The following is a 257,664-nucleotide window of genomic DNA, read 5'->3' as shown; positions in this document are numbered from 1 at the left end:
AAACCCAGAATTGTTGAGGTTTTGTTTTGCATGCTATTTCCCCGACTTTGCAACTGCACTTCAGATATTCAACTATGGAGGAGGGGTAGAGGGAGGGGTGGGTGAAGAGGGGGAGGGATGGGGAGAGCAGGGAGGGGTGGGGAGAGGGAGCATGCAAAATGCAGGGACCAGACAGTTGCAATGCCTGAAGTACTGTGGAGAAGGGGAGAAAGCAACTGGATTGGGCATCCGCAGCTGGAGGGAACGGCTGAATGGAGGGGGGCCGGAAGCGAGAGGCCGTAGAGAGCCGCGGGGAGCGAGTGTGTGAAGACCTTGGTGTCACCGGGTCCAGGGACTGGCCAGTAAGTCTTTTGCTGTTGTGTTTATGGCGCATGCACAGAAAAAGGCACTCCTCTTCCGTTCCGCTGCTCACCCCCCCCCCCACTCTCTCCCCTTCCTCCCTCTCCCTCCCCTCCTCCCCCTCCCCCTCCCCCCCCACTTCCCCCAGATCTCCCCCTCCCCCCTTCTTTACCCCTTCCTCCTTCCCCCTCCCTCTCCCTCTTTCTCCCCCCTCCCCCTCCCTCTTTCTCCCCCCCTCCCTCTCCCTCTTTCTCCCCCCCTCCCTCTTTCTCCCCCCCCTCCCTCTCCCTCTTTCTCCCCCCTCCCTCTTTCTCCCCCCTCCCTCTCCCTCTTTCTCCCCCCCTCCCTCTCCCTCTTTCTCCCCCCCTTTCTCCCCCCCCTCCCTCTCCCTCTTTCTCCCCCCCTCCCTCTCCCTCTTTCTCCCCCCCTCTCCCTCTTTCTCCCCCCTCCCTCTCCCTCTTTCTCCCCCCCTCCCTCTTTCTCCCCCCTCCCTCTCCCTCTTTCTCCCCCTCCCTCCCTCTTCCTCCCCCCCTCTTTCTCCCCCTCCCTCTTTCTCCCCCCCTCCCTCTCCCTCTTTCTCCCCCTCCCTCTCCCTCTTTCTCCCATCCCCTCCTCCCTCTTTCTCCCCCCCTCTCTCCCTCTTTCTCCCCCCCTCCCTCTCCCTCTTTCTCTCCCCCCCTCCCTCTTTCTCCCCCCCTCTTTCTCCCCCCTCCCTCTCCCTCTTTCTCCCCCCCTCTTTCTCTCCCCCCACCCCCCGGCACCGCTACTGCTAGTCTCCCCGTGCTGCTCTCCCCGCGCTGCTCTCCCCGGCCCCCGCGCTGCTCTCCCCGGCCCGCTCCACACTCTCACTCCGGCCATTGTATTCTGCCACGTGTTTGTTAGGTTTCATCTCTGTGATTCTTTGAGCAGCGCCATCTTTAGTCCTGGCAGCTGCTGCAGTCGCAAAGCTGTGACGTTTTCGTGGCACATGCTGTATTTGCGCATGTGCCAAAACAGCGCCACCTACCGATTGCGTTGTCAACAATTGCGGTCGCTGTAAAATCCTCCATCCACATTAGACAGCAGTGAAACCAGAAGCATCCCACCGTCTTCAACTGAACTTTCAATCATGAGAGAAATCTACAATCATCTCAGGCCTGCACGCATCGAGAACTTTGATTTCCAAGAGAATTCAACAGGTTCATTGTGACCTCCCCCCACCACTGTGCTAAGTTCAGTAACTACAACCTTACAACCTCTTCAAAAAAGAAAATCATGCCAAATGATGGCTTGGGGTTACAAGACCTAAACCACCCTTCTCCTATGCATGATGACCCTGCTAAGAGTAGTCACCTTCCTTTTTACCCTTTCTATCTGTCTCATCTTGTGTGTGTGTGTGTGTGTGAGTGAATGCGGTGTGACAATTTTGGGATAAGGCATATTGATCAACAAACAATTGATGTTCTGTTTTTTAAAACCTACAAGAAAAGCTGTTGTTGTCTGTTTATTTGAAAAATAAAACACCAAAGTGGTTAAACCCTAATATAACAAAAACACTGTGGTCAGGTGGGAAGTTGAACATTGGGAACCACCCACATTGCACCGTAGCCGTTAAACTACTCTTAGCAGGGTCATTATGCATAGGAAAAGGGTAGCTTAGGTCTTGTAGCCCCAAGCCATCTTTTGGCATGATTTTCTTTTTTGAAGAGGTCAAGTAAGGTTGTAGTTACTGAATTTAGCACAGTAAAATGTAACGTGTTAAACATAGAAAAGACGATAGATGATATGTGACTTCATGAATGGGGTTGAAATAGCTATGGTCGAAACTGGAAAAAGCCCTAGGAGGCATGGTAGATTCAACATTAAACATGTCCAACCAATGCAAAGTAACAATTAACATAGCCAACGCAGTAGAACATAAGTCAGAGGAAGTGCTGTACAATGGTCTGGTCAGAATGCTCCAATACTGCATCCAGTCTGGTCACCAAGAAATAAGAAAAATGTGCACGCTGGAGGCAGTGCAGAGAAGAGCTCCTAAACGGAACCTCTTTTTCAGGGGTCCAGGTTATGAGGCAACTTTGCAGAAACAAAGGCTTTTCAAACTAGAAAGAAGTCAACTGAGGTATATCAGATTGTTAAGAGTATAGTAAAATACAGTACAGTTACAGGCAATATCATTTGTGACTTTGGTTGGGGTCATTTCCTTGGTCTGGTAAAAGCAGAAACCTCATTGGAGAGATTTAAACAGGGATTTGCCTGAAAGATGGGACAGGATTTGAGAGGCAATAACCCTTTAAAGCATGTTGGAGAGGAAAGAAAGAGTGGAGATGGGGTAGTGGGGCAATGGAGAGCTTTCGGAAGGTTTGGGTCAGTGGGCAAGAAGGGAAACAGCAGAGGCAGCTGACTGGATGATCTTAATTTTATTGACAAACAAGTCCTTTTACTTGTTAGAGGTGAGGGTGGAGGGAGTAGGGGAGAGAAGTTTAAAGAAGATGTGCTGTTATTTTTCTTCTCCAGTATGGTCCCATTTTTGATTTTGGGAGAGGGGAGAAAAACCCGATAATGCTTGAGGTCTTCTAGCCAGGTCAGATGATGAATGGCTAAACCAGCTGTTCACCAGATACGATCATGTCGGCAGCCTGTCAACTTAAAAGAATAAAGATGGGGCCATACTAGGGGGATCAATAGGGAGAAGAGATAGTAAAAGCTTTAATGAGACAAGGCAACAAAGGTGGCGATGAGGGGATGATTGAGCAGTTTAACAGCTGCAGAAATGAAGAGCCAAATGGAAGGCCAAAGTTGGGAGATTGAAAGTGAAGTTTTAGGTCACTTGGAAGAGAGTTTTTTCCAGGGATGTGTGCAGAAGGAAGTGGGGTTGTAAGGGGGTAGAGGGATGTGGGTTGTGAAGGATACAATGAAATGGTGAGAGATGCCTTATCAGCGATTAGAACTGGGAAACAGTGGGGCCACATGAGATTGCAAAGTTGAGCGGTTGCCCATGAATATTGGTGAGTGAGTTTATTTGGAAGGTAAGGTTAATGGAGGACGAGGGCAATTACATTAGCAGAAAAAGGCCAAGATCATAAAATAGCAGGGCAGGATTTTGCCTCTGGGGTCGGGAATCTGACGCCGGAACCATTTCCAGGTCCTGAGCCCAAGGTGGGGGAGGTGGGCGGGGTTGGGGTGGGGGAATGGAGTCACAGCCTGTGATTTTCCCTGATACCAGCTGCTAATTGGCTGGAGGTCAGGTTTGACAGCCAATTAGCGATGGTGGGTGTGGGATGGAGCCCGGACTTGTAAAGTGTGGGCCCAAATTAGAGGCATGACGGCAACCATTACTGTGGCAGACATTGTGATCGACCATGGAAGCCCGAGCTCAGCGAGAGGAGAGGCAGAAACCTGACAACCCTTGAAGTGCTGTTGGAGAAAGTGAGAGAGAGGTAGGAGGTCTTGTTTCTGGAGGGTGGCAAGAGAATGCCACCCAGCCAAACAAAGCAGGCTCGACTGGAGATGGCAGAAATTGTCAGCAGCCAAAAAGTCATCTGGAGGAACCGGATACAGTGCCGCAAGAGGTTTAATGACCTTTCTTGCTCTGGCAAGGTGAGTGCAATGCTGGACCCCGATGACAGGCCTCCAGGTCTCAGCTACCAGCAAACACACCAGCTGAGCCACCTGAGGGTTCATGGTGCTCCTGAACATGGAAAGGTTGTGTACCCAGGGTAATAACTGACCCATTTGCAAGGCTCAGAGCCCTAGCGCTGTTGAGGACCTGGCAGAATTGGTACATGCAGCGTCTTATTTAAATGAGCCTCTGGCATTGGAAAGAGAGACCCGCATTGCCTTATCTCTCTCTCTTTTCTCCTTGCAGGAAAAAGGGGCACAGAATTCACAGGAGAGGGCATGCACAGGAGGAGTGCCCTGGTTCTCCATCCTCACAGCCATGGAGGAGGCTGCAATGGAAATCATGAGGGTGGCCTTGCACGACCAAGTGAGCAATGGAGAGATCGGAATACCTAGAGGAGAGGGTGAAAAGATAGTGAATTCTGTAGATGAAGGAGATGGAGTACACTCCTCCCTGTCCGAAACATGCCAAAGCCTCATATTGCATTGGGAAGCCTCAGCTCTGCAGAGGCTTCTGCTGTCATAGGTGAGTTCTGATAATCTCCTTCTTGTGGCTCCCACAGGGTTAGTTGTGGAGGGCGAGGATGCCAGTGTAGCAGCATCACTAAGGGCCTCTCAAGAATCTGAACCACCAAAGGCAACACTGTCATATCATTCACACACACCATCCACCATTGCAGATACACTCACAGTGGTGGGTACTCGAGCATGGTTAGAAAGGGTGAAACTTGGGTGAAGAGCATGTCACAAGTGAGCAGGAGGAAGCGAGAGAGGCAGAGGCAGCTGTGGGCAGTCCCTCTCGGAGGATGGAGGACAGACACAGCCATGCTCAGCTGGGCACAGATGCAGGGCCTCGGGAGTCACAAGAAAGGAGGCTCTACTTTGACCAGCAGCCAGAGATGTGTACCCACATTCAGCATTTTCTAAGGCAATGCGGGGTCATGGCTCAGATTGGAGCAGTCAGTTCAGCTCACGTGCACCACGATGGCTCAGAGCTTTGAGTGTATGAGCTCCTCCATTGAAAGAGTGACCGACCTCATGGTGATCCATATGCGGCATCACTCAGAGTAGATGCAGGAACAGTGCGCTTACATGCACAGAATGCATGCAACACTCTGTAGCATGATGGCGCAAAGATGCATGGAGTGGATGCCAGTGGTGCCCCAGTTGGTCCACTCTAACAATCCAGAACGCCATCAAGGGATGAGACAGTCACCAAAGAGGATGAGGATGCCACCTCTCACATGACACCTCACAATTCATCTCCTTGGAACCTCTGTCTGACGGACCATCTATGCAGCAGACCCCCGTGCAATGCAGCTGTTTGAAATTGTACGTACTGCCCAGCTCTTGCAAAAAATGCATCAGTGGCCAGCGGGATGCAATGGTATGCTGCTGCTTGCAAGATGTCACCAAGGTCCGCTGCTGATCCTTGGAAGGAGGCAGAGGTGAAGAAGTTCAAGGTCATAGTGACTTTCACAACTGCTGGCAGGGCATGGCGAGCAGTGCTGCAATGTCTGAGGTCCTTCTCAATGAGGGGGCAAATCTCTGTCACCATCTGCCTAGATAGGTGCAGTCTCTTGTGACACTGATTCTCTGACCTTTTTTTATTCGTTCATGAGATGTGGGTGTCGCTGGCTATGCCAGCATTTATTGCCCATCCCTAATGGTCCTTGAGAAGGTGGTGGTGAGCTGCCTTCTTGAACCACTGCAGTCCTTGGGGTGTAGGTACACCCATAGTGCTGTTAGGAAGGGATTTCCAGGATTTTGACCCAACGACAGTGAAGGAACAGCGATATGTTTCCAAGTCAGGATGGTGTGCGGCTTGGAGGGAAACTTGCAGGTGGTGGTGTTCCCATGCATCTGCTGCCCTTGTCCTTCTAGTTGGGAGAGGTCGCGGGTTTGGAAGGTGCTGTCTAAGGAGCCTTGGTGCATTGCTGCAGTGCATCTTGTAGATGGTACACACTGCTGCCACTGTGCATCGGTGGTGGAGGGAGTGAATGTTTGTAGATGGGGTGCCAATTAAGCGGGCTGCTTTGCTCTGGATGGTGTTGAGCTTCTTTAGTGTTGTTGGAGCTGCACCCATACAGGAAAGTGGAGAGTATTCCATCACACCCCTGATTTGTGCCTTGTGGATAATGGACAGTCATTGGGGAGTCAGGAGGTGAGTTACTCACTGTAGAATTCCCAGCCTGTGACCTGCTCTTGTAGGCACAGTATTTATGTTGCTGATCCAGTTCAGTTTCTGGTCAATGGTAACCCCCAGGAGGTTGATAATGGGGGATTCAGCGATCATAATGCCATTGAACATCAAGGGGAGCTGGTTAGATTCTCTCTCATTTGGGATGGTCATTGCCTGGCACTTGTGTGGCGCGAATGTTACTTGTCACTTATCAGCCCAAGCCTGGATGTTGTCCAGTACTTGCAGCATCTGGACACGGGGTGCTTCAGTATCTGAGGAGTCGCGAATGGTACTGAACATTGTGTAATTATCAGTGAAGATCCCCACTTCTGACCTTATGATGAAGGGAAGGACATTGATGAAGCAGCTGAAGATGGTTGGGCCTAGGACACTACCCTGAGGAACTCCTGCAGTGATGTCCTGGGATTGAGATGATTGACCGCCAACAACCACAACCATCTTCCTTTGTGCTAGGTATGACTTCAACCAGCGGAGAGTTTTCCTTCTGATTCCCATTGACTCCAGTTTTGCTAAGGCTCCTTGATGCCATACTCGGTCAAAAGCTGCCTTGATGTCGAGGGCAGTCACTCTCACCTCAGCTCTGGAGTTCAGCTCTTTTGTTCATGTTTGGACAAAGGCTATAATGAGGTCAGGAGCTGAGTAGGCTTGGCGGAACCCAAACTGAGCGACAGTGCACAGGTTATTGCTGAGCAAGTGCTGCTTGATAGCACTGTCAACAACTCCTTCCATCACTTTGCTGGTGATCGAGAGTAGACTGATGGGGCAGTAATTGTCCAGGTAGCTTCTTCTTTGGCCTTACACTCAATGCTGAGGTTATGGCCCCCATTGCCTTCTTGTCCCTCGTTCCTCCCCACTGCCCTCCTCATGCCCGAGACCCTTCAACTGCTCCTGAGGATGTTGATCCTCATCGTTACTCATCCCTATCTCTGAGTACCTTAATCCTATGCCCAGCTGTCGCCTTGCATGCAGTCAGCTCCTCTAACAAAGCTTAAAGTACCCCACTGCATATGGCCCCATGATTCCTGGAGGGTCAGGACCCCCTGCACTGTCCGAGCTCTCTCACACACTTGTTCTGCTAACTCTGCTCACTTGATGGCACCTGTGTACCAATGGCTGAATGCCCCTCTCAACCAAGCACCCTTATATAAGCCTACATAATTGCATGGCATGGCCATGACTGGCTCCTCGTTGTGTTGCTGCCTCCTTCCACTTGGACTGGTCCTGATTCATTGTTTAGCCCATGTGCCCCAACAAAAATTCCAAATTGGCCCTTGACAAGCTGACAACAAGCTCGTTAACAAGATCAATTGGCCAATTATGTGAATTAGGCGAGTTGCTGGGTCCCGCCTGCTGCCTTCCTGAGCAAAATTGCTGACAGTCAGAGAGGCGACGGCAACCCGGCATGACATCCAGCGGCGGCAATTTTCATGCCTGCCCATCTCTGTACTTGGCCCTATATGGGGCTGAAAATCGTAGAAATCATAGAAAATGTACGGCACAGAAAGAGGCCATTCGGCTCATCGTGTCTGTGCTGGCTATCTGCGAGATCAACTCAGCTTGTTGCACTCGCCCCCCCCTCCCCCCCCTTTTCCCTGTAGGCCTGCAAATCTTTTCTCTACAGATAATTATCCAATTCTCTTTTGAAAGACACGATTGAATCTGCCTCCACCACCCTTCTAGGCAGTGTATTTGCTGCATAAATTGCTTTCCTCATGCCGCCTCTGATTCTTTGCCAATCACTATAAATTGGCGTCCTCTGGTTCCCGACCTTTCCGTCAATGGGAACAGTTTCTCCCTATCTACTCTGTCCTGACCACTCATAGTTTTGAACATCTCTATCAAATCTCCTTTCAACTTCTCTTAACTAAGGAGAACAGTCCCAACTTCTCCAATCTATCCACGTAACCAAAGTCCCTCATCCCTTCCTCTTAAATCTTTTCTGCAATGTCTCAATGCCTTCACATCCTTCCTAAGGTGCAGTGGCCCAGAATTGGACCCAATACTCCATTTGAGACTGAATCAGTATTTTATGAAGATTCACCATAACTTCCTTGCTTTTGTACTCTATGCCTCTATTTATAAAGCCCAGGATCCTGTATGCCTTATTAACTGCTTTCTGAATCTGCTCTGACACCTTCAATGATTTGTGCACATATACCCCAGGACCCTCTGCTCCTGCATTCATTTTACAATTGTATCCTTTATTTTATATTGCCATTCCTCGTTCCTCCTACCAAATGTATCACTTCACATTTCTCTGCATTAAATTTCAACTGCCACGTGTCCGCCCATTCCACCAGCCTGTCTATGCCCGCTTGAAGTCTATAACAAACCGCCTCACAGTTCACAATACTACCAAGTTTTCTGTCATGTGCAGATTTTGAAAATGTGCCCTGCACATTCAATTCTAGTTCATTAATATACATCAAGAAAAGCAGTGGTCCTAATACCGACCCTTGGGAACCCCATTATATATGGTCCTCCAGTCCAAGAAACAACCTTGCACAACTACTGTCTGTTTGCTGTCACTCAGACAAGTTCATATCCATGCTGTCACTGTCCCCTTTATTCCATGGGCTTTAACTACGCTGACAAGCCTGTTATATGGCACTTCAATCCAATGCCTTTCAGAAGTCCATGTACACCACATCAACCGCGTTACCCTCATAAACCTTCTCTGCTACTTCATCAAAAAACTCAAGGAAGTTGGTTAAATGCGATTTGCCCTTAACAAATCCATGCTGACTTTCATTAATCAATCCACATTTAACTGTTAATTTTGTCCCAGATTATCAATTCTAAAAGCTTTCCCACCATGGAGGTTAAATTGACTGGTCTGTAGTCGCTAGGCTTATCCTTTCACCCTTTTTTGAACAAGGGTGTAACATTTGCAATTCTCCAGTCATCTGGCACCACCCCTGTATCTAAGGAGGATTGGAAGATTATTGCCAGTGCCTCTGCGCCCTTTGGTATCCTTGGATGCAGCTGATCCAGTCCTGTTGACTTATCAAACTTAAGTACAGCCAGCCTTTCTAATACCTCATCTTTATCAATTTTAGCCCATCCACTGTCTTAACTACACCCTCTTTCAGTATGACTTTGGCAGTATCTTCTTCCTTGTTAAGATAGTATTCATTTAGTACCTCAGCTACACCATCTGCCTCTAGGCGTAAATCCCATTTTTGTTTTTTTTGACTGAGACAGAGATTGCAATCAGCCAAGGATGAGGAGTTATTCAGTGGAGGGAAGGAGGGAGGATACCCTAATGAGAAACATGGGTTGGAATGTGGCAGTGTGATGGAGAATAAGGATTTTAAGGGACATGAGTGGATGCAACAAGTTGAAGTGCTTGAAGGAAGAGGTTCTAGGAGGGCAGAGGAAGAGACCAAGTTGTGATTTGGCGATAAGGGCCACACTGGCACCGCAGCAATAAAGACAAGAGTAGACAGTGAAAAGGATACCAGGCTTCAGTAAGGGGGAAGGTGTGGCCACTGGTGAGCCTATTTTCCACAGAGTAGATAGGGAAAAACTGTTCCCATTAGTGGAGGGATCGAGATAAAGAGGGCACAGATTTAAGGTAATTGGCGAAAGAAGCAACAGCGACATGAGGAAAAACTTATTCACAGACCGAATGGTTAGGATCTGGAATGCACTGCCTGAAAGTGTGGTGGAGGCAGGTTCAATTGAGGCATTCAGGAATGAATTGGATTGTTACCTGAAAAGGAAGAATGTGCAGGGCGCCGGGAGAAGGCCGGGGAGTGGCACTAGGTATAGTGCTCTTTTGGAGAACTGGTACTGGCATGACGGGCTGAATGGCCTCCTTTTGGCTGTAACAATTCTGTGATTCTTTGTCAGAACAATTGTCCACAATAAGGGCCTGGATGGTAAGGATCTGGTTCATGATTCTGGAGACAAATGCAGAGGGGCAGTGATTGTTGATCCACTGGCAAAACCTCTATCCCAGCAACACCCAGGAAATGTTAGGCGTGAAATTTATCCTTACAGAATGAAACAGACAGGAGCGGAATTGTGGAAGTGCCTATGGGATCTGTGCCCAGGGGCCTTCCACTAGGGGCAGTTTCATTTAGGTGCAGGTTATTGTGATATGATTGGCTTTATTATTAATGCAGTGCGCAATCTATGGCCTGTTTATTAGAGTCTTTTTTTATTCATAGAGTCATAATGACACAGATGGAGGCCATTTGGTCCATCGAGTCCATGCCAGCTCTCGGTAGACCAATCCACTCTGTCCCATTCCCCCACTCTATCCCCATAGCCCTATAAGTTTATTTCCTTTTGAAATCATTGATCGTCTCTGCTTCCACCACCCTCGTTAGCAGCGAGTTCCTGGTCATTACCACTCACTGTGTAAAAAAGTTCTTCCTCACATTCCCCCTACATCTCTCGCCTAAAACTTTAAATCTGTGCCCCCTAGTCCTTATACCATCAGCTAATGGGAATAGCTTTTCCTTGTCTACCCTATCTAAACCTGTTATAATCTTGTACAGCTCTGCCAAATCTCCCCTCAATCTCCTTTGCTCCAAAAAGAACAACACCAGCTACTCCAACCTAACCTCAGAGATAAAATCCCTCATCCCTGGAACCATTCTAATAAATCTCCTCTGCAACCACTCAAGGAGCCGCACATCCTTCCTAAAAAGTGGTGATCAGAACTGGACTCAATACTCAAGTTGTGGTCTAACCAAACTTTATAAATCTTCAGCATAGCTTCCCTGCTTTTGCACTCAATACCTCTATTAATGAAGCTCAAGATCCCATATGCTTTGCTAACTACTCTTTCAATATTTCCTGCCACCTTCAAAGATCTGTACACATGAACCCCCAGGTCCCTCTGTCCCTGCACACTCTTTAAAACTGTGCCATTAAGTCTATATTGCCTCTTTCCTTTCCTTTTGCAAAATGCATCACCTCACACTTCTCTGTCTTAAATTCCATCTGCCACTTCTTTGCCCATTCTTATAGCCTATCTGTGTCCTTTTGCAGTTGATTGGTATCCTCCTGACTGTCTGCCACATGTCCAAGTTTGGAATCATTGGAAAATTTTGAAATGTTACTTTGTATTCCAATATCCAAGTCATTTATATATATCAAAAAAGCAGCGGTCCCAGCACTGACCCTTGGGGAACATCACTGTCTACCATCCTTGAGTCTGAAAAACAACCATTTACCAGGACTCGATGTTTTCTGTCCTTAACCAAGCTGGCACTGACCCTTCTATTCCAATGAGCCTCAATTTTGTTAAACTGTTTTTTATGTGGTATTTAGTCAAAGGCTTTCTTAAGATCCATATAGACAACATCCATTGCTATTCCTTCATCAACCTTCTCTGTTACTTCATCAAAAAAAATAAATTAGTCAAGCAGGAGCTGCCTTTTACAAATCAGTGCTGGCTCTCCCTAATTAACTCAAACCTCTTTAAGTGCCTGTTGATTTTTTTCCCCTGATTATTATTTCTAAAACCTTACCAACAGATGTTAAACTGACTGAACTGTAGTTATGAGGAATGTCCTTACATCCATTCTTGAATAAGCATGTCACATTTGCCACTCTCCAACCCTCTGGCACCTCTCCCACACCTAAGGTAGGTTGTAAGATTATGGCAAGCCCTTCTGCTATCTCCACTCCCACTTCCTTTAGCAATCCAAAATGCAAGCCAGCCGGACCAGGTGACTTATCCACTCTAAGCATAGTGTTACGACCAGGTGAGAAATGTGTCTCGAGGTCTTTTGCTGTCTTTACCTGGTCTTATTGTAACAGGGTTTAATTTTTAAACACATTGTGTTTTGAGCTCCCCCTTTGCTCATGAGAAATATCAGGAGCACCCTCTAACACCCTGGGAGTTTGCGGTTGACATGTCACTAGCAGAGGGAGCAAGAGGCTGCATGATGCATCAGGAGCACCCTGAGAGGAACTCCCATGTGCTATTGGCTGCCGCCCCTGTGCCCTCCTGAGGCTTGACTGGTCCCCAAATCTGATCTCAGAGGGATGAGCAGCCTTGACCTGCCACATGCGCATCTGAGTTTGCGTTCTGATGGCCTGGTCCAGGGAGGCTACACTTCCCCTGAGATCATGGATGGCTTCCGATACTGGCGCCTCCACTGCAGCCGTCAGTCTGTCAACGGAGGATGCCAGATGGACAAGTGGCTGAGAGTTTGCAGCTGACATGCCCTGGATGGACGTTTCCAGAGTATGTGCTATGACTCGCAGCGTCTCTGGCAACTGCTCCAGATGTCCATGCACTGCATGTTGAACCTGTAACATCTCCGGCCGACTGGATGTTCTCAGAGGCGCATCATCAGCTTGCGGCTCTGCACTGGCCTGGCCTCCCACACTCCTCAGAGTGTATGAAGCATTGGCCGGTTCTGCCTCTGGTGGCTGGTCTGGCGACTGTGCTGTGCTAACACCCATAAGTGGCATTGTTTCCATGCAGACAGTAATCCAATCATGGAGGAAGTCTCTGCGCTGGCGCTTGGTGAGGTGCGATGATGTGACGGTGCACCCTCTGAGGCAATCTCCTCATCCTCAGAGGTGGACTGTTGAGCCCCCAGGATCCCGCCTGGCCGCTGATGTGTTTCACCTGCAGGGAAAATCAGATTGATCAGTTTGATCAGCACCACAGATTTAGGCACATGTCCCTTACTGCATTTTGGTCGCATTTGTGTGAATCAACTTTCATTAGCATGAGACCATCACCACTTCAACTGCTCCCCCAACCGTCACCCCCCACTTCCTCTAACAGGATTACTTCTCTGAGAGTCTCATAGCTGAGCTGTATTTTTAAAGCCCTCAGTTATGGTCAAAAGCCAGCTATTTGCTTCTTTCAAACTCCAGATAAGTTTGATTGGCTTGCTTTTTGAGGGTTCTAAACTTTTGGTGACAGGCTTTGGGTACTAATTCATACGCCCCTGAGGAAAGCATTTTTGCTCAGTTCATACTGTGATGAACTCTCATCTGGCAACAAGGAATAAACCTCATGGACTTTTCCAGTTAGTTTGCTTTGCATTAAAGAGACCAGGTCTCAGCTGGCCATTTTAGCTGCATTGCCAGTTTCTCAAAAGACATGAAAAATGCTTCCACATCTTCCTCATTGAATTTTGGAATTAATTGAGTGAGTTTTAGCAATCTTGTACCCAGCCCTGAACCCTGCTCCTCCATATTGGCCATGCTTTCACTAAGGTTACTCTGTCACCCCCTGGTTAATCCAAGCCACTTCAACTCTCTTTCTTCACATTCTTTCCAGAATATTCGTTCTCTCTCTTTCTCTCCTCTCTCCCATTCCTTCTCCTGTCTTTCTTTCTCTCTGACCTCTCTCTCTCTCGTTTCTTGTCCTGTCTTTCTCTCTCTCCTGCCTTTCATTTCCTTCACGTTCCTTTTGGAAGACTCTCTCTTTCTCCCTCTCCTGCCTCTCTCTCTTTCCTTGTCTTCTAATTCAAGTTTCCTTTGTTCCAATTGTATCTTTGCTAGCAGTAACCTCTCTGGGTCTGCTTCTAATACTGCCTCTGCTTCTTCAGATTCAAGGGAAAATTGGTTGGCCACTAGCTTTAGGAGTTCAGACTTCCTAGCCTTGCCACATACAGTAATTCCACACTGCTCAGCCATTTTTCTCAGCTCCTCCATGGACAGTGCTTTTAACTTATCCCAAGCCACTTCACCCTGGCTTGGAGAGCTACTCACTTCAGTTGCAGACATGTTAGTTTTCAATCACACATAACCACAAGAAAACCTGTATTAAAACCTTGCTCTTTTTGATTGGGAACAATTTGGGTTCCCACTTACAATTTCACTCATTTGTCTGTGGGTAAAATTCCCGACGCTAGCACCCAAATTTCTGTTACGACCAGGTGAAAAATGTGTCTAGGGGCCTTTTGCTGTCTTTACCTGGTATATTGTATCAGGGTTTAACTTTTAAACACACTGTGTTTTGAGCTCCCTCTTTGTGAATCCTTGTTCACATCTTTCCAATAATAAGGCAAAGAAATGAGCACAGACAGGCTTCCTTAGGTTTAAAGTGAAATTTATTAAACCTTAGACTTAAACTCGAATATGGTTGACGCCTACAGATATACGATGCGCCCACGCTAGCATGCACACGCGATATGCACATGCAGATAGGGACAGAAAAGAGAAAAGATAAAGTGGAACAGTTTGAGGCAATATCTTGTTACTGTGCTTCGAACTCACAGTATAGTCCTTTTGTAGGTAATTCTTGCGTTTCATTGGGGCCAGTATTCTGCTTTAACCTTGTTCACATAGGAGACTTTTCTCTTTCTGAAGTTCACATGTTTTCACAAGATTCAGTTCTGTGGGACGGAGATGGAAGCAGGCAGACAGGAGAGGTTCTGCTTCAGTTCCAGGAGCACATGGCTTTCTGAGTTCAAATCCTCTGTTGAAAGTTCAAATTCAAAAACTCCAACAGTCAGGCATATGACCAAAACAGGTCTGATCACTTCTTTTGTGTATTGGGGAAGCAACGACTGGGTTCCCATTGGTCCAACACTGTCTATTACTATTCAAATGTCTTTCTAGTCAGGGGCTGGCAATTTTAAGTTTTATGTTCATGTGGCGAAATAATGTGTGCTTCACTTTTGGCAGTTCGGGGTTTTGCCTGACAATAGCCAGCCTATCTAGCCTATCAATTTTCACCTCATCCATTACCTCCACCATCTCCACTTCTACCAATAGTTTGTCAACATCCTCTTCCTTAGTAAACACCAATGAAAAGTACTCATTAAGTATTCTAGCCTTGCCCTTCTCCTCTAAACATATATCACCTTATTTGTCCCTAATAGGCCCCGCTCCACTTCTTACTACCCACATGTCAGTAGAAGATTTTTGGGTTCCCTTTTATGTTAACTGCCATTCTATTCTCATATTATCTCTTTGTCGGAAGAATTCACCTGACATGCATCATACACCCTATTTTTTGTTTCATCGTATCCCCTGTCTCTCTCATTATCCAAGGAGCCCTGGCTTTGTTCTTTTACCTTTCGCTCTTGTTGGAATGTTCCTAGCCTGCACCTTCTTCAAGATCATCCATTATTCTGTTACAGATTTTCCTGTTAATCATTGGTTCCACTTTATCCTGGCTAGATCTCCTTTTACTGCATTAGTGTCAGTTGTGGCTTAGTTGGTAGTGCTCTTACTTCTGTATTATAAGGTTCTGAGTTCAAGTCTTATTCCAGGGCTTAAGCAACAAAAAAATTAAAGCTGCTACTGAGGGAGCACTACACTCCTGGAGGTGTTGTCTTCTGAATGAGATATGAAACTGAGGGCCCCAACTGCCTCCTCGGCTGGATGTAAAAGATCCGATAGCACTATTTCAAAGATGAGCAGGGGAGTTATCCCTGGTGTCTGGCCAATATTTATCCCTCAATCAACATCACAAGAAAGCAGATTATTTGGCCATTACCTCATTGCTGTTTGTGGGAGTTTGCTGTGTGCATACTGCCTGTTGTGTTTCCTACATTACTATAATGACTACACTTCAAAAGTACTTAATTGGCTGCAAAAGCACTTTGAGATGTCCAGTGGTCGTGAAAGATGCTATATAAATACAAGCCTTTCTCTCTTTATTGGAGTTAGCCCTCTTCCAATTTAGAAGTTCTACTTTAGATTGTTCCTTGCTCTTCTCCATTACTAATCTAAACCTTATGATACAACGATCGTTCTTACCCAAGTGTTCCCCCACAGACACTTGGTTCACTTCATGCATTCTACTGCGCGTTTGTGTTTTAATGGATAGGGTCACTTGTATGCAGGGGACGTAGGGGGCACTGGATGTCCTCGGGGCCCTGGGGGGGCAGATGAAAGGTCACAGACCTGAAGCGTTAACTTTGCTTCTCTCTCCACAGATGCTGCCAGACCTGCTGAGTATTGCCAGCACTTTTTGTTTTTATTGCAGTGCTATGTTTATTTGTTTAGAGTGAAATATATTGAACTAAATAATATTTTGTAAACAAATTGAGTAATGATTGAGATATGGCAGCCCTATAAAATGATACATTTTGTACAAATTGTACGCTGCATGCTAACAAAACACAAAGTGCAAAGATGTTACTGAAGCCGGAAGCAATGTGCAGCACCAAGCACTTTCAGCCACCCTTTCCCATCGCTCGCTCGCACACAAAAACTGGAACGTAATCCGCAGCGGTTGCCCCGGAAACGGCGCTGCGGTTACCAGGGAGAGGGTTTGTGTGGCTTCTGAGGGGCGGCTGGGCCGGAGCAGCAGCAGAAGCAGAGCCGGGCGGCACGGATTGAAGCCAGGCCCCACTGAAATGGTTTCCTGAGAAGTGAAGGTCGCCTGCGGTCTCTATTAACACCGCCGCTTCGTTCCTGCACGGCCCCGTTCCGCTTTTCTCCCGCACGGTTTCAGCCACAGCGAAGGACATGAGCAGGTGAGTATTGGTTTGATAAGCCGTGGCGTTGCTGTTCATCACCGATATCTTGGGTCTGACCTGTTGACTTATTCTTTCAGGTCATGGGACACGTCGGAGAGGTCTCCTTTGCCCAGGGTGAGTGATCATTTTCTGTAATCGGTTGGAGTGCGACCTCACCAGCCCCGGGGAGTAGGCTTCCCCTTCACAGCAACACTTCAGTTTTAGTGTTAACAACCGAAGGCTGGGTCCGCCTGAGTCCGGGTACAAGCGATGTGAGGCAGACTCATACCATGCTCTCCTTGCAGTACATCAACATCTCACCTGGCTCAATCAGACCTCCAACATCAACCTCTGATATTCTGAGAGCTGTGCCAGCTTTTCCAATACCGGTGGGCCCTGTAAGCAATGTATGGAGGGGCAGGGTGACAGGAACTCACAGATTCTACCATCCAAGGAGTGATGAGGTTGTACAACAAGCAAGGTTATTGGAATCAACAGTGTAAACAGGTTCACAAGACCTCAAGTGGATGAGGCCCAGGGGTTGGTTGGTTCCCAGGAAAGGGCACTAGTTTCTTTAGGGTTCTCATGGAAAGAGGGCGCTCCAAAAATACTGAGTTACGGAACTTTTCATGGGGGACTCAGGACCCATATGGTCAGTTAAGAAATGCTGAGCTTCGGGCAAGAAGTACAAAGATAAAAATTGGAAGTAATAGTGAATCTAGATTAAAACTTTGCCCACATTTGGAATATGGTGAGCAGTTTAGGGCCATGGAGTACAGCAGCTGTTGAGGCAAAGGGAGGATGGAGCACAGATTCACTTCGAAGCTGTCTGATATATATAGAGAGAAATAAAAACAGAAAGTGCTGGAAACACTCAGTAGGCCTGGCAGCATCTGTGGAGAGAGAAACAGAGTTAACAAACAAACATTAACTCTGTTCTCTGTCCATATATGCTGCCAGACCTCCTGAGTATTTCCAACACTTTCTGTTTTTATTTCAGATTTCCAGCATCTGCAGTATTTTGCTTTTATATTAATACAAAGACAGACTTGGACTTGTTTTCAATAGAACAGAGAATATTCCAAGGTTAGCGCTGTTTAAAATGCAGGGATGAGATAGGGTAGATGGAGACAGACTATTTAGTGCAGGGGAGTGTCAAACTAATGTAATATGGTGGGCCTGACCTGAGATTCTGGCACTTGATGTGATCCACATTCAGGAAAAATTATTTGGAGATGCAGGGGTATAAATTGGTGTTTGTTTCACTTGTTCTTTGCATGTAAAATGGACAAAATGTACACCAATTTCATGGCACAAGGTCTTGTGCTTAGCTGCCACCACTGTTTTTAGGTGTCTGCCAGTGCTGGATTATTTTAAATATGCAATGAGGGGGTCCTGTGCCTGTTTCAGGACCCTTCTTTAAAAAAAAGCATGAAAATCTATGTGGAGCATGTGCGGTGCAAGTTCAGTAGTTTTTCCAGTTCTACAGCCGCCTAACTAGTAGTCCTTATCGGCATGGCTGCAGGGTGCTAAAGAAATAGTTGAGAAATTTTTTTTTACTACCCCTTCTGTGGAGCAGGAGGGTTCCTCCTAGCTCCACAGCATTACTGCGGGCTGCTGCTGGCTGCAGTTGGTCCTCCTGCACCCTACTCAGGAATTACTGGCAATGCAGCAGGCCCAAATTTGATTCCTGAAATTAGCGAGCTGCCACTGAAGGTGCGAGTTAGCTTGCCACAATTATTAAAAACAGACCTGCGGCCTAATTTCAGATGAGCATTGGACTTTGGCTTCTGGTCCACTTTTTCTGCAGGTTTTAGAATGCGGTTCTACAAAATTTATCCCTCAAAAAATGGTGTAGGTGACAATTATTTCAGGGTCAATCATAATGCCTCTTATATGGCAAGCATTAGGAAACATTCATTGCTGCTTTTTAAATGGTCATGCATAACTTTTCGGTGTACTTACATTTTTCTCACCGTGCTGTGCTTTACAATATCTTGGAATGTGGCATTCTTCACCACAGCTACCTGATGGTGTGGGCTTTCCATTCATGTCTAAGAAAAATATGAAATTAATTTCATAATTCAAGCGAATGTTCTGATAATTTACCTAATTGGCACTGAAACTGTTATGGGTTACAAACTGCACACTTCAAGACAGAGGTATAAAAGTTACAGCACAGACTATTACCAGAGCTTAAAAAGCAATTATATTTGTTTTTGAGGAAAGGTAGATTATCTTTTGTAAAAAGGGTACTGAAGCTGGTAGTAATTGTTCTTCTCAAGTGAATTGGCAATATGGATTTGACTGAGTCAAAATAACTTTTAAAATTAAATCATTGAATTGTTAGATTGATCACCACTATTAGTGAAGTGAAAACATGAGTGAATTTGGACATGGACACATCTGCTTCTCCAAGATTTATGGATTTGTATTATTAAAGTCCATTCCACCAGGACATTCTCCCCCTCCAATCTCAACTTTCAGCAGTTCCCTTGTTAAACTCTACACTGCAGTCATAAAATTATAATAGTTGTGTAATAAAAATAGAAAATTCTAGAAAACACTCAACAGGTTGGGCAACATCTGTGGAGGGCAAAACAGAGTTGTTGGGCTGAATTTTCTGAGTGAGTGAGAGGCACGTCAGGAGGCAGGACCTGGTAAAATAATGATGGAAGGCGTCGGACTGGAAGTCCGATGTCTTAACGCCAGTTCCAGATTTTCCGAAAGGTGGCCAGGAAGGTGGCAGGAACAAACGCTTTGATGCGGCAGCAAGGTAATTAAGCTGGTTAATCAGGCAATTGACTAAAAGTTTAGGGGACAAATGGAATTTTATAAGGAGCGCACGGGGATCAAGGGTCTTTGGAGCCTTGCCAGTTATATGGAGATAGTGAGGGGGTGGGAGATCAAGGCTGGCTTCAGATGCCAGCCATCGATAGTGAGAGCTTTGTACCAAGGGAAGGGTGGGACAGCATGGACACTGCCATTAACACCCGGGAGCAGATCAGAAATAAGTTTGGGCATCAAGGGTTGGCTGGCAAAGTGCCAACCTTTAAGTGGCACACCAGTGACTGTGGGGACTTGGGGAGTCGTGGAGGATATTGGGGAAGGAGGCTTTGGAACCTCTGTGCAGAGACCCGCTATGGGCTTCATCCAGTCAGCCTTCGGGACCTCCGATGACGAGGAGCATCAGAGTGGGAGGCAGCAGCAGCCACAGAGAGTGAGGCAGCAGCAACCTGTGGGCCAACAAGAGTCTCACCCTCGGGAGGGGGCGCAGGAGGCGGGCATAGGGGGGACGACACCAGTCTCTTGTCCACAGAAGGGCCTACCCACCAGAGAGGGCCTACCGCACCAGGCTCAATTACCTGAAGAGGTCGGAGAAGCAGTGTCTCCGAAGACTCCACTTCTCCAGGGAGACAGTCAGAGCTGTGTGCCATGATGGAGGACCAGCTCAGGCCCATGGGAAGCAGTGAGCACCCTATGCCAGTGGCGTGAAGATCACCGTGGCATTGAATTTTTATGCCTCAGGATCATTCCAGGGATCCTCCGGAGATATGTGTGGGGTCTCCCAGTGCCAATGCTTCAAGATGGTCACCAGTGTCATGTTGAGGAAGGCCAGCCATTTTGTCTTCTTCGACACTGATCCCACAGTCAAACAGAGAGCTGTAGGATTCGTGGGCATTGCTGAATTCCCCCAGTGTAAGGTGCCATCGACTGTACATTTGAGGCCTTCAAGGCACCCACAGTGCAGCCAGCAGCCTTTATGAACAGGAAGGGCTTCCATTCCATCCATGTCCAACTGGTCTGTGACCACTGCAGAAGGATCCTTCAATAGTGCCCTGGGTTCCCCAGCAGCAGCCATGACGCTTTCATTCTTCGCCAGTCCCAGGTGTCGGACCTCTTCAAACCTCCCACAACTGTTTAAGGATGGCTACTAGGTGACGAGGGCTACCCACTGAAGAAGTGGCTAATGACGCCTATGAGGAGGCCAAGCACTGAAGTGGAGAAGTGCAATGCATGCCATGGATCAACTAGGGTGACCATCAAGCAGGTTTTGCAAAGATGCGGTTCAGGTGTCTGGATAGATCTGGTAGAGCCCTTCAGTACACCCTTGACAGGATCTCCTGTATTGTTGTGGTGTGCTGTGCTGTACACAACCAGGCACTTCATGAAGTGGATTATAATCCTAGTCCCTTTTTGGGACCATCCCGCATCAGGCTTACTCCCCAGATGATCACTGTCACTTAAGGTTGAGGAAGAGAGATCTCACAGATGCCTGAATGAATCTGAAGAACTAATCTAATTCTCCCCAAAGGAAAGGAATCAGCAGAGGATATTACTATCTTCCAGATAGTCTTTTTAACAAGTTTTAGCCAGACTATAACAACCCTGATATTATAAGGGTCTGAGAATTTCTCCTCAATAATGTACCTACCCATTAAAGAAGGTACAGCGATGGGTTCTCGAGTTGAGATACAGAAGATTGTATGAGCAATATATTTTCTAAATTATATAAAAGTTTATTAAGGAACCGAACATACAATTCACATTTTGGGTAAAACAATCGCAATGTTAATAGTTCTAGGAAAAAAAAGAAATTTTATTGCTCGTACAGAATCCAACTTTTAAGTCTAAATAATGTTACAGTAAAATATTTTAAGATCTCCATCAAAATTTAAAGCAGCATTTACCTTAAATCCCCGAGTAGAAAGCTACAGAGTTTAGCGAGACACCTCTATCTCAATTAAGGGGAGAACAATAGTCACCACACCAGGTAGCTCGTACCTTTACCATGGCTGGAATGAATCCAATGATTCTAAAGATCCACTATGTGGTTCCAATATTTATACTGTTTCAACACAGCATAACTAGTTTTTTTTACGTATGGAGGTATTGCCTCTCTTGCAAGTTGATTAGTCGCCTTCTATGTCCCAAATGAGGCTGTATAACTGTCAATTTCAAGTTGAAATTCACATTATTTAATTTTTAAGGAAAGGCTGAGTTAGCAGGAAGCTGTGAGCACAGATGTTGGTCAATACCTCTAAAGCTAGCAGGACAGTGAAGGTTGCACTTAATGGTGCACTTCCTAACTACACAAAAGTGTTTTAAGACTATAGCCAGGATTTAACCATAGGTGGACAGGAGCCGGCCACTGACTGAAAAGTTGGTGGCGAACCTGCTTCCGCCTCGCCTGGGGATCCGACCCGTATTTTGGGGGTCCCCAGGCTTTGACTGTTCTGAGGCGGGTCTTCCACCTGCTTGAGGTAGGAAGTCCCACCTAATAGAGCTGCTGGCCAATCAGCGGGCCGGCATCTCCTCGACCCAGCAGTGCCACTGGGAGCGGTGGCTACTGCTGGAACTACAGCCCAGCTAGAAGTAAAGATGCCGGGGAGCCTGGAAGGCAGGTGAGTTTTGGTTGCCTCGCCGGATCCAACCAATTACCCCCGGTGTGGTCGGTTGGGGGGACGGGGGGGCATGTTGGGGGTGGTTAGGTTAGTTGCGGGCGGCCCTCCATCGGGCAAAGGGTGCCCGATCATGAGGGCCCCCCGAAACGTTCGAGAGCCGCCTGCTTTTGTTAGGCGGCTTCTCTCGGGTCTAGGACACTTGCTTGCCACAAGTAAAATCCGCATAGAGGCGGGCGAAGGCCCTTAAGTGGCCGTTAAATGGCCACTTAAGGGCCTTGATTGGCCTGGGGCGGGCGGGCTGTTTTTCGCCACCCTGCGTAAAGTAGCAGCGGAGGCGGGAGCAGGTCAGGAAGGGCCCCTGGAGAATCACAGAATAATACAGTGCAGAAGAGGCCCTTCAGCCCATTGAGTCTGCACCGATGCATTAAAGACACCTGACCTGTCTACCTTATCCCATTTGCCAGCACTTGGCCCACAGCCTTGAATGTTATGACGTGCCAAGTGCTCATCCAGGTACTTTTTAAAGGATGTGAGGCAACCCGCCTCTACCACCCTCCCAGGCAGGGCTTTCCAGACCGTCACCACCCTCTGGGTAAAAAAGTTCTTCCTCAAATCCCTCTTAAACCTCCCACCCCTCACCTTAAACTTGTGACACCTCATAACTGACCCTTCAACTAAGGGGAACAGCTGCTCCCTATCCACCCTGTCCATGCCCCTCATAATCTTGTACACCTCGATCAGGTCACCCCTCAGTCTTCTCTGCTCCAGCGAAAACAACCCAAGCCTACCCAACCTCTCTTCATAGTTAACATGCAAGTTAACATGCAGGTGCAGCAGGCTATTAGGAAGGCAAATGGCATGTTGGCCTTTATTGCAAGGGGATTGGAGTACAGGAAGAAAGCAGTTTTACTAAAATTGCACAGGGCTTTGGTGAGACTGCACCTGGAATACTGTGTGCAGTTTTGTTCTCCACATTTAAGAATGGATATACTTGCACTGGAGGCGGTGCAGTGAAGGTTTACTAAATTGGTCCCTGGGATGAGGGGGTTGGCCTGTGATGAGAGGCTGAGTAAATTGGGCTGATACTCTCTGGAGTTTAGAAGAATGAGGGGTGATCTGATTGAGACATACAAGATTCTGAAAGGGCTTGACAGGGTAGAAGCTGAGCTATTGTTCCCACTGATCAGGGAATCTACAACACGGGGGCACAGTCTCAGGATAAGGGGTCAATCATTCAGGACTGAGATGAGGAGAAACTACTGCATGCAAAGGGTTGTGAATCTTTGGAATTCTCTACCCCAGTGGGTTGTAGATGCTCTGTAGTTGAATACATTTAAGGCTGGGATAGATAGATTTTTGGTCTCGCAGGGAATCAAGGGGTATGGGGAGTGGGCAGAAAGTGGAATTGAAACCCAAGATCAACCATGATTGTATTGAATGGCGGAGCAGGCTCACTGGGACATATGGTCTACTTCTCCTATTTCTTGTGAGATGTGTAGGGGCAGAAGATGTTGATATGGTTCTTAATGAATACCTTGCATCTGACTTCACAAAAGAGGCGGACAATGTAGATATTGTAGTTAAGGAGGAAGAGTGTGAAGTATTGGATGTGATAAACATAGGGAGAGAGGAAGTATTAATGGGATTAGTATCCTTGAAAGTTGATAAATCACCAGGGCTAGATGAAATGTATCCTAGGCTGTTAAAAAGAAGCAAGAGAGAAAATAGCAGAGAGTCTGACCATCATTTTCCAGTCTTCACTGGATACAGGTGTTGTGCTGGAGGATTGGAGAATTGTACCTCTGTTTAAAAAGGGAGCAAAGGATAGACTGAATAATTACAAGCCAGTCAGTCTAACCTCAGAAGTGGGCAAATTATTGGAATCTATTCTGAGAGACAGGATAAACTATCACTTAGAAAGGCACAGGTTAATCAAGGATAGTCAGCATGGATTTGTTAAGGGAAGATCTTGTTTGACCAATTTGATCGAACTTTTTGAAGTAACAAGGAAGATAGATGAAGGTAGTGCAGTTGATGTGGTCTACACGGATTTTAGCAAGGCTTTTGACAAGGTCCCACATGGCAGACTGGTTAAAAAAATAAAATCCCATGGGATCCAGGGAAATGCAGAAAGGTGGATACAAAATTGGTTCAGTGGCAGGAAACAAAGGGTAATTGTTGACGTGTGTTTTAACGACTGGAGAGCTGTTTCCAGTGGCATTCCGCAGGGCTCAGTACTGGGTCCCCTGTTTTTTGTGGTATGTATTAACGATTTGGACATAGAGGTAGGGGGCATGATCAAGAAGTTTGCAGACGACACAAAGATTGACCATGTGGTAGATAGCGAAGAGGATAGCTGTAGGCTGCAAGAAGATATTTATGGTCTGATCAGATGGGCAGACAAGTGGCAAATGGAATTCAATCTGGAGAAGTGTGAGATGATGCATTTGGGGAAGTCAAACAAGGCAAAGGAATGCACGATTAATGGGAAAATACTGAGAAGTGTAGAGTAAGTGAGGGACTTTGGAGTGAATGTCCATAGATCCCTGAAGGTAGCAGGACAGGTTGATAAGGTGGTGAAGAAGGCATATGGAATCCTTTCCTTTATTAGCCAAGGTATAGAATATAAGAGCAGGGAGGTTATGCTGGAACTGTATAAATCATTAGTTAGGCCACAACCTGAGTACTGTGTGCAGTTCTGGTCACCTCATTACAGCAAGGATGTAATTGTACTAGAGAGGGTACAGAGGAGATTTACAAGGATGTTGCCAGGACTGGAAAAATGCAGTTATGAGGAAAGATTGGGTAGGCTGGGGTTGTTCTCCTTGGAACAGAGAAGGCTGAGGGGAGATCTGATTGAAATGTACAAAATTTTGAGGGGCCTGGATAGAGTGGAGATGAAGGGTCTATTCACCATAGCAGAGAGGTCAGTGATGAGGGGGGATAGATTTAAAGTGATTGGTAGAAAAATTAGAGGGGAGATGAGGAAAACCTTTTTCACCCAGAGGGTGGTGGGGTCTGGAACTCACTGCTTGAAAGGCTAGTTGAGGCAGAGACCGTTAACTTATTCAAAAGGAGTCTGGATATGCACCTCGAGTGCCGTAATCTTCAGGGCTACAGATCAAATGTTGGAAGGTGGGATTAGAATAGGTGGATCATTTTTCGGCCGGCACAGACACGATGGGCCAAGTGGCCTCTTTCTGTGCCTTAAACCTTCTATGATTCTATAGCGATGGCATGCCGATCCAAGCGGGTCTTCTGCATCCACTGAGTGACCTGCTGAATTTGACTGTCCCTCAGAGCCGCCAAGCTCTGAAGCTCCACTCATGGCCTGAATGGACTCCTTCACTGTCCATGCCAGGGTGTGTATAGACTCTGGCAGCTCCGCCAAATGTTCCCTGACCTCACACTGCAGATCCAGTAGCTGGCGCCTTGCAGATGACTCCAGAGGCATGTCATCAATCTGCGGCTCAGCATCGCCCCAGCTTTCTGCAGTCCTTGGGGAGGTGTTGGTGTAGTGGTAATGTCACAATACTAGTAATCCAGAGCCCAGGCTAATGCTCTGGGGACATGGGTTCGAATCCCACCATGGCAAATGGTGATATTTGAATTCAATTAATAAATCTGGAAGTAAAAGCTAGCCGGATGGTAACCATGAAACCATTGGTGAATGTTGTAAAATCCCATCTGGTTCACTAATGTCCTTTAAGGAACGAAATTTACCAAAGGAGTGAAATATGCCATCCTTACCTGATCTGGCCTACATATGACTCCAGCAAGGTGGTTGACTCTTAAAATGCCCTCTGAGATGGCCTAGCAACCCACTCAGTTCAAGGGCAATTAGGGATGGGTAATAAATGCTGGCCTAGCCAGCGACGCTCACATCCCACAAATGAATAATAAAAAGTCTTCTGTGTGTCGGTGTCCTGGGCTGTCACAGCTGCTGTCAGCTTCTCTGGCACATCGCCATCCATCGGCATCAGGATCTGCAGAAAGGGGACGCTTCCATCCGTCTTTGCCCTTTCTCGGGAGTTATGCGTGGTTTTCTCCTGCAAGCACAGAGAAAGAGCATAGATGCCTGGCGTAGACATGCATAACGCCTGAGCAGGTGGCAGCATACCTAGACACGATGGTGGCACTGGCATGTTTCCTGCATGCTGCCACTCAGCAGCCTCAGCACAGTTGTCAGCTGTGTTCGACTGGAGTCCTTCACAGCAAGATTGCTATGCCTCTGACAGCCAATGCTGCTGCCTGGTCATTGACAGTGGGCAAATCTTTGTTGGCAATCTCACTTGAACCCCTTAACGCTTGTAAGCCTGAAGGTTTCGCGCTATGTTCTGAACTCGCCTTAGCAGAGTGCAAGAGGTCATTCACCCTGTTCCAGCATTGGAGATAGGTGCAGGGGGATGACCTCATGGCTATTGACATCCTCTGCAATCTCCAGCCAGGCTTGCTTGGTTTGGGAGGACAATCTCCTCCTCCCATCCTGAGGGAAGAGGACCTCCCCCTGTGCCCACATAGCCTGGTGGACAGCCAGCAGGGAGGCATCACCAAACATTAGGGCCACCCTTGGACACTGCTCAGCCATCCTTAGTGCTTCTGCTGTGGCTGGAACCTCTTGCCTCTCCAGTTGCCGCTGAGGATGCTGGCTGTCACACCTGCCTGCAGTTAATTGGCTGATACCGATGTAGTTTGATTCACCCGGCCGTCCCCCACCTGCGCGCAATGGCCTCTGCTTCTGGGCCCAACGACAGGACCCAGGGCGGGTGGGAAAAATTCAGCCCAAAGTTTCAGGTTGATAACCTATCATCAGAACAATTTGTAATAATTGTGTAGTTGTAACAAAATCAGATAAATCAATATTTCTCTTTCAAACTATAGAATGCAATTCCAGCATTTAGTATATTAATTATTTGTTGCGGTTTCTGCCTCCATTTCTCCCACTTTCTGGATTCTGTTTCAAAGAGTCTGTTTATTGGACTACTAAACCCAAGTTACTTTAGCTCAGTTTGTTGTGGATGGTCTTATTTTGTAAACTCACCTTTATGTTATACTCCTCCAAATCAAACAGAAAAGGGAAGTACCTAGGAGCATAGTGTATCGCTACTCTGATGTACTGTACTGTGGGATCCTGATTTTTATGAACATAGGAATTAGGAGCTGGACATCTCGCTGCTGCTCTCACATGCGTTCAAGTCTTCAGAAGAAGGAATTCTGCTCCACACAAGATCAGATGGCAGCTTGTTCAACCTTGCCCGTCTTAGAGCGAAGACCAAAGTATGGGAAGCCCTCAACAGGGAACTCCTGTTTGTTGACGATGCTGCATTAACATCCCACACGGAAGAGTGTCTGCAGAGACTCATCGACAGGATTGCGGCTGCCTGCAACGAACTTGGCCTAACCATCAGCCTCAAGAAAACAAACATCATGGGACAGGATGTCAGAAATGCTCCATTCATCAATATCGGCGACCATGCTCTGGAAGTGGTTCAAGAGTTCACCTACATAGGCTCAACTATCACCAGTAACTTGTCTCTCGATGCAGAAATCAACAAGCGCATGGGAAAGGCGTCCGCTGCTGTGTCCAGACTAGCCAAGAGGGTGTGTGGGAAAATGGCGCACTGACACGGAACACAAAAGTCTGAGTGTTTCAAGCCTGTGTCCTCAGTACATTGCTCTATGGCAGCGAGGCCTGGACAACGTATGTCAGCCAACTCATTCCATCTTCGCTGCCGCCGGAGAATCCTTGGCATCAGGTGGCAGGACCGTATCTCCAATGCAGATGTCCTTGAGGCGGCCAACATCCCCAGCATATACACCCGACTGAGCCAGTGGTGCTTGAGATGGCTTGGCCATGTGAGCCACGTGGAAGAGGGCAGGATCCCCAAAGACACATTGTACAGCGAGCTCGTCACTGTTATCAGTGACCCTTCTTCGGATGGTTAACTCTGCTTCTCTTTCCACAGATGCTGCCAGACCTGCTGAGTGGTTCCAGCATTTCTTGTTTTTATTTTATCTGCAGTGCCTGTTGAAGAGTCTGTCACTCTAGACTTGGCCTTTATAGCCACTCCAGGTGCTGCTCCACAAACCACTGACCACCTCTAGGCGCTTACCCATTGTCGCTCAAGACAAGGAGGCCAAAGAAGAAGAAGAAGACCATTCGGCCTCTCAAGTCTGCTGCGCCATTTGATAAAGTCATGACTGATCTGATTGTGGCCTCATCTCTACTTTCCTGTCTACCCCCTATACCCTTGACTTCCTTGTCAATCAAGAATCTAAATAACTCAACCTTAAAAATATTCAATGACCCTGCCTCCACTGCTCTCTGGGGAAGGGAATTCCACAGCTTAACGACCCTCTGAGAGAAAAAATTTCTCCTCATCTCCATCTTAAATGGAAGACCACTTATTTTTAAATTCTGTCCCTTTGTCTCTGTCATAAGGGGAAACAGCCTCTCAGCATTCACCCTGTCAAGTCCCCTCAAGATCTTATATGTTTCAATAAGATCACCTCTCATTCTTCTAAACTCTATTGGATAAAGGCCCAACCTGTCCAACCTTTCCTCATAAGATAACACCTTCATCCCAGGAATCAGTTGAGTGAACCTTCTCCGAACTGTTTCTAATGCAATTATATCCTTATTTAAGTAAGGAGACCAAAACTGTACACAGTACCCCAGATGTGGTCTCACCAACGCCCTATAAACTGTAGCAAAACTTCTGTTATGACTGGGTGAGAAAGGGGTCTCGGGGTTCCCTCTCAGCTTTTTCCTGGTTTGGCTATAACAGGGTTTAATTTTTAAAACACTGTTTAGCTTCCCCTCAGTGAATCCTTGTTCACCGCTCTCCAATTGTAATGGTAAAGAAATCAACCAGACAGGTTTTCTTAGATTTAAATAAGAAAGGTATAAGTTTTTCACATTAAAGCTGTAATTCAGTTAAAACTACTAAAAATATGCGAAGCGACCACACTAGCATGCATACGCGTGAAACACACGCAGATAGAGACAGAAAAGGAGAAAGAATCAACGGGAAAGGTTTGAAGCAATAGCTGGAGTTCATTTACTGTCTTTTGAGTTTGATGTAAAATCTTTGATTGCAGTTATATCTTGCCGTCTTGTTGGGGCCCAGTGCACTCTTTCAAACTTGTGTCGATGGTTTTCTGCCTTGGCTTCATTTCTTCCATGGGTCCCTTTCTTTGCGTGAGGGGGAGAGAGAGCGAGACAGGGAGATGCTGTCTTCCTTCAAGTTCAGTTGCAGTCTGACTCAAACTGTTCTGTGAGCACAATTCAAAACTCCAAGTTGGCCAGCAGGTTAGTCATGTGACTAATCCCTTATTTGGGACAACTGTTCCTGCGGTTTGTGGATTGTTCATCTGAGCAGACACCCGTGGTGGGGGGAATAGAATACACATTCAATGTCTGGTGATCAAAATCCATTTGGGTTAATTGAATCAGGGAACAGTTCCATTGTCTTCTCCGGGCAACTATCTCTTAGAATACAAATGTTTCCAGCCACTGACCTTTTAAAATGCAGGTACAGCCTTTTTTCAGTCCGGTAAGAGTTTAAAAATTAGCATTCATATGACTAAATTAATATGCCCCATTCTTGGCAGTTGGGGTTTCATCACACTTCCTTATTTTTATATTCCATTTCCCTTGCAACAAACGACAACATTCCATTTGCCCTTCACTTGCTGTACCTGCATACTAACTTTGTGATTTTAAGATCTACTCTAAAAATAACTTTACACATAAACCTAACAAGGTAACAACTCAGAACCAAGACTTATTTGACTTACTAAGCAAACTAAGTAGGATTAACGTACACAAGCGATTACAAAGTAAATCTATTAACCGTATATTTTTGGAAAAGTTATTCAATTCATTTAATAAAATAAAAGAATATATGGAGGGGTGAGATGCTCTTCAAAAATGATTGCAAATGTTTTACTCAAAAATAATTTGGAAAAATAATCTTTGCCAGTTTCCCCCTCAAACACCCTCTTTCAGCTTTTTAAAAATTAGTTTGGGGGATGTGGGCATCGCTGGCTCAGCCAGCATTTATTGCCCGTCCCTAATTGTCCTTGAGAAGGTGGCGGTGAGCTGCCTTCTTGAACCGCTGCAGTCCTTGGGGTGTAGGTCCATCCACAGTGCTGTTAAGAAGGGAGTTCCAGGATTTTGACCCAGCAAGAGTGAAGGAACGGTGATATAGTTCCAAGTCAGGATGGTGCGTGGCTTGGAGGAGAACTTGCAGGTGGTGGTGTTCCCGTGCATCTGCTGCCCTTGTCCTTCTAGGTGGTAGTGGTCGTGGATTTGGAACGTGCTGTCTGAGGAGCCTTGGTGTGTTGCTTCAGTGCAGCTTGTGTTGCCGTTACTGCTGATTGAAGCTTATGCTCGGGCTCTGGCTATGGATGCTGCGAGGTCCCAAGCAAGGAGCCGACAGTTGAGACAGAGACATCAGGTGCGGGGTGTCTGTTCCCTGTGAGTGGAGCTTGAGAATGGGACTGTGGCTGTGGTATGGCTGCTCACTTGCTCTCCCATCGTGGTGTGAGCTACAGCAGTTGGAGCTTCCAATGTAAGATCAGGCTGTGAGTGGGAGACCATCCACGAGTAGGTGAAGAAGGGAAAAACTATGCATTGGGACAGTGGAACCGAAGATGGAGGAGAGAGTCGTGGAGGGAAACCAGAGGTGGAAGGAACTTTGATTCTACCAGTAACTAATAGTAATTCACTGAAATTGTACCAATGGTTAATAATAATACTGGTAACAGTCAGATTCTCCTCCTAAGTAACAGTCATACATTAACTCATCTATAGTCTATATGAAACTGATGATAGGTGTGATGCTCTTATATCCTTTCTTTAACTAATAGTAATCCTATAATCTGCTGATGTTCACCCTGTAACTACAGCCAAAATCTCCCTGCATTGCAATTAGGCTCCCTGGTTGATGTTATTAACAGGCTCCATCTCTCCCTATCTGCTCTGACTCTGGTGTGGACTCAGGTTCTGTGTGAAAGTGCCAACTCTGAACTAAGTCTGTCCCTCACTAGCTACTTGTGATAAAGCATCCAATGATCTAATTACTCTCAGTGCAGAAACCTTCCTTCTCCCTGTCCCACTCAGTTCTTGCAGTGAGAATCCTTGGTCTCCATAACCTTGCTCCCTCTCACCCAGCAGTGGAAACAATCATTCACTGTTTGCCCACAGTAAAGCCTCCAGATTTCAATCATCATGTTACGGGCTGCTCCCCTCTTCGTGTCACTCCCACTCACCACTTGACTGCTGCTGCTCTTGTCTCTGCAAAAGATGCTGGACTTCTAAAAAGGGACAGAACATAGCTAGAAGGTGGTGGTAAACAAATACATACATGTTTCTTTTCTTGTGCAATAACCTGTAAAGTGCTTGAACAGATTACAGAAGTTGGTTAAATGGCAGACACTAGCTTGAGACAATAATGAGGGAAATTAAAGATGTTTATAAGGCACTGAACATGTGAATAAATGAGATAGTGAAGGGTAAAGTGGGTAGAAATGGAAGCACAAAAAACTGACAAAGCAGACTAAATTCCAGATCAAAGCGGATCATGTTAAAGGAGCAGACACGAACCAACCACTCAACACTACCTTCCTGGAAATTCTGGCAACACCCATGCCATGTTGCCAGTACTTTCTGCTGAAGAGAAAATGGGAGCTATAATTAAGATCTGAAGTTACAACAACTATTAATGTTATAGTGATCTGCCTAAGGGCAGGTCCTCTGCTCATTTCTCCACGCCTCACAATCTTGGGCGTTCCTCTTCAGTTGCTCGTGGGAGCCTCCCATTTTCAATTTCAAGTTGTCTAACATCATCATTCTCTTTCTCCCTCTTGATCTACATCCATCTAATCTTCCTTCAAACACCTCCTCCAGCAAGTTCACATGCCTTATAAGATGGCCAATCCAACCTAGTTGCCTTTTCTTGATGATATTCACTAATGATCTATCCTCCTTCACCATCCTGAGATCTTCATTGCTGTTGTGTTCTCTCCAAGTGACCCACTCCACCCTTCTCCAGAATCACATTTCACAACTCTAGTCTTTGGATGTCCACTTTTCTCAAGGTCCACGTTTCAGCCCCGTACAATGAGACACTCCAAATCACACTCTTGATAAATCTTAAGATCCCTACTCATTCCTATATTGAGCAATTTGTTATGTTTAGAGAATGCATTCTTTGTCTTTGCTATTCTAGTTCTGATTTCTTTATAGCAGTAACCATCTTCTAACAAGATCCTCACCAGGTACTTACCTATTCCAGCTGTTGATCATTTATCTTGACCTCTATTTTCCCACCAAGCTTTTCCCTGGTGGGAAACTATTAATAACACTTTTCATTTTAAAATCCAGAGCAACTATAACTTCAAGCCTTAATGGGGCACACATCTCGTTGTGTTTTACATGGTATAACATTCCTGTACTTATAAATCGATGTATCCTGTAATTCACTATGAGCAACACCCCAGGAGATTTACTGATAGAGAACAAAATATTTAATTATCATGATTACTATTCTGTACCTGTGTACACAATTTATTGTAAGTATTGCTCATTATCATTTTCTGAATTTAAATATATCAATACATTATGATCCAAAAATTCAACTACTCACTTGTAAAATGGTGTAAATAAAATGAACACTTCAATACTAATATATTAATTTGTGTGGCTCAGGTTCTCTTATGCATTTGACGTTGGAAATGGCTAGAAGTTCTAGTATTTAAGTGTCTTAGGATTTTAATTTTGCTTATTTGTGAGAATACAGTATAGAAAAAGTTGAGTCTCATACCAGATTTGCGCTGTGTTACTAATTATATGACAAGCCTTTCCTAGAGAAGGATCCTCCCCAGTTGGCTAGAGATTAGGTTTGCCACTTTACAAGTTGTGTTTCAGCTTCCTTCCATTCCCCCTTTTTTAAAGCATTCTGTAGGCCATTTTCAAAACTAAAATGTGAGGTGAGATGTTTTTGCCATTTCCTAAAGTTCCTTCATTGCTTACTAACTCAATCTTAATTTGAAGCTAAAAAGGGAAAAAAAGTTATTTCTATTGACATAGCGCTTCACAGCCAAAGAGGTACTTTTAAAGTGTGGTCACTGTTGGTAATGTATAGAAAAATAGAAGCTACAGCAAGGTCCCATAAATATCAATGACTCCCCTGCTCTTCAAATAGTGGCATAAGATATTTTGCTTCCATCTGAAAGAGCTGATGGGGCCTTGTTTCAACGTCCCATCCAAGAGATGGCTGAAGTGTCAACCTGGATTATTGCTTAAGTCACAGGAGTTTGGCTTGAACACACATTTCTGATTTAGCAGCAAAAGTGCTGTCACTGAGCCAAATCTAAGAACTAAGGCTGAGGCTTGTAGCAGTAATTGGTGATTGGAGGTAGTCACATGGTTTGGTTGTTGAAATGATGGTCTTAGAGTCTGGAAGCACTAGCAAGGGGTGATGGGATATTGAAAGAATGGAGCAGTGTTGGAATCTGTGTGCATTGGGAGCTGTTGGAGTGGATTCTGTGGTTGCGGAGGGAGGGTGTTTGCATGTTATGGAAGAATGGTAGGGTGTCACTGGATTTTGGGAGTAGTGGGAGTGTTGTGTTGCAATTTGAAAGCAGCAATGTTGGGATCTAAAATTACTAGTGAATGATCCTAGAATGAGTTGGAAGCAGTGTACACTGGGGGAATCCTATGACGTTGGAGAACTGGGAGGGAAATTGCAGGATCTGGGAGCACTGAGAAGAAGATTCATGTTGGTGTGTGTGAGTAGTGGGAGAAGATTTCAGTATGTAGGAGCTTTGGCATGTGAAAGAACATGGAGAAGGTGGCTAAGGTATGGGAATATTGGAATGGGCATCCCGTGATCTGGGAGTATTGATGGGGTGTTGTGTTTGCGAGCTTTGGGAAGAAGGATCTCTATGTCTGGGAGAACTGCAGAGGGGCCATGTGGGATGTGGAAGTCGTGGTGGTTCAGGGATGTGTGAACCATAGAACAGGGGTCCTGAGGACTTTGATCAGTGGCACAGTTATCAAGATCTGGAAATTTTTATGGCTGGTATTTGGGTCCAGATGTATTGGTAGGGCATTCTGGGATTCAGGAGTTAGAAGTGGGCTGTGGTATTTGGGAGCATTTGGAGGGAGGATCTGAGATCTGGTTGCAATGAAGGAGGCCCAGGATCTGTTGGCACCAGGAGGTAAAATCTGCCAGTTATAATGAGGGGGCCAAGGATAATGTGGTCTGACCATTCACTGCCCTCTGTGGGCTTGTCAGATGACACCGCACCCCCCCCCCCCCCCCCCACCCCTTCCATGTTCTTCTTCCACAGTAATCTGGCTGTAAACTTGTGGCGTCTGACTGGTTTTGGCCCCTTTTGGCCCATCAGGACTTTTAAAGTGCAGTTGCTGGCTGTCAGATGGATTTATGTGATTTTAAAGCACTATTACAGTATTTTCTAATACAGTTTGTACTTTAAAGTCACTAAAACAGGTGAACTGGCAGACAGCTGGCAGTGGTATATTTGGGACCAAGCTATAGTGGGGGTGCTGATTCGGTGACAGGCAAAAGAGACTTTATTTGGGGACTACGAGAGACAGTATTTTGGGTAGACAGCAGTTGGAATGTTTAGGTTAGAGGAGAGGCTAATGTTGGTAAATACTGTAATGGCACATCTTGTGCTTTAGAATCACAAATACAAGCTATCAAGGCCATATTGGAAATCTGAATGGGCCGAAAGGGGCTGTGAGTAGTTGAGATTGAGGAGTTGTGGTTGGGGTTGGTTAACTCTCATATGGTTCTGGTAGAAGTAGTAAAGATGGCAGTTGAACCTGGGAACAGGGAGTAGTTGTAAAACATCTTTTTAAAAGTTTTAATTTACTTTGCTTTGCAGGCCGGCTGGGTTAAGGATGCAGGGAGACAGCAACTGTAGAACAGAGTGGGGAACAGGTTTCAGTGGACCACACAGTGAGTCACATGGTACAAATCAGGCACAAAGGCAAGTATGAGAAATAGGGTTAAAATTAGCAAGTTTTAAGTGTAGCAGAAAAGAATTACAGAAAAAGTGTGACTGGTAAGATTTAAAGGAGGTAAGTGTTACACTTTTAACAAGTGCACCTTATACTCAAAACTTTTCCCTTCCATGGCATTGTTTACAAGTCAGTGGAAATACTGTCTTTCCCTTTCTTGTGACCACATACTCAACTCCCTCCCCCCCTCCCTCCCCCCATGGTAGACTTGGTTGAGCCAACTAAATTGATATGAAATATTTATTTACAGAACTAAAAGTTTGTTTCAGAGCACTGAGCTGAGAAAGAGGCTTTTAGTTTGTGAAGATACTTAAGGCTCGATTTTTATTCTGCCCCCTTATCAGGAATGGGACAGGTGGATGGTAAAAATGGTGGTTGAGTGCTTTTTGCTTCTTGCTGCATTTGCAACATGTTCATGCCCACTGCCATTTTAACTTCCGGATATTCAACAGCATTGGGACCACCCACCGCAGGCAAATGGGCACCTCATTAATAGTTGAATATTGGGGGCTGATGACATTGTTCAGACACTGATGCAATTTTAACTACCGATCGCGGCAGTGATGCCTAATGCTGGAGTTGCCAGAAAAAGTTGGTGGCAAGCAGGATTGTGACCAGCGGAGGCCCATTTAAGCCCAGTTAAGTTGATGTTTCCTTCTGGGCTAGGGGGAACAGGAGTGCTCCTATGGCTCCCAGAAGGAAAGCCCTGCCCCAGACTTCCGTTCCCTTCCCCTCCCACGACTGCAGTTGCCCCCCCCACCCATCACTGACCTTCGTGCTGGGTCCCGGTGGCTCAAAATTTTGTTACTGCTAGCCAGCCTTCATGTTATTCCCTTCAAGTTTGGGCAGGAGTTAGTTTTGGATTGTTTACATGAGGAGTTAGCGGAATGGCTTGATTTGTCGCCCTTTTCGGACAACACAGGACGTAGCTATGCCCAGAGTTAAAATCAGCCTTTAGATAGAACACTCGGCATTTGTATAGTATAATTTTAAGAATATGGTTCCTCCAAGGGAGATTTTGTTGCATCAAAGGTGCAAAATAAAAGCCTATTTCAAAGCACTGAGGTGAGAAAGACGCTTTCAGTTTATTAAGGCAGCCAAAAATTCAATACTGTATATTTGATTGTAATAATCACTTTAAACATTTGCATAGCTCGCTGCTGATAATCCTGGATGAAAAGAGGACACATCAGGTAAAAGATTTCATGAGTAAGGAGAGGTGGAGATAAGTGGTAAAGGGCCAGGGGAGTTGCAAGGTTAGGGGAGGGTTGAGGCCTGAGGTTGTTTGGATAAATACCCTTGGCTCGCTGTACACATGCTTGACGTCATGATATGTAAATAAAGGCTTTTGGCAGTAGCCATTTTATGCACCGCATGGAACATGGTGTCAGAAGTGAGTAGCTAGGATATGAGAGGATTTTGATAGCTGTAAGACAGCTGGCCGATGTGCAAAACATCAGAGAATATTGTGCAGTTCCAGTAGGAAAAGTTTTAATTTCAAAAAATCTTCTGTCTGTAACTTTGCACAGGACATTGACAGCTGGGTAAGTCATTTTGGTTTGGAATTTTCCAGTGCCTGCTCCTATGGACTTGAAGGGAGATTTGAGAGGGAATTGGCAATTCTTTTAATCTCAATGGCAGAATTATGAAGTTGCCACAGAGTTGGACAAGAAACCCGAATGGATATCATTGATGGGGAAGGAATGTTACAAGCGGTATTGCACCCTAGATCTCATTGAGGAGAGGAAAAGCAAGACTTGATAGATTTTGGAGGCCTTGAAATCCCACTTTGAACCCTCCACTAATGTCATTTATGAACGCTATGTGTTTAACACTAGAGCTCAGGAAGAGAGGGAAAATATTGATCAGTATGTGACTGTACTGAGATGTCTAGCTGAATCTTGTGAGTTTGAGCAACTGAAAGATGATCTCATCAGAGATAGGATTGTCTTAAGAATGAGAGATCCCGCTGTGAGAGCACATCTGCTGCGAGAAGAGAAGCTTACTCTCAAGAAAGCTATTCACATGTGCAGAAGCTCTGAAGTGGCTAATCAACAGCTGAAGAGTATTGATGGAAGAATCAACAAGGCTGTGCACTATGCTGAGAGGCAGTAAAGTCTTCCAAGGGCCCGCAGAAAGATTAAGGCCAGAGTACTGGATATAAATTCTGTGGGACACCACAAGAAGGAAAAGGAAACATGTCCAGCATGGGGACAGCAGTGCTTTAACTGCAAGAAGCTGAATCACTTTGCACACAACTGTTTTGCTAGAAAGAAGAAAAGCAAGCCTGTAAAGATGGTTGATGGAGAGATATCAGAAGATGATTCTGACGAATCATTCTACAACCTAGAACATGTTGACACTGTCAAGTCTCGAGGTAGAAAGTGGTTTGTGACTGTTGGAATGACGACTGCAGAAGTAGAGTATTAAGCTCTTTCTCTTCTCTTTCCACAGATGCTGCCAGACCTGCTGAGTGAATCCAGCATTTCTTGTTTTTGTTTCAGATTTCTAGCATCCGCAGTATTTTGCTTTTATATTAGAGTATTAAGCTGATGTGAGATGTCAGATAGACACTCGTTCTACATGCAACATCATGAACTTTGCAGACTTGTGTGAAATTGCACAAGATGGTGACCCAAATATGAAGCAATTGACGGTAATGTTGAGGCTCTAAGATGGAACGATGCTGACCCCAAGAGAACAAACCAAGCTGAGAGTTCAATGCAACAGGAAGAAAGAAGAACTTCAGTTCAAGATAGTGGACATTAAGCAAACACCCCTCATCTCAGCTGAAACAAATCAAAAGCTTGGACTGGTAACCTTCCATGTACCAGAAGAGATTTGCAGTGTTTCGCATGACACTAAGCCATTCACTGCTGAACAGATCCTGACCGATTACAAAGATGTTTTCGCTGGTCCTGGATGCCTTCCTGGAGAATGTCATCTCAAAGTAAATGAGAGTGTGAGGCCAACTCAACATCTTCCGAGCAGAGTTCCAGCTGTCCTGAAGTCTAGTCTGAAAGACAAGATAGAGGAGCTTGAAAAGATGGGAGTAATGAAGAAAGTGACGACTCCTACAGACTGGATTAGCAGCATGGTAGCAGTGAAAAAACCTGGAAACTTGAGGGTGTGTTTAGATCCAAAGGACCTTAATAAAGCTTTGAAGATATATCACTACCCTATACCAACCATTGAAGAGATTCTACCTCAACTTGTCAAGGCATAGGTCTTTACTACCCTAGACACTAAGGATAGATACTGGCAAGTGAAGTTGGATGAAAGCAGCATCTTTCTGACTACTTTCTGGATGCCATTTGGGAGGTACAGATGGTTGCGCAAGCTGTTTGGCATTTCTACTGCTTCAGAAGAGTACCAATGCAGACAGCACGAGATAGTCGATGGTTTACCGGGAGTAGAAGCAGCAACGGATGATCTTTTAGTCTATGGAAGACGCCATTGCAGACCAAGTAAGATTGCTGGAGAGGGAGAGTCAGATGAACCTGAAGCTGAACAAGAAAATGTTGCAGCTGAAGATGACTGAATTCAAGTACATAGGACATGTACTGACAGCTAAAGGACTTCGCGCTGATGCTGATAATTTGAGCAGAGATGTAGCAACCGACAGATGTGAAGGCAGTTCAACGATTTGTTGGATTTGCGAACTACCTAGCCAAGTTCTTGCCCAATCTATTGTCAGAGTGTGAACCTCTACGCAAGCTCACTGTAAAGGATGTTCAATAGTACTGGGGCACAGAACAAGAAGCAGCTTTCACTCGCATCAAACAACGAGTGATGACAATGCCAGTGCTGAGTTACTATGTTGTCTACGAATAAGTCACCGTGCAGTGTGATGCCAGTGTAACAGGACTTGGAGCAACCCTCATGCAGCAAGGACAACCAGTTGTGTTTGCATCCAGAGTTTTAATGTAAACTGAACGATGCTATGCACAGATCAAGAAAGGGTGCCTGGCTGTTGCCTTTACTTGTGAGCATTTCAGCTAGTACTTGTTTGGGAGAGAGAAAGTGATGGTAGAGTCTGACCACTAGTCACTTTAAAGCAGCTTTCTCAAACCGCTTCTATCTGCTCCAAAGTATTGCAAAGGATCTTACTTTGTTTGCAGAGATATCACTTGGAAGTGAAGTACAATTAAGGGAAACAGATGTACATTGTTGACATCATGTGGAGAGTTGCGCTCCCTTTGAAGGAAGTTGATGATGCTAGTACAGAGTGTGAAATCTTCCAGATTCAACAAGAAGCAGCAGCATAACATGTTCTGGAAGCCATTAACCCAGCAGAGACATTGAATCTGACAGACAAGTGTCTTGCTTAGATCAAGCAAACTACACAATGAGATGGAACTCTTCACGTGGTACAGGAAGCTGTGATGAAAGGATGGCCTGAAACCATCAAGGATATACCTGTTGTTCTAAGAGAGTATTGGGCATACAGAGATGAAGTGACTGCCCAAGATGGCATTTTGTACGAAGGGACTAGGGTCATTATCCCTAATGAGATGCTGAAGCACGTTCACGCAAGCTATCAAGGAATCGAGTCGAGTCTGAAGAAGGCAAGCTAAGTGCTCAACTGGCCAAACATGAATACGGAGATTAAGGACCACATCAGCCAGTGCAGTGCTTGTAATGAACATTAAGCTGAGCAAGCTAAAGAGCCCTTCATGACCAGATAGACCATGGATGAAGCTTAGAGTAGACCTCTTCACTCTCACTGGAACTGAATATCTCATCACAGTCAGCTACTATTTTGATTGCTGGGAGTTAGACCACCTGACATCAATTACTACCAGTAACATCGTAGAATGCCTGAAAGCACACTTCAGTCATCATGGCATGCCCAACATTGTGATGAGCGATAATAAAAGCAGAATACTGTAGATGCTAGAAATCTGAAATAAAACAAAAGTGCTGGAAATACTCAGCAGGTCAGGCAGCATCTCTGAAGAGCGAAGCAGAGTTAATGTTTTAGGTCTGTGACCTTTCTTTTGGCAGTAGCCATTTCATGCACCATATGGAACAGAGATGGTAGGCTTGAGGCCCGACCACAACTACTGAGGATAGGAAACTTGGTAGCTGGGAAGTGAGTTCGCCTGGCTTGAGGCCTGAAATTGGAATTTGTGCCTAAAGGTAGGAATGGGATTTAGCTACCCCAAAAATTGAATGGAGGACAATGGGTAAACCCAAAATTTGGACTGAGGGGAGTGGATAAATCTGAAAATTGGTTAAGGGAGACATGTCAAAAGAACAAATTTATAGGTTGACCTGGGAAATCTGACTGTGGGGAGGTCACAGCAGCGTCACCCAGTGCTAAAAGGCCTACGAGGTTCTAGGAAGACAGGAACGGACATAGGCGATTCAGCCCCCTTGAGCCTGTTCCAATATTCAATCAGATCAAAACTAATCTTATTCTATATTCCTTGACACTCTCACCTAACAAAAATCTATTGATTTCAGTCTTGAAAATTTCAATTGACTTAGAATCTACATGCTTTTGGGGAAGAGAGTTCCAGATTTGCACCACCCTTTGTGTGAAAAAGTGCTTTCTGATTTCACTCCTGATTAACAGCTCTAATTTTAGTTATGCACCTTCTGGATTCTCTCACCAGTGGAAGTACCAACCCTATCAAATCCCTTTATCATTTTAAACACCTCAATTAGATTATCCCCCAACCTTCTAGACTAGAGGGAATAGAAGCCACTATTTTGCAGCTTGTCCTCATAATTTAACCCTTTAAGCTCTGATATAATTCTGGTGAATCTGTGCTGTACTCTTGCCAACATATCCTTCCTGAGAAGCAGTGCCCAAAACTATATATTAGAAAAGACAGAAAATGTGACAACCAAGTAGATAAACATAGGTTTTAAACCTTGTGAACGTAAACATAGAGACTGAAAAATGTGGCATACAAAGTAAGGTGCTCAGGAATGCATTTTATATGCAAAATTATCTGGGGCACTAATCAATTAGCATTGTGGGGAAGGGACTGCCTTGAGATCTAGGAGCAGTAGGAAGGGGACTGTTGTTGGGAAGAACTGGGATGGGGTTAGACTCTTGAAAATATTTAAGGAGAATTCTAGGATTTGGAAGTGATTTGGAGGTTCTGGGAACACTGAAGGGTAAGATTCTGAGAGCACTGGGACACAGTCTGGGATATTGGGACAAGGGTCCTGGGATCTGAAGACATTGAAGAAGGTGGTCTCATAGTCTGTGAACATTAGCTATGGTTCTGGGATGGGTGAACACTGAAAATGCATTCTTGGTGTGTGAAATGGTTCCCAAGGATTTAGGCAATGGGGAGAAAATCTGTAAAGGGTCCACCACCAATGCACAGTGACAGCAGTGTGTACCATACACAAGATGCACTGCAGCAACTCGCCAAGCCTCCTTCGACAGCACCTTCCAAGTCCACAACCTCTACCACCAAGAAAGACAAAGGCAGCATGGAAACATCACATTGAGGATACTCTCCATTGTGTTGTGTGGCACTACGACCATACTAAATGGGATAGATTTCAAACAGATCTAGCAACGCAAAACTGGGCTTCCATGAGGCGCTGTGGGCCATCAACAACGGCAGAATTGTACTCAACCACAATCTGCAATCACATGGCCCGGCATATACCGCACTCTGCCATTACCTTCAAGCCAGGAGATCAACCCTGGTTCAATAAAGAGTGCAGGAGGGCATGCCAGGAACAGCACCAGGCATACCTCAAAAGAAGGCTAGTGAAGCGACAACCCAGGACTACTTGCGTTCCAAACAGCATAAGCAGCATGCAATAGACAGAGCTAAGCGATCCCACAACCAACGGATCAGGTCTAAGCTCTGCAGTCCTGCCACATCCAGTCATGAATCGTGGTGGACAATTAAACATCTAACTGGAGGAGGTGGCTCCACAAATGACCCTTCCTCAATGATGGGGGAGCCCAGCACATCAGTGCAAAAGACCAGGCTGAAGCATTTGCAGTCATCTTCAGCCAGCAGTGCTGAGTAGATGATCCATCTTGGCCTCCTCCTGAAGTCAACAGCATCACAAATGCCAGTCTTCAGCAATTCGATTCATTCTGCGTGATATCAAGAAATGACTGAAGGCACTAAATACTGCAAAGGCTATGGGCCCTGACAGAATTCCGGCAATAGTACTGAAGACCTGTGTTCCAGAACTAGCCGTGCCCCTAGCCAAGCTGTTCCGGTACAGCTCCAACACTGGCATCTACCAGACAATGTGGAAAATTCCCCAGGTATGTCCTGTACACAAAAAGCAGGACAAATCCAACCCGGCCAATTACCACCCCATCAGTCTACACTCGATCAACAGTAAAGTGATGGAAGGTGTCGTTGACAGTGCTAGCAAGCGCCACTAGCTTAGCAATAACTTGCTCACTGACGCTCAGTTTGAGTTCCACCAGGACCACTCGGCTCCTGACCTCATTACAGCCTTGGTTCAAACATGGACAAAAGAGCTGAACTCAAGAGGTGAGATGAGGTGAGAGTGACTGCCCTTGACATCAGGGCAGCATTTGATCGAGTATGGCATCAGGGAGCCCAAGCAAAACTGGAGTCAATGGGAATCAGGGGGAAAACTCCCCACTGGTTGGAGTCTTACCTAGCGCAAAGGAAGATGGTTGTGGTTGCTGGAGGTCAATCATCGCAGCTCCAGGACATCACTGCAGGAGTTCCTCAGGGTAGCGTCCTAGACTGCTTCATCAATGATCTTCCCTCCATCATAAGGTCAGAAGTGGGGATGTTCGCTGGTGATTGCACAATGTTCAGCACCATTCGTGACTCCTCAGATACTGAGGCAGTCCGTGTAGAAATGCAGCAAGACCTGAACAATATCCAGGCTTGGCCTGATAAGTGGCAAGTAACATTCGCGCCACATAAGTGCCAGGAAATGACCATCTCCAACAAGGGAGAAGCTAACCATCTCCCCTTGACATTCAATGGCATTATGATTGCTTAATCCCCCACTATCAACATCCTAGGGGTTACCATTGACCAGAAACTGAACTGGAGTAGCAAGGTGATTGGTTGGTGAGTCACTGCTGTTAGGGAATAGCTCTAAATAGCTAGGTAAATATCTCAGATAAGAAAAAAAAAGGGGGAAAGTTTTTTTTTAAAAAAAAAACCTCTGGTGATAAGGTGAGTACCACTAAAGTGTTTTTTTTAAATTCAGTGTAGCTTATTAAGGACTTTAGATTGTAGTGGGTAGAACAAGGCCCCTAATGTAATTAGTATTTTTTAAAGGGAGTAACTAAATTAATTTAAAGGTGAGTCATGGCAGGAGAGCTCAGCCCCGTGATATGCTGCTCCTGCGCTATGTGGGAAATCAGGGACGCTTCCAGTGTCTCAGATGACCATGTGTGCAGGAAGTGTATCCATCTGCAGCTACTGGCCACCCGCATTACGGAGCTGGAGCTGCGGGTGGATTCACTGTGGAGCATCCGCGATGCTGAGGACGTCGTGGATAGCACATTTAGTGAGGTGGTCACACCGTAGATAATGGCTGTACAGGCAGAAAAGGGATGGATGACCACCAGACGGAGTAGTAGGCGCAGGCAGGTAGTGCAGGAGTCTCCTGTGGCCATCCCCCTCTCAAACAGATATACCGCTTTGGATACTGTTGGGGGAATGACCTCCCAGGGGAAAGCAGCAACAGCCAGGTCCGTGGCACCACGGAGGGCTCTTTCGCACAGCAGGGGAGGAAAAGGGGTGGAAGAGCAAGAGTGATAGGGGATTCTATCGTAAGGAGTGCAGATAGGTATTTCTGTGGCCGCAAACGAGGCTCCAGGATGGTATGTTGCCTCCCTGGTGCTAGTGTCAAGGATGTCTCGGAGTGGCTGGAGGACATCCTGAAAGGGGAGGGTGAGCAGCCAGAGGTCATGGTCCATATGGTACTAACAACATAGGCAGGAAGAGAGATGAGGTCCTGCAAAGTGAATATAGGGAGTTAGGCAGAAGGTTAAAAAGCAGGACCTCTAGGGTTGTAATTTCAGGATTACTCCATGTGCCACGCGCTAGTGAGGGGAGGAATAGGAGGATAAGGCAAATGAATGCATGGCTGAAGAGCTGGTGTAGGCAGGAGGGCTTCAGCTACTTGGATCATTGGGATCTCGTCTGGTGCAGAGGTGACCTGTACAAGAGGGACGGGTTGCATCTGAACTGGAAGGGGACCAACATCCTTGCAGGGAAGTTTGCTAGTACTACTCGGGAGGGTTTAAACTCGGCAGGGGGGTGGGACCCAAAGTAGTAGTCTCTCCAATGAGATAGTTGAGACAAACGTAGAGGTTAAAGCAAGCAAGTCCATTAGGCAGGCCAGGCAGGGGCAGGACAGGGAGTGTGGAAGGACTGGTAGGCTAAACTGCATTTACTTTAATGCAAGAAGCCTTACAGGTAAGGCAGATGAACTCAGAGCATTGATCGGTACATGGGATTGTGATATTATAGCTATTACGGAAACGTGGTTGAGGGATGGGCAGGACTGGCAGCTCGATGTTCCGGGTACCGATGCTTCAGGTGTGACAGAGGTGGAGGTAAGAGAGGAGGGGGAGTTGCACTATTGATTAGGGAGGACATCACGACAGTACTTGGAGAGGATATCCCGGGGGGAACGTCCAGCGAGGCCATATGGGTAGAACTTAGAAATAAGAAAGGGGTGATCACTTTGATGGGATTATACTATAGCCCCACAATAGTCAGAGGGAATTGCAGGAGGATATATGTAAGGAAATCACAGATAGGTGTAGGAATTATAGGGTTGGAATAGTAGGTGATTTTAACATCCCTAATATTGACTGGGACTGCCTTGGTGCTAAGGGATCAGATGGGGAAGAATTTGTTAAGTGTGTCCAGGATGGTTTTCTGAAGCAGTATGTGGATGGCCGTACTGGAGAAGGGGCTACACTCGACCTCCTCTTAGGAAATGAGGCTGGGCAGGTGGTTGATGTGTCAGTGGGGGAGCACTTTGGGACCAGTGACCATAACTCTTTTAGCTTCAAGATAGTTATGGAAAAGGATAGGACTGGTCCTCAGGTTGAAGTCCTAAATTGGGGGAAGGCTAATTTCGATGGCATCAGACAGGAGCTCTCAAAAGTTGAATGGGAGAGACTGTTTACAGGTAAAGGGACGTCTGGCAAGTGGGAGGCTTTTAAAAGTGAGATAGGATGAGTTCAGGGCCGGCATGCTCCTGTTAGATGGAAGGGCAAGGCTGGCAAGTTTAGGGAATCTTGGTTGACAAGGGATATTGAGGGTCTGGTCAGGACAAAGAAGGAGGCATATGTCAGGTATAGGCAGCTGGGATCAAGCGAGTCCCTCGAGGAGTATAGGGGATGTAGGAGTACACTTAAGAAGGAAATTATGAGGGCGAAAAGGGGCCATGAGATTTTCCTGGCAGATAAGATAAAGGAGAATCCTAAAAGATTCTATAAGTAGATTAAGAGTAGCTAGGGAGAGAGTGGGTCCCCTTAAGGATCAGTGTGGTAACCTATGTGTGGAGCCATGGGAAATGGGCGAGGTCTTAAATGAATACTTCTCGTCTGTATTTACCGTGGAGAAGGTCATGGAAGCTAGTGAGTTCAAGGGAGGAAACAGTGATATCCTGGAGCATTGCAAAGGAGGAGCTGTTGGAGGTTTTGAAGCGCGTTAAGGTGGATAAATCCCCAGCGCCTGACCAGTTGTATCCTAGGATGCTATGGGAAGCAAGGGAGGAGATTGCTGGGGCCCTGGCAGAGATTTTTGTATCATCGTTAGCCACAGGTGAGGTACAGGAAGACTGGAGGATAGCTAATGTTGTGCCTTTATTTAAGAAGGGCAGCAGGGATAAGCCAGGGAACTACAGCCTTACATCAGTGGTGGGAAAGTTATTGGAAGGGATTCTGAGAGACAGGATTTATATGCATTTGGAAAGGCAAGGTCTGATTAGGGATAGTCAGCATGGCTTTGTGCATGGAAAATCATGTCTCACGAATTTGATTGAGTTTTTTGACCAAGAGGGTTGACGAGGGCAGGGCGATGGACATTGTCTACATGGACTTTAGCAAGGCCTTTGACAAGGTATGGCATGGTAGGCTGGTCCGGAAGGTTCGAACACATGGGATCCAGGGTGAGCTAGCCAATTGGATACAAAATTGGCTTGGTGATAGGAGGCAGAGGGTGGTCGTGGAGGGTTGTTTTTCAGATTGGAGGCTGGTGACCAGTGGTGTGCCGCAGGGATCAGTGCTGGGCCCTCTGTTATTTGTCATATATATTAATGGCTTGGATGTGAATGTAAGGGGCATGATTAGTAAGTTTGCAGATGACACCAAAATTGGTGGTATAGTGGACAGTGAAGAAGGTTGTCTAAGGTTACAACAGGATATAGATCAACTGGGAAAGTGGGCAAGGGATTGGCAAATGGAATTTAATGCAGACAAGTGCGAAGTGATGCATTTTGGGAAGTTAAACCAGGGCAGGACCTATACAGTGAAAGTCAGGACCCTGGGGAGTGTTGTTGAGCAGAGAGACCTTGGGGTGCAAGTACATAGTTCCCTGAAAGTGGCAACACAGGTAGACAGGGTGGTGAAGAAGGTGTATGGCATGCTTGCCTTCATCGGCCGAGGCATTGAGTACAAGAGTTGGGACGTCATGTAACAGCTGTACATGACGTTGGTTAGGCCGCATTTGGAGTTCTGTGTGCAGTTCTGGTCGCCGCACTACAGGAAAGATGTGATTAAGCTAGAGAGGGTGCAGAAAACATTCACCAGGATGTTGCCTGGTTTGGAGGGCGTGAGTATAAAGAGAGATTGGATAGGTTGTGTCTGTTTTCCCTGGAGTGAAGGAGACTGAGGGGGGACATGATAGAGGTATATAAAATTATGAGAGGCATAGATAGGGTAGATAGCCAGAGACTGTTTCCCATAGTAGAGGTGACTAAAACTTGAGGGCATAGATTTAAGGTGAGAGGGAGGAGGTTTAAAGGGGATCAAAGGGGTACATTTTTCACAAAATAAAATTGTGGGTATCTGGAATGAGCTGTCAGAGGAGATGGTGGAGGCAGGAACCGTAGCAACATTTAAGAGGCATCTGGACAGGTACTTGAATGAGAAAGGCATAGAGGGATATGGAAGTAATGCAGGCAGGTGGGGTTATGAAAGACAGGCATTTTGGTCGGCATGGACGCAGTGGGCCGAAGAGCCTGTTTCTATGCTGTACGACTCTATGACTCTATATAAATACTGTGGCTACAAGAGCAGGTCAGAGGCTAGGAATCCTGCGGCGAGTAACAACCTCCTGACTCCCCAAAGCCTGTTCACCATCTACAAGGCACAAGTCAGGAATGTGTTGGAATACTCTCCACTTGCCTGGATGTGTGAAGCTCCAACAACCCCCAAGAAGCTCAACACCATCCAGGACAAAGCAACCCGCTTGATTGGGACCCCATGCACAAACATTCACTCCCTCCAGCACCGACACACAGTGGCAGCAGTGTGAACCATCTATAAGACGCACTGCAGCAACGCACCAAGGCTCCTGAGACAGCATCTTCCAAACCCGCGACCTCCAACACCAAGAAGGACAAGGGCAGCAGATGCATGGGAACATCACCATCTGCAAATTCCCCTCCAAACCATACACCATCCTGACTTGGAACTTTATCAACGTTCCTTCACTGTTTCTGGGTGAAAATCCTGGAACTCCCTTCCTAACAGCACTGTGGGTGTCCCTACCCAACATGGACTGCAGAGGTTCAAGAAGGCAGCTCACCACCACATTCTCAAAGGCAATTATGGATGGGCAACAAATGCTGGTCTTGCTACTGACGCTCACAACCCATGAAAGAATTTTTTTAAAAGTTGGTCTGATTGGATTTGTCCTGCTTTTTGTGGGCAAAACATACCTGGGCAGTTTTCCACATGATTGGCTAGATGCCACTGTTGTAGCTGTACTGGAGCGGCTTGGTTATGTGACACGGCTGGTTCTGGAGCACAGGTCTTCAGTACTACAGCTGGGTTGTTATCAGGGCTGTATCCTGTGCCTTCAGCCATTTCTTGATATCATGTGGAATGAATTGAATGTGCTCAAGACTGGCATCTATGATGGTGGGGACTTCAGGAGGAGGCTGAGATGGATCATCCACATTTTAGAGGGCAGTTAAGAGTCAACCACATTGCTGTGGGTCTGGAGTCACATGTAGGCCAGACGGGGCAAGGACAGCAGATTTCCTTCCCTGAAGGACATTATTGATCCAGTAGCTTCATGGTTACCATTACTGAGACTACCTTTTTTATTCCAGATTTATTAACTCATTGAATTTAAATTCCACCAGTTACCAGGGCAGGATTTGAAATCATGTCTCCAGAGCATTCCACAGGGCCTCTGGTTTACTTGCCCAATAATATTACTAGTACGCTACCGCAATAGAGGAGATGTTGAAAGGAGCAGTGGTGAGATGCAGCTGGGTGTCGTCAGCGTCCATATGAAAACTAATGCCGTGTTTTCGGATGATGTTGCTCTGGACCAACATGTAGATGATAAATAGGAGGGGACCAAGGGCAGGGATAGGCACCAATTGTTTCACCATCGATTTTTGACAAAATTATTGACTCCGCCACAGACATGGGGGCAATTCATGTGTATATACAATGTATAGCCAACCTAATGCCATCAAAATACAGTCTGATTTAAAGCAAATTTCTCCCCATTGAGTGAGATAATTGGCATTGTTTTTGCTTGCACAAGTTGTCAAAGTCTTCAAAGTTTTCAACCACAGACATTGTGTGTATGGGCACGTTTCCAACCCCTGGCCAAGGATCCTTGGGGGACACCATAGGTAATAGTGTGGGAGTGGGAAGAGAAGTTATTGCATGTGATTGTCAGGCTACAATTAGATAAGAATAGAATCAGGCAAGTGCAGTCCTACCCAGCTGACGGTGAAGAGGTGTTGGAGGAGAATAGATTTTTTTAGATTTAGATTTAGAGATACAGCACTGAAACAGGCCCTTCGGCCCACCGAGTCTGTGCCGACCATTAACCACCCATTTATACTAATCCTACACTAATCCCATATTCCTACCACATCATCACCTGTCCCTATATTCCCCTACCACCTACCTATACTAGGAGCAATTTATAATGGCCAATTTACCTATCAACCTGCAAGTCTTTTGGCTGTGGGAGGAAACCAGAGCACCCGGAGGAAACCCACGCAGACACAGGGACAACTTGCAAACTCCACACAGGCAGTACCCAGAATTGAACCCGGGTTGCTGGAGCTGTGAGGCTGCGGTGCTAACCAGTGTGCCGCCCATAATAGTGTAGTGAACCGTGTCAAAGGCTGCAGACAGGTCGAGGAGGGAGACTTTACTTTTTGTCACTGTGGCAGAGTTGGAATCCTGATGGGAAGGATTCAAGTATGGAATTCTGGGAAAAATGGCCATGAATTTAGGAGCAATGTTTCCTCTCAAGTTGCGCGGCATAAACTACTGCACAGGGAACAGTCGGGCTATGCACATCCGGTGTTCCCTTGTGCACATGCAGCCCCTGTAGCAATCTTAAAGGGATTGAACAGTGCACAGCAAAGAGAAATTCAAGGGAGCCTTATTTGGGAGGCAGCAACACATTGAAGGACTTTGGAGAGGAAAGGGAGGTTAGAGATGGGGTGGTAGTTTGCAAGGACACTGGAGTCAAGGCTTGCTTTTTTGAGACGGGTGATGATAGCAGTTTTGAAGGAGAGAGGGTCAGAACCTGAAGAGAGAACCATTAACAATATCAGCTAAGCTGGGGACCAGGAAGGGAAGTTAGGTGGTTAGCAGTTTAGTGGGACTCGGGTCATGGGAGCAGGAGGTGGGTCCTATAGATAAGATTAGCTTGGAGAGGGCATGAGAGGAGGTAGGAGAGAAACTTGAGAAAGATGTGAGTGTATGGCTAGGGCAGAGGGGCACTTTAAAGGAAATTAAAGGGTGGGCTAGGGGAGGAGAGGGAGGCGGTAGAGGCAGCTTTTCAGATGGTTGCAATCTTAGTGACAAAGAAATCCATATGCTCTTCACACTTATTGTTCACTCCTGGATTATATAATCGGATTTTGGGCTGGACAAGTGAATTGCTGAATGTATGACATACAGTGGTCTGCTTATAGGAGTGCCTCAGAATATATCTAAGGCAGAAAGTTGTAACAAGAAGCTTTTGTTTATTTTCAAATTCCAATAAACCCACCCTGAGGAAAAAGGCATAAGAACATAAGAAACAGGAACAGGAGTAGCCCATTCGGCCCCATGAGCCTGCGTCGCTGTTCAATAAGAGCATGGCTGATCTTATTAGGGCATCAATTCCACTTTCCTGCTTGCTCCCCCCAACCCTCGACTCCTTTACAGGTCTAACTGTCTAACTCAGCCTTGAATAAATTCAATCACACAGCTTCCACTGCCCTCTGGGGTAGAGAATTCCAAAGATTAACAATCCTGTGAAGAAATTCCTCCTCATCTCTGTCTCAAATGAGAGACCCCTTATTCTGAAACTGTGCCCTCAGTTCTAGATTCCCCCATTCAGGGAAACATCGTGTCAGCATCTACCCGGTCAAGGCTCCTTAAAATCTTATATGTTTCAATACGCCCACCTCTCATGTTGGCCCAACCTGCTCAACCTTTCCTCATCAGTGTTGGATCCCATTAGTTACACAAAGAGAGATGAAGTCCGACTGTAGCTTTAAGAAACTTTATTGCAGTGCTTCTTGGTTACATCATCAGCAAAGCAAACAACGACACCTGGGCTCTCCCTTGTTTCCTCCTGAGCAGGGAAAACAAGCCTTTCCTTATAGTTCTTCATACACATCAGTGACACCCCCTTTATGTTCCCAATTGGTTTACAGACTTTGCAGTTTCTTGGTGTCAGGGCCTGATTGGGGTACTACCTTGTCACCCTCTCTTCAAGCAGTTTCTTATTCCCCTATCTCCTTGGAACGTTGGGCTGATTGTTATACAATAGGCTACTATGAAGCGGCTTACAACTGTCCTGTTAGTTTTCTCTTGTTAGTCTACTCCTACTGATAAGCTGTCTGTGCAGCCCTGAAGCTATGAAGTCATTTCTGATAAGCTGTCCCTCCCTGCAGCTCCGAAGTTAGTTTGTTAGTAGTACATGATTGATTAATTATTTCACCTTAAATGTCCCCATATTATTCTGTCCCCACATAAGACAACCCCTTCATCCCAGGAATCAACCTAGTGAACTTCTCTAAACTTTTTTTTAATTTCCAAAATATACTTTATTCATAAAAATCTGTAAAAAATACATTGCCAAACAGTTTCAAACAGCACCAAAAAATACAAACATTGCAAGATCAGTTCCCTTCAATACAATCATGAGTTGCTTCACAACCCTTCCGTTTCACATTTGTCATGCCAATTACATTTTTACATTTACAGCAAATGAAAATTTTCCCGATACAGTTCGAGGGGTTTCCCATGGATCCAGCCCCTCAGTTCAGCTTGGTGGAGGGACCTTAAACTGCCTCCAATGCAAGTATATCCCTCCTTAACTAAGGAGACTAAAACTGTATGCAGTACTCTAGGTGTGGTCTCACCAATACCCTGTACAGTTGTTGCAAGACTTCCCAACTTGTATACTCCATCCCCCTTGCAATAAAGGCCAACATTCAATTGGTCTTCCAAATTACTTGCTGTATCTGCATGCTAACTTTTTGTCATGCATGAGATCCTTCTGTCCCACAGCATTCTGTAGTCTCTCTTCATTTAAATAATATTCTGCTTTTCTATTCTTCCACCAAAGTGCATAACCTCACATTTTCACACATTATTCTTCATCTGTCAGATTTTTGCCCACTCACTTAACCTATCAATATCCCTTTGCAGACTATTTGTGTCCTCCTCACAATTTGCTTTCCTATCTATCTTTGTATCATCAGCAAATTTGGCTACAATACACTTTGTCCCTTTATCCAAGTCATTAAGATAGATTGTAATAGTTGAGGCCCAGGACTGATCCCTGTGACACCCCAACTAGTTACAGTTTGCCAACCTGAAAATGCCCCATTTATCCTGTTAGTTAGTCAATTCTCTATTCAGGCTAATATATTAGCCCAAACACCATCAGCTCTTATAGAGTCGTAGAGTAATACAGCACAGAAACAGGCCCTTCGGCCCATCATGTCTGTGCTAGCCATCAAGCACCTAACTATTCTAATCCCATTTTCCAGCACGTGGCCTGTAGCCTTGTATGTTTCAAGTGCTCATCTAAATACTTCTTAAATGTTGTGAGGGTTCCTGCCTCTACCACCTCTTCAGGCAGTGCATCCAGATTCCAACCATCCTCTCAACCTCCTGTCCCTTATCTTAAATCTATGCCCTCTAGTTATTGACCCCTCCGCTAAAGGAAAAAGTTTCTTGCTATCTAACCTATCAATGCCCCTCATAATTTTGCGTACCTCAATTATGTACCCCCTCAGCCTTCTCTGCTCTAAAGGAAAACAACCCTAGCCTTTTCAGTAATATAATAAAATCAAAATACAGCGGATGCTGGAAATCTGAAATAAAAATAAGAAATGCTGGAAATACTCAGCAGGTCTGGCAGCATCTGTGGAGAGAGAAGCAGAGTTAACGTTTCAGGTCAGTGACCCTTCTTCAGAACTGGCAGATATAAGAAATGTAAAAGATTTTAAGCAAGTAAAGCAGGGGTGGGGCAAGAGATAACAAAATAGGACAAGGTCACAGAATAGCTGACCAGAAGGTCATGGAGCAAAGGCAAACAATATGTTAATGGTGTGCTGAAAGACAAAGCATTTGTACAGACAGGGTGTTGATGGACTGAAAACTGAACAGCCACAAGCACAAACATGAAAAAAAACACACTGGATAGGCACAGTAGAAACAAACTGAACAAACTAACCTATTTGTCCCAGTCTTTTCAGTCTCTTCATGGCACCTTATCAAATGCCTTTCGCAAATCTAAATACACTACAGCTACTGGTTCCCCTTTATCCACCCTGCTTGTTACATCCTCAAAGTTCTCTAATAAATTTGGCAAACACAATTTCCCTTTCACAATACTATGTTGAGTCTTCTTGATTGTATTATGATCTTCTAAATACCTTGCTACTACTACTTTAATAATGGATTCCACCATTTCCCAATGACAGATGTTAGGCTAACTGGCCTATAGTTCCTGCTTTCTGTCCCCCTCCATTATTGAATAGAGGCATTATATTTGCAGTTTTCCAATCTGCTGTGGCCTTTACAGAATCTAGGAAATTTTGGAAGATTACAACCAATGTGTCGCTCTTTCTGCAGCCTCTTCTTTTCAGAATTCTAGAATGCTGGCCATCAGGTTCAGCGGACCTGTCAGCCCTTAGTCCCACTAAATCCCACTCCCTCCTCCCTGCCATTCCTCCACCTTCTCAGTTTGGCTAAATACCAGGATTGATGAAATTCATAAATTTACTTGGTAGTGTTTTTTCTTTAAAATTAGGAGTCAGATAATGAAATTAAATTGCTTGACATTTGGGACTGTCAGCTTGTAATTGTGCTGTTTATTTTTTATCATATTTGAAATATTTATGTAAGCAGTGAATATTGTTAACCTATTTAACAGAGTTCATCTCTTGGACATGCAGGAAGATTGGAAGAATTTGTTCCAGAGGGTATGTAGTATTTTCATTACATCTATTTTTTTTACCAAATTATTACTTGTGTATGAAATGTTTTCTGGTAGGTAGTAACAAGGGAATGAGCTTTGCAGATACTAAGACATCAGTGAGTGAATGTATGTCATTTTAAAAAAATGTCCAACATATTGAAATGGTGAGAACATCGTCAGGAGCTTTTTACAAACTGCTCAATTGTGAGAAAGTTTACCTCGGTAACAGTGCTGGTTTTACAATTAGCAACATATAAATTGCTAGAGGAAAAAGAACCATCTACTTCGCCTTCTGCAATCCTGGTAGAAGTATAATACAATGATATAAAACAGAAAATGCTGTGAATACTCAGCATGTCCTGCAGTAACTGTTCAGAGGGGAACAGAGTTAATGTTTCAAGTCGATGACCTGATGAAAGGTTCTGACGAATGGTCACTAACTTGAAACATTGAGCAGGATTTTCCTTCCAGGGTGGGAAATGAAAGTCGGAACCTCACTGGCCACGACTTTGAAGAGGGCGACTACTTATTTGTCCTGGAGATGGGTTTGGCGGCCAATTAAGGGCTGTGGGGGCGGGAACAGAGGTGGGTCACTTCAAATTCGGGCCTGATTTCAACAGACATGGCTGTAATTACTGTGGCTGCCATTTCACTGCTTTACCTTCAGTTTGGAAGATGTCTTAGGAGAGGCAGAAGCCTGGAACTCGTGACAGGGCAACCTCTCAAATTGAGGATGCGGACCTAGAGGTCCTCTTTGAGGTCATAAAGAAGAGGAGAGCGGTCCTCTTCCAGGAGGGTGGCAGCAGGAGGCCAACCACTCATGTCAGATGGAGATAGATGACACAGTAAGTAGAAGGAGTGTGTGCGCAGAAACTGGATCCACTGTAGGAGGAAATTTAATGACCTGGTAAGCACTGGCAAGGTGAGTGCAACACCCATCCTTCAGGACAGGCCTCTGGATATTCACCCTCCAGTAGACACACCAACTGAGGAGCTTGATGGTGCATGCTGTTCCTGAACATGGGAGGTATGTGTACCCAGGGCACTTCATGACCCCTCAGAATGGGTCTGCATCATAGTGCTGCTGAGGATCTGCCAGCACTGAAACATGCAGCTTCTAATGAATAGGAGCAACTGGCATTGGCCATGGAGACCAGCTGTATCTTATCACACTCTCTTTTATCTTTGCAGCAGAAATGGGCTCATAATGCCCGGGAGAGGGCCCAGATGGGAAGCGGGGCTCCCTATGCGGATCGAGCGGGGAGTGGGACTGACTGAATAGCTCTGTGGAGAGTCGGCATGGACTCAATGGGCCGAATGGCCTCCTTCAGTGCCATAAATGGCTCTATCACTCTATGACATTATCACCGCTATGGAGGAGGGACTCATGGATATCGCCAGGGTCACGGACCACGAGGAAGTCAAGCATGGTGAAATGGGCATCTGTGGGTGGAGATGATGATTAGAGAGTGAAATGCCTTCATTAACAGGGTGCACTGCACTCCACCCCATCCGACATCAGTCTAAAGACTGAGTTGCATTGGGAACCCTCAGCACTGCAGAGATTTCTGCTCTCCAAGGCTTCTCCTCATGATCTCTTGTGTCTCCCACAGGTGCAGATGTCGAGGCATTGACACCTACTCCCTCACCATCACTGGGCCAAGCACAGCAACAACAGTGTTCAGAAGAGGCACCATCAGACTTTACAAGCGCATCCTCCACCACTGCAGATACAGCCACCTCTGTGGTTCCTCGCATGCACCTGTTTCAGTGCTGTATCTCTCAATGACTCTATGAGTTAGATAGGGTAGCACTGGGTGATGAGCATGGCACTAATGTGCAGGAGGAGGTGCCAGAGGCAGAGGCTCGGAGACTGGAGGACAGGCGCAGCCCCGCTCAGCTGTTTACAGATCCAGGGCCTAAGGAGACTCTTCCTAAATCAGCAGCAACAGATGTGCTGCCACATACCAGAGTTCCCTGAGGCAGTGCGGGGTCATGTACTGAGAATGGAGGAGTCCATCCAGCTCATGTCGTCACAATTGATCAGGGCTTTGAGCGCATGAGCTCCTCCATTAAGAGAGTGGCAAACTTCAATGAGAGCTATATGCGGGAGCACTTGGATTGCATGCAAGAACATTGCAGTGATGTTCACAGGATGCATTCCACACTATGTAGTCTTGACTAGTCAGTGGTGCTGAGGGCACAGGGATGTCTGGAGGGGATGCCAGTTGTGCACCAGCCGGTGTTCCCCTCCAGCTATTCAGAAGGCCAGTCAAGGGCTAAGGCAGTCACTGAGGAGGATGAGGGCGCCACCCCTTGCGGGGCACTATCATCATCATCGGCCCCCTTGGCCCCTCTGACAGAGGGAGCAACAGGGACTATTGACAGAGGCTGCCTCCACTATGATGCTGCACGGGCACTTCCACAATGAGGACAACTGCCATGTACATCTCAGCCACAGGCAGAGACAAGTGAGCAGGCTGCCTCCAACTGCTCCAAGGCCAAAAGGGGAGCACTGTATAGAAGTGACCGAGAACGGAGACCACTGCATCAGGCAGAGCACTGAGTGGTTCACTGGGGTGTCATCTACCTGTAACTGTGCACGGTTTTCCTTTATGAGCACAGTGTAAATACTGACACATGAAGCCAGAAGTGTGAGCCTCCTCTTATTAATGGTGGGACAAGAAAAGAGATATGAAGTGGTGAAGGTAAGCAAGGTGGTGAAACCTCTGGGCAGATGTGCCTCCTTCAGTGGTGGTAAGAGTTTACATGTTCCAGGCATGTCTTCAATAGACGTGTTAGCACAGGCAGCTCTGAGTGAGTTCCTGACTGCCATTGCTCCTTGGTCAGAGGGACTCAGTTGAAACAAGCCTGAATCTGCTAATCCCTGACATTAATGGTATCCTGACGAATTCCTCGAGCCCCACGCCGGGCCCGGCCACCTCACTGTGCAGCTGGGGTACCTCTCTGTTCTGCATTTCCCCCTCCACCACCTCTTCCTCCTCCTCTTCCAGGTTTTGCTCCTCCTCTTCCTCTGATGAGCTGTGTTCTTCCAGGGCCTCACCTTCTTCAAGATCCATACATCTCTGGAGGGCCATGTTATGGAGAGTGCAACAGACCACCATAATAAACAGGACCCTTGCAAGAGTACAGTGCAGGGTGCTGCCCGACTGGTCCAGGCACTAGAACTGCATCTTCAGAAGCCCAATGGCCTGCTTAATGGTTGTCCTGGTGAGCAGTTGGATTTGGTTGTATCTTCTCTGTGCCTCTGTCTCAGGCTCTCATAAAGGGGTGAGTAGCCATCTCTTGCCCCCTAGAATTCACCCACGGAGCTTAGGGGGTGGAGTAAAGAGCTGCAGCAGCCTGGACTGGTGGAGAATGAAGGAGTTATGGCGGCTGCCGGAAAGCGAGTGCACACATGGAGGAAGCCCTCGCAGACCAGCTGAGTGTTGAGGGAATGGAAGCCCTTCCTGTTGATGAATCTGACTGGCCACTCGCTGAGTGCCATGATGGACACCTGGCTGCAATCGATGATATCCTGCAACTAAGGGAATCCAGCGATGGAGGTGAAACCCACTGCCCTCTGTCCCTGCAGGGCCACATCTGTCTGGAATTAAATGTATTGTCCAGCTCTTGCAAATAGGGCACCAGTGTCCTGCGCGATGCAGTGGAGTGCAGCCGTTTGCGTGATGCCACCAAGGTTTGCAGCTGATTCTTGGAAGAAGCCAGAATCGAAGTTGTTCAAGGCCACAGCAACTTTGACGGCTACTAGTAGGGTATGGCAAGCAGTGCTGCGAGGTGTGAGGTCCTCGGCGACAAGGGCACAGACGTCTCCTGCACCACTGTTTCGCAGTCATCTCAAGGTAGCGCTGTCTTGGGTGGTATGCTGAGGGTATGGCCTGCGTGTCCTTCCTGCCTCTCTTCCTTCTCCTCTGCCCTCTTGATGTTCAGGGCTCTGCCCTTCCTGGGAGGATGTTGTTCCTCATTGTCACTGAACCCAAAATCGGAGAGTTGTGCCCCCATTGCCAGCTGCTGCTATCCTTGTATTCATATAGTCCCCAAAATGTGTTTAGCAACCTTGCCCCCTCTGCTTATGGCTCTGTGATTTCAGCAGGGTGGCGACCCCCTGCACTGCCTGAATGCTTACTGCCCACTCTCACCGCAAACTGCGCTGATTGATGGCACCTGTGTGCCAATGGCCGAGTCCCCTCTGTGTCATTTATTCTTTCATGAGGCCATCCAATTCCCTGGGATGGCCATGACTCTCTGCCTCCATTCATCTGGTCTGTCCAGACAGTGCATGCAGCCCAGGTACTCCCATCAAAATCAGAACATGCCTCTTAACGAGCTCTCAATGAGCTCTTTAACAATGTTAATGGTTAGGCAGGATCTCAGGGCCACCCTCCCCCTGCTCTGGTGAAATTTGTCAGTGCTGGGAACGGTGTTGGGAAACTGGCATGTTGGCCCTAGCACCAGTATTTTCGCCCATCCGTTGCACTCCCAGCAGGATCTGAAAATTCAGCCCATTAACTCTTTCTCTCCACAGATTCTGCTGGACCCAATGAGTATTTCCAGCATTTTCTGTTTTATTTCAGATTTTCATGACCCATGGTATTTTGATTTTGTATGGTACAATGATAATGACTAATCATAGCAATCAGTCTTCAACAATAATGGGTTCAAGTTCCAATGCAGTGTGACACTTAAATCCTCCTTCCTCAGGATGAGTTTGTCCTCAGTCAAGTTGCTACCTGTAATGAATGCCTTGTGATCTCAGAACTATCCATCTTGGGGTATCCTATTTATCTCACCTGTTTCCATCCTTCCCAGTCCTCATTTTCCCTGAAGTATAACCAACCCTATCTTTTTATCTGAAGCATCTTCTATGTACATGAGAAAATTAAGCAAATTGTGTATTGCTTTCAAAAGTTATAAGTAAACATATTGAGCAGACAGAAATATGGGAAGCAAGCTTGACAAAGTATTTGTTATTATACAAATTGGGCTCATCCCCCTGCTGTCCCAGATCTTTATTCCACTCCTTGTTCTTCTTTGGTTTCCCAGCTGTAAGCAATTTAGACAATGGCACTATAAGCACTTGAAAAATATGTTGAAAAAATTAAAGTTTGGTGCTGGGAATCCACTTAAAGCTTAGTGCAAATGGTGAGTGAGAAGAATAGATCTGAGAGATTTAGGAACATAAAAACATAGGAGCAGGAGTAGGCCATGCAGCACATAGAACCTGCTCTGCATTCAGTATGATCATGGCTGTCCACTTCAATGCCTTTTCCCACACTATCCCCAAATCTCTTTGTTATTGTTATTCAGAAATCTGTCAATCTCTGCTTTAAATATATTCAATGATTGAGCTTCCACAGCCCTCAGGGATAGAGAATTCCAAAGATTCACAACCCTCTGAGTAAAGAAATTTCTCCTCACCTCAGTCCTAAGTGGACTTATTTTGAAATTGTGTACCCTGGTTCTAGACTCCTCAACCAGGGGAAACATCTTACCTGCAACTACCCTGTCTATCCCTTTAAGTATTTTGTAGGTTTCAATGAGATCACCTCTCATTCTTTGAAACTCTAGAGAATACAGGCACAGTTTCCCCAATCTCTCTTCATAGGACAGCCCTGCCATTCCAGGAACAAGTCTGGTGAACCTTCATTGCACTCCCTCTGTAGCAATAATATCCTTCCTAAGGTAAAGGGACCAAAACTGCACACAGTACTCCAGCTGCAGTCTAACAAAGGTTCTGTACAATTAAAGCAAGACTTTGCTACTCCTGTACTCAAAACCTCTTGCGATAAAGGCTAACATACCATTAGCCTTCCTAATTGCTTGCTGCACCTGCATGTTAGCTCTCAGTGACTTATTGACGAGGACACCAAGGTTCCTTTGTACATCTATACCTTCTAATCGCTTACCATTTAAGAAATACTCTGCACATCTGTTCCTCCTACCAAAGTGCCAACCTCAGATTTTTCCACATTATATTCCATCTGCCACATTCTTTCCCACTCACTAAGTCTGTTCAGATCCCCTTGAAGCTGCTTTGCATCTTCCTCAACACACATTCCCACCTAGTTTTGTGTCATCCGCAAACCTGGAAATATTATATTTGGTCCAAATCATTGATATATATTGTGAACATCTGGGGCCCAAGTATTGATCCTTGCAGTGCCCCACTAGTCACAGCCTGCCAACGCGAGAATGACCCATTTATTCCTACTCTCTGTTTTCTGCCTGTTAACCGATCCTTAATCCATGCCTGTATATTACCTCCTATCCCATGTGCTTTAATTTTGCTAACCAACCTCCTGTGGGGGACTTGATCAAAAGCCTTCTGAAAATCCGAGTGTACTTCGCCAACCAACTCCCCTTTATCAATTCTGTTCATAACATCCTCAAAAAATTCCAACCGTTCATCAAACATGATTTTTCATTCTTAAATCCATGTTGACTATGCCCAGATTATTATTATCCAAGTGTCCATTTATCACATCCTTTAGAATAGATTCTAGCAATTTCCCTTCTTCTTCTTCTTTGGCCTCCTTGTCTCGAGAGACAATGGGTAAGCGCCTGGAGGTGGTCAGTGGTTTGTGCAGCAGCGCCTGGAGTGGCTATAAAGGCCAATTCTAGAGTGGCAGACTCTTCCACAGGTGCTGCAGATAAAAATTGGTTGTTGGGGCAGTTACACAGTTGGCTCTCTCCTTGCGCTTCTGTCTTTTTTCCTGCCAACTGCTAAGTCTCTTTGAATCGCCACACTTTAGCCCCGCCTTTATGGTTGCCAGCCAGCTCTGGCGATCGCTGGCAACTGACTCCCACGACTTGTGATCAATGTCACAGGACTTCATGTCGCGTTTGCAGACGTCTTTAAAGCGGAGCCATGGACGGCCGGTGGGTCTGGTACCAGTGACGAGCTCGCAGTACAATGAGTCCTTGGGGATCCCGCCATCTTCCATGCGGCTCACATGGCCAAGCCATCTCAGGCGCCGCTGGCTTAGTAGAGTGTATATGCTGGGGATGTTGGCCACCTCGAGGACTTCTGTGTTGGTAGTACGGTCCTGCCACCTGATGCCAAGGATTCTCCGGAGGCAGCGAAAATGGAATGAATTGAGACGTCGCTCTTGGCTGACGTACGTTGTCCAGGCCTCGCTGCCGTAGAGCAAGGTACTGAGGACACAGGCTTGATACACTCGGACTTTTGCATTCCGTGTCAGTGTGCCATTTTCCCACACTCTCTTGGCCAGTCTGGACATAGCAGAGGAAGCCTTTCCCATGTGCTTGTTTAATTCTGTATCGAGAGACAGGTTACTGGTGATAGTTGAGCCTAGGTAGGTGAACTCTTGAACCACTTCCAGAGCGTGGTCGCCGATATTGATAGATGGGGCATTTCTGACGTCCTGTCCCATGATGTTCATTTTCTTGAGGCTGATGGTTAGGCCAAATTCATTGCAGGCATCCGCAAACCTGTCAATGAGTCTCTGCAGACACTCTTCAGTGTGAGATGTTAATGCAGCATCGTCAGCAAAGAGGAGTTCCCTGATGAGGACTTTCCGTACTTTGGTCTTCGCTTTTAGACGGGCAAGGTTGAACAACTTGCCACCTGATCTTGTGTGGAGGAAATTTCCTTCTTCTGAGGACTTAAATGCATGCATGAGGGCGGCGCAGTGGTTAGCACTGCAGCCTCACAGCTCCAGGGACCCGGGTTCGATTCCGGGTACTGCCTGTGTGGAGTTTGCAAGTTCTCCCTGTGTCTGCGTGGGTTTTCTCCGGGTGCTCCGGTTTCCTCCCACAAGCCAAAAGACTTGCAGGTTGATAGGTAAATTGGCCATTATAAATTGTCACTAGTATAGGTAGGTGGTAGGGGAATAGAGGGACAGGTGGGGATGTTTGGTAGGAATATGGGATTAGTGTAGGATTAGTATAAATGGGTGGTTGATGGTCGGCACAGACTCGGTAGGCCGAAGGGCCTGTTTCAGTGCTGTATCTCTAATCTAATCATGTGAGAGCAGCAAGGAGAAGAGTGTAGGTGCAAGAACACAGCCCTGTTTCACACCGCTCAGGATTGGAAAGGGGTCTGATGAGGCACCGCTATGCTGAATTGTGCCTTTCATATTGTCATGGAATGAGGTGATGATACTTAGTAGCTTTGGTGGGCATCTAATCTTTTCTAGTAGTCTGAAGAGACCATTTCTGCTGACGAGGCTTTGATGAGATCAATGAAAGCAATGTAGAGGGGCATCTGTTGTTCACGGCATTTCTCCTGTAGCTGGCGCAGGGAGAACAGCATGTCAATGGTGGATCTCTCTGCTCGAAAGCCACACTGTGCCTCAGGATAGACGTGCTCAGCCAGCTTCTGGAGCCTGTTTACAGCGACACGAGCGAAGACTTTCCCCCTTATGCTGAGCAGGGAGATTCCACGGTAGTTGTTGCAGTCACCGCGGTCATCCTTGTTCTTAGAGGGTGATGATATTGGCATCGCGCATGTTCTGTGGTACTGCTCCCTCATCCCTGCACAGGCAAAGCAGTTCGTGCAGAGCTAAAGTATAGCAGACTTGGCACTCTTGATGATTTCAGGGGTAATGCTGTCCTTCCCAGGGGCTTTTCCGCTGGCTAGAGAATCAATGGCATCACTGAGTTCGGATTTTGTTGGCTGTACGTCCAGCTCATCCATGACTGGCAGAGACAAGGTTGCATTGAGGGCGGTCTCAGTGACAACATTTTCCCTGGAGTACAGTTCTAGGTAGTGCTCCACCCAGCGGTCCATTTGCTTGCGTTGGTCAGTGATTGTGTCCCCGGATTTAGATTTGAGGGGGGCGATCTTCTTGACGGTTGGCCCAAAAGCTCTCTTAATGCCATCATACATCCCTCTGATATTTCCTGTGTCAGAGGCCAGCTGAATATGACTGCATAGGTGTTGCCAGTAGTCATTTGTGCAGCGACTGGCTGTTCTTTGTGCAGCGCTTCTTGCTGCTTTAAGTGCTACGGATGTTAAATCGCTGGGATCTTTCTTGCAGTTCAGCAGTGCAATGTGCTTACCGGCTATGACAGGTTCCAGCTCTTCAATGTGAGATTGAAACCAGTCTGCATTCCTCTTCACACAATTTCCATAGGTGGTCATTGCTGAGTCATTGATGGCGTCTCTAATGTGGGCCCACTTGGTCTCTGCATCTCCTGTGGGAGTGTTTTGGAGGGCTTTTTCAAGTGAATTTAGAAACTTGCGTGACAGCTGTGGATGAGAACTTCTGCTAGTGTTGATGCGCGGGCGGCCCTTCTGCTTGGAGTGATGCAGCTTCTTTGGTTTGAGGCTAACCTTGCTGCACACCAGGGAGTAGTCGGTGTCGCAGTCCGCACTGTGAAAGCTGCGTGTGAATAGATTCTAGCAATTTCCCTACACTGATGTAAGGCCAACAGGTGGGTTTCCTCCGGGTGCTCCGGTTTCCTCCCACATGCCAAAGACTTGCAGGTTGATAGGTAAATTGGCCATTAGCAATTTCCCCTAGTGTAGGTAGGTGGTAGGGAAATATAGGGACAGGTGGGGATGTGGTAGGAATATGGGATTAGTGTAGCATTAGTATAAATGGGTGGTTGATGGTCGGCACAGACTCGGTGGGCCGAAGGGCCTGTTTCAGTGCTGTCTCTCTAAACTAAACTAAGGTCTGTAGTTCCCTGTTTTCTCTCTCCCTTCCTTCTTAAAGAGTGGGGTGACATTTGCTACCTTCCAATCTGCAGGAACCATTCCAGAATCTGTAGAATTTTGGAAGATGATCACCAATGCATCCACTATCTCTATAGCTACCTCTTTCAACACTCTGGGATGTAGAATATCAGGTCCCAGGTACTTATCAACCTTCAGACCCATTAATATAGGAATATAGGAACATAGGAGCAAGAGTAGGCTATTCAGCCCATTTGGAAGCTGAGAGAACAGCAATGGAATTGGGGTCAGGGGAGGGGTTGGATGTAAGTGTTGATACAATGGGGTTGCAGTGGAAGGGATGAAGGGATGAGTGATGGGGGTACAACAGGGCAGCAAGGATTTGGGGAAGATACAAGGCATGGAGAGGTAATGCATAGGGGAAGTCAACAGAATGAGACAGAAGTGAGGGCATGGCGGAAAGGGTTATGGGAGGTGGTGGAAGTGACTGTGGCAACAGGAATGACCAGTAAGCCAGAATTTCCCTGCATTCATCATTGGAAAAAGTGCCTTGCATCCCTTGGTAGCTCCTACCCAAAAAAAGGAAACAGAGAGGGACAAACAAAACAGAAGAGAAATGCAGAGGTGATATTAAGAGAAGAGGAAATGAGGTCAAGAAATAGAGGAGGACAGTGACTGAAGTAGCACTAGGAACATAACAGAGATATTGGTGTTGTTTTTTGTGTTGAGTACACATCAGGCAGGCAATGGGCAATGTGACTGCTCTGCCATTGGTAGCAGGCCCGATCAATTTTCTTTGTTGAGCCTCATTAACATTGAATAAGTGAGCTTGCCAGCACTGATAGTGCTGATCATAGGTAGCTTGCTGTTCAGGAGCATTGGAAATCCAGCAGGGCAGACACTGATCATAGGCCTGCAGTAGCATCTTAAAGAAAAGGGCTACAAGAATCAGGGGTCAATGGAGCAGTTTATTTCAGCATTGGAGAAAGTTAAAGAGCATATTCAGCAGCAAAGAGTTGAAGGTAAGGAAGTTTTAAGGTTCAAAATTCCAAAATAATTAAAGGAGTGCCAGACTTGCTCTTAGCTTTCTTTTATTGAAGCTAATAATAGTGCTGGCATGGCCACCTCCTGACCAGTATTTGTGGACAGGTTCTGGAAGTAATGGCAGTAGTGTTGATAGATATGACAATTGTGTTGTGGTCTTAACTGTGGTTTTTGACCACTGTTTCAATATTTTAATTATCCACTACCAGTTTCGGGTGGGAGTACTGGCTTCTTAAACCTGATAATTGGAGTAGGAGGTCTGTTCAAAAAATGGATTGGGCAGACTTCCAGCAATAAATCAGTATTTTATCCTTGCAATTTTCATCCCAGTACTGCTCCATTTACAGGCACAAATGGAATGGTAATTGGCTGAAAATCAGCCCCATTCTATCCTCCAACTCATTAAGCAACACCATGGGTGACACACGAGTATTAAAAGAAATGCAGATAAGGCAATAATTTGTAATGCACAAACTAGCCACTCTTTACATTTATACTCATTTTCTCTGGAATGTTCTTTTAAAACATCAAACTATAATTCTATATGTGCCATATTAACTCTGCTTGACGTTTGGATGTTAAAATCCCCTAGTAAGTTCTACTGCTGATCAAAGTGTGACAATGCTTTGTAACAATTGAAAACAAATGACTTTTTTTGTTGTTGTATTGACTTGGATTTTGTGGTCAGTGGTGAAGGGACAATGCTTGGCACTGACCTTGACGAAAGCTTCCCACAAAGATCTGGCGAGTTCTGTGTTGTCGATGTTCCCCTGAGTGGCGCAGTGGTTAGCACCGCAGCCTCACAGCTCCAGCGACCCGGGTTCAATTCTGGGTACTGCCTGTGTGGAGTTTGCAAGTTCTCCCTGTGTCTGCGTGGGTTTTCGCCAGGTACTCCGGTTTCCTCCCACCACCAAAAGACTTGCAGGTTGATGGGTAAATTGGCCATTATAAATTGCCCCTAGTATAGGTAGGTGGTGGGGGAATATAGGGACAGGTGGGGATGTGGTAGGAATTTGGGATTAGAGTAGGATTAGTATAAATGGGTGTTTGATGGTCAGCACAGACTCGGTGGGCCGAAGGGCCTGTTTCAGTGCTGTATCTCTAAATAAAATAAAATAAAAAATAAAAAAATCTACCACACTGGGCCTCTTTTATAGCGGGCGGCACAGTGGCGCAGTGGTTAGTACCGCAGCCTCACAGCTCCAGCGACCCGAGTTCAGTTCTGGGTACTGCCTGTGTGGAGTTTGCAAGTTCTCCCTGTGTCTGCGTGGGTTTTCGCCGGGTACTCCGGTTTCCTCCCACCACCAAAAGACTTGCAGGTTGATGGGTAAATTGGCCATTATAAATTGCCCCTAGTATAGGTAGGTGGTGGGGGAATATAGGGACAGGTGGGGATGTGGTAGGAATTTGGGATTAGAGTAGGATTAGTATAAATGGGTGGTTGATGGTCAGCACAGACTCGGTGGGCCGAAGGGCCTGTTTCAGTGCTGTATCTCTAAATAAAATAAAATAAAAAATAAAAAAATCTACCACACTGGGCCTCTTTTATAGCGGGCGGCACAGTGGCGCAGTGGTTAGTACCGCAGCCTCACAGCTCCAGCGACCCGAGTTCAGTTCTGGGTACTGCCTGTGTGGAGTTTGCAAGTTCTCCCTGTGTCTGCGTGGGTTTTCGCCGGGTACTCCGGTTTCCTCCCACCACCAAAAGACTTGCAGGTTGATAGGTAAATTGGCCATTATAAATTGCCCCTAGTATAGGTAGGTGGTAGGAGAATATAGGGACAGGTGGGGATGTGGTAGGAATATGGGATTAGTGTAGGATTAGTATAAATGGGTGGTTGATGGTCGGCACAGACTCGGTGGGCCGAAGGGCCTGTTTCAGTGCTGTATCTCTAGATAAATAAAAAATAAATAAATAAATAAAAAATAAACAACAACAATTTCATTCTGGCACCAGCTATAGGGATCTCTGATGTCCAGGAACAGTTAGGCAGGCTGAGCAACCAATCAGATTGAAGAGTTCCCAGACAGCAAACCAGGAAGTAAAAAAACACTAAAATTATTAAAACGATGATAATCAGAGAGAAATAAAGATTGGGATTATACATGTGGGATTAAGATAGAAACTGAAATATCAAACTTTAAAAAACTGAAATATTTTAAACAATTAAAATAATTTTGTTTAGAAACTATTGAATTTTTAGCATGGAATGGAGGGAATGGCACTCCAGACTTTTAAAATTTGTTTTCAGGACCTGGGAGGTTGTTCAACTGATTATGACTTAGTACTAGAAATTCAGTTATTCCTCATTCAACAAGGCGTAACATTTTCAGTGTTTTTTACAGAGAGAATACTGTGTAAAAAGTTGAAGTTCACGTTAGATCATTGATTCTGTGTGATTGCATCTTTGAAGACTGTAACAGTGCACTCTGTGCAAAAGCAGGGTATCCCTGACAGCAATTTCCAGATTTCCACATTTAACTACATATGTGCACTTGCCAGAAATTTCTGACAATTTTACTGTCATTACGACCTCAAAATCTAGGCCAATGTTTCTGTGAGGAATGGGTAGATCTCTGTCCTGTAAAAACTATGGCTTCAAGATAATAGTGAAAACTTTTTCAAATAAATAGTCAGCCTAACAGTATATTTTGCAAGTATTTGTTCTCAAATATCTATGCTATAATTAATTTTGAAAAAAATAAACTGAATTTTAAGAAAACATTTAAATACAATGTAGTGTGTTAATTGTTTCTATTTGTATGCAGGTGGTGGGCTGAAACTGGACATTCACTTTAGCCCATATAAATAGGCACAAACTAAAACTGTGGTGGTTAGGTTAGGAGATGCTTGCTCTTAATCTGTAACTGTGTATATAAATGCTTATAATAAAAGTGTGTAAAGATTGGCTACAGTTATATCCTTCATCAGCTGGCTTTCTGTAATATAACAATGGCTGTTTTCAATTGCTATCTTGGCACTGGTTTTGAAGCAGAGGCAACAGCAAACCCTACTGCTTCCTTGAAAGCAAGAGGGATTTTTTAAAAACTGAAAGTAAATAAATTATCAATGAATGCTTTAGTGTTCTTTTTAGCAAAAAGTAAACTGACATCTTAATTAGCAAATTGTCACATTTCTGGCTCTTGTTTGGACTTGCCAATATTGCAAGTACTGTTGTTTAATGAAATATGCAAAATTAGCTTCCTTCAGATTTTTCATTTGTGATGAAGTGTCAAGGGTACAATGCCGCTATTTAGGGAAACTTTGAAAGCTGTGCCCTTCAAGTAATCAAAGCACCCACCAAGGCTTTTAGCCTGCCTTGATCTGTATTACCTACATCTGTGTATTTTAAATACCTGGATCCTGATCCTTTCGAGCGTCTTTTTTTTCTCCCCAATGAAAGCTGTCTTCCCTCCCGGCTTGTCTCCTCCCCTCCTAATGGCGCTGACTGATGCTGGTATACAATTCAGTGAGCACAGTCAACCCACCAGTAAATTGATCACATGCTAAATTTTGTACTCCAGAAGCCAGTTGGTGAAGGGTAGAACTGGAGCCAATCTTTACATACTTTTATATTTATTTAGAGTTGCACATTACAAGCATATACCTCCTAACCCAACCACCAGAGTTTCACTCTGTCTATTTATAGGAATTCAAATGAATCACCAGTTAATGCCCATCACCTGCATACAATTAATATACAATTAACAAATTCCCTTCTCTTTAAATAAAAATTTGAGTTAATATGCATAACCACAATTCCAACAGAAATTATATCAAAAAGCTCCATATTTTGTCCAAAGCATTACATTGTGAGATGCCCCTCCTCTAGGACCTCTAACAATTTCTGCATAAATGCATTTCTTTTTGTAAAACAATCAATCAGACAGTTGATGACGTTTATCTACCCATTTAATTTGAGAGATTTCCTTTCTGTCCAGTATTTGTTCCAAGCCAGCAAGGTGAATCTGTAATCTTTTCTCACTCACACTTAAGAATGTATATTATTCCACAAGGAACAATTATCTACATAACATTCAATGGTTATACTATCTTCAGTGTTCCCATTGTATAGAATCCCTCATGAAATTTTTGGCAAGTAGCATCTCATATCCACTGCCGCCAGAAGAGCCAGTGTTTCAGCAACCAGCGCACTTTTAACAACCCTTTTTATTTTTTTAACTTCCCAAGTTAATTGACAATATTTACCAATTTCACCCATATCAGAAATATTATGAAGCCACCTGCACTGGAATATGCATCAGGAAGATCAGGTGAAGCATCACTAAAAATGACTAGCTTCAGGTACTTTGGTTCACTTACGGATGGGAACTTAAGTACACATTATCCAAATTTAATTGTCTTAATGTTTTATTTGCCCTTAAAACATTTTCTACTTTAGGATGTTTCATTGTAGTACTTAACCCCAACACATCAAAACTAGCATCTGGAGTAATCTTGAGTGCAAAACCAGTTCAACTGACCAATCAAGCTTTACAATTGCTCTGTCTCTTCTTTAGATATAACACCATCTTTCTATGATGACCTAGTATGAACGAACGGGACGGATGCGCTCTGCGGCAGCACGCTTTGAAGTCGGCGACCTTCAGACGCGGAAGCACCGCTGCAGAGCCCTCGATATTATGCATGGGGGTTCATTTAAATGGAGGGAGTGGAGCAGCCTCCCCCAATGACGTAGACATTGGGGCAGCTGCCGCATCCCTGGCAACGGCGGCGGCACCACCGCGCGGGTGCCGGCGCCATTTTTAAAGGGCTTCAAGCCCGTCAGTGACATTTAAATTTTTAAAAGTATTGCAACAACACATGTCATTAAAATAAAACTTTAAAAGATGTGGGCCCTTTCCCAACCCCCATAATGGTGTTTTTATTGTTCGATCTGATGAAAATGTATTTTAGTCCCAACACGAACTTTATCCCACAACCTCACCACATTTGCCCTTCAACCCCTTCCCACCATCTCCACAGCCAATAAAAAGTGTTTGTCCTGCTCCCCCCACTCCTGACCTGAAAATTAAACACCTCCCCCCACCCCACCAGTGTCTTGCCTCGGAACTCCATACGAGTTGTAGCCGGCGGCCATAAAATCGGTATGAGCTGGGAGCAGGTAAGGAGATTTGCATTAATTTTACTTAATTTAAATATTTAAATGAAGGCCCCGCCACTTGGCGATGTGGAGGCCGCCCTGAGGGCTCACCGCCACCGGTAATATGTGGCGGGGCCTTCTCGGCGTCGTGGTGGGCCACTCCTGCAAGCATTTTATGGGCCTCCCTGCCATGATCCACGACCTCGAGGGGCTGGTAAAATCCAGCTGCATATAATTAAAAGTCCAAGCTTAACTCCCAATTTTAGATTCTACTTTAATCTTATTAATAACATTTCTCAAACTCCGTAGTACCACCCATAAGAAATCATCAACATGCATCATGAAGATGCCTGAAGTTTTCCCTTATAATATCAATAAAGCCTTGCGAGATCTGCTTTTAGTTGAACACATCCGATTTTCAGGAAAACAGATCTCACTGAAAAATACCACACCCTGGCAGCATCATTTAGGCCATAGATGCATTTGATTAGTTTCCTTCTGCATCTGCTGCGTCTTTTGGCGTTTTCAGAAACATCTCTGTGAAAACTATTCGATTGATCTATACTCCCATGAACATATGACCAAAAGAGTTAAAAGATTTTCAAAATCTCTGAGAAGCAGAAAAACAATAGGGCAGTAATAGTAGGGGATTTTAGCTACCCCAATATTAACTGCGATAGTTTTAGTGTGAAAGGATTAGAGGGAACAGAATTCTTAAGGTGCATTCAAGAGAACTTTTTTGGCCAGTATGTAGCAAGTCCAACAAAAGAGGGCACGGTTCTGTACTTGGTTTTAGGTAATGAAGCTGGGCAGGTGGAAGGAGTTGCAGTGGGAATTTTGGTGGTAGTGATTATAATTCAGTTAGTTTTAACATAATTATGGAAAAGGACAGAGATACAACAGGAGTTAAAGTTCTAAATTGGGGTAAGGCCAATTTTACTAAACTGAGAAGTGATTTAGCAAAAGTGGACTGGAAACAGCTACTTGAAGGTAAATCAGTGGAAGGCATTCAAAGGGGAGATTCAGGGGGTTCAGAGTAAACATGTTCTCACAAAAAGAAAGGGTGGGACGGCCAAATCTAAAGCCCCCTGGATGTCAAGGAGCTTACAGGGTATGATAAGGCAGAAAAGGAAAGCTCACGTCAGACACCAAGAACTCAATACTACAGAAAACCGAGAGGAGTATAGAAAGTGGAGGGGTGAAATCAAAAAGGAAATTAGGAAAGCACAGTGAGGGCATGAAAGAATATGGGCAAGCAAAATCAAGGAGATCCCAAAGATGTTTTATCAATACATTAAGAGTAAGGATAACTAAGGAAAGAGTGGGGCCCATGAAAAAGGTAACTTATGTGCAGCGGCAGAAGATGTGGTGTGGTTCTTAATGAACAGTTTGCATATGTCTTCACAAAAGAGGGGGACGATGCAGACGTCGTAGTTAAGGAGGTGTTAAGTATTAGATGTGATAACCATAGGGAGAGAGGAAGTATTAATGGGATTAGCATTCTTGAAAGTGGATAAATCACCAGGGCTGGATGAAATGTACCCCAGGTTGTTAAAAGAAGCTAGGGAGGAAATAGCGGAAGATCTGACCATCATTTTCCAAACCTCACTGGATACAGGCGTGGTGCCGGAGGATTGGAGGTCTGCTAACATTGGACCTTTGTTTAAAAAGGGAGCGAGGGATAGACTGAATAATTACAGGCTAGTCAGTCCAACCTCAGTAAATTATTGGAATCAATTCTGAGAGACAGGATAACCTGTCACTTAGAAAGGCATGGATTAATCAAGGATAGTCAGCATGGAAATGATGCTACCTTCCATGACAGCGCTTCTGATATGTCTTCTTTTTTCCTCAACCGAGGATTCCCCCCCACTGTGGTTGACAGGGCCTTCAACCGTGTCCAGCCCATTTCTCGCACCTCTACCCTCACCCCTTCCCCTGCCTCCCAGAACCAGAACCTCACTTTCCACCCCATCAGCCTCCATATCCAAAGGATCATCCTCTGCCATTTCCGCCACCTCCAGCGTGATGCCACTACCGAAGGCATCTTCCCCTCCCTTCTCCTGTCAGCATTCTGAAGAGAATGTTACCTCCGCGACATCCTGGTCCACTCCTTCAATACCCCCACCACCTCGCCCCTTCCCACAGCACCTTCCCCTGCAATCGCAGGAGGTGTAATACCTGCCCATTTACCTCCTCTCGCCTCACTATCCAAGGCCCTAAACACTCCTTTCAGGTGAAGCAGCGATTTACTTGTACATCTTTCAATGTAGTATACTGTATTCGCTGCTCAAAATGTGGTCACCTCTACATTGGGGACCAAACGCAGACTGGGTGACCGCTTTGCGGAACACCTCTGCTCAGTCCGAAAGCATAACCCCGAGCTTCCGGTTGTTGGCCATTTCAACACACCCCACTGCTCTCATGCTCACATCTCTGTCCTGGGATTACTGCAGTGTTCCAGTGAACATCGACACAAGCTCGAGGAACAGCATCTCATTTACCGATTAGGAACGCTGCAGTCTGCCAGACTGAACATTGAGTTCAATAATTTCAGAGCATGACGGCCCCCCATTTTACTTTTATTTTTAGTTATTTTTTTATTTTTTTATTTTTGTGTTTGTTTTATTTTAGTTTGTTCATTTTGTTTCTACTGTGCCTACCCAGTGTGTTTTTTTACATGTTTGTGCTTGTGGCTGTTCAGTTTTCAGTCGATTAACACCCTGTCTGTACTAATGCTTTGTCTTTCAGCACACCATTAACATATTGTTTGCCTTTGCTCCATGACCTTCTGGTCAGCTATTCTGTGACCTTGTCCTATCAACACCTCTTTTGTTATCTCTTGCCCCACTCCCGCTTTACTTGCTTAAAATCTTTTACATTTCTTACATCAGCCAGTTCCGAAGAAGGGTCACTGACCTGAAAATTTAACTGTGCTTTTCTCTCCACAGATGCTGCCAGACCTGCTATTTCCAGCGTTTCTGATTTTTATTTCAGATTTCCAGCATCTGCAGTATTTTGCTTTTATTTATGGATTTGCTAAGGGATGGTCATGTCTGATTAGAATCACAGAATTGTTCCAGTGCAGAAGGAGGCCATTCAGCCCATCGTGTATGCACAAACTCTCCTAAAGAACATTTTATCTAGAGAAGTCCCCTGACTTCTCCATAACCCTGCACATTCTTCTTTTTCATATAACTGTCCAATTCCCTTTTGAATGCCTCGATTGAATCTGCCTCCACCACACTCTCAGGCAGTTGTTACGAGTGAGGCGGGAGGAGTGCACTGTTTATTCTAGTTCCACTTCTCCACAGGTCACAACATATATTTAAAATTTTTCCCACTTACTGATACAATCATAGACTTTTTTTTATCCCAGAATAAAACGCACCAACCAGCTTTCTTTAATAAACAACAAAATTATCAGATTATAAAACAAGTCTTAACCAGTAATGAAGCAAAGCATAAACACACAGATCAAAATATAAAAGTTTCCTTTTTATCTTAGCCTCTCATACACAAACACACACACACATACAACAGTTAACTGAAAAAATAGAGATTTACTTTTTAAAGCTGTAGTACAAAAAAAGAATATGTTGGCCAAAATACTTGCTAATTCTTGAAGAAAGAGAAGATATGAAACGATGACAGAAGTTCCTTTTGGTTTGGTGTCCTAAATACGTATTGATGGCTGTCACTAGGATCTTCCTAGAACAGTTCCTGTCAGGCAACGTTGAAGATCAGTTTGGGCAGGCTTTCCAGGGGAAATGCAGTAACAGGGGTTTCAGGCAGTTTCTTAGATTGCTTCTGAAGAGATGGAAGACTGGCAGGCTTTTTCAAAGTACTGGAACAGACTGAGGTGGGTTGCTCCCTTGGCAAGTTTTCTGCAACTGTGTTTTCAAACCATTGTCCATATCCCAACTCTGTCACAAGGTTCAAGCCTCCTGACCCCTATAAATCTTGTCCTGTCACTTCTTCATAAACATCTTTCCCCAAGTCAAAAACAACCCTTGCTGGGTAATTATTTGAAAACAGGTGCCTTCCAGTTACAATCCAGACCTCAGTGACCCTTGTAAAAAAAAAAAAATAAATCCTTGGACTCCTTTTCAGTTTTAAAACAAAAATCTTAAAATTTTAACATAAAAATGGAAGTACTTGTAACACAGTGCAGTCCAGACTTTAACCACATGCTGCATGAAAAGTTTTTCCTCATGTCATTTTGCTTCTTTTACCAGTTACTTTAAATCTGTGCCCTCTTGTTCTCGATCATTTCATGAGCTGGAACAGTTTCTCCCTATCAACTATGTCTGGACCCCTCATGATTTTGAATACCTCTATCAAATCTCCTCTCAGCCTTCTCTTCTCCAAGGAAAACAGTCCCAACTTCTCCAATCTATCTTCATAACTGAAGTTCCTCACCCCTGAAATCATTCTCATGAATCTTTTCTGCACCCTCTCAAATGCCTTCACTTCCTTGCTAAAGCGTGGCAGCCAGAACTGGACACAATACTCCAGCTGAACCAAACTAGTGTCTGATACAAGTCTTATACTAGATTGATTTTTTTTTTGAGGAAGTAACAAGGAGGATTGATAAGGATAGTGCAATTGATGTGGTCTATACAGATTTTAGCAAGGCTTTTGACAAGCTCCCAAATGTCAGACTGGTATAAAACAAAGCCCGTGGGATCCAGGGCAATGTAGCAAGCTGGATACAAAATTGGCTCAGTGGCAGGAAACAAAGGGTAATTTTTGGTAAGTGTTTTTGCAACTGGAAGGCTGTTTACAGTGGGGTTCCGCAGGGCTCAGTACTTGTCCCCTGCTTTCAGTGCCAAACAGTGGAGGCAGCATGCAATAGACAGGGCCAAGTGATCCCACATCCAACGGATCTGCAGTCCAGCCACATCTAGTCGTGAATGGTGGTGCACAATTAAACAACTGACAGGAAGAGGAGGCTCCACAGATAGTCCATCTTCAATGATGGGGGAGCCCAGCACATCAGTGCAAAAGACAAGGCTGAAGCATTTGCATCCATCTTCAGCCAGAAGGGCCGAGTTGATGATCCATCTCGGCCTCCTCCTGAAGTCCCCAGCATCACAGATGCCAGTCTTCAGTCAATTCAATTCACTTCACGTGATATCAAGAAATGATTGAAGGCACTGGATACTGCAAGGGCTATGGGCCCTGACAATATTCTGGCAATTGTACTGAAGACCTGTGCTCCAGAACTAGCTGTGCCCCAAGCCCAGCTGTTCCAGTACAGCTACAACACTGGCATCTACCCGGCTATGTGGGAAATTGCCCAGCTATGTCCTGCGCACAAAAAGTAGGACAAATCCAACCTGCCCAACTACCGCCCTATCAGTCTACTCCTCATCATCATGATCATCAGCAAAGTGATGGAAAGGGTCGTTTACAGTGCTATCAAGCACCACTTGCTCAGCAATAACCTGCTCACCGACGCTCAGTTTGGGTTCCACCAGGGCCATTCCACTTCTGACCTTACAGCCTTGGTCCAAGCATGGACAACAGAGCTGAACTCAAAAGGTGAGGTGAGAGTGACTGTTCTTGACATCAAGGCAGCATTTGACCGAGTATGGCATCAAGGAGCCCTAGCAAAACTGGAGTCAATGGTAATCGGGGGAAAACTCTGTTGGTTGGACTCATACCTAGTGCAAAGGAAGATGGTTGTGATTGTTGGAGGTCAATTACCTCATTCCCAGGATATCACTGCAGGAGTTCCTCAGGGCAATGTCCTTGGCCCAACCATCTTCAGCTGCTTCATCAATAACCTTCCCTCCATCATAAGGTCACAAGTGGGGATGTTTGCTGACGATTGCACAATGTTCAGCACCATTCGCGACGACTCAGATGCTGAAGCAGCCCATGTCTATATGCAGCAAGACCTGGACAGTATCCAGGCTTGAGCTGATAAATGGCAAGTAACATTCATGCCACAAGTGCCAGACAATGACCATGCCCCCTTGATATTCAGTGGCATAATCATTGCTGAATTCCTCACTATCAGCCTCCTGGGGGTTACCATTGACCAGAAACTGAACTGGACCAGCCACATAAATACTGTGGCCACAAGAGCAGGTTAGAGGCTGGGAATTCTGCGGTGAGTAACTCACCTCCTGTCTCTTCAATGCCTGTCCACCATCTACAAGGCACAAGTCAGGAGTGTGATGGAATACTCTCCACTTGCCTGGATGGGTGCAGCTCCAATAACACTCAAGAAGCTCGACACCATCCAGGACAAAGCAGCCGCTTGATTGGCACCCCATCCATCACCTTCAACATTCACTCCCTCCACCATCGATGCACAGTAGCAGCAGTGTGTACCATCTACAAGATGCACAGCAACAACTCACCAAGACTCTTTTGACAGCACCTTCCAAACCTGTGACCTCTACCACCTAGAAGGACAAGAGCAGCAGATGCACGGGAAGACCACCACCTGCAAGTTCCCCTCCAAGCCACACACCATCCTGACTTGGAACTATATCGCCCGTTCCTTCACTCCCTTCCTAACGGCACTGTGGGTGTACCTCCACCCCGAGGACTGCAGCAGTTCAAGAAGGCAATTCACCATCATCTGCTCAAGGGCAATTAGGGATGGGCAATAAACACTGGCCTAGCCAGCGATGCCCACATCCCCCGAATGAATTAAAAAAAAATGATTTGGACATATATGTCAGGGGAATGATCAAGAAGTTTGCAGACGGCACAAAAATTGGCCGAGGAGCATAGCTGTAGACTGCAGGAAGATATCAATGGACTGGTCAGGTGGGCAGAAAAGTGGCAAATGGAATTTAGCCCAGAGAGGTGGGATATGATGCATTTGGGGAGGTCAAATTAGGCAAAAGAATACACAATAAATGGGAGGATACTGAGAGGTGTAGAGGAAATGAGGGACCTTGGAGTGAATGTCCACAGATCCCTGAAGGTAGCAGGGCAGGTCGATATGGTGGGTGAGAAGGCATATGAAATCCTTTCTTTTATTAGCCGAGGTATAGAATATAAGAGTAGGGAGGTTATGCTGGAACTATATAAAACATTAGTTAGGCCACAACTTGAGTACTGTGTGCAGTTCTGGTCACCTCATTATAGAAAGGATGTAATTGTACTAGAGAGGTTACAGAGGAGATTTATGAGGATGTTACCAGGACTGGAAAATTGAAACAATGAGGAAAGATTGTATAGGCTGGGGTTGTTCTCCTTGGAACAGAATCAGCAGAGGGGAGATTTGATTGAAATGTACAAAATTGTGAAGGGCTAGGATAGAGTGGATGGGAAGGGCCTATTTACCTTAGCAGAGAGGTTAGTGACTAGAGGGCATAGTTTTAAAGTGATTGGTAGAAGGATTAGACGGGAGTTTTTTCACCCAGAAGGTGATGGGGGTCTGGAACCCACTGCCTGAAAGGGTGGTACAGGCAGAAAACCTCATCTAATTTAAAAGATGCCTGAATGTGCACCTGAAGTGCCCGTAACCTGCAGGGCTACGGACCAAATGCTGGAAGGTGGGCTGGATGGCTTTTTCTGGCTGGTGGGCCAAGTGGCCTTTTTCTGTACCATAAACATTCTATGATGACACTTTTCCAGCTGTGCTAGAGTGCACTCGAACATCTGTATCACCCAGTTGCTCTTCAAAATCACTAACAACGAGCCTCTTTTTAGCCTTAAAGTCCCATCTGCAAGCAATTTTTCAGTACAAATCCACCTATGTGATCTAGCTGTTTCCCCTGATACGGTACTTAAGAATAAACTCCAAACTCTCAAATTTCCTTTGTTTTGTCTCAGTAGTTTATCCTCAAGTTTATTGGCAGCCACCAAAACCGCACAATCATGAGGACTTCTGCTTCTCGTTCTGTTCCAAGACTGTTCTGTGGCCTTTATCTCATTGTGTAATCTATTCAAGCTATAGTCTGTACTTAGACGTTTCTGTCTGTCAAGACTACTTCTGTGAGATCTCCCTCTTGCACTTTTGGAGGGTCTTTCTCCAATACATGATCTTTCTCGGACACAAGAGTCACTGCCAGATCCGCTATCAGTACTTGCACTGCACTGCACTGCACTGCACTGCACTTTCTTAGTCTCCACTCTTTCACCCCATTCTGCCAGTCCATGGACCTCACTTCTTGGCCATCATCCTGTACATTCAACAAATATTTAAATTTACCAGTATCTTTTCCTACACATCCCACAATTGTCCATTCCTCCATTCACTAGATCCCTTTGGAATATGTCAGTTGAGTACCCACACTGGACAAAAGGCCTATGAACGTGATAGCTGCCACGATCACTCACATTACCACGATTGTAGAACTTTTTAGTCTGCTTATTCTGGTTCAGATATGAGAATCACAGGAATTATGGAATACACTCAAACTTCTGGATTAATTATCCAACTTTATTATGTTCACTCAAAATATATCAAACATGCAATATGAACCTATACTCTACCATGGATAACTATTTGGCACGAACAATAAATTGTTCGAAATACAAAGTAAGCTAACTATCTACAAACTCCTTCGAGCAGTGAACTTCATTTGATTGTAGTTCTATAGTGACTGACCAAGTCATTCCTTCCCTATGGTTGCAAAACTGAAGTTTTTTTTTAACAGTTTCTTTTATACTCTAATTCTAGGAAGATACAAGATAGTGTACTGACAGTGGCTTATAGTCAAATTGGTATTTGTTTTAGGCCAAAATACCCTGTCACATGCTGAGCCCTTTGTTTGAAAAAGCCTACTTTGGCAGTGTCAATCTTCTTTAAACTTACTTCATTCAGTTTCCATCAGTCGGGCAGTGGTTCCTTACCCTTTGATGTTCGGCTCTGGTGGCATTCTATCAAATGATTTTGTGTCTTTAGCCCACAAGCCATTGTTGGTTGTTAATGTCTTATCTGAAGTGCTCAAAACTCCTTAATTCTCAAGATCTGAACACTGAAGAACAAGAAATAGGAGCAGGAGTAGACTATATGATCCGTCGAGCCTGCTCCGCCATTCAATACGATCATGGCTGATACTCGGCCTCAACTCCGCTTTCCTGCCCGCTCCCCATATTCCTCGATTCCCTGGGAGACCAGAAAAATCGATCTCAACCTTAAATATATTTAATGTTGGAGCATCCACACCCTCGGGTAGAGAATTTCAAAGATTCAGAACACTTTGAGTGAAGAAATTTCTCCTCAGCTCAGTCCTAAATGATTGACGCCTTATCCTGAGACTGTGCCTCTGTGTTTTAGATTCCCCAGACAGGGGAAACAACCTTTCAGTGTCAGCTCTGTCAAACCTCTTCAGCTAGCTGTCCACTAGTATTTATTTATAACCCCACCAACTCCCACGCCTACCTTGACTACACCTCTTTACACCCTGTCTCCTGTAAGGATTCCATTCCATTCTCCCAGTTTCTCTGTCTCCGGCGCATCTGTTCTGATGATGCTACCTTCCACAACTGCGACTCTGATATATCTTCCTTTTTCCTCAACTGAGGATCCCCCCACACTGTGGTTGACAGGGCCCTCGACGGTGTCCGACCCATTTCCCGCACTTCTGCTCTCAACCCTTCACCTCCCTCCCAGAATTGCGACAGGGTTCGCCTTGTCCTCAATTTCCACCTCACCAGCCTCCACATCCAAAGGATCATCCTCTGCCATTTCCAGCATGATGCCACTGCCAAACACATCTTCCCCTCCCCTCCTCTGTCAGCATTCCGAAAGGACCGTTCCCTCCGAACACCCTGGTCCACTCCTCCATCACCCCCGACACCTCGTCCCCTTTTCCAAGGAACCTTCCCAGGCAATCGCAGGAGGTGTAGCAATACCTGCCCCTTTACCTCCTCTCTCCTCACCATCCAAGGTCCCAAACACTCCTTTCAGGTGCAGCAGCGATTTACTTGTACTTCTTTCAATTTACTAAACTGTATTCGCTGCTCACAATGCGGTCTCCTGTACATTGGGGAGACCAAACACAGATTGGGTGACTGCTTTGCAGAACACCTCTGCTTGGTCTGCAAACATAGGAACATAGGAGCAGGAGTAGGCCATTCAGAAAATCGAGCCTGCTCCACCATTCAGTATGATCATGGTTGATCATCCACTTCAATGCCTTTTCCCCACACTATCCCCTTATCCCTTTATGTCACTTTTAATTTAGAAATCTGTCAATCTCTGCTTTAAACATACTCAATGACTGAGCTTCCACAGCACTCTAGGATAGAGAATTCCAAAGATTCACAACCCTCTGAGTAAAGAAATTTCTCCTCATTTTGGTCCCAAGTGGCTTCCCCCTTATTTTGAAATTGTGCCCCTTTCGCTCTAGACTCCCCAACCAGGGGAAACATCTTACTGCATCGACCCTGTCTATCCCTTTCAGTATTTTGTAGGTTTCAATGAGATCACCTCTCACTCTTCAAAACTCTAGAGAATACAGGCGCAGTTTCCCCAATCTCTCTTCAAAGGACAGTCCTGCCATCCTGGGAACAAGTCTGGTGAACCTTCGTTGCACTCCCACTATGGCAATAATATCCTTCCTAAGGTAAGTGGATCAAAACTGCACACAGTACTCCAGGTGCGGTCTAACTAAGGTTCTATACAATTGAAGCAAGACTTCACTACTCCTGTACTCAAATTCTCTGGCGATAAAGGCTAACATACCATTAGCCTTCCTAATTGGTTGCTGCACCTGCATGTTAGCTTTCAGTGACTTATTTATGAGGACACCCAGGTCCCTTTGTATATCTACACTTTCTAATCTCTTACCATTTAAATAATACTCTGCACATCTGTTCCTCCTACCAAAATGGATAACCCCACATTTTTTCACATTATATTCCATCTGCCACGTTCTTGCTCACTCATTAAGTCTTTACAAATCCCCTTGAAGCCACTTTGCATCTTCCTCACAACACACATTCCCACCTAGTTTTGTGTCATCTGCGAGCTTGGAAATATTACATTTGGTCCCCACATCCAAATCATTGATATATATTGTGAACAGCTGGGGCCCAAGCACTGATCCTTGCGGTACCCCATGAGACACAGCCTGCCAATACGAGAATGACCCCCTTTATTCCTACTCTCTGTTTTCTGCCTGTTAACCAATCCTTAATCCATGCCAGTATATTACCTCCTATCTCATGTGCTTTAATTTTGCTAACCAACCTCCTGTGGGGGACTTATCAAAAGCCTTCTGAAGATCCAAGTATACCAAGTCCACTGACTCCCCTTTATCAATTCTGTTCGTAACATCCTCAAAAAAACCTCCAACAGGTTTGTCAAACATGATTTCCCACTCTTAAATCCATGTTGACTATGCCTAATCAGATCATTATTATCCAAATGTCCATTTATCACATCCTTTAGAATAGATTCTAGCATTTTCCCTACTAATAATGTAAGGCTAACAGATCTGTAGCCCCCCGTTTTCTCTCTCCCTCTCTTCTTAACGAGTAGGGTGACATTTTCTACCTTCCAATCTGCAAGAACTGTTTCAGAATCTATAGAATTTTGGAAGATGATCACCAATGCATCCACTATCTCTATAGCTACCTCTTTCAACACTTTGGGATGTAGAATATCAGGTCATTGGGACTTATCAACATTCAGCCCCATTAATTTCTCCAATACAACCTTCTTACTAATACTAAGTTCCTTCAATTCCTCATTCTCCCTTGTCCCTTGTATCTGTAATTCTGGGAGATTTCTTATATCTTCCTCAATAAGGACAGATACAAAGTAATTATTTAGCTTCTCTGCCATTTCTCTATTCCCCATTATAAATTCTCCTGACTCTACCATGATCCCGAGCTTCTGGTTGCATGCCATTTTAATTCATCACCTTGTTCTCGTGCCCACATTTCTGCCCTCAGCCTGCTGCATTGTTCTAGTGAACATCAACGCAAGCTCGAGGAACATCATCTCATCTTCCAATTAGGCACTGTACAGCCTTTTGGACTCAATATTGAGTTCAATAATTTCAGGCCATGAGCCCCATTATTTTTTGTTAATTTATTATTTTTATTTTATTTATATTATATATATTTTTAAATTTATTTTTAACCATGTGCTTGTCTTAAACTTATTTTTCATGTTTTTGCTTTCGCACATTATTCAGCCATTAGCACTCTGTCTGGACTTATGCTTTGTCTTTCACTACAACTATTTAGCACTCCATTTGCATTCTGTTCCATGACATCCCTGTCATTTAATCTCAACCCTCTCTGTCCTATCACAGTCCTTCCTTCTTGTTCTTCTTCCCTCCCCCCACATTTGCTCAATGGCTGTTACATTTCTAACTTTTGTCAGTTCTGATGAAGGGTCACAGACCTGAAACGTTAACTCTGTATCTCTTTACACAGATGCTGCCAGACCTGCTGAGTATTTCTGGCACTTTGTTCTAATTTTTCAGAATATTATATGTTTCAACGAGATCACCTCATTATTCTAAACTGCAGAGAGTATTGACCCAATTTACTCAGCATCTCGTCATTGGACAACCCTTTTCATCCCAGGGACTAATTTAGTGACCCTTTGCTGTATCGCCTCCAATACAAGTATATCCTTCCTTAAATATGGAAACCAAAACTGCGCACAGTACTCCAGGTGTGATCTCACCAAAGCCCTGTACAATTGTAGTAAGACTTTCTTATTCTTGTACTCCAATCCCCTTGCAATAAAGGCCAACATGCCAATTGCCTTCCTAATTGCTTGCTGTACCTACATGCTAACTTTGTGTTCCTTGTACGAGTACACTCAAGCCCCTCCGAATATCAACATTTACAAGTTTCACACCTTTTAAAAATATTCTACTTTTCTCTTACCAAAGTGAATAACCTCACACTTTCCCACATTGTACTCCATCTGCTACCTTGTTGCTCATTCACTTAGCCTGTCTATATCTCTTTGCAGCCTCTTTGTGCCTCCTCACAGCTTACATTCCCACCTAGCTTTGTATTGTCTGCAAACTTATATTACTCTCAATTTCTTCATTCTAAATCATTAATATAGATTGTAAATAGCTGCGGCCATAGCACTGATCCTTGCAGCACTCCACACCCTGCCAACTTTACAATGCCCTGTTTATCCCTATGCTGGTTCCTGTCTAACGAATCCTCTATCCATTCTAAATCATTAATATAGATTGTAAATAGCTGCGGCCATAGCACTGATCCTTGCAGCACTCCACACCCTGCCAACTTTACAATGCCCTGTTTATCCCTATGCTGGTTCCTGTCTAACGAATCCTCTATCCATGCTAATATATACCCCAAATCCATGAGCCCTTATCTTGTGTGTTAACCTTCTGTGTGGCAAATTATCAAATCCAAGTACACTACATATCCTGGTTCCCCTTTATCTTCCTAGTTGGATCCTCAAAAACTCTAATAAATTTGTCAAACCCGATTTCCCTTTGGTAAAACGATGTTAACTTTGTCTGATTTTCTAAGTGCATTATTAAGACTTCCTTAATAGATTCCAGCATTTTCCCGAAAACTGATGTCAGGCTAACTGATCAGTAGTTCCCAGTTTTCTCTCTCCTTTTTTGAATAGTGAGTTACATTTGCTATGTTCCAGTCAGCTAGAGCTGTTCTAGAATCTAGGGAATTTTGGAAAATCATAATCAGCGCATCCATTGTCTCTGCAGTTACCTCTTTTAGAATTTGAGTATGTAAGCCATCAGATCCTGGGGATTTGTTGGACTTTAGTCTCTTCAGCTTCTCTAATACTTTTTCTCTGCTGATATTAATTACCTTAAGTTCCTCACTCTTATTAGCCTCTATTTCTGGTATGTAATCTTCTCCTGTGAGGACAGACGAAATATTTGTTCAATGTCTGTGCCATTTCCTCATTCCCCATGATAATTTCTCCTTTCTCTGCTTCAAAGGGACCAACGTTTACTTTAGCTACTCTCCTTTTTATACACTTGTAAAAGCGCTTACACTTGATTTTTATATTTCTGGCTAGTTTACTATCATTCTATTTTTCCCGTTTTCTTAACCTTTTGGTGACCCTTTATTGGTTTCTAAAACACTCCCAATCCTCAGTCTTACTACTATTGTTTGCCACATTATAAGCCTCTTCTTTTAATCTAATATGATCCTTAACTTCTTAGTAAGCCAGAGATGGATCTTTCTTGCTGAGTTTTTGTTTTTTTAAAGGGAATATATTTTGTTGAACATTTTGAATTGTTCCTTTAAATGTTTCCCACTGAATATTTACCTTTTAGTCTATTACTCAATCAATCTTAGCAAGCTCTCCCTTTGTACCTGTGTAATTGGCTTTGTTTAAGTTTAAGATTCTTGTTTGGGACTGGAGTATGTCACTTTCAAACTTAATATGGAATTCAATTATATTGTGTTCACTTTTTCCCAGTGGGTCTTTTACTATGAGATTACTAATTAATCCTGCCTGTTGTACAGTACTAGGATCTAAAATAGCTTTACCCCTAGTTGGTTCAACAACAAATTGTTCCAGGAAACTGTCATGAAAGCATTCTACAAACTCATCTTCTAGACCACCTTTATCAATTTGATTGGTCCAGTCTCTGTGACGATTAAAGTCCCCTGCAGTTATTACATTACAAGCTGCAATTATTTCTTGCTTCATGCTCTGTCCAAAAGTATCGCTACTGTTAGGGGGCCTATAAACTACTTCCACCAGCATTTTATGACCCTTGATTATTCCTAATCTCCACCCACACTGATTCTATTTCCTGTCTTCTGAGCCAAGATCTTTTCTCACTACTGACTTTATGTCATTCTTTACTATCAGGGCTACTTCTTCTCCTATCTTTCATTTGGTCTGTCTTTTCGAAATGTTGTGTACCCTGGAATATTTATTTCCCAATCTTGGTCACATTATAAACATGTCACTTAATGGTGATTAGATCTAAACCATTTATCTCTATTTGTGCCACTAGTTCATCTTTCTTATTGCCAAAGCTTCATGAATTCACATGAAGAGCCTTTAATTTTTTTTTGTTGCTATTATTTGCTTGGACCTTATTCGCTGATGTACTATTATCGTTAAACTCTCTGTCCCTTCCTGTCCCACTCTGCTCGTTCTTACCTAAATCAGTACACTCTTCTATTGTCTCAATTTTTCTCTAGGTTTCTACATTTCCCTTCACTTGAACCCTCCCCCCATCTTTTAGTTTAAAGCCTATCCACAGCCCGAGTTATACAATTCGCCTGGACACTGATTCCAACCCAGTTAAAGTGGAACCCATCCCAATGGAACGGCTCCCTCTTTTCTGAGTATTGGTGCCAGTGCCCCCATGAATCAAAACCCCTTCTTCCCACACCATTGTTTGAGCCACACGCTTGATTCTCTAATCTGTTTGACCCTATGTCAATTGGTGCATGGCTCAGGTAACAATTCGGAGATTACCTTTGAGGTTTTGCATTTTAATTTGGACCCTAGCTCCTCAAATTCTCTCAAAACATCATTCCTAGTTCTACCTATGTTGTTGGTTCCTACATGGACCACGACAACTGGATCCTTCCTCTCTCAATCCAAGTTCATCTACAGCCATGAGGAGATGTCCTTAACCCTGGCATCTGGCAAGCAACACAATCTTTGGGACTTCTGGTCACAGCTGCAGAGATCAGTGTCTATCCCTTGGACTAGACGGTTCTTTATCACTACCATATTCCTTTTCACTCCTGCCACTTGAATGCCTTCCTGCACCATGGTGCCATGGTCAGTATGCTCATCCACCCTGCAGTTCTTGTTCTCATCCATACAGGCAGCAAGTACCTTGTACCTGTTGGTCAAACTAAGAGGCTGAGGCTCCTCCATATCCTGGATTTTCATACCTGTGACTCGCAGTCACACCTCCTGTCCCTGACCATTGAACAACTCTAAAGTTCTACTTAACCTAAGGGGTATGACTCCTCCTCTAACAAAGTGTCCAGGTAACTCTCCTCCTCCCTGATGTCCCACAATGTCTGTAGCTTGGACTCCAGCTCAAACATTCTGAGCTGAGGTTGCTCACGCTGCAGACACTCCGGATCAGAGACCAAGAATCCATCGTCAACCAGCAGTCCCAGGATCTGCTTACAAACCCCCTTCTTCTTTCCAGCGAGTGGAAGAGGGAGCCATGGTCCAAGAACATTTCTCTCAGTTGATCCTGGCGGAGGCTGCTGTGGAGTAGACCTGGTGACACTTGCGCATCCTCTGCAGGGCAATGGGATCCATGACCATGAGGAGCACATAATTGGCATAAGTCGAGATGATGACCTCCATGCATGGCCCATGCAGAACAAGTCCCGTCAACCTCCTCCGCAAGAGGCGCAGGAAAAGGCTCCATGCAGATGGCCTATAACTGGCTGGACATGGGACATCCCTGACACACTCCTCTCCCAAAGCAAAGGGGTACTGTCAAAGACCCAGTAACCTACATCAGACTCTCTGTAGTGACGTACAGAAGTTGGATCCGGCTGGCAAAATGCATCCTGAACCCAAATGCCACACAGAGTCCCGGATAAATATTTGTGATCCACCCTGTCGAACACCTTCTGATCAAGGAAAAGGAAGACGACCGACAGACCAGCTCTCTGGAAATGGTGGACCAGGTCCTAGACCAGGTGGATATTGTCATAGCTGGTCTGGCCTGGGACTGTGTAGGATTGGGCGGAGCGGATCATTGTGGGCCAGTAATGTGCCAAGGTGAGTAGACATGGCCCTGGCAAAGATGTAGTCCATCCTGAACAGCGAGACCTGGTGGCAGTTCTTAAGCAGGCGGAGATCACCCCTTTTTGGCAGCAGAACAATGATGGCCCTGTGCCAGGAGAGGGGCATCTGCCCAGTTGCCAGGCATTCCCCCAGGATCCGTACGTAGTCGTTTCCCCCCCCCCCCACCCCCAGGATGTCGCAGAACACTCTATGGAACTCCATGGCCAGTCCGTCCAGCCCTGTGGATGCCCCGCGAGAGCCAGTCGAGGGCACTGGTCAGCTCTGCCAGGCTGAGCGGAGCATCAAGCTGCTCGATGCCCTCTGAACCGACCTTTGGCAGGTCCTTGTACAAAACTCTGCGAGCATTCACACTGGACGAGTCCAGAGAGAGCAGAGCCCTGTAATAGACGCGGGTCTGGACACTGATGCCCTCCAGATCAGAGACCAGGGATCCATCGTCAGCCGGCAGCCTGAGGATCTGCTTACAAATCCCTTTGTCTTCTTTCCAGAAAGTGGAAAGGGGAGCCATTGTTCAGACCCTAGAGGAACCGGATTCGTGACCTCACATACGTGCCTTGGGACCCGACAAGCTGCAGGTCCTTCAGTGTGCTCTTCATACACCTTCTGCAGGCCGGGTCTTCAATGTGTGACCGAGTTGGGACTCCAGGTCGAGCACCTCCTGCTCCAACTGCACAACCCTGGCCCAACTCTGGTCAACTCCCTTGCGTACTCCTGAAAGAAGACCTGGATGTGAGCCTTGCCCCCGTCCCATCATAACCTCAAGGAGAGGTGACCCACTCCTTCCTTCTTCAGTCAGCCCAGAGTCAACGGATCCATTCCCAGAACCGCTCATCCCCCAGCAGCAGGTTGTTAAAATGCCAGTATGCACACGAAGCAGAACCAGCTCTGCCCACACAAGGCGGTGGGCTGAGCGTGACACCAGCTGCAAGGAGGTAGTCATAGCGCAGGAGATATATGCCCCAGAAATGTAGAGGCAGTCGGTTCTGGACCCTTCTCCTCCAAACGTCATGAAAGTGGAAGCGCTGAGGTCAGGGTAGAGATCATGCCAGGCAGCTACCAAGTTAACGGATCCAATCGGGTCCCTCAACTTCTCCTTCGCCGCTTGGCCGTCTGAGATAGCAGAGTGGTCCCTCACCTTAAGGGTGCAGTTGAAATCCCACCCTTCACACCCGCCGCCAGATGATGCACTTGCCGATGTCAATGGAGCCGAGATGAGCAGACAATTCTTCAAAGAAGTGCACTTGTTGCACGCCGGCCTGAAGAGCAGACACATTCACTAGGTGAAGCGGCATGTCCCTCAGGTGGAAGGCGAGATGGATCAAGCAGCCTGGCACAGGCTCCTTGACCCCCAAGATCTCCGGCTGAAAATGCGGGGCCAGCAAGATAGCCACACCTCCAGTATTGGAGGTGAGGTGGCTCATGTAAACCCCTCCTTGCCAATCCAGGTGCCAGGTACCCTTGTCTCCTGGAATGGTGTGGATTTCCTGCAGAAAGCATACTGCATACTTCCCTTCCTTAAGGAGAGAGAAGTTGAGAAATCTGCAGTGTGCATCTCTGCTGCCTTTGATGTTAAATTTGTCTATGGTTGTCTTCATGGCAAGAGTATAGTGCAACCACCACCTACATACAACACTCATTCAACAGCTCGGTAAGGAATGTCGAGCCAGCCGAGCTTCAGTTCCCTCACGTCCTTGCTCATGCTTATGGTCTTTACAGTATGGACCTGATGAGCAGTGCCAGCCCCGACCATCGGTTGAGAGCCAGCTGGACCTTATCATGGCGACCCAGGCAACTAGCCAGGAATTTCCAGGGCTCTGCAAAGGTGTTGAGGGGAGACTTGGTAGGGAGCACCAAGACATCCACTGGTGAGGGACTCCAAATCGTCCCCGGTGCCCTCCACTGAGTCACTGTCCTCCTCCGGGTTGTTGCTGCTGTGACCCATCCACAGCACCAGCCAGCCCTGACTCTGTCACCGTCCTACCCCCAGGATTGAAAGCAGAAGGGTCCTCCCTGGGCTGCTCCAGGGGTCTGGACCAGATAATGGCAATGGTTCAGAGCCGCACTCCGTCTTAGGCACTGGCCTTAAAGGAATACTGGGAAAAACTCCATCTGCAGAACCAGTTCCCTGACAAGGTTGGAGATGGAGAAAGGGGGCATTTCCCTCCCCTGCCACCGCCCAAAGACCCAGTGTGTGGTGTGATTTAATTTGATCCTCCAGCAGGTCGAGCAGGTCCCGGGGGATGTCAGCACTTGGCTGGATTTGCTCAGCCTCACCCGCCTCATCCTCTAGGATACCCGACCTGGTGACGTGTGACTGCATCTTAGCGGATGGATCCATGCCACCACCTCACGCAGGGCACCCCTCCCATCCCCAGGAGATACAGACCAGACAGAGGGATCTACCCCACCCTCCCGAGCGGTAGACGACCCCCGCTAACAGCGTGTGGTGGTGGGGGGCAGCAGGATCCGCGAGGGGCATCAGCCCTCCTTCCACGGAGGATGGTATTTCTCTGGGCTCTCCCCACTTCTGAGGAGCGGCACCTCCTTCTCCTGTTGTGGGAGGGATGTGAAGGCAGGGAGACCTACATGTCTGCTGAGGCCTCCAGCTCCACGCTTTCCTTCTGAGTTTTGCTCACACACCTGAGCTCAGCCATGGGATGTGAATGTTGTGCCAAAGTGAGCATGGTCTTGGGCTCAGGAACACTTGGGGACATGCGCATGCGAGCTAACCTGCATGTGATATCTGGGGCTGGACTTGAGGTGCTTGGTTTTGAGCTACATCTTTCTTCTGTGCTCCACCACACCCTCACCCCCCCCACCCAGCTGTCAGCCGCAGTAATGTTGGCTGCCGAAGGCACGCCCAAGGGTTTGCATGCAGGAATGGAGCAGGTGGAGGGTGTTGCCGCCAGCCTCAGCTGCTTCATTTGTTTTGGCAACCCAGCAGGTGAGGCAGTTTTCTTGTATGTGCCTCACCTCCTTTCGGGCGTGGCCCTGCATGTGCAACTCTGTAAATAAATATACAAGTGTGTAAACCCTCTGATGTGCAGAAGACATGGTATGCAATCCCCTGGTGCTGGATGAACAACACACCCTCCTGGTCCTCTCCTCCTCATACCATCTGCACAAAGGATTGATGCTGGAAGGAGAAGACATACAGAGGCTGGTCTCTCTGGAGCCAAGTGGGATTGCTACTATATTTGACCTCACCTCTCTCAGTTGGCATAGGTGGGGGTGGAGGAGCTCAGCCAGGATAAAGGGCGGGACATCTTCATATGACCAATTGGTGCATGGTGGCCTTAAGAGGGTCCATTGGCAGGAAGATCCTGCCCACCATGAGCCCCCATCAAGAGCCAGGTGTACTGCCTGCTCGGTCTTCAGAAAGAACACAGCCTTCACCTACATTTGAGGCAGCTATGATGGTTGAAGCAAGGCTTTTACGCACGCCTCGATTGTCATGTTTGGGTGGGTGTAGCTTTGCACCTCATGCTTTCTGGTGATTAGAGTGAAAAGTGACAGGGCTGCTGGAGCAGTGGGAGCAGCAGAGGCAGCCTGTTGGTCCTCACAGACCCCACCACCAGCAAAGGTGCAGTTGCCATTGCGAACTACACACTCGCCAAGTCTCATGCCCGATGTTGCTGATGAAGGCTGTCATCTGCACAGCAGGGACACTGAAAAGGAAAAAAAAAAACCCTCTTTTAGATTGGGGCGAGAGAGCGACTTCCTCCCTTCTGTTCCGTTCTAAAATACAACAATAATAATAATGAGGAAACTAAAGGTCATGTCGGTTGCATCTTAGATAGATAGAGAAAAAGGAAAATTACAGGGGCAGGGTCACCTCAAAGTCAGGCTTGGTCAATGGGTGGCTGTTGCAGGGGTGTACTTTTTAGACATTATTAAAACCGCTGGTAGAGATCTTCCTGGTAGTGGGGAGGCAATATTTTCACCAGGGACAGCCAGAAACGCCCAGGCACAGTCCTCCACCAGGTCATATTGATGAGGTAAAGAAGATTTCATCCAGGCAGTTCCAGCTATCCCAGGCGAGGGGGGGGTGGTTGATTAGTGTGCGTAGCCTAGACAATGTTCAGGAGTACACACACAATCTTCTGACCTCTGTCTTCTTTCCTTCTCCCCCAGCTACAAATAACAGTCTTTATTGAAAAGTATACCAAGCACCCAGCTCTTGCTGTAAAAGTTGGTCTCTCTCTCTCCCTCTCCTTCCAAGCAGAGGTTACTAATTCTTGTTGCCATAGTTGTCTCTTTCTTTCTCTTCCAGAAAACCAGTTGGTGAAGGACAGAACTGAAGCCAATCTTTACACACTTACATATTTATGAATAGAGTTACACATTACAAACATACACCTCCAAACCACAGTTTCAGTCTATTTATAGGGATTCAAGTGAATTACCAGTTAATGCCCACCACCTGCATATAATTAAACACAGTTAATATACAATTAACACTTAATGTGTGAGTTTAGACAGTAAGGGTAAATTATCAGGAACAGATGCGGACAAGGCCCGAAAATACTGCCCCGGCTGGCTTGCCAGTTTCCCAACACCGTTCCCAGTGCCAGCTGTGTTCACCAGGGCAGTGGGAGGGTGGGATCCGATCCCGCTAGATCCCTGATTAAGGCCAATTAAGGTAGTAGCTGGGGGTGGGAACAGAGGCATACGGGACCCGAAAATATCAGCGCTGGCCGGCATGCCAGTTTCATAGCTCCTCTCCTGGTACCGGCCGTGTTTACCAGGGCGGGGGGGAGCTGTCCGATCCCTGATTAAGGCCAATTAAGTTGGTTGACAAGCTCATTATGAGCTCTTTAATGGGTGTTGAAATTTTCACTGGGGTACAAGGGCTGCACGCATTGTCTGGGGCAGACCAGGTGAAGGGAGTCAGGTACAGTGGGGAGCCAATCATGGCCACCCTCGAGAATTACCTTAGACCCATAAAAGGGTGAATGGTGCAGAGGGGGACACGCCCATTGAGAAACAGTGCCCCTGGCGCAACACAGGTGGCAGGGAGAGTGGGCAGTATATGCATGGGCCATGCAGGGGTTCGTCAATCTCCTGCATCGCAGGGGCACAAGAGCAGTGGGGCAAGGTTGCCAAGGACAATTGGGCAGCCTAGCTGACCACAAGGAAGGCTGTGGTTGGTAATGGGGGCATTACTATCAGATTTTGAGCCCAGTGACAATGAGGAGTAACACCCTTCACAGGAAGGGCAGAACCCGGGCATTGGGAGGGCAGGGGAGAGGAACGAGGGGCATGAAGGACACGGAGACCATATCCTCAGCATAAGATCTACCGACAAAGAGGGAGCTACCTTGACATGATCAAGAGCCAGTGCTGCAGGAGATTGCAACTCTCCAGGCAGGCAGTCACCATCATCTGAGCCCATATTGCTGAAGACCTCGCACCTCGCAGCACATCATGCCCTGTCAGTAACTGTCAGAGTCACTGTGGCCTTGAACCTCTTCGCTTCTGGCTCCTTCCAAGGATCAGCTGTGGACCTTGGTGGAATCTCACAACCAGCTGCACACCACTATCTCACAGGCCAGTGATGCCCTATTCACCAATGCTGGACATTACAAATAGTTCATGACTGATGAGGCACCACAGGCACAGAGAGCATTGGGTTTCGCCACCATCACTGGATTCCTTTAGGTGCAGGGCATCATCAATTGCACCCATGTGGCCATCAAGACACCAGCTGACCACCCAGTGAGATTCATCGACAGGAAGGGCTTCCACTCCCTTAACTTTCAACTGGTCTGTGATCACAAGAGCTTCCTCCATGCGGCACGCTATCCTGGCATCTGTCGTGACTCTTTCATCCTCCGCCAGTGCAGGCTGCTGCTGCAGCTCTTTACTCCAGCTCCCAAAGTCCGTGGATGGATCCTCAGGGACAAGGGATATCCCATGAAGAGTTGGCACTCACCCCTCTACAAGATCCCCAGACAGAGGCACAGAGATGATACAACCAATGCCACCAGTTCACCAGGACAACTATTGAGCAGGCCATCAGGCTTCTGAAGATGCTTTTCTGGTGACTGGACCGGTTGGGTGGTGCCCTGCAATACGCTGCTGCAAGGCTCTCTGTTGTTGTGATGGTCTGTTGCGCTCTTCCTAACATGGCCCTCTAGAGAGGTGTGGACCTTGGGGACGGTGAGGCCCTGGAAGGAGACAGCACATTGGAGGAAGAGGAGGGGCAGGAGGTGGGAGAGGAGGATGAGGAGGCAGTGGGAGAGGATGCGAACACAGAAGTGCAGTGGCTGCACATGGAGGTAGTTGGGCCCTGCATGGTTTGCGACGGTCTCATCAGGATGCATTGAATGTCAGGGATCATTTGATTCAGGAATGTTACAACTGAGCCTTTCTAACCCAGGATGAAGGGCATGGTTTGCAAGTAACTCTGAAGTACTTGTGCTCACACATCCATTGAAAACACAGCCTGGAACATGTAAACTCCTACCGCCAATGATGGAGGCACATCTGCCCAGCAGCTTTCCCATCACCACTGAGATATCCTTGATCGTCTTAAGCACGTCGTACCTCTTTTCTTGTCCCACCATCAATAAAAGTAGTCTCAGATGTGTGCCTTAAGGTGTCATTATCAACATAGTGCTTAGAAAGGGAAACAGTGCACAGATATAACAAGAAGGCACCCCAGTGATCCACTCAGTGCTCCACACAATGCGGAGGCCTCCACGCTTGGGCATTTTTATTCGGTGCTTCCCCTGTGGCCTTAGAGGAAGTGGAGGCAGCCTGCTGAGATGCACTTGGCAGTTGTCCTTGTCGTTGAGGTGTCCGAGGCTGCTGCACCTGCATCATTGCTGGGGCAAGCTCCATAACTTGGCCCTGCTGCACAGAGGCTCCCACTGTCAGAGGAACCAAGGAGGCCGAGGATGATGAAGGTGTCCTGTGAGGGGTGACACCCTCATCCTCTTTGGTGACATCCTTAGCCCATGGCAGGCGCTCCAGATGGCTGGAGGGGAGCACCAGCTGGGGCACAACTGGCATCCCCTCCAGATATCTCTGTGCCACTGATTGTTCCAGACTAGATGGTTTGGCATGCATCTTGTGGACGTCAGTATGCGGTTTCTGCATTCACTGCAAGTGCTGCCGCATATGGCTCTTCATGAGGTTGGCTACTCTCTCCTTGGAACAGCTGTGCGCTCGGGGCCCTGAGCCATTGTGATGCATGTGAGCTGAATGGATTCCTCCATTCTCTGCCCATGACCCCGTACTGCCTCAAGGAACTCCAGTATGTGGGAGCACATCTCCTGCTGCTGGTCTAGATAGAGCCTTTTTGCCAGTGATTCCTAAGGCACTGCATCTGTGCCCAGATAAGCAGGGCTGCGTCTGTACTCCCTTCTCCGAGGAGAACTACCCACAGCTGCCTCTGGCACCTCCTGCCATTCTCCTCACCCAATGCCACTGTCTGAATGCGCTTGAGAACCCACTGAGATGAGTGTATCTGCACTGGTGGATACAGCTCTTGTAGGGCTAGATTTAGTCACGCCGGGGGGGTGGGGGAGCTCCTGGCGCCGGGCTGAAAAGGGGTGGGGATTCCCGTTTCTGCTTTTCTGAGCCCCTCCGGCGCACTTCATTGGTGTTCAGGGACTTTAGTGATCAGCACTGGGATCCCTATCCCTTAAAAGCTAAGGATCCGGCCTCCAAGAGCTGCCAGCCAATCAGAGGGCTGTCAGCTCAGTGGTATTGGCAGCACCACTGGGAGCAGTGGCCACTGCTGGTACTACAGGCGGCCTGGGACCAGGCCCAGTGCTGGACACTAGGACCAAAGGTAAGTGAGGTGGGGTCACCAGACCAGTCTGGCAGGCCCTGGCAATGGGGTAGAAGGAGGGTGGGCAATGAATGCAGAGGTGGGCTGTTAAGGCAGGTGGGCAGTTTGCTAGCAGGGACCCTCTGTGGGCCACAGATCGCCCATGGAGGATTGATTGGCCAATTAAGGGCCTGAATTAGCCTCTGGGCGGGAAGGCTGTCTTTGGCCTTTCCCGCCCCCGACTTAATCATGGAGCAACAGGAAGGCAATGGGCCCTTGACCCCCAGTAACCACCCCCAATCACAATTCTGTGAGCTCCGCCCCCCCCCCCCCGCCTTGTTGCCCATCTCCAGGGGGCCATTAAGGCCAGCTCATAAGGTTTGATGGTGCATCTTTGATTCCTTAGTGGTCATCTTGGGCCACTGATGGAGAGAGAGAAGGTCTCATGGGATGGACGGCAGCACCCATCGGAGACAGAAGAAGAGATCATGAGAGCTAGCCTTGGCGAGCTAAAGCCTCTGCTGAGGTTTCCCAGTGCAACTCGGTGTTCGGCACACTGTCGGATGGGCTGGAGTGCAATGCACCCCCTTAATGAACGTTTTGTCCTCTCTAATCACCATCTCCAGCATATGCCCAGTTCACCAGGTCTGATTTCCTCCTGGTCCACAATCCTGGCTATCTCCATTGCTCAATCCTCCATTGCCATTATGATGTGAAATTATGTACCCCTCTGCCTGTTTGTGCCCTTCCACAGGCATTATGTGCCCATTTCTCCTGCAAGGACAAGAGAGAGCGTGTTCAGGCACTGCTGTCCTCTGTGGCCAATGGCATCTGCCACTATTCATTTGAAGCTGCATGTTTCAGTGCTGGCAGGTCCTCAGCAGCACTATTGCCCTGAGTCATTCTGAGGTATCAGTAAGTGCCCTGTGCACATAATCCTCCCATGTCCAAGAGCAGCATGCAAACTGAATCCAGGTTCGTCTTACAACGTTTCTGCTGCGGACAGTGGCTGCAATTTCGACTTAGGACTATTTGGTTTGAATGGATCGCTTCCTCCTACCACCGTCCAGGAAGAGGACCTCCCTCCTCTGCCTCAAAGCCCCCAGCATAACCTCCAGGTAGCTGTCCGATAAATGAGAGGCTGCTCTGCCCCGGGTTCCAGGCCTCCGGCTCTCCTGAGACATGATGGAAAACAGCAATCCAGCCCAAAGCTCAGTGCGCATCTTCTCTGTCCACTTTCAGTAGTGGAATCGCAGCCATGGTAATAGTTGGCATGGGGAATTTAAATTGGGCTCACACTTCAGTTGTGGCTAGTTCTGAAGAAGGGTCACTGACCTGAAATGTTAACTCTGCTTCTCTCTCCACAGATGCTACCAGACCTGCTGAGTATTTCCAGCATTTCTTGTTTTTATCTCATTTTTGATCTTGCCTAGGAACGTGCTGTCCTTTTAGAAGTGCCTGTCTGTCATGCTTATATTTAAATCTGCATTCAGTCCGGAATCAACTTTTAAGTTCTACAGATAGTTACTGTATATTCATGGTTTGTAAAAGCATAGTAAATGCTTTATAGAAATTAAAGCTAGATCAAGGTTGAGTACCCTAATATAATGCTGAAACAAGGCAGGAGTTGGATTCCCGAAAGGGCTTTTCTTTTTTTTTTTATTTCCAAAATATACTTTATTCATAAACATCTGTAAAATTTACATTGCCAGACAGTTTCCAAACAGCACCAAAAAATACAAACATTGCAAGGGAGATCAGTTTCCTTCAATACTGTCATGAGTTTCTTCCCAACCCTTCCGTTTCACAATTGTCATGTCAATTACAGTTTTACATTTACAGCAATTGAGAATATTAACGATACAGTTCGAGGGGTTTCCCATGGATCCAGCCCCTCAGTCCAGCTTGGTGGGGGAACCTTACACTGTGGTCTTTCCCCATTGAGCCTTTGCTGCGGCTGCCCCAAGCTTTAGTGCGTCCCTCAGCACGTAGTCCTGGACCTTGGAATGTGCCAGTCTGCAACATTCGGTGGTGGACAACTCTTTGCGCTGGAAGACCAGCAAGTTTTGGGCAGACCAAAGGGTGTCTTTCACCGAATTGATAGTCCTCCAGCAGCAGTTGATGTTTGTCTCGGTGTGCGTCCCTGGGAACAGCCCGTAGAGCACAGACTCCTGTGTTACAGAGCTGCTTGGGATGAACCTTGACAAAAACCACTGCATCTCTTTCCACACCTGCTTTGCAAAGGCACATTCCAGGAGGAGGTGGGCGACCGTCTCTTCCCCACCACAGCCAACGCGGGGGCACTGTGCGGAGGGGGCGAGACTTCGGGTGTGCATGAAGGATCTGACGGGGAGGGCCCTTCTCACCACCAGCCAAGCTACGTCTTGGTGCTTGTTTGAAAGTTCTGGTGATGAGGCATTCCGCCAAATGACTTTGACGGTCTGCTCGGGGAACCATCCGACAGGATCCACCGTTTCCTTTTCCCGTAGGGCCTTGAGGACATTCCGTGCAGACCACTGCCTGATGGACCGGTGGTCAAAGGTGTTTTTCCGCAGAAACTGCTCCACGAAGGATAGGTGGTACGGCGCCGCCCAACTGCATGGTGCGTTCCGCGGCAATGTGACCAGGCCCATCCTTCGCAACACCGGGGACAGATAGAACCTCAGCACGTAGTGACACTTGGAGTTTGCGTACTGGGGATCTACACATAGCTTGATGCAGCCGCACACGAAGGTGGTCATCAGGATGAGGGCCACGTTGGGTACATTTTTCCCGCCCATGTCCAGAGATTTGAACATCGTGTCCCTCCGGACCCGGTCCATTTTAGATCCCCAGACGAAGCGGAAAATGGCTCAGGTGACTGCCACGGCGCAGGAGTGGGGTATGGGCCAGACCTGCGCCACGTAGAGCAACAACGTGAGCGCCTCGCACCTGATGACCAGGTTCCTACCCACAATGGAGAGAGATCGCTGCCCCCACATGCCCAACTTTTGTCGTACCTTGGCTACTCGCTCCTCCCATGTTTTGGTGCACGCCCCGGCCCTTCCGAACCATATCCCCAGCACCTTCAGGTAATCTGACCTGACGGTGAAGGGGACAAAGGATCGGTCAGCCCAGTTCCCAAAGAACATGGCCTCGCTCTTGCCGTGGTTAACTTTGGTTCCCGAGGCCAGTTCGAACTGGTCGCAGATGCTCATCAGTCTGCGCACGGACAGCGGATCCGAGCAGAAGACGGCGACGTCATCCATGTACAGGGAGGTTTTGACCTGAGTGCCTCCGCTGCCTGGGATTGTCACCCCTCTTATGCTTGCATCCTTCCTAATAGACTCAGCAAAGGATTCAATACAGCAAACAAACAAGACCGGGGACAGAGGACAGCCCTGTCTGACTCCAGATTTGATCGGGAAACTTTCAGATTCCCACCCGTTGATTGACACTGCGCTACTGATGTTTGTGTAGAGCAGTTGGATCCAATTGCAGATTCCCTCCCCAAACCCCATTTTGGAAAGCACGTCCATCATGTAGGTGTGCGATATCCTGTCAAAAGCCTTCTCCTGGTCCAGGCTGATGAGGCAGGTGTCCACCCTCCTGTCCCATACGTAGGCGATCGTATCCCTGAGTAGCGCGAGACTATCAGAGATCTTCCTGCCGGGTACAGTCCAGGTCTGATCGGGGTGAATCACCAACTCCAGAGCAGACTTGACTTGACTGGCTATGACTTTGGACAGAATCTTGTAATCAACATTAAGCAGTGAGATGGGCCGCCAATTTCTGATTTCTGCCCTCTCCCCCTTCTGCTTGTAAATGAGGGTGATGATGCCTTTTCTCATGGTCTCTGACATGCTGCCGGCCAGGAGCATACTCTCGTATACTTCCAGCAGGTCTGGGCCGACCCAGTCCCACAGGGCCGAGTACAACTCGACCGGTAAGCCGTCGCTCCCGGGAGTTTTACTCGTCTCGAAAGACTCGACGGCCTTTGTCAGCTCGTCCAGAGTTAGCGGCTTGTCCAGTCCCTCCCTCCTGCTGTCATCTAAGACCTCTGTGATAGATGACAGGAAGGACTGGGAGGCTCTGCTGTCTGTGGGCTTCGCGTCATACAGCCCAGCATAAAAGGATTTGCTGATCCTGAGTATGTCGGGCTGCGAAGACGTTACCGAGCCATCTTCTTCCTTCAGGCTGCTGATAACAGAGCTCTCTCTGTGTTCCTTTTGGAAGAAGTAACGCGAGCACGTCTCATCCTGCTCGATGGAGCGGACTCTGGACCGGAAGATGATCTTGGAGGCCTCCTTGGCAAAGAGCGAGGCCTGCTGGCTCTTCACCTCTTGGAGGTCCTCCTTGACCTCGACCCCCATTGACTGCAACCGGAGTAGATTTTGCATAATTTTCTGGAGTCGGGACAGTTCCCTCTGTCTCTCTCTCGCCTTCTGAACACCTTTGTGGATGAAGAACCTCTTGATGTTCTCCTTAATCGCTTCCCACCAGTGAACTGGAGACTCAAAGAGGGGTTTCACGGTCCTCCAACCATTGTAATCCCTTTTGAGTTCCTCAACGTTCTCTGGGGTCAGCAGTGTCGCATTGAGCTTCCACGTCCCTCTGCCAACCCGCTGGTTGTCCTGTAAGTGACAGTCGGCCAGTAAGAGGCAGTGGTCGGAGAAGAACACCGGCTTGACGTCGGTGGATCCGACCATGACAGCACGGGACACAAACAGGAAGTCAATCCTGGAACGGGCAGACCCGTCCGATCTTGACCATGTGTATCTGCGCTGCGCTCCGTCTGCAGGTTTGCTGAAGACGTCGTGCAGTTTGGCATCCTTAACTGTTTCTATTAGGAATGTGGACGTAGCGTCCAGTTTGCTGTCGTCACTGCCGGATCGTCCAGCCGCATCGATGATGCAGTTGAAGTCACCGCCTAGGGTGACCGGCCTGGACGTCGCCAGCAGCAGTGGGAGCTGCTGGAAGACGGTCAGCCGCTCGCTGCGTTGTACCGGGGCGTACACGTTGATCAACCGGAGCGGAGCGTTGTTGTACATCACGTCTGCTACGAGGAGGCGGCCGCCCACCACCTCCTTAACTTCGGAGATGGTGAAGTTACCTCCCCGCAGCAGAATACCCAGGCCGGAGGAACGGCAGTCATTACCCCCCGACCAGATCGATGGCCCGTGGGACCACCATCGCGACCACTGCCTGTGGGTGCTGAGGTGTGGTATTCCACACTCCTGCAGAAACAGTAGGTCAGCTTTGACCTTGGCAAGGTAATCCAAGGTAAGGGCTTTTCCAGCACTAGCTGTGTAGCCTTTTTTTGTTATTTAAAGTAGACAGTACACTTATGCTGAGCAGTCAATTTTCACATAGCTCCACTAAGTGAAGCCTTCCTGGTATTGGGTGTGATTTGAAAATGTGGGCCCATACTCATTTGCCAGATTTGCAGCACACCAATTTTGTGAGGCAAGATTTGTGGGGAAGGTAAGGAATGAAAGGAGATAATGCTGGAGGCAAGCCAAACTCATATTTATATATGTAAATTAGGTTCCACACTGAATTACACTACTTTGGGCAAGGCTCTGCTCAGCATCCACCTTGCACACAGAAAGTATGCACAGGATAGATCAACAGGCTTGTTCTGCTTTGGATGAATTCTGAAATCAAAATTGTCATTGTTTCAATTAGTGTTTGTTTTGCCAGTTAACATTTAATTAGTTCTTCATCAATTGTTCTTGCATTTGTTTCTTTGTGCATTTATGCTTTTTACTAAAGTCTATATTTTGATGTCCTTGTCCTTGTCGTTGCAATCCCCCATGATATTACATCATCCTACCTCTAACATCTTTCAGACTTGCATCCTTTACTGTGTCCCTACTATTCCAATTGGTCCACTGTGCATTCCCCTTCCTTTACCCCACTGTTGGTGGCAGAACCACTAATTGCCTTGGCTTCATTCTCTGGAACTACCTCCGTAAACTCCTCTGCCCCTTCATTTTTCGATCCGTCCTTAATAACCTCCTTGAAATCCATCTTTATGTCTAAACATTTGACCATCTCGCTTAACTCTTCTATTTAATATCTCTGATTCCTTTTATTTATATTTTTTCTCCCCTCTGTTACATGGCTTGGACTTTTTTCTATGTTAAAGGGTCTGTATAAGTGCACCCATCTTTTAATACCCTGAATTGAGTGCGCTGTGCTCGGTTATATATACGTTGAGGTCCCCATGAACTATTCCCTGCTTATTTCTCCTAGCCAGTTTCACTTGCATTAAAATCATTCAGTTTAGTCTCTGCTTTTATATATATATATATATATATATATACACCTTTTCTTGCACACAGATGTATGTTGCTTACATCTCACCAATGTACAGCTAATTAAAATTCCTTAGTGATTTGTGAAACGTTTAAATCAACTATTCAATTTTGTTTCAATTAATTGGAGGAAGAAATATTTCACTTTTGATCCCTTACAATGTCTCTTCATGTTCTTTTGTAGATACGTTTATTGTGGAGCCTTTGCAAGTAATGGCACGGTAAGTAAAGTAGTATATTTTCCCCATGTGTGCTTAAACTTGTGGAAGACCAGTCACCATTACTTATATCGATGCAATAAATATAGTTGATCTAAGTATGACTTTTCTTCTCTGAAACATTAGGGTAAATTACAGATTCCGGCATAGAACTTCATTCCATGACAGTGCAGACTGGCGAATCAGGCTCACAGTTCAATGTATCCAAATCACAGCAGGTGAAATTTTATGCTCTCCCCTGCGGCAGGTTTGGAGGTGGGGAGAGCATAAAATTGGGTGGGATGGGGGTTGGGGGGGGGGGGGGGCGGGGCGGGGAGTACCCTGCCATCATCCCTCCTCCACTGTAATTTAGTCTTGGGGGGACGGCCCTTAACTGATAATTAATCCCGAATTAAGGTCCTCTTCCCGCCCCAGCCACAATTACCTGTGCCTAAACAAGGGACCCGGCATCAGGAAGGGCGGGGCGGACCGGGGGGTGTCTGGTGAGGGCCACACCCTGCCTTGCTGCCGACCACCCTCCCCCCCAGTCCCCACCAATGACCCCCACCCTGCGTTACCCCTCCCGTCCTGACCTACCTTAAGCCTGGTTCCAGCGCTGCTCCAGAGTGTCTGGTCGCTACAGCAGCAGCCGCTGCCTCTGCGGTGGCGCTGCAGCTGCCGACCTCTGATTGGCCAGGGGTTGTGCAAGGCCGGGACTTCCGGCAACGGGGTCCTAAATCCTATGGAAAGCCTCCTGCTGTCAAGTTAACTGCCTGATTGGCACTGAATTCAGCAGGCCTTCTGTACAAGAGACGACGTGGGGATCTTGGCTTCTGTTTCCCCCAACATCGAGACCCCCACCGCCAGCATAAAATTCCACCCAATGTTTCCTATTTTACAGCAAAATCAGGCACACTGAATTCATGGCCTGATGTTTGATTTGTGCTTCCTGTCAAGTGAAGTTCTATGTTGGGAACATAGAAATTTAAAATGCCAACAAATGCTGCATGAAAGAATTGTGGAATATGTAACTTCCTTTTATATTGTTTAAAGCTTTTTATTTTTACATTAGAAATTTCAGTTATTGAGGAAAAAATGGTGGATTAAAGCTTTTTCTCAAAAAATACTTTGATTCGAGAAAAAATAATTCAGGACCAAATAATAGTCACATGGACAAATGCGGGTTAATTAAGGAAAGCCAGCACGGATTCGTTCAGGGAAAATCGTGTTTAACTTGCTGGAATTTTTTGAAGAGGTAGCAGAGAGATTTGATGAGGGCAATGCTGTTGATGTGGTGTTTTATTTATTTAGAGATACAGCACTGAAACAGGCACTTTGGCCCACCGAGTCTGTGCCGACCAACAACCACCCATTTATACTAACCCTACAGTAATCCCATATTCCCTACCTACACGAGGGGCAATTTACAATGACCAATTTACCTATCACCTGCAAGTCTTTGGCTGTGGGAGGAAACCGGAGCACCCGGTGAAAACCCACGCGGTCACAGGGAGAACTTGCAAACTCCGCACAGGTAGTACCCAGAATCGAACCTGGGTCCCTGGAGCTGTGAGGCTGCAGTGCTAACCACTGCACCACTGTGTTCATGGACTTCTAAAAGGCATTTGATACAGTGCTGTACAACAGACTTACGAACATATGAATTAGGAGCAGGAGTAGGCCACTTGGCCCCTCGTGCCTGCTCCACCATTCAACAAGATCATGGCTGATCCACATTGCTGCCTACCCTGATAACCTTTCACCCCCTTGCTTATCAAGAATATATCTACCTCTGCCTTAAAAATATTCAAAGACTCTGCTTTCACCGCCTTTTGAGGAAGAGAGTTCCAAAGACTCATGACCCTCTGAGAGAAGAAATTCTTCTCAACTCTGTTTTAAATGGGCAACCCCTTATTTTTAAACCGTGACCCCTAGTTCTAGATTCTCCCTCAAGAGGAAACATCCTTTCCACATCCACCCTGTCAAGACCCCTCAGGATCTTACATGTTTCAATCAAGTCACCTCTTGCACTTCTAAACTCGAACAGATACAAGCTTAGCCAGTCCAATCTTTCCTCATTAGACAACCTGCCCGTTCCAGGTATTAGTCTAGTAAACTTCTGAACTGCTTCCAACGCATTTTACATCCTTCCTTAACTAAGGAGACCAATACTGTACACAGTACTGCAGATGTGGTCGCACCAGTGCCTTATATAACTGAAGCATAACCTCCCTACTTTTGTATTGAATTCCCGTCGCAACAAATGATAACATTCTATGAGCTTTCCTAATTACTTGCTGAACCCGCATACCAACCTTTTGCGATTCATGCACAAGGACTCCCAGATCCCTCTGCATCTGAACTTTGCAATCTCTCACCATTTAGATAATATGCTTTTTTATTCTTCCTACCAAAATGGACAATTTCACAATTTCCCACAAAATACTCCATTTGCCAGATCTTTTCCCACTCACTTAACCTATCTATATCCCTTTGTCCTTTTCACAACTTACTTTCCTATCTATCTTTGTGTCATCAGAAAATTTATCAGCCGTACTTTCGGTCCCTTCATCCAAGTCATTTATGCAAATTGTAAAAAGTTGAGGCCCCAGCACTGATCCCTTTGGCACACAACTCGTATGCAGAAATTTCTCTCCCGAAGATAAATTGGTGGAAAAGGTAGACTTTACATGGTTTGTGAGAAGATTGGGCTTGACGGGCTAAATAGTTTTTTCTCATTCTATACTTTTATTTTGAACTGGTATGTACCTGAGATGTCAAAATATTTTCAACGTGGAAGGAAATTTCTTGCCACTGTCATTGGACTTACCCTGAGCACAGTAATATGGGACTGAACCTTCCAAATATAAATCATATCAAATTGGTTATTGACATTTTTTCAAATTGATAAGAAAGATATAGGCTGAGTGGATTCTGTATTGTAGTTAGCATCTTTATCCTTCATCTTAGAGTTCCATTACGTATAAACCCCATTATGGGTAATTTTCCATCCCAGTAATAAAGTCGCAGAACTGGAGCATGCTGTTTGTCAAACAGTATCTTCAAGGATATCCTGTATTTAGCCAATTTAATATATTCAGGTTTATAGAGGTGAGAACTCCTGATCTAAATTCGCTCCACACGAAGATTTGGATTGCTGCTGATATTGTATTGTGGTATAGTTCAAAGTGTTGCAGCAACCTGAACTATCCCAACTTAGTAGTGGCAATTAGAAAGCTCGATGAAAGCTTTCTAGTAACCATCCAGAATATAAACACGGAAACCAGCGAGTTCCATTGCATGAATACAATGAGCAGAATATAGGATAAATGAACTGGATACTTGGATTTGGGAGAATGAGGCAGAGAGAATAACATTGCAAACTTGAGAAAATTAGTGACAGAAAGTGAATTATAATTCTGTGCTCATGTACCACATACCAAGTTTCCACTGATTTAAGTCTACTGTGCCCGGAGAGCCGTCAGGGATGCGCCCTGACCCTGATCCTATTTTCCCTTACCCTTTCAGAAAGAGAGAGGGAAACCAGTTAGGCTAATATCTGTCATCAGTAATTTGTTAGAGTCCATAATTAAGGACAGGGAGATTGAACATCTTGAAAATTTTTCGCTGATCAGAGAGAACCAGCGTAGATTTGTAAAGAGTAGGTCATGCCTGACAAATCCTGTTGAATTTTTTTGAAAAGATGACTGAAGTAATGCACAGGGGGATGTCTATGGATGTTATTAAAATGGACTTCCAGAAGGCATTTGATAAATGTCCCTCATAAGAAAGTGTTAGCTCAAACCAAAACTCATTATACTGAAGGCAAATTATTGACCTAGTTAGGAACTTGGCTGAGCAGAAGGGCACAGAGAGCTGGATCTTATGCAGTTGGCGGGGGTCCTGACAGCGATATCGGAAAGCTAGGGAAACCCCATCTCAGCCATTTGTAGGACTCCGGCTGCATTTCGTGGTGCATGGGCGATTAACTGCCCAGCGCCAGGGTCTCCGCCCCTCTAAGGATGGGGATCCCGCCTCCAAAAGCTGACGGCTAATCAGAGGGCCAGGAGTTCAGCAGTCCCAACAGCACCACCAGGAGCCTCTGCTGGAACAGCAGCAGTCACCTACCAGGGGCAGCCTTGGAACCTTCGACTGCAGGTAACAGGACAGGCTGACCGGGGCCAGTCAGACAGACCCGGCTAGGAGTGGGGGGGTGGGTGAGTTGAGGGCATGGTGGGGTAGGGAGTGGCAAAGTGGCAGCCTTTACCACCAGGGGCCTTCCGTGGGCCAGATTGCCCCACACCATCCCCACACCAGCCCACATAGAAGCCACCTGGTTTTACTGGGTGGCTGCCTGACGTGGTGGAGACACCCGCCCCCCAGCTGTTACTAAAATGCCAGCGACAGCAGCCAGAAGTCATCAAGTGTCCATTAATCAGCCACTTAGCTACCTCAATTGGCCTCTGGGTAGTAAGGTGGTCTTCGACCTACCCTGCCCAAGACTAAAATTCCATGGTATTAAAACAAGAATTGCTGGAAATACTCAGCAGGTCTGGCAGCATCTGTGAAGAGAGAAGCAGAGTTAACGTTTCAGGTCAGTGACCTTTCATCAGATTCCATGGTGTTGGAAAGGCAACGGGCACTCCACCCCTCCCTTTCCTCACAATTTTATGGCCACCCACCCCCACCTTGCTCATATCTAGAGGGCTCATAAAATTCAGCCCAGCAGGATGTGATGAGAGGTGTCCCTCAAGGATCTGTCATGGGGCCTCAACTATTCTCTGTATTCATTAACGACTTAGATGATGGGATAGAAAGCCACATATCCAAATTTGCTGATGACATACAGATAGGTGGCATTGTAATCAGTGTAGATGGAAGTGTAAAATTACAAAGGGATTATGCAAATGGATTGCTTGATGTCACACTCGGTCACACATGATTCAAATTGGTTGAAGACTGGGTTCTGTAATGCTGGGACTCTCAGGAGGAGGCCTAGATGAATTATCCATTCGGCACTTCTGTTTGAAGATGGTTGCAAACGCTTCAACCTTGTCTTTTGCGCTCATGTACTAAACTCCGCCGTCACTGAGAATGGGGATGTCCTGGAGCCCCCTCCTGCTGTCAGTTGTTCAATTGTCTACCATTCACATCTGGATGTGGCAAGATTGCAGCGCTTTGAATGGTTGGTTGTGGGATCTATAGCATGTTGTGTCTGGTGTTTAGCATGCATGTGGTCTTGTAGCTTCACCAGGCTGGTATCTAATTTTTAGGTACCTCTAGTGCTGTTTTTGGCACGCTCTTCCGCATTCCTTCTTGAACCAAGTTTGTTTCATGTTTTGGTGGTAATGGTAGAGTGACGGACATAGTGGGCCATGAGGTTACAGATTATGGTGGAATACAATTCTGCTGCTGCTAATGACCACAGCACTTCATAGTTTTGAGCTGCTAGATCTGTTCTGAACCTATCCCATTCAACATGGTGGTCATCCCACACAGCACAATGGAGGGTGTCCTCATTGTGAAGACAGGACTTTGCCTCCAAAAGGGCTATGCGATGGTTACTCCTAGCAATACTGTCATGGATAGCTGCATCTGTGACAGGTAGATTGGTGAGGAGAAAGTGTTTTTTCCCTCTTGTTGGTTCTCTCACCACCTGATGCAGGCCCAGTCAGGCAGCTTTGTCCTTCAGGACTCGGCCAGCACGGTCAGTAGCGGCGCTACTGAGCCTCTCATGCTGATGAGCATTGAAGTCCTCCAGCTAGAGTACATTTTGTGCATGTTTGCTGCGTTCATCAAGGCCATGACAGAATATACCATTGGCAAGTTGAAATAAAGATTCAGGTACGTGGATAGATCAGTCAATGTTTTGCAGTATAACCCTGTTAATGTCTCACAGGTCCAAGAAGTATTTTGCATACTGCACAAATTTGCTGTATAGGGAAGTATTAGTATGGGGCAAGTGGATGAGGGGGTGCAGCCACAACGTATCCAATGCACAGATTGTCCTGCCCACCTGTGCAAAGTACAGTGCTAATACACAATTTGCACTGCTATTCCCTGCCTAATCTTAACTGCCTTAAATAGCAATCTGTTAATCTGCTGCTTTCTCATTTGACCACTTTAACTGCAAATGGTTTGGACCATGCTAAAGTAAATAGCAACTGTTTGTTTCCTTAGAAGCGATTATATATATATATATGAGATTAATATTTTTTATCTCACTGCTTCCCCTTTGCGGCAGTATTGGCTGTGTATTTTCCGGAACATAATCTCTTTGTACTTCTAAGTGCTCCGACGTGTGAGGATTAAATATGGTGGCTAATAGCTGGGCATCAGTGCTTGCCTTTTGAGGTTGAGGGGTCCCTGTACCTTTTTATACTGAGCTATGAGATGGCCATGCAAATACCGGCATCATTTCTGACACTGCAGTGACCCTGTAGCTTTTTGGCACATGTCGTACCATTTGAGTTGGTGTAACCTGGAGAGAATCAGTTCATTTGAGCCAGCTTTTGCTGTGCCCTGTTACTGGGTACACCCTCAGCATGTCCAAAGATCCACGTGTGAGCAAATTGCTGCAGAGCAGTGAGGTATCTGAAGTTTTGCCTCAAGATTATATTCATCAGATTATCCAGCATGTGGAATCGAGACGAGACACTCCTGCACATTGGATCTCAAGGTCTTTACAGCCTTGGTCAGAACATTCAAGAGAAAAACTGTGACTGTGATTATGTTTCTCTTTCACTGGTGGGAGGGGGGTTTCTTTGTAGATAACCCTAGAATGCCATGTGTTCCATAGTGGACTGAAGTTCTGCTAAGTGGTTATACAGCACTGCGTGCTATAAAGTTGCTGGATGGTAAATTCATAAGGTATGTAAGGCATTTACAAATAAATTCATCATTTCCGAATATCTACACTTCAGAGAGTTGAGTTGGAATTTACAGCACATGTCCAGGTTTTATAAGATGCCAAACTTAGCATACCTTTCAATCATTTTATATAATCCAGTTCAAATTATATTAACAGTCCACAAGCCTGTGAGTCAGAAGGTTGCATGTTCAAGTTCCATTCCAGGACTGCAGGGAAATCACAGAGATGTGCACGAACTATAGATTAGTGATAATGGGGTCTTTCTCCACATATCGATTGGGATAATGTTAGACTAAAGGAAAAGGAGGAGGACAAATTTCTGAAATGTGTTCAGGAGAACCTCCTTGACCAGTATGTTCAGGGTCGAACTAGGAAGGAGGCATTGCTGGATCTGATGCTGGGAAATGAGGTGGGCCGAGTGGACCAAGTGTCTCTGGGGGAGCACTTGGGTAAGAGTGATCATCATATCATGAGGTTTAGATTAGTAATGGAGAAAGGTAAGGAACAATCTAAAGTAGAACTTCTAAATTGGAAGAGGGCTAACTTCAATGGGATAAGAGGGGATCTAACCAGGGTAAAATGGAACCAAAGACTGACAGAAAAAACTGTAACAGAACAATGGGTGATCTTTAAGGAGGAGATGTTTCAGCTACTGGCTAGGTATATTCCAACAAGGGCAAAAGGTAGGGGAACCAAAGCCAGGCTCCTTGGATGACAAGGGAGATAGAGAATATGATGAAACAAAAAAAGTGTATGATGCATATCAGGTGAATTCTTCAAGCAAGAACCAGGCCAAATACAGTAAGTTGAGAGGGGAAGTGAAGAGGAAAATATGACATGCAAAGAGAGAATATAAGAATAGAATGGCAGTTAATGTAAAAGGGAACCCAAAAATTTTCCACCAGCACATAAATAGTAAGTGATTGTAAGAGCCAGGGTGGGTCCTAGGTTCAGAGCAAAGATAGAATATTTAATGAGTACTTTGTATCAATGTTTACTAAGGAAAAGGATGCTGACATAATGTCAGTAGATGTGGAGATGTTAGAAATAATGGATGGGGTGAAAATTGATAGAATATATTAGAAAGGCTAGCTATGCTTAGAGTGGATAAGCCACCTGGTCTGGATGGCTTGCATCCCAGGTTGCTAAAGGAAGTGAGGGTGGAGTTAATGGAAGGTCTTGCCATAATCTTCCAATCTTCCCTAGATACGGGAAAGGTGCCAGAGGATTGGAGAGTGGCAAATGTGACACCCTTATTCAAGAAAGGGTGTAAGAACATGTCCTGGTAACTACAGGCTTTAACATTAGTGGTGGATAAAATTTTAGAAACAATAATCAGGGAAAAATCTACTTACACTTTCAGAAGTTTGAGTTAATTAAGGAGAGCCAGCATGGATTTGTAAAAGGCAGATCGTGCTTGACTCATCCAATTGAATTTTTTGATGAAGTAACAGAGGAGGTTGATGAAGGGAAAGCAATGGGGGTTGGTTATATGGATATTAAGAAAGCATTTGACAAAGTACCACATAAAAGCTGGTTAATAAAATTGAGGCTTATGGAATAGGAGGGTCAGTGTCAGCTTGGATAAAAAATTGGCTTAAGGACAAAAAACAGTGAGTAGTGATAAATGGTTGTTTTTCAGACTGGAGGGTGGCAGACAGTGGTGATCCTCAGGGATCAGTCTTGGGACCACTACTTTTTTGCTATATATAAATGATTTGGATATTGGAATACAGAGTAGAATTTCAAAATTTGCTGGTGATACCAAACTTGGTGGTGTGGCAAACAGTGAGGATGATACCAAGCAATTGGCACCAGGACATAGATAGGTTAGCAGAATTGGCAGACAAGTGGCAGACGGAATTTAATATCAAGTGTGAGATGATGCATTTTGGTAGAAGGGATAGTGAAAGGCAATATAGACTTAATGGCACAGTTCTAAAGCGTGTGCAGGGACAGAGGGACTGGGAATTCATGTGCATAGATCTTTGAAGACAGCAGGGCATATTGAGAGAGTAATTAGCAAAACATGTGGGATCTTGGGATTCATAAATAGAGGTATTGAGTACAAAAGCAGGGAAGTTATGCTGAACTTTTATAAAGCTGTGGTTAGACCACAACTAGAGTATTGCATCCAGTTCTGGTCACCATACTTCAGGAGGGATGTGAGGATCCTTGAGAAGGTGCAGAGGAGATTTACCAGAATGGTTCCAGGGATGAGGGATTTTCGCTACGAGGTTAGGTTGGAGAATCTGGGGTTGTTCTTGGAGGAAAGGAGATTGAGGGGGATTTGATAGATGTATATAAGATTATGATAGATTTAGTTAAGTGTCCTGCTAAGCCCCCACCTGCCAAGAATGAGGCACATCAATTTTGTCATGAACATTGATTTTTAATGGTTGTTGGAGTGAGGAAATGACTTGTTAAACAGATCAGCCGTGGCTGGAAAAAACTATTTACATACTAACAGACATTGAAGGTGAGGAAGTGCATTCCAGGGCCTGCTAAGGAGGATACAATCCACAAGGGCCAGGAATGGTTAGACCAGCTGGTCACATGACTACCTGGCTGTTCCAGGGTTTTTGAACTAGCCACAGAGAGTTTGAAGGCAGAGTGTCTGTTTGCTCCTGGACTGAGACGATCTCTTCTGTCTGCTCCCATCTCTTTCTCACAAGCCTCTGAATCCACTGAAGACACATGAAACCCAAGAGAGAAAAGTCTCCTACAGCGAACAAGGTTTAAGAAGAATACTGAGCCCCAATGAAAAGCAAGATCTACCAACAATCAAGGACTCTACAGTGAGCTCAAAAACCCGTAACAAGAACTCTTCAGATATTGCCTCAAACTTTTCCACTTTATTTCTTCTGCTATTTTCTATCTCTATTTGCATGTGTGTATCACGTATGCATGCAAGCGTGGGCACGTCATGTATCCATAGGCGGCAACCGAATTAGAGTTTAATAAATTTTCACCTTTCTTCTTAAAACTTAAGAAAGCCTCTTTGTGCTGGTTTCTTTGCCTTAGAATTGGAAAGCGGTGAACAAGGATTCACCAAGGAGCTAAAAACACAGTGGGCTGAATTTTACTGTCCCCTCGACGCTGTGGGTCGCGGCGCAGGGGCTGGTACAATGCTGTGGGGAGAGGCCCGCCTCAACCCGCGACGTCGAGGAGGGCGCGCCGCATATTACCGGTGGCAGGGAGACCTTGGTGCGCCCGCCGCTCCCCATCGCCGCTCTGCATCTAAATATTCAAATCAACTAAATTACATGCTAATAAACTTACCTGCAGGCAGTGGACGACCCACGCTGATTTTACTGACTCTGCACACAGCTCACGTGCCTTCGGAACTCCGGACGGAGTTTGGGGCGAGAACCTAGTGGGGAAGGGGGAGGAATAAAATTTTCAGGGCATTTCAGGGGTGGAAGAGTGAGGAAATCAGTTATTATTGTGTGAATGGTGGGAAGGGGTTGAAGGGCAAATAATTGAAGGTTGGGGGGGGCAAGTTCGGGTAGGGAAAAAAGTGTTTTTTGTCAATGAGGGCCAATTAAAAGACCATTGTTGGGGTTGGGGAAGGACCTCCATATCTTTATCGTGCTCATAGAAAATTCCTTAATACTGTACCTTTAAAATGTAAAATGACTTCTAAGGACTTAAAACCCTTTAAAAATGGCACCAGCGCCTGCACGGTGGCACCGGACACCATTACCGGTGACGTGGTGCAGCCCCCTTATGTCATCAGGAGCAGCTGCTCCGCCCCCTCTATTTAATAGAGCCCCCGCGTGAAATATTGTGGGGGCTCCTCGTCGGCTGCTGAATGCGGGCACCGCAGAGCACAGCGCCTGAGTAAAATTTAGCACAGTGTGTTTAAAAATAAAACCCTGTTACGGTAAGACCAGGTGAAGGCTGAAAAGGAACCCTAGACTTCTTTCTCACCTGCTCGTAACATAAGATACACAAAGAAAAGCTGCTTGTACCCTTTATGTGATGGTACAAGGACTAGGGGTTACATATTTAAGGCTTTGGGCAAGAGATGCAGGGGGGAACATAAGCACGCGGCAAGTGGTAATGACTTGGTACTCGGATGGTGGAATCGGAGATGATCAATGATTTTGAAAGGAAATTGGATGGGCACTTGAGGGAAATAAATTTGCAGGGCTGTGGGGATAGAGCAGGGGAATGGGGCTGACTAGATTGTTCTACAGAGAGCCTGCGTGGACTCAATGGGCCGAATGGTCTCCTTATGTTCCTTTATGACCCCATATATAGTATACACGTATGGAATAGAGTCGTTAAAATATTTTTTTTTCTGGATTTGATGTTGGTGTTAATATTTGTAGTCAAGTGAGGGCAAGACCCATAAGGCAGGACTGAAGGAAGGTAATCAGATAGTAATAGTAAGGACAGTGATAATAAGGATTACTGGACTATTGCTGTGTTGGCGATAGGAGGGATGGTTCAGTTGAAGTACTCATAAGAGAGTTGCTTTATGAAAGTTCTGGCAGCTATGGACACTGGTGTTCGATGTTGCTCTTATTGTACCTCCTCTTCAAGCTGTTCTTCCTCCTACTTCTCCACTCCTTGCTGCCCAGATGATGGTAAGAGATAGGCCCTCAGTATAACAAAGTTATGCAGCGTGCAGTTCACGATCACAATGCTGGAAATTGTACTGCAGAGCTCATCCCGAAAATTCCAGGCAACAGAAGCAATGGTTGAGCATGCTGATGGTCTGCTCAATGATATTTCTCGTCGTGACATGGCTGTCATTCTAAGCTAACTGAGTCTGTGCCTGGGTTCCTGACAGGAGTCATGAACCATGTCTTGGATGGGATACCCATAGTTACTCACTATCCAGCATGTGACCTGAAGGCCTGGTTGGATACTGGATGGATCAAGAACTGACACAGGATGAGTAATTATCTTTTGTTCTTTGAATGAATCATGACTGCTGCCAGGAAACAGTGCATGATGCACTGCTTGAGGTCACAAACAAGCTGCACATTCAGGGAGTGGTATCGCTTTGTATTGAGAAAGATGACAGGCTATTGATAGGAAGCATCAACAGCAATGTGGGACACTTGGACCCTGGAGAAACCTTCAATGTGGGCAAAACCTAGCCTTCTGTCCAGCTTTTCTCTGTCCATTGGGAATGTAAAGTATGTGTTTTTCGTGGCATAGAGATTACAGACTGATTGAGAGTTGTAGTTTGGCATTAAAAGCTGCTCCTTCTGAATTTTGCTGAGTTCTCAATTAACCAGCTAATCAAACAAAACTTGGAGGGAACTTCAGAAACAAAAATGTTGCTGCAGTTTTCTTGTTAAATTGTATTGAAGGTAACATAGCTAAAATGTCTATTTTGTGCAAGTTGAACAGATTAAAAGTAGAATTTCTTAATTTGCTCGCTGATTGATAAATTGTTTAGTCGAGGCTGGTGTTGCTCAAACTGATGTAAAGACTCAGTGTTGATAATTTTTTAGCACAAAAGTTTAAATGTGAATAATATTAACTTTGATTATAAGACGAATTAGTTTTAACTTAATAAAACTGAAGAAATACTTCATATTAAAAGTGGAACAGCATTAAAGATATAGAACAGATTTTCACGGAAGGTTTGTGAGGGTTACTGGGGCAGCCCAAAGATTAGAAGGTAGGTGCTAATTTTTGTTTTCTTGCTGTCACCTTGCAGGATTTTTTCAGGCCAGTTGGGCCTTTCTGTCGACTGATCTCCATCAGCAGCCAGACAGCTCACGGAGGCTCTACACACAGCTGCTGGTCTGCAACTTAAATTTCCTGCCTCTTCTGCTCTTGCTGTGCCCGACTGGGGGACAGGTCTGTGCCTTGGGAGCTCCTGGGCCATGTTAACATTCAACTACAGGGAATAAACTTTAGATGAGCTGCACCTGTTCAGTGCTGGGGCCCAGGGAACCTAGGAAAATCTAACCCTTATAACATGACAATTTAACAAAGCACAACAAATATATTAAAATTGTGCAGTATTTAGTCCAGTGATCTAGTATTAAATCACTTTAATAAATAATGTACAGACAATTTCTTTAACTTATCACAGATTATTTTCTGATGAGTCTGGAGTAATGATGCCAGCAAATAAAATATGATAATGTCCATTTGTGAGGCATGTTTGTCTCATTATCATTTGAAACTGACAAGACCTCTAAGTCAGTAAAATTCTGATTGAACTGAAATATTGTCTGATATTTTAACCCAGTACAGAATATTAGACTTGGCTGATTTATATACCTATTCATTACACACTACATCAGGGTCAATTTTTCTCGATTTAGAGGAGGTGAGTTTTGTCATCATAGCTATGATGCACAAGTGTGTTTTACAATAATGTTGGTACAAATTGCAAGTATAAAAGTTGCATATCAATCACGGTGTAGTTACTCAAGAAGCTTCTTGGGTATCTTTCATCAAGCATATGTGTTTCTCATGCTAGAAGTAAAAGAGTTAATGCATTATTTAATCTAGTATGCAGTATGGAACATCAACTATGGAATTGTTTTTATTTTAAGCATTTTAGTGGCTGCAATCACAATATTGATTTCTGATTTGTGTGAAATTACCAATGCAGGACAACTTTAAACCTTTTCTTTGACTTATGTCCTGTACAGCGATGATGACAGGATAAGCATCACAACATGAATTCGAATTCTGAGGTTTTTTCTGGATCTCTCTTTCAAAGATTTCCAGTTAGAAGTCTGTTTCCCAGATTAGTAGTAGCAGGCTGAAAATGCTGCACCATAACAAGGAAGTGTAGGACTTTTTCAGCACTGCGTAGATCAGTGCCTGAACTTTTAGAAAATACTGAGGTGGTGGCGATGGCAGCAACAATATTGCATTTAGTAAAATGTCCCAGGCAAATTATAGAGCTGTGGGGGAAAATTCAAAGGAGGGGTAACCAAAAGCTTAGCTGAGGAAGATGAATTTTTAAGGAGGATTTTTAACAAGGAAATGGGGGTGAAAAAATTGTGATTTAAGGAGGGAACTCCAGAAAGTTAGGGCCTCGGTGGCTGAAGGCATGGCCGCGAGTGGCAGGGTGAATGAGAGGGGTGCACAAGAAACCTGAGTCGGAGGAACAGAGAGATAAGAGATGGTTGTAGGGCTGGAGGAAGTCACAGAGATAGGTAGGGGAGATGCTTAGGCGGGTTTTAAATACTAGAATGAGAGTTTTAAATTTAAGATTTTGGTGAACCTGGAACCAATGTAAGTCAATGAGGTGGGCTGAATTTAATGATCCTGCCGCCAGTCCTGGTGGCGGGTGCGCAAAATGGCGGCAGTCCCGCATGTCATGTGAGCAGCTGCACTGCCCTGATTACGCAACAGGCGGCCATTTAACATAATGGAGGCGGCCGTTACCCCCAATCACATGGTGAAGGTGGCAGGTAAGGTGCCGATCATGACGTCAGCCGTTCTCAGAGAAGGTGCTGGCGCCATCTTTAAAAGCCTGCCTGCCCTTTATTCACTCTTTCCTTGCATTCTACAACAGCTCATTCATCAGGAGCTTCTCCATATTAACATCAATTGTAACCTGAACAAACAGCCCTCCGGGAAGACTGTAGAGAGCGACAGAGATCAGAGCAAGCATGGCTCCACGCTTCAGTGATGCCTCCCTGCTGGTTCTCCTCCAGGCTGCAAAGGAAAGGCAGGAAGTCCTCTTCCCCAGCGATTGGAAGAAGAAGTCCCCCCCGCCCGACCAAGCAAGCATGGATGGAGATTGCAGAGGAGATCAGCATCTATGGGGTTGCCCGTTCAGCCAAGTTAAGTGCAATGTTCCAAAATTGCTTTGTGTGATTTGGGTGTCACTACACATTGTGCCACATGGCGAGGGTGCCACTGCCATTCCAAAGACAGGGAGGTAATAACAGAATCGTGACAGATGCATGGCTACATCTGTGAAACAAGTCTCCCTTGCTTATACCTCAGCCCAAGTAAATCCCAAGACAGGGTGAGTCAGTATGAGATACATTACATCGTCCAGTTGTTGACACCATGTTAACAGAACAGTCATGGTGATACATATAGCAATTTATAATTGTTACATTCTTGCTCTTGTAGGAGAAGAGAGCCCATAACAGGAGGGAGGCGGCCAGGACCAGTGGCAGAGTGCCAGACATGTGTTCTCTCAGCTAAGCTGAAGAACAGGCCCTAGAACTAGCGGGATGCCAAGGTGGACACAATATTTCGGATGGGGAGATGGGGTCCCTGCACAAGAGAGTGATTATTTTTTATTCATTCATGGGATGTGGGCATCACTGGATGGTCCAGCATTTATTGCCCATCCCTAATTGCCCTTGAGGAGGTGGTGGTAAGCCGCCTTCTTAAACCGCTGAAGTCCATGTGGGGTAGGTACACCCACAGTGCTGTTAGGAAGGGAGTTCCAGGATTTTGACCCAGTGACGGTGAAGGAACGGCGATATAGTTCCAAGTCAGGATGGTGTGTGACTTGGAGGGGAACTTGCAGGGGTGGTGTTCCCATGCATCTGCTGCCCTTGTCCTTCTAGGTGGCAGAGGTCGCGGGCTTGGAAGGTGCTGTCTGAGGAGCCTTGGTGCGTTGCTGCAGTGCATCTTGTAGATGGTACACACTGCTGCCACTGTGTGTCAGTGGTGGAGGGAGTGAATGTTTGTGGATGAGGTTCCATTCAAGCAGGCTGCTTTGTCCTGGATGGTGTTGAGCTTCATGAGTGTTGTTGGAGCTGCTCCCATCCAGGCAAGTGGAGAGTATTCCATCACACTCCTGACTTGTGCCTTGCAGATGGTGGAGAGGCTTTGGGGAGTCAGGAGGTTAGTTATTCGCCGCAGGATTCCTAGCTTCTCACTTCATCTGTAGCCATGGTATTTGTATGGCTACTCCAGTTCCGTTTCCAATCATTGGTAACCCCCAGGATGTTTATAGTGGGGGATTCAGCGATTGTAATGCCATTGAATGTCGTCTCTCTTGTTTGAGATAGTCATTGTCTGGCACTTGTGTGGCGCAAATGTTACTTGCCACTTATCAGCCCAAGCCTGGATATTGTCCAGGTCTTGCTGCATTTCTACACGGACTGTTGCAGTATCTGAGGAGTTGCGAATGGTGCTGAACATTGTGCAATCATCAGCAAACATCTGCACTTCTGACCTTATGATTGAAGGAAGGTCATTGATGAAGCAGCTGAAGATAGTTGGGCCTAGGACACTACTCTGAGGAACTCCGGCAGTGATGTCCTGGAGCTCAGATGATTGACCTCCAACAACCACAACCATCTTCCTTTGCTCTAGGTATGACTCCAACCAGTGGAGAGTTTTCCCCCTGTTTCCCATTGACCAGTTTTGCTCAGGCTCCTTGATGCCATACTCGGTCAAATGCTGCCCTGATATCAAGGGCAGTCACTCTCACTTCACCTCTTGAGTTTAGCTCTTTTGTCCATGTTTGAACCAAGGCTGTAATGAGGTCAGGAGCTGAGTGGCCCTGGTGGAACCCAAACTGAGCATTACTGAGCAGGTTATTGCTAAGCAAGTGCTGCTTGGTAGTTTTGTCGACGACACCTTCCATCACTTTACAGATGATTGAGAGTAGACTAACGGGGCGGTAATTGGCCGGGTTGGACGTCCTGCTTTTTGTGTACAGACATTACCTGGGCAATTTTCCACATTGCCGGGTAGATGTCAGTGTTGTCGCTGTACTGGGACAGCTTGGCTAGGGGCACGGCTAGTTCTGGAGCACAGGTCTTCAGTACAATTGCCAGAATTTATCAGGGCCCATAGCCTTTGCAGTATCTAGTGCCTTCAGTCATTTCTTGATATCACGTGGAGTGAATTGAATTGGCTGAATACTGGCATCTGTGATGCTGGGGACTTCAGGAGGAGGCCAAGATGGATCATCAACTCGGCCCTTCTGGCTGAAGATGGATGCAAATGCTTCAGCCTTGTCTTTTGCACTGATGTGCTGGGCTCCCCCATCATTGAAGATGGACTATCTGTGGAGCCTCCTCTTCCTGTCAGTTGTTTAATTGTGCACCACCATTCACGACTCGATGTGGCATCACTGCAGAGCTTAGATCTGATCCGTTGGTTGTAGGATGGCTTGGCTCTGTCTATCGCATGCTGTTTACGCTGTTTGGCACGCAAGTAATCCTGGTCCTCATCTTGAGGTATGCCTGGTGCTGCTCCTGGCATGCCCTCTTGCACTCTTCATTGAACCAGGGTTGATTCCCCGGCTTGATGGTAATGGTAGAGTGGGGGATATGCCACGCCATTAGGTTACAGACTGCGGTTAAATACAATTCTGCTGCTGCTGATGGCCCACAGCGTCTCATGGATGCCCAGTTTTACATTTCTAGATCTGTTTGAAATCTATCCCATTTAGCACGTTGGCAGTGCACACAACACGCTGGAGGGTATCCTCAATTTGAAGATGGGACTTTGTTTCCACAAGGACTGTGCAGTGGTCGCTCCTACCAATATTGTCATGGACAGATGCATCTGCAACAAGCAGATTGGTGAGGACGAGGTCAAGTATGTTTTTCCGTCTTGTTGGTTCCCTTGCCACGTGCTGAAAGCCCAGTCCAGCACTATGTCCTGTCGAAATCAGCCAACTCGATCAGTAATGGTGCTACCAAGCCACTCTTGGTTTTCCAGCTCCTGTTCCCTGCTGAGTAGGGAAGTTCAAGCGAGCCTTGAGAGAGAGGAGAGGCTGTGCTGCACATATGGGGGCTCCCCTCAGGCCATTTCGAGTGCTCCAGTCACTCTGATGCCTAAGGAGAGTCTTTTTTTTTAGAGATACAGCACTGAAACAGGCCCTTCGGCCCACCGAGTCTATGCCGAGCATCTACCACCCATTTATACTAATCCTACACTAATCCCATATTCCTATCACATCCCCACCTATCCCTATATTCTCCTACCATCTACCTATACTAGGGGCAATTTATAATGGCCAATTTACCTATCAACCAGCAAGTCTTTTGGTGGTGGGAGGAAACCGGAGTACCCGGCGAAAACCCACGCAGACACAGGGAGAACTTGCAAACTCCACACAGGCAGTACCCAGAATTGAACCCGGGTCGCTGGAGCTGTGAGGCTGCGGTGCTAACCACTGCACCACTGTGCCGCCCGTAGCAACATAGGGGAAGTGGGGGGGGTTGCTGTGGTCATTGCCACAATGCTGAGTCTCCAAGGGGGTTCTGTGTACCGGGGGAGCTCTGCAAGGGGATTTGTTTACCGGTGCCGCCCGTACAGCACCAGTACAGAAGACCCTCAGGCAGCTGGAGTCTTCCAGGCCTTAGGAACCCAGAGGGCGCCCACCGAAGTCATCTCAGGCCAAGGGGCGTCCAGATTAGCAGCCTGCCTCTGGCGCAGCTGCTAGCGCAGGTGTCACACCACTTAGGAACACCCACAAGCATTAGGAACACCCACAAGCGTAAGAAAAAAAGCATCTAGCCACACATGGGTATTCAGGGGTGAGGCAACTGTTTAGTTTAGTTTAGAGATACAGCACTGAAACAGGCCCTTTGGCCCACCGAGTCTGTGCCGACCATCAACCACCCATTTACACTAATCCTACAATAATTCCATACTCCTACCACATCCCCACCTGTCCCTATATTTCCCTGCCACCTACCTATACTAGGGGCAATTGCTAATGGCCAATTTACCTATCAACCTGCAAGTCTTTGGCATGTGGGAGGAAACCGGAGCACCTGGAGGAAACCCACGCAGACACAGGGAGAACTTGCAAACTCCACACAGGCAGTACCCAGAATTGAACCCGGGTCGCTGGAGCTGTGAGGCTGCGGTGCTAACCACTGCGCCGCCCAACTGTGTTATGTACAATTTAATTAAATGCTTTTTTGTGCCAACGGCTTTGGGGGGTGGGGGCGGGTGGTGTTCCCACCGGCAAAACCTCCATGGACCCACCTCCCCACTACGCTTGCAGGGCATCCCCTATACACACATCTCACTTGCAGAGCACTGCCTGTAAACAATCCCCTTGCCGAGCTCCCCCGGTACACATAACCCCCTTGGAGACTCAGCATTGTGGCAATGACCACAGCAACCCCCCCACTTCCCCTATGTTGCTACGGTCAGGTTAGCTTCCTTTTCGTGGCACTGAAGCCTCTTGCCTCTGTACCGCCAGCTCTTCAGGGTCGCTAATCTGAAGGCACATGATTGTCCCAAATCACCCACAAAATTTTGTCGAATTAGAAATAATTACATTCAGATTAATGCTAAATATCATTTCAGCAATTTAATTTACGTTGCTGTTGCTTTGGGGTATCAATACCACCATGGTACTCGCCCGCCTCTGACATCATTGGGACAATGCGTCTTGGCGCCAGGTTTCGGGGCAGATGACTCCATGGCAATTCTCCATCTCCTCACACCAACGAACCCGCCTTAGACAGGAACACAAAATTCAGAGTATGATAAGCACAACTTAGAGCAGAAATGCAGCCAGATAACAAAGTTTTATATAAGTTAAAGTTTATGGAGGGTGGTGTATGGGAGGCTGACCAGGAGAACATTGGAGTAATTAGGCCCGATTTTAACTCTGTGCAAATGGATGGGTTTTGAATAAGTTAAAATCTTGTCCATTGACTATGGAGATGGCAAAGTCAGGAATCAGGTTTTCAGTGTCAGGTGGACTGGGTACAGACAGAAGCAAACCATCATCTCGAGTGGAAATAGGTGGACTTTGTGATGGAGAAGATCGATCTGAGGTTTAGCTCAGGGTTGAGGTTGTGAACAGAATAGCTCTATTTGAGACAGTGGTCAGGGAGGAGAGTGGAGTCAGTGGCTAGGGTGTAGAATTTGTGTCGGTCACCAAGGATGATAGCTTTGATGTTTCCAGTGTTTAATTGGAGGATGTTGAGGCTTATCCAAAACTGGATGCCAAGCAAGCAGTCTGAAAGCACAAAAGCAGTGGAGGGGTCAAAAGGGGTCGTGGAAGTGACATCAGGGGCCTGATTTTCCTTCTAAGGTCTGGAAATCGACATCGGGACCATTTCTGGGTCCTTACCCCACATGGGGTGGGGACGTGGATGAAGTCACATTTCCCGATTTTCACGGAGACGGGTTGGATAGTCAGTTAGTAGCTATGGCTGCCGTTTGACTGAAGGAATGGCTGCACCAGTAATCGCAGAAGAAAGTCAGAGGGTTGGCACCTGGGGCAGGGCTGCCCCTTGCTTCTCCAATGCCGACATGAAGGTCCTTCTTGAGGCAGTGAGGAAGAGAAAGGAGGTCCTCTTTTGGGAAGGTGGGAGGAGAAGGCTGGCATGGATTGAGGTTGCTGAGATCATCAGCAGCCGAATTGGGGTCAGGAGTAACTGGGTCCAGTGCCAGAAACGTTGCAATGGCCTTATTCGCTCTGGCTGGTGCAATGCCCAACCCTGTGACAGACCTCTGGATATTTCACCACCAGCTGAGGAGCCTGAGGACACATGCTACTCCTGTATGTGCAAGGCTCAGAGCCCTAGAGCTGTTGAGGACTTGCCAGCACTGATGCATGCAGCTTTCTATGTCAGTGAGCCGCTGGCATAGGCCATAGAGGCCAGCAGTGCCTTAGCTCTCTCTTCTGTCCTTCTGGGAGAAAAGGGCTCATAATGCCCAAGAAAAGGTGCTGACAGGAGGAGGAGTGCCCATCTCCACATTGTGACTGCCATGGAGGAGGGAGCCATGGAGATTGCTAAGGTGGCCCTGCAGGAAAAAGTAGGGGAAGGCTAGATGGGCATTCCTGGTGGAGAAGATGAAAATATATTGCAATTTGTAGATGAAGTGGTGGATTGCACGCCTTCTTGTCCGACAGCGTTCCAAAGACTCAGCTGCAGTGGGAATCCTCAGTACTGCAGAGGCACCTGCTCTCCAAGGCTAGTTCTCATTATCTCTTCTTGTGTCTCCTGCAAGTGGGATGACAGAGTCCTGTGACTGGCGCAAGCACTAGAAACAGAGACATCAGGGCAAGCACCATTACATCTTAAAAGTGCACTCTCCACCAGCACGGATACACTCACATTGTTGGATCCTCCCGCGCAATTAAATAGGGTGGCACTGGGTGACGGGCAGATCACAGGTGAGCAGGACGAGATGAGAGAAAGACAGAGGCAGCTGTGGGCAGTCCCCCTTGGAGGATGGAGGACAGATACAGACATGCTCATGCTGGGCCCAGATGTAAGGCCCCAGGAGTTACAAGAAGGCTCTAATTAGACCAGCAGCAACAGATGTGTACCCACGTCAAAGTTCCCCTAGGCAGTGTGGGGTCATGGGCTGAAAATGGAAGAGTCCATTCAACTCATTTGCTCCACCATAGCTCAGGGCTTTGAGCACATGAACTCCTCTATTGAGAGAGTGGCCAGCCTCATGGAGAATCATATGCGGCATCACTTGGAGTGGATGCAGGAGCAGCGCACTGGCATGCAGAGGATGCATGCCACACTCTGTAACATTGACCGGTCAGTGGCACTGGTGGCACAGAGATATCTGGAATGGATGCCAGTTGCGCCCCAGCTGCTGCTCCCCTCCAACCATCCAGAAAACCATCCAGGGGCTGAGGCTGTCACTGAGGATGGGGCACCATCATCATCATCGGCCTCATTGGCCTCTCTACCTGAGGGACCATCTATGCAGCAGGGCTCAGTGACAGAGGCTGCCCCTGCATTGACGCCACTGGCAGCTCCATGATGAATTCAACTGGCACAAGCATCTCAGCTGTAAGCAGAGACATGTGAGCAGGCTGCCTCCACCTCCTCTGAGACCGCAATGGGAGCATTGTGTAGAAGTGACTGAGACCAGAGACCAACCATGTTGGGCAGAGTACTGTGTGGTGCACTGGGGATTGCCTCACCTGTAAAATGTGCACTTTTTACTATTAATCAACAGAATGTAAATAATGACACATGACACCAGACGTGTGAACTTCCATTCTTTAATGGCGACGCTGAGAAAGAAGGAAGAGGTGGTGAAGGGAAACAAGGATCCTTGAAGAAGGACAATGAAATCTCCGGACAGATGTGCATCATTCATTAGCAGTAAATGTGGATCTAATCAGGGCTGTGTCTTCAATGGATGTGCTCTCTGAGGCAGCTCAAAATGACTTCCAGACTCTCCCCTTGGGTTAGAAGAGCTCTGCTAAAACTTGCCTAGATCAGATAATCCTGATGAGAACCTAGAGTCCTGTAGCGGATCCGGCCGCCTTCCTGTGCAGCCGGGCAGCTCTCTGTTCTGCATCTTCCTCCTCCTCCTTTTCCTCCTCCTCTTTCATGTCCTGTGCCTTTTCTTCCTCTAATGAGCTGTGTTGTTCCAGGGCCTCACCCTCTTCAAGGTCCACATGTCTCCGGAGGGCCATGTTATGGGGAGCGCAGCACACCACCACAATCTGCAAGACTCTTCCAGGAGGGTACTGCTGGGCGCCACCTAACCAGTCCAGGCACTGGAAATGTCCCGAGGACCTGCTCAAGGGTGGTCCTTGTGAGCAGATGGCTTTGGTTGCAGCACCTCTGTGACTCTGTCTCAGGGTCTAAAAAGGTGAGAATCCATCTTTTCAAGGGATAATCCTTGTCCCTAGACTCCATCCATGGAGTTTGGTGGGCTTGGAACGATGAGCTGCGGCACCCTGGACTGCTGGTGGATGAAGGAGTCACCACTGGACCCAAAATCTTGAGAGTCGTGCTCCCATTGGCAGCTATTGCCTTCTTAGTGCTCAGCTGGACTCTGTATAATGCCTGGAAGTCTTAACCCCTTCACTTATGCTGTTGCAATGCCAGGAGGGTGACGAGCCCCTGCACTGCCATGCGTGTTGTCATGCAGGCCCCCACCTTCCAAGAATGAGGTATATTAATTTCTCCACATGGACATTAAATTTCAAATTGTTGCTGGGAAGAAGAGAACGCTGATTGCAAGGGCTGCCAGACTGGCTGGAAAGGCATTTTTGCATATTGACAGACGGTACTTGAAAGGACAAAGGGGCTATTCCCTGCTCCAATTTAGCCCACAATGGACCTTTGATCACCAGGTATTGTGTGTGGAGGAGACATTCCAAGGTCTGCTAGGACAAGACAATTCACAAGGGCCAGGACTGATTAGGCCAGCTGGTCACGTGACTTGCAGGTTTTTTTTGTACTCACCACAGAGAATTTGAACTTAGAAAGCTGTTTTCTCCTGGACTGAAAAGACCTCTCTTCTGTCTGCTCCCATCTCTTTCTCCCGGAACTCCAAGACCCCTGAAGACACGTGAACCCCAAGAGAGAAAAGTCTCCTACAGTGAACAAAGTTTAAGAAAAATACTGGGCGTCAACGAGAAGCAAGATCCACCGACAAACAAGGATTCTACAATGAGCTCGAAGACCCATAACAAAAAAACTCTTCAGATATTGCCTCAAACCTTTCCACTTTATTTTTCTTCTGCTCTTTTCTGTCTCTATTTGTATGTGCGTATCACGTATGCATGCGAGTTTGGGGTGTGGTGTGTATCTGTAGGCATTAACTGAATTAGAGTTTTAGTTTAAGTTTTAATAAATTTCACTTTTCTTCTTTAAACCTAAGAAAGCCTGTTTGTGCTCATTTCTTTGCCTTATAATTGGAAAGCGGTGAAGAAGGATTCACCAAGGGGGAGCTCAAAGCACGGTGTGTTTAAAATTAAACCCTTACATTAAGACCAGGTGAAGGCTGAGAAGGACCCCTAGACACCTTTCTCACCTGGTCGTAACAGAACACTCTCCCCACAACCTGTGCATACCCGATGTCACCTGTGTGCCAATGGCTGAGTGCCCCTTTCAGCTGTGCTTCCTTTTATGGGCCCACTTAAGTTGATGGTGCGGCCATGACTGGCTCCTCGTTCTGTTGCCGCCTCCATGCACCTGGTCTGCCCCTGACCTAACGTGCAACCCGAGCACCCCCACCAAAACCCCAAACTAACCCTCAACAAGTTTTCAATAAGCTCATTAGCTGCTTTAATTGACCTTTTCCTGAATCGGGCAGGTTTCCACGGCCCACCTTCCTTGTCCTGTTCAAACTTGCCGGTGGCAGGAGGCAGCGACAGGAAATCAGCATGTCAGCTGACGCTGCTATTTTTAGCACCCACCCGTCTCCGTTCCAACTCGTGGCAGGACCTAAAAATCCTGCCCAGATGATGTTACCAGGATGTAGTTAATAAGAGAAGCAAAAGTTTATCCTTGGAGTACAAAATAAACTGCAGAGATGATGATACAAACTGCAATGAGCATCACCTGCTCTCTATTAGCACTGAAATAAGTCCTGGTTAATTAAAGGGACCAGAATTTTCAATATAGTCATCTTTGTTACCTCTAGATTTTAATATTCCAATGCTCTCCTGGCTGGTCTCCCATCTTCCATCCTCCACCCTCCATGCACTTGAACTCAGCCAAAACTTTTCAGCTAATATCCCCAATTGCACCAAGTTCTGTTTGCCCATCACCCCAGTGCTTGCTGACCTACATTGACTTCCAGTACGGCAAGTTGTCAATTTTAAAATTAAAATTCTCTTCATTTCCCCTCTTTTTCTTTTGCCAATCATTTTAAATGTATGATGTCTGGTTTCTGACCGTCTTGCGAGAGGACACAGTTTCTTCCAACTTGCTCTATTGAGAACCCTCATATTTTTGAATACCTCTATCAGATCTCCCCTTAACCTTCTCTGTTTTAGGAGAACAGTCCCAGCTTCTCCAATCTCTCTGCGTAACTGAACTTCCTCACCCTGGTGTCATTCTGGTAAATCTCCTGCATATCCTTGCCAGGGCTTTGATAGCCGTTCTAAAGTTTGGTGTCCAGAATTGTACACAGTGCTCCAGCTGAGGCCTCTAAGCAATGATTTGTAAAGGTTTCGCATGACTTCCTTGTTTTTTCAGTGTCCCTATTTACAAAACCAAGTATCCCATACACTTTCTTAACTGCCTGCTCAGCTTGCCCTGCCACCTTCAAGTCCCTCTGCGCTTGCTTAACCCTCAAAATAATACCACTTAGATTATACTGCCTCTCCATATTGCTTCTCCAAAAATGCATCACTTCGCACTTAACTGCATTTAATTGCATCTGCCATGTTTGTGCCCAGTTCAGCAGTTAAAGCCAGAATCCTTTGGTTAAAACAGAACTTAATTGCCTATTAGGATATTTTAAATGCCTTACCCGACCGCTCCAAGGGGGTTCCCGCTCACTTTCAAACCTGTCCGTGTGATGTCGGGATCCGATCTGATGTCACTTTTAGGGGATTTAATGCCCCGTACCCAACCTGCTTTCCCTTTCCATAAAAATGTTGTTCCTTAAATCTGTGCCCTCTGGTTATTGTTCCTTCAGCTATTGGAAACAGTTTCTCTTTCTTTACTCCTTCTAACCCTTCATGATTTTAAACGCCTCTATCAAATTTCCTCAGCCATTTCTACTCTAAGGAGAACAACCCAAGCTTTTCCAGTCCATCAATGTATCTGTAATCCATCATCCCTGGAACCATTATAGTAAATCTCTTCAGTACCCTCTCCAAAGCCTTCATGTCTTTTCTAAATTGTGGTGCCCAGAATTGGACACAATGTTCCAGCTGAGGCTGAACTAATGTTTCATATAAGTTTAGCACAATTTCCAAGCTTTTGTATTCTGTGCTTCTGTTTATAAAGTCCAGGATCCCATATGCTATATTAACTGCTTTTTTAAGTTGTTCTGCCACCTTCAAAGATGTATGTACAAACATCGTCAGGTCTTTCTGTTCTTGCATCCCCTTTAAAATTGTACCATTTAGTTTGTATTGTCTCTGCTCAGTCTTTCTGCCAAAATGTATCACTTCACACTTTTCTGCATTGAACGTCGTCTATCATGTGTCCTCCCATGCCACCAGCCTTTCTATGTCCTCTTTAAGTCTTTTACTAACTTCCTCACTGTTTACTACACTTCCAAGTTTCATATCATCTGTAAATTTTGAAATTGTGCCTCTATCCCCAAGTCAAAAACAGCAGTGGTCCTAGTACTGAACCTTGAAGAAATCCATTGTATACCTTCTTCCAGGCTGAAAAACAGCCATTCACCAAAACTCTCCATTTTCCAGTCCTTAGCCAATTTTGTATCCATGCTGCTGCTGCCCCTTTTACCCGATGGACTTCAATTTTGCTAACAAGCCCAATATCTTTATCAAATGTCTTTTGAAAGTCCACATACACATCGACTGAACTGCCCTCATCCACCCACTCGCTTGCATCATTAAAAAAACTCAAATCAAGTTAGTCAAATATGGTGTGCCTTTAAAAAACCCGTGCTGCCTCCCCTTTATTAGTCCGCACTTGTTTAGCATTTCACAGACATTTTCTCCTCACACAAGTTCGAATACAATTTTTATTTGTCTTTAGTCAGAATCAGATTAAAGTTGTAAGCTTTTGTGGTGCTTGTTACACTCAAGTTCTGTTAAGCTTTACTGATCAACATTATACTGGTCAGTTAGCTTCCTTGACAGTTGATTAATCCCAGTAGTCCAAGTTTCAATTCTCTTTAACTCCTTACAATTGTCATTTTTATGTAGAATTTTAACTTCTAACAATGAATAAGAAAGTCTCAATAGATATGTTATTCGTCTATTTACTAATTATGTCTTGCCTTTTGCTAGAAGAGCTTGTAAGTTCCATAATACTTTCTTTCAACCCAGCCTACATTCTTCCACAGTTCAAATCTAACCAGTAAAGAATTTGAGGGCCTAACCCTCATTTTAATGATAAACACACTTTTTCTGTAATTTAGTTGTATTAAATGTCTTCATAAAGGCTTTTGTGAGTCACACATAAATATATTCACACTATGTTTACTGTATCCTTCCTGCCTTTACAAAAGCATTTTATCAAACAATATTGCAATAACATTGCCTATTATGTTGGTTTGCATGATCAGTTCACTTTTTGAGAAAAGATGTGTCAATTCTTAGGAGGACTGCCCTATATATATAGGTGTAGTCTATTGGTTGAAAAGTTCCAAAAGTACAGAGTAGAAACTGTTAAAAGTAACACTATTAAAAAGAAATCTAAATTGTTCTGCATAGAATTGCTGACTGTGTTAGTCTTAAGAGTTATTTATTGCTATTGTTGCTGACCCTGTGATATTTATCACAGCAAATCAATTTATGTATAAAAACAAAAAATCTAAACAATAATGCATAAAGCTTATTATAACCGATTTTATAAATCTAAAAATATTTCTTTGAGTAACAGCATGTTAGTTTATTTCTGTTACAGGCTATTATTAAAGTTGAATTGTGGACAGATCTGTTTCCAGTTAACAGAATTTGCATAAAAATATTAAATGTCACAAGATAGTTCATTTTAACCTTCCAGAATACCAAACCTACTATTTTCACATTACAGTATTTAGTGTTTATAAATAAATCCAGCATGCTAGCCTCAACCTCCATTCCTAGCACCCTTTTCCAGCTGTTGATCGCCCTCTAATGACATGCTTCCTGGCATCTGTCCTAAATGTGTGCTTCATAATCTAGAACCTGTGTTCTCTTGTTCCACAGTGCTGCATATCTGAAAATATTGTATGGGATTATTTTCTGTATCCCATTAATTATCTTAAGGTGCTTTTACATTATTTCTGCATGCTATAGTCAGTTGACAATATTGATATCAGGATAAGAGAGATGCAGGATGAATGTCCATGTACATTCTCCCACTCGTCTGCCATAGCTTTGGTGGAAAAGCCTTGGAAACAGCGGTTGTGTCATTTTTCTGGGGCTTCCACAGTGCTTCTGCCGCAGTTACAGTGAACGGGCAGGAGAACCCCTGTGGAAACTTTGTTTTGTCAATGGTAGCATGGATAGTCAGTACGCAACCTGCAATCTGAATTAAATGAGTTCATTGCAGAAACACCTTTATATACCTCTATAATATCTCCTGTGAAAAGTCTCTTCCCAGTTTATGTATATGTTCCTCATACTTAATTCCTTTAACACCGAGAATCAATCATGTAGCTCTACCTCCAAATGCCCAGTGACCAGAACTAATTTAAATAATGCCCCAAACTTTGCTGTGAGGGGTGAAGGAACGGCTTTCATTGTTTACCTCACCTATAGTTGCCCACACACTTTTAGCGACCTTGTCAGTGGAAATTTCCGGTTAACCAGCGTCTATTTGAATTTGGCACCCTCTACTGGGGATCTGTGCCATCTGTGAACAAGACAAGTAGAAGGAAGGCTTTTCAACCAATCATTTTTATTTTTAAATGTTGTACAGGAAACAAAATAAAATTGGGACATGCACATGGGATTAAGGGAAAGACATAAAAAACAAAAACAGAAAAATGATTACATTATTTTTATTTTATTTTTTAAAATCTGCAACATTAATTTTCGTCTGTGGAAATGAGACTCCACAGTGGCAAAACTTTTCAGGGCCTGAGAGGTTGTTCATCTGTAATTATCACTTACTGCACCAATAAAATTGTACTAAGTCTAATATTTTCATCTGTTTGTAGAGTGAGAATAATGGGTAATCAGCCTAAGTTAACACCTTCACAGTGTTCTCTGTGCAGATTCCATCAGTGAAGACTGTAACAATGCACCCTGTGGAGGAGCAGGGCATCACTGATAGCAACTTTCGGATTTCCGCATTTAACTGCGAAAGTGCTGGCATTTATATCCAATAACGATGGAGAGTCAACAGCCTTGCTGTTATTCATACAGAAAAATAAGGACAATTAAATCATTTAAGCAATGTTTATGTTGTGAGTTGCTGAAACTATGTTGCATGAATTTTGAACAAGTTGGAACTATTTTTAGCCATGAAATAGTAATCTCAGCAATCACAGTGTATGCAGAAAGTGAATAATTGATTTCTTCCTCGTTTTTTTGTTCTTCCAGTGCTTCTTTAAACATTAGGTTTCCTATGAACTTATTGGGATTGGAAGGAAATTGGTGACCTGGTTCCTTCTTCAAAAATGTACATTTGCTATCACTGTATTTGATACTGTGAAATCCACTTTGTATTAGGAATGGAATGTTTATGGAGAATCGATCAACATTCACAATGAGGACAAGCCATTCCAAAGCTCATATTTCAGGCACCTATACAAAACAGTCCTACTATATGCAGGAAAGCACAGGTAGTAGTTTTTTAAAATATGAATATGAACACCTTTTGGTTGTTATGAAAAATACATGACAATGCATTTTATATATGCTTTATGAACTTAAAAAAAGCTATTAAATAGAATAAGTTCTATTTTCTTTAGTTTTTGAAATGTTATTTACTTTAGCTTCCCACACCCACTGTTGGGCTTGCTGAAGGGTAAGGAGAGACAGGAAGCAATCTGTCTGCAGTTGTCTCATAAAGATAGTCAAAAGATATGGTATTTTAAAACATTCTCATATGGTAGGTTAATGCATATGTGTTATTTCTTTCTGTTCTTTCCCCTTTTCCCCCCATAATATGAATGCCACCTTGGGCTACTCTCCAGCTTCACCATTAACGTTCGATTTTTCCATTCGTATAGTCTGCTTGAAAATACATACATTGGTTTGTGTTTGTTTTGGACTGAATCTTTTACATGCATCATGGGTTACTCCTCTCTTAAATTCTGTTATTCCTGATTAAAGGAACTTTCTGATGATCCATGATTTGTATCCTTGCTTCTCACAAAATAGACATAACTTATGAGGACTGTAAAGGTGATCACCTTTTCATAATGTGTATGGCTTGTTTGCAGTCAATGCTACAGGTCATGGGAAATTGACTTGTAAAGGTTTTAATCAGACTTCCAAAGATGGATTAAGAGAAGGAAATTCTGGCTGAAGATGACTAAGCACCAAAGGTATCTGGGTCAGCAGCATTCAAACTATTTCCTCCAGCATTGGGTACAGTTTCTACCTAAGATCAGTAATTACTTGGATGAGTCTAGAATGAAGGCCTTTGACTAAAGACACTGAAGTGAGTTTACCACACCATGGACCAGCTTTGTTCAAATCAGTTGCTTCTGCATTGCTCATCACAATTTTTTAAAAATGTATTCACAGAATGGCTGAATTTATTGCCCATCTCTATATGTCCCAATATATTTCCCATTCCTAGTTTTCCCTAAAGGTTTGTGATATGCCTTTTCCTTGAAATGCTGCAGTCCTTCTGGTGATGGTGTTCCTATGATGTAGTTAAATTCCACCATATTGGCCTAATGGTGAAGAACAGGGTATATTTCCAAGTTAGAATGATAATTGATCCTGATCGACAATCGTGTTAATCATTAGTCCACATTCAGTTGAACACCCTGCATCAATCGGCCTTCTGCATTTGCAGGAGCATTTTGCCCCAGAGTATCCATCCAGTAGCAAACTCCTGAAGGAATTGTAAAATAAAAGCAAAACACTGCAGATGCTGGAAATCTGAAATAAAAACAAGAAATGCTGGAAATACTCAGCAGGTCAGGCAGCATCTGTGGAGAGAGAAGCAGAGTTAACGTTTCAGGTCAGTGACCCTTCATCAGAACTGATGGATTCATTGTCTGATGAAGTTCTGATCTGAAACATTAACTCTGCTTCTCTTTCCACAGATGCTGCCAGACCTGCTGAGTATTTCCAGCATTTCTTGTTTTTATTCCTGAAGGAACTGTTTGTGCCAATGGTGTCAGTCATATGCTTTCCAGACTGATACCTAGCCTTGTCATCTTGACCACAGCATCACTGATACATGAACCTTTGGAGTTCTCACTTACACCTAAAGCTGTGGAATAATTGGTTCAATTTAGCCTGTGGGTTTCACCATGAAGCACGAGATAATGAATCCATCTTTTCTGAAGGCGAGTGAGAAGCTAAGTACCAGAAAAAAGGAATATACTTTTCATGGACTGCAGCAGGAATAAGCAGCAGATGTTTAGTATATCTGTGTTCTTGATTCTTATTTATTTTAAGCAACAGCCACATTGCTGCCCAACAGAGTATTTTGCTGTCAGTAGTGTACATAATAGATTAGTTTGATATAACAATCATTCCTGCTCTGCAATACCACAAAGATCATTTGGTTAAAAGGTGGCCCAGGCTACAACAGTGATATCGATGCCTCACCATTTGTGGAAATGGAGGAGACCATATTTGTGTAGTCTGTTGCTGAGAAATAGGAAGTCTGTCATGTAAGATAAAATATAATCATAGCATGATAGAGAATTAAAACATTTTTGATTCTTGGGGTAATTGAGTATATGCTGTGAAACACTTCCAATGTGAATCTTATTGGATGAAATTTATTCATAAACAAATTAGTGCAATTATTTCTGCATTCTGGGAACAATGTAGATGTGTACAAACAGTAAAATTTTTGCAGTGGTTAGCCATGTGCAGATTTACCTGGATAAGAATAGCAGGCTTTCTACTTTCATTGTAGAAAAGGCTGCATAGCTTTAGGGGAAAGAAGCTATTTGGTGAGCAGGTCAAAACTACCTTGGGCAGTTATAAGTAGCACAAAACTTGTCTGACAGTTATGACATTACATCTAGGAGCCTAGCCCATCAAACCATATAACTTTGTCGGGGTAGATCCAAGAAATCAAAGTATTCATGCTTTCAGGAAAAAAAGGACTTACTCGTGGGTTCAGGAAGGCCTGGCAGAATGACCAGCCAGGTAAGAAGCAAAAAGGTAGACCCAGAATGTTACTACAAATTAAATTGTGAGAGTAGGAGAAGGGGCTGCAGTTTCAAACTAGTAAAAGGCAAATTTAAGGCTGTTAGGAGAAAATTCTTTATCACGCAAAATGGGATAAATAGAATGGACTCCCAGATAAGAGTAGTGAATGCAAAAGCTTTGGAATCATTGAAGAGACAATAAGATGTTGCAGTGGGACAACTGCAGGGTGCTTCTGGATGGTTAAGCTAAACCAAATGGTATCCATCATCTGTAATTAAGTGCCCTACATCCTCACTTTCTGACTTGCAAAAACATAGTGTTACGATCAGGTGAGAAGGAGTCTAGGGGTTCCTTCTCAGCCTTTGCCTGGTTTAACCGTAACAAGGTTTAATTTTAAAAACACCGTGTTTTTAGCTTCCCCTCAGTGAATCCTTGTTCACTGCTCCAATTGTAAGGCAAAGAAATCAATTCAGACAGGTTTTCTTCGATTTTAAACAAGAAAGGTAGAAGTTTATTAATCTTAAATTCTAATCTGGTTACTGATTACAAATATGCGACACGACCACGCTAGCATGCATACACGATAAACACACATGCAGATAGAGACAGAAAAGTAGAAAAGAATAAAGGGGAAAAGTTTGAGGCAATAGATGGGTTTCTATTTTACTGTCCTTTGAGTTTGCTGTGAAGTCTTTGGTTGCCGGTCAGACTTGCAATTCGTTGGGGCCCAGTGCACGCTTCAACTTGTTTCGAGGTTGGAGTCTTTTCTCTCTTGAGGTTTACGTGTCTTCCGTGGGTCTGGTGGCTTGGGAGAAAGTGAGAGAGAGAGAGAGAGAGGCTTCCTTGCTCCATGTTCCAGTTCAAACAGCCTTCTGAATTCAAACTGTCCTGTGGCTAGTTCAAAAAAACCTGGACCAGCCAGTTAGTCATGTGACCAGCTGGTTTAACCAGTCCTGGCTCTGTGGATTGTATCATCTTAGCAGGGCCTGGAATGCACTTCCTTACACCTTCAATGTCTGGTGATCAAAGTCCATTGTGGGTTAAGTGGACCAGGGAATAGTCCTTTGTCTCCACAAACACTGTCCTTTAATATGCAAATGTCCTTCCAGCCAAGTGTCTAGTGATTTTTTTTTAACAAGTCCTTTCTTCACTCCAGCAACAGTTTAAAATCAATGTTCATATGACAAAATTAATATGCCTCATTCTTGGCAAGTAGGGGTCTGCATGACAATAGTTTCATTTGGTTACATACTACAGAGTTAGATTTGTATGTGATGCTTTTCCACATTGGTTGGATGTTACGTAATGTTATGTAACTGAAAACCTATTCCATATAAATATTGAGAATTTCCTGGGCTGTTAAAAAGCATAGTGTAATGTGAACAAATTAAGTTTCATATTTGAGTCTGAAGATTTTGTGGTAAGACTTTTCACTTAGGAAAACTATGAGGAGTTCAGTTTCATTTACTCACCCTAGTTCTCTAAGAAAAAAGCAATGGTTTGGTTCTGCAGTAAAAAAAAAATGGATTTTGTTTCGCTTTTTGAAATTGATAGAGCACCCAGGACATTGGTCTAAATTAACCTGTGGTTTCAGATCATTATATGCCATCATCAGCTATTTCTACTACTTCAGTGCATAGGAGTTTGTAAGTAGAGATTGATAACTGAGGAGGATTACTAGATTAATGTAGCCTTGTGCCAGTCGATAATCGGGCAGTTTCATAACCGACATCAGCTCGGTTCTCAAAATCAGTTAAGGCAAGTGTCAATGGTATCAATGCCAGTGTCTGTTGCTGGGGGGAGGACACTATGTTAAAAGATAGTAGGATGGATTTCCCTGCTTCCCCACTCACTCCCCCAGCACTGGCCACGGGTGCGACAAAGCTTTGCTGACACAGCCAGAATGAAGCAAAATTTTTCAATTCTGCCAAAATAGTGCAGAATATAAGGGACAGCAAATGTTTATTAAGACAATACACCTTTAAGCTGTTGTATGCCTTAAAGACCTATAGAAGAGCTATTATTTCTTGCACATGGTGCGGCTTTTCCCCAACAGCACCCCACAATGCTTGCTGGAACCAGCCGTGTTTACGTGTTTCCGGGCTGCATGTAATTCCAATGTGCTCTATGTTGTTTGTGCATGGTAAGAGCAGGGGGCAAAATCAACCCTTCATTGTCACACACGATTGTGACTTGGAACTATATCACTGTTCCTTCACAGTTGTTGGGTCCCCATCCTGGAACTCCCTCCCTAACAGTAGTGTGGGTGTACCCATAACACATGGACTGCAGCAGTTCAAGAAGGTGGCTCACCACCACCTCCTCAAGGGCAATTAGGGATGGATAATCCTGGCTTTGCCAGCGACTCCCAGGTCCCATGAATGAATAAAAAACATACTTCTGAAATAGGTGTGATGAATAGGCTTCATGCTTGGGTTATGAATAAAAAAGAACTTGTATTTATAATGTAACTAACAAGCAATCAAATAAAATTAAGAACAAATTCCAAAATTTTGTGTTTCATTTACTTTGAAAATTGAAAAAGCATTGAAATGACAAACTATGCACTTGTGACAAAGGTAAACTATCCCCCCTTGTCCTTCTCGACCTGTAAGCAGCCTTTAACATGGTTGATCACACCATCCTCCTCCAATGCCTCTCCACTGTGGTCCAGCTGGGTGGGATTGCTCTCACCTGGGCCCATTCTTAGCTAGTTAATCGTAGCCAGAGAATTGCCATTAATGGCTTCTCTTCCTGTACCTGCACCATTACTTCTGGTGTTCTCCAAGGACCTATCCTTGGTCCCCTCCTGTTTCTCATCTACATGCTGCCCCTCGGTGACATCATCCAAAAGCATAGCATTAGTTTTCACATGTATGCTGATGACCTGCAGCTCTACCTCACTACCACTTCTCACTGTCACTTCTTTCAACACCTCCACTGTTGCTAAATTATCAGACTGCTTATCTGACATCTAGTACTGGATGAGCAGAAATTTCCTCCAATTGAAAATTGGGAAGACTGAAGCCAATGTTCTTGGTCCCTGCTCCAAACTCTTTTCCCTAGCTACTGACTCGATCCCTCTCCCTGGCAACAGTCTGAGACTAAACCAGTCTGTTTGCGATCTTGGTGTCATATTTGACCCTGAGATGAGCCTCCAATCACATATTTCTGCCTTCACTAAGATCCCTTAGTTCCATCTCCTAACATCACCCAACTTCATCCTTGTCTCAGCTAATCTGCTGCTGAAACTGTCAATCATGCCTTTGTTACCTCTAGACTTGAATATTCCAATGCACTCCTGGCTGGTCTCCCGCATTCTACCCTCCGTAAACTTGAAATCATCCAAAACTCTACTGTCCGTTTCTTGACTCGCACTAAGTTCTGTTCACCTATCACCCCTGTGCTGGATGATTTGCATTGGCTCCCGGTCAAGCAATGTTTTGATTTTAAAATTCTTGTCCTTGTTTTCAAAACCCTCCATGGCCTTGCACCACCCCCTCCTCATCTTTGTAATCTCCTCCAGCCCCACTACCCTCCGGGATATCGGCGCTCATCTAATCCTAGCCCCGATTTTAATTGCTGCACCATTGGTGGTCGCACCTTCAGTTGCCTAGGCCCTAACCTCTGGAATTCCCTCCCTACACCTCTCCACCTTGCTTTCCTCATTTAAGGAACTCCTTAAAACCTACCCCTTTTGAGCAAGCTTTTGCTCATCTGACCTAATATCTCCTAATGTGGCTTGGTGTCATATTTTGTTTTATAACATTCCTCTGAAACATCTTGGGACCTTTTATTATGTTAAAGGTTCTGTATAAATATAAGTTAGTATAGAAAAATTATTTTAACCATTGCCCAAAAGCAGTAATAATACTTCCAAAACACCTATGTGCAAATTGTTTTTAGCTAGTGTGACCAAATAATTATTTTTCTTTTAAAATGATTCTGAAATATTTTATCCCTAAGTTTCTTTGTGGTATAATTCTGCAGTTGGATTTTGTTTACATTTCATTGCTTCCATTTGTATTGCATTACAAGAAGATTTTATATGCAGCTTGTTTGGAAAAGACAAAGGCAAATTAGGAATCAGGTTCAGAGAGGTGGTGAGGTGAAGAAAAGAAAAAAAAAGCAACAAAAAGATATTTGCTATTTGTTTCAATGATTTATATTCTATTTTGTTTTCAGATCACACTGCACTATCATATAGTGAACAGAAGTTAACAAAACCAGAGTCAAAAGGGTCTTCTGAGAAACAGCAGATCGTGAATGTTAAGAAACAGCATGTTGAATCCAAGATGAGTGGTAATTATATATTAGCAGTAGCTTAGTTCACATAGTACTTTTTTGTCACTTGCCTATCCTTCTTTCATTGTTATACTGAATGCTGAGCAGTATTTTTTATATGTATTTATTCTGCAATTCACTTTTCATTCTTGGAATAATTAAACTGCATTCTTACAAACTTGTCGTATTACCTGAAAAATGTATTGAGACTGAAAAAAAGGACAGTAACCTACAGTTCCTCCTAATCCTTAGAAAGTATTTTTTTCAGTTGTTTCTTTTCAGTCATCCAATAACATCAGTTTGGTAGACATTTTCTTAGTTTACTGGTAATGATAAGGCTTTCTTGTAATGTGAATCAGTCTGTAGTTTCCAAGTTGTCTTACCAACATTTATTATGATGCATGGTTTTAATTTTCTAGAGTATTCATGGATAACACATTCCCTCTGTAGGATTTAAAAAGTAATAAAATGCAAATTGACACATGCAGCCAAGTTGTGGACATTTACTCATGTCTTTTGCTGTTTGCTTTACTGCTTCACCCAACCACTTTCTGCAGATCTTGATTCCTAATTTGCTCTTTTTTCCAAACCAGGTCTAGATTCATTACTAACTATAGATTCTAGTTAGATTTTCTTGGGCTTTTGCATAACTGGCTTAGCTATTTTAGTTTGAGAAATTGAAACTTCAGCACTGATTTTGGAGCTCAACTCAGTAGGAAGTTATAAAATAATCAGGGTTTGGAAATTCATGTTTGTGAACCAACTGTTGAAGTTTTAAATGGTTTGCAATGTATTTGCAACTGGATAAGTAGCTGCTTTTTCCTATATGGTGCTCCTCACCTGGTCAAAGTTCCTTCATGTTACACTTGGGAATCTTTGAAAAATTGCAGATGCTTTACTAGAAGCAGAGACTTAGTCTGACCTTTTTTTGACAAGCAAGGGATCTGAAGGATTTTTCCTTGTTTGTGAGATAAGCAAATTCCTGGAGATAGAGAAGTTCATGAGCATCACACAGTCTCAGATATTTTTCCTCAGAGAGTGGTAGCCCTTGATTGGCCTCCTGGATGTGTTTTCGTATCAAGATTGACCCTGGACATCAGGTGCTCTTGTTCAATGAAACAATTACAACTACAATACTTGCATCTTTTTCTTTATTTAGCTAGTACAGCACTCTGGGAAGCAGCGACAATTAGCAACAGTGACAAAATATGCAATAAGTTTTCTGCATCTCCAGAATTATGATCAGTTATGAGAAATCTTGCTCTTCTTTGAATTGTGCCACGATATCTTTAAAGGACATCATTTCCAAATACAGAAACATAGAAACATAGAAAATAGGAGCAGGAGTAAGCTATTCGGCCCTTCGAGCCTGCTCTGCCATTCATTATGATCATGGCTGATCATCCAAATCAGTAACCTGTTCCCGCTTTCGCCCCATAATCTTTGATCCCTTTAAACCCAAGAGCTATATCTAAATCCTTCTTGAAAACATACAATGTTTTAGCCTCAACTGCTTTCTGTGGTAGCGGATTCCACAGATTCACCACTCTCTGGGTGAAGACATTTCTCCTCATCTCAGTCCTGTAAGGTTTACCCAATATCCTTAGACTATGACCCCTGGTTCTGGACTCCCCCACCATCGGGAACATCCTTCCTGCATCTACCCTGTCAAGTCCTGTTAGAATTTTATAGGTTTCTATGAGATCCCCCCTCACTCTTCTGAACCCCAGCGAATATAATCTTAACCAACTCAATCTCTCCTCATATGTCAGTCCCGCCAGTCCAGGAATCAGTCTGATAAACCTTTGCTGCACTCCCTAGCAAGAACATCCTTCCTCAGATAAGAAGACTAAAATGGCACCAATATTCCAGGTGTGGCCTCACCAAGGCACTGTATAATTGCAGCATGACATTCCTGCTCCTATACTCGAATCCTCTTGCTATGAAGGCCAACATACCATTTTTTACCACCTGTTGGACCTGCATGCTTACCGTCAGCGACTGGTCTATGAGAACACCCAGGTCTCGTTGCATATTCCCCTCTCTCAGTTTATAGCCGTTCAGATAATAATCTGCCTTCCTGTTTTGGCTACCAAAGTGGATAACCTCACATTTATCCACATTATACTGCATCTGCCATTCATTTGCCCACTCACTCAACTTGTCCAAATCACCCTGAAGACTCTCTGTATCCTCCTCACAACTCACCCTCCCACCCAGTTTTGTGTCATCTGCAAATTTGGAGATATAACATTAAGTTCCCTCATCTAAATCATTAATATATATTGTGAATAGTTGGGGTCCTAGCACTGATCCCTGCAGTATCTCAGTAGTCACTGCCTTTGTTTCCTGTCTGCCAGCCAATTTTCCATCCATCGTAATACACTACCCCCAATCCCTTCGCTTTAATTTTACATGCTAATTTCTTATGTGGGACTTTGTCGAAAGCCTTCTGAAAGTCCAAATAAACCACATCCACTGGCTCCCTTTTTAAATAGTGGGGAACATTAGCTACCCTCCAATCTGTAGGAACTGTTCCAGAGTCTGTAGAATCTTGGAAGATAACCACCAATGCATTTACTATTTCTAGGGCCACTTCCTTAAGTACTCTGGGATGCAGACCATCAGGCCCTGGGGATTTATCGGCCTTCAATCCCATCAATTTCCCCAACACCATTTCTCTACTAATACTGATTTCCTTCAGTTCTTCTCTCTCACTAAACCCTGTGTTCCCCAACATTTCTGGTATGATATTTGTGTCGTCCTTTGTGAAGACAGAACCAAAGTATGCATTTAGTTGGTCAGCCACTTTTTTGCTCCCCATAATAAATTCCCCTGTTTCTGACTGTAAGGGACCTGCATTTGTCTTTACTAATCTTTTTCCCTTCACATACCTATAGAAACTTTTACAATCAGTTTTTGTGTTCCCCGCAAGCTTGCTCCCGTACTCTATTTTCCCCTTCTTAATCAATCCCTTGGTCCTCCTTTGCTGAATTGTAAACTGCTCCCACTCTTCAGGTCTGTTGTTTTTTCTGGCGAATTTATATGTCTCTTCCTTGGATCTAATGCTATCTCTAATTTCCCTTGTAAGCCATGGGTTGGCTACCTTTCCCGTTTTATTTTTTCGCCAGACAGGAATAAACGATTGTTGCAGTTCATCCATGTGCTCTTTGAATGTTTGCCATTGCCTTTCCACCGTCGTCCCTTTAAGTAACGTTTCCCAATCCATCATAGCCAACTCGTGCCTCATACCTTCGTAGTTTCCTTTTCTAAGATTCAGGACCCTGGTCTCAGAATCAACTATGTCACTCTCCATCTTGATGAAGAATTCTATCATATTATGGTTGCTCATCCCCAAGGGGTCTCGCACAACTAGATTGTCAATTATTCATCTCTCATTACACAGTACCCAGTCTAGGATGGCCTGTTCTCTAGTTGGTTCCTCAATGTATTGGTCCAGAAAACCATCCCATATACACTCCAAGAATTCCTCCTCTACGGTATTGTGACTAATTTGATTTGCCCAATCTATATGCAGATTAAATTCACCCATAATTACACATGTTCCTTTATTGCATCCATCTCTAATTTCCTGTTTAATGCCATTCCCAACATCACCACTACAGTTTGGGAGTCTATATATAACCCCCACTAATGTTTTTTGCCCCTTAGTGTTTCTCAGCTCTACCCATACAGATTCCATATCGTCAGAGCTAATATCTTTCCTCACTATTGCGTTAATTTCCTCTTTAACCAGCAATGCAACTCCACCGCCTTTTGCTTTTTGTCTGTCCTTCCTAAATACTGAATACCCCTGGATGTTCATTTCCCATCCTGGTCACCTTGCATCCATGTCTCCGTAGCCCCGACTATATCATACCCATTTACATCTATTTGCGCGATTAATTCATCCACTTTATTGCGAATGCTCCGCGCGTTAAGGCATAAAGCCTTAAGGCTTGTCTTTTTAACATTACTTGGCCCCTTCCCACTATTTTTCACTGTGGCCCTGATTGATTCTGGCCCTTGATTTCTCTGCCTATCACTTTTCTTATTCCCCTTACTGTCTTTTGTTCTTGTCTTTGATCCCCTCTCCTCTGACTCCTTGCAAAGGTTCCCATCCCCCTGTCATTTTAGTTTAAACCTTCCCCAACCATTCTAGCAAATACTCCCCCTTGGACATCAGTTTGTACTGGTCCCACCTCCCCCAGAACTGGTCCCAATGTCTCAGGAATCTAAAACCCTCCCCCTCACACCATCTCTTCAGCCACGTATTCATCCGATATATCCTGCTATTTCTACTCTAACTAGCATGTGGCATTGGTAGTAATCCTGAGATCGCTACCTTTGAGGTCCTACTTTTCAACTTACTTCCTAACTCCCTATGTTCTGCTTTGAGGGCCTCATCCTTTTTTTTACCTACGTCGTTTGTACCAATGTGTACCACAACCATTGGCTGTTCACCCTCCCCCTTCAGAATGTCCTTTAACCGCTCGGACATCCTTGTCCCTAGCACCAGGGAGGCAACATACCATCCTGGAGCAAGGGAATAGCCACAGGAGATTCCTGCACTGCCTGCCTAGTCCTCTTGCTCTGCCTGGTGGTCACCCATTCCCTTCCTGCCTGTGGGATCTGAGCCTGCGGTGTGACCACCTCTCTATATGTGCTATCCACGATACTCTCCGCCTCGTCGATGCTCCACAGTGTCCCCAGCTGCCACTCCAGCTCCGAAACCCGGGCTTCCAGGAGCTGCAGCTGGAGACACTTCCTGCATACATGCTGGTCCCGGGCACTGGAATTGTTCCCGGCTTCCCACATAGAGCACGAGGAGCACACCACGACTTTGAGCTCTCCTGCCATGACTTAACCCTTTAAATTAAACCTTTTGGAAGATCTTAATATCAAATAATATCAATTACTCTAGGGCCCTTCTTCCCTGGTCCTTGTTACTACACAACTCCATAAAAAACACTAACTATATATGAAAATAAACTGTAAACCTTTCTTATCTTAGATACTTACCTAGCTATTTAGAGCTATTCTCTAACAGCAGTGGCTCACCAACCAATCACCTTGCAGCTTTCCTGTGACATCACTTGGCTTTTGTTTCATTATTGTATTGAAATATCAGTCTAGATTATGAACTCACGTCTCATTAGAGGTCTTATAACAAGCAATCAAATAAAATTAAGAACAAACCTACAAACTTTTATGTTTCATTTACTTTGCAAACGGAAAAAGTGTTGAATTTTTTTCGCCATTGCCAAAAAGCATTAATAATACTTCCAAGACACTTAAGTATAAATTTTCTTTAACAAGTGTGACCAATATTTTTACAATGGTTCTGAAATAAATTGTTACATTTTTTGTAGAGTATTTCTGTAGTTGGATCGTGTTTGTATCGCACCATCAGAATATTTTACTTCATATTCTGCTGGTTTAGCAAATCAGGAATCAAGATTTAGAGGGGTAGTAACTAAAAAAACCAAACGTAAACACAGCAAAAGAGTATTTGCTATTCGTTTTCAATAATTTATATTCAATTTTGTTTTCAGATCACCCTGCACCATCAAATAGTGAACTGAAGAGGTTAACCAAACCAGAGTCAAAAAGGTCTCCTGAGAAACAACAGAACATGGATGTTAAGAAACAGCATGTTGCATCCAAGATGAGTGGTAATTATATATTAGCAGTGGATTACTTCACACAGTATTTTTTGTCACTTGCCTATGCTTCTTTCAACCATCTCATTGTTGTACTGGACGCTGAGCAGTGTTCTGTAAATGTATTAACAATAACAATTGTGTTTGTATAGCGCCTTTATCAAAGTAAAATGTCCCAAAGCACTTCATAGGGTGTTATCAGGCACTGAGCCCCATAAGGAAATATTTGGATAGATGAGGAAAAATTTGGTCAAAGAGAAAGGTTTTAAGATGTGTCTTTAAAAGAGAAAAATATGGAGAAGCTTATGGGGGGAAGTCCAGAGTCTAGGGTCCAAGCAGCTGAAGGCATGGCAGCCATTAAAATCAGGGATGCGCGAGAGGAGTTTACAGAGATTGAGAGGTAGGATGAAATGGGGGAATGTGAAGGCAATGCTAAGAACTTTAAAATTAAGGCATTGTCAGACCAGAGCTCGTATAGGTCAGTGAGCACAGGGGTAATGAGCAAACAGGACTTGGTGCGATTAGGATACAGGAAACAGAGTTTTGGCTGAGTTCACATTTATGGAGGGTGGAAGATGGGAGGCAGGCCAGCACAGCATTGGAATAGTTATATATAGCCCTCCTCTGTTGTAACTGTGAATGCATAAATGCTGAGATTAGATAAGCATGTAGCAAAGACAGAGTGGTTTTAATGGGGGCTTTTAACTTTTATATAGTTTGGGACAATCAGATATGTCAGAAAGGTAGTAAATTTCATGAGTGTTTCTGAGGTAGGTTTCTGCACCAATTGACTGAACTATGAACCTGAGGTGGAGGTGGGTTTGGAGGCAGGCATGCCAGGAAAATCGTGATTTTAGTGGAGGAGTCTTCTCAGGAGTTGTGGCAACCTGCCCGAAAGTGGCAGGTAATCAATTGACAAGCCACCTGGAAGCTTGTTGCAGGGCTGATTTAAATTTTTGAGGCGATGCATGGGAAACACGCTGGGTCAGCAGCACGTCCAAGGAGATCAGGCAGCTACACAACAGGAAGCCATTCAGAGCAGCTGGAGCCATTCTTGTCGCTGCATAAATGGTGGAATAAGCAGAGAGGAGCTTTTGCATTGACATATGGTGGCCATTGCATAAACAGAGCTTGCAGAGTGTTTCAGGTGGAGGCACTGGGGCAATTTTGGATGAGTGCACCTGCAGGGGCCAAGTGGTGCACAACAGGAGGGTCCAGGCAGCCATTCCTGTGCAGCTGTTGGCGAATAAGACCATCCCTCAACATGAGACACAGTTATCTGAGGTGGCGACAAGTAGTGATGAGGAGCAGCTGTGTCAGCAACACATGCAGAGACCTTTGGTGCAGAGGGATGCAGAAGTGATACCCGATGGACATGGAGGGCACGAAGGTGCTACACTCACCATAGGGTGTACTGTCAAAGACTCAGCTTCCTGGACATGTCAAAGCAGCAGTGCTGCTAGAGGCTGCACCTACCAGTGCAAGTAGTTGCTGATTTGTGTCCCCTCATAGAGGAGAATCTCAGGCCTCGCTGGTCACATGGGCAGTCCCTGCCAGTGGCCATGAAAGTGACATTGGCCTTGAACCTCTTTGCCTGTGGGTCGTTTCAAGTGCGGCAGCAGACTTGTGTGGCATCCCGCCCATCATAGCATCAGGCAGGTGACAGGTGCCCTGTATGAGAGGGCATTAGAGTACATTGACTTCCAGACTAATGGGGCCACTCAAGCCCATGGGCTGTGGGCTTTGCCTCCTTAGCAGAACTCCCTCAGGTACAGAGTGTGATCAGCTGCACCCATGTGGCCATCAAGGCTCTGGCGGGAAAGCCAGGGGCATTTATCAATAGGAAGGGATTCCACTCCCTCACAGTACAGCTGGTATGAGACCACCACAAGCGTTTTCTGCAGCTGTGTGCATGGTTTCCTGGCAGTTGCCATGACCCTTTTATCCTGAGGTAATCGCAGGTGCCACAGCTGTTCATATCATCAGAGAAACTACGTGGATGGTTGCCCGTAGACAAGGGTTATCCTTTGAAGCAATGGTTGCTGACACCTGTGTGCAACCCTACACTGGAGGCACAGAGTCGCTACAACCACTGCCATCTCAGCACGTGCCACCATTGAGAAGGCCACAGGGCTCCTGAAGATGCAGTTCTGGTGCCTTGACCAGTCGATGGGGTGCCCTCCAGTATCCTCCCTCAAGGATTTCACGCATGGTGGTGGTATGCTATGCTGTGCACAACATGGTCCTCCAGAGAGGTGTGGACTTTGAGGAGGACGATGCAGAGGAGCAGCACATGTCTTCAGAAGAGGAGGAGGAGGAAGACATGGTAATTCTGTGCTACAAGGTCTTCCAGAGGTCCTGCTGAGGTGTCAGGCCATTGACCAGGATGGCAAGGAAGCTCAGGCTGCTCGGATCCAGGATGTTATGACTGCGCATGACAAAGCCCCCCACTTAAAATATATGGTTCTGATCGCGGTGGAAGCAACGCACTGTTGATTCAGTCCTGTCGCTCCACAGGTCGCAGCATATTTCTTTAAGCTTTCCAAATCAGAAAAAACAGCCAAACTAAACATTCTAGTAACCCCCAAATGAAGCGGACCAAACCAGGTATCTTGAGATATCAACAAATTAACTATTTATTAACAAAACTAAAACAAATCTTAAACACCACTAAGATAAACCAACGTCTAAAGACCTTATAACTTCGTATTTAAAAATCTAACTCCCGCATTTATATACATATCCTAAAATTACAGTCATTCAGTTTTTAATTAGCTGACCGAAAAAATAAAAATAACATCTTTGCAAGTTACGTTCCTGACGAATGAAGTCTTCCAATGTAGAAACAGTCCAAGATTGCTTGAAGTCTTCACAGTGGTCCGATGGAAAAAAAGGTCCTTTCAAGATAGGAATTCAGCAGTCCGGCTGTTGTAGCATAAACTGTCCCTTCAGTGATAAACACAGCAATACCAATACTTTGTTAAGAAAGAAAAGCTTTTCTTATTTTCTTAGGGAATTAATTTGGCTTTTGCTTGGTAGAATCTTGAGAGAGAAAACACAGCTTTGCTTTGTAGAATTTTGAGAGAGAAATAACACAGCTCCTTCAGTTCAAATCGAATCAGAACTCTCTCTGCTCAAACCAGACTGTGCCAGCTAGTTTTCAAAATCAAATTGCAACATTGAATCACGTGACTTCTCTCTTGCTGCTGTTGCTTGGCAACCAGAATGCACTCTGACAGGCTGAGTCTCCGGAACTTTCGATCTTAAATGTGCACTGATCTTTTACAGTCTTAAAGGCACACACAATATTTCCGAGGAGAAAAAAACAAGACAAGGAACACTTCTCCTGAGGACAGGACATCCTGGATTGTGTTTGGCCCAGTACCACATCTTTCTCACAAGGATAGAGGATTGGCCAACCAACAGAAAACAGAGAGTTGGGATAAATGGGTCTTTTTCTGGTTGGCAAGATGTAACTAGTGGGGTGCCACAGGGTTCGGTCCTTGGGCCCCAACTATTTACAATATATATTAAAGACTTGAATGCAGGGATAGAATTTGTAGATGACACTAAAATAGGTGGGATAGTAAGTTGCACTAAAGAAATAAGAAATGTACAAATGGATATGGATAGGTAAAGTGAATGGGCCAACATTTGGCAGCTGGAGTTTAATGTGGATGAGTGTGAGGTTATCCACTTTGTTCAGAAGAATAGAAAGGGAAATTATTATCTAAATGGAGAGAAACTTCAAAATGCTTCGGTGCAGAGGGATCTGGGTGTCCTCGTGCATGAATCGCAGAAAGCTAGTATGCAGGTACAGCAGGTAATAAGAAAGGCAAATGGAATTTTGGTATTTATTGCTAAAGGAATAGAATATGAAAGTAGGGAAGTGTTGCTGCAACTGTACAAGGCATTAGTGAGACCGCACCTGGAGTATTACTTGAGGAAGGATGTAGTTGCATTGGAGGCAGTTCAGAGGAGGTTCACTAGATTTATTCCAGGGATGAGGGGTTTGTCTTATGAAGAGAGATTGAGCAGGTTAGGCCTGTACTCTCTAGAGTTTAGAAGAATAAGAGGAGATTTAATTGAGGTACATAAGCTCATTTCCCGGCGGAGCAGCAGGAGAAGGTAGCGACTCTTCGGTGGGTGAGTGAAGGCATCAGGAGCTGTGTTTTAAAAGTAAGTACTTACTGTTTTACTTACTGTTTTCCTTGTCTTTGAGTTTCTTTTGGCGCCTCCTCCTCTAACCAAAAAGGACTGAGCAGGTAAGCTATTTACTGTTTTTGTTAATATCTATAGTTGTACTTAACTAAGGGGTAATTGAATAAAAGAAATGGCAGCCAGTGTAGTGTATTGCTCCTCCTGCAGAATGTTCGAGGTGAGGGAAACCTCCGGTGGCCCTGCCGACTTCACCTGCTGGAAGTGCATCCGTCTCCAGCTCCTATCAGACCGTGTTAGGGAATTGGAGCTGGAGCTGGATGAACTGAGGATCATTCGGGAAGCTGAGGGGTTGATAGATAGAAGCTACACGGAGGTCGTTACTCCACAAATCAAAGGCAGCTGGGTAACAGTTAGAGGTGGGAAGAGGTCAGTGCAGGGATCTCCTGTGGTCGTTCCCCTCAACAACAAGTATACAGTTTTAGATACTGTTGGGGGGGACGGCCTATCGGGGGCAGGCTGCAGTGACCGGGCCTCTGGCACGGGGTCCTGCACTGTGGCTCAGAAGGGAAGGAGGGAGAATGGGAGAGCACTAGTCATCGGGGACTCGATGGTGAGGAGTACGGACAGGCGGTTCTGTGGGCGCAGGCGAGACGCACGGATGGTTTGTTGCCTCCCTGGTGCCAGGGTCCGTGATGTTTGTGATCGCGTCTTCAGGATCCTTAAAGGGGAGGGGGAGCAGCCAGAGGTCGTGGTGCACATTGGCACCAACGACGTAGGAAGGAAGGGTGGCACAGATGTTAGAAGTGAGTTTAGGGAGTTAGGCTGGAAGCTGAAAGCTCGGACGGACAGAGTTGTTATCTCTGGTTTGTTGCCGGCGCCACGTGATAGTGAGGCTAGGAATAGGGAGAGAGCACAGCTGAACACGTGGCTGCAGGAATGGTGTAGGAGGGAGGGCTTCCAGTTCTTGGATAATTGGACTGCATTCTGGGGAAGATGGGACCTGTTCAAACAGGACGGGCTGCATCTGAACCAGAGGGGCACCAATATCCTGGGAGGGAGGTTTGCTAGTACTGTTCGGGAGGGTTTAAACTAGTTTGGGAGGGGGATGGGAACCGGACTTGTAATCCAGGGACCAGTGGGTCCACTCAGAAAGACAAAGAGTGTAGTGAGGTATTGGGGAAGGTAGCACTGTCACAGAGGACAGATGGGCACGGAGAAGGGTTAAAGTGCGTATACTTCAACGCAAGAAGCATCAGGAATAAGGTGAGTGAATTGAAGGCGTGGATGGGCACTTGGGACTACGATGTTGTGGCCATCACTGAAACGTGGATAGGTGAGGGGGAGGAATGGTTTTTGGAGGTACCTGGTTATAGATGTTTTCATAAGATTAGGAATGGTGGTAAAAGAGGTGGGGGGGTGGCATTGTTAGTTAGAAATAGTGTAACAACTGCTGAAAGAATTTTCGAGGAGGATCTGCCGACTGAGGCACTGTGGGTTGAGGTCAGGAACAGGAAAGGAGCAGTCACCTTGATGGGAGTTTTCTATAGGCCCCCCAATAGCAGCAGGGAGGTGGAAGAGCAGATTGGGAAACAGATTTTGGAAAGGAGCAGAAGTCACAGGGTAGTAATTATGGGGGATTTCAACTTCCCAAATATTGATTGGCAACTCTTTAGATCGAATAGTTTGGATGGGGTAGTGTTTGTGCAGTATGTCCAGGAAGCTTTTCTGACTCAGTATGTAGACTGCCCGACCAGAGGGGAGGCAATATTGGATTTGGTACTAGGTAATGAACCAGGGCAAGTGATAGAGCTGTTGGTGGGCGAGCACTTTGGAGATAGTGATCACAATTCTGTAGCATTCACTGTGGTAATGGAGAGGGATAGGTATGTGCAACAGGGCAAGGTTTACAATTGGGGGAAGGGTAGATATGATGCTGTCAGGCAGGAACTGAGGAGCATAAGTTGGGAGCATATGCTGGCAGGGAAGGGCACGGTCGAAATGTGGAACTTTTTCAAGGAGCAGATAGTAGGGGCCATTGATAAGCATGTCCCTGTCAGACAGGGAAGGGATGGTCATGTGAGGGAACCGTGGTTGACAAGAGAGGTTGAGAGTCTTGTTAGGAAGAAGAAGGATGCGTATATAAAGTTGAGGAAAAAGGGCACAGGCATAGCTCTGGAGGGATACAAGATGGCCAGGAAGGATCTGAAGAAAGGGATTAGGAGAGCTAAGAGAGGGCATGAAAAATGCTTGGCGGGTAGGATAAAAGAAAACCCCAAGGCCTTTTACGCGTATGTCAGAAATATGAGGATGACTAGGGGGACCATAGGTCCGGTCAAGGACAATAGCGGGAGACTGTGTGTTGAGCCGGAAGAGATAAGTGAGGTTTTGAATGAGTACTTCTCTTCGGTATTTACGAATGAGAAGGGGTGTATTACTGAAGAGGACGGTGTGAAACAGACTGGTAAGCTCGAGGAAGTGCTCGTTAGGAGGGAAGATGTGTTGGGGTTTTTGAATAACTTGAAGATAGACAAGTCTCCCGGGCCTGACGGGGTATATCCAAGGATGTTATGGGAAGCAAGGGATGAAATTGCAGAGCCGCTGGCAATGATCTTTTCATCTTCTCTGCTGACGGGGGTGGTACCAGGTGATTGGAGGGTGGCAAATGTTGTGCCCCTGTTCAAGAAAGGGAATAGGAACAACCCTGGGAATTACAGGCCAGTTAGTCTTACTTCGGTGGTAGGCAAGTTGATGGAAAAGGTGCTGAGGGATAGGATTTCTGAGCATCTGGAAAGACACTGCTTGATTCGGGACAGTCAGCACGGTTTTGTGAGGGGTAGGTCTTGCCTCACAAGCCTGATTGAATTCTTTGAGCAGGTGACCAAGCAAGTGGATGAGGGTAAACCAGTGGATGTGGTGTACATGGATTTTAGTAAGGCATTTGATAAGGTCCCCCATGGTAGACTTATGGAGAAAGTCAGGAGGCATGGGATAGTGGGGAATGTGGCCAGTTGGATTAAGAATTGGCTAACTGATAGAAGGCAGAGAGTGGTCTTAGATGGTAAATACTCAGCCTGGAGCCCAGTTACCAGTGGCGTGCCGCAGGGATCAGTTCTGGGTCCTCTCCTGTTTGTGATTTTTATTAACGACTTGGATGAGGAAGTCGAAGGGTGGGTCAGTAAATTTGCAGATGATACAAAGGTTGGTGGAGTTGTGGATACCGAGGAGGGCTATTGTCGTCTGCAAAGGGACTTGGATAGGTTGCAGTGCTGGGCTGAAAAGTGGCAGATGGAGTTTAACCCTGAAAAGTGTGAGGTCGTCCATTTTGGAAGGACAAACACGAATGCAAAATACTGGGTTAACGGTAGGGTTCTTGGGCATGTGGAGGAGCAGAGAGACCTTGGGGTCTATGTGCATAGATCGTTGAAAGTTGCAACTCAAGTGGATAGGGCTGTGAAGAAGGCATATGGGGTGTTAGCGTTCATTAGCAGAGGGATTGAATTTAAGAGCCGTGAGGTGATGATGCAGCTGTACAGGACCTTGGTAAGGCCTCATTTGGAGTACTGTGTGCAGTTCTGGTCGCCTCATTTTAGGAAGGATGTGGAAGCCTTGGAGAGGGTGCAGAGGAGATTTACCAGGATGTTGCCTGGAATGGAGAATAAGTCTTACGAGGAAAGGCTGAACATTCTAGGCCTCTTCTCATTAGAACGGAGAAGGATGAGGGGTGACATGATAGAGGTTTATAAGATGATCAGGGGAATAGATAGGGTAGACAGTCAGAAACTTTTTCCCCGGGTGGAGCAAAGCGTTACAAGGGGTCATAAATTTAAGGTGAAGGGTGGGAGATATAAGGGGGATGTCAGGGGAAGGTTCTTTACCCAGAGAGTGGTCGGGGCATGGAATGCCTTGCCTGGGGAAGTTGTTGAGTCAGAAACTTTAGGGACTTTCAAACGGCTTTTAGATAGGTATATGGATAAAGGAGAATGATGGGGTATAGATTAAATTGTCCTTGACAGAGGACAAAGGATCGGCACAACATCGTGGGCCGAAGGGCCTGTTCTGTGCTGTATTTTTCTATGTTCTATGTTCTATAAGATGATTAAGGGGATTGACAAAGTAGACGTAGAGAGGATTCTTCCTCTTGTGGGGCAATCTAGAACGAGAGGTCATAGTTTTAGGATAATGGGTAGCAGATTTAAAACAGAGATGAGGAGAAATTACTTCTCTCAAAGGGTCATGAATCTGTGGAATTCACTATCCGAGAGTGCGGTGGATGCTGCGATATTGAATAAATTTAAGGAGGAGATAGACAGATTTTTAATTAGTAAAGGGTTGAAGGGTTATGGAGAGTGGGCAGGAAAGTGGAGTTGAGGCCAAGATGAGATCAGCCATGATCGTATTGAATGGCGGAGCAGGCTTGAGGGGCTGAATTGCCTACTCCTGCTCCTAGTTCTTATGACCGTATGACCTTAGGAGCAGCCGCATCCAAAATGTCTGCCACACACAATGCCTGGAAGCCACATCGCCACCGACCAGACAATGTCCCCAAAAACCCATCTTTGTATTGCACACCCACTTCATCATGATGGTGTGTTAATGCCCTCAAAACAATGGGATCATACAAATCAGAGTGCTATCATGAACCATCTCATAACGTTGAAGGTTAATCAGTACAGAAGTCACCCAGGTGAGCCCCATAGTGAAACTATTGGCACGGCATCGTCCGCACGCGTCCGCTCCTATGGGGTGGTTCCCCCTGTGGCTACGGCAGAGGTGGAGGCAGGCTGCTCGTTTGTGCCTGGATGCGGCTGAGATGCCTGTACTTGGCATCAAGTGGGGACACCGCCACAGGCTGCCCACCTACATTGATGGAGGGGCAGTCTCAATTGCGGGGCCTTGCTTTATAGATGGTGCCTCAGTCAGATGGGCCAAGGGGGTAGCAGATGACGACGGTTCCCTGTGAGGGGTGGCCCCCTTGACATCATCTCTGAGTGCCCCAGTCCTTTCATCAATGCAACTGACTGCTCAATGCTACAGAACGTGGCATGCATTCTGTGTATGGCAGTGCAATGTTTCTGCATCCACTCAGCATGATTCCGTGTATGGTTCTACATCAGGTTGGCCACTCTTTCAATGGAGAAGCACATGCACTCATATGCCTGAGACATTTTGGAACACATCTCATGAATGGACTGCTCAATTCTCTGCCCAAAGTTCCACACTGCTTCAGGGAACTCCAACATTTGGGCATATGTCTCCTGCTGCTGCTCCAGAAAGATCCGCCTTGTAGGTAATCACCGAGGCTCTGCAACTCCATCAAGCTGAACATGACTGAAGCTGTCCTCCTTTCTCCGAGGGGGAATGCCCACAACTGCCTCTGCCTCTGTCACCTCCTCCTGCTTACATGTGAAGTGCTGGTCACCTTGGGCTGGATTTTATGCAGGAGGCGGGGCCGACAGCACAGTGGTATCCTGAGGTGGCTCCTCCACAACTGGACCTGTGGGAGACATAAGGCATTGGTTAGGAAAGCTCTCCTTTGTCAGTAGCTGCTTACGCAGAGATTCAGCAGCCCATAAAAGCTTATGCATAGGCATGTACAACACAAACAAGGATGTAGCTCCATCCCCATCACATGAAAATGGTAACAGGCTTTAACCCTTTTTCAGACGGACACTAATCTCGCCTTTGCCGACTTCCTGCCAAGTTGCCACCCTAGCAATTTCGAGGGCCTCCTCCTCCATGGTCGGCAGAATAGCAATATGCACAATTCTACCACTGATGCACCCCTTTCTCACATGTTGTGCGTTCATTTTTCTTGCAAAAGTCAAGACTTTTGCCTTCAAGGTGCTTGCCTTCACTGCATCCTGCAGCTCACTCACATGGGATGTCCATGGTTCCAGTGTCACCGCCTCCACAAGTGCTTGTGGTGTGAGCATTGCCCATGGCTCAAGAGTGCACCTGGGCACACATATCTTCACTGTTCCTGAGCACTGTGCACCCTCAAGCTGCTCTGCTACAGGTGTGCTGGGGACTCCAGTAGTGGAGATCTGTCATCTGGGTCTACCATTGCACTCCCTTGCCAGACCTCAGAAGGTCTTCCTGCACTTCCTGCAATGTACCCATGTCCTGCTGACTAAATTGTGACTGCTCACCTCATGAACCACCTCCTGCCATGCCTGCTTTGTCTAGCTATCTAGCCTACTCCTGACACTCTAGAAACAGGATGTTCCTCCGGGCTGCCACTGCCTCTCATAGCACCTCCAGGCAGGCGTTGACAAATGATGGGGCTGCCTTTCCATGGGTGGATGTCATGCTGCTGCTCTGCTGTATTCAGCTCTGCCATTGTCTAGGATGCTAACATTCACAATTATGGCTGCTGGGTGTTCTTTAATTCCGGTCCGCCATGGCTACATCCCACCACCTCAATGCTTCCGCCCCCTACTTGGATGATGAACGTGCCAGTGGGCCACTAATTGGCTGCCTCCTTCAAAATACCATTTGACATCCAGCAGCAATGTCAAGCGGGGTCAGGACCCAGAAATGGTCCAGTTGTCAGGTTCCCGACTCTGGAGTGAAAATTCGGCCCAATATGTCCTAGAACTAATAAGTGGGCATGTTTTATTAGATTTAGTAATAAGCAATGAGCCAGATTTAGTTAACAGCCTAATGGTGCATAAACAATTATCTAATACCGATCATGATACAATCAAATTTAATGTAGTGTTTGAAAGGGAAAAACACAAAACAGCTGCTAAAATTCTAGACTTGGGTAAGGCTGACATCAATGCGATGAGACAGAGACTATCCACAGTAAACTGGGCAAGTCTGTTAATGGGTAAAATGACAGAACATCAGTGGGAAGGTTCAAAAATAATTTAATATAATACAATTTATACCCTTAAGGACTCTACTTGCCAAAAAAACAACCATGGACGACTAAAGAGGTAAGAGACAGCATAAATCTAAAAGAAAAAGCATACAAAAATACAAAAAATAGTACAGATCCTGATAAACGGGGAAGATACAAAGCAACAGGTGATAAACAGGTAGTAAGAACCACAAAAAGGGAGTATCAAAAGAAATTTGCAAGTTATATCAAAATCAACACAAGCATTTTTGCAACTATATTAGGAAAAAGAAGGTGGTCGGGAGCAATGGGGCCCCTTGACACCTAACAGTGATATTGTCAATGAAAATAAAGAAAAGGCGTACAAGTTAAATAATTACTTTGCCTCAGTATTTACATTAGAAGAAGAGGTCAGCATGCTGGAAATCTCAAGGAAACTAGTATTGAATCAGGAACAAGAACTCACCAAAATTAACATAAGCAACATAACAGCAATGAAGAAAATAATGACACTTGCTATCTACGACGGTGGTAGAAGCGGAGACGATCAATAATTTCAAAAGGAAATCGGCACTTGAGAGAAACAAACTTCCAGGGCTACGGGGATAGAGCAGGGGAATGGGACGGACTGGATTGGTCTACAGAAAGCAGGCATGGACTTGATGGGCCGAATGGTCTCCTTCTATGCCATAATGACTTTATCGCTCGCTGGCCTGAATTTTTCCGCAGCGCCAGGACCCTGATGTCGCGGTTAAAAAGCGGTTACCAAGGACACACTTTCCGGCAGCGGAACTTGCTCAGCAATTTTACCACAGGTGGCCTCCAAATTGGCTGCCTGTGGGCCTGCCATTCGGCAGGCTCCTGATGCTGCCAACTCAATCAGAAGGCCAGTAGCTGTGAAACCTGAGCAACACCATTGGAAGAGATGATTGCTGCTGAGGTTTGCAGGAGACCTCAGAATCTGACCAGGTAAGTGAAAAAAAAATTTAAAAGTCACCTGGCTGAGTGTTGGTGGGGAAACCCCTCCAGGAAGATGGCTGGAACCATGGGGCCTGCCTTCCCTGCCCACTGGCCCTCAATTGGGCCTTTAATTATGGTAATCAGCTGCCCACCTCCTTGGAACAGGTAGCCTCTCCACTTCCAATCCCGCTGTGGGAAGATGCCCTGGTGGCAGGACCGCATTGAGGAGTCAATCCTGGTGACCGGTAATATCCTTGCCTATGACTCTGTAAAGAGTGACAAACCCTCTGGATCAGATGGTTTCCATCCCAGAGTTGTAAAGGAAGGAGGTGAGAAGATTGCAAATGCCCTAACTATATATTCCAAAACTCTGATTCAGGAACCGTTCTGTTAGATTGGGAAATTCCCAATGTCACTAGATGATAGAGAAAAACCAGGAAATAATAAACAGTTAACCTAATTCTGTTGATGGCAAATTGCTAGATTTTATAATTAAGGGTAGGGTGATTGAACACCTTGAAAATTTTCAGCTGATCAAAGAGAGCCAACATGAATTTGTAAAGGACAGGACACGCCAATTTTACAGCCACCGATTGCACCTCATGCGCCTTTGGAACTCCATATGGAGTTCTGAGGTGAGAACCTGGTGGGGAGGGAGGTGGAATAAAAGTTTCAGAGCGGGAGGGGTGGGGGAGCGGGGAAAACAATTTTTATTGGCTGTGGGGATGGTGGGAAGGTGTTGAAGGTCAAAGGGAACAAACTGTAGGGGAAAGTTCGGGATATCAAAATAAGTTTATTATGGGGGGAAGAGGGCAATTAATATATAAATTACCCATTGCGGGGTGGGAGATGGGATTTAGAATGAAAATAACATTTTATTGTTATTTCCCGGCGACCAGGACCTTTAAATATTGAAATGTTACTGAAGGGCTTGAAGCCCTTTAAATAGCGCGGAACCTGCGCGATGGCGCTGGACGCCATTGCCGGGCACGCGGCGGCCACCCCCTCTATGTCATCGGGCCACCGCTCCGCCCCTCCATTTAAATGAGCCCCCGGGGTGTAATATCGTTGGGGCTCGGCGGCGGCACATCTGTGTTGGAAGGCTGCCGAGTTCAAAGTGCGCCGCCGCGGAGCATGGCGCCCTAATAAAATCTAGCCCTATATATAAATTTAAATTCCCCATGATTATTGCCATACCTTTCTGACAAGCACCCATTATTTCTTCCTTTATACCCTGTCCTACTGTGGTTACTGTTATAGGGCCTGTACACCACTCCCACAAGTGATTTCTTGCCTTTATCATTTCTTATCTCGACCAAACCTGGTTTCCTGAACTTAATTCATCCCTCTCTATTGTGTTAATAACATCATTAATTAACAGAGTCACCCCTCCACCTTTTCCTAGCTTCCTGTCCTTCCTATATGTCATTTACCCTTCAATATTCAGGACCCAATCTCTGTCATCCTGCAGCCATGTCTCTGTAATGGCTATCAGATCTTATTTATTTATTTCTGTTTGCACTATCAGTTTATCTGTTTTGTTTTGAATGCTGCTTGCTTTCAGATACAGAGCCTTCAGTTTTGTCCTTGTATTATCTTTGTAACCTCTAGCCTTGTCCGCTGATTTACTCTTAGATTTGTACTCGGTTCCTTCCTGTCACAGTCTGTTTATCTTTTCCCATATTAATACCTTTCTCTCTTGCCTTGTCTCTACTCTTTGATTTACTATATCTTCCCAAATTTGATCCCTTGCCCCTACTATTTAGTTTAAAACCCTCTTTACTTCTCTAGTCATGCAGCTCGCTGGAACACTGGTTCCAGTATAGTTCAGGTGTAGACTGTCCCAATGGTATAGCCCTCACTTTCCCCAGTACTGGTGCCAGTGCTCCACGAACCGGAACCCATGTCTACCACGCCAGTCTTTGAGCCACGCATTCATTTCGCTAATCTTATTTTCCCTACTTCAATTTTCACATGAATCAGGTCATAATCCAGAGATTATTACCTTTGAGGTTCTGCTTCTTAATTTGGTGCCTAGATCCTCATATTGTGACAGAAAACCCACATGCCAAATGGAAAAATATTAATTTTGTCGTATGGAACTCTGCCTAAGACTTTTTACTGGACATTACAAATAACTTTTTAAAAACAGAACACAACAGCTAAAGATGGCCATGCACAATTTTCATCTGAGAAGCCAAAGGCCGGCTGAGAGACAGAGGTAATTACCCCGTCTAGCTAGAACAATAGGGGTGTGCTCTGATTCAGTTACCTAGAATGGTTTTTGTCAATAGTGGTCGGCAAGCCATCTACACCCATTGACTTTGAAAGAGCCAGAATGACTGCCTTCTGGAACAAAGTGTCCAGGTAACTTGCACTACTTCACACTTCTCCAGATTGAATTCCATTTGTCATTTTTCTGCCCAACTGACCCGTCCATTGATATCTTCCTGCAATCTACAGCTTTCTTCCTCACCATCAACCACAAGAACAATTTTTGTATCATATGCAATTCTTAATTATGCCCCTACATTTAAGTTTAAATCATTGATATATGCCACAAAAAGCAAGGAATCTAGTACTAAGCCCTGTAAAATCTTACTGGAAACAGCCTTCTTATCACCTGTCGACCATGACCCTTTGCTTCCTGCCACTGAGCCAACTATGGATCCCAACTTGCCACCTGCCCTTCGATCCCATGTGCCATTACTTTGCTGACTTGCCATGTAGGACCTTGTCAAAATCCGACATCAAATGCACTACCTTCATCGACCATCCTTGTTATCTCCTCAGAATATTCACCAAGTTAGTCAGACACAACCTTACCTTAACAAATCCATGCTGACTGCCCTTGATTAATGCATGCCTTTCTAAATGACGATTTATACTGTCCCTCAGAATTTTTCCAATACCTTACCCACCAGCAAGGTTAGGATGACTGGCCCATAATTACTTGGTCACTCCCTTCTTCCCTTTTTAAACATTAGTACAATTAGCAGTCCTCCGGCATCACACCTGTAGCCAGAGGATAGAAAAATGATGGCCAGAGCCTCCAGTCTTTCCTCCCTTGCTTCTCTTAGCAGCCTGGGATACATTTCAGCTGAGCCTGATGATTTATCTACTTTCAAAGATGCTAATTTACTTAATATTTCCTCTCTCATTATATTTATCACACAAAGTATTTCACAATCCTCCTCAACTTAATTGTTTGCATTGTCCCCCTTTTATTGTGAAGACAGATGCAAAATATTCATTAAGGGCCATGCCCATGTCTTCCACCCCCATACACAAGTTACCTTTTTGACCTCTAAACATCCCTACTCTTTCCTGAGTTATCCAATTGCTCTTTATGGATTTATAATACATCTTTGGGTTTTCCTCAATTTTACTTGACAATGCCTTTTCATCCCCTTCCTTTATTTTCCTAATTTCCTTTTTAATTTCTATATTCCTGTTGGCTTTCTGCAATATTGAGCTCTCGGTACCTGGCATAAGCTTCCCTTTTTTGTTTTATTCTACTCTGTATGTTCTTTGACATCCAGTAGGATCTAGTTTTGGGTATTGCACCCTTTTTCTTTCTGGGAACATATTTGTTTGGAACCCTCTGTATCTCCTCCTTGAATGCCTCCCATAGCTCTGACACTGATTTGCCTTCAAGTAGCTGTTTACTTTTGCCAATCACATCTCAGTTTAGTTAAACTGGCCTTTCACCAATTTAAAACTTTTACTCTTGGTCTATCTTTGTCCTTTTCCATAACTATGCTAAAATTAACTGAAGTATGATGACCACCGCCTAAATGCTGTCCCACTGATACCCCTTCTATCTGCCCCGCTTTATTTTCTAAAACTAAATCCAGAACTGCCCCGACTCCTGTTCGGTTTGCTATGTACTTGCGAAAAAAAGTTCTCCAGAATGCATTTTAAGAATTCTGTGCCTCTATGCCTTTTACACTGATTTTATGCCAGTTAATACGAGGGTAGTTGAAATCCCCTAACATTACTGCCTTATTGTTTCTGCAATTCTCAGCAATTTGCTTACATTCTATCTCCCTCTGACTGGGGGTCTATAGTAGTGTGATTTCCCCTTTTTGTTCCTCAGTTCAAGCCACATGACCTCATTCGATGCTCCTTTTAGCATATCATCTCTGCTCAAAGCTGTGATTATTTCTTTAATCAATATTATGATCCACCCTCTTTTTTATCCCCTTTCAATCCACCTGAAAACCCTGTAACTGGGAATTTTAAGCTACTATTCCTGCCCTTTAAGCCATGCTTCAGTATGATATCATACTTCCAAGTGTTTATCTGTACCCTCAGCTCATCTGCCTTATTCACTAGACTTCTTGCATTGAAGTATGTACCACTAATCACTGAACAACTCCTTTGTTGTCTATCTTCTTGGCTTTGTGTTCTCTGCCTTCCATACTCGCTTACTAATCTTCTGCCTTCCATTTCCAGCTTTGCTTCTCTCCCTTCTGAATCTACACTCAGGTTGCCATTCCCTGGTCAAGCTAGTTTAAATCCTTCCCAACAGCACTAGCAAAACTCCCCACCACAGTATTGGTCCTGCCAGTGTTGAGGTACAACCCGTCCGGCTTATACAGGTCTCATCTCCCCCAGAACTGGTCCCAATGTCCCAGGACTCTAAAGCCTTCCCTCCTGCAAAATCTCTCCAGCCACACATTCATCTGCATTATCCCCCTATTCCTTTACTTACTAGCGTGTGGCACCGGGGTAATCTAGAGGCTACTACCTTTGAGGTCTTACTTTTTAAATTTTGTTCCAAGCTACCTAAAATCTGCCTGCAGGACCTCATCCCTCTTTCTACCTATATCATTGGTACTAATATGGACCACAACATCTGGCTGTTCACCCTCCCCTCTCAGAATGCTCTGCAGCCACTCTGATATCCTTGACCCTGGTACCATGAAGGCAACATACCATCCTGGAGGCACACCTTCTATTTCAGTGCTGTGGTGGAGACAGAAACCTGATTGGAGTTGTGGGAAACATGGGCATGGAGTTGAGAGATGGCAACACATTTCAGGACTTTGGAGAGGAAAGGAGGGTTGGAGATGAGGCAGTAGTTTGCAAGAACAGAGGGATCAAGGGTAGGTAATGATGGCAGATTTGAAGGGGAGGGAGACAGTATCTGAGGCGAGGCAACTGTTAACAATGTCAACTACAATGGGGGCCAGGAAGGGAAGATGAGTGGTTGGCAGTTTGGTGGGAATAGAGTTGATATTTACTCGTGTCTTTTGTTTTGTGCGTTTTACTGTTTCACTGGACCACCTTCTCCAAATCTTGATTCCTAATTTGCCCTTTTATCTGAACTAGGTCCACTATGATTCATGATTAACAAGAGATTCTAGACAGACTTCCTTGGGCTTTTGCATAACTAGCTGCAGCCTACTTTGGTTCAAGAAATTGAAGCTTCATTAGCGATTTTGGAGCTCATCTCAGCAGAAAGTTATGAAATAATCAGGGATTGGAAATCCATGTTGGTGAGCCAACTGATCAAGTTTTAAATGGTTTGCAATGAATTAGGACAACTGGATTAATAGCTACTTTTTTCTAATTGGTGTTCCTCACCTGGTCAAAGTTCCTTCCTATTACACTTGAGAAACATTGAAAAACTGTTGATGCTTTACAAGATACAGAGATTTTAATCTGACCCTTTTTTGATAGCCAAGGCATTTGGAGGATGTTGCCATGGCATAGAGATGAGCAAATTCCTGAAGATAGAGAAGTTTGTAAGTATTACAATCTCAGACATTTTTCCCAAGAGATTGTAGATCTTGATTAGCTTCCTGAATGTGTTTTCAGATCAAGGTTGACCCTGGACATCAGGTGCCTTGTTCAAGGAAACAATCACAGCTGCAACATTTGCATATTTATCTTTGTTGAGTTGGTACAGCCTCTGAGGACCAATCAATTAGTAACAGTGACAAAGTATACGACAGGTTTTCTGTATCTCCAGGATTATTATCAATTATAAGAAATTTGCTCTTCTTTGTATTGTGTTGTGAGATATTTAACGATTTAACACCTCATCCAAAGAACATAATTTCTCCCTTATTGTTGCATTGAAATATCAGCCTAGATTATGAGCTCACGTGTCATTAGAGGCCTTATGATGAGCAATCAAATAAAATGCAGAACAAACCTCCATACTGTCATGTTTCATTAACTTTGCAATCTGAAAAAAGTGCTGGAAAATGATTTTAAACACTGCTCAAAAGTAAAAATACTTCCAAGACACCTATAAACAAAGTTTTTTTTTTAACAAATGTGACCAATGTTTTTACAATGGTTCTGTAATAATTCTGTAAAAATTTGTTAAATATTTTGTAGTATAATTCTGTAGTTGGATGTTGTTTACCACATTAACTTCCATTTGTATTGCATCATAAGAACATTTTATTTCATATACGAATTGTTTGGAAAAAAACAAGGACAAATTAGGGATCCAGATTCAGAGGGATGGTGAAGTGAAAAAAAGTAAAACATAAGGATAAACATAGCAAAAGGATATTTGCTCTTTGTTTTTAATGAGTTATATTCAATTTTGCTTTCAGAACACCCTGCAGCATCAAATAGTGAAATGAAGAAGCTAGCAAACCCAGAGTCAAAAAAGTCTTCTGAGAAACGACAGAACCTGAATGTAAAGAAAAAGCATGTTGAATTCAAGAAAAGTGGCAAGTATATTTTAGCCGTGGGTTCTTCACACAGTATTTTTTGTCACTTGCTTATGCTTATTTTAACCATTTCATTGCTATACTGAATGATTAGTAGTGTTCTGTAACTGTATTAACAACAACAATTGTGTATTGCTGAAAATAGAGACATGTTGTCGAAGCTTTTCGTCTTGCACTCATCAGGGCAATCACAAGAATAACCAATGTAAGGGAAAACAACAACTTATACCGCATGAGAAGAGAGTGCTGATTGGTTGCCAAGTGAACTCTGATTGGTAGAGGCGTTGCCATGGTGCATGCACCAGTTTACAGTGACTGAATTAACTGCCAAGCTTTGTTTAAAATTTTTAAACCAGGCAGCTTGACTCTGATTGGTCAAGGCATTTCCCTGAGGAATGAACCAGGGCTGTCACTTATTTTGTTCAGCTGAAACAGGCACATTGTTTGTACATACTCTTTCTGTCTGCAAAGAACAGAGCCCTGTGTATTAATATATGTAGCTTCCAGTATGTGCAAATGCGCCACACTGCGAGCCCTACTGACAATCTTAAATTGGTTGTCAGCATAATTCTTAGCACACTGTGGATTATTTAGCAAATGTTGGCCAATTGCGGAATCACATCTAATGTTGGACACTGTGTTTTGAGTTTTTCAAGCATGGGTCGGTTGGTTACGGCTCGTACCTTGCCAGTTGCGAACGGCAGAAGGGACATGTTGTTTGATATGATATGCCAGTCTTTGGGACGTACGGCCTATATACGTAGCATCACACTGGCATTGAAATTCATTTATCACATTACTCATTTGTATGATAGGCAGAACGTCTTTTTGGCTTGAGAGCAGCATCCTGTTAGTGGCGATCACCACATGTGCTGCTACTGATTAGTAGCAGCGTGAAACAGCTAGCTATACCTGTTGCTCAAATTTTTGGGATACATTACCCTTCCAGGGTAATTTGAGGTAGACTGGGTACTTTTCAGGGCCGAAAAAGACAGCCTTAGGCTCATTCATAAGTTTGCGCGATATACAGCGAGAAATGATCTGATCTGGGTAGCCATTGTCACGCAGGATATCTTTGATTCTCCCTATTTCAGCATCAAGCTTGCACGGTGAGCAAATAGCTCGGGCCCTATTTACGAGGTTGCCGATAAGGCCAATCTTATAGCGCATGGAACTGTAAGAATTCCAACGTGTGTATTGACCAGTGAAGGTAGGTTTGCAGAAGACCGTGGTAGAGAACACCTTACCAGATTTCTCAACTAGTACGTCAAGGAAAGGGAGCTCATTTGACTGCTCCATTTCAAAGGTGAATTTGAGCGCAGGATGGGGCCCATTAAGACGTGTAAGGAAATTATTGCATGCAGCTGTGGATTTAAATATAGCAAATGTATCATCTACATATCGGAAATATGCAAGAGGTAGGAGGTTATGTGTCATTCCCTCAAAGACACATTTCTCATGGAAACCAGCAAAGATGTTTGCGAGAGCTGGGCCTGGAGGGAATCCCATGGCAGCACCATCTATTTGGGCACACATGGTGTCATTAAAACTGAGCTCAAATCCGCGAGTTGCCAAGTTCATAAGTTCAATGAATACTGATTCACACAATGGTGGTGGGTCTATATCACCATGATATAGTGCTGCAGCACAAATATCTTTGGCTTCCTTAAGTGGTACATTGGTGAATAGGCTAGCAATGCCAAATGAACACATGGACACGGCATTGCAATTGATATGCAAGTCCTGTATGGTCTTCACCGATGTGAAGGAATCTTTCACTGTGTATGTGGAGAACTTGCTCAAAACTGGTTGTAACAATTCACCCAACCATTTAACCAATTCATGTTGTGCAGAACCGGTCATAGATAAGTGCATAGAGGGACATCACTTTTGTGTGTCTTGGGCAGCCCATACATACGCGGACGCAGCGAGCCCTCAGGACGAACCCTGTCATATATATCACCCGGCAGCTCATTGCTGTTACCACAAGTCCAGCAAGCATTTTTTTGGCTTACTTTTGAGCAAGGCTGTCCGGTCATATTGACCGGCAGGTCCGATGGATATGAATTTGGATCCATCGTTAAGAATGGTGTGCATTTTGTTGATATAATCACGCTTGTTAAGGATGACTATTCCCGTCCCTTTGTCAGGTTTACTGATGTGTATGTTCGGGTTGGTCTGAAGACCTCACAACGCTGTCAGACGTTCACGTTGCATGTGGAAATCAGTCATGTCATTCAGAATCCCTCAATATGCGTGTGCTAGGTCAGCGAGGCGCGCTTTCAAGGATTCAGCGTCTTCAGTGGACACTGGTTTGTGGCGGGAAATTTGGTAGTAGAGGAGCTCAAACTCAGCAAAAGTAATACATTTCAAATTGGCACTTGTGGATATTTACTCATGTCTTTTGCTTTGTATTTGTGTGTTTTACTGTTTCACCTGGTGGGGAGAGGTGGGGGCATGGTGGTGATGGTGTTGGTTAGTTCATTTGGCTGGACGGCTGGAGTGCGATGTAGAAAGACACCAACGGCGCGGATTCAGTTCGCATACCGGCTGTGGTAGTTTATGGAGGCCTGCTTGTTCACCTTACCCTATGCTTGTGGAGTGGTGACCCTCAAACCATACATTACCAACTATCTCAAATGGGGAGAGATGCCTATGTTCCTTTCGGACTTCGGCTAGAACAACAACAACTTGTTTTACCTGAACATCTTCTCCAAATCTTGATTCCTAATTTGCCCTTTGAACTAGGTCCACCATGTTTCATAATTAACCAGAGATTCTAGACAGATTTTCTTGGGCTTTTGCATAACTAACTATAGCCTACTTTGGTTCGGGAAATTGAAGTTTCAATAGCTATTTTGGAGCTCATCTCAGCATAAAGTTATGAAATAATCAGAGTTTGCAAATCCATGTTTGTGAGCCAGCTGTTCAAGTTTTAGATGGTTTGTAATATATTAAGATAACCGGATTAATAGCTGCTTTTTCCAGATGGTGTTCCTCACCTGGTCAAAGTTCCTTCCTGTTACTCTTGGGAACCATTGAAAAACTGCTGAGGTACAGAGATTTCACCCTGACCCTTTTTTGACAACCAAGGCATCTGGAGGATTTTGTCTTGGCTTGGAGATAAGCAAATTCCTGGAGCTGAAGTTCATGAGCATTACACAGTCATTTCAAGATTCACCCTGGCTATCAGGTGTTCTTGTTCAAAGAAACAATTACAGCTACAATACTTTCATGTTTATCTTTGTTGAGCTGGTACAGCATTCTGAGGAACCAATCAATCAGCAACAGTGACAAAGTATGCAACTGATTTTCTGCATCTCCAAGATTATTATCAATTATAAGAAATCTTACTCTTCTTTGAATTGTGCATTTAGATCTTTAACTGTTTAATGCCTCATCCAAAGGATATAATTTCCAATAGCACAATTCTCCCTCATTATTGCATTGAAATATCAGAAGATTTCATATCGTTAGAGACCTTCTAACAAGCAATCAAATAAAATGCAGATCAAAAATCCACACGTCTGTGTTCCATTGACTTTGCACACTGTAAAAACTTTGACAAGTTATTTTAACCACTACCCAAAAGCAGTAATACTATTTCCAAAACACCTATGTATATAAATTTTTTAACAAGTGTGGCCTTTTATCTTTAGAGGATATCTGTAATATTCTGTTAAACATTTTTGTGGTGTAATTCTGTAGTTGGATCTTGTTTACCACATTTTAACTTGATTAATTCCATTTGTATTGCACCATAAGAAAAATTTACTTCATATGCAGATAGTTTGGAAAAAAACAGGGGTAAATTAGGACTCAAGAGTTAGTAGGGTGGTGAGGTAAATAAAATTAAAACAAACACATAAATGTAAACACAGCAAAAGGATATTTGTTATTTGTGTTTAATGATTTATATTCTATTTTGTTTTCAGAACATCCTGCACCGTCAAATACTGAATTGAAGAAGTTAACAAACCCAGAGTCAGAAAGGTCTCCTGAGAAACAGCAGAACGTGGATGTTAAGAAACAGCATGTTGAATCCAAGATGAGTGGTAATTATATACTAGCGGTAGATTACTTCATGCAGTATTTTTTGTTACTTGCTTATGCTTATTTCAACCATCTCATTGTTATACTGAAGGCAGAGTAGTGTTCTGTAAATGTATTGACGACAACAATTGCATTGATATAGCCCCTTTGACATAGTAAAATGTCCCAAAGAGCATCACAGGAGTCTTATAAGACACTGAGCCACAAAAGGAGATATTAGGATTCAGACCAAAAACGGTAAAGAGGAAGGTTTTAAAGAGCATATTAAAGGAGGAAAAATAGGTGGAGAAGCGGAGAGCTTAGGGAGGGATTTACGGTGCTAAGCACCCAGGCAGCTGAAGGCGCAGCTGCCAATGGTAATCAGGGATCCATGAGAGGCCAGAATTGAAGAAGCGGAGAGATCTTGGAGGGTTGTAGGATTGAAGGAAGTTACAGTGATAGGAAGGGTCAAGGCCATGGAAGGATTAGAAAACAAGGTAAAGAAATTTAAAATTGAGGCATTGCCAGGCTGGGTGCCGATGTAGGTCAGTGAGCACAGAGGTTATGGGAGAACAGGACTTGTTGAGATTACTATATGGGGAGCAGAGTTTTGGATGAGTTTGAGTTTATGGAGGGTGGAAGATGTGAGGTCAGTCAGGAGAGCATTGTCAATTCTAGAGGTAACAAAGGCATGGATGAGGGCTTCAGCAGCAGATGAACTGAGTTGAGGCGGAGACCGGCGATGTTACGGAGATGGACCTAGGCTGTCTTGGCGATTGAGCGGATCTGTGGTTAGAAGCTCATCTTGGTGTAAAGTAGGATTTCAAGGTTGTAATTGTTCTGGTTCAGCCTCAGAGAGTGACCAGGGAGAGGGAAGAAGTCAGTGGCTGGAGAGTGATCTTGACCCTCTCCCACCCCACCAATAAACACAGAAGTAATTACCTGCCCTTTCCCCCCATAAAACACTTACCTTGTGCTGCCAACCTTCCCCCCCCTCCACCCCCGCCAAAGTTCATCAACCCCCACCAGCGTCCCGAAGGCGCGGGAGTTCACGGACAGCAATATCACTCCGGAACGGACGGCGGGAGTGGGTAAGTAATTAATCAATTTATGTAAATACATTTAAATATTTAAATTTTGCTGTCATTGCCAAGCGGTGGGCCTCTGCTGGAGGCAATTTCCGGCCCCCCACGCCACGACCCCCGACGTCAGGAGGGCTGTAAAATTCAGCCCTTTATGTCTGCAGATAAGTTCTTAAATTCTTAAAGCTTCTGAATCTCTTGTTGTTCTTGCTTATATACCATCATCACCTGTTTTGTTTAAAAAAGCACAAAGAATCCATTTGGCCCAGCCCAGGAGCACAATGGGTTAATTTGTCCAAACATACCTGCCAATTTAGAAACTTAAAATTTCATTTTGCCCAATATATAAATTTACAGTCAGCAATACAAAAGTTGTCTGGTGAAAAGTTGTGTGGGGAGGTGGTGGAGTAGTGGTAATGTCACTGGACGAGCAATTTAGAGGCCCAACCCAGTTCTCTGGGGACATGGGTTTAAATCCCACCACAGCAGATGAAGAAATTTGAATTCAATTAATAAATCTAGAATTAAAAAGCTAGTCTGATGGTGACCATGAAACCATTGTTGTAAAAGCCCATTTGGTTCACTAATGTCCTTTAGGGACAGAAATTTGCTGTCCTTGCCTGGTCTGGCTTACATGTGAGTCCAGACCCACAGCAATGCAGTTGACTCTTAAATACTCTCTAACAAGGGCAATTAGGGATGGGTAATAAATGCTGGCCTAGCCAGTGATGGCCACATCCACATCCCATTAATGAATTTTTAAAAAATTAAATGAAAAAAAGCAGTCAGCAGAAAGGGTTAACTTCTCTGCTTGTTTTCAAGGGGGCGGTGCAAAATATTCTTAGATGCACACAATTGCTTCAATTTACATAACTTTTTTATTTAAATTCTCAATCGTAAAAGAACCAAACTCCATGGGCTGAATTTTTACAGCTCGCCGCTGATCTTGAAGGCACGGCACACGCACGAGAACTGCGCCGCTGAGCCATCACGATATTTAGTGTGGCAGTTCATTTACATGGAGGGGGCAGAATGCCTGTCCCTGATGACGTGGAGGGGGCGGGCGCTCCATCCCCAGCAAAGGCGTCCAGCACCGTTTCTAAAGGGCTTCAGGCCCTTCCAAGGCATTTAATTTTTAAAGGCACAGTTTCTCTAAGCGCAGGCTTGGAGGGCCGAAGGGCCTGTTCCTGTGCTGTAATTATCTTTGTTCTTTGTTCTAAAATTTTAGTCAAAGTTCCAATTCCTTCTTCCACCCCCGCAATGACTAATCAGTTTTTTTGGGGTGAGAGGGCAATTCGAAAACCTTTCTTCTGATCCCGAACTTCCTCCCCGAACTTTAGCCACTTTGACATTCAACCCCTTCCCACCATCCCCTCAACCAATAGCAAGAGTTTTCCCCGCTTTCCCCGCCGTGAAAATTTCACTCTTCCCCCCCCTCCCCACCAGTGTGCCGCCTCAGATCTCCGAATGGAGATCAGAAATCGCGTGAGTTCTGGCAACCAGCTAGAATATCGGCGAGGGACGGCTGTCGCGATGAGGTAAGTAATTATACATTCATTAAAATATATAAAATATTTAAATTAAGTTGCTGTCATTGATTGGCGGGGGGGGGGGGCGCTCCAAGGCCCCGCCACCGGTAAAATGGGGCGGGGCCCTCCCAGCATCGGGGAAGGTGGCGAGCCTCTCCTGGAAATATTTTCCGGGTCCTCCCGCCATGACCCCCAATGTCAGGGTACTGGAAAAATCCAGCCCCATTTTAAACTATTTTGTCCAATTCTTTTTGGAAACTTTTCTTCAACTTTGCCCAAATTTATCCATCGGGATTGAAAACAACAAAGTTCAATCATAACATTATCAACCTAAGAACACAAGAATACAAGAAAGGAAAACATTTCCATCAGGGAAGACAGCAATTGTTTCCAAACTTATCATCTTTTTTATAAGAGGTTTCTAACCCAAGGATTTTTTTTTGGTGTAACCGAGATGAATAAACGAACAGAATCATCTCAAATATCCCAAATTCTAATTCACGCTGTTACAACCGAGGCAGGAGTAATGCACTGTCAGTTCAGTCCCAATACTCCACAGGTCACAGCATGTTATTAAGGTTTTCCCACCTACTGGAATTTAGCCAAAGTAAACACTTGAGTAACCCCCAGAATAAAACAAACCAAACCAGGTATCTTTAGACAACAACAAATTAACTGTTTATTAATAAACTATATCTTAACACAATTAAGATAAACCTATGTCTAAAGACCTTATAACTTCTTATTTAACCTAAGCCTCCCCATGCACACATACAAACATTCAAAAACTAACAATGGTGAACTGATTTTAATATAGTATTTTTAGGATTAAAATAAGTGGCTGGGTTGTAAGTCCTGGTGAGTTATGTTCCTGGTAGGTGAGGTGTCCCAGATTAGAATAATCAGATGCCACTCGAAGTCTCAAGGCTAATTCGACGCAACAGTCTTTTAATAGATAGGCATTCGAAGCACTTCGGTTGCAGTAGGTGTCACACAGTTCTTTTAACAGGGAGTATAGCCACAGGTCTATTTGTATTCTAAAATTGGTAGTTTTTCAGTAGAAACTTTACTGATAATTCCATCAAACACAAACAAATGACAGAGTCCCTCTTGAAGGCAAATGTTCTTTTTTTCCAGAGTTTTTTTTTCTCTCCTTAGGCAATACAGAGCCTGAAGATAAAGGTAGATTTTCCTGCTAAGAGAAATAGACGGCTTCTTCCTTCAGAGCACACTTCGCTGGACTCTAATTCAAACTGGTTGAAACCAGTCTTTATCCAGAGTTAAAAGTTACAGTACACCATGTGACCTCTTTCTCATGCTGTGGCCGAGGAAACAGGTGCAGCTGCTGGCACACTGTGTTCAATCTTAAAGGCATGCTGTTTTTAAACAAAGTCTTAAAGGCACACTGTTTTAAACAGAGGAGAAAAAAACAGTTTCATGACAACACCAATAAACATTTAAAATTCAAAACTGCCATTGCTATATGAGCAAGCCTTATATCCAAAATTAAAGACTCCCCCATACCTTGACATAATAACTTGGAAGTTCATTGTGGCCACAAGTGAAATTCCAGTTTTCCCAACTTAACAGGTTAGTTAATCTCAATAATTGAAACTTAATTCAGACCAATACTTACTAACTAAACACAAAGCAGAATAGCGTGTGCCTTTTTAAAAAAACACTTAATTTGTCTTGTTCTTTCTTCAGGTGCCTTTCCAAATGACTAATTAAACTAAAGAAAAAGTTAGTACTCACAGTTAAATAAAACTGTTACGACCAGGTGAGAAAGGGTCTAGGGATCTTCTTCTGTCTTTACCTGGTCTTACTGTAACAGGGTTTTGTTTTTAAACACACTGTGTTTTGAGCTCCCGCTTTTGTGAATCCTTGTTCACAGCTTTCCAATTATAAGGCAAAGAAACACACCAGATTTTCTCAGGTTTAAAGGAGAACAGTGAAATTTATTAAAACTTAAACTCTAATATGATTGATGCTTACAGATATACGGCACGCCCACGTTAGCATGCACACGCGATATACACATGCAAATAGGGACAGAAAGAGGAGAGGAAAATATAGTAGAGAGGGGTTTGATTGAGGCAATATCAGAAGAGTTTCTTGTTTACTGTGCTTCGAACTCACTTGATTGTAGATAATCTTGCTGGTCGTCGGGGCCCAGTGTTCTTCTTAAACCTTGTTCATGTAGGAGACTTTTCTCTCTTTGAGGTTCATGTGTTCTCACAAGATTCATTTCCGTGGGAAAGAGATGGAGGCAGGCAGGATTGGAGAGGTTCTGCTTCAGTTCCAGGAGCACACGGCTTTCTGAGTTCAAATCCTCTGTTGGAAGTTCAAATTCAAAACAGCCAGCTAGTCATGTAACTTAAACTGGTCTGACCATTTCTTCTGTGTTTGTGGATTCTGCTGTCTTAGCAGTCGAACTGGAATGCTAGCTCCCCGCACCTTCAACATCAGGTAATCAAAATTCCATTGTTGGTTGAATGGGTCAGGGCATGGTCCTTTGTCCCTTGTTTCAACACTGTCTGTTACCATGCAAAAGTCTTTCCAGTCAGAGGCTTGCAATTTTAAGTTTTAATGTTCATGTGGTGAAATAATGTGTGCCTCAGTCTTGGCAGGTGGGGGGTTTGCCTGACAAAAATCTTCAACATTCTTACAGCAAAAAGAGTTAAAGACAGCACTGCAACCTTGCAGCCCTTTAACAGTAGAAAAGGGTACATAATATTTCCCATATCTCCTTTATTTATACTTTTTATCTCTTAAACCAATTTTCAATTCCTGATGTTCGCTACTTAACCTGATTTGGGAAAAAAGTAAGACATGTCTTTAACTTAAACTGCGAAAAAAGCAATAGCAGTTTTTAAGCAAACTGTTTTGAAACGTCAAATTGGATTTCTTCCAGACATCTTCAAGGCTTTTAAGGCTGAACCTTATCTCTTACAAAACAAACTGTTGTGCCTTTTCACTGTTGGAAAACTAACTTTTAAATAAAAATAAAACACGAAATCAGCATCTTTAATTTCAAATTTAATTCAGTTTTTATATCCCATTTCTGGGTGCACAATCTTAAATTGAAATGAACACGCTCAACAATCGCATTCACATTAAAGTGCCAAAAATCTGTGTTAAATTCTCATTCTCGAGCCTAAGGAACACACACAGCTTCAACCAATTCACAACCAACACATGATCCAAGTTTCACACAAAAGGTATGTATTGAGAGGACAAGTAACAAATCTATGCCTCTAATGTCACCAGCCAGACTAAAAAGAGTTAATGACTTTTAGCTTCTGCAGAAAGGAGCACAGGCATACACAGAGATAAGAACATTTATTCATGGAAGCTTCCAACATCAAAACACAAACATACTGAAAACAAAATTCAGTTGCCATTCTCTTAAAAACAGAACATGACACATACACACATTCATTTCTCACAGCAGTTTTTGACTTTTGCTGTGAGCCTTTTTAACTTATTTTTTTCCTCTTAGCCATTTTCCCTATTCCAGGATTTTCTTTTATTTTTGAACTGTCTCTGGTATGCCATGAGCAAAACAGCTTTTAGCAAACCAGGGCGGCAGGTAGTAGCTTGCTCATTCTTAATAATGGCTTTCGTTATGACAGCAACAGGGACTGATGTATCTTTTGGGGGTGGAGGGGCAGGGTGGTGTAATAACAGGAACAGTGGGAGATGGTACTTCTGGAGGGCCCCTCATTTTGGTCATCTCCAACCATTTACTATGTTGGGCATAATTGGGGGATCTCTTCATCATCAAACACACAAGCATTCAGATCATCCTCCCGTTGTAAGAGGATCTCGACTCCTCTTTCAGAGAGTAGCTCACCTCCTCTTGTAATGGCAGACACCAGAGCTTGCTGCCTACCTAACTTCCCTTTTAGTTCGTAAATTTTCAGCTCACACTGAGTATGGTCTGCCTCTCGGTGGCAGTGATTAAGTTTCGCATTCTCCCTAGTACAAGTATTCAATTCTTCCTTCTGCTGCTCGCATTTAACCATTAGTGAATTAACCTCTAAGCAAGTAAAGCTTTGTAGCTGCAATGTTGCTGCGTTTTGCTACATGTCTATATTTAAACTTTGGGCTTGTTTTTCCAATCGCTTTTTCTCCTGATCTTTCTGCTTTTGTTGTGCCCAGTCGTCACATTTATTAGTGTAGTGAAGCATTCCATAGGCAAGTAGATCTCTGGTCATTTCTGTTTTCAACTTTTCATCATCCAGTCTCCCTTGAATGAACACAACTACTTTGTCAAAGGGAGCTCTCAGCCCCTTTGTTAAACATTCTGTCAAACAGATCTGGACCTCGCTATCTGATACTTTGTCTAATTTCTCTTTGTATGTAGACAGAATATTATTATTATTCTTCGCTCACATCTTTTCACTCATCTTTAACTGACTGGCAGGTTCTACTGATTCCACAACCCCAAGGCTTCTCTTCCTTGGTGTGAATGATGGCCGGCCAAACATTACCAAGGTCCCTAATCAGTAACCCCTAATATTCCAAGTACTAGTCTGGTCTGATCTGGGGTGCCAATTGTAACATTTAAAACCTTACTTAAAATTTGTTCTTGGACCAGACAATAAGAATTCAGACAAGGAAGACACCTGATGTAGTGATATCAGGATGATTTATTAAGGCAAAAAGCAATACTTAACAAATCCAACGCAGTCAATATCCTAGTCTGGGTGGCCTGTACTCTCCACCGGCTCTGGTGGCACAGATGGCTCGTGACTCCTCATCTCTTGTCTCTCCCTTTGTCATCTTCAAATCTGTGAGCCGATCCTCTGTTCCTTTATTCTTCATAGCCAGTGGCTCTTTCTGTGCACTGATTGGTTGATTCAAACTTTTCACTGTTTCAATTGTTCCTGCCATTTCGTTTGTCGATGTTTCCGTTTATACTTTAATCATGATCACATGCATAAAACAATGTGTCAGCACACAGACAGTCCATTATAAGGTCCATTGAGGTCGTTAGTTCATACATTTCCTTGTTTTACAACGGAAATTAGAGATAGCATTAGATCCAAGGAAAAGGCATACAAATTTGCCAGAAAAAACAACAGACCTGAGGACTGGGAGCAGTTTAGAGTTCAGCAAAGGAGGACCAAGGGATTGATTAAGAAGGGGAAAATAGAGTACGAGAGTAAGCTTGCGAGGAACATAAAAACTGACTGTAAAAGTTTCAAAAGGTATGTGAAGAGAAAAAGATTGGTGAAGACAAATGTAGGTCCCTTACAGTCAGAAACAGGGGAATTTATTATGGGGAAAAAAGAAATAGCTGACCAACTAAATGCATACTTTGGTTCTGTCTTCACAAAGGAGGACACAAATATCATACCAGAAATGTTGGGGAACACAGGGTTTAGTGAGAGGAGGAACTGAAGGAAATCAGTATTAGTAGAGAAATGGTGTTGGGGAAATTGATGGGATTGAAGGTCGATAAATTCCCAGGGCCTGATGGTATGCATCCCAGAGTACTTAAGGAAGTGGCCCTAGAAATAGTGGATGCATTGGTGGTCATCTTCCAAGATTCAATAGACTCTGGAACAGTTCCTACAGATTGGAGGGTAGCTAATGTAACCCCACTATTTAAAAAGGGAGGTAGAGAGAAAACAGGGAATTATAGACCAGTCAGCCTGACGTCGGTAGTAGGGAAAATTCTAGAATCCATTATCAAAGATTTTATAGCAGAGCACTTGGAGAACAGTGATAGAATCGGACAAAGTCAGCATGGATTTATGAAAGGGAAATCATGCTTGACAAATCTACTAGAATTCTTCGAGAATGTAACTGGTAGAGTTGATGAGGGACAGCCAGTGGATGTGGTTTATTTGGACTTTCAGAAGGCTTTCGACAAAGTCCCGCATAAGAGATTAGCGTGTAAAATTAAAGCACATGGGATTGGGGGTAGTGTATTGTGATGGATAGAAAATTGGTTGGCAGACAGGAAACATAGAATAGGAATAAACGGATTTTTTTCAGAATGGCAGGCAGTGACTAGTGGGGTACCGCAGGGATCGGTGCTAGGACCCCAGCTATTCATGATATATATGAATGATTTAGATGAGAGAACTGAATGTAATATCTCCAAATTTGTAGATGACACAAAACTGGGTGGGAGGGTGAGTTGTGAGGAGGATGCAGAGAGGCTTCAGGGTGGTTTGGACAAGTTGAGTGAGTGGGCAAATGCATGGCAGATGCAGTATAATGTGGATAAATGTGAGGGTATCCACTTTGGTAGCAAAAACAGGAAAGCAGATTATTATCTGAATGGCTATAAACTGAGAGAGGGGAATATGCAACGAGACCTGGGTGTTCTCGTACACAAGTCACTGAAGGTAAGCATGCAGGTGCAACAGGCGGTAAAAAAGGCAAATGGTATGTTGGCCTTCATAGCGAGAGGATTCGAGTACAGGAGCAGGGATGTCTTGCTGCAATTATACAGGGCCTTGGTGAGGCCACACCTGGAATATTGTGTGAGGTTTTGGTCTCCTTATCTGAGGAAGGATGTTCTTGCTATAGAGGGAGTGCAGCGAAGGTTTACCAGACTGATTCCTAGGATGGCGAGACTGACGTATGAGGAGAGATTGAGTCGGTTAGGATTATATTCGCTAGAGTTCAGAAGAGTGATGGGGGTATCTCATAGAAACCTATAAAATTCTAACAGGACTTGACAGGGTAGATGCAGGAAGGATGTTCCCGATGGTGGAGGAGTCCAGAACCAGGCGTCATAGTCTAAGGATACAGGGTAAATATTTCAGGAATGAGATGAGGAGAAATTATTTCACCCAGAGAGTGGTGAGCCTGTGGAATTCGCTACCACATAAAGCAATTGAGGCCAAAACATTGTATGTTTTCAACAAGGAGTTAGATATAGCTCTTGGGGTGAAAGGGAGCAAAGGATATGGGGGGAAAGCGGGAACAGGTTACTGAGTTGGATGAGCAGCCATGATCATAATGAATGGCGGAGCAGGCTCGAAGGGCCGAATGGCCTACTCCTGCTCCTATTTTCTATGTTTCTATGTTTACAGGATGGCCTCCCCCCCATCCCACCCCAGCCACTGGTTAAATCCCAGCGGCAGGGGGAAGAGACCCTTAAGTGGCTGTTAATAGGCCTTCAAGTGGCCTCTGGGCGGGAAGGTAGTCTTCGGCCTATCCCGCCCCTGACAAAATTGCAGTGCAACAGGCCCCCTGCCTCCCGTTGCAATTATATGAGCTGTTCTCTCCTCTTAGCCCATCTCCGGGGGCTCATAAAATTCAGCCCTCTATCAGCTAGATATGTTACCTGAGCAGTTCATTTCTGGATGGGCCACAAAATATAACATGTCTCTGTGATATTGCTCTTTGACTGAATAGGGAGGAGGCTTATTAAATTGTTCCATGTCATCCTTCAGGAGCAGAATATTAAATTGAAAGTTTTTTTTTAGCATCCAAACCCAGGAATGTTATTGTTCTGTAACAATTTTTGTATAACAGTTTGAAAATGTTTCATTATTCTGTGCATTTTGTAGCTTCAAACGAAGCCAGAGTATGAAGCTTGTTTGGCTACATTTATCCATCTATTGCCTATTTCTCCAAGGCATTGTATTCCCAAGTCAGTAGTATGTAACAGCAACTGCAATTTGAATTTATATAATGCTATTAACATAGTAAGGGCTAGAAATTGGAGAGTCCTGTTTCCTGGGGGCAGGGATCGTGATTCACGACTTGCCCACACCTATTCAGATTGAGGTGAGCAGCACGCAAAATTCGTGTACCCACCTCATCTGAATGATTATCATGTTGGCCTGTGCAGCTTCCGTGCCGCTTTCTAATCCTGAATGCTACCTGAGGCCTCTGAGCACAGCAAGGGGGCCCGGCAATGTTGTTTGCAGACCACGTCGTACAGCCAGCCTGCTCTTCTTAAAGGCAGGCTATGCCTTAAAGGAAAGCTTCACTCAACGATATTGCTGCTATGTAAATTATTCTGTGTACCTCTGAACTCTGTTGCGGGACTGTGAGAGTTTTTGTGTGTCTCTGAACTGTGTTGTGGGACAGTGTTAGTTTATTTGTGTCTCTGAACACTGTTAGGACAGTGAGGCATTGCCATGTGTGTGTGTGTGGGGACTGGACCTGGGGGACTAGAGAGGCAGGCTGTAGCGTTGTCTGAGTGGTCAGCTCGCGGCGGCTTTGAACTGTGACAAGGCCTAACAGTGACATCACGGGAGATCCGGAAGCTGATCAGTTGGTGAGTAACAGCTGTTACTGCCTGTAAATAGCTTACAAATCAGAGGAAAAAAAAGTTATTTTTTAAACCCTCAAATCGCTACCTTATAAGTGGTAAGGTTAGTACTACTAAGGTTTTAGTTGGTGTCATTTATTAGTAATTACTAATTAGAAAGTGCTGTTTGGACAGAGTGTAAGGCTGTGAGTTGGTGTGTGAGGGACTTCACTGACAAGGGAAAGGAGATGCTCTTTGGTCTCTCTTTTCTTTTCTGCCTTTTCAGCCTTTTCAGCCTCCACAGTACAGGGAAGAAGCTGATTGGCAAGTAACTGGTAAGCTATTCTGATTATTACACTTATTACACTAGCAATAATTAGTTTGTAAAGCTAAGGTATGGCAGGGCAGCTCGGCCAAGTGGAATGTGCCTCCTGTGGTATGTGGGAAGTCATGGACGCCCCATGTGTCCTTGACAAACATATCTGCAGGAACTGCCACCGGTTGAGCTTGAGCTCCGGGTTTCAGAACTTGAGCGACAGCTGGAGTCACTGTGGCGCATCAACGAGGCCAAGAGCTACATGGATAGTACGTTTCAGGAGGTGGTCACCCTGGATTAAGAGAACACAGGCAGAGAGGGACTGGGTGGCTGCCAGACAGGCAAGAAGGACAAGGCAGGTAGTGTAGAAGCTCCCAGAGGGCATCCCACTTTCTAACTGGTATTCAGTTCTGAGAACCGTTGGGAGAGAAGGTTCCTCTGGAGAGTGCAGCCAGAGTCCTGACCAGAGCACCATGGGTGGCTCAGCTATGAAAGGAGGGAGAGAAAAGACAGGACAGCAATGGTGATAGGGGATTCTATAGTTAGGGGAACAGACAGACAGTTCTGTGGTCACAGACGTGATTCCAAAATGGTATGTTGCCTCCCAGGTGCAAGAGTCATGGACATCACTGAGCGGCTACAGAGCATTCTGGAGGGCAAAGCTGCACAGCCAGAGGTTGTGGTCCACATTGGTGCCAACGATATAAGAAGACAGAGGGATGAGGTCCTGCAGTCTGAGTTTAGGGAGTTAGGAATGAGATTAGCAAGCAGGGCCTCAAAGGTAGTAATCTCCGTATTGCTCCCAAGGCCATGTGCTAGTGAGTATAGATATAGGAGAATACACCAGATGAATGTGTAGCTGGAGAGATGGTGCAGGAGGGAGGGCTTCAGATTTCTGGGGCATTGGGACCGGTTCTGGGGAAGGTGGGACCTGTACAAGCCATACGGTCTACATCTGCACAGGACTGGGACGAATATCCTTGCAGGAATGTTTGCTAGTGCAGTTGCGGATGGTGTAAACTAGTTTGGCAGGGGGATGGAAAACTGAGGACAGTGTCAAATAGGACAATTTCAGGGCAGGGAATGGGAGGCAGAAAATTAGTGAGTGACTCTGAAAGACAGAAGAAGCAAAGGTTAAAAAGTGTGCAGCACAGGAAATTTGCAGTGTTAAAAGATATTTATTTAAATTCAATGAGTATAGCAAATAAAGCCGTTGAGCTGAGGGCACAGATGGCAACACGATATTGCTACAACCGAAACTTGGCTTAAAGCAGGGCAAGAATGGCAGCTCAACATCCCTGGATATAGAATTTTCAGGTGGGATAGAAAAGGGAATAATAAAGGAGGGGGTGTGGCATTATTGGTTAAGAATTCAATAACAGCTGTGAAGAGGGATGATATGCTAAATGAATCATCCAATGAGGCCATATGGGTTGAGCTCAGAAATAAAAAAAGGGTAGCCACACTACTAGGAGTGTACTATAAATCCCCAAATAGTGAGAGGGAGATAGAAGAACAAATATGTAGCATATTTCTGAGTGCAAAAACTATAGGGAAATAATGGTTGAGAATTTCAACTACCCTAATAACAGTATGAAGGGCACACAGTTCTTGAACTGCATTCAAGAGGACATTTTTTAGCCAGCACGTAACAAGCCCAACAAGAGGGAGTGCAATTCTAGATTTAGTCTTCAGTTAAGAAGCTGAGCAAGTGGATGAAGTAGCAGTGGGTGACTATTTTGGAGATAGTGACCATAATACAGTTAGCTTTAGCAGAATCATGGAAAAGGACAAAGTTAAAACAGGAGTAAAAGTTCTAAATTCGGGGAAGGCAAATTTTACGAAGCTGAGAGGTGATCTGGTGCAAGTGGACTGGATACAGCTACTTGAAGGAAAATCAGTGGCAAACCAGTAGGGGGAATTCAAAAGTGAGATCTACAGGCACAGTGTAGATATCTTCCCACAAAGACAAAGAGTGGTACAGCCAAATCTAGAGCCCCCTGGTTATCTAGAAGCTTACAGGGTAAGTTAAAGCAGGAAAAGAAAGCTTGTAACGGTCACAAAACTTAATACTGTAGAAAGCCTAGAGGAGTATAGAAAGTGCAGGGGTGAGGTAAAAAAGGATGTTAGGAAAGCAAAGAGAGGACATGAAAAATTATTGGCAGGTAAAATCAAGGAAAACCCAACGATCTTTTATCAGTACATTAAGAGCAAGAGGATAACTCAGGAAAGGGTAGGGCCTATCAGAGATGTACAAGGGAACATATGCATGGATGCAGAAGATGTGGGCAGGGTTCTTAATGAGTACTTTGTCTCTGTCTTCACAAAGAAGAGGGATGATGCAGACATTGTAGTTAAAGAGGAGGAGTGTGAAATATTAGATACGATCAGCATAATGAGAGAGGAAGTATTAGAGGGTCTGACATCCTTGAAAATGGATAAATCGCCAGGGCTGGATGGATTGTGTCCCAGGCTGTTAAAGGAAGCCAGGGAGGAAATAGCGGATGCTCTGAGGATCATCTTCACATCCTCACTAGATACAGGCGAGGTACCAGTGGATTGGAGGTCTGCGAACGTTGTACCATTGTTTTAAAAGGGTGCAAAGGATAAGCCAAATAATTATAGGCCGGTCAGTCTGACCTCAGCGGTGGGTTAATTATTAGAATCAATTCTGAGAGACAGGATAAACTGGCACTTAGAAAGGCATGAATTAATCAGGGATAGTCAACATGGATTTGTTAGGGGAAGGTCGTGCCTTTCTAAGTTAATTGAGTTTTTTGAGGAAGTAACAAGGAGGATTGATGAGGGTAGTGCAGTGGATGTGATCTACATGGATTTTAGTAAGGCATTTGACAAGGTCCCACATGGCAGACTGGTCAGAAAAATGAAAGCCCATGGGATACAGGGGAATGTGGCAAAATTAGCTCAGTGATAGGAAACAAAGGGTAGTGGTCGACAGATGTTTTTGTGAATAGAAAGCGTTTTCCAGTGGTGTTCCACAGGGCTCAGTGTTGGGTCCCTTGCTGTTTGTGGTGTATATAATGATTTGGACTTAAATGTGGGAGGCATAATTGGGAAATTTGCAGATGACACAAAAATTGGCTGTGTAGTTGATAGTGAAGAGGTTAGCTGTAGACTCCAGAATGATAGGGCGGCACAGTGGCGCAGTGGTTAGCACCGCAGCCTCACAGCTCCAGCGACCCGGGTACTGGGTACTGCCTGTGTGGAGTTTGCAAGTTCTCCCTGTGTCTGTGTGGGTTTCCTCCGGGTGCTCCGGTTTCCTCCCACATGCCAAAGACTTGCAGGTTGATAGGTAAATTGGCCATTATAAATTGCCCCTAGTATAGGTAGGTGGTAGGGAAATATAGGGATAGGTGGGGATGTGGTAGGAATATGGAATTAGTGTAGGATTAGTATAAATGGGTGGTTGATGGTCGGCACGGACTCGGTGGGCCGAAGGGCCTGTTTCAGTGCTGTATCTCTAAACTAAACTAAACATATCAATGGTTTGGTTGAGTGGACAGAAAAATGGCAAATGGAATTCAATCCGGAGAAGTGTGAGGTAATGCATTTGGGGAGGGCAAACAAAGCAGGGAATACACAATAAATGGGAGGATATTGAGAGGGGTAGAAGAAATGAGAGACCTTGGAGTGCATGTTCACAGGTCCGTGAAGGAGGCAAGACAGATACGAGTAGTGAAGAAGGCATATGGAATGTTTTCCTTTATTGGCCAAGGTATAGAATACAAAAGCATGGATGTAATGCTGGAACTGTATTAAAACGCTGGTTAGGCCACGGCTGGAGTATTGCATACAGTTCTGGCCACGACCTTACAGGAAGGGCATAATTGCTCTGGAGAGAGCACAGAGGAGATTTACAAGAATGTTGCCAGGGCTTGAAAGTTGCAGCTATGAGGAAAGATTGGATCCTTTTTTCCCATCCTTCCTAAATGTCGAATACCCTTGGATATTCAGTTCCCAGCCTTGGTCACTCCATAGCCACGTCTCCATAATGGCAATTAGATCATACCTGTTTACTTCCATTTGTGCCATCAATTCATCGACCTTGTTGTGAATGCTGTGTGCATTCAGTTAGAATGCCTTTAATTCTGTCTTTTTATTATTTTTGCAACCTCTAGTCTTATCTGCTGGGGCACTCTTAAGTTTGTATGCTCTGCCCCTTCCTATCACAAGAACACAAGAAGTAGGAGCAGGAGTAGGCCATTCAGCCTCTCGAGCCTGCCCCACCATTCAATAAGATCATGGCTGATCTGTCCCAGGCCTCAACTCCTCTTTCGGGTCTGCCATGCATAACCCTCAACTTCCCGAGATTTCAAAAATCTATCTACCTCCTCCTTAAATACAATTAGTGACCTAGCCTCCACAACTCTCTGAGGTAGGGAATTCCAGAGGTTAACCACCCTATGAGAGAAGAAATTCCTTCGCATTTCAGTTTTAAGTGTGCCCCCTTATTCTGTAATTATGTCTCCTAGTTCGAGATTCCCCCACCAGTGGAAACATTTTCTCAACACCTACCCTGTCAAGCCCCCTTAGAATCTTATGTTTCAATAAGATCACCTCTCATTCTTCTAAACTCCAATGAATAAAGGCCTAACCTGTTCAGCCATTCTTGATAAGACAATCCCTTCATCCCAGGAATCAGCCTAATGAATCTTTTCTGAACTGCCTCCAATGCTAGTATATCCTTCCTTAAATATGGGGACCAAAACTGTACGCAGTACTCCAGGTGTGGCCTCACCAACACACTGTACAGTTGTAATAAGACTTCCTTATTTTTAAATTCTAACCCCCTAGCAATAAAGGCCAAAATTCCATTTGCCTTTCTAATTACCTGTTGCACCTGCATGCTAACATTTTGTGTTTCCTGTACAAGAACACCCAGATCCCTCTGTACTGCAGTATTTTTGTAGTCTTTCTCCATCTAAATAATTATCTGCCTTTTTATTCTTCCTACCAAAGTGGATTACCTCACACTTTCCCACATTGAACACCATCTGCCAAGTTTTTGCCCTCTCACTTAACCTATCTATATCCCTTTTCAGATTCTTTATATCCTCATCACAACATGCTTTCCTACCTATTTTTGTATCGTCAGCAAATTTGGATACTCTATGCTCTGTCCCTTCCTCCCAGTCATTAATATAAATAGTAAATAGAAGCCCTAGGACCAATCCTTGTGGCACCGCACTAGTTACGGCCTTCCAACCTGAAAAAGATCCATTGATCCCGACTCTCTGTCTTCTGTGTGTTAGCCAATCCTCAATCCATGCCAACAGATTACCCCCAATACCCTGAGCTCCTATTTTGTGTAATAACCTTTTATGTGGCACCTTATCGAATGCCTTCTGAAAATCCAAATACACTACATCTACCAGTTCCCCTTTATCCACTCTATTTTTTATATCCTCAAAGAACTCTACAAATTTGTCAAACATGATTTCCCTTTCATAAAACCATGTTGGCTCTGTTTTTCTAAATGTCCTGCTATTTCTTCCTTAATAATGGACTCTAGCATTTTCCCAATGACAGATGTTAAGCTAACTGGTCTATAGTTTTCTGCTTTCTGTCTCCCTCCTTTCTTGAATAGGGGCGTTATATTAACGGTTTTCCAATCCGCTGGTACTCTACCAGTGAGTTTTGGTATATTATGACCAATGCCTCCACTATCTCTGCAGCCACTTCTTTTAAAACCCTTGGATGCAGGCCATCAGGTCCTGGCGACTTGTCTGTCTTTAGTCCCATCAGTTTGTCCAGCACCTTTTCCCTTGTGATAGAGATTGTTGCAAGTTCCTCCTTCCCATTTACACCTTGCTCATCTATTATTGTTGGGATGTTTATAGTGTCCCCCACCATGAAGACCGAAGCAAAATATTGGTTTAAATTATCTGCCATTTCCCTGTTCCCTGTTATTAAGTCCCCAGTCTCATCCTCTAAGGATCCCACACTTACTTTAGCTACTCTCTTCCTTTTTATATACCCATAGAAGCTCTTACTGTTTGTTTTTATATTTCTTGCTAATTTACTCTCATAATCAATTTTCTCTCTCTTTATTAGTTTTTTAGTCATCCGCTGCTGGTTTCTAAAAAATTCCCAATCCTCTGGCCTACCACCAGCTTTCGCCGCTTAATACGCTTTTGTTTTTGATTTGATACTCTCCTTAACTTCCTTTGTTATCCACGGGTGGTTCATTGTTTTCTTCGAGTCCTTCCTTCTGATCGGAATAAATGTTTGCTGAGTGTTATGAAATATCTGCTTAAAAGTCTGCCACTGCTCATCTACTGACTTCCCTTGTAGTCTATTTTCCCAGCCCGCTTTAGACAACTCTTTCGTCATACCTCTGTAATTGCCCTTGTTTAAGTTGAAGACACTGGTTTGAGACCCGAGTTGCTCACCCTCAAACTGAATTTGAAATTCTACCATGTTCTGATCGCTTTCCCCTAGAGGATCCTTAACTACGAGATCTCTTATTAATCCTACCTCATCACACATTACCAAGTCTAAAATAGCCTGTTCCCGGGTAGGTTCTGCAACGTATTGTTCTAAGAAACAATCCCTGATGCACTCTACAAATTCGTCTTCCATGCTACCCTTGCCAATTAGATTTGTCCAGTCTATATGCAGATTAAAATCACCCATGTTAATTGCAGTGCCCTTCTTACACGCCTCCATTATTTCCTGATTAATATTTTGTCCTACAGAGAGGCAACTCTTCGGGGGCCTATAGACCACTCCCACCCGTGATTTCTTCCCCTTGCTATTCCTTATTTCCACCCAAACTGATTCTACATCATGATCTATTACACCTATATCATTACTCACAACTGCACTGATCCTTTCCTTTAATAACAAAGCTACCCCACCTCCTTTTCCTTTCTGCCTATTCTTCTGGAATGTCGAATATCCTTGAACATTGAGATTCCAGTCAGTGTCATCCTGCAACCACGTCTCTGTGATAGCTATCAAATCATATTCATTTATTTCTATCTGTGCTGTCAGCTCATCTATCTTGTTACAAATGCCACGTGAATTCAGATAAAGAGCCTTAAGCTTTGACTTATTACCATTTTTACCTACTCTTGTTCTGATTTCTGCTGTACTCTTATGCTCGTATTCTTCGTCCCTTCCTGTCACACTCTGATTAATGTATGCCGCTTCACTACCCTGCACCTCTGCTCTCTTGTTACTTTTTGACTTTTTAAGCTTCCCTTCAATTGAATCCTCCCCACCACTATTTAGTTTAAAGCCTTATCTACAATCCTAGTTATACGATTCGCCAGGACACTGGTCCCAGCATGGTTCAAGTGCAGCCCATCTCAACGTAACAGCTCTCTCTTTCCCAGTACTTGTGCCAGTGTCCCATGAATCGGAACCCATTTCTCCCACACCAATCTTTGAGCCACGCATTTACCTCTCTAATCTTATTTACCCTATGCCAATTTGCACGTGGCTCAGGTAGTAATCCGGAGATTATTACCTTTGTGGTTCTGCTTTTTAATTTAGCCCCGAGCTGCTCATAGTCCTTCAGAACCTCTTTCCTAGTCCTACCTATGTCGTTGGTACCTACGTGGACCACGACAACTGGATTCTTTCCCTCTCACTCCAAATTCCTCTCTAGCCCAGAAGAGATGTTCTTAACCTTGGCACCAGGTAGGCAACACAGCCTTCAGGACTCTCTATCTTTGCTGCAGAGAACAGTATCTATTCCCCTAACTATGCTATCCCCTATGACTACAACATTTCTATTTTCTCCCCCCACTTGAATGGCGTTCTGAACCACGGTGCAGTGGTCAGTTCGCTCATCCTCCCTGCACTCTGTGCCCTCGTCCACATCAGGAGCAGGAACCTCGTACTTATTGGATAAGGGCACTGACTGAGGCTCCTCCAAAACTAAATTCTGGATTACCATACCTGCCTCACTCGCAGTCACACCCTCCTGTCCCTGACCATGGTCCAAATTGGATGTAATTAATCTAAGGGGTGTGACTGTCTCCTGAAACACAGTGTCCAGGTAAGTCTCCCCTTCCCTGATGTGTCGCAGTGTCCTCAGCTCAGACTCCAGCTCATTAACTCTGAGCCGAAGTTCCTTGAGCAGCCAACACTCGCTGCAGATGTAGTCACCGTGGTCGCACTGGCGTCCACCAGCTCCCACATACTACAGCCGCTACACATTGCTTGCCCAGCCATCTCTATTCCATTTAATTAATTGATTTGGATCTCAGTATTAAAAAAAAATTATTTAAGTGTACTCTTAACCTGTAATGATGTCTCCTGATTTAAATCACTTGGCCAAAACAAAAACAAAAAAAAAGAGAAACAGAAGAAATACCCAGCAATCACTTACCAGCTCTCCTGTGACGTCACACTTCGATTTTCTCTGGTCAAGCAGGTCCACAGAACTGACCAGAGTGCTCTCGTCACTGCCGCTGCTTCTGGTCTCGGGCCTCGACTCTCCGCTCCTTTTATACCCCAGCTCCTCTCGCCGCTGCCGCTGCTGCTTCTGGTCTCGAGCCTCGGCTCTCCGCTCCTTTTATACCCTGGCTCCTCTCACCGCCGCCACCGCCGCTTCTGGTCTCGGGCCTCGGCTCTCCGCTGCTTTTGTACCCTGGCTCCTCTCACCGTCACCACCACTGCTTCTGGTCTCGGGCCTTGGCTCTTCACTCCTTTTATACCGTGGCCCCTCTCACTGCTGTCGCTTCTGGTCTCGGGCCTCGGCTATCTGCTACTTTTATACCCCAACTCCTCTCACTGCCGCCGCTGCCGCTTCTGGTCTCGGGCCTCGGCTCTGTGCTCCTTTTATACCCCGGCTCCTCTCACCGCCGCCGCTGCCGCTTCTGGCTACACTCAGATTATCAATTCCCTTATTGCTGCTTTGCTGTCTTGCTTTGTCCTCTCTCTTTAATGTATCACATCTTCCCTCACTTGATCCTTCACCCCCACTATTTAGTTTAAAGTCTTCTCTACTGCCCTAGTTATACAGCTCGCCAGAACCCTGGTCCCAGCACGGTTCAGGTGAAGACTGACCCGTACAGCTCCCACTTTCCCCAGTACTGGTGCCAGTGCCCCATGAATCAAAACCTTTTTATTCCACACTAATCTTTGAGCCACGCATTTAACTTTCTAATCTTATTTACCCTGCTCCAATTTTTTTCTGGCTCAGATAATAGAAACCATGCTTTGCTTTTTTCAGTCTCCATCACTTTGTGCCAAACACTATCTTTTATACCTTTAATTTTCAAAACAATCTTCCTTGATTTAGTAGACAACCAATCTGAGGGACAAATATTTTGCAAGTGTCCATCCCTTTGGGCTTCAATCACTTTCAACAGGCTTCTCAAAGAATCCTGATGATCCCAGATTCATTATGTAGCATTAAAAACTAAGACATGTCCAGTGGTTGGTTTACTCCCATAAATTGTCAGCCTTCAATAACAAAAGACCTAAACAACTCCAGATAAATATCTCTCTTTTTCGTTTTTTGGCACATTAGTTCTAAATTGTGACCTTAACCAATTAGGTCTGCCAAGATGACTGTCAGAATGCTTTATCTCCTGTAAGCATCCACAATTTATAGCATTAGCTCTTACCATTTTCCAGAGTTCAGCCAGGATGCTGAATACTCCATTTTGCCCTTAAGGCACCACTTTTTAGGGAATTTTCACTTCAGAATGCACATGACCAGAGTGGAAAGAGCATAGGGCACACTCTATCATGTCGGCTTGGAGGAGGTTGATTGCAGAGGTAAAGTGGTGTGAAGCTATGAAAGGATTTAATATAAATAAGGATTAGGATATAATTTAACATCTTGGGGGATGGGTAGCCTGTCGCACACTGGTCAATGGATTTACACACAGTTCTTTAATTTTCTATTTTAATGGTTATTAATCTGTTTATTTTCAACAAGTTCATATGTACAAGAAAATGTAGGATTAAGTACTGTTATACAAATGCAGAGCACAAAGGAATTTTGTGTGAAAAAACTACCAGAGCACCAAGTTGGGGCAGTCTCAGTGACAGATGGTTGAAATAGACTGAAATAGCAGCTCTGTAGGGATATTTTTGTATAAAGTTACAATTTTGGTGGCATGAATATAGTACAAAAAAAGAGTAACAAGAGTATAATTTATACAAATTACATATTGAAAGATGTGGGAATATGCATTCAATGGAAAGATGCTGAATGTTTTCGGAAAAAGCTCAGCATCTTCTACAAAAAAACCTCCTTGCCAGCCTATATTCCAATCTATTTCTTATCTTCATCTGTTCACAGCTAAAAAAGATTCAAAGACTTACCAAAAAATGTATACGAGGTGTCAATTGATTGCCAGAACAAGCTCATTTACAGTCTTCAGAGCAAACGTCATCATCACTGTCGTATTAGTATCTTAACGATCTGTTGCCTCAGCCTCCCCTTTCTAAAATATGCATGATTGCACTTTCCTTTAAAATTCAAATTTTAAAATAACACTTTTTTCCAATTTTTTTCTGTGGAAAATGATCAAAAAATTTTAAGTGTTAGTTGAATTAGTAAAAATGAAGTTATCTGAATTAGAACATAAGCCAGGTTGACTACAATTGACGTCACTGCCCCTGGGCTAATTAGCTGAAGCTTATGCTCCTGCTTGCTATCTGGCTATCTGCTTGAAAGTAAGCACATGGGGATGGTGGTGAGTTCGGGGTTGACTGTGCTACCTGCGTGATGGCATTGTCTGTCGACCGTTCCATGAAGATCAGCTGCTTGGCCACTGGAGGTCACCTTTGCAACCATGCAGGAGGGAGGGAAGAGGAGATATAATTTGTAAAACATTATTTAACTGGTGGTTGCCATAATAATTATAATGTTGGAAAATTAAAAATTGCATTTTATTAAGTTAATCTTTAAAAGTTGAGCTTGGTTTATACTTGTTTCACTTCTTACATTTCTGTTTTGCAGATGCAAAAAATTATCTAAATTCTTCCAATGCTAAAAAAGCAAAAGCAATCTCTGCAACCACTGTTAAACCGTACAACTTAGCAACCACCAGTACTACTAACAGAATTTCAGAAGACTCTGGAGAGGATGATGATGTAAATGAAGGTGAAGAGGGAGATGATGATGTTGATAATGAAGGCAGCAAAAAAGAAGAAAGAAGGGCACCAATAGAGTTGATGGGGGAGGTAAAATCATAGTTTTTTGAAACAAACCTTCAAGTAGTTTCGTGCAACAGATACCTGATGAAGAAACAACAACGATGTTGTGGTTTGGAGCTGCAGAGCACTAATGGTCAAAGATATGGAATAAGGATCAACATGTTTTTAAATCTTTAATGTCGTCAGGGGGCACCATGCAGAGGCTGTTGTGTTTCCTTGCAGGTGGGAGGAGAAATGAAGAGGGGGAGAGTCATGCCAGGCAGTATCTAATACACAAACATATTTGGTTAGCAGACCAAATTTGATTATCAGCTAGTGAGAAAGCCCTTGAAGATGGTCTGAGCTGGATTTTATGGGCCTCCCAAGATAGGGTCGGAGGCGGGGGGGGTGCATTGACTTGCCGCTAGGGACGGAGGGCCCGTCACCTCCTTGTTGCCAAGCGATTTTGTCGGGGACGGGATTGGCTGATGACGGCCTTTCTGCTGAGAGGCCAATTGAGGCTTAAGTGGCCTATTATCAGTCACTTAAGGGCCTAGTTCCGACCCCCCCACCCCACCACTAGGATTTAACCAGGAGAGAGAGGATATCCTAAAGAGGTCAAGGATAGAATCTATTGGTTAGAGCTAAGAAACAATAGAGGTACCATTACACTACTGCATGTATTCTGTAGGCCACCAACTAGTGGGAAAGATATAGAGGAACAAATTTGCCAGGAAATTACACAGAGGTGCAAAAACTATAGTGTAGTTATAATGGGGGACTTTAATTATCCTAATATAGACTGGGTTAGTAATAGTGTAAAGGGAAAAGAGTTGAAGTGTTTCTGAAATGTGTTTAGGACAATTTTCTAGATCAATGTCCAATCAAAGTGCAACGAGGAAGGAGGGATTGCTGGATCTGGTTCTGGGGAATGAGGTGGAACAGGGGATCAAGTGTCAGTAGGGGAACATTTAGAGGACAGTGATCATAGTATCATAAGGTCTAGGTTAGCTATGGATAAGAACAAGGAGAAATGCAGAGTTAAAACAATTAATTAGGGGAAGACCAATTTCAGTGGGGTGAGAACGGTTCTGGCCCAGGAAAATTGGAATCAAAGATTGGCAGACAAAACTGTAATTGAACAATGGGCTGCCTTTAAAGAGAAGCTAGTTCGGGTACAGTCGAGGTACATGGATATCCAAAAGGCATTTGATAAAGGGCCACATAACAGGCTTGTCAACAATGTTGAATCCTGTGGAATAAAAGGGACAGTGGCAGCATGGATATGAAGTGCCTGAATGACAGGAAACAGAGAGTAGTGGTGAATGGTCGTTTTTCAGGCTGGAGGACAGTATATAGTGGGAATCCCCAAGGGTCGGTATTAGGACCACTGCTTGTCTTGATCTATATTAATGACCTTGAGTTGGATATGCAGGGCACAATTTCAAAATTTGCAGATGACACAAAATTTTGAAGTATTGTGAACTGTGAGGAAGATAGTGATAGACTTCAAGACGACATAAATAGGCTGCTGGAATGGGTGGACAAGTGACAGATGAAATTTAATGCAGAGAAGTATGAAGTGATACATTTTGGTAGGAAGAACAAGGAAAGGCAATATAAAATAAAGGTGTAGGAGCAGATGGACCTTGAGGTATATGTGCACAAATCATTGAAGGTGGCAGGGCAGGTTGAGAAAGCAGTTAATGAGGCATATGGGATCCTGAGCTTTATAAATAGAGGTATAGAGTACAAAAGCAAGGAAGTTATAGTGAACCTTTATAAAACATTGGTTCAGCCTCAACTAGAGTATTGTGTCCAATTCTGGGTAGCACACTTTAGGAAGGATGTGAAGGCATTGGAGAAGGTGCAGAAAAGATTTCTGAGATGGTTCCGTGTGTTATTCTCCAGAAAGCTTATTGTTTGAAGGATTACGCTGGAGCCAATCTTTATTCAGTCTTGCATTCATTTTTACAAAGTAAAATGATTACAGACATGCAGCTCCTCATTTAACCTTCGCCCAGTTTCAGTAAGTGTCTCTATATATATTCAAGTAAGACCCTAAGTAACACCCTCCACCTGCATATGATTAGACACAATTAACAGATTCCCTTTCTCTTCAAATAAAACTTAGAGTTTGACATGCACAAACATTTAAAAACAAATCAAAATAAATTCCATATTCTGTACAAAGCATTACATTGCGAGATGCCCCTCCTCGAGGACCCCTAACAATTTCTTTGTATAAGCATTTCTTTTTGTAAAACAATCAGATAGTTGATGTCTTGCATTCGCCCATTTAATTTTGAAGATTTCCTTTTCTCCAGTATTCGTTTCAATCCCACACAGTCAATCCGTAACCTTTTTTTGCTAACACTTTTTGTAGAGTGTACATTATCCCAAAAGGAATGAATGGGTATCTTATCTTCAGTATGCCCCTTATACAGAACCTCACCTAAAATTTTGACAAATAGAAGCCCATGTTCACTGCCTCCACAAGACCCAGTGTTTGCACAGTTAAAGTACTTTTGACAACGCTTTTTATTTTCTTAGTTTCCCAAGCTAATTGACAACATTTCTCATTTTCACTGATCAAAAATATTATTAAACCAGCTACACTCAAATACCCATCAACAAGATTAGCATGTGAAACATCGCTAAAAATGATGAGTTTCATATTTTTTGGGTCACCTAAGGATGGGAACTTAAGAACGTATTTCTCCAGATTTATTTTTATTAATGTTTCATTTGTCCTCAAAACATTCACAACTTTTGGGTGTTTGATCGTAATACTTAACTCCAACACATCAAAACTAGCATCAGGTCTAGTCTAAGTATGCAACCAGTTTAATTGACCAATCAAACATCATCTTTCTGTGACCTAGCACGAGTAACTGGGATGGGAGTAACACTCTCTAAATAGGATTGTTGATTTAAAGTTATTCCATACCTACTCTGCTTAATATCTGAGCCAATACATTTAAAAGCACCAGAGGCCTGATTCCCAATCATGACCTATTTCCTTACCAGGGCCTTTCCATTCCCTGTGACCCTCTCTTATAATACACGAGATCTCCTGAATTAAGTTCTGTCTCAGATGGCTTTATACGATGCCTCAGAGCTCTCCGAATTTTCCCTGAGACTTCAGCCTTGATGAAAGCCCATCTCCCTGCATGTAAAGCATTCAAATGTGCAGAAAAAATGGAATTGTAGTACCTTCTAGAGCATGAGGGCTGTCACACAGCACAGAAGGCAATTTGGGATTTCGCCCATGGACCATTTGATAGGGACTATACCCTCTGACCATCTGAAGCGAATTCTTTGCATGAACCGCCTATGCCAGGGCTGTAGTCAATTTGGTTTGCCAGCTAATATTTTATGCAGCATTTCATCGATCGCCGTGTGATTCCTTTCAGAATCCATTGCTGAAAGGACTTTCAGCTGCAGTATTCATGACCATATTGTTTATGTTTTCACACATGTCTCTGAACTTGTCATTGGCAAATTCCCCTCCATTATCCATCAGAAACTTAACTGGTGCCCCAAGTCCGGACTCTATCCATTTCTTCATGATTTTATCTATAATCACCCTTTTGTCCTTGTTGTGGATTATTGTAGAAAGACTAAATCTGGTTGCTAGGTCTATAAAATGTAGACTGAAAATATTTCTGTCTTTGTCCCATACCTTTAAATCCATGGCAACTACCTTGTTAAAGCCACATCCTTCGATACTTTTTACAGTTAGTCATTTGGTAGTACAGAACTTGAGTATTGCTGAAAACAGAGACATTTTTTTGAAGCTGTTCATCTTGCGCTCATCAGGACAATTTTCAAGTATACCAATGTAAGGGAAAGCAACAAATTTATACTGTATTAGAAGAGAGCACTGATAGGTTGGCAAGTGGACTCTGATTGGTAGAGGCGTTGTCATGGAGAATGCGCCAGTTTATGGTGACTGACAGTTAACTGCCAAGCTTTGTTTGAAATTTAAACCAGGCAGCTTGACTCTGATTGGTCAAGGCATTGCCCTGAGGAATGAACCAGCGAATGGCTGTCACTTATTTTGTTTAGCTGAAACAGGCACAATGTGTATACATGTTCTTTCTGTTTCTGTTTTCAGCAATACATTATACAGTTTTAACACCTCACTAACCTCTTCTATTATCCTCGTATGTTCTTCATCAATTGCATCTGCATCTTTAAGCAGGGTTTTTGAATATTTGACAAGGAGGATGAGCAAATTGTCTGTGTAACTTTAAGACAATTTGCTTTTTTTCCTCTCTGATTCTTACCACCTGATGCCATTAGTACTTCTGTAACATTCTGACTAGAAACATCAGGTTTTGTTAAAGGGATATAATTATGTCCTGACTGGGTAAACTGCAAATCCACTGACTTTCCAAAAATAATTGCCTTATCATGCTCCATATTAAGTTTCATTTGTGCCTTTTTCATTTGAAGGTTTACTCAACAGTAAAGATATCTTGCTAGAGACTATGTCAATACTGATAGAGTGGTTTACTCCAGCTATTTTACATGGAGTTACAACTCTGTTTAGTGACTTCAATGTGTTGCTATCACCAAACCTAGAGCAAGTAGTACTTTTATACAGCTTAACCTTGCATTGATACTCACTACTGAGTGAATCCAGATAATAGAACAAAGAACAACGAACAAAGAAAATTACAGCACAGGAACAGGCCCTTTGGCCCTCCAAGCCTGCACCGATCCAAATCCTCTATCTAAATCTACTCAACCTCTCTTCATAGCTAGCGCCCTCCATACCAGGCAACATCCTGGTGAATCTCCTCTGCACCCTCTCCAAAGCATCCACATCCTTTTGGTAATGTGGCGACCAGAACTGCACGCAGTATTCCAAATGTGGCTGAACCAAATTCCTATACAACTGTAACATGACCTGCCAACTCTTGTACTCAATACCCCGTCCGATGAAGGAAAGCATGCCGTATGCCTTCTTGACCACTCTATTGACCTGCGTTGCCACCTTCAGGGAACAATGGACCTGAACACCCAAATCTCTCTGAACATCAATTTTCCCCAGGACTTTTCCATTTACTGTGTAGTTCACTCTTGAATTGGATCTTCCAAAATGCATCACCTCGCATTTGCCCTGATTGAACTCCATCTGCCATTTTTCTGCCCAACTCTCCAATCTATCTATACTCTGCTGTATTCTCTGACAGTCCCCTTCACTATCTGCTACTCCACCAATCTTAGTGTCGTCTGCAAACTTGCTAATCAGACCACCTATACTTTCCTCCAAATCATTTATGTATATCACAAACAACAGTGGTCCCAGCACGGATCCCTGTGGAACACCACTGGTCACACGTCTCCATTTTGAGAAACTCCCTTCCACTGCTACTCTCTGTCTCCTGTTGCCCAGCCAGTTCTTTATCCGTCTAGCTAGTACACCTTGGACCCCATGCGCCTTCACTTTCTCCATCAGCCTACCATAGGGAACCTCATCAAACGCCTTACTGAAGTCCATGTATATGACATCTACAGCCCTTCCCTCATCAATCAACTTTGTCACTTCCTCAAAGAATTCTATTAAGTTGGTAAGACATGACCTTCCCTGCACAAAACCATGTTGCCTATCACTGATAAGCCCATTTTCTTCCAGATGGGAATAGATCCTATCCCTCAGTATCTTCTCCAGCAGCTTCCCTACCACTGACGTCAGGCTCACCGGTCTATAATTACCTGGATTATCCCTGCTACCCTTCTTAAACAAGGGGACAACATTAGCAATTCTCCAGTCCTCTGGGACCTCACCCGTGTTTAAGGATGTTGCAAAGATATCTGTTAAGGCCCCAACTATTTCCTCTCTCGCTTCCCACAGTAACCTGGGATAGATTCCATCCGGACTTGGGGACTTGTCCACCTTAATGCCTTTTAGAATACCCAACACTTTCTCCCTCCTTATGCCGACTTGACCTAGAGTAATCAAACATCTGTCCCTAACCTCAACATCCGTCATGTCCCTCTCCTCGGTGAATACCGATGCAAAGTAGTCGTTTAGAATCTCACCCATTTTCTCTGACTCCACGCATAACTTTCCTCCTTTGTCCTTGAGTGGGCCAATCCTTTCTCTAGTTACTCTCTTGCTCCTTATATATGAATAAAAGACTTTGGGATTTTCCTTAACCCTGTTTGCTAAAGATATTTCATGACCCCTTTTAGCCCTCTTAATTCCTCGTTTCAGATTGTGCCTACAATCCCGATATTCTTTCAAAGCTTCGTCTTTCTGCAGCCGCCTAGACCTTATGTATGCTTCCTTTTTCCTCTTCGCTAGTCTCACAATTTCACCTGTCATCCATGGTTCCCTAATCTTGCCATTTCTACCCCTCATTTTCACAGGAACATGTTTCTCCTGCACGCTAATCAACCTCTCTTTAAAAGCCTCCCACATATCAAATGTGGATTTACCTTCAAACAGCTGCTCCCAATCTACATTCCCCAGCTCCTGCCGAATTTTGGTATAGTTGGCCTTCCCCCAATTTAGCACTCATCCTTTAGGACCACTCTCGTCTTTGTCCATGAGTATTCTAAAACTTACGGAATTGTGATCACTATTCCCAAAGTAGTCCCCTACTGAAACGTCAACCACCTGGCCCGGCTCATTTCCCAACACCAGGTCCAGTATGGCCCCTTCCCTAGGCTGACTTCATTATCTAGTTCCTTACAGGCTTTAGTTACTACATCCTTACTCTCTACTGACCTCTTTTGGTTCCCATCCCCCTGCCACATTAGTTTAAACCCTCCCCAACAGCATTAGCAAAAGCACCCCCAAGGACATTGGTTCCAGTCCGGCCCAGGTGTAGACCGTCCAATTTGTAATAGTCCCACCTCCCCCAGAACCGGTCCCAATGTCCCAAAAATCTGAACCCCTCCCTCCTGCACCATCTCTCAAGCCACGCATTCATCCTGACTACTCTTTCATTTCTACTCTGACTATCACGTGGCACTGGTAGCAATCCTGAGATTACTCCCTCTGAGGTCCTACTTTTTAACTTGGCTCCTAACTCCCTAAATTCTGCTTGTAGGACCTCATCCCGTTTTTTACTTATATCATTGGTGCCTATGTGCACAACGACAATTGGCTGTTCACCCTCCCCTTTCAGAATGTTCTGCAGCCGATCTGAGACATCCCTGACCCGTGCACCTGAGAGGCAACATACCATTCGGGAGTCTCGTTTTCGACCACAGAACCACCTATCTACTCCCCTTACAATCGAATCCCCTATGACTATAGCCCTTCCACTCTTTTTCCCGCCCTTCTGAACAGCAGAGCCAGCCACGGTGCCATGAACCTGGCTACTTCTGCCTTCCCCTGGTGAGCCATCTCCCTCAACAGTATCCAAAATGGTATACCTGTTGTGGAGGGAGATGACCGCAGGGAACACCTGCGCTGCCTTCCTGCTCTTTCTCTGCCTTTTGGTCACCCATTCCCTTTCTCCCTCAGCAATCCTAATCTGCGGTGTGACCAATTCGCTAAACGTGCTATCCACGACCTCCTCAGCATCGCGGATGCTCCAAAGTGAGTCCATCCGCAGCTCCAGAGCCGTCATGCGGTCTAACAAGAGCTGCAGCTGGACACACTTCCTGCACGTGAAGGAGTCAGGGACATCAGCCATGTCCCTGAGCTCCCACATTGAGCAAGAGGAGCATGTCACGGGTCTGAGATCTCCTGCCATTTTTAATCTTAAGCTTAAACTTAGTTAAATGAAAAAGGAACGAAAAGTTTTTAACTAATCACACGATAAAACAAAAAGAGAAATAGAAAAAGCCTTACCTTATCTACACACCACCGAGTCCTTTTTTTTTTGGTTAGAGGAGGAGGGCGGGTGGGAGACAGTACAAGTGTAGTGTCTCGGGTTCAGAAACGGCCCAAATATATAGGGTTTTACTTACCCAGCAGCCCCCTGGTCTCCGCCGAAAACAAAAGGAAATTAAGTTTACTTTAAACTGACCTTCCCAGCTGCTCACTCGCTCGCACTCTCTGCTCCCGAAAAAGCTGCTGCAGTGAAAGGCAAGATATTTGAAACGGCCCAAATATATAGGGTTTTACTTACCCAGCAGCCCCCTGGTCTCCGCCGAAAACAAAAGGAAATTAAGTTTACTTTAAACTGACCTTCCCAGCTGCTCACTCGCTCACACTCTCTGCTCCCGAAAAAGCTGCTGCAATATTCTAACCAATCTGCTCCACATACTGTTGATGTGCAAACACTAACACAACACAGTTTAATGAATCCACGATTAACACATTCATCAAAGGGCTAAAATTCCATGTGACTAATACAATTCATTCAGATTCTCCATTATCTGGCTCTTTTGCCTCTGATTTTTGTGTCATGTGTCATTTAGAGGACCTTACCTCTCCACTTCGGTCAGTTCATTGCATAATGATACTTCAAGACGCACCTGAAGCACCTATTAACTGTTCCTGGGATTCATTCACCTATTATTCCTGTTCCAATTCTGTCTTCTGCTGTGTTACGAAAGTACTTAGATTTTTTGTTAAATTTTGAGGACATGTGTTTTAAAATTGAAAAAGGATTGCAGACTTGCTGGACTTTATTTTTTTTTTAAAAAGAGGTCATTGGAAGGTCTTTTGGACTTGGTTTGTAAACAACCCTTACTGGAAGTCACCTGTCTTCGGATAGGTAGGTACCCAGCAGGGGCTTTTTGACCAGGGAAAGATGTTTACAGAGAAGTGACAGATCAAGATTTATGGGGGTCAGGAGGCTTGACTCATGAGATACTTGTTTGGTTTCGCTTTGGACAGTCAGTTGGGGTATGGAGAGTGTTTTGTAAAGGAGTTAAAAAATCAACCTGCCAAGGAGAAAATGTCAACTCAGCCTTTCCCATCTCTTTGAAAAGCCTGCCAGTTTTTCCATCTCTTTGAGAAGCTCTTAGATGTGTGCGTGTGTGTGCGCTTTATTTTCTTACTGGTTAAGACTTGTTTTATAACAAACTGATAACTTTCTTGTTTATTGAAGAAACCTGGTTGGTGTCTTTTATTCTGGGATAAATAGTACAGTATATGATTCACCACATTGGTATCTGAGTAAACATTTAAATATATCTTGTGACCTGTGCAGAAGTGGATCTAGAAATGATAGTGCACTCCTTTCGCCTTGGTCACAACAGCTGTAATAGCTAAACCTGCTGAAGGTGCTTTCATCCTCATTCCTTTTGTCTTTAACTTTTCCATTGTACTGGTCCCTGCATCCAGTATCTGGACCATTTTAAAAGCTGGCAGTCATTGAGTCTTTCATTCTGTGTCACCGCAGAATGTCCCATTTGTTCTACCAGGAAATGACTGTTTCCCCAGAAATTTCTTTAAGGCAGCAGACATCTGATTCAACAGGGAGTCTTTTTCCGAGAAGCAAACCCCAGTTAGAACCAGGAGCCTGTCCATATGTGACACCCTCGCACAATCTAGCAATTTAAATGCTAGCACTGAACCAGTAATCTCCAAATTGAATTTCCTCAATCTTCTATACAGTCTGTTTAAGTCCATGATATATTCCTCCATTGAATAACCATCTGTTTTCTGGAATCTATCCAAGTCTGACCATGCCTCATAGGCATTTAATAGATCATCTTTCTCGTAAATCTCATCCAAGGATTCTAACAGAAGATACAAATCTTCATCAGTATCCAACTGATGAGCATCTAGTTCACAAAATACTTCTGATTTTACTTTTGGTAGGAAGTGACAATGCCTAGGCCATAAACTTTGTTTCCTCTTTGGTAGGGATGTAACCCATGTCCACATATTCACTTCATTCTTCCGCTGGTAATATTGTTCAGACTCAGAGAACATGGGAGGGTAATCACATCCTGACAATTTACACTTGCTTTTTGCCATTTTCCACAATAGTCACTGGGATTTTAGTTCTCTATGTGGAACATTTTGTTAGTTACCAACCTTCACCTTTAGGCAACCATCCTCTGCTACCATGTTATACTCCAGAAAGCGTGTTGTTGAAGGATTATGCTGGAATCAATCTTTACTCAGTCTTGCATTTATTTTTACAAAGTGAAAAGATTACAAACATGCAGCTCCTCACACAAACCTTCACCCAGTTTCAATAATTGTCTCCTTATATAACCTCAAGTAAGCCTCTAATTAACACCCTCCACCTGCATATGATTAAACACAATTAATACGAGGGATGAGGGACTTCAGTTTTGAGGATAGATTGGAGAAGTTGGGTTTGTTCTCCTTAGAGAAGAGAAGGTTGAGAGGAGATTTGATAGAAGTGTTCAAAATCTTGAAGGGTCTGGACAGAGCAGATAGGGAGAAACTGTTCCCATTGGCGGAAGTGTCAAGAACCTGAGGACACCGATGTAAGGTGAATGACAAAAGAACTAGAGGCGACATGAAGAAAAATGTTTTTATGCAACGAGTGGTTAGAATCAGGAATGCACTGCCTGAGAGTGTGGTGGAGGCCGATTTAATTGTTGCTTTCAAAATGGAATTGGATAATTATCTGAAGAGAAAAGATTTGCAGAACTACAGTGAAAAGGCAGGGGAGTAGGACTAGCCAAGTTGCTCTTGCAGAGAGCCAGCATGGACAATATGGGCCAAAATGCCTCCTTCTGTGTTGTAACCATTCTGTGATTGTCTGATTCTACTGTCGTCTTATATCATATGAATACAATTTTTCTTTATTAAGTCTACTATTAAGTTCTAAAAAGCTGCAATTATGAGCACCTCCCAGGGTTGACTAAGGAATCACCTATTTTCAAAGAAAACTGTTCCTGGCAGAACAGGAGGCTTGACATAACAGGTGCCACTGTATTATTATTTGAGTTAATTTTTATTAAAATTGAAATAATTAAGAATTGGAAAATGATTCTGATCAAAACAGAACATGAGTGTATGTGGTGCTGTGTGAGGTTTATAAGCAACGCAGGAGACTTTTGTGTGCAACATCACAATGACTGTGGTGTACCCTACTACAAAATTAATAAAGAACAGCTGCAAAGCTTCTTCAACCTGGACAGCTGATTCCATTCCATAACCCATTGTCTGTGTACACCTGCATTCAGAGAATGAGAATTGCTCTGCTTAGGAGATACCCTACCTTTTTGGTGGGTTGGAGCATCTATTAACTAAATTGGTTAAATATTTATTCAATCATTACATTAATACTATGATTGTTGCAGCATTGTAAAGCCCTGATATAGTCAATTGGTATGTTGATTTTAGAATTTATATGTCCTCCGTTCGTCATTGCATCAAGATACTGGATACTAATAGTAATGACTAGCATGAGTGGTGCTGGTTGGATGCCTGAGTGATGATAATGAGCACGATTATTACATGCTGCTTGGGATAACGTGAACAGACACGTGCAATGCATGCCCTGCCCACCGCATGCCTGTTTTTATGTGCGATAGAATTTCTAGGCCACTCTCTGCTGTTGGTTTGATTAACTGTCACTATAAGTTAAAATTGAAAATCATTTAACTATGCAGTTAGAAAATTGGATATTTTTTTTAATTACTTTCAGTTCAATACATAGGGTAGAGGATCTAATGATATTGATGAAATTAAAGGCATGAATATGCCTAGCTGAATGCTATGTCAGTACTAGTATTCATATTCAACTTTACGGTATCAGGCACCATGTGCTTCGACCGCCATTCTAATCCTGAATCTGGCCCAGATCTGTCTGTGATCCTGTGTTGATCCTGGATTACTTTCTAAACTGTATACTCATCCTAGATAATCCTCCAATCTCCATCTTAATTATGGACTATTCTCCATTCTCTGTGACGGTAGCAGATATTTCTTTGCCATGCTCTAATCCTGGACTAGTCTGACTTGCTTACTGTTCTTGGTATTGACCCTGGACTACTCTCCAATCTCCATGCTGACCCAGGTCTACTCTCTGTCTTTAACACCAATTCTGAATTTCTCCCCATCCTCCCTGCTAGCCTTCTGCTTTTATCCTCCATAAACCTTAAATTATCCAGAACGCCATGGTCCAACTTCTCAGCTGTACTGTGTCCTGCTTCCCTATTGCCCCATTCTTGCCATGCTTCCCCTTCATATTCAGGATTTTCTGGCCTGTTTGTGGACCTCCCTTTACCATTAGCATCCATCCAATCTGCTCGATTTCAGGCTGGGGGCTACCTGAATCCCACCTGCGCTGTTTTGCTTTCCCTGATGATATAATAGCTGACCACTGATTTCAGGATAGGCCTACCAAACCTCCCATTATTTTTTTCATGTTTACCACTTGAGGCTTTCTGCTCCCTCATTGCTACCCGTAACCTCTGATCCCATGGCCTTACCACACCATTGTTCTATTCCAGAAAGCCAGTTGGTGAAGTATAGAACTGGAGCCAATCCTTACATGCTTTTACAGTTATTTACAGAGTTACACATTACAAGAGTGGACGGGAAAGACCTATTTACCTTCGCAGTGCGGTCGGTCACTAGGGGGCATTGAGTTAAAGTGATTGGTAGAAGGATTAGAAGGGAGATGAGGAAAAGATTTTTCCCCCCGGTGGGTGGTAGGGGTCTGGAACTCACTGCCTGAAAGCATGGTAGAAGCAGAAAACTTCATCACATTTAAATGCTGCCTAGATGTGTACCTGATGTGCCGTAACCTGCAGGGCTACAGACCAAATGCTGGAAAGTGAGATTAGGCTGAGTGGCTCTTTTTTTTCTGGCCGGAGCAGACACGATGGACCAAGCGGCCTCTTTCTGTGCTGTAAACTTTCTATGATTCTAAACATACACCTCCTAACTCAACAACCACACCTTTAGTCTGTATCTATTTATAGAACATAGGAAATAGGAGCAAGAGAAGGCCATTTGGGCCCTCAAGCCTGCTCCACCATTCATGGCTGATCTGATCGGGGTCTCAACTCCACTTTCCCGCCTGTCCCCCAAAACCCTTGTCTCTCTTGTAAATCAAAAATCTGTCTAACTCAGCCTTGAATATATTCAATGACCCAACCCCCACTGCTCTCTGCAGTAGAAAATGTCAATGATCAACAACCCACTGAGAGAAGAGATTGCTCCTCATCTCTGTCTTAAACGGAAGACCCCCTGATCCTGAAACTGTGCCCCCTATTTCGAGATTCCCCCAAGTGGGGAAACATCGGGGCGGATTTTCAAAGTGGAGGCGGGAAACAGGAATCTGGTCTGTTTTTGGTCCAAAACCTGCCACCTCTGGAAAGCTGATTCAGATTGCAATTTTCATGTGGGAAAGCCTTAATTGGTATGGAGACACATTTCCTGTCCTCTTAGAGCCAGTGGGATTGAAAATGGCAGTGAGTCAAATCAAGTCTGGGGCTCATTTAGACTTCCACAGCACTGTGGCTGTTAGTTGTCCTGAGGGAGAAATCTGCCTTCCTCAGCACCAGAGGGAAGTGAGATGCCACAGGGGAGCTGGAGGGCTAGCTCTAGGGGCAGGGCAGGCCTTCATTTCATCAATACCCAACTGGATCTAATGCTGGAGGCTGTGAAGAAGAGGAGGGAGGTCCTCTTCACCGAGGGTGACAGAAGGAGGCCACATGCAGCTGGGGCATCTCTCTGTTCACTGTTATCCCCCTCTGCCCCCTCTTCCTCCTCCTGTCTTACCTCCTGCTCCTCCCCTGATGAACGGTCTCCTTCCAGGCCTCACTGTTCTCATGGTCCATACCTCTCTGAAGGGTCGTGTTATGGAGAGCGCAGTAGACCACCACAGTGACCAAGACTCTTGCAGGAGGATATTAAAGGATGCCACGTGGCCAGTCCAGAAACTGGAATCACATCTTCAGAAACCCGATGGCCTGCTCAATGGTTGGCCTGCTGAGCAGGTGGTATTGGTTATTTTGCCTCTGTCCCTCTGTCTTGGGCTCCCGTAGAGGGGTTAGTTGTCATCTCTTCAAGGGATGTCCTTTGTTCCTTCAGATCCATCCACATACTTTTGGGGATGGAGTGAGGATCTGAAGTAACCTGGACTGCTGGAGTCATGGCAGCTGCCAGGAAAGCGAATGCAAACATGGAGGAAGCTCTGGTTGTGGACTATTTGGACATTGAGGGAGTGGAAGCCCTTCTTGTTGATGGATCTCACTGGCTGGTCACTGGGTGCCTTTGGTGGCCATATGGGTATAATCAATGATGCCCTGCATGAAGGAATCCATTGATGACATCAAAACACAGTACCCTCTGTGCCAGCACAGGCCCATCTGTGTCAAAGTGGGTGTAGTCTCTGCCTTCTTGAAAAGGGCATCTGTGATCTGCCTGATGGCCTAATGAGATGTCGACTGTGAGATGCCTCCTCGGTCCACAACTGATCCCTGGAACAACCCATTTGCATAGAAATTCAGAGCACTTGAGACCTTGACAGCTGCAGGTAAGGGACTGCCATGGGGGCCGAGTGGCCTCAGGTCATTGTGGATCAGAGCACAGAGGACCGAGACCATCTACCGGGATAGGCACATGCCTCCTACGGCACTGGTGCTTTGTGATTTGCAGGTAACTGACTCTTGGGCTGTCCATCCAATGTGCAGCCCCCACTGTGCTCCTCTGGCCTCCTGCTGCCCAGCTGGTTACCTATGCCGCAGCTCATCCTGGCTGCTCTGTCTAATGTCTGAGACACCTGTTCCCATCTGACCTCCAGAGGCTGGGCCTTTAACACTCACCAGGCATTCCTGTGCCAAGTCTAGCTGCCACAGTGATGCCACTGGGCTCACTTCCATATCTGGTCTCATGTCAATCTCCAATGTAACACTTAACTCTTACATCTGCAACAGTATCCCTGGTGAGACACATCTGAGGCAGCTAAGTTTCATTTGCTGCCTCTGCTTTAAATTAAACAGCCATTTCCATTGACCTCATTTCCCTCCACAATGCTCACGTCCTCGCTACCCTGCCATGTTGCCTCCATGCTGAGTAGTCCGTGCGGTTGCATTCCTTTGCTTAGACTTTGTAGTGGTTTGGTTCAACTGGGTGGCTTGCTAGGCCAGTTCAGAGGACCTTTAAGAGTCAACCGCATTGCTGTGGGTCTGGAGTCACATGTAGCCAGACCAGGTAAGGACAGCAGATTTCCTTCCCTAAAGGACATTAGTGAATCAGATGGGTTTTTACGACAATGGTTTTATGGTCACCATTAGACTAGATATTTTAATTCCAGATTTTTATTAGTTGAATTCAAATTTCAACATCTGTAGGATCCGAACCCATGTCCCCAGAGCATTTGCCTGGGCCTCTGGGTTACTAGTCTAGTGATATTATCACTACGCCACCACCTTCCCTCCTTTTATACTCCATCCCAATTAGTGTCCACCATCTACATACAATTAAACACTTCAAATAACAACCATAACCAAGAGAACAAGAGGATTTGAGTACAGGAGTAGTGAGGTCTTGCTTCAATTGTATAGAACCTTGGTTAGACTGCACCAGGAGTACTGTGTGCAGTTTTGGTCCCCTTACCTTAAGAAGGATATTATTCCCATAGAGGAGTGCAACAAAGGTTCACCAGACTTGATCCCAGGATGGCGTGACTGGACCTGTATTCTCTAGAGTTTTGAAGGATGAGAGGTGATCTCATTGAAACGGACAAAATACTTAAAGGGTAGATGCAGGTAAGATGTTTCCCCTGGTTGGAGAATTTAGAACCAGGGGACACAATTTCAAAATAAGGGGAAAGCCACTCGGGACCGAGATGAGAAATTTCTTTTCTCAGAGGGTTGTGAATCTTTGGAATTCTCTACCCCAGAGGGCTGTGGAAGCTCATTCATTGAGTATGTTTAAAGCAGAGATTGACAGATTTCTAAATACCAATGACATAAAGGGAAGTAGGTTAGTTTGGGAAAAAGGCATTGAAGTGGATGATCAGCCATGATCGTATTGAATGGCAGAGTAGGCTCAATGGGCTGAATGACCTACTCCTTTTCCTATGATCCTATGTTCCTTTGCTGAAACTTGCCCCCATTATGCCTGACTCATACCTCCTACGTACTTTTCTCCCTATGGCCTTTCTTTATGATAGCTAAGCCGCCTGCTGAATTATCAAAGCAGTGGAATGTTTGTAAGCATGTAAAATAATTATACTGTACAATGCGATATGAACTGTTTAAGTGACTGAAGTGCCAATAGCTAAAAGCCTCAGCCTAGACTTTGGTAACTCTACTGCTACATTTTCAGTGGGAGTAGGGTGACAACATGATTAAATTTGCAATAAGTTCCTTACCGCTGACTTCCTGGCTGAGATCTGCCAACTTCAATTAACAAGTGATTCCTTTAAGAAATGCTAGTGGATAAATTTCAAAAGTTTTATTCAGGTAAAGTTTATATTGAGTGTTTTTGTAAAACAGAGAGGCTGTGCATTTATGTTTTTGAGAGACTGCGATTGAAAGAAAAATACAAAACGGGCTTATACGATTATATACTTTTTGCAGATTTTGTTGGTTTTGAATTATAAACACTGTCAACATCCGAAAACATAATAAGCTTAGAGAGTGGCAGATAATGTTTCTCTCATTGCGATTTAAATGCCTTTAAAATATCATCAGTTTAATGTTGAAAACAAAAACAATCTCTAATTATCTGTGTTTGCTTCTAGTTAGAAAATGGAAACACTCAATTACTAACAGCTTTGAGACAGAGAGAAAGATAGAAAGGAAGAATGCAGAAAAAATGTGAGGGACCAAACACAGATAGAATGATGCACTTTCAGAACACTCACAAAAATACCAAATTTAATATTTTCAGAGATCTCTTCAAAAGTTATAAATGAGTGCTGCCTGATTTGAGATTCCCCCGTACTATCGGACCCATTTTCTCATCTTTGTCTTTTCCTTTCCACGAACCAACATCAGAAATCCACCAGAGAGCCAAACTGTATCTTTCACCCTTCAGTTGCTCCAGACCTTTGGTTCACAGCCCCAGAGCATGACAGGGATGCCACATCCTGACAAATGCCAGAAAGATTACTGCAATGCATTCAAATTTCATCCACCCTAGTCCTGTCAAAACCCAGAACCATCTGACAGTGCTACCAGGAATTTCAATGGATGATGTCATCCGTCATTCCACCTCTTTCCACGCCATCTGCAAAGAAGCAAGTGGACACAGGAAGTCTATGCCCTCACTTCCGATGGAAGTTGGAAAGTTACATACAAATGTGTGATACATTCAAACACAGAATTGTTACAGCGCAAAAGGAGGCCATTCGGTCCATCGTGTCCGCACTGACTTGCTGGAAGAGAAATTCCCTCAGTCCCATTCCCCTGCCTATTCCCCATAACCCTGCACATTCTTCCTTTTCATATAACCGTCTAGTTCCCTTTTGAATGCTTCAATTGAACCTGCCTCCACCACACTCTCAGGCAGTGCATTCCAGACCTTAACCACTCGCTGCATGAAAAAGTTTTTCCTCATGTCATTTTTGCTTCTCTTACCAAATACTTTAAATCTGTGCCCTCTCATTCTCAATCTTTTCACAAATGGGAACAGTTTCTCTCTATCTACTCTGTCCCGACCACTCATGATTTTGAATACCTCTATCAAATCACCTCTCAGCCTTCTCTTCTCCAAGGAAAACAGTCCTAACATCTCCAATCTATCTTCATAACTGCAATTCCTCATCCCTGAAACCATTCTCATTAATCTCTGTCTCTAATGCCCTCACGTCTTTCCTCAAGAGCACTGCCCAGAATTGGACGCAATACTCCAGCGGAGGCCGAACTAGTGTCTTATACAAATTCAACATAACTTCCTTGCTCTTGTACTCTATGCCCCTATTAATAAAGCCCAGGATACTGTATGCTTTATTCACTGCTCTCTCAACCTGTCCTGCCACCTTCAATGACTTATGCACATATACACCCAGGTTCCTCTGCTCCTGCACCCCCTTTAGAATTGTGCCATTCTATATTGTCTCTCCATGTTCTTCCTACCAAAATGAATCACCTCACATTTCTCTGTATTGAATTTCATCTGCCACCTGTCTACCCATTCCACCGATTTGTCTGTGTCCTTTTGAATTTCTACACTATCCTCCTCACAGTTCACAATGCTTCCAAGTTTCGTATCATCTGCAAACTTTGAAATTGTGCCCTGTGCACCAAGTTCTAGGTCATTAATATATATCAGGAAAAGCAAGGGTCCCAACACTGATCCCTGGGGAACTCCACTACAAACCTTCCTCCAGCCCGAAAAACGTCCATTAACCACTACTCTTTGTTTCCTGTCGCTTAGCCAGTTTTGTATCCATGTTGCTACCGCCCCTTTTATTCCATGAGCTACAAGTTTGCTCACAAGTCTGTTCAAGCTATTATATGCTTCATAGAGAAATTAGTAATTCATCTCTTTCAACAAATTCGAAGAATGTTAGGGACTGTTAAGGCAGCAACTGGACACCCAGCAGTCACATCATGCTTGAGATATGCTGTGGGGAAACCAATCCCTGTTATTTCCCATCTCCCTACATGGTTCAGCTGCATTTGTATTGCAAGGAAGGCCCAGTGCTGCCCATCAAAAGATGTTGTGAGATCTCAAAGCAGCACAGTAGGGGCAGAAACCTGACACTTCTTCACTGTATCTTGGAAATTGGCATGACCAGGTGCAACTAAAAGGAAAATCACTCCTTTTATATTTATTTTTGTGTACTGTGTTCAGGGGGTACATGCGTAGCACTTGTTAGTCCTATGAGGTAGCTTGGGCAGCATTCAAAACTAACAATATTATTTAGTTTGTTGTTGAAGTTATAGAATGTTGCAGAATTAATATTTTCATTGTATGCAGCAAGATTAGTATGTTGTGGTAATCCTTTTATTCAATGAGCACTTCTTGACAGTTGAGGAGCGGTGATGCTGTTCTGCAGTGTCACCTGCTGGCCTGAGGGGTGCACTTTTTGTTGAGTGTTTCTTTTCTGTAATTATAAGACGACACATACATAGTTGTCATTTCAAAGCACAAACAGGATATGGTACACAATGTCAAAGGAAACATTTTAACTCATGCAAATCTTCTGCAGATATGATAAAGGATATCCTGTAATGCATGATCCAATGCAGCTTTGTTGGAAACATATTAGAAAAAGAAAGTAATGTGGTAGAAGAGTCAAAAATAAATTAGCTTTTGGGATCACACAATTCCCCCCCCCCCCCCCCGCCACTCCCTCCCACAACACATCAGGTGTGAAAAGAAAGCAGTGCTATTAAGTTTAAATAGCAGTTAATTTTAATTTTAATCCGGTAATATTGGAAAAGCAAGCAACCCAATGAAACTGGATTTTTTTTTTATTCGTTCTTGGAATGCGAGCATCACTGGCAAGCACAGCATTTGTTGCCCATCCCTAACTGCCTTTGAGAAGGTAGTGGTGAGCCACCTTCTTGAACTACTGCAGTTCTTGGGCTGTAGGTACAACCACAGTGCTGTTAGGAAGAGAGTTCCAGGTTTTTAACCCAGCGACAGTAAAGGACATACAATATAGTTCAAAGTCAGGATGGTGTGTGACTTTGAGGGAAACTTGCAGCTGGTGGTGTTCCAATACATCTGTTGCCCTTGTCTTTCTATATGGTAGAGGTCGCAGGTTTGGAAGGTGCTGTTGAAGGAGGCTTGGCGAGTTGCTGCAGTGCATCCTGTAGATGCTACACACTGTTGCCACTGTGCGTTGGTGGTGGAATATTTCAGGTGGTGGATGGGGTGCCAATCAGCGGGCTGCTTTGTCCTAGATGGTGAGGAGCTTCTTGAGGTGTTATTGGAGCTGCACACATCAAGGCAAGTGGAGGGTATTCCATCACACTCCTTACTTGTGCCTTGTAGATGATGGACAAGCTTTGTGGAGTCAGGAGGTGAGTTACTCGCTGCAGATTTCCCATCCTCTGGCCTGCTCTTGTAGCCACAGTATTTATATAGCTGGCCCAGTTAAGGTTCTGGTCAATGGTAACCCCTAGGATGTTGACGGTGGGGGATTCAGCAATGGTAATGCCGTTGAAAGTCAAGGGGAGGTGGTTAGATTCTCCCTTTTTGAAGATGGTCATTGCCTGGCACTTGTGTGGCATGAATGTTACCGACGCACTGTGGCAACAGTGTGTACCATCTACAAGATGCACTGCAGCAACGCACCATGGCTCCTTAGACAGCACCTTCCAAAGCTGCGACCTCTACCAACTAGAAGGACAAGGGCAGCAAATGCATGGGAATACCACCACCTGCAAGTTCCCCTCCAAGTCACACACCATTCTGACTTGGAACTATATCACCGTTCCTTCACTGTCGTTGGGTCAAAATCCTAGAACTCCCTTCCTAACAGCACTGTGGGTGTACCCACCTCACATGGACTACAGCGGTTCAAGAGGGCAGCTCACCACTACCTCCTCAAGGGCAATTAGGGATGGGCAATAAATGCTGGCCTAGCCAGTGACGCCTACATCCCATGAATTAATTTTAAAAAACTTCCTCAAAGATGTTGAGGAAATTTTTTTCCCTTTCTGAACCCATTTTAAACTGCTGTCTGCAACATCATTGTTGTATAATGATTGAATTTACTCCTGATAATTCAATTATTTTTGAGAATTGAAGTAATATTAATAGGTTTGTAATTTCATTGTATGCTTTATAATTTTTTACTGCTGCTCATCTCATTAGCACCTCAAAATCATGTGAAAAATTTCACCTTATGTGTTGGTTGATCCAATTGAAAGGACCAGTAATGTTTCCTAAAATCACAGCTGTCATTAGATTTCTTCATAATATAATGCTTTTATTGTGTTTTTGTTTTCATAGTTCTTGAAGGCAATAATGGATCGAGAATACAAGTTGTCAAGTAAGCTTTGTCAAATGAGTAAGTACAAAAATTACTTTTGGGTATTTCTCATGTTTTAGAAATTTTGATTGCCTTTTCTTCATGGAATGAATTGTAAGTTTAAATTATGTTTAAGCACATTAAAACAAAATATATTCATGTCAGTTTAAAACAAAAGGCCACATGATGCATGAATTGAAATTGTGTATTGAAGTTAAATTTTGTAAAAACCACAACTGATGTAATGAGGGCCAGTTTTCTTTTCTCAGGCTGATTAGCCAGGATGGCCTGAATTCACCTTGAAAATTGCAAGTGATGTACTCTTTTAACTCATACCCCAAATGGGAAGGATAGATAATCTGTTTTATTTGAGACAGTCAGCCAGCCAGCTAGATGTGGGGAGGAAGCTTGGCTTGGCGAGGGGAAACTCACTCATCTTCAAACCCTGAGCAGATCAGAATCAGATTACTGACTGGGCAAACATCAGTTAGCTAATAGGGTTAATATGGTCTGTTTTTATTCATTTTATTGTTCTTAGTGAGGGCTCTGTGGTGAGTAAAATCAAGGTGAGATTTAATTTCTACCATTACTCTGTACATTCACTTGCTGTTTGTGAAAAATAGATGTAAAATTAGTGAGCCATTATGAAATACATGCCAAATAATATTTCAGACTTCAGAGTGCATTAACATCTATGAAGATGCTGTACGATCATGGCCATATTTTGAGTTTCTTGAAGAAGTAAATAAATGTTCTGCAATTTAACCCTGCTCTGGTGACATCATTGATGTGGTGACCCCATGTATCCCGAGCAGCTATATGGAAAACAACAGGGCTGTCTGTTACTTTGCATCAACTGGAGAGTAATTTAACAGTGTAAAATTTCCTAGTCAGTAACATGGTTTCTCAGCTCCAGTGCAATACTTGGATCAATCCAAAATCACCAGTACCATTGTTTCCTTTTGAGTAACTCTAGTATGTTGTTTGTGGTGATGACACTACAATGGACTAATAGGGAGATATCTCAACTTCAAGGTAAGAAAATTGACCTTTTTTTGCAAAGCATTAAAATTATTGTAAAATTGGGGTATTCTTTAAAATGGGGAAGTATTCTGAATAAATAGATTCTTCATAATGGGTGATTCAGTGATTTGGTGACAGAAATTTTGCAGATTGCAGCATGTTTGTCAGTTTCAGATTGCAGCTCAGAAGCACACAATATTCTAAGGATTTGTTTGTCTATAACAACATATGATGTCTGCGTGTTATATGAACAGCAACAACAACTTACATTTATATAGCACCTTTAATGTAGAAAAACATCCTTGAGTACTTCACAGAGGCATAATCAGAGAAAAATAGGCACTGAGTCAAATGAGTTAATTAGGAGGGGTCACCAAAAGCTTGGTCATAAGATATATGTTTCAAGGAGTGCCTGAGGAAGGGAGGTGGAAAGGTGAAGATGTTTCAAATAGGAATTCCAGTGCATGGGGCCTAGATGGCTTTAAGCCTGGAGGAAGTTGCAGAGACATGCAGGGGTGATGCTATGAAATGATTTGAACACAAAGATGAGAATTTTAAATTAGAAATATTGGGACCAGGATCCTATGTAGGTTAACAAGCACAGGGGTAATGGATGGGCAAGACTTGGTGCATGACAGGACATGTGCAGCATATATTTTGATGAGCTGAGGTTTACAGAGGGTGAAGGACAGGAGACCAGCTGTGAGAACATTGTTGAGTCTGTAAGTGATAAAAGCTTTGCTATGTATTTCAGCAGTAGATGGGCTGAAACAGAGGCAGAGGTGGGCAATGTTAGAGAGGTAGAAGTGGGCAGTCTTTGTAGACAAGTATATTGGGTCAGAAGCTCAGATCAGAGTCGAAAAGGATCCTAAGATTGCAAACAATCTGATTAAACCTAAGAAAGTGGCTGGAGCGTTGAGTGGAATAAATGGCAAGGGCACAGAATTTGTGACGGCTAACAGATTTGGTCATCCCCATTACTTAACTGCAGAAAATTGTAGTTAATCGAAGACTGGATGTCAGACAAGTATTCTAACAACACAGAGGCGATGGACATGTAGAGGTGAGTGTTGTCAACGTACATGTAGAAGCTGACTTTGTCACAGTCATATCTTTCAAGGCCCTAACCCCTCAAGTCATTTTACAACAACTTACTTGTGATGCACAGTCACTTACTGACATCCAGGTTGGCATGCAAGTTGTGCCATCTGTGACTATGCATGTGATCATTTTATTTCCAACCTTTCGAGATGATTTTTCTGCTGGGCCAACCATATACCATAACCTTAGGGCTCAATCCATACCTGGAAAGTGACCTCACTCATCAAGTCTCATGTGACATGACCAAGCGGGTCCAGGGGGTTCTGTGGTCCCGTTATCTTGGTAATGGTGAGTTTGTGCCACCTGCCTCAAGTACAAACATCCTGCTAAGAACTCTCTGGAAATCCTCCTTATCTTCCAGTTCCTAGAAAGTAAGAGGAATTGTAAAGGAATCATTGTACCATGGTTGTTGCACTTGACCATGAAACAACTTTGACTGGCGGGTGGCTTCCAAGACAGATCAGGTGATGTGATTTTCGTGCTTCATGCAGATCAGCAATAAAATAGGTCCTGCTGTGAGAATCAGCAAGGCTGTAACAATATGAAAGATTGTAGCAAGTGTGGGATTTTACACGATGGTGCCACCTCAATCCAAACTTCCCTTCCACATAGGGTGATTGCTGTCTAACCTCCTCATATATCATCAGTTGCTTCAGTAGAACTGACCCACCTCCTGTCCTTGATATCTCCCTTTGGTTGTGGGCAACCTTGACCTATAACAGCCATATTGATGTAACATGTTTCAGTTTAAAATAACTTACCTTTTGTTTCGGCGGACAAGGAGACTGCTGGGTAAGTAAACCTATATATTCGGGCAATGGCGAAACCCGAAACACTACACGTGTAGTGTCTCCCACCCATCCTCCTCCTCTAACCAAAAAAAAAGGACTCTTGTGTGGAGGGTTTGGTAAGGTAAGGTTTTCCTTTTTTTTTTAAGCTCTGTTGTCAATTTAGTGCGGAGGGGATGGAAGCTAAGGCAGTTGCACGCTCCTCTTGCAGGATGTGGGAGGTGAGGGTCACCACTTGTGTCCCTGCTGACTTCACCTGTGAGAAGTGCACCCAACTCCAGCTCCTCACAGACCGCGTTAGGGAACTGGAGCTGGAGCTGGATGAACTTCAGATCATTCAGGATGCTGAGGGGGTGATAGCGAGCAGTTATAGGGAAGTAGTGACACCTAAGTTACAGGATAAAGGTAGCTGGGTGACCGTCAGGGGAGGGAAAGGGAATAGGCGCACAGTGCAGGGATCCCCTGTGGCCGTTCCCCTCAATAATACGTATACCGTTTTGGATACGGTTGGGGGGATGACCTAACAGAGGAAAGCCACAGTGGCCAGGTCTCTGGCACTGAGCGTGGCTCAGTGGCTCAGAAGGGAAGGGGAGAGAATAGGAGAGCGATAGCGATAGGAGATTCAATGGTTAGAGGAACAGACAGGAGATTCTGTGGTCGCGAACGAGACTCCCGGATGGTATGTTGCCTCCCAGGTGCCAGGGTCAGGGATGTCTCGGATCGAGTCCACAGTATTCTTAAGGAGGAGGGGGAGCAGCCAGAGGTCGTGGTACATATCGGTACCAATGACATAGCTAGGAAAAGGGATGAGGACCTGAAAAGCGAATATAGGGAGTTAGGTTGGAAGCTGAAAGGCAGGACACGCAGAGTAGTAATCTCGGGATTGTTACCGGTGCCACGTGCTGGTGAGGCTAGAAACAGGGAGCGAGTGCAGCTGAACACGTGGCTACAGAACTGGTGTAGGAGGGAGGGATTCAGATATGTGGATCATTGGGATACCTTCTGGGGAAGGTGGGACCTGTACAAGAAGGACGGGTTGCATCTGAACTGGAGGGGCACCAATATCCTGGGCGGGAGGTTTGCTAGAGCTCTTCGGGAGGGTTTAAACTAGTTTGGCAGGGGGATGGGAACTGGAGCCACGGATCAGTGGATGGGGTAACTGTTGAACAGGCAGATACCGAGTGCAGAGAGTCTGTGAGGAAGGTTAGACAGTTGACAGGGCAAAGTTGCAGCCAGTATGATGGGTTGAAGTGTGTCTATTTTAACGCAAGAAGTGTCAGGAATAAGGGTGATGAACTTAGAGCATGGATCAGTACTTGGAGCTACGATGTTGTGGCCATTACGGAGACGTGGATATCACAGGGGCAGGAATGGATGTTGGATGTTCCAGGGTTTAGATGTTTCAAAAGGAATAGGGAGGGAGGTAAAAGAGGTGGGGGAGTGGCATTGTTAATCAGGGATAGTATCACAGCTGCAGAAAGGGAGGTCGTCGAGGAGGGTTTGTCTACTGAGTCATTATGGGTGGAAGTCAGAAACAGGAAAGGAGCAGTCACTTTGTTGGGAGTTTTCTATAGACCCCCCAATAGCAACAGAGACATGGAGGAACAGATTGGGAGGCAGATTTTGGAAAGGTACAGAAGTAACAGGGTTGTTGTCATGGGTGACTTCAACTTCCCTAATATTGATTGGAACCTCCTTAGTGCAAATAGTTTGGATGGAGCAGTTTTTGTCAGGTGTGTCCAGGAAGGTTTTCTCACTCAATATGTAGATAGGCCGTTTAGAGGGGAGACTATGGTGGACTTGGTGCTTGGCAACGAACCAGGCCAGGTGGCAGATCTTTCGGTGGGAGAGCATTTCGGTGATAGTGATCATAACTCCCTGACATTTACTATAGTCATGGAGAGGGACAGGAGCAGATGGGATGGGAAAATATTTAATTGGGGGAGGGGGAATTACAATGCTATTAGGCAGGAACTGGGGAGCATAATTTGGGAACAGATGTTCTCAGGGAAATGCACGACAGAAATGTGGAGGTTGTTTAGGGAGCACTTGCTGCGACTGCTGGATAGGTTTGTCCAGATGAGGCAGGGAAGGGATGTTAGGGTGAAGGAACCTTGGATGACAAGAGATGTGGAACAGCTAGTCAAGAGGAAGAAGGAAGCTTACTTAAGGTTGAGGAAGCAAGGATCAGACAGGGCTCTAGAGGGTTACAAGGTAGCCAGGAAGGAACTGAAGAATGGACTTAGGAGAGCTAGAAGGGGACATGAAAAAGTCTTGGCGGGTAGGATTAAGGAAAATCCCAAGGCGTTCTACACTTATGTGAGGAACAAGAGGATGGCCAGAGTGAGGGTAGGGCCGATCAGGGAGAGTGGAGGGAACTTGTGCCTGGAGTCAGAGGAGGTAGGGGAGGTCCTAAATGAATACTTTGCTTCAGTATTCACTAGTGAGAGGGACCTGGTCGTTTGTGAGGACAGCGTGGAACAGGCTGATATGCTCGGACAGGTTGAGGTTAAGAAGGAGGATGTGCTGGAAATTCTGAAGGACATGAGGATAGATAAGTCCCCGGGGCCAGACGGGATATACCCAAGGATATTACGGGAAGCGAGGGAAGAGATTGCTGCGCCTTTGGCGATGATCTTTGCATCTTCACTGTCCACTGGAGTAGTACCGGATGATTGGAGGGTGGCAAATGTTGTTCCCTTGTTCAAGAAAGGGAATAGGGATAACCCTGGGAATTATAGACCAGTCAGTCCTACATCGATAGTGGGCAAATTATTGGAGAGGATTCTGAGAGACAGGATTTATGATTATTTGGAAAAGCATGGTTTGATTAGAGACAGTCAGCATGGCATTGTGAGGGGCAGGTCATGCCTCACAAGCCTTATTGAATTCTTTGAAGATGTGACAAAACACATTGATGAAGGAAGAGCAGTGGATGTGGTGTATATGGATTTTAGCAAGGCGTTTGATAAGGTTCCCCATGGTAGGCTCATTCAGAAAGTAAGGAGGCATGGGATTCAGGGAAGGTTGGCTGTCTGGATACAAAATTGGCTGGCCCATAGAAGTCAGAGGGTGGTAGTAGATGGAAAGTATTCAGCATGGAGCTCGGTGACCAGTGGTGTTCCACAAGGATCTGTTCTGGGACCTCTGCTCTTTGTGATTTTTATAAATGACTTGGATGAGGAAGTGGAAGGCTGGGTTAGCAAGTTTGCCGATGACACGAAGGTTGCTGGAGTTGTGGATAGTGTGGAAGGCTGTTGTAGGTTGCAACAGGACATTGACAGGATGCAGAGCTGGGCTGAGAAGTGGCAGATGGAGTTCAACCTGGAAAAGTGTGAAGTGATTCATTTTGGAAGGTCGAATTTGAATGCGGAATACAGGCTTAAAGACAGGATTCTTGGTAGTGTGGAGGAACAGAGGGATCTTGGGGTCCATGTCCATAGATCGCTCAAAGTTGCCACCCAAGTTGATAGGGTTGTTAAGAAGGCATATGGTTGTTGGCTTTCATAAACAGGGGGATTGAGTTTAAGAGCTGCGAGGTTATGCTGCAGCTCTATAAGGCCCTGGTTCGACCACACTTGGAATATTGTGTTCAGTTCTGGTCGCCTCATTATAGGAAGGATGTGGAAGCTTTAGAGAGGGTGCAGAGGAGATTTACCAGGATGCTGCCTGGACTGGAGGGCATGTCTTACAAAGAAAGACTGAGGGAGCTAGGGCTTTTCTCATTGGAGCGAAGAAGGATGAGAGGTGACTTGATAGAGGGGTACAAGATGATGAGAGGCATAGATAGAGTGGATAGTCAGAGACTTTTTCCCAGGGTGGAAAGGGCTATCACCAGGGGGCATAATTTTAAGGTGATTGGAGGAAGGTTTCGGGGAGATGTCAGAGGTAGGTTCTTTACACAGAGAGTGGTGGGTGCGTGGTAGTAGAAGCAGATACATTAGGGGCATTTAAGCGACTCTTGGATAGGTACATGGATGATAGTAGAATGAAGGGTAGGTAGTTAGTTTGATCTTAGAGTAGGTTAAAGGTTCGGCACAACATCGTGGGCCGAAGGGCCTGGCCTGTGCTGTACTGTTCTATGTTCTATGTCAATTTTTGACTGAGGAATGGAACTAACACTCATAGCCAAGACTTCTCCCAACAACTTGCATGCTGCTTTTCCTGCCAATTCTCTTTTGAGGACCTATCAAGGGCTCTGTAGATGAAAATCATGTCCCCATGTCAGTGTGTTATGCAGCCTTTGTAGAATTAAAATGTTGGCATCAAGGGGACAATACAGCTGCTTTCCAATGGTTGTAGCAATTATCAGTTACATTAGGACTACATCTTGTATGAAAGAGAAATATGCATATATACTTCTGATGCTATACAGCTTCTGCCTCATTTGCTTCTAAATGCTAGTCATTTCTTTAATTTTTTTCAAGGCCTGGTTGAACTGGCATACAGTATTTACTCACTAGGCGATATCTTCACAAACAGCTGGGGCTCTGGTGCTTTGGGAAGGGTGGATCAACATTCTACCCTGAAGAAGGAAACCGTCATCAATGCTTACAAATATATCATGGCTGAATGTTGGAGCCTCCCCTATGGAAATCAGTTCCAAACAATGTCCTGCATCTCCAAATCTGGAACACATTAAGTGCTACTGTCTTTGTCTATTGGCAATCAACCAGCACTGAAGCCATTTTTAAAATTTGTACTTGGAATGTGGGTTATACTTGCAAGACACTATTTATTGCCCATCCCTAATCGCCCTTTGTGCATTAAGAGTCAATCACATAGTATGAGACTGGAGTCACACATAGGCCAGATCAGGTAGAAGGCAGCAGGATCCCTTCCCTGAAGATCATTAGTGAACCAGTTGAGCTTTCACAGTCATTTTCTGATGCTAGCACACACATAACCAGTTTTATTGGGAGGTAAATTTTGTCCTCATCACTTGAATGGTAAACTGTCGGGGCAAATCGGAGCAGATAGAAACCTCAATGAAATTTAAATGGAAAATCAAATGCTTTTTATAAAAGGTGAGCATTGCTCCCCATCGGTTTACCATCCAAGTGTAGAAGATATAAAATCAAAGAGACATGAAGACATAAAATTCGGCATGGACTTGATGGGCTGAATCGCCTCCTTCTGTGCCGTTATGACTCTACGAAATAGGAGCAGGAGTCAGCCATTCGGCCCCTCAAGCCTGATCCATCATTCAATAAGATCATAGTTGATCAAGACAAGAATTACCCCTATTGAATTCAGTTTCACACTTTATCATGGTGGCATTTGAACTCATGAAGCTGAATTTTCTGGAGACAGCGGGTGCTGGAACCTGGGGTGGGAAATTGCCATCAGTGGCAAATTAAGAGGCCATCTTCAGGGTTGCCATCCAATTAAGGATGATGGCGCGACTTCCAAGAGCTGCCGACCCAATCGGAGGGCCGGCGGCTCAGCAGCCTCTGTGAGCCATGGTGTGTCCCTAAAGGAAGGCCACCCCCTGGAGCCCACTGGGAGCCGCTAGGTTTCACTGGCCGGTCTTCCCACACAGCGGTGGGCCCTTCTGATGTGGGCAAAACAAATGCGAGAAGTGACACTTAAATGGACACTTAAATGGCACAATTGGCCTCCTAGTAGGCGTCCGAGCTGCCAACTTTCCCGTCACTGGCAAAATAGTAGGGCAACAGGAAGACATTGGGCACAACCCCCGACACCTTCCTGTGCCAATTTGCCAGCTTTCCTGCTTCCCAGCCCCAACCCCAAAAGGCCCGGAAAATTCTGGCCATGGCCTCTGAGTTGTTAGTCCAGCTCCATAATCACTAGGTTATTGTACCTGTGTTTTTCACATGCAGAAAGCCTATTCTGCTAAGAAGGTGGGATCTAGGTCACAAAATCGGGCCAGGCCTGTCCCTCTTCCTGTAGCATTCATGGGTTCATACATGCTGGACTAGAAAATTGGGGCTCTCATGGAAGTTTTATTATGGAAGGTAGCATGCCATTCTTTCATCGCTGGAGCTCAGGCCGAAAGGATGTAATTTTTTGTCATTGCGAGCTATAATGGTTCCTTATTAAATGACTTTTAGTTTATGTTTAATTTAGAGATACAGCACTGAAACAGGCCCTTCGGCCCACCAAGTCTGTGCCGACCATCAACCACCCATTTATACTAATCCTACACTAATTCCATATTCCTACCACATCCCCACCTGTCCCTATATTTCCCTACCACCTACCTACACTAGGGGCAATTTATAATGGCCAATTAACCTATCAACCTGCAAGTCTTTGGCATGTGGGAGGAAACCGGAGCACCCGGAGGAAACCCACGCAGACACAGGGAGAACTTGCAAACTCCACACAGGCAGTACCCAGAATTGAACCCGGGTCGCTAGAGCTGTGAGGCTGCGGTGCTAACCACTGCGCCACTGTGCCGCCCCTGTTAGTGCTCTCAACCCTGTTAATCATGGACGTGAGTCCACAGTATAAAGCTGTCTAGTTTGGATCTAAATTAGAAATCTCACTAAGAGGTCATAAAGTTGGTTTATATGGAAAATAGAAAAATTCACATTGATGCAAATTAATCCTGGCCGTTGTAATATTTCTATCGGGGAACGGGAGGAGGATCTTCCTCTCTGATCTTGCCAATCAGGTTCAGCGTTGGTATGCCTGGTGAGACCAGATGTATCGAAATACCAAATGACAGTAATCCTGACGTACTTGCTTTGCAGGCCCATATAATTTCAGGACCAATTGCTTGAATCCTAACCTTGAACTTCTACATTGTATCTGAGTAGAAAGAATGCTTGAGATGATAAGCTGCTGTGTGCACATTGAAGCCTCTTCGGATTAAGGTGACCCTGCCAGCTTCCCTCTTCTATTTCTGCATGGGCAGTCTGCCACAAACGTTTACTGCCATATGCGGAAGCCTGAAATGGGACTAATGGAAGTGCCTGCATGTGTCAGCATCCTGCAGAGAGAGCACCATCATTTGCTCATTTCAGCTACTGGACATTGCCTTATCACAGCCGCTGATCAAAAAAGTTAGTAGACCTAATAGTGAGATCAGTTAAACCTTCTGTCTAAGTTCTCTGTGACAGATCCCCAATTATGTAGAGATCAGAAGAGATAACCTCAGGCGTCTATGGCAGGAGTATGAGTATCAAGCATTGGTACAGTCATTAGAGAATGTGCCAAACACTATGTGGCAGATGGCAACTCTGTGAAAGAGTCCACTAGTCACGTAGTGCTGCCTTGTATGATGATTCTGCAACACTGAAGTCCACCATGGAGTATGTGGCAACTCCAAGAAGCATCTTTACCCTTAGGGCCCCTGATAATGGGGATTCTGAGGCAGATATTCTTGGAGTTTGCCACATACTCCATGGTGGACTGCAGTGTTGCAGAATCATCACACAAGGCAGCACTATGTGACTAGTGGACTCTTTCACTGAGTTGCCATCTGCCACAAAGTGTTTGGCACATTCTCTAACGACTGTACAAATGCTTGATGTTCTTTTTATAAGCAAGTCCAGTGAAGGCTTATCAAACAAAGCAGCAGGCAAGCTGGCCCTCTGGATAGCAGCTTCCTTCCCCATCTGTCCCACAGCAATCTGCTCCTGATCATTCATGCTATGTATCTCATTCAGTCCACTTCCCCAACTCGTTTTCAAAATTCTTCTCGGATGCATGTATCTGTTCTGGTGATTGGGAGGGAGAGAATGAGTGACAGTGCGTGCATGTGTACGTGTGAAGTGCTGGCAAGATCATCTGTCGTGGGGCCTACCTTGTATTCTTATGGCACACCAAGTGAAAGAAAAGAGGAAGGCAGTTTGTTGTGGTGTCCTCGTGAATAGAGTTCACATATAGCTTTCAGAAGCACTGACATGGTTAATACCTTCAATATCTGCATTGATGGAATTTAGTGAATGAGAGAACAGGATGAGGAAGATGAATGGCAACCAATCCTGAACTTGTAGTTGGCCTCCTACTTCTCCATCTCAATCTTCCTCTTTGGCCTGCCTTCCCAGAATTTTGAGAGCTTCTTCCTGATACAGGGTTAGTGAAAAAAAAGACTTGCATTTACATTACGCTTTTAATGACCCCTGGTGTCAAAGCACTTCACAGCCAATGAAGTACTTTTGAAGTGTAGTCACTGTAGTAATGTAGGAATTGTACATTGTAGTTGTGATTGTAATTGCAGTGGTCAGAAAATGGAAGGGTTCTTCTCCTGTAAATGGTTTCTTACAGTTGCTGTTGGGCTGTCTTCTCTTGCAAACAGAGCAAAAGAAGTGAAAAGTTCCAAATATTGAGAATGACATTCAGTAACACCAAAGTGGCAGCATGAACCCCATAATAGGTCAGATGACACATGCATACAGCTTAGGCCCAGATCATAAAGGGTAGCTTGTAAGACATACATACATAGGTTTGAAAGTATTTTAAGACAGTGTGAGAGGAAGTAATTGTAATCTGTTAAGTGCATTGCAATAATGCAAGATCATGCTGGGTTCTCCCACTTTAATGAAACTGGTAAGGTCTTTGAACTTTTTCTTGCACTGTTTCCAGGTGCATAGTGTTGTCAAGGAACTATTAACATTGGTCTCTATGCCTGGAGCTTGCCCACAATATTAAAATTAGCCTGAACCCAGAAATTCATGCAGGGTCAGTGCATAACAGTTCAGATTGGTGCAATTCACCCACTGTCCCATTTCTGATTAAAATTACCCCCAGTCAGAAAATCAAGGCTTGTGTTTGTGAGGGAGAGGTATAAACATGCAGAGGAAGATAATGGTGCAAAATTCTTCTGGTAACTAGATATAGTGAAATTCTAAATACATTAATAAAGAATATTTTTACAAATTTTCTACACCTAACCATAGAGGAAATCATCCCACATTATTGTTTGGTTTGATAAGAATTTGCTGTTCTTTACCAGTTTGTGTTGAGTTTAAATGCAGAATAAACCAAGAACAACTCAAATCTAGAAAATTTGTAGTTGTATAGTCATTAAGTATTTGTACACATTTTATTGGACAAATGTGAGACGGAGAAGCCACAAATCCACAGTCCTTCTGGCACCCTTTCATCATTAGTCCAACGGGAGTGCGATGGAAGAGCTGGAAATCAAGCTGACACTTAGATATGCCAGGTCTCAGCCTTCCCAAGGAGTTTCTACAGGTCCTTTTTTAAGGGCAGAACCTTTGTTCACATGAAGAAAGGCCATAGGCGTGAGGGGCTGTGGTCAGTCCAGAAGATTTCTTGTCCTGTCCCAGGCAGTTGGCTGGTATGGCAGATGAAAGCAGCTGTATCCACTCCAGCAGCTAATGCCTATATAAGGTTCCTATCTGATATTGGAGAGCTGTTGACCATAGCATATGCCGTGCATGCTGCAGTCAGTTTTCTCAGATGAATAGTAGCTGTACAAGTGGTCATTAAAAGGGTCGCTGGAGGCTATCACCAAAAAGGTAGGTAAAAATGATTTTACTTAAACTAAATGTTTAAACTGAACATTAAAACTGACCGCATCCTAATGAGGCAAGAGGATCAATTTTGCATGGCACTCTTGCCCATCAGTTTCAACGCAATGGTTATGGTTCCACTGGCTTTGTGCCCAAAGTCACAAATCAAATTCTAGGCCATTGTCTCCTATACACTTAAGTTTTGAATCTGCATTATAACAGAAGCTTTATCATCACTATTGGTTAATCAGTTCAGATATGTGTGGGGTATAATGATATATATGGTTTGATTTCTTAATCTTTTACCTGCGTTCCTAAATTTATGTGTTTTTGGAACTATATACTTGAAAAGAAAATTGTGACCTGAAAACACCACTTAATGGTGCATTGAAGTTTAAAACAGAAATTGTGTTACATCATTAATATATTTAGTATACGATGATATTTAGCTGTTGAACATCTTGTTTAAAGTAGAGAGAAGATTAATTACATTTTGTTCTTTCTTTGCTGACATATTTACAGTTCTCATTTACGAGCCTGAAAATCCAGAGGCCCAACAATTCAAGACACTTCTAGAAGTGAAAATACAGTTAGGTAAGCTGGACAAAAACTGTTTGGCATCTTTTACCTCATAGGACTGAATTGAATCTTTTGTGAGAAGCACAGCAGTGTATGAAAATCAGAATAAAAACATACACTTTGTTTCTTTTGAACTGATTTTTCATCTGTAAAAGCTTTACTTGATATCTTTGCATTTTTTTTTGCTTTGTATTAATTGCCTTGAAAGAAAGTAATTTACATTTTTATGAGAAAAATATTACTAGATTAAGTTTTTGCATATTTTAATTAGTTTTCAGAAATTGATGCATTGTGTTTTATTGTGCAGAATTCATAATTGGCTACTGAATTTTAAAACAACTGATTTCAATTCTAAACTATTACACCATCCTTGCATTCTGATTATTTGAATATATTATTTAAAAGAAAGCTAATCAAATTTAGAAATGGCATTCTATTATGCTAAATTTGATGTTTTGGAAAGGATAAATATTGACAAAAAACTGTGTTATTTCTGGAAGAATAGAATTTAATTCCTACAATGAACTGCAATTGGCCAAGACTTATATAGCTCAATGTAAGATTATTAGACCAATATTCTGAAAGTGTTCTGTTCTTAATAAGTGGGATAAGGTCTGACTCAGTTGTTAGATGACGTAACTTCATGCAATAACAATTGCTTCTGTAATGCCGACAATTGAGAACATGGTAAGTTCTTTCTAAAATATGACCACAATGAGATATCTTTCATAATTGCCCCAAAAGTGCATTGTTTTAAACCTGGAATGCAAAGGTTGTTTAATTCAATCTTAATTGTGAAAACCTAGGTCTGGCATTTTTGTGACTCCTGACCCACTCTTAACTGCCTTCTGAAATGGCCTAGCAAACTACTCAGTTGTATCAGATTACTACACAAAGCTATCATAAAAAAAAGCCATATGAACCACCTGGCATCGACCTAGGCGCCGGACACGACAAAGGCACACCCTGCCCAGTCAACCCTGCATAGTCCTCCTCACTAACACCTGGGACTTGTGGCAAAATTGGGAGAGTTGTCCCACGGACTAGTCAAGCAACTGCCTGACATAGTCATACTCAAAGAATAATACCTTTCAGCCAACATCCCAAACTCCTCCATCACCATCCCTGGATGTGTCATTTCTCACCAATAGGACAGACCCACCAGAGGTGGCAACACAGTAGTATATAGTTGGGAGGAAGTGGCCCTAGGAGTCCTCAACATTGACTCCAGTCCCCATGATGTTGCATGGCATCAGGTCAAACATGGGGAGGGAAACCACTTGCTGATTGCTACCTATTGCCCTGCATCAGCTGATGAACAAGTATGCCTCTTCCATGTGGAGGAAGCAGTGAAGGTAGGAAGTGCATTGAATGTAATCTGGGTGGGGGACATCAAGGTTCATCACTAAGAGTGGCTTGGTAGCACCACTACTGACCGAGACTTGCTCTGCCATAGGTGTGAAAGAATCAACATGAGGGAAAAACCTGATTCACTATGTCCTCACCGATCTACCTTTCACAGATGCATCTATCCATGACAGTATTGTTAGGAGTGACCACTGTACAATCCTTCTGGAGACGAAGTCCTGTCTTCTCACTGAGGACACTCTCTGTGGTGTTGTGTGGCACTACCACCATGTTAAATGGGATGGATTCAGAACAGATCTGACAGCTCAAAACTGGGCATCCATGACGCGCTGTAGGCCATCAGCAGAATTGCATTCCACCGTAAACTGTAATCTCATGGCCCGGCATATCCCTCGCTCTACCATTACCATCAAGCCAGGGGACCAACTCTGGTTCAGTGAGGAGTATAGAAGATCATGCCAGGAGCTGCATCAGGCATACCAAAACAGGAGCTGCCAATCTGATGAAACTACAACACAGGACTGCATGCAGAACTAAGCAGCAGAAGCAGCGTGCGTTAGAGCTAAACGATCCCCAGCCAACAGATCAGATCAAAGCTCTGCAGTCCCACTACACCCAGTTGTGAATGGTGGTGGACAATTAAACAACTAACAGGAGGAGGACACTCATGAGCATTCCTATTCTCACTCATGGCATAGTGCGGCACCTGAGTGCAGAAGACAAGGCCGAAGCATTCATAACCATCTTAAGTCACAAATGCCTGGCGGATGATCCATCTCAGCCTCCTTCTGAGGTTCTCACCATCACAGAAGCCATTCAACCAATTCAATTCACTCTGCATGATATCAAAAAACTCCTGAGCACACTATATACAACAAAGGCAATGGGCCTTGACAACATTTCAGCTGCAGTGCTGAAGATTTGTGCTCCAGAACTAGCTGAGCTTCTAGCCAAGCTCTTGCAGTACTGCTACAACACTGGCATCTACCCAACGAAGTGGAAAATTGCCTAGCCATGTCCTCACCACCAAAAGCAGGACAAATTCAATCCAGCCAATTACTGCCCCTTCCATCTATTCTCAATCATCAGTAAAGTGATTGAAGGTCTGGTCGACAGTGCTATCAAGCAGCACTTACTCATCAATAACCTGCTCACCAGTGCTCAGTTTGGGTTCCGCCAGGATCATTCGACTCCAGACCTTATTGCAGCCTGTTCCAAACATGGAAAAGAGCTGAATGTCAGAGGTGTGGTGAGAGTGACTGCCCTTGACATCAAGTCAGCATTTGACAGAATGTGACATCAAGAAGCTTTTGTAAAACTGAAGTCAATGGGAATCACAGGGAAGATTCTACATGGCTGGAGCCATAGCGCAAAGGAAGATGGTTGTGGTTGTTGGGGAACAACATCTCAACCCCAGGACATCGCTGTAGAAGTTCCTCAAGGCAGTGTCCTAGGCTCAATCATCCTCAATTGCTTCACCAGTGACCTTCCCTCCATCAGAAGGTCAGAAGTGGAGATGTTTGCTGATGATTGCAGTGTTCTGTTTCATTCACAATTCACCAGATAATGAAACAATCTGTTTCAGGTTTGGGATGATAAGTGACAAGTAACATTTGTGTGACAGCAATGCCAAGCAATGATCCTCTCCAACAAGAGTGAGTCTAACCTCCTCCCCTTGACATTCACACCTCCTCTAGACACATCTTTTGTTTCTTTACTTGTCCCATTGCTACTCCCTTTGGCCTTGCACAATGAAACCTTTTGTTATTTAATCTCTCCGGTCCTCTATCCTATCACAGACCTTCCCTTTTGTTCTACTTTCCACTCTCCCCACTTCCACTCCTTTCACTTGCTTAAATCCTATTACATTTCTAACTTCTCCCAGTTCTGATGCAAGGTCACAGACCTAACATAGTAAAAAAAAGTTGTGATGGTGTGACGCATTACAAGTAATATAATTTGGCATAAAACACAAACAGAAAAAGTTACAATGCTCAGTAGGTCAGGCAGCATCTGTGGAGAAATAGAAGTCAGTCAGTAGAAGTTTTAGAACTTAAGATCTTTCCTCAGGATTGGAAGATACTACAGTTGAACAGCATTGAAAAATGAACAGAACAAGGGAAAAGTGGAGAGGAAAACACACACACACACGCACACACAGACACTGTTCTGATCCCCATAGAGATCAACAAACCAAATGAACCGAATTTACTGAACGACACCAATTGAAAAAAAGGATAAGATTTCACTTTTATAACTTTTACTTTAACAATCAAAACAAACTCAACATAAATTAAGTATGAATTAACAGTGTGTGTATATATCTTTTGGGCCTCCTTATCTCGAGAGACAATGGATACGCTCCTGGAGGTGGTCAGTGGTTTGTGAAGCAGCGCCTGGAGTGGCTATAAAGGCCAATTCTGGAGTGACAGGCTCTTCCACAGGTGCTGCAGAGAAATTTGTTTGTTGGGGCTGTTGCACAGTTGGCTCTCCCCTTGCGCCTCTGTCTTTTTTCCTGCCAACTACTAAGTCTCTTCGACTCGCCACAATTTAGCCCTGTCTTTATGGCTGCCCGCCAGCTCTGGCGAATGCTGGCAACTGACTCCCACGACTTGTGATCAATGTCACACGATTTCATGTCGCGTTTGCAGACGTCTTTATAACGGAGACATGGACGGCCGGTGGGTCTGATACCAGTGGCGAGCTCGCTGTACAATGTGTCTTTGGGGATCCTGCCATCTTCCATGCGGCTCACATGGCCAAGCCATCTCAAGCGCCGCTGACTCAGTAGTGTGTATAAGCTGGGGATGTTGGCCGCTTCAAGGACTTCTGTGTTGGAGATATAGTCCTGCCACCTGATGCCAAGTATTCTCCGAAGGCAGCGAAGATGGAATGAATTGAGACGTCGCTCTTGGCTGGCATACGTTGTCCAGTTACAAATTGCACATTAACTATCAGATACAACAAAGATAGACCTGACGGATTTACTGGGCAGTCCACTGAACATATATGGCACAAATTATAGCCACAATGTCCTTTAAAGCTCAGAACTTCCTCTGGTAGATCTCCAGTTCCTGTCTTCCAAGATGCAGCCACCGATTCTCATCCAGCAGCTGTTCCCCTTCAACACAAACTGCACAGGTACAGTCTTCACCAAAACGGTTTATTTCTCCAGAACCTCCTCAGCTCTGCACACGACAGTCTTAATGACTTGGATCTGCCAGTATTACATTAAGTAATGGAAATAGCTGCAGCAACTCGCATTTACCGACTGCCAGCTCCTGGATGCAGCCTTCACTGCTGCATGAACTGAGCTTGGATGGCTGTATGTTTTAATCTTATTCCAACCAGTTTCTGTTTCCCCAGAATCCTGAAGTTTTAGTTTCCCTTTCAGTTAGGGTCTGTCTCAAAAAAAATAAGCTTTGAAACCAGGGTCATGCACCTAAAACAGACCATTCGACAAGTCATCTGTTCAGACAGCAGCTCAGACATACTACCCCACTGTTCCTGCCAAACTGTGAATTCCATCACACTTCCTCCCCCGTGCGAAAAAGAAAACTTTACAGCAGTTCAGAAGTACAGCAATTCTTAACATCATAAATGTTTTAACAAATAGCTTATTACATACTGTACAGGTAACATTTTCATATTCCACCATTATACATATCGTATTTACAAAACCATAAAGGCTTAACCAATAACAAAACCAAGTAAATGTGACAATTAGGATTAGCAGGATTCAAACATCATAAAATTATCATAACTCACAGCCTTCCTTCTCTCTTCCACTCCTTCTTTAAACTCTGCACAGAGCATCAGAAATTAGACTCTTTTTTCCCTGCAACATGCACATTTTTTAGTGTAAATGGCTGTAACATCAAACTCCAGTGAAACAGCCTGAGGTTCTTTGTTCTAAACTTTTCTAGAAACTCAGGTGGGTTGTGGTCTGTATAAACTAGTACTTCTCCCTGACTATTGGTTAAATATACCTCAAACCGTTGAAGAGCCAGTACAAGACTTAAAGCTTCTTTCGCGATGGTTGAGTACTTTCTTTGTTCTTATTAAGCTTCCTAGAGAAGTAGCTACGGGCTGTTCCATACCAGCGTCACCATCTTGGAGCAGCACCACTCCTACCCCTACATCACTGGCCTCGATAGCCACCTTAAATGGTTTACTATAATCTGGGCTGCAAGAGCTGGCTCCTTTATCAAAATGGCTTTTCACTTCTCAAATGCGATTTGGCATGACTCTGAACATTCGAACTTCACGTTTTTCCTCAACAAATTTGTCAGTGGGGTGACTGAATGTGCTGAAATTAGGAACAAATTTCCTGTAAAACCCACACATACCCAGAAATCGTAACACTTCTTCCTTTGTCTTGGGTACAGAAAAGTCTATTATCGCCTGAATTTTGGCCTCTCTTGGTAATACTTTACCTTGGCCATTGATATGTCCTAAATAAGCGAACTTGGCCTTGGCAAACTCATTCTTTGCTAGGTTTATGACAAGGTTAGCTTTTGCCAGCCTGTCAAATAGAGCTCTCAAATGTCTGACATGACCACTCCAAGTGTTTCTTACACTAAAAGGTCATCGATGTACATAACACAATTACTCAACCTGGCAATCACTTGATTGGTTTATCTTTGAAATGCAGCCAGTGCATTTTTCACACCAAATGGCATGAATTTACATTGGAACAGACCATCTTGTGTCACAAAAACTGAAATTTCTTTGGCTTGGTTGGTCAAGGGAACTTGCCAATATCCCTTAAACAAATCAATCTTGCTAACTAAGGTCGAGTTCCCCACCCTATCAATACAATGTTCAAGCTTGGGATCGGATAGGAGCCCACCTTAGTTACCGCATTAACCTTTTGGTAACTAATGCAGAATCTTTGAGAACCATCTGATTTTGGCACCAGAATGACAAGAGAACTTCAACTACTTTGACTGGATTCAAGGACTGCAGCGATTCAAGAAGGCAGCTCACCACCACCTTCGCAAGGGCAATTAGGGATGGGCAATAAGTGCTGGCCTAACCAGTGACACCCACATCCCATGCACAAATAAAAAGAAAAATTATATCATTATTTGACATGTATTGAACCTCCTCCCTGACTTTGGCCAATCTGCTGTGATTGCGTCTTTAGGGGTTTAATTGGTTTAGCTTCCCCTACATCAACCTCATGAATAGCCAGAGAAGTATGGCGTGGCTTATCTGCACATACAGACTTATATTTCCTCGATAGGTCAGCTGTGTCTTTCCTCTGTTGCTCAGGTAGGTGGTGCAGCACAGGGTCGTCCAACCTTTTCAGGCGGAGAGCTGCATTACGATTTCTGCTCGGCCCAGGGGAGCCGGTGAGCAAATTTCACAAGATAAAGGCATTAAAAATTTATCTTACTAATAAAAACAACAACAAATGTGTATTTTTGTGAAGAAGCTTTAAATAAGATTAATTTATTGACTTACTTTCTTGTCACTATATTAAAAACTGATTTAGTGACATACCTGGCATTGTTTTTGCTTGCATAAGTAGCCAGTCTCTGCCCACACACTTGATGTAGCGATACACTTGATGTAGCGATGCAGAGTATTCTCGATAGATATCCATCTTTCAGGAGTGAGATCTCTCTCTGTCTCTGTCTCTGTCTCTCCTTCTCTCCCTGTGTTCCCCCCCCACCATGTCATCCTCGCTCTGTGTTCCCCCTGTCCCCCCTCTCTCTAGCCCCCCTCTCTCTGCTCCCCCCTCTCTCTAACCCCCCTCTCTCTGCTCCCCCCTCTCTCTGCTCCCCCCTCTCTCTGTTCCCCCATCTCTCTCTTCCCCTTTCTTGTTTGTTTGAATTCTGGGAAATTCCCATTTCACAGGCTAATTTGGATCAATCCCAGACGAGACCCAAATTTCGTTATGATCTCTGTGGAGATCAATAAACCAAAAGAACCGAATTTAGTGAATGACCCCAATAAAAAAAAACAAATGGACAAGATTTCACTTTTCCACCTTTTACTTTAACAATCAAACCAAAATCAACATAAATTAAACATGAATTAACAGACAAAACACATTATTGCAAATTACACATTAACTATGAGATACAACAAAGATAGATCTGATGGGTTTACTGCGTAGTCCACTAAGCATATGTGGCACCAATTACAGCCACACATTCTTCAAAACTCTGAACTTCCTCAGGTAGATCCCAGCTCCTTTTCTCCAAAACGCAGCCACTGATTCTCATCCATTAGCAGTTCCCCTTCAACCCAAATTTCGTGGGTACGGACTTTACTAAAACGGCGCACTTCCCAGAACCTCCGCAGCTCTGGTCATGACAGTCTTGATAGCGTGGAACCACCCGTATCACCTTAAGTTATGGAAACACCTACAGCAACTCGCATTTACCTACTGCCAAGTCCTGGATCTAGCCTTCACTTTCTTCAGCCTGCTGGCACTTCACCTCTGCATGATCTGAGCTTGGATGGCTCTGTGTTTTAATCTGGTTCCAACCAGTTTCTGTTTCTCCTGTTATGACCAGGTGAGAAAGAGTTCTAGGGTTCCCTTTCAGCCTTCACCTGGTCTTACCGTAACACCGTGCTTTTTAGCTCTCCCTTGGTGAATCCTTGTTCACCGCTTTCAAATTATAAGGCAACAAAGCCAGCACAAACAGGCTTTCTTAGGTTTAAAGAAGAAAAGTTGAAATTTATTAAACTTAAACTCTAATTCAGTTGGCGCCTACGGATACATGCACCCACACAAGCATGCATACATGATACGCAGGTGCAAATAGAGACAGAAAAGAGCAGAAGAAAAATAAAGTGAAAAGTTTGAGGCAATATCTGAAGTGTTTTTGTTGCGGTTCTTCGAGCTCTCTGTAGAGTCCTTAATTGTAGGTAGATCTTGCTTTTCATTGGGGACCAGTATTCTTCTTAAACCTCGTTCGCTGTAGGAGACTTTTCTCTTTCGGGGTTCATGTGTCTTCAGTGGATCCAGAGGCTTGTGTGAAAGAGATGGGAGCAGGCAGACAGGAGAGGCTGTGGCGAGCCAGCCAGGAGAGATCTTCTCAGTCCAGGAGCATTCTGCTTTCTGCCCAAATTGTTTGTACAAATGTAAAAACTCAGGTTGCCCAGCAGGTTAGTCATGTGACTAGCTGGTTTGACTGTGTCCGTTTGTGTATTCAGCCATCTTAGCAGTCAACCTGGAATGCGAGCTCCCCCACCTTCAACGTCTGGTGATCAAAAGTCCTTTGTGGGTTGAATGTGTCAAGGAATGTTCCTTTGTCCTTTTCAAGCACTGTCTGTTAATATGCAAATGTCTTTCCAGCCAAGGGTCCATTGTGGGTTGAATGTGTCAGGGAATGGCTGCTTTGTCCTTCCAAACACTGTCTGTTAATATGTAAATGTCTTTCCAGCCATGGCTGATCTGTTTAACAAGTCCTTTCTTCACTTTAACAGTTTAAAATCAATGTTCATGACAAAATTCATGTACCTTATTCTTGGCAGGTGTGGGCCAAGCATGACACTCCAGAAACCTGAAATTTCAGTTTCCCTTTCTGTTAGGGTCTGTCTCAAAAAAGCACAAGCTTTGAAACCAGCATCATATACCTAACAGAACATTCGACAAGTCATCTGTTCAGAGAACAGCTCACACATGCTCCCCCACTGGTCGCGCAAAACTGTGAATTCCATCAGCACATACGCACACAGAGGAAAAGAAAGAGAATGACTTATGAAGTGTTTCGATGGAGAACAGGAGATGCTAAATGGCACATGGCATCAGTAAGAGACAACAAGAGGTATAATAAGGGAAATGAAAAACATATATGAAACACAAACAGAATGGAATTTTATTGAAATAGATTGGCTTGTAGCAGGAAAGCCGGCAGTGGGCTTTTTGTATTATCAGTGGGCTTTGCCATGGCTCTTTAACTCAGCCATGGCCTAGCATCCGACTTCCGGGTTTCCTGACCAATCACAATGGGAAACCCCATGGAACTGTCGGGTGATTCATTTCAATATTTAAATAGACAATTAACTGTGAATTCCCTTGCTGTGTAGAACTCGCTAGGGTCAACAAGAGGACAATGGGAATTCATTGTTCAATGAAACTGACAGGCTGGAAAGTCTTTAAACAGTGAAATTGCATAGATGCTGAAATAAAAACAAGAAATGCTGGAACCACTCAGCAGGTCTGGCAGCATCTGTGGAAAGAGAAGCAGAGTTAACATTTCGGGTCAGTGACCCTTCTTCGGAACTTCAGATTTCCAGCATCCGCAGTATTTTGCTTTTATTATATTGCATAGATGCTGGCCTGCCTATGTGAAAGGCTTGTACTTAGAGAACCTGTTCTGAGAGCCTGATTCACTGTTTTAAAGGTGATTTCCAACTTTTTGGAAGTAATTTAACTTACCTTAAACTTTACTCACCTTGACCTGATCTGCCCTGCTGTCAATATTCACTAAACTTATGCAACTTTAGTATGAACTTCTGATGGGGAACAACAGGTGCAACCAGACCAACACCAAAAGCATCAGAAGCCACACCAATAGCTACAGCAGCAGGAGCAACAATAATACCAAAAGCAGCTGCCTTCTCCGCAGCCACATGCTGCCCCACCGGAAAGAGGGGATGCACACAGAGCTTCAACTCAAAGAAGGCAGTATCTCCTGCACTGGGTATACAGATTCCTCAACATGATGGAGCAACAGTGCCTCGGGAGGTTCAGGCTTTAATGGCAGGTCATTGCTGACAATCTGCAGGCTCCAAGAACAAGACCTTCTTCCAAGAAGGCCAGATGGGAAATCATTGCCAGTGGCCATCAAGGTCATCACAGTCCTGAATTTCTTTGCATCCGGCTCCTTCCAGGGATCTGTTGGTGACATCTCCTGGATCTCTCAATCTGCTGCCCACAACTGTATCTCCCAGGTCACTGATGCCTTATTTGCCAAGGCTGTCACTTAGGTCCGATTTGTCACTGATGAGGCCAATCAGACACTGAGGGCTGTCAGTTTTGCTGGAGTGGCTGTATTCCTGCAGGTACGGAAGTAATTAACTGCACACATGTGGCAATCAAGATTTCGTCAGATCAGCCTGGAGTGTTCATCAGTCACAAGAAGTTCCACTCGTGCAATTTTCAGCTCATTCATTACCACCGGAGAGTTTTCATGCATGTCTGTGAAAGGTAGCCTGAAATCTGCCATGATTCATTCATTCTGTGGCAGTCACATCTTCCAGCTTTTCACTCCTCCACATATCATCAGCGGGTGGTCCTTGGAGACTAGAGCTACCCTCTGAGGACTGGCTGATGATATTTGTAAGGATCTGATGCAGAGGAGAGGTACAACAGAAGCCACATGACCACAAGAGCGATCATAGAACAAGCCATTGGGTTACTCAAGATGCAATTCAGATGCCTCGACAGATCTGGGGCTGCCCTTCAGTATGCCCCATCAAGGGTCTCAGAATGCTTGTGGTCTGCTGTACCCTGCACGACGTTTAGCTGCACAGAGGAGTGGAGCTGCAGGAAGCAGAACGTTCAGACCAACTGACATCTGAGGAGGAGGAGGAAGAAGAGGAGGAGCCTGATGTGGCCAGGGTGCCTGCAGCAACTCACCTGGCTGCCAGAGAAGCCCTTGGTGGTCTCATACAAGCAGCGTCAGCTAATCTGAGTGCATGAGGCCAAACGGCAGTGCAAACATAAACGCTGCACCACCCCCCCCCCCCCACCCCCCCCCCCCCGCACCCCCCCCCCCCCCCCCCCCCAAGACAAATCATTACCACAGTCAAAAATACAACTATTACTATCACACCCTTCTCTTACAGGCTGGTCATACCATTCACCTGAAAGCAACTGTCCACTTGGAATTTGGAATGCAATGATGTAGAGAAGGGGTGTCCAACTTTTTCGCATGGGAGGGCCACATTACAATTTTTGTCCTACACAGGGGGCTGGTGAAAAAATTTCCAAATGATAAAGGCATTAAAAATTTATCTTACTATCAAAACAACAACAAATGTGCATTTTTGTGAAGAAGCTTTAAATAAGAAGACTAATTTATTGACACTTTATCATCACTATGTTGAACACTACTTTAGTGACATACCTGGCATTATTTCTGCTTGCACAAGCAGTCAATGTCTGCCTGCACACTTGATGTAGCGATATGGAGTATTCCTGATAGATGTCCATCAGTTAGGAGTGATCTTGATCTCTTTCATCCCCTCTGTCTCTCCCCCCTCCGCTGTCTCTCTCTCCCCTGTCTCTCTGTCTCTCCTGTTTGTTTTAATTCATTCATGGGATGTGGGCATCACTGGCCAGGCCAGCATTTATTGCCCATCCCTAATTGCCCTTGAGAAGGTGGTGGTGAACTGCCTTCTTGAACTGCTGCAGTCCACGTGGGGTAGGTATACCCACAGTGCTGATAGGAAGGGAGTTCCAGGATTTGGACCCAACGACAGTGAAGGAATGGCGATATAGTTCTTACTCAGGATGGTGTGCGGTTTGGAGGGGAAGTTGCAGATGGTGGCATTACCATGCATCTGCTGCCGTTGTCCTTCTAGGTGGTAGAGGGCGCAGGTTTAGAAGGTGCTGTCTAAGGAGCCTTGGTGTGTTGCTGCAGTGCATCATGTAGATGGTACACACTGCTGCCACTGTGCGTCGGTGGTGGAGGGAGTGAATGTTTGTGCAATCAAGCGGGCTGCTTTGTCTTGGATGGTGTCGAGCTTCTTGAGTGTTGTTGGAGCTGCACTAATCCAGGAAGTGGAGAGTATTCCATCAGACTCCCGATCTGTGCCCTGTAGATGGTGGACAGGCTTTGGGGAGTCAGGAGGTGAGTTACCCACCACAGAATTCCTAGCCTCTGACGTCCTTTTGCAGCCACGGTATTTATATGGCTACTCCTGTTCAGTTTCTGGTCAATGGTAACCCCCAGGATGTTGATAGGAGGGGATTCAGCGATGGTAATGCCATTGAACGTCAAGGGGAGATGGTCAGATTCACTCTTGTTGGAGATGGTCATTGCCTAGTACTTGTGTGGCACGAATGTTACTTGCCACTTATCAGCCCAAGCCTGGATATTGTCCAGGTCTTGCCACATTTCTACATGGACTGCTTCAGCATCTGAGGAGTTGCAAATGGTGCAGAGCATTGTGCAATCATCAGCGAACATCCCACTTCTGACCTTATGATTGAAGGAAGGTTATTGATGAAGCAGCTGAAGATGGTTGGGCCAAGGACACTACCCTGAGGAACTCCTGCAGTGATGTTCTGGAGCTGAGATGATTGACCTCCAACAACCATAACCATCTTCCTTTGCGCCAAGTACGACTCCAACCAGCGGAGAGTTTTCCCCCCAATTCTCATTGACTTCAGTTTTGCTAGGGTTACTTGATGTCATACTCGGTCAAATGCTGCCTTGATGTCAAGGGCAGTCACTCTCACCTAACCTGTCTGTCCCTCTCTCTCTCCCTCTCCTTCTCTCTCCCCCTCCCTTTCTCTCTCTTCACTCTCTCTAGCTGTCTCTTTCCCCCCTCTCTCTCTTCCCCCCTCCTACCTCTCCTCCCTTTTTCCCCTTCCCTCTCTCTCTGTCTCCCACTCTCTTCCCCCCCACCCCCCGTCTCTCTCCCCCATCTCTCTCTGTCTCTCTCTCTCTCCCCATTCTTTCTGTGTGTGTGTGTATCACGCTCTCTTTCTCCCCCCCCGTCTCTCTCTGTCCCTCCTCCACCCCCCCCCCTCCCCGCTCTGTTTCTGTGTGCGTCTCTCGCTCCCTGCTCCCCGCTCTCCACTCCCTGCCCCCTAATCCCGGCTCTCTCCTCCTCGTTACCTGCTGTCTGTCTGTGCACTCACCATAAATGCGGATGATAGAGGCAGGCTGTGAACTCTGCCTGTCCGTTGGGCGCATCCATGTTGTGCAGGGTCCTAGCAAACCTATAACTGCCCTGCAAGGTGCCTGACATTCCAGCAGTTTACATCCGCAGACTGGATGGAAACGTTTGGAGGGCTGGACTCTGGCCCGCGGGTCATATGATGGACAACCATGATGTAGAGGCTCGGAGAATGAGGAATTCAAATATTTTCATTCACTGAAATAAATATTAACATAATGCCATGAACATTGTTACACAAACCCAAGTGAATCACTTTGTGCAACAATTATGTCTTTCTCTTCCATTTCCTATTATTCCTTATGGGGGACATTGGCATAGTGGTAATGTTACTGGACTAGTAATCCAGAGGCCCCGACTAATGCTCTGGGGACGTGAGTTCAAATCCCATCACGGCGGCCGATGGAATTTAAATTCAATTAATTAATAAATCTGGAATTAAAAGCTAGTCATGGTGACAATGAAACTATCAGATTGTCGTAAAAACATGTCTGGTTCACTGATGCCCTTTAGGGAGGGAAATCTGCCTACATGTGACTCCAGACCCACAGCAATGTGGTTGATTCTTAACTGCCCTCTGAAGTGGCCTAGCAAGCCACTCAGTTGCACCAAACTGCTACAGAAAAGTCAAATAAGATTAAAACTGGACGGACCACCAGGCATCAACCTAGGCACCGGAAACAGCAACGACACATCCTGCCAAGTTGATCCTGCAAAGTACTCCTCACTAACATCTGGGGACTTGTCCCAAAATTGGGAGAGTTTTCCCACAGATTAATAAAGCAATAGCCTAACATAGTCATACTCTCCAAATCATGCCTTACAGCCAATGTCGCAGACTCCTCCATCACCATCCCTCGGTATGTCCTGTCCCACCAGCAGGACAGACCAGCAGAGATGGCGGCACAGTTATATACAGTCAGGTGGGAGGTGCCCTGGGAGATCTGAACATTGACTCCTGACCCCATGAAGTCTCATGGCATCAAGTCAAACATGCGCAAGCAAACCTTCTGCTGATTACCACTGAGTGTCTTCCCTCAGCTGATGAATCAGTACTCCTCCATGTGGAACACCATTTGGAAGAAGTACTGAGGGTGGCAAGGGCACAGAATGTACTCTGGGTGGGGGACTTCAATGCCCATCACCGAGAGTGGCTCAGTAGCACCACTGCTGACCGAGCTGGCCAAGTCCTGAAGGACATAACTGCCATACTGGGTCTGTGGCAGGTGGTTAGGGAACCAACAAGAGGGAAAAACCTGCCTGACTTCACCCTCAGCAATCTACCTGTCCCAGATGCATCTGTTGATGACAGTATTGGTAGGCGTGATCACCGCACAGTCTTTATGAAGACGAAGAATCGATTTCATACTGAGGACACCATCAATCGTTTTGTGTGGCACTGCCGCCATGCTAAATGGGACAGATTCAGAACAGGTCCAGCAGCTCAAAATTGGGCATCCATGAAGCATTGTGGGCCATCAATAGCAACAAAATTGTATTCAACCACAATCTGTAACCTCGTGGCCTGGCATATCCTTCACTCTACCACAGGGGTGTCCAGCCTTTTCACATGGGAGGGCCACATTACAATTTTTGTTCTACACAGGGGGCCGGTGAGAAAATTTCCAAAAGGTAAAGGCATTATAAATTTATCTGTATCAAAACAACAACAAACGTGCATTTTTGTAAAGAAGCTTTAAATGAGAAGACTAATTTATTGACTTACTTTCTCATCACAATGTTGAACACTGATTTAGTGGCATACCTGGCATTATTTTTGCTTGCCCAAGCAGTCAATGTCTGCCTGCACACTTGATGTAGTTAAACGGAATATTCCAGATAGATGTCTATCTGTTAGGAGTGATCTTGATTTCTTTCTCCCCCTCTCTTTCCCCCTCTCTGTCTATATTTCCCCCTGTCTCTCTCTCCTGCCTGTCTCTTTCTGTGTCTCTCACCCCCCCCCCCCGCTGTCTCTGTCTCTCTCCCCCCCATCAGACTCTCCCCCTCTCTCTCTGTCTCTCTCCGCCTCTCTCCCACATCTCCCCCCCTCTCCCTGTCTCTCTCTTTCCCTCTTTCTCTGTCTCTCTCTCTTGCCCCCTCTCTCTCTCCCCCCCCCTTCTCTCTCTCTCCCCCCCCTTCTCTCTCTCTCCCCCTCTCTCTGCTGCCTCTCTCTCCCTGCTCTCCTGTGTGTGTCTCTCACTCCATGTTCAGCACTTCTCGCTCTCCACTGCCCACTGCCTGCTCCCCACTCTCCACTGCCTGGTCCTCACTCTCCCGCTCTCAGCTCCCTGCCACCCCAGCTCCCTGCTCCCCGTCCCCGCTCTCCACTCCTCGTTCCCCACTCTCCATCTGTGCACTCACTATAAATGCAGATAATAGAGGCAGGCTGTGAATGCTGTCTGTCCACTGGGCACAGCCATATTGTAAGGGAGCAGGGTCCTAACAAACCTATAGCTACTCGCCAAGGTGCCTGACATTCCATCAGTTTACATCCGCAGGCTGGATTGAAACCTTTGAAGGGCCGGACTCTGCCTGTGGACCATATGTTGGACAAACATGCTCTACCATTACCATCAACCAGGGGATCAACCCTAGTTCAATGAGAAATGCTAGAGAGCATGCCAAGAGCAGCACCAGGCATGTCTAAAAATGAGGTGCCAACCTGGTGAAGCTAGAACATAGGTTATAAGCATGTTCAATAGGGAAGGCAGGATGTGATCCACAGAACTAAGTGATCCCACAACCAACCGATCAGAGCAAAGTTCTGTAGTCCTGCCACATCCAGTCATGAATGGTGGTGGACAATTAAACAACTAACCGGAGGAGGAGGCTCTACAAACATCCCCATCCTCAATGATGGGGGAGTCCATCACATCAGTGCAAAACACAAGGCTAAAGCATTTGCAACCATCTTCAGCCACAAGTGCTGAGTGGATGATCCATCTTGGCCTCCTCCTGAGGTTCCCAGCATCACAGATGCCAGTCTTCAGCCAATTCAATTCACCACACATGATATCAAGAAACAGTTGAAGGCACTGGATACAGCAAAGACTATGGACCCTGACAACATCCTGGCAGTAGTAATGAAGATTTGTGCTCCAGAACTAGCTGCAGCCCTAACCCAAGATGTTCCAGCATAGCTACAACACTGACATCGACCCGACAAAGTGGAAAACTGCTCAGGTATGTCCTGTCCACAAAAAGCAGGACAAATCCAATCCAGCCAATTACCGCCCCATCAGTCTACTCTCGATCAGCAGCAAAGTGATCATCAACAGTGCATTCAAGCGGCACTTGCTTAGCAATAACCTGGTCACCAATGCTCAGTTTGGGTTCCACCAAGGCCAATCGGCTTCAGACCTCATTACAGCCTTGATCCAAACATGGCCAAAAGAGCTTTATTCAAGAGGTGAGGTGATGGTGACTGCCCTTGACATCAAGGCAGCATTTGACCAAATGTGGCATCAAGGAGTCCTAGCAAAAATTGAAGTCATTGGGAATCAGGGGGAAAAGTCTCCACTGGTTGGAGTCATACCGAGTACAAAGGTATGTTGTGGCTGTTGGAGGCCAATCATCTCAACCCCAGGACATCGCTGCAGGAGTTCCTCAGGGTAGTGTCCAAGGCCCAACCATCTTCAGCTACTTCATCAATGGCCTTCCCTCCATCATAAGGCCAGAAGTGGAGATGTTCGCTGATAATTACACAGTGTTCGGTACCATTCATTACTCGTCAGTCAGAAACTGAAGCATTCTATATTCACATGCAGCAAGACCTGGACAACATCCAGGCTTGTCCTGATAAGTGGCAAGTAACATTTGTGCCACACAGGTGCCAGGCAATGACCATCTCCAACAAGAGAGAATCTAACCAGCTCCCTTTGACATCTAATGGCATTATCATCGCTGAATCATCCCTCCCCCCACCCCGCATCAACATCCTGGGCTTACCATTGACCAGAAACTGAACTGAAGCAGCCATATAAGTATTGTGGCTACAAGAGTAGGTCAGAGGCTGGAAATTCTGTGGCAAATAACTCACGTCCTGACTCCCCAAAGCCTGCCCACCATCTACAAGGCACAAGTCAGGAGTGTGATGGAATACTCTTGGGGCGGCACAGTGGCGCAGTGGTTAGCACTGCAACCTCACAGCTCCAGCGACCCGGGTTCGGTTCTGGCTACTGCCTGTGCGGACTTTGCAAGTTCTCCCTGTGACTGCGTGGGTTTCCGTCAGATGCTCCGGTTTCCTCCCACAGCCAAGGACTTGCAGGTTGATAGGTAAATTGGCCATTGTAAATTGCCCCTAGTATAGGTAGGTGGTAGGAGAATGGTGGGGATTTGGTAGGGAATATGGGATTAATGTAGGATTAGCACAGACTCGGTGAGCCGAAGGGCCTGTTTCAGTGCTGTATCTCTCTATGTCTCTCCACTTGCCGGGATTAGTGCTTCTCCAACAACACTCAAGAGGCTTGACACCACTCAGGAGAAAACAGCTTGTTTGATTGGCACCCCATCCATGATCTTAAACATTCACTCCTTCAACTACCAGTACACAGTGGCATCAATGTGTACCATCTACAAGATGCACTGCAGCAACTCAAGAAGCCTCCTTCGACAGCACCTTCCAAACCCGTGCCCTCTTCCACCTAGAAGGACAAGGGCATCAGATGCACGAGATCATCACCACCTGCAAGTTCCCCTCCAAGCCACACACCATCCTGACTTGGAACTATATTGCCATTCCTTCACTGTTACTAGGTCACAAACCTGGAACTCCCTTCCTAACTGCACTGTGGGTGTACCTACAGCAGATGAACTGCAGTAGTTCAAAAAGGCAGCTTACCACAACCTTCTCAAGGGCAATTAGGGATGGGCAACAAATGCTGGCCTTGCCAGTGATGCTCACATCCCATGAAAGAATTTTAAAAACTCCTATGTGGTGCAACTCCTATGGCTTCAGCAGAGCTGGAGGCCCATGAGGGCCCCGCCAAGGACTGTCCCACCTGCACCTCTGCAGGGCAGACACGGTCGTCAGGGCAGGTGGCAGCACGCGGGGCTCTGCCTGGTGGGGTTAGGGGGTGCAAGGGATGAGAACTGGAAGTGCCTTAAGAAGAATCCCCACTGCCATGTGCCTTTTCTTTATTTTCCCTCTCATGGTACCCCTGCACTTCCCTGCTAGCCAAGAGTTGAAGAGCACTTTGCTGCATTTCAGTGAGGCATTGAGCCACCAATGAGAGGCTTTCCTCCATCCTTTGTAATGTGGCTGAATTTTATGGGCCCCCCTAGGGACAGGAATGGAGCCAGGGGTAGGGGGGGCATAATATTGTGTGGGAAGGCAGAAGCAGAGTGTGAGAAAGTTTTCTAGAGTAGTGCGTTGAGGAAACAACCAGGGAAGGGCTATTTTAGATCTAGGATTGTGCAATGATAAAGGGCTAATTAATAATCTTGATGTAAAGGACCCTTTAGGAAAGAATAATCATAATATGATAGAATTTTACATAAAGTTTGAAAGTGATGTAGTTCAATTAGAAACTAGGGTCTTAAATCTAAGCAATGGAAACTATGAAGGTATGCGGAGCAAATTGGCCATGGTGGATTAGGAATCTTTGTTAAAAGGTATGATGGTAGGCAGGCAATGGCTAACATTTAAAGAACTAATACATAGTTTACAACAAAAATACATTCTTCTAATGCAGAAATACCCAGCTAGGAATGTGTTCCAACCATGGCCAATGAAAGAAATCAAAGATTTTATTAGAGCAAAGGAAGAGGCGTATAAAGTTGCCAAAAAAAGTGGTAAGCCTGAAGATTGGGAGCATTTCAGAATTCTTCAAAGGAGGACCAAGAAAAATATTAAGGGAAAATAGAATGAGAGTAAACTAGTGAGAGACATAAAAACGGACTGTAAAAGCTTCTATAGGTATCGGGAGGTAGTGGTGTAGTGATAATGTCACTGGGCCAATAATCTAGAGCCCAGGCCAATGCTCTGGAGACATGGGTTCAAATCCCACCACGGAAGATGGTGAAATTTGAGTTCAATTCATAAATCTGGAATTAAAAGCTAGTCTAATGATAACCATTGTTGATTGTTGTAAAAACCCATTTGGTTCACTAATGTCCTTTTAGAAAGGAAATCTGCTGTCCTTACCTGGTCTGGCCTCCATGTGACTCCACACCCACAGCAATGTGGTTGACTCTTAAATGTCCTCTGAAGTGGCTTAGCCGGCCACTCAGTTCAAAGGCAATTAGGGATGGGTAACAAATGCTGGCATAGCCAGTGATGCTGCAAAAAAATACAAATAAAAAGGAAAAGATTAGCAAAGACAAGTGTGGGTCCATTACAAGTGGAATCAGGAGAATTTATAGTGAAGAATAGGGAACTGGCAGAGAAACTAAACAAATACTTTGTGTCTATGGAGGAAAATACTAAAAACCTCCCAGAAAAAATGAAGAATCAAGGGACTAGTGTAAATGAGGAACTGCAAGATGTGAATATTAGTTTTAAAAAAGTACAAGAGAAATTGATGGGACTTAAAGTAGATAAACCCCTGGACTTGATGATCTATATCCCAGAGGTGGCTGTAGAGATAGTAGATGAATTGGTGGTCATCTTTCAAAAATCTATAGACTCTGGAATGGTTCCTGCAGATTGGAAGGTGGCAAATGTAACCCCACTATTTAAGAAAGGAGGGAAAGAGAAAACAGGGAACTACAGACCTGTTAGGGAAAATGCTAGAATCTAGAATAAAATATGTGATAACAGGACATTTAGAAAATAATGGTAGGATTGGGCAGAGTCAACATGGATTTATGAAAGGGAAATCATGTTTAACAAACCTGTTGGAGTTTTTTGAGGATGTAACTAACAGATTAGATAAGCAGGAACTGGTGGATGTGATATATTTAGATTTTCAGAAAGCTTTTGATTCGGTTCAACACAAGAGGTTAGTAAACAAAATTAGAGCACATGGTATTGGTGGGAATATACTGGCATGGTTTGAGAACAGGTTAAAGGACAGGAAACAGAAAGTAGGAATAAGTGGGTCATTTTCGGATTGGCAGGCTGTTACTAGTGTGGTACCACAAGGATCAGTGCTTGGGCCCTAGCTGCTCACAATGTAGATCAATTATTTGGATGTGAGAACTTTTTTTTTATTCATTTGTGGGATGTGGGCATCGCTGGCTAGGCCAGCATTTATTGCCCATCCCTAATTGCCCTTGAGAAGATGTGGTGAGCTGCCTTCTTGAATTGCTGCAGTCCTTGGGGTGTAGATACACCCACAGTGCTGTTAGGAAGGGAGTTCCAGGATTTTGACCCAGCGACAGTGAAGGAATGGTGATATAGTTCCAAGTCAGGATGGTGAGTGGCTTAGATGGGAACTTGCAGGTGGTGGTGGTTCCATGCCTCTGAAGCCCTTGTCTTTCTAGGTGGTAGAGATCGCAGGTTTGGAAGGTGCTGTCAAAGGAGTCTTGCTGAGTTGTTGCAGTGCATCTTGTAGATGGTACACACTGCTGCCACTGTGCATCAGTGGTGAAGGGAGTGAATGTTGAAGAAGGTGGAAGGGGTGCGAATCAAGTGGACTGCTTTGTCCTAGATGGTGTTGAGATTAAATGTATTTCCAAGTTTGCAGATGACACAAACCTAGGTGGAAGTGTGAGTTGTGAGGAGAATGCAAAGACACTTCAAGGGGATTTGGAGAGGCTAAGTGAGTGGGCAAAAATCTGGCCGATGGAACACAATGTGGAGAAATGTGAGGTTCTCCACTTTGGTAGGAAAAACAGAAATACAGAGTATTTCTAAATGGTGAGAGGCTGGGAAGTGTTGAACTTCAAAGAGACTTGGGTGTCCTTATTCGTGAGTCACTGAAAGCTTACATGCAGGTACAGCAAGCCGTTACAAAGGCAAATGGTATGTTGGCCTTCGTTACAAGAGGATTTGAGTGTAGGAGTAAAGATGTCTTACTGCAATTACATAGAGCCTTGGTGAGACTGCACCTGAAGTATTGTGTGCAGTTTTTGTCTCCTTACCTAAGGAAGGATATACTTGCCATACAGGGAGTGCAACAAAGGTTCACCAGACTAATTCCTGGGATGGAAGAATTGTCCTATGAGGAAAGATAAATTGACTGGGTCTTTATTCTCTGGAGTTTAGAAGAATGAGAGGTGATCTCATTCAAACATACAGAATTCTTACAGGGCTCAACACAGTTGGTGCAGGAAGAATGTTTTCCCTGGATGGGGAGTCCAGAACCAAGGGGACACAGTCTCAGAATAAGTGACAGGCTATTTAGGACTGAGATGTGCAGGAATTGCTTCACTCAGAGGGTGGTGAATCTTTGGTGAATCTCTGCTGTGGAGGCTCAGTCGTTGAGTATGTTCAAGATTGAGATTGATAGATTTCTACATATGAAAAACATCAAGGGTTATGTGGATAGTGCAAGAAAATGGCATTGATAGAGGATCAGCCATAATCTCATTGAATAGTGGAGCAGGCTCGAAGGGCTGATTGGCCTACTCCTGCTCCTATTTCTTGTGTTCTTCCCGACACCTTGGAATTTAGTCTGGGGTGGGAAGGTCAAGGACGGGCCTCTTCCCATCAGCGCTGGTAAATTACTAGTGGAGGTGGGTGCCTCTGCCACGAGGGGAGGCTGCCTATTAAAACAAGGTGGCCTCCCTGTGGGCTGGGGGGTTTGGGCCCTTCTCCGTGGGCAATCTGTGGCGCAGGGAGAACCCCCTGTGGCAAAGGCCGCCCCTTCGCAAACAACCCCCGCCTCCATCCTCAACGACCACCCTCTCCTCCCTCACTGGGGCCTGCCAGACTGGCCCCGGTGAGCCTGCCACACTTACCTGAGGTCCGGGGTTCCAACTGCTCCTGGTCCCAGGCCTACTGTAGTGCCGGCAATGGCCACTGCTCGCAGTGGCACTGCCAGTATTACTGAGCCATCGGCCCTCTGATTGGACAGCAGCTCGGAGGCGGGATCCCCGTCCTTAAAGGGATGGGGACCCTGATGGCAGGCAGTTAATTCACTACCTGTGTGAATTTCAGCCAGGTGTTCAAATTAGGGCTCAGGCGATGTTGCCCCTGCTGTCAAGGTAAAATTCAGCCCTGTGTGTGCAGGCCATTGCTGAGGCCCAGCATGCACTCACTTGCCTGCCACGTCAGAGTCTCCTTGCAGGTGGCCAGTCTTACCATGGAGATGGACATCAGCGCAAATGCTGGCGACATCATGGCATTCATACTATAGATGGTTTCCTCCATTGCTTCTCGTTTGGAAATGCTGACACACAAGAAAGAATCTTGTTCTGATTGAATATTTTCAGGAGTCTGGACTATTACCATGTGCCAATCCCACACGGGTCTAATGTGCACACTCTGGCGTGATCCTCCTGGAGACAGCTCCTAACTGGCCGCCTCCACATCTGCCATCCAATTAAGGGCGGAGGGCACATTCCTGAGGCTGCAGGCCCAATCAGAGGGCCTGCTACAAAGTCCTGCTGGCAGCCCCACCGGGAGAGATGGGCGCTGCTCAGTCAAACAGGAGACCATGAAAGTGCCTCATGATATAGGCGCCCTCTGCAGAATTATGATATTTTAAAAACATCCGTTTAGCCAGTGCTGCCAGTCCATCAGTATGGAGGGGTTGCCCCTCCACAAGATGACCTGAGGCCGAGGCTGTGGCCCTGACCCTGTAGCATCTGCTGCTCTGGAGAATAGTGGGGTGGTTAAAGCAAACCTCGCTGGCCCCCAGGCCTGTCACCAGGAGGCTGTGTCCACAGAGCTGCCAGGCTTGGTATTCAGCGGGAGTCTGTTCGGAGTCCTCCCCATCCTCATCAGACTTATAATTGATCATTAATGGCTACCCGCTGCTGCCAGGCGGCTAACTGCTGCCGTTGTTCACTCACCTCAGGCAAGACTGCCCAGAGGCAGGAACACACAGCCTGCTGACCCGATGCCCATATCAAGTTTGCTGCTGGTCCCACTTTCAAACCTACCTCCACAGCACTGGGAAGATTCTGCCCATATTTCTGCCCAAAGTTCTGTGGTAAAACCTTTTTGAAACTGCTCCTTTTGCACTTTGTCCCTGTTATGATTCCAGGTACATAACCTTTAAGTGCAGTAGACCAAAGGTTTGCACCACTATAGATTCTGTAGCTACATGTACCTGGTTATATTAATGCTTAACTGACATTTTGTGGTTATTTAGCAACATCAGCCATGGTTTCAATTGTAAACAATATTATTAAGAGGTCAGCTTTACAGGCAGCTGTAAAACACAATTAACTAGGCAATAAAACAACTAAATCAGGATGAGTTATGCGTTGACTCTGGAAATCTGGCAGGTTCATTTTTTGGGCATCACTAACCCACCCATTTTGAAGCAATGGAAGTCATTATAGATATTATCCACTAATGGGTTTACTGATGGCATCCATATCTTCAGGTAGACATAATCTATCATCTGTGACATTCTGTGAAAGCCAACTACAGCATAAAAGTGTTAACGTGTGACCAACTGTTTTTCTACACTTCTGGTGAAATAAACACACTGCTTCTTTGGAACAACATAAATGATTGGTTCCTGAATGTAGTAGAACATAGTGCCCTGGCAAATAGCAGGTTATCACCATCTGAATCAATACTGAGACCAGACAGTGCTCAGTTAGTGGGAGCAGAGAGTGTCTGAAGGTGCATGTTAGGTAAAGGGTGGTTTTCATTAGTGGTTGGCCCAGCTGTGGCCACCTGCTGCAATATTCGTGCTCCTGCCCTATGGCTAGGTAGTGGAATCTTTGAACTTTTATTTAAACGAGGGTCAAGCTCAGCAGGACCACACCCCACTTTTAAATTTGGGGCTAATGTGTTCAATTAATCACAATACAGAAACAAGGCATTTGACGTATCAATTCTGTGGCCAGTATTTTGTTAGACATATAACACTTACTCTAATTGCATGCTTCTTTTCATTCCCCATACCCTTTAATTCCCTTATGGAATAATTTATGACTCTGCTTTAAAAACAGTTCATGGTGGAGAATTCCACATTTTATCCATCCCTGTAAAATTAGATATTTTTAACCTCATCTGTTAATTTTTTTGATTATCTTTAATCTGTGCTCTCTCATTATCATCTTGCTGATAATTAGAAACAATGCATCACTTTTCACAATCTTGAAAACCTCGATCCAGTGGCCCCTTAATCTTCTCCACTCCAGTGAAAAGAGCTTTAACTTTTCAAATCTGTCTTCATAACTAATTTTCTTCCCTCTTAGCATCTAGTGAACCTGCTTTATACCTTTTCATTTTATAGATTAGTGTATAAACTCCCTGAAAATATTTTTTTTTGTTCAACTTCTTCATTTTTTTCCTTCATGAGCTAAATATCCTTTCATATTGATTGTAGTTTTCCATATTTCCTTTACCACATAGATTGTAGATTACAGGGGTTGTTTTGGCCAAAGGGTGAAAATAGGCATTAAGTGTGTGCTGCGCTAATAAGAAACACCTGTTCAAAAGTACGGATTTAGCACACATTTTTGGGCTAATTGATGATTATCACGGTTTGAACGTGCCTGCAGCCACTAATCAGAAACCTGCAGGTTTAGCACTCAAGGCTAATTAGATGCAATTTTCTTGGAACAGTATATTTCAAATCTTTGCATACCCTTCCAGTAAAGGCATCGAGTGCTCTGGCTGGCACATGGCACCAGATTTCAGGATGGCTCAGAGACTAAAGGAGAGGGCACACAGGTTCTCAGATGTGGCACTTTTGGTCCACATGGAGGCGGTTCAGAGGAAGAGGGATGTCCTGTACCTGCAGGGGAGGAGGAAGCCACCTTGTCCCTCTCTTCTGCAGCAACTAGTGCTGCACTGCCTGACCTCATTGTCCTCCTACCATTCCTCATCCAGACCATGAGCAAGATGCCCAAGACTAAGCATTTCTTTTTTCTTGGTGACTTCTATAAAGTGGAGTAGCACATGCTCTTTTTAGGTGACGTCCTCAGAGAATTTCCGTAACATGTTGTTCGAGTGTTGATGAAGTTTTGACAAAGTGTCCTAGAAAGTCTCCCAATGTGTTTCAGAGATATACTTCACAGCTATAGCAGCAATGATCATGAAATGTTGCATAGCCCTTTAAATGGCATTTGAAATCAACATCAGGCTGTGTTTGCTCCCAAACACTTCATCAGTGTTAGGAAAGGATGTTAGTTAAAGTGCTAGCCACCAAAATGCTGTTCAGTGTCTTTATTGAGTGCTACATGAAATTTTAAGGGCAATCAGCTGTTTAACAAACCTCCGGGTGGTCATTCCCAGCATTGGTTTCAAGTCCTTTACCAAGATGGTGTCTCACGCTAAACCAAAATTAGAGCTTAATTAATACATTAGTCCCTAATGTATTCAGTGAAAATCCCCCCCAGTGTTTCTGAATGACCTCTTTTACGTGTTCTTTCTTGTGGGTGTGTTGTCGTGCTGCCCATTTTTCTCTTTTTCCCTGCATTACCAACGTAGTCAAAAATTGAGTTTGCAATAAATGTACATTTGACTAACTATACCTGAATTAACTTACTTTTAGATGAAGCTGCATCAACTCATCAAAATGATGAAGAAGATAGTACTGAGAGTGACAGTAGTGATGAAGATGACAGCGAGGATAGCAATAATGAAGACAGTGATGAAAGTGAAACATCAGATGACTCATCTGTTGACTCATCTGGAAGTGAAGAAAGTACATAATTTCAATTTCCATAAAAAGTATGTCATAGTACTATTCTTACTTAAAACAGCAAGTTTCACCACCAATTTCTTTTTCTAAGTGTCAGTTACAAAGAGTTATAATTAACTCTTACCTTAAAAAAATTAGATGTATCACTTGCTTATTGGTGATACAGAAAATAGAAAGAACATTGAACACCAAACAAGGATTTGTTACATTTCAACTCTTTTGCCCTTCTGCATTGTTAAATATCAAGACCTCTCTTACCCTTGCATTTTAGTAGACAGTGTTGACTCTATCAACTCATCATGTTTAAGATTCTATTCTGATGGACTATAATTCAAGTATTGCTTCCATCCTAGACACCTTTCATGTATTTGCAGAAATTTAACCAAAATCAAAAAGAATGAAAGTTTAGCATGTATGTTACCTCCCGCCATAGCAGATAGATTTAGCAGGTTATTTAGATTAAGTCATTTGTTAGACTCCTTCCACTTCATCCAATACACTTGCTTTCTGTAATTAAACATTGTCCCACTATTAATATGTTTTTTCAGGGGAAGACTTCACAACACACAAGATGAGCCTTATTTTTGGGCTCTGTGATAGTATGTGTAATTTTATTTCTGATAATCCTCCCCCCACAGCAAAGTGAGAAAATGTTCAAAGTCCAGTGAAGTCTCAGCAGCATTGTGTATGAACAATAGTGGGTTTTGAGTTGTACCCTTGTATCTCAAGTTTGCAATGTACATATGAACAATGCATCATAACTTTCCATGATTCATCGACATATGTTGAATTCAGATCTAACCTCCATCACTTATGCAGTGCCTCCAATTCATTAAGAGATATCTATCAAAGTTGTCCTAATATAAAGCTCCGACAAGCTTTAAGTGCAAGATGGCAAATCAACAAAGTTTCTTAGTCCCAGAATTATTTAACTGAATTTTCAGGTTTACCTCTCATCCCACCAAACACATGTACACTTCCCCAAACATACATTCTTTCCGAAACTCACAGATTATTTACTCCCAAACACATACGTGCCCTTCCATGATAATATGCACTTTCTTTCCCTCCCCAATCATGTATGTGCACATGCACACATACTTACACACACATTTTCTATTTTGGATATAAGGTGATCAAAGTAATATGCCAGAATCCTAAAGTGCTGACTTTAAGCCTGATAAACAAGTAGTGATCCAATAAATATGGGATCAGAATAAATGCAAGGAGAGTGCAACATTCCTGTTCAATTTAGAGCAGTCATTCTTTTCAAAATAAATTCTGGCTCTGTTTTGTCTTGACATTATATTTCAACAATGAATGCTAATAATGTCAGGGAAATCAACTTGGAGGAATTATTGAGGCCAACAGTGTGAAAGACCTGAATTAATATCAGCAGAGATATAGTCATTAACCCAACGAACTTCAGCAATTAGTGTCCATTCAAATGAGCGTATGTTAATTTATCTTCCCTGCTCAATCTGGTTAAATAAATTCCTTGAGTGCTTTCTCCAATGAGATGGTATTAGAACAAAATTTAATATAGAAGGGATACAATATGTGTGTGTGTAATGTGATAATGCACAAATAAGCTAAAAAAAAAGTCCTGAGCATATTGTACTGTCCAGTTATGTTTACAAATATGTAATTTGAAAGTTTCAAGATTAATTAGCTATACAAACATACATACATATGAACCACAGGTATCCTGAATCCTTGTACTGTATATCATTTACCAATGAATATGTTTGTGAAAGTTGTAACTTAGAAGTGATTACAATAGAAAAAGATAATGAATCCTTTGGATTGATCCACAGTGAAAACTGGAAATGTTTGTAATAACTGGGATGTTGGTTGGATACAAAAAAAACTATGCAATCAACTTGCATCATTCTTGTTGTTAACCTTGAATTGTATTAGCATGCCAAGACCTTCCTATCTGCGGCATCAGGTACACAGTGACAATATTGAATCCTTTGCATATAAGGTCTATCATGTTGCTACCACCTCATTTTTCTTATTCAAACAAAAACATACTTTACCAGTTGTTTTTCTTGTTTCCAAAAACTAAAAGCTGGTGTCCTCTTTGCTAGAGATGATTTCCTTATCAAAGTCAATTGACTTATATTCTGGCAAGAGCAAGTGTTCGTTTTCCCCTATTGAAGGCAAAAAGTATGTAGCTCAACCTTGTATAGTGTAAATAAACTCATACATTTTCAAATTAATATGCTATGTAAATTGATGTTTACTGTACTAAATTGTCTGGGATTTGTCATTGCTGCTACCTGCACCAGGTAAGAGGATCATATATCCACATTCCTAATTAAATATTATGCAAGAAAGTTATGTAGCCCCAATAACTACCGAGCTAGTTAGTGAAGCAAGATGCTTTTTCATTGTGAACAGGAATATTTCAATATATTTGTAAGAAACAGTTTCTTGAAAGTAGGAACGGCCTCATCAAGACTATGTGGCATGAAGTGTGTGCTTTCCTTCCGTATTTTGCAGTTTCAAGTGAAATTCGTAAACATCTTCTTACTGAGGGTTATTTGGCAATGGTGTAAAACAGGCAAGATTGTATCAGCCACCCGGAATAAACTCTGCCCAATTTCCTTTCCATTGAATAGAGAGGAAATTTGGGCCAGGTATAGGGAGTGGCCAATCTGATCTAGCCTGTTTTACACCATCACCAATAGTTAAAATTACCCCAATTTGTTTTCAAGAGGGGAACTGGGTGATGCAATGGGTTATCATCTCTGGGACCTGGATATAAATGCAGTTTAGCATCTTGGCTGAAGCCATCTCTTTGTGTGTAAGCATCCATCATGCAACATATTTTGGAAGTGATAACACAGCTCCTGATTGGTACAAGTGCATAACACAAAAATTCCCATATTTCAGTACAAATCAGAGAGACAATAAAAAAATTGCTATGAGAAGTAGAAAAAAATTTGTGAGGCTAAAACTATGACATTTTCTTGGTACAAACAAGGGGAGCTTTATTCTGCACTTGACCTTCAAGCTAACCCTAGATACTAAAGCAGAAAAGTTCCTTTCCAGTATTGGTGTCCCTCACATAAATTAGTACAAGCATTCACAAAAATATTGGAATAATTTTTTTAAAAATTAGGCTATACTTTCTTCTGTACATCACTCACAGACCAAACCACCCTGGATATGCATAAACAGTGGAACTTGACCAGTAGAAAGCAATGACTGACTTCATTTGTTTTGGTACTGCTCTGAGTATTACCCCTAGTCAAAATGGGATCAGGAAATTAGTAGTAACAAAGATTTTGTATGTGAAAAAATCATTGAAGGAAGGCCATTAATAGAAAATTCACAAAAGATTGCTTTGTTTGGGGAACAATGGATATAAAAACTGTGTTTTGAACCCCAAGTCAGAACCAAGGTAAGATGGGGGTGCTTGTGATTTTTAACTGCCAACTGCCCATATATTGCTTGAGAAAAGGGTGTACTCCACTTAATTAAATTCAGAGAATTCACGTGCAAATTAACAGATCCAAGGTTTATGGACCCCCAAATATGCACAAAGGCACTGCTATTAGTTAACCAGCTAAAACCGCACAACTTACTAGCACAAAGCATTTGTGAACTTCCCCCTGCTTGTCTACCTGGGACCATTATACGACAGTAACTTGCAGTAGGAAGAATCCAACGTCATAAGAAAGCTGTGCAATTTTGCAAAGTGTCTTGTTTTCTATGGTCCAAGTGGTTATAGATTTCTACTGTTGTAGCCCTGCATTCTCCACTACACATGCCTTTACCTACATAAATCAGAAAAACTTCTACTCTTTAAGAATATTTATGTTTCAGTAGACCTCAGCACCAGATTTTGCAGGTCAGTACTTGCTTTCCAAATAGCTTTAGCAATGCCTTCATTTTTAGGCAATCACTGTGCCACTAATATTTGACCCACAGAGAAATTTTGAAGGCCACCGTGTGGAGAGCTAGCTCATGACCCCTTTGCAACCAAAGAGACCAACTGAAAACAGATACAATGAAGTGCATGCTAAACAGCATAGTCATTTAGCTTACCATTAACATGTTGAAGAAGCACTTCAGGTGCACAGTCAAATCTGGGACTTCCTCAATATAACCCAACCAAGGTATTGAGTTTTGTGGTAGTCTGCTGCACGCTACACAATATTATTGTGGGCGGCACAGTGGCGCAGTAGTTAGCACCGCAGCCTCACAGCCCCAGCGACCCGGGTTCAATTCTGGGTGCTGCCTGTGTGGAGTTTGCAAGTTCTCCCTGTGTCTGCGTGGGTTTTCTCCGGGTGCTCCGGTTTCCTCCCACATGCCAAAGACTTGCAGGTTGATAGGTAAATTAGCCATTATAAATTGCCCCTAGTATAGGTAGGGAAATATAGGGACAGGTGGGGATGTGGTAGGAATATGGAATTAGTGTAGGATTAGTATAAATGGGTGGTTGATGGTCGGCACAGACTCGGTGGGCCGAAGGGCCTGTTTCATTGCTGTATCTCTAAACTAAACTAAACAAAAGCACTTGGTGGAGGACCCAAAAGGAAGAAACTATCCATAACAGTAATGCAATCATCAAGAGAACCAAGAGAAGCCCAAAGAGGCTGTGGATGAAAACACATTTGGCAATCTCTCATAGAAGAGACCTTCCCCTAAGCTGGACATCATAGAATCATTGAATGCTACAACGTGGAAACAGGCCTTTCACATCATCAAATCTCTGATTTCTTTAATCGTAATCTTCTGTTTGCTCCCAATACCTTTTAATATCTCTTATTCAAGCAACAATCTAATTCCCTTTTTTTTAAAAAATGCTTTGTTTTGTGGTGTAGAATTCCAAATTCTAACAGCCTGCTATGCAAAGATTTTTTATTTTAATCCTTTTTTTTGATTGTTAAATTTGTGTCATCTTGTTACCATATCGCTGAACAATTAAAATAGTTTATAACTATATACTTTAACATAACCCTGAAAGACCTGTATCATGCTACCCCTTAACTTTCACAGCTCTAGTGAAAAAGCCCGAAACTCTCAACGTTCTACAGAAGGTGGGGATGGGGTAGGAATATGGGATTAATGTAGGATTAGTATAAATGGGTGGTTGATGGTCGGCACAGACTTGGTGAGCCAAAGGGCCTGTTTCAGTGCTGTACCTCTAAATAAATTTTAAAAAAAATTGTAATCCCTTATTTCAGGTAAAATCCTAGTGAATCTATGCCGCACTTTTTTTCATTACTTTTATGACTTTCTTGTAACGCAATGCCCAAAACTGTACACTGTATTCGATTTGCAACTAAATTAAGAATAGAACTGCATTAACAGTCCTGTCCATCTTCCTCATATATCTACACATATACCTTCAACTACAGTGTCTTGATTCTTGCACTGAACTCCCAAATCTCCCATTCCTCACTGAAGCATATTATCAATAACACTGTATACGAAAAACTGAATGCAACATTCAATAACCCTACATTTGATGTATTTGAGTTCCTGCTGATTGTTTGGCCCCCAATTTATTGCTCTGTGAAGGACTGTTGGATAGTTTTCCACATTAAAGTTGCAATGGAAATGCATGTTGTTGTTGATTTGGTGCTTCTCTTTGATAATCTATTCTTGTGCTTCATCTAGGAACACCTTAGTTGCAGAAGTGGGTGAAGTAGGTCGCTGTTGTGGGTCGCTGAGATACGGACTGTAGGCAAAGTGCCCTGAAAATGTCCGCAAAATAGAGTTTTCAATAATCTTTCTGAATTCTGGGAAAATAGAAAGTGTTAATGCTAAGAACCATGGATACTTCAAGATAGCATTGTGCAATAGGAGAATAATTAATTTTGATTTTTAGCATCTGGTTTCAGTTAGTGGCTGAAATTAGGCAGGCTCAGGCTTGTAAAGGTTGAATGGAGGCTTATGTATCACTTATCAGCAAAATAAATACCTCGAATGACCATCCATTATCTTCTTCTGTACCTTTGTTTTGATTTTCAGCCAAACAAAGAGAGAGGATTGTTCACAAATAGACATGAGGGACTCATTCTTATCTTGTTTGTCTTATCATGAATACTTGCAACTAATTAAAGTAAACAGTTTTGCAGCGAATGGGTAGATCTGGTTTTTCTCAAGTATTAGAATGTGTTCAGTCTGAATGCTTGACATATATAAAATATTATCATAAGGAAATATACGTCATGAGATGTATTACTCTGATGGCCAAGCATATGAATTAACCTATCAGAGGTTGAGAGTCAGAAGTATAAAGGATAACGCAAAAGATAAGAGAAAGATCAGAAAGATAGAGTTTACAGGAAGTCAGAGAAATTAAGAACCTTACTAGCCAGGAATAAGCCAGGTAATAAAATGCATCATGTAAGAGTTAAACTCCTGATAACAAAATCAAAGTACATGTTACAAAGAGATAACGGACATCAGAAGAAGGCTGAACTATAATGATAATAGATGGAGATTCAGCATACTGATATCCTGGAGGCAGACCCAAACATCCCAAACAAAGGTTAGACAACCTACTCCATTACATCAACTCTGAAGAAAATGGGTGGAAAAGTTGCTGGAATTATTGCTAAAACTGTGAAATTATCAGCAATAAACTGAACTAACTATACTATAAACTGAACTAACTATATAGTATCTGAGAGACTTGCTATTCAAAGTTGTCAAATTATCAGCAATACAGAGAGTCTAGTCTTGCTGGCCTTATGTCAATCTTGGACTTTAAATGTAATGTCAACTTGTAATAAATAGAACCCAGCTGATGTTGAGCTGCCTTTTTATCATCTATCAGTTAAAGATACTGAGTTAAGTACCTTGAGTTCTCTTACTGTTTAATATTAAGGTGCTGCTAGGATGCCACTTTCATATTGGATTGTCTTGGCAATACATTTGGATACTCTATTACCTTTTACTTTAGCCTCATGACATTAGTCACAAACCTTAGATATTTATGTACTATAACACCTTGGTCTTTTTTCCTGATCAACAGTCTTAACATTTGCAACTGTCCATACTATGCATGTGCTTAGCATCAACTTACATGGATTCACAAGACATGCATGAATGACAATGATAAATTGTATTTATATAGCACTTTTAATGTAGAAAAAATGTGCCAAATTGCTTCACAGAGGCATAAGGGAAAAAATGGACATCAAGCAAAGGAAATATTAGGAGGGGTGTCCAAAAGTTTGGTCAAGCTAAAGGATATTAGGAAGGGTCTTAAAGCAGAAAAGAGATAGAGAAGGCTTTCAGGAGGCAATTACAGAGTGTGGGGCTTTTATAGCTGAATGCATGTCTGCCAATGATTGGCTGAAGGGAGGGTATTGCACAAGAGACTGGAATCAAAGGAGTGGAGATTTGGGGGGAGGTGTTGTCGGGATGGAGAAGGTTACAGAGATAGCGAGGGGTGAGGATACTGAGAGATTTAAACACAGGGTAAAATTTTTAATTTGAGACATTGGGAGACCAGAAGGAAACATATTTCAGTGAGTAATGGGTGAGCGGGACATGTTGCAGGATAGGAAATAGGCAGCAGAGTTGTGCATGAGTTGAACTTTACAGAAGGTGGAGAATGGAAGCCTGGCCAGGACAGTATTGGAATAATTGAGTCTGCCAAAGGCATAGGCGAGGGATTCAGCAGATGGCCGGAAGTAGGAGCAGAGGCAGACAATGTTGTGGAGGTGGAAGTAGTTGGTCATTGTGGTGGAGGATATTACATAGAATTACATAGACTACACAGCACAGCATCAGGTCCTTCCTCATCTAATTATCAGCATAACCCTCAATTCCTTTCTCCCTCATATGCATATCTAGTTTCTCCATAAATGCATCTATACTATTCATCTCAACTATCCCCTGTGATAGTGAGTTCCACATTCTCATCACACTCTGGGTAACAAAGTTTCTTCTGAATATCCTTATTGATTTCTTGGTGACTATCTTATATTGATAGCCTCTAGTTTTGTTCTTTCCCACAAGTGTAAACACCCTCTCTGTGTCTACTCTAGACCTCTACTAGATCACCCCTCAGCCTTCTCTTTTCTAGAGTACAGACAAAGAACAAAGAAAATTACAGCACAGGAACAGGCCCTTCGGCCCTCCAAGCCTGCGCCGATCCAGATCCTCAATCTAAACCTGTCGTCTAGCCTAAACCTTTCCTGATAGATTTAACCTTGCAATTCTGGTATCATTCTTGTAAATCTCTTTTGCACCTCTCCAGTACCTTTCTATCCTTTTTATATGGAGACCATAACTGTACATGGTACTCCAAGTGCAATCTAGCCAAGGTTTTCTCTACTTTTCAATTCTATTCCTTTGGAAATAAACCCTAGTGCTTGTTTTTTTTAATGACCTTATTAATTGTATCACTACTTTTAGTGCTCTTTGCTCTTCTACCCCATTCTGGATTCTTATTTTTCAAGTAATATGTAACCTCCTTAATTTCTTACCACTATGTAATAACACTCATACATATCTATATTGAAATTCTTTTGCCAATTAAATGCCCAATCTGCAAGTTTAGTAATATCTTGTTGCAGTTCTCCTCAGCATTGACTATTCCTCCCAATTTGGTGTTTTCCACAAGTTTAGAAATTATGTTTTTTGATTTCAAAGTCTAAATCACTAATATAAATTGTGAACTAAAGTGATCCCAACATTGATCCTGGACAGCACATCAAATTTCTGCCATTTTCAATAGCTATCCTTTACCCCTATTCTTTGCCTTCTAACTTGCAACCAGCTAATTATCCATTTTGTTACATGTCCACTGACTACACATCTCTGGGCTCATTCATTAGTCTATTATACATACAAACATATGAATTAGGAGCAGGAGTAGGCCACTCGGCCCTTCGAGCCTGCTCTGCCATTCAATAAGTTCATGGCTGAACTGACTACTCCACATTTCCACCTATCCCCGACAACCTTCCACTCTCTTGCTTATCAAGAATCTGTCTACCTCTGCCTTAAAAAATACCTTATTGAAAGCCTTTTAGAAATCGAGATATATTACATCTATGACATTACCCTTGTCTACTTTCTCTGTTACCTCTTCAAAGAATTCAATGAGGTTGGTCAAGGAACACTTTTTCTTTTCAAATCCATGCTGACTATTCATTATTATATTTTTGGGTTCTAGTTGTTTTCGAAGTTTCTCCTTTTTTAGGGATTACATTGGGCTGGTTTCTAAGAGTCTGCCACCGAAGCAAGCGGTGGACGTAAAAAAATTGCACCCCGCCCACACGGAGTTGCCACGATTTCAAATGCAATGGCTTATTTGCATGGCCGCGGCGCCCGCCCCCCGCGATCACATGGAGGGGGCAGGCGAGCTATCTCAGGCAACAGTGTCCGGTGCCAATGCGCAGGTGCCAGCACCATTTTTAAAGGGCTTACAGCCCTTACTGGAGATTTTAAAATTAAAGGGCCAGGTCAGTTCAATGACCAAAAAAAACAATCAAATTTTCATTAAATTCATTAATTGCTTAATGTTTACTCACCCAATTTACTCACCCTCAGAGCTCCTCCTTTGTGCTTGCTGTCACTGCTGATGTCACTATCAGAATTCTAAAAAAATTCTAAGAATTCTCTGGTGTTTGTGCGAACTGGCTCCTCCCGCGATGCTCTGCTCTAACTCTCTTAGCACGACACACTGACTCCGTCAATGCTCTGCTCTGACTCCTTTAGCACTCCGCTCTGACTCCCTCGGTGCTCTGCATTGACTCCCTCAATGCTGCACTCTGACTCCTTGAGTGCTCACTCTGACTCCCTCAATGCCGTGCATTGAACCCCTGTTGCCCTGCACTTCCCCTCTTGTTGCCCCGCACTGACCCCCTTGATGCCCCGCACTGACTCCCTTGATGCCCCGCACTGACCCCCTTGTTGCCCCGCACTGACCCTCTTGTTTGCCCCGCACTGACCCCCTTGTTGCCCCGCACTGCCCCTCTTGTTGTCCCTCACTGACCCCCTTATTGCCCTTGCACTGCCCCTCTTGTTGCCCCGCACTGACCCCCTTGTTGCTCCACACTGACCCCTTTGCTGCCCTGCACTGACCCCCTTGTTGCACCCCCACTGACCCCCTCGTTGCTCCACACTGACACCCTCAGTGCTCCACTCTGACTCCTTCATTGATCCGCTCTGATTCCCTCGGTACTCCGCTCTCATTCAGTCAGTGCTCCACTCTGACTCCTTCATTGATCCGCTCTGATTCAGTCAGTGCTCCATGCTGACTCCTTCGAGCTCTATGCTGACTCTTGCTGTTGCAGAAAGATAGCTGATTGGCTGGTAAGTATTACTTGTTTTATTGCTCTTCAAGCTAGGACATTTGTTTAAACTAAGAGCTGGGAAACTATAAATATTACTTTATTAATTCAGTAACTTAAACTAGATAAACTAATTAGTTATTAAAACTAAAAATATTGAGTGAATAAAAACTTTATTAAATGTACAGAACAAGGTTAGACAGGGATAGCAGGGCAAGTGGTGTGTCAAAACTGCAGCATATGGGAATCGTTGCAGACCAGTGAGATTGCAAGTAACCATCTCTACAGTAAGTAGCTGCAACTTGAGGAACTTCAGCTCAGAGCCACTGAGCTGGAGTCTGAGGTGCAGACATTGTGATACATTAGGGAGGGAGGAAATTATCTGGATGCTTTGATCCAGGAGGCAGTAACAACAATTAGGTTAGTTAATGGTGCAGGTCTGGTTAGTGCTCACGGACAGGAGGGCGTGACAGGGAGTCAGGCAGATAAGAGGACCCCAGATGCAGTACTGGAAGAGCCTTTGCCCTTATCCAACTGATACGAGGTTCTTGCTGCTTGTGTGGATGAGGACAATGTCTGCAGAGTGAATGAACAAATTGACCTTGATACAAGAAGCAATTAAAGTGGGGGGAGTGAAAAGGAGTGGTAGAGGACAGTATAGTCAGTAGGATAGATGCTGTTCTCTGCAATCACAAGCAGGAATCCCGAAGGTTGCCTGCCTGGTGCCAAGGTTCAGGACATTTCCTTGTGGTTGGAGAAGAACGTGGAGTGTGAGAAGGAGAATCCAGTTGTTGAGGTTCACATAGGAATCAGTGACATAGATAGAACTAGAAATGAGGTTCTGCTGAGAGAGTTTGAGGAGGTAGGGTGGAAATTAAAACACAGAATCT

General features: G+C 44.5%; 1 protein-coding gene across 4 annotated transcripts; it reads left to right on the top strand.

The window, feature by feature from the left end:
- Window positions 1-16,284: 16,284 nt before the first annotated feature.
- erich2 (glutamate-rich 2) lies at window positions 16,285-248,725 on the top strand. 4 transcript variants are annotated; one of them, XM_068035363.1, is made up of 15 exons: window positions 16,285-16,557; window positions 16,638-16,674; window positions 34,866-34,970; window positions 53,595-53,643; window positions 100,418-100,454; window positions 112,985-113,070; window positions 129,266-129,378; window positions 136,070-136,186; window positions 141,724-141,843; window positions 160,375-160,494; window positions 164,430-164,549; window positions 186,632-186,855; window positions 207,584-207,641; window positions 220,486-220,557; window positions 246,351-248,725. In XM_068035363.1, the coding sequence occupies exons 3-15, from the start codon at window positions 34,949-34,951 to the stop codon at window positions 246,509-246,511; spliced, it is 1,299 nt and encodes a 432-aa protein (XP_067891464.1). In that variant the 5' UTR covers window positions 16,285-16,557; window positions 16,638-16,674; window positions 34,866-34,948; the 3' UTR covers window positions 246,512-248,725. The 4 variants fall into 4 exon arrangements, with proteins under 4 accessions (XP_067891464.1, XP_067891463.1, XP_067891465.1 ...); XM_068035362.1 differs by lacking the exon at window positions 34,866-34,970; XM_068035364.1 differs by lacking the exons at window positions 34,866-34,970; window positions 112,985-113,070.
- The last annotated feature ends 8,939 nt before the right edge of the window (window positions 248,726-257,664 follow it).

Source organism: Heterodontus francisci, chromosome 7 (genome assembly GCF_036365525.1).
Source record: "Heterodontus francisci isolate sHetFra1 chromosome 7, sHetFra1.hap1, whole genome shotgun sequence".
Classification (NCBI taxonomy): Eukaryota; Metazoa; Chordata; class Chondrichthyes; order Heterodontiformes; family Heterodontidae; genus Heterodontus; species Heterodontus francisci.
Note: the sequence above shows the minus strand (reverse complement) of the source record. Positions and strands in the feature narration are given on the sequence as shown.

What these genes read in the sequence shown, in the direction of transcription:
- erich2 (XM_068035362.1), top strand. Translation starts at nt 16,641, where the DNA reads ATGGGACACGTCGGAGAGGTCTCCTTTGCCCAGG. An exon ending in GGCTCTACACACAGCTGCTG is followed by an intron (nt 113,071 to 129,265) that starts GTCTGCAACTTA and finishes ACTTTGTATTAG; the next exon opens with GAATGGAATGTTTATGGAGA. An exon ending in CTATATGCAGGAAAGCACAG is followed by an intron (nt 129,379 to 136,069) that starts GTAGTAGTTTTT and finishes TTTTGTTTTCAG; the next exon opens with ATCACACTGCACTATCATAT.